Source organism: Callospermophilus lateralis, chromosome 17 (assembly GCF_048772815.1).
Source record: "Callospermophilus lateralis isolate mCalLat2 chromosome 17, mCalLat2.hap1, whole genome shotgun sequence".
In the NCBI taxonomy this organism is placed as follows: domain Eukaryota; kingdom Metazoa; phylum Chordata; class Mammalia; order Rodentia; family Sciuridae; genus Callospermophilus; species Callospermophilus lateralis.
Window position 1 is genome coordinate 40859992 of NC_135321.1, and position 288358 is coordinate 41148349.

The following is a 288358-nucleotide window of genomic DNA, read 5'->3' on the forward strand; positions in this document are numbered from 1 at the left end:
AGGGCAAGGTAACAATTTAATTAAATTAAATGTAATGTAATCAAACCTAATCATATTCATCTCTACTGTACCACATAAGACCTACCCTTAGCTAGAGGATTGGTCTCTCATCAATTAGTCAATGGGGGCTTTGATTCCAGTATGATTCAATCATAACACTTGATTTAAAAGATTGCTAAAATGCTCCTCCTTGTTGGTTACAGAGAGTTTTGCATATGTTAGGTGGAAAATAATGCATTTACTCTGCTGAATGCATGATGGTATTCCAACCTCAATACATTCAACACTGAAAGCCAATTCAGAAAAGACATTTGATTAAATCTTTCCCAGCTCTTGACAGGACAAAATTTACTTCTTTACTCTAGAATACAAATTATTACCTGGATCTGAATGTACATTTAATTCTAACCACTAGGCATGAACTGAATACTAGTTATAAGCTCTGAGATCAACACTATGGGTACATGTGTAAATTTGTCTTCTGTATCCTAAACACAACAATTTTTGCAGGGCATTTCCATACAATGTTTAAATTGCTATAAAGACAGTTGATATTTATGGGTTTTCCATCTTCTGCCTGGAATCTTCCTGAGAATTCTTCATGTACTAACTCATTTAATCCTCACCATAACCTTATGAGCTACGAGTTATATACTGACACTGAAGAAGTACATTTTAAAAAACTAAAATGTGGGAAAATACAAGGTGCTTTGTGCTTCAAACAAATCACTAATACTTTTATACAGTGGCTGATATAAAATGTATTGATCCTTCTAGCTGTGTTTTATATCCTTATATCTACCTTCTAAAGGACCTTGTTAATCATTTTTGTTTCTTCCAAATAAACCTCTATTTTAATGCATCCCTCACATTAACATTTAAATTTGCTCAAGGCGCCTACCCTATAAAAAAAAAAAAAACAACAAAAATACCTACTATAGAAACACATTAACTAATAGCCTGTCCTAGAATTTTGTTTTCCGTGCATAATAAGTCCCTAGGAAATTTCATGTCTTCCAAAGCTTCTACTATAATTGATAGGACAATAATTCCAAATTTCCATCTGCAGTACTTAACTTTTGGTGCCGTGCTATTATTCTATTATCAGTCTCTGCAGAGGCTCCTACCACAAGAAATGGTATCTTCATCAATCCATTTTGCAAGGCATAAACCTAGAAATTACCCCACTTCTAAATCCCTCTTCATCCCCATCGCAATGGCCTGTTGTGTTCACCTTCCAATTCTCAAAGAGGTGTACTTAACTCCGACTCAAATCATACGACCCTAGAAAAGTTATGATTATTTTTCTTACCTGGATAAAAATAGCCTCAAATACATAAATAAGTAAATATTCCTTTTATTTATTTGTTTATTTATTTTTGGCCAGGATGTATTTTATTCCTCAATCTGCAACTTCAAAGTTCTTAAGTCAAGAAAGTGGAGGCAGAGTAGACTAAATTCCTTGAAAAATTCTTCTTAGTTTTCTTGAGTTATATTTCATGCTTAGTCTGGCCATTGAGGTCTTGCATGGTCAAGTTCTTCCCTGATGCAGTGACCTTGCTATGTGACATCATTCTCCTCATCTTTGCACTTCACCACATGTCCCTTCTTTCAGTCCAGGTTTTAGGGACTCTGTCCCTGTTACTATCCCTCTGTGGAAGCTTCCCACATCATATCCTATTTTAATTCAAAACAACAAATTGGGTTTCATGTCCTCAGAGGAACATAATAAACCATCAGAGAAAATTAGATCTGCTTTATGTCCTTTAGAAACCCTGTGTACATTTCTTTTTCTAATTCTGATAAGTTCTTTTGACATATTTACTTACATTCATAATCATTATTACTATACACATCTGTCTACAAATAAACTTCTACGAAGTCAGGTAAAACGTCCATATCTGTGTCATTTAACGTGTAAAAAGCAATTACTAGGTGCTACATAAATATTTAGTATATAAATATTTAGTGAAAAACATGAATTTTAAAGGTTTTATTTTCAAAGCTTTGTAGATTTCTCATCATTAATTTTATGGATCCTAGTTTTCATTTCAGTCTAAAATAATTTTTTAGAAAAAATTTGTTGTTTCATTACCTAAAATGTTAACTTAGGGGTCCTAGAGAAGAACAGCTCTTCTGAAGCATGAAATATAACTCAAGAAAACGGAGAAGAATTTTTCAAGGAATTTAGTCTACTCTGCCTTCACTTTCTTGGCCTAAGAGCAAAATCATTCTTACCTGAAACTTGCTATAAAGAAGATTTAATGGCCATAATACATAAGACAGTTCTTCTCAGAAAATGAACACAAAGAAAATGAAAAAGAGTGATTGACAGAAAGGTAAATACAAAAGAGCAGAGAATAAACTGGGAAAGCACATGTCTGGATAAGTATGTGACACTAAAAGCTATTAAAGGTGACAATAGCATCATCATTTTTTCTATACTGTCTTTTATGCAAAACATACTCAAACTAGACCTGCACTGACCTCTCCCCAAATGGCACAGCTTGGGGTTTTGAAAGCATGTTGGATGGTCATTATATTTCATTCCTTTTCACACTGACTGTGGCAACAGTATCTAATAATATAAAGACCAGAAAATCTGCCTGTATGATATTCAGGTCACTTCTACCAGGTCTTTTTTATTCTAGACAACTCTGATGTTGCCACCTAAAAACAGGAATTGAGGACAAGAGATGAAGGAGGAAGCACTTCAACACTGTTACAGAACCAACATTCAAGGTTTCTGTTAAGTGAAAAGAAAATCAATAATAATCATGCAAGGAGTCAATATGACTATATCTTACTTTTTGCCCAGCCTAGAAATCTAACAGCAGGAAGAAAAAACATGCAAGAAATACTTTCCACAGTGCTCTCTCCCTCATAACACCTCTTATATATTTTTTTTTTCTAAATGGTCAACTATAAACTCAGACTTTGTTTTTGGTTAGGTGTAGTTAAGTTGCCCAGAGATGGAACTCTTCCAAATATGGGATTTTCAACCCTCTGGTCCACTACTGTTATGAGTCTTGTCCATTTTTATGAGAAGTTAAATGCAAACTATTATTCACAATACATTTTATAATGCCACCTAGATTTGAGGAACTAATAGAACTGTGCAAAGCTTTGACATAATCTCAGTGCTGAAAATTGACCAAAACTATTGCAGACATTTAAACTGTATGCTTCCCAGCTAGCCACAAGAGGGGCAAGTGTTCAACTAACTGTAAGAAAAGGCTGATCCCACAGATGTTGTTTGCGAAGAATGGAAAATCAAAGCTATTTTAAGAAGTTTCTCATTCTTTATTACTAGTTTTTAAATCATAAATTAGACAACAGCATGATCAAGTTGATATAGAAATATCCCTAATGAATATCTTTTGAGTCCATTTGTTATTAAAAAGTTATCTTTCTTACTTAATGCAAATAAGATCAAGTAGGATGTTAAATTTATCTAAATGAATATGATTAAGCAATGGATACATTTAATAAAAGTTAGCTGCATAGGCAGGAGCACCTAGAATGGGAATGTAATTTGAATCATAGGATATTAACACCAAATAATAAGGAAAGTAATGTTTCTGGCCCTCTGAATGAAATATGACCACTGTTCTACATGTGAAGTGCAAACGTACCTTAGCAGTGGAAAGAGAACAACTCAATAAGAGAATGACCTAATCTCTATTGTGCATTAGCAACGTGGTTTGCAGAAGGCTGGAGAAACAAAAGGATACACACAAATGGGAACAGTGCCTGCAGGAGCAACAGAAAAAAAAAATCAATAACAAATTTGTTGTTTGTACTATGAGAGAAAACATCTTTCTGTTCTGTTATTAAAATGGGAATAGGTTAACCTAAGAGAACCAGAACTTTGCTTGGGTGTGATAGATGGTATACTCTCAGTGAGTGTATTTAGTGTCTAAGATTAAATTCATCTTCAGTTCTTGGGAAAATTAGGCAGTTGCATTTTTTGTAGTACTCTTAAGCCATCCATTTTTTAGGGCAATTTTCTCTAAAATACTAAATAAAATATAATACAATATGAAATCTTCTAAGCAAATGCATGCCTTAGAATTATGACATAGAATTAACAGAATAGTTTATGGCATTAATTTTTGGAAAAGTTAATCTATAATCCCCCTTCCACTCAAAGCAGACGGGTACATAGTATTTACTATGTCACAGACACAGGGGGCTGGATTCTCAGACAAATAATACAAATTAAATCAATATAATTAATTGGATGCTACAGTGAAATAGAAATGTTGAGCAACTAGCATCTTAAATCATAATAAGTCCTCTAAGAAGTAGTCTCAGAGCTATTGAGAGGAAATATATCACAACTCCTGATCATTTATAAATCACCACACAAAGGAGAATGGCATTATAAGAATTTTTTGATATTTCCACCATGGTCTATTTTTGACTCTAATAATCAGGAAGTTTGGTGTATTATTATGTATAATCACCATTAATCTTATATAAGCAGAAAACATTAAATAATTGGTAAATTCTTCTTTTCTTCAAAAAGCCCAATGCTGCCTAATTAAAAACTATAAGTTTACTACAGGATCAGCTAGAACTCCATGAATACTTCAGTTTTATTAATTCATCTATATCAAAGAAGGTAAACTACACATATGTATAAGTTGATGCATAAAACTCACTTATGCTACTTAAAATTCAGTTTGTATTTTAGTATAACTAAATGCGGGACACAGTCAAACATGGTCCCATATCAACTGTTATGTAATGTAAGTATTTCAGTAGAGGTGTTACATGTTAGCAAACAACAAAAATACAGAGGGGTATTAGTGTAAATCTTGTATCTTGGGTTTAATCATTAAATTTTTATTCATTAATTTACTTAATAAATTCATATTAGAATACTACTCTAAGAAGCACACTACTGTAATAGTAATATTTTTTCTCAAGAGTTTATAATCTGCTGGGAGGGACATGCAAGAAAATAAAATGTGCTCTTTGAGCCTCAGGCTATGGTGCAAAGGAGCTCTAGAGGCAGAGGTAGAAGGATTGCAAGTTCAAAGTTGACCTCAGCAATCTAGCGAGGTTCCTAGCAACTTAGCAAGAATTCAACTCAAAACAAAAATAATGTGGCTCAGTGGTTAGGTGCCTCTGGGTACTGGGGGAAAAAAAATGTGGTATTTGAGATAGAAACACAATGTGTCATCCGAACAGTCATGTTGTTCCAGACATATGATGTAATATATCCACTATTCCTGGATCTCAAGAGACCATAGAATCTCAAAGGGCATTCCTGATAAAGTGAGATGTGGGGACCTTGGTAAGATATGAGATTAGGGAAAATGGAAGGGGACAGTTACTGGAGGGCTATTAATTTCATGCCAGAAAACACGGAGTTGAATCTATAACCCTTGAGAGGCAGTAAAATATCTGAAGCAGGGAAATTACATAATGAGATTGGTATTTTAGAATACAAATTTGGCTAACTGTATAAAGTAGATATTAAACAAACTTAAATAATAATAAAAAAAACAGCAGCAAGAAGACTGTTTCAGAAGCTCATAGAACATGTCCAGATTCTGAATAAGGAAGTAACAACAGTACTGGAAAAGGAAACAGAATCAATAGGAAAGGAAAGACTGAGGTGCATAATGTTGAGCTTGGCTACTGTGTGGATGGTTGTGCTATTCAAAAATATCAGTACATAGTTGCAGTTATAAATCCAAAGCTCAGAAGGAAAGTTTTAGATACATTCTTAAAAATCATCAGTGTATTGGTACTAATTGAAACCATAGTAAGATAGATCATCTGTAAGGAGTATACAGAATAGAGAAAAAAGGTAGTTTGATAGTGAGTCACTGTGGAAATTTGATATGTTGAGTTCTGGGAAAAAAATCCCATAGGTGTTATGAGACATGGATAGGACCTGGTGAAGGTGAACAAGAAAAAGCAAAGTGATTACTAGGAGAACTGATGCCCAGTGAAGAGGAAGAAAACAATTTATAGCAGCATCAGTCTGTAAGGAGGTTTGATTTCTTCCAGCCAACACTTAGTATCCTGAGATGATGGCTTGGTTGAACAAATGGTATGTACTTTTATAATGCTTGGGGGAAATCATTTAAATTAGCAATAAAAAAAGGCAATCCAAACAACTAAGTCTAACAAGTAAGTTGCAAATTAAATGTTTATATGATCAGCAATTGAGCCTGAAATTCACAAGAAATAAACAGAAACAATAGGGATGAAAGAAAAGTGAGGATTGGATAAGCAAAGTTTAGGTTATGAAGATAAGTCAATTCATAGTGAAAATAATGAAGTAAAAGACTAAAACAAATGGAAACTGTGAACAGAGATTAGTATTTTGGAACTTATTTCATACAAGGTAATAAAATTTAAGAGATGATAAAAAATCTAGGTCATAGCCATGGGAAAAGTTGTCTAAAGGGGTACAATTTGAGGAAACTAGAATCCATAAAAATGAGCCTGTGTGAGAATAAAGTGGCCCGTGGGCTAGCCACTTAGGAGTCTTTGAAGTCATTATGGAGGCTGCCAGGATTTGAAATAAAAAGAAAGACTGCAAGTCACTTATCAAAGGGCCACAGCAGATGACAATATCAAAGAATGATAAATCATGGCAGAACTTCAAATCCGCAAATTTTAAAATGAGATGAACATCAATGATCAGGAAGTAGCAATACGAATTAAAAAATGCAGATTTTGTCTGTGACACCAAGGATAATCGAGTAGAAATGATTTGAGGATATCCTTTAGAGGAGATGGTGCCCACCGTCTCTGATTTTATTTAAGCACAAAAGTTGAAAAAATGAAAACTTAAACAGGTACTTTGTTTTAGTACACTTCTCACCACTGTGACCTAGCAGCCTGACAAGAACAAATAAAAGGAGAGAAAGTTTATTCTGGCTCACATTTCAAAGGTTCAGCAGTGTTTGGTCAGCCAACTTTACAGCTCTGGGCCCAAGTGAGGCAGAACTTCATGGCAGAAGAGTGTGACAGACAGAAGCAGCTCAGGAGGCAGAAAGCTGTGCTCACAGGCATACCCCCTACTGTTCTACCTCCACCAGTCACACCCTATCTTCCTACAGTTGTAACCTGGTTAATCCATATAAGTGGATTAAACTTCTCATAATCTAATCATTTCACCTCTTAAAATTCTTACATCACCTCACACATGAGCTTTCAGGGGACACCTAATATCTAAACAATAACATAGTTAAAGGATTAATCAGACACATAAAATAATTAGTTGTGAAGAAGGACAGAGTAAGTTAGAGATAAGTGGAAAGATGACCAAGGGATATTGATTTTGCATGTAGCGATGCACAGCAAATTGTGAAGAATGAAGAGAATCATCTACAAACTGTAGCGATAATCAGGAAGAAACAGGTAACAAAGTCAAAATAATGACCTTTAGTTGACTACATTCATAAGTTGCTTACTTTGGCATGAAAACATTGAGAAGAAATTGACCCTTTTGAGAACAAAGCAGCATAATCAGACTTGGTGTTCAAAATATGGTTTCAACTTCAGGCAGAATAGATTGGTGTCAAATGATATTTGAGATAGGGAGAACAATTAGGAGACTACTGTACCGAACCAAAGGAGAGATGATGATGAGAAGATGGAGAGTTACCTACTGGGAAGGAGAAAAGTGGGTCAATATAAGACACTTCAGGATGATTACTTGACAGGGTTGTCATGTCAAAATCACTGAGTAATTGTCAGAAACAATAACAAAAAAGATTGTTATGTGAAAAAGACTGAAGTAACTGGCACCAATACCAAGATGTTGTAACATTAGTTTTATCAGCCTTTTGTATGCTTTACCATTCATGGCCACATAAACTATCCTCCCTATTATACAGACTCTGGAACCCTAAAACTATATTTCCCAGAATTCTTTGCCCACAGGGTTCAAAGTTATATTCCCAACACTGAATGTAATGGTTTGAGATTTAAGAGCCAGAGAAGAATAAATATGTTCTTTCCTTTAGAGGCATCAAGGAAGTGGGTGGCCAGACTAGTTATATGAAGCTCTTATAGGTTCCTGGGAAACTTTTTTAGTGGTCAGACTTTGGTATTCTAGCAGCAATTACAATGCTTTTACTTCCTAGTTTTGTCAAATCCAGCAGAGCCTGCCCCTGGCCTATGTTCTGCCAGCCCTTCAGATGTTAAGCATCTTATTCCCCATATTAAATCTGTTCCCACTGAGATAGCTAAACTTCTGTTTTTTTCTAATTGAACCCTTGACTGATACAGAATGTTGTAACATAAATGGGTCAGAGGTGGGAAACTGGAATTGGTTATATGACCCAGTTTTATTTGAAAATAGTAATAATATCATTGTTAAGATAAATGGAATGCTAGTAGGCCAGGGCATGCCTGTAGCTTCCTGCAAAGATTTTTTTTTCTTAAGACATAGTGTCAGGAGACCATAATGGTTGTTGAAATGGAACTTAGTGGACACAGGACCTGTAAGCACTATGCGATACTTATTTCTGAACACAGCTAGTTTAAAAAAACAAAAAACAAAACTATAAATTCAAGACTTTTTGCCTGAAAGAAAGGCAAAAAACAAGCTACTTATTACTGCTTTCTAAGAACCTCTATTCCCCTGTGACACTGGGGTGAATGATAAAAATTAAAACAAAAGTAAGCTATTCACAGTTCAAAATAACTGCTAGTTGATATTCACAGGATCTGCAGAGTTCTTATATGACATATAGAGCATTGAATTGTGCTTAAAAAGTGGCACAGAAATTTGGAACGATGTTATGTGGTAAATCCTGGTGATTCTGAAGACGTTAGACCTCCCAAATTGACTGTTTATTTCTGGCCAGCCTTCTTTTTTGAGATCAGTCTATTCATTCTGGAAGATACTGTGATGAAATGATTGTCTTGCAAAGGATTGCTGATTCTCCTCAAGAGCTATTCCCACCAATTTTCATTACCTATGGGATCTTTTTTTTTTTAAAAAAAGTCAAATATCTGTTTATTGAAAGAAATAGGAGGAAAAAATAGAAACACATTTCTCTTCTGCTTTCTCTGAAATTACACAACATACAAAAGAATTGTAATAAAGTTGCCAATTTATATAAAAAATGGGAAATATGTTTCAGAATAAATGTTGAGGGTATTATATCAAGGAAGAAGCAGCATACAGTTAAATGCAACAACATTTTTAAACAAAGTATATTGGTGGCCCACAGTGTTAACTTTTATCATGCTAATTGGATCAGGTAAGGAGGCATAGAAAAATACCCTACTTCACACAGTAGGTAACAAGTTTGTCCTCACAAAAGTTTAGAATTTAGGAGCATGCCACCCTGAAGATTTTTATTTTTGTCATCTAAATCTTTTCAAAGTGTCCCTTCCAAAATAAAAGTCAACTTGCTACCATTTACACCTCTAAAACACTGAAAAGGACAAGACTCTTTGGGGACCTTTTAGGATTCTGCAGCCAACATGTACCTATTTGAGCATGCTGCTTCCAGCCATTTAATAAGAAGCTCAAAGCCACAGGATCTGAGTGAGTATCAGAAAAGGAAAATGTTCTGCAGGCAAGAGACTTCAACACAAGATGCTCAGCCAGTTGGAAATTGTGAAGCAAAGATGCAAAGATGCTCAAATGTCTATCATCAATCAGGATGCAATATGCTATGCGGTCACCACTAATTTGAAGCAAAGCATTGCCTTCTTCCACAAATAACTATTTTCACTTTGAGAAGCACCTCCTGGTTTGCTATTGTATTTGCATATATTAACCAAAATTTTATTTTATTCTCGTCTTCCTATGTTAATTTATATGCAGCATATGTCTAGCATTTTATCCACATTTTCATTTTCAAAATACAAAGGTATCTTGTGAGTAAGCTGGAAGTGTAATAATCATCATGTACAGATAGATAAAGTGATGGATAAGGGTGTACATCTCTTCTTTGGGGAGTATAGGATTTCACATTTTCACTTGATTAAGACTGTTACACCAAGGAAGAAAGAATAACACACACACACACACACACACACACACACACAACCTTACATCATATTAGAAGTAGTCTTACTCTGTGTGGTTGTTTAATAAGGTGTCATAAACTATGAGGCTTAGAAACAATAGAAATTATTTTCTCAGGTTCTGGAGATTGTGAGGTCCAAAATCAAAATACCAAGAGTTTCCATGACTGGTGGGGGCCTGATTCATGGCTCACAGATCACACCCTTTGTGTGTGTCCTCCTGGTGGGAAGGACAAACAAACTCCCTTTGGCCTCTTTTCTGAGGGCACTAATTCCACTGACAAAGGACCCACCCTCAAAACCTAAGGGGCCCACCCTCAAATACCTTCCCAGTTGGGATTAAGTTTTCAATGTATGAATGGAGGGAAACACAAGCATTTGGAACATAGCACAGAGATACCTGTTGTCGCTTTTATTGTTATTTTGAATTTATATATTAATAGAAATGCTTCTTATATGTCAGGAACCCAAGGGGAGACTGAATCACATTGATATTTAACACTATTCACATTATTTTAAACTCTCCCTGTATCACAGGCATTAAAAGCACTAAAAATGGTAATTTTCATATTCTTGTCAGCAGAATTCCCATTTAGATTTTGATAATAATAGACATTTATATGAAATTTCATAGACAGAAAGCAAAAGTCATTTTTCTCTTCCAGTAGGGACTGATAACTGTGTAGCCAAGCAATAGAAGCCACTTCTGGAAACACTCTGGATAACATCTTCACATCACCTTCCAAAGACAACCGAATTCATAGACAGTTTGCACTTTCAGATTTTCCTGAAGCAAGCAGTAGTTCTTTTTTTTTTTTTAAGAGAGAGAGAGAGAGAGAGAGAGAGAGAGAAAGAGAGAGTGAGAGAATTTTTTAATATTTATTTTTTAGTTTTCGGTGGACACAACATCTTTATTTTATTTTATGTGGTGCTGAGGATCGAACCCAGAGCCTGGCGCATGCCAGGCAAGCACATTACCACTTCAGCCACATCCCCAGCCCCAAACAGTAGTTCTTTAACCTTTCATCTCCTAGACCTTATAAGAGTTTTGTAAAAAATCTAGGTCCCTGTATTAACTCCTATCTACTAAAATATTCAGAGTGCCAAATAAACTAAGTCATCTAATAAAATAAACTAGAAGTTTAAAATGAACACAAATAAATTTTAACCAAAAGGAAAAGTGAAACTTCAATCTAGCAATTATAATACCGATTTCTGGCCTCATTTTTTATAATTATGGTTTACTATGCTCATTCATTAAAAACACAGAACAAGTGATGATATTCTCAAATGTTTGGTATTATTCATGGACATTCTTTTACAGGACATGCCCTCAAATAACACTTTTTCCTCTTCTTTAGTCATATGTAATTTACATATCATATAAAATTATTATATAACATAATATATTAATTATATTTTATATAATATTATTCATTATTATATATTATTTATATATAATATTACATAAATCATATTTATTACAAAGTATAATATATTATAGTATATATTAATATGACATTAATGTATAAATATATTACTACATAATGAATATATATTATATAATATGTATTTATGTAAAAGTAATCTTTTATAAATTACACTTATTTATATATTATTTATATATAAATTATTTATATGTAATTTATTAAGCACATATTCATCCCATTAAATGAAATGCAACTGAGGTAATGAGGCCAATAAGAAACAAACCATTCTGAGTTACTGTTATAAATACTTTAAAAACTGATCAGGCAATAATTAAGAGATATACAATGATGCTCACAAATCCCTCATTATCATCTTTCTTGATACTCACTTTCTTCATAAGCAAAGTGAAGATAAAACACATCACAGAGCAAGTAAAGGAAATAAAAGAATGTATGTGTGAAACACATTGCTCACAGAAAGCTGTGATTCAACTGCTAGTTACTGTTTTTTTGGAATGACTATAATATGGATTTATAATATCTTCAGAACCTTTTAAGCATTATTTAAACAGATGTGCCTTATTATGTAGTGATTTTGTTCACTATAAGTCTGTCACAATTAAAAGAAAAATGAAAATTTATTTAGAATAGGAAGCCAAAGAAATTATACTATTACCATTGTTGGCAAATAAGAGGTTTCTGAAAACATATTCAGAATTTGGCTCCCAGGTGTTCATGTCTCACCACAGCCACTGCAAAAGTGACTGCTGCTGTGGACTCATTCTCTCCATGTGGCTTTCAAGAAGGCCAGTTGGATAAAGCAGATAAGTCTGGCGAAAAAAAATAGCATTTTTTCCTAAGGATACTAATCATTGAATTGAGGGTCCACTGACTCCAGTATATCTTAATTAATTATATCTGCATTGACTTCATTTCCATACAAAGATACATTCTTAGGTATGAGAAGTTAGGACATACACATAAGAATTTTAGGGGACACAATTCAACCCACAGTAAACTACTCTTTTATCACTCCTCTTTCCCTTATCTAAGCAAAAACTATTTTTATATCTCACCTAGATTTATGTTTTTATATTATGTCTGTGTATTGAAAACTCCCTAATTTATGCCCCAGACTGTCCTTCTTCACTGAATTCTAGTCATATATCCAAATATATTTCAACATTTCCACTTTGATGTATAACAAGGATTTCACACAAGTAAACAGACTTGTAAACTGAGCATTTATGAAATTCCAAGCCAGGACAATAACAGAACATAATAAAGCACCAAAAGTGTCCCCTCTTGTCCATCCCTCATAATTACTCTCTCCCCAGTGATAATCAACAATCACACATAATGGCATTCAGAGTTTTGCTTTTTAAACTATACATACCTAAGCAATATAGCTTCATATGACTATTTTTAAATTGTATGTAAATGAAATTTTGCATGATGTGTTTTACTATGTCTCAATTCCTTGCTCAAGATTGTGCTTTTAAGATTGTTTCTTTCATGGTGTTTTATTCACTATAGAATTCTATTTCATAGTAAAAAAAACTCATGATTTATTTATTATATCATAACAAACTTTGAGGCCATTTTCATTTTTTGTCTATTACAAAAATTGTTGCTGTCAACACTCTTGAACGTGTTATTTCTGTGCAATTAAGTATAATTTTCTCTGGGCTATATGCACAGAAATAGAAGTGCAGTGTCATGGCTATGTATATCTTCAATTTTACTGAATTTTACAAAATATTTTTCAAAGTTCTATCAAACTTTAGTCAAAAAATGGAAGCCACTTTCTAATCTCTCAGATTTGGGGTTAGTATTTTTTAAATATTTTTAATTGGATAAATTGTAGAAAGAATTAGGTAACTGAAATTTACATGGGTAATACTTTCATAGAATTCCCAATCTAAAAAGTGTATTAAGAAAATTCTACATCTTTATTATTTTTATTTTTTCTTCATTCCTTCTTTGTATATAAAGTCAAATTTTATATTTTTTGTTCAGCTCATCGAAACACCTATTCTATGATGTGAAGTGTTGTCTAATCTAGGATTAAAAGTAAAACAATTAAGAAATTTAAAGTAATTTGTTCAAACTTTGTTTTGTTTTTGTTACTGGGGATTAAATCCAGGGTCTCCTAATAACTAAGTTGTATCTCCTCAGGTTTTTTTTTTTTTTTTTTTTTTTTTGGACAGGATCTTGCTAAGTTACTGAGGCTAGCCTCAAACTTGTAGTCCTCCTGTCTCAACCTCTTAAATTGCTGGGATTACAGGTGTACACCCCTGCGCCCTTCATTTGTTCTACCTTTTAACATTATTTAATGATGTATGTTAATTATACAGAACAGTGAATTTCATTGTGGCATATTTATACCTGCATATAAAGTTGGTCGATATTACACCCAAATATCTTCTCTAATCCTACTCTCTCATTTCCCCTTCCTATACCATAATGTTTTCCCTCCTCCTTTCATGACATTTCTTTTTTTCTTTTTCTTTTTTTCCCCTTGAGCTCCACATTTAAAAGAAAACATAAAATACATTTATTTTGGTAACTGCCTTATTTAATTTTATATATAGTCTCTAGTAAATTCCATTCTCTTGCAAATGATATAATTTTATTTTTCTTTATGGCTGAATAAAACTCAATCATGAATAGATATCAAATTCCCTTATCCATTCATCTGCTGATGAAGATCCAGGTTGATTCTATCATTTGACTATTGTGAATTGTGCTGTGATAAACATGAGTATGCATGCATGCCTAAAGAATGATGGTTTTAATTTTTTGACCAAATATTAAGGAGTGGTATAAGCTGGATGGAAATGGGAAGAAAGAACATCAGGTTTTTTCAGATTATATTAAAAATGTTTTCAGATTGCCTACTGCATTTATTGGCTCCCTAAATTTAAATTTACTTAGGATTAATTGAATATCCTTATTTTAGTTTTGCTTTTGTTTTTGTTTTTCTGTGAAGTTTTGCCTAACACTGCTTCCATGCATCTTAGGAGTGGCTCAAAGTATGTTGTAAACTGCAACCTAATTTGATATGCAAACAGACTGTAGCCCACTCTTTTAACAAGTAGCTGATTCTCAGACAATCACAAGTGGCCAACTGTTCAAACTATGTTCAAGTAATACAGCTATAAGATACAACCAATCAGACTACTGATTTTTTGTATGTCACTTCCTTTTCTGGGTTATAAATTATAATCTGCCCATGTGGCACAGTAGGATTTTTTGAACAATTTTTGATCTAGACTACTATGAGATTCTAGAATTTCAAATAAAACCAATAAGATATGTGAAACTAGATTTATTATTTTCTCTTTTAACATATCTCTTACAAATCCTGGGGTTAATTCCAGTCATTGCATCTACAAACAGTATCCTCATCTTGTTTATTCTTTATTCCCAGAAATCATGTTATACATATGATAGATGTTCTCATTCCATTCTTTCATTGGTTTCTTTTGTTTCTATTTTCTATCTCTTTATTCCTTGTGTTATAATATCTTTTAATGTGCTTTACATTCACTGGATTTTTCTTTCAGCTGTTTTCCAACATCTTTTAAACATACTCAGTGATTTTGGGAAAATTGCAGAGCAGTGAACTTCAAGATCCCATCCCTCCCCAGAAATATGGAAAAATTGGAAAAACGTGTCATGACAGAAAGTTGGCAGAATTTAAGTGAACTTGTGGTTGAGAAAAGATGACTGAAACATAGCAGGAAAGTTCTGTGGTGTTAACTTCCCATTTTCTTGTCCATAATTCTGGTTCATTGGTGGCTTTGAATGTGAAAGCTGTGACTACGTTCTTTCTGGAGAACATCAGGTCTTCATTAGCAAAGAATTGTGGCTGTCTCTTTGGGCAAGACTGTGGCTCCCTGAGCTACAGAGTTAGCCTTTATTTTTTCATAACTTTTGAACTATCTCAAGATGGAAACTTAGCAATGTGGGGACCTTCCTTGAAAACACTGAGAGTGAAATGTAACAAGGCATTGTCAAGTTAGGGCAAGAGATAACTGATGAATGAAAGAGTGAACCTGCTAAAGGAAAAGCTAGGAAAGTTGATACTTTGGGAAACAAGGGCTTTGACAGATTCCCACTCCCACTTATGCCAGGTAATAGATGTTACAAGCCTGCCCAAACAGCACACCTGTTAAGGAAAGACCTGAAAAAGCATTCATTTCTATCCAACCTTTCCTTTTCTCTTACACATATGCTGCTGAATTGTTAAATACATTTATGTTGTGCAATCAACATCCAGACACTTTTTATCTTATAGAAAAGAAATTCTATATCCATATTAAAAAAAACATCCCATTTCTTCCTTTTCCTAGATTCAGGTAATTATCATTCTACTTTCTGTTTCTATTAATTTGCTATATTCTATAACTCATAGAAGTGAAATCATACAGTGTATATCATTTCAGATTGATTTATTTCACTTCAAGATTCATCTGTTACAGTATATGTCAAATTTTTCTTCTTTTTATAGGGTAATATTATTCCATCATGTGCCTATACCATATGTTTACTCTTTTATCTATTGATGAACAATTGTTTGCTTCTACCCCTTGGTTATTGTGAATAATGATTCTATGATCATGAGCGTGAAAATACCTCTTCCAGTTTCCTTATCTTCTGGATATATATTTGGAAGTGAAATTGCTATATTATATGGGTAATCTTGTTTTTAAGATTTTTAAGAAAGTTTCATGCATTTTCAGAGCAGTTGAATAATTTCAAGTCCGCCTCAACAGTGAACAAGGGCTTCAGTGTCTCTATATCCTCACCACCACTTTTTGTTTGTTTTCATAGTAAGCATTCTAATAACTATAAAGTGCTACCTCATTGTGGTTTTGATTTGCATCTCTCCAGTTACTGATATTGCTGAACAACTATTCAGATACTGACTGTTCATTTGCACTTCATTCTAAGAGAAATGCGTATTCAACTATTTTTTTTTTTTTACTTTTCAATTATGCTATTGGCTTTTGCCATTGTTGTTGACTTTTAAGTCTTAAGAGATAAAGACATGATATAGGGTCAAAGGGTTAATTCATCAGGAATATATAATAATTATAAGTATATATGTTCCTAAAATGAGAAGTCTCCAAAATATGAAGCAAGTAGTGACAGAACTGAAGGAAGAAAAGGTCAGCAGCTCAATAATTATGGGATATTTCAGCTCCTTACTTTCAAAAGTAGATAGAACAACCAGATCTAAGGTCAATAAGGAAACACAGAACTTGAACACTATGGACCACTTGGACCCACCAGACATATTCAGAATAATACGAGAACATTTTTTCAAATGCACATGGAACATTTTCCAGAGTAGACCACATATTAGACTCCATAATGTTTCAATAAAGTTAATATTAAAATCTTATAAAATATCTTCTCTAAAGACAAAGGAATAAAACTAGATAGCAGTACCTGAGGGTAAATAGGGAAATCCAAAAGTTTGGCAAAAATAAAACAGCATGATCTTTAACCACCAATAGATCAAAAATGAATCACAAGAAAAACTAGGAAATAACCTGAAGGAAGCTAAACAAAATACGAACTAAATGCAAAGCTGGCTGAACGGAAGAATGAAGATTATAATGAAAGGTAAATGAAATTACAGAATAGAAAAAACAATAAAGATTGATGAAAATAAGTTCTGTGAAAATAGTATTAAAATTGGTAAATATTTATCCTGATGGCCTAAGAAAAAAGAGAGAATATCAAAATTACTTAATCAAAAATGAAAGCACATGATCACAAACCTTACCAAATATGAGTGATGAGAGAAAACTGTGAATAGTTTCATGCAAGTAACTGGATAAGCTAAAAAGGCACACAAACCCAAAAACCATCTTAAGGAGAATTTTTTAAAAATCACAATAGAACTATAACATTTAAAGATAGTGAATTAGAACTCCAATATCTTTGTACAAAGGAAAATCTAGGACCAGATGAATTAACTACTGAATTCTGCTAAACATCTAAAGAAAAATTATCACCATCTTCTCAAATTCTTTTAAGAAAGACAAAAAAAAGAAAGAAAAAAGAAAAGGAAAGAAGGAAGGAGAAAAGGAAGTACTTCCCTGATTAATTGTTGTGGGGTTTCTTTTTGTGATAATGAACAAGCTATCTGGAACAATATTGCACATGTAGTTATTGCCACTAAATTATACACATTAAACTTGTTAAATGGTAAATTTTATGTTCAAATATATAATATAAAATTATATAAATATATATATATATATAATTTTATATAAGTATATAAAATTACCCTTAAATATTTAAATTCTAAATATTGTGTTATTTTTATTTCTCAAATTTATATTTGGACATTTTTTTCACCTGTGAGTCATTAATCTTTAGAGCCTCTTCTCCCTATTTTGCTTTTAAATCTTTAAATGTTAATGATCATTTTAATCTCTAAAGTCTTTCAAATCTTTCACGACTAAAGTTTTGTTCCCTTGGGAAGTGCCTGTCTCTCTTTCTAGAACACTGACAGTGAATGATTATCTCATGGGATAATTTTATACAGTATTTTTCTTCTTGGGTTTTTTAGGACACATAAGCAATGTGAAATTGGGCCACAAAATCACAGAAGTATCAGTTTGTGGATAAGAATTCTGAAATCCAAAGCTGAGACTTGCTGCCAGCTTTTGAAATTCTATCATTACAAATGACAACCTCTCTGTCTTGTTTATTTTTCCAGGTTCACTCTTTCACTGAGATTGCTGCTCCTGTGCCCCAGCTTTATTTGTGGTCCCTGATCTGATCTTTCACTTTGTGTGGGCCCCAGGCACACATGTGTTATTAAAATCAAAGCTCTATATTAAGGGATCTACAAGTTTTCCCAGGAAAGCCATGGACTTTATTTCACTTATTACTGTAGATTTATGCTTTCTATTTGCTTTCTGCCTCTGAGGATTACTCTTACTTTATTGCCAGCTGAGACATGAATTTTAAAGTCTTTTAAAAATTATATTGAATATTTTTTCAGCATTTTAGCAGTAGGATAATTTGGGGTATCTATTTTGCCAGGTTGCTAGAGATAATACACTCTCATACTGGTTTTAACCAGAGATAGAAGAAAATCTCAGGGAATGAAACTATCTTCATTTTCCAAATTAACCAAATAATGAAACAAATCTACCAACTTTCCTTGTCAATCTATGTATGCTGATCATGACTGCTTCTACCAGATAGTCTAAGCTTTTCCAATTTTCACACCGAGAGCAGAATTGCTTGCCATCAGTTTGAAGTTAGAGCTCATCATGTAGTTTTATTTGGCCATTGAAATGTGAATGAAAGTGAAATATGTCACTTCTGCCCCCCTCCCCCCCCAAAATACAAATGATTTAACGGATATCTTGCTCATTGCTTCGCAGGCCAAGCATAGGTCAAGAGCAAGCCTTTGCTGGTTTGGATCCCTGACCATTTGCCAGAGACAATCACTCCCATGCTTCCTCTCCATCCCTGATGGCTGGCTTACATTAGAAATGCCAGATCAAAAGAAATAAAGTTTAATTTTCCTGAGCCACAAAGTTGGAAAAATTATTTGCCCACCATACAGTAGCTTAGCCAATGATATTGACTATGCTGTAAAATTCCATTTCTTTTTAAGCTTAGTAGAATGTCCACTAATGAATGGTTTCCAGATATTGTTAATTAAACAGCTACTCCTTCCTCTATACTGTACTATAATAGCAAAAGTGGCTAATTGAGCTTGTTATAAATCTGTTGTCAAATAGGAAGACAGAGTTTTATTATCTCTATTTTATGAGTGCAGAAAATAAGGGCAAGACAATTGCAAGATTGAGGCCAGTCTCAGCATCTTAATGAGACTCAGCAACTTAGCAAGACCCGGTTCAAAATTAAAAATAAAATAAAATAAAAAGGCTTCAATCCTCCAAATCAATCAATCAATCAATCAATCAAGGAACAACCACATGCTTTTCTGACCTTCTTCATACTTATGATACACAATTATTGCTGTATTTTTCCTAACTAAACTTAGTACATCTATTTAATTTCCTATTCACACAATAGGTGCTCACTTAAATATTTTTCTATTTATAAGAAAAGATACTGAAAATTTATAGGTAAAGGAAAATAAAAATCATTATATTTCCACCCTTTAAACTACCCTCTTAAACTTATTTGAAAGTTCCTCTTCTGCTGTTTTCAGTTAGATATTTCATTCTTTCATTTATTCCCTCATACTCCTATGTATATTGTATGTAAATACACAAACACATTTGAAAATATATAAGACTATGTAACTTGTAGACAAATTTAAAACATGTTCACATATAGTTTCCAGGTTTTTTTTTCTTGTTTTCAAAACATGTATCAAAATTTCTATTTTGATTTCCTCATTGATCCAACCATCTAGAACAATGTCTTTAAATTTCAGATAGTTGAATTTTTTTATATTTTTCTTAATAACTTATGTTTTTACTATAATTTCCGAAGATGCTTTTGATATTTATCCTAAATAATTAAAGTCATCATAATACAGTGATACATGCATAGTCATGTTTATAGCAGCACAATTCATAATAGCTAAGCTCTGGAACTATCATTGAATGAATAAATAAAGAAAAACTGTTATGCATGCACAATGGAGTTTTATTCAGTCATAAAGAAGAATTAAGTGATGTCATTTGCAGGAAACTGGATGGAACTTGAGAAAATTCTGCTAAGCAAAGTAAGTCAGAATGTTTTCTCTCATATGTGGAAGTTAGAGAGGAGAAAGAAGAAAGGAAGGAAGGAAAAAAAGAAGGAAGAAAGGGAGGAAGGGAGGAAGGGAGGAAGGAGAGTATCATGAAAATTGAAGGGAGGCTAGTAGAGTAGAGAAAATGAACCATGGGGAGGAAGAAGTGGAGGGAAAAGGGGAAATACTAGGAAATGATAGTGGTGCTTTCTTATTGGTAGGAGGTGAAATAGCTAGCTGTTCAATTTCTTAATCCCATTTACATGGAAGGAGACCTCATGGCCTAATTACTACCAGTTAATATTTCCCCTTCTTAATATCACATTAGCAATATTGAATTTGGGAGAGGAAAAATTCAAATTTTAAAAACTCTGATAAAGAAAGATAAAAAGTTTTGAGCATACCCAGGTACAGTGTCATATTTCTGTAACCAAAGACACGTGGGGAGCTGAGAAAAGAGGATCACAAGTTCAAGGCCAGTTTTGGCAACTTAGATCCCATCTAAAAGTTTTTTAAAAGTTCTGTGAATATAGCTCTGTGGTGGAATGTGTGACTAGCAAGCATGAGGCCCTTGGTTCCATCCATGGTATCATATACACACATAATGAAAGATTTGAACCTCTTTTATATGATTTGTTGTGATATGAACATGCCCCGAATTTTCTTTTCCTTACCACTTTATTGCAGAATGTCTGTTTCACAGAGTAGTATTCCTTTATACTATTTTAAGAGGGCACTATCTACTAACTTATAACCCCACTACTAAACGTGTCAGATAGTGTTATTGGTTAACACAGTTCTAAACAACTTTTTTTCTGGAACGAATGAGCTACTAGATGAGCTTATCCTATGTGTTATTACTCTTGGGATGAGGTCCAGGAGTGGTGAGTGTCTAATTTTTATTCCTACCAAGACTAGGAGGAGTCTCTGTTAGTTTGGCTTGTTATATGTAGAAGACATCCACTTCTAGATGATATCCTGTAGCTATGTTGGATTTCTGCTTCATGTGTCCACTAACTCCCTGGGTTATAACATAATCTTCTCTACTGTCAGTGAAAGGAATAACTAATTGTGCCTGTAAGACCATTGAAAAGATTTCCAGAACAGATGGTATTTGAGCTGGCTTTTTTTGCAGGATGAATTGTAGCCTGTTGTATGAAGAAGGACATTTTTAGGTTATAGGAAAAACATCTGGAAAAAATGCTATTCATTATCTAAAGTCAACTATGCTATGCTGTCTCTTGAATGTTGAGTTTATATGATTTTCCGAAGGATTTATATGCCATGTCAAGAGTTCTTACCTTATAGCATCAATGGTGTTAAGACAAGGTTTCACAGTTGGATGTTTTAGGAGGATAATTATGATACCCTGGCTGTTGGAATAATCACCAAGCCTTCTGCCAATGCTATGCCTCCCTAGAATCAACAGAATCCATTCAGTCTGATAATAGCATTTACCTTGCAAGTGTATTTTAAGGTAGTTTTAATTCCTAATTGAAGAGGATCAAGTCTCCACATGTTTTAACAATGAAGGTGAACAGCAAACCCCCTCAGTATTCTGGACTTTCTGGTCCAGTACCACCTCACAAGCAAGAACCTGATCTTCAGCCAATAACTTGGGATTCCTTCCAATTTTATTCTTCTTGGTCCTTTATTATCAGATATTTTGTCAGTGATCAAATTCTTCCTACAAAAGTATGCCAATTTTGTCTTGCATTATGTTATACACAGGGACCAAGATTTTTTCTTCTGCAAAACCCAAATATCAATATTAATACTAAATTAATTAATATTAATATTAAATATTTTAGGCCAGTGCAAAAGTGGCAGCTAACAATAAGTAAAAGAATAAGCATGGCTATATTCCAATAAACCTTAATTTGGACCAATGGCCATAGTTTGCTGATCTCTGGTCTATACCTTACCCATCTTGAATATCAAGATCTATTTGGATTTAACTGAGTTTATTATACTTGATCTATACATGATTTAATCCTTGGGACTGTAATAGGAATTCAGAAGCGTTTTCCCTAAATGCAGTAACTCTTTACTTGGGCCTATAGACACTCAGTGGGTAACTAAAAACAGGATAAAAAATTGGCTTCTTTGCCTTTATTTTGTAACTGTCTCTTTGCTACTTCCAACTTGAGTCAGATTCCAGCCCAGCTCTGCACATAGATATCCATTGTTTAAGGAGTATTCATCCAAAACCGATATTCTTCTCCCTTTAAAATGGAAGTACCAAGACACAATACCTAATATATTTTCAGAATCTGCAAAGACATTGCCAAATTGCCAGGTTTGGTAATGTCCTATTCCAGATTCCAGAGCACAGAAATCTCCAGTCATTGACCTAAAGCTGAAGAAACTGATTCCATCTTGACTTTGGGACTAGTCCTTCTCTCTGAGTCATTCCCTCCTGCAGTTACCTTGGATTCCAGGAACAAGTATGACATATAAACACTTGTGATGAGCCCAAACTACTGCACCCATTCCTGCTCCAAGGCACCACTTTCTTATCATTGCTCAGAAGGTTCCACATGGCCAATCCTGAGATAATGATCAAAGAGACCAGTGTGACCAACTATTCTTGACTATGCATACTTCTTGCCCCCTTTCCTATATAATCTGGGAGCTCCTGTTAGCTCCCTAAGACAGTATTGAGGACGTTGTTCCCCCTGCCAATCAGGTGTAATAAACTCAGTTACATCCAAACACAGATCTTGATATTTAAGATGAGTAATAATTAAATCCCTTGCTTACTTAACCATTATTTTTTCCATTGGATTTTGGGGGCAATGGCTTACCTGCTCTTTTGGAATTCTTTAAAATCAGTTCTGGGTCTCCATTAGCAAAATCATTATCTGACTCCCATTCTCTCTCTCTCTCTCTCTCTCTCTCTCTCTCTCTCTCTCTCACACACACACACACACACACACACACACACACACCTTCAGTTATTTCAGTACTGCAGCAGAATGGCTCATTTTGCTCCCAAATTGTGCTGCAAATTCTAATTCCCTTGTGACATTGGGAGCAGTTAGTGTTGGAAGAACTCAGGCAACTGGTTATGAGGGTCAGAATGTTTATAAAGCTGATGGAAATAAGAAGGTGATAGATAATAATGTTATCTAGTACTTGTGTTTACCATGTGTCAGACACTAATTAAGTGTTTACACATACAAACTCATTTAATCTTCATAATAATGCTATGAGTTATTATCCTGTCTAACAGAAGAAGAAACTAAAACAGATGGATTAATTAAGTAACCTTCTCAGCACCAAACTACTGGCAAGTTGTGCAGCCACTTGGGTCAGCATACGCACCCAAGAGTTACAATTCTAGTATCAACATGCATAACCACCCAAATCTCTGGAAAGAGATAGACTGAGAAAATATCCTGAGAGAAATGGTCAGCATTCAGCGAGTAATTAGATGAAATGAGAATGAGAGAAAAGACGAAGGATGTTTTGCAAATAATTTAATTGAAAGATTAATTAGGGACTATAGAATATTTTGTTGACTAAGCTAATTTTTGAATGATTTTGTAAATAGTTTTGCAAGAATTTCAAAGTAGATAGATGACTTGGCTCTTGATAGAGAATTCTTAGTCAGAAATACAGTTTTTAAAAAATTGTATAGTCTTATCAGTACTTTTCAGAGCACACAATTATAAGAAATCTTATTGAAACACAGATGGTGATTCAATAAGTCAAGGATAGGGCCTAAGGTTCTGCATTTTTAATGAGCTCCTGGTCAGGGCTGGATTCAGGGATGTGTGATCTATAATGTTGTGTATGCATCCCACATTTGAATTAATGTTCTGCTGTCAGCATTTTATTATTCTTAGTGACTTATGAATCAGGAGCCCCATGTTTTCATCTTATATTGAACCCCACAAGTTATATTTAGCTTTAATGCTCCTGGTGCTGTTCTCTGGACTACACACTGAGTTTGAAAGGACCTAGTATGGGACTTTGCAAACTATGGATCACTGGACAAATACTGCCTGCTTATGTCAACAATGCTTTATTGGTAAATAGCTATACCCGCCTGTTTCCATACTCTGTGTCTGTTTCTGTGCTGCACCATGAGTTGAGCAGTTATAACTAACAAATATGATAGGATGCTCAATGTCTAAAACACTGACTATGTGGCCCTTTCAGAAAAAGTTTCCTGATCCCTGGTCTAATAGATGATATGAAGCAAACAGTTTCTCCAATACTTAAGATACTATTGGCTAACATTTGTTATACTCTTTAATAAATAATTTAAACATACATTTACTCAATTTTCCTTCTAACACTTCCTGAAGTAGATGTTAAAATGTAAAGTTGTACTTTAGAAACAGGAATCAGAGGGCATAACTGACTCATTCAGGATCACCTAACAGTGTGCTAAAGATGCCAGGCTGTTTCAACTATTTTAACCCCATACACTTGCTTTCACTATTTCTCTGTGATTGTCTTAGAGAATTATTTTCTCTAAGTAGAACTATAGCTACATCAGACATTTCCCTACAATGACACTATCTTTGCCCAGTAATTCAGTTATCATACTGCATGCCACATGGCACCAGGGCCCTCCCAACCACTTCAGATATCATTGAAAATGAAGAAGTTACAGTAGCCTGACAACAGGTCCAAAGTATCTTACTGACAATTCCATATTGGACCTCTTCATTACAATCACCTGAAGTGGATTTTCTATACAAAATTATTTTTCAAACCTATTTTGTTATTATTCCCCCCGCCTTTGGTTGCTTAAATCCTAAATGCCTTGGAAACATCTGTTTTTCTTCTCACTCCCTCTCCCCTCAAGCAATGTGACAAAACTCTCCAAGTTATAAATTGTTACACCATTATCTTTAACAAAGTTGATTATCTGTGAATCATGTTGCTCAGCATGACTACATTAAAGCATTATGCAAATTGGGTCTATTATTTCTTCCTTTTTGTATATGAAGGGAGGATTGTTTAGGAAGTAGTAACAGTGAAGATTGATTAGACATTATATCCTATTATACCACAATAATAATAAAGACAATGGCTGAAGTTCTCATATATATATATATATATATATATATATATATATATATATGACAAAAAAGGCATATTTAAGAAATGATGTTGAAATTCTCAAATAAAAAATTAAAAATATATGCACATTATATGGCATTCAGGCTTTTGTCTAGTTGTAGCATAAAGCTAAATATGACTGTAGAAAGTACCATATCAGACTTCGATAAAGACAGCAGACTCACCTTTCACTTTTTTTAATTTAAAAAACTGCCAAAAAGAAAATTAACTTCTATCAGTATTTCAAAACTATGTTGACACTCGAGTTTAAAACTTTCTTACTTCTTTTTGTCTCACAATATAGATTTACCAAGAATTATTCTTAATGATTTCCTCAAATAAATTTTCAACAAATCTATTTTCTGCTGAATGTGGCATCCAGGCCAGTAAGGACCCTAAGTTTGTGGCTTCTTGATCCCTAGGTTTGAGTTCTATTCTCATTTCCTCCTCAGGTACTTCAGTGCATACCGTAGTTTCAGGTTAGTGTCTTGGGCAAACTCACAGATTGAAGCATTCCCTATCAGCTGCTCAGTGTATCCTTAATAAACAAAAGCACAGTTTTTTGAAATGGGTAAATTTCAAAGACATTTGTTATATGAGGGGTGGGTCAAGAACAAATGACCTTGAATAAATGACAGGTAAAGGTAAATCCCTAAATTCAATTTTTGATTTCTTCTGTTTTTCAATGTGTCTTTGTAAATGCATGTGTTACTCATTCTTGACTTCTCTTTTTGGAATTCCGAATTCCTAAAACATAATGTAAAAAAAAATAAAAGATATCTATATGATTGTTCAAAACATAGCACACTAAAAATGTAACAATTTTAAAAGAGAAGATTCATAATTGGCATTGAATTAAAATCAGAATTCTGTTTATTCAAGAGAATTCAAAAAGCAATGAACAGCTTCATTTTTTACAGCTAAATATATAAACATAAAAGGTTTCAGGTCCAGAATATATTTAATATTTCTATAAATAACAAAGAAAATATAATTCAACAGAAAAATGTTCAGAAGATGAACAGGCCTCACATAAGTGAAGGTATTTGAATGGACAGCAAATATAAGAATTGTCTCATCAGTCATGAAACTTCCAATTGAAATGCCACTGAAATATCTAACAAAAGGACAAAGAAGATGTTTTGAAGTAAAATAAAAATCTATCTTTCCAAATGTTAGAAATGATTTGAGGGAACCAGAACTCTCAAGCTTTGCTGGTCAGTGCTGAAGTTAGATAATCATTCTAGATAATTCTTTCATAATATCTACTGAATTTATAAATATGAACTGACAATATCACCACTAGTTACAAATATACATAAAAAGCAACATAAGGGACTGTAGCTCAGTGGTAGTGCACTTGCCTAGCATGTGTGATGCACTGGGTTCAATTCTCAGCACCACATATAAATAAAGGAGAAAAACACTCATTAAAAAAAAAATACTAGACCTAAGAAACAATTTTTTAAAAAGCAACATAAAAAGGTACGTACTCAGAAGGATGCACAAGATAATAAAAACGTTATGGTACATTTGTATATACCACACACACAAATGGAATATTTGATGAACCAGTAAGCAGAAAAAAATAAGAAAGTAGAAGCTAACTTAAAGAATATTCCCACTTATGTAAATAACAAAGTAGGTCAAACCATACCATAGTATTTAAAGTCAGGATTTTGGTCACTTCCTTAAGAAAGGAATTAGGTAATGATTGAGCGTCATGAGATTGCCTTTGAGATACTGGGAATGTTCTGTTTTTGTACCTGGAGGTAATAATTTGGTTTTCGTTTTGTGATAAATCATTGAGCTCTATATTTATGTTTCATACACTCTGTGTATATTACATTTCATTTTGCAAAAGGGTGAAGGTTATAACAATAAGATAAAATCAATACAATAAAGATACTTTTCATATTTATTCATTACAAATCAATACAAAGTTTTGATAACTACAAGTTTTTTTCACAGTTGAGCAGAAGTGATTTTTTTTTCTTCCTACTCCAGGAATTTTTAACATTTAAGATAATTAAAACAATGGCAAAACAGATTTTACTATCCAGCAAACAAGTATTTCAACTGATAAAGTCACAAGTTAAATCATTTCAACTTCAAAAGTAGTGAGTTATCATTTGAATTAGCATTTGATATCACATCTTCAAAAGGTTAAGAGATAAATTCAACCTTATTTCTCCTAAAAAGAGAAAAAAATTCTTTTTACAGAATCTTCAATGAATACTGTTATCTAAGTAGGTATATTAAAAGGCTATAAAAGAAAACCAATGATGAATAGTGAATCTGTCCAAATAAATTTTTCCTAACTCCAAAAAGAAAAGTAAGAAAAAGGCTAACTGTGTGACAACTGTGTTAGTAATGAAATAGTTTATAATTGATATCAAACAAGCACTCCTAATATTTATCTCAACAACTATGGAACAGGCTATTCCATTTGTCCCCCATTAGGAAAAATGGGAGCCACCTGAAGGACAGAATTAAATAAATTCCTAACATTGTATTTGGCAGAGTAATTAGCATCTTGGAGATTAAAAACTCCAAAAGATTTATTGGAAATATTTTTTTTTTAAACCCATAGAACTGTAATCCTGGTGGCTCAGGAGGCTGAGGCAGATGGATAGTGAGTTCAAAGCCTGCTTCAGCAAGATAGAGGCACTAAGGAATTTGGTGAGACCATGTCTCTAAATAAAATATAAACTAGGGCTGGGAATGTGGCTCAGTGGTCAAGGATCCCTGGGTTCCATCCCTGATACCCTTCCTCCCCTCCCAGAAAAAACAAAAAACAGGAAAAGTTATACTCAAACCAAGTAACAGTTTACAAAATAAGAAATGGATAAATTAAGCAAAGAGCAAGACCTAAGAAAACAGGATAATTATTTAATTGGCATTTTAAATAAATTGAATTATATTTTCAATTGGAGAGTCAAACACCAGAGGGTTCTGAAGGAACTTAAAAAGGGAAAGCTGATCTACTTCTGTGAGAAACTTCATAGGATACTATGCCATATAGGTGACAAGATGGAGGACAAAATGGAAAATACCAGACACAGTTTTGGAGTTTGCTATCCAAAAAGATATATAATAAAAAAAAAAAAAACTTGTACTAAAATTTGCAGGAAAGGAAATTCTGGCCATTTTCCTGACCACCTTGTATGAATATTATTTTTAGAGTCCCTGTTTTTCCCTGAGAAAAAAAAGTAAGCATAAACCAGATGGACTTTCACTGTAAATCCTCAATCTACATTCAAAAACAAGAAGATTTTTTAGTAACAACTGAGAGGGAACATGATGAACTTTCTCAATACATGTGATTTTTTTTTTCCTTATGACCCTTGGAAGTGCTCAAGTATTAATATTGTTTATTTGACATTGTGATATTCAATTAGCATGACTTGACTCTTAGAAATATTACTTACCTTCTAGTTCCTAGAATTGCAATCATATGTCTAAAGATATACATGAAATCCAAGTATTACCTAGGGGAATGAAAACAACTGATTATATGACATGTATAAGGAACTTATCCTTACCAAAGCCATGTTATATTTTCCACAAGTGTCTAATACTTGAACTATACATTACAGGCATACAGACAAACTAACTGGCACCCGTGGAGATTTAGTAAATTGTCAGGGACTACTTGATATTAAATGCTGGAGTAAAAAGTTGAAAGCAAATCCATGAGTTCTATCCCTTTACCTCTCACTATATCATTCTTCCTTCCTACAATCACCCCCACCCCAATCAAATGAGTAAAACTGCTAGACTTTGTATGGCTGATAATTATGCTAGATGTTCACATGATACAAAATATTCTCTCCATTGCTCTAACATTTTATGAATTTCCTACTGTTTTCTTTCAAATTTGAACCCCCAGTTACAGAGCAAGCATTTTCAGATAAACTAACCTTCATAATCATTCCTCAGATATTGAGTACCTTAGAAATCCAGGTAGTCTCCAGGAACAGCTGAGGAGCCTAAAGGGTTATTCTATTTCTATTTTCTCCTGGAAATCGTTCACTCTCAACTGGCACCGTTTTCATAAAGAATTACTATTATCAAAGAATTCACCTCTTACCTTTTACTCAGAAAGATATATTAACCATAAACCCAAAGTATAATTATTTAGGGGTGAATCATAATATATTAGGTATTGATATTAATTAAACAAATATACACTAAGATTCTATTCTATATCAGGCATTCTGACATGTTCTGGGAGCATCAAATAAGAAGCTTTGTTTCTGCAGTCTGAACTTACAGCTGGTAATAAGAATCTCTGCACTCCACTTTGGGGGCTGTGTTTAAATTTCTTGAGCATGCTATGTCCTGTGAAGTCATATTCCTAAAGAACAGGAAGTGGGGGATGTTCAAAATACTTTCTATTTGCCCTTAACCTTGAAGTATCATTTTCTGACTTTCTTCATCTTCTGATCTAGGTTGTGGGAAGGAATCATTATTGTGCATTATTTAAAAGATTGATTCAATAACAAAAAAAGGAATCTTGAAGGGAATCCCAGAATGTTTTAATTAAGAAAGACTTTGAATTGGGGAATTTCATTACATCCATTGAGATCAGTATTTGTCCAGATATGGATTATAAGGTCTTTGTTTTGCTAGATTTTCAACTAAGCAACAGAAAATACTGTAACTGATATGTAAATATATATGTGTATGTATATCTATATCTATAGATAGATTGATTGATTGATTAAGCATAACTATAATGCATTTAAGACATACTACCCAAAATATGGCACTGTATTATTCAACTTTCCATTAATGCAACTAAATACCTGAAACAAAGAGAAAAGGTTTGTTTTGACTCACAACTTTGAAGGCTTCATTCCATGGCAGTAGACTATTGTATTTGGGTCTGTGGTAGGGCAGCAGCTCATGGTGGGAAAGTGTGGTGGGATATGCTGCTCACTTCCTGATGACCCAGAAGTGAGAGAGAGAAAGAAAGAGGAGAGTGTGCTACACAATCTCTTTCAAAGGCATGCCTTCTGTGACCTAAGACTCCCCCACCACCTCCCAAGAGCATGATGATCTAGGGGCCAGGCATTGAACACATTGGTCTTTGGGTCATTGCAGATTCAAACTACTGTAGGCACCTTGGCATTTGAGAAGAAGGGGAAGAAAAACAGGAAGAGGAGGAGGAAGAAGAAGGAGGAGGAAGAGGGAAGAAGGAGGAGAAGCAGGAGGAGGAAGAGGAGGGAGTAATAGTAGTAGTAACAGGAAAGTCCTTCTCACCTTCCCCTCTCACCTTTTCCCCCGAAGACGGCCATAAAACCTAACTAGACTTTCCCTGAATTAAAGGAATCTTCTTCAGAGATATCCATGTACACAAAAGAAAAAAAAAAAAACAAGTCACACAAAAACACAACACCTTGCCAGTTTCTCCTTGTTTATATCATTAGATCATAACACTCTTGTCTTCCAAACATATTTCTGCACAACTGTCCATAAAGTACAAATTTCTACTTTTTATTTGGGTCTTCATTTCTTAAGGCTCCTGTGTTATGTTAAATTTATATTAAATCAATGTGTATGTTCTTCCCTTGTTATTCTGTCCTTTGTTATAGGGGTCTCAGCCATCACCCTAGCAATGGATGAGGAAAGAAATCTTTTTCCTTCTACAAACCAAAAGAAATAATGATTTGAAACTCTGCTCCTATGTCATCATCTCCCAAGAAGCCTTCTTTTCCTAGATACTCTGTCATTGAAAATAAAACTCATAAGCTTAGGAATCTTTTTGTCAAGATCAGTTCTGTATTAGTGCTTAGAAAAATATCCAGAAGACTTCTTCAATAAATTGTTGGTTGAGAAAATGAATACTTCTTTTAATTTCCCATGAAATTTATGTCAGCTTGCAGTGGGTCTGTTGTTATTTACAACTTCGTCTCCCCTCTAAATGTGAGTTCCTTAAGTCCTCAGACATTATCATGTGCCAATTTCTTTTGCATCTTAATTAACCAACATTACACGTATGGGCATAAACCATGTTGGTTAAATGTATATTTTTCCTATTACAATAGATCATAGGCAATGTCTAATGTGTAGAGAAAGAAACTAGAGATTGATGTTTCAAAATAGTAAAGATAAAATTACAGTAGTACATGGAATAAATGATGTGATCATGAAGTATTTAGCAATAAAATTGGGGGTAAGAGAGGGAAACTGTTTGAACATAGACAAATGAGAGGGAAAGTATTAATAAATAATGAAAAATTTAAAATTTCTAATACAGGCAAACATGGGTATTGTTTAGTCTATTTTCACTGCTGTAACTAAAAGATCTGACCAGAACAACAGTAGAGAAGGAAACATTTATTTGAGAGCTCATGTTTCAGAAGTCTTAGTGAATAGTGAATTTTAAAAATATTTTTTTTTAAAATTATAACAAAAAGAAAGAATACAAGCAACAATAAATGTTGGCGAGGATGTAGGGGAAAAGGTACACTCACACGTTGTTCTTAGGGCAGCAAATTGCTGCAACCACTCTGGAAAGCAGTATGAATATTCCTCAGAAAACCTGGAATGGAACCACGGTTTCACCTAGTTATCCCACTCCTCAGTGAATAGAAGAAGGCCAGCTCCATTCAAGGTGAGGCTGAACATCATGACAGAGATGGTGGCAGAGGGAAGCAGCTCACATCACGGTGGTCAGAATATAGAGACTACACTTTTCAGGTACAAATATATACCTCAAAGCCATGCCCAATTCCCACCTTCTCCAGCCACACCATACCACATCAGTTACCAGTTAATTCCTATCAGAGGATTAATGTACTGATTAGGTCAAGACTCTCACAACCCAATCATTTCTCCTCTGAACCTTCTTGCATTGTCTCACATGTGAGTTTTTGGGGGATAGCTTACATCCAAATCATAACAGGTATCATTAGCCAAAATAAGAACAAAAAGAGATAACTCTACAAATGAAAACACAGAACTACATTGAATTTTAAGCAAAAATTGGATATGAAGATGTTTATATAAGTAAATCATTTCATAAGTACATTAAATATATTTATAAATGCATTAAATACATTAAAAATATTTTTCAGGAAGAGTTGCATATATGTTTTTGAGACATGATAGTCAATGCCACAGAAAAGCATAAGGAGTGAACAGGTGATTAAGGTCAAAGTACTGGAAAACATTTGAATGGAAGGAGTATGTTAGCACAGTAACACAAGAGAGAATTTTTGACTCAGAAGTATGCAGAAATACAGAAAGGAGAACTGCAAAACCCACTGTTAGGAATTAGTTTCAAGGAAGAAAGATCACCAGCAAAGTCAAAGAAGAAACAAACTGCTATTAGCTAAATTTGACAATTAGATAATTTTAAAACCTTAAATTTAGAAATAAGTGAAGACATTTTGATTCAGTACAGTTCAGCCATTTTGTTGATGTTTCAAGACATATGTTAGGTTCTCTAAATAATAATTTAAAAAAGAGAGATAATTCCAACTCTGGGTGCATGTGATGTCAGCAAATCTGGACTAAAAGGTGTGATGGAAGGATGTAGGGAAATCAATTGGCAGTAGTAACTTGCTGCCTTCCCCTCTCTAAGAAAGATTGATTTGTTGATATTTAAGATTCAAAAAATTAAAAATTATAAGCTTGAACATCCTTTATGTCTTAGGAGATGTTATAAGCTTTAGGAATACTTAACACCTAAACACACACACACACACACACACACACACACACACACATCATAATTCAATTAATAAATGGGCAAAGGAACTGAACAGGCACTTCACAGAAGAAATATGATTGGTCAACAAATATATGAAAAATTATTCAACATCTCTATCAATTAGAGAAATGAAAATCAAAAATACACTGAGACATCATCACATTCTAGTTAGAATGTCAATTTTCAAAAACACAAGTGGGGCTGGGCTTAGCTCAGTGGTCGAACACTTGCCTTACATGTGTGAGGCACTGGGTTAGATCCTCAGCACCATATAAAAATAAATAAAGACATTATGTGCCCATCTACAACTTAAAAATATTTTTAAAAATTATAACAAAAAGAAAGAATACAAGCAACAATAAATTTTGGCGAGGATGTAGGGGAAAAGGTACACTCACACATTGTTCTTAGGGCAGCAAATTGGTGCAACCACTCTGGAAAGCAGTATGAAGATTCCTCAGAAAACCTGGAATGGAAACACCATTTCACCTAGTTATCCCACTCCTCAATTTATACCCAAAGGACTTAAAATCAGTGTACTACAGTGATGTGGCCACATCAGTGTTTATAGTAGCTCAATTCACAGTAGCTAAGCTATGGAACCAACCTAGGTGCCCTTCAACTGCTGAATGGATAAGGAAAATGTGGTATATATACAAAATGGAATATTACTCAGCCATAGAGAAGAATGCAATTATGGCATTTACTGGGTAAACGGATAGAACTCAAGAATATGCTAAGTGAAATAAGCGGATCCTTAAAACCAAAGGCCCAATGTTTTCTCTGATATGTGAATGCTAATTCACAGTAGGGGTAGGGATAGGGAATAATAGGAATACTTTGGATTAGACAAAGGGGAATGCAGAGAAGAGAGGAGAAATGGAAATTGGAAAGACAGAATGAATAGGACACCACTATCTTATGGTGCTTATATAATTACACAACCAATGTATTTCTACATCATGTACAACCATGTATAAAATATATATAGTATACATTATACACTATCATATATAACTAAGAACAAATACAAATATATTTTAAAAAGCTTTAGGATGGTTGTGCTTTAACTAATAAAATATAAACATATTTCAAATTAAGTTTTACCCTCTTTCTTGAGAGTGTTTTTAGGACAAGGTTGTCCCTAGGCAGAGTTGTGAACTCCTGTAATCCCAGCAACTCAGGAGACTGAGGCAGGAGGATCACAAGTTGGAGCCCAGCCTGGACAACTCAGTGAGACTATGACTCAAAAATTAAAAAGTGGGGATGTGACTCAGTGGTAGAGCACCTCTGGGTTCAATCCCTAGGAATGCAAACAAAACAAAACAAGGTTGTCTACGGTATATTTCACAGAGATTTTTTAAATATCACTGAGAATTTCTAAACTACACATATGCATAGAAACGACTTTAGGTACAAGAAATTTTAAAATGTTGTTGAGAGCAAACTGTGTGTGTATGTGTGTGTGTGTGTGTGTGTGTGTGTGTGCATATGCAATGAAACAGCTGGACAAACATTTCATGTTTTCTCTGAAGTGAGAAAGTCTATTTCTAAATAATATAAAACAAATTTGACAAGATGGTGTCTTTGACCACATATGGTCAAAAGGCAAAATAAAATTCACAATTTCATTACCACAAATATAAGTCCTGACATATTTATGGCATAAATTATATTCATAATATATTCCTAATGTTAATATAAATTTTATTAGTAAATGTTACTGTATTCTTTTTAAAATTAAAGCAATTGGAAAACAAAACACATGAAGTGTTAGTGATTAGCTCACATTTTTTTTTTTTCATTATGAGAAGTAAATTAAAGAATTGAATCAGGTAGGAATATGTTACAATAAATCCTGTCATTATGTCAACTATAATGCACCAGTAAAAAATGGAAAAAAGAATCTAATTTGAAATTAGCAAATATATGTGTATATATAATATTAAATATGACCAACTATTTGAAATTCCTAATATCAAAACGTTTCTTTTGTTTTCTGTAAAGAGAGTCAGTCCTGAAGACTTTGTTCTGCAGTGTGGACTTTGACAGCACATCTTGTGGCCTAGAATCCCCACTCCCAAAAGATAGGTGCTCTTCTGTTCACCAAAAGACATGTGCAAGAATGTTCAGAGCAATGATGTCCATAACCTGAACACAATGCAAATATCCATCAATACTACAGCAGATGAAGAAATTGTAGTATATTTATAGGAGGGAATAAATAACATCCATCAATGAGAATAAACAAACTACAGCCACATATTTGCATGAATCTCAAAAACATTTACCGAATCAAAGAAGTCATACACAATAGACTTCATGCTGAGTCACTGTATTTACATAAAGTTTATATACAGGTAGAAGAATCTGTACTGACCAAGTCAGGATATTAATTACTATTGGAAAGGTGGTAACTGGAAGAAGACCAAACAAGAGAAGCTTCTGGGCGGCTGGTAATTTACTGTCTTTACCTTGGTACTATTTACAGAGCATTCACTTACAGAAAATTCATCAAGCTGTCTGCTTTTGATATATGCATTTTCATATATGCAAAACTTTAATTAAAAGTTTACCTTAGAAATGACATATTTTGGGAGCTATGAAAAAAAAGTGATTATATATGGGTGAGTCTCTCAAGAAGGATCCTATTTCTAACTTAAACACTTTACATCTCTTTAGTTATGCTGTGACTAAATCACCATCCGTGTAGGCTAGTGGGGGTAAATTCAGTAACGATTTACATATTTGCTGGCTATTTTCAGAAAATTTTGCAAGTTAGTTGATGTGTACAGCTATAGCCAATGTCTGTGAATAGGAGTGTTTAGGAAGAAAATGAATTTAGGTGTTTTGATGAACAGATTGAGAATCCAGATGAGCCTTGTTAGATATTTATTCACAGCTCCCCACAACATATGAAAACCAAGTTTTTTTTGACCTTCTCAGGGAAAGATAGACCAAATTGTATTTACTCTCTTCCATTTCCCTCAGCAAGGCATTGTTCTAATAAAACATCACATCTAAATTTACTGAGTTAAATTCTGCATGAGTTTTCTCCTGCTGGATGACTAGAAATGGTTCATTTAGGGGAAAAAAAAGGCCATAAAATTATGTCAGTTGTAAATAAAACAATATCAATGTTTTTAAAAATTTGACAGCAGACTATAAACTGAAAAACCAACCGGCTTGCATGGTAGGAGGTGCCATATGGAAATAATGAGTCACTCAATCTGTCAACAAACATTTGTTGAACATCTACTTTGAGCCAAACACCATTCCAGCACTAAGAATATACCATCAAACAAAACGAACCTGACACCTGCCCTCATGAGGCTTGCTGTAGAAGAACTCTGTTCAGTTCATCAAAAATAGTTGAAATGAAAAATCATTAAAATGTTACAAATAAAGTCTAAGCACTTTATTTTATCCTTTATACATAGAAAAATGTTTTTTTATTAGTTTGTGGATTCAATGTCAAGATTTTTATTGTACATTCTTATTTTGAAGTTTTATACTTTTTTAAAAAAAATTAAACACACACGTTTGCTCTGTGATATTCAGATTCATTTTCTTTGACTAAAAGTTACCAACACTCACCAAGTGGCCTGAATATAAAATCTTTCTAGCTTTGGATTATTGTCCTATATTTTGTTATCTCTCACTACTCCATCTATTTAAAAAATTAGTCTTCTTTCCAAAGCATCTATGCTAAACATTTAGCCTAATATATAGATATACTGTTTTTATATACTCAGGATCCAACCCAGGGCTTTTCATGTACTAGGCAAGTACTCTACCACTGAGTTATAACTCCAGTCATATTTAACCTAATTTTGTGGAAATAACTCTATTTGTTTACCTACTGATATTTCATTGGCTTATAAACAAATTAAATTATTGCAACTGCATATAATTAGCATAAATATGTTTGAAAACTTCCAACTGTTTCTACATTAGCCTGCAGTTCAGCTGGTGGGAGAAGATATCCATGAATGTATAAAAATATTGTTTGTGAGTCTGGAATTCAGATGCTATAAGCATATTTTGTTCACCAGAAAGAATAAAGAGAAGTAGTTAATCAAGTTAGTTGTTTAAATAGGTGTAGGTTAAAAGAATGAATAAACTGTGAAGGTCAATAATAGAACCACCAGCCAGGTGTGACCCTTCAGCTTCTGAAATGTGGCTACTTCACAATGTAAAGTGCTGTAGGTATATTGGTGTACTGGTACAACTATACACTAGACCATAAGTAACTTGTGTGTTAAAAATGTAAAAATACATCCTGAATCATTTTTATACTGATTGTATGTTGAAATGATAATATTTTTGAATAAATTGAGTTGAACAAACATTTATATTGGGTAAACATTAATTTTACCTGTTTCTTTTACTCTCCTTGAAATGACTACTAAAATCATAAAATTATGTGGCTCATATTTGTAGTACTGATTATATTTTTGTACAGTGCTCTAATGCAAGTTAAAATATGCATGTATAAATTAAGAAATCTAGGGACTGTTGCATTAAGAAACACACTAAACATCACATAGGGGGCAGCAGAGAGCTGGGCTTGAAATAAGGCTGTTGGTTTCCCAGGCTGTCCTCTCCTAAACACTACGCATTCTACTCCTACTATACAACATCCTTGACACTAGTGCAACAATTTTCATATGCTCCTGCAATAAAATGACAATTCTGACCAGAAATATTCAAACCGGATAAGTTGAAAAGACTTAAATAATGGATCAATTTATAAAAATATGGAAAATTTTTGAGAAAAGAAATAAGGAAAAATATATTTACTCAGATTAGCTATAGCAGGAAACCTCACTCCCCCTAGTGCTGAAAAGATAAAGTAGTTATCAGAGCTCAGAGAAATCACACAGGGATGCATTTAACTCATGGTAACTTAGTAAAAAGGAGCCAGTGGAGTATATAGCCAGGCTTCATCCTCCTATCCTCTGAGCTTTTGCAAGTGTCTCCCATTGATCTAAGTCAACGGGGAGCCAGAGGGCAAGGGCACCATTAAGCAAGCTATGTGGATCAGCTTATATCAGAGACCACAGAGCAGGGTGGAAAGTGGATAAGGGTAGATCTAAAACGGTAAATGAAAGGTATCTATAACTCTAATAGAATACAGTATGGACTCATTTTTCTAACCATCAACTTCTACACTATATAGATGTACTTGAATATAATAAATGACAATCACAAATGTTATTGTATCAAGCTTTTTGTACACCTCTGTGGAAGTAATATATTGTTTAAGGGAGAGGAAATAGTTACATTGTGATACTAGCTTTAAGCACTTGCTCAACTGAAAAATAAGAGTATATAAATTTTGGAGTCAGATCCATAGCTCATTAAAAATATTTTATACCAGAGTTAAAAATTAATTATGTAAAGCAACAATAATATTGCCCCAACTATGCAACAGGATTATTATAAGGGTCAACATTTTAATACTTGAAAAATACAAACTATGAAGTACTATACAATATAAGACAGATGTCTGGGCTATGGCACCTTAATATCAGAAAACTTTGCTCTAATATCTAAATAGTCCAAATATCTCCCCAAGGTTTTAGCCAATCCACAGGCAAGTATGTTTTCATACCTACCATCTCCTCATCCCCGCTCTAGGCTCCTAACTTTTGCTGAATCAATTTCAAACATGAATTGCCTCATTGACCACTTTTCACTTTCTCTGTACTGCAATGCAAAACAAATATATTTCTCAATTCCCATTAAAAAAATAAAATCCCCTTCAGAAAGATATTTGTGAGTGAAATAGTTTTGATTTTCTTTTAAATTTAAGTATAAAATATTCACTGTAGCAAACCAAATATAGTGCATTGTCACTACAAAATACTTGGCTTAACTTTGGGCACCTTACTAAAATCATTATCCCTGGATGATTTGGCTGTAACATATTTATAACTTTTGAGATTTTTTTGCCCTAAAAATAGCAATATAGAAATATAATAATATATAATAACAAGACAATATAATTATTAGTTTGCTCAAACATTTTCACTTCCTAGTGATGATGTTGATGTTATGTAGCCAGAGTAAATAGAGATGCTCAATAATAATTAAGGTAAATTTAGAGTTTTATAAAACCTCAAATAAAATCTCCAAGTCATTTTCCATATTTAATCCAGATATATTTTTTAAATCCTAAGTGGAATTATGCCAGTTGTTTCCAAGTACAAAATACCTCACCAGCTTTTTCAGATTCAGGGTCAACTTTAAACTCACCATCAAAAATGTGTATTCTCATCCATCCACTGGTATCTACTACCCGCCCCATTCACCCTTACCACAATCAAGGCTGGAATGAGATTATTTGTTGAATGTGGGGGGTTTTTTTCCCCCCAAAATCCAGCTAAAGTAAATCGGCAAAACCTACTCTCCCCAGGATGTTGGAACTCAAACCCATGGCCTTGCACATGCTAAGCATCTGCTGTACTACTGACTGACATCCCCAGTCTGTACTATGTTATTATTGCGTTTATTTACTTCTCATTCGATTATCAGAAAATTTAGGACAGAAAGTATGTCTTATTCATTGTATTCCCTATTCATATTCATTCTATATCTTATTTTTTCATAATATGTATTACTTCTACTTCTCAAATACATGAAGTAAAAAATTAGCCACTGGTAAGAAAAGTAAAAGCCATTTGTTATAAATATGAAAGTTGGACAAAGTGATTAAATAGACAAACCAAAGAAGAAGAAAAATATGATAAAACAGAGGAGAAATTGATAATGAAGCCAACCCAGAGAATTAATCCTTAGGCACAGAGGTGTGTTACTACAACACCAACAAAGATGTTTAAATATAGGATGACAGTTAAGAAGCCAATTACGATAAATTTTGAGGGGAAAAAAAATCAAGTTGCAACACAATGATAGTGTCCTATTTAGTATCTTTCAATATTTCTGTCCAACTCTTTTCTTTTGATAGAGTGACACACACACACAAAAAATGTTAGGTCCAAAGAGTCACTGGCTGTTTTTTATGAGCTGTCAAACCAAATTAGTTTTTACATATAAATTTGAAACTGATGTTTTTCTCCTTGCCCACATAGTTAACTACCCCTGGGGCTTTCATAAAAGTGTAATTGTTCTGGGAGAGTGTTATACACCTTAGCCTTAGCATCAATAAAGCTAAATTGTAAATCTGCATTGCAAACTGATATTTAAGGTCTCTGTCAAAGGAAAATTGTAGCAGATGGAGTTAAACAAGCAAGGAATACTTGAAAGGCTGAACTCAAGTCCCTTGCAACAAAGGTAGGAAAGTTTGTAAGTGCTGAGATGAACTTGTGGCAAAGCACTGAAGGATACTGGAGTTTAGAGGAGGCTGGGGACAGTCCATGGGGTAGGAGAGAGGTGTTAGTCTATGTGATCAGTCACCAGCGTTTGCTGGTTGTCACTGATGGACATCAGGCACCAAGTGTCCCGAGGAACCTGGGAAAAGAGAGCACCATACCCTTCAATGGTCATATTTAAGACGAACAGCCCTGACGTTTCTCGAAAAGATATTTCTATGTCATGGAATATTTCTATCTCAATGGCTCAGAGAACAAACTTATAACTAGAGTTTCCTAAATTAAATGCTTAAAGAAAAGGGAAATCAGGGGATTACAGCCAGAAAGAAATCTGCAATACTATGACGATTCCCCTGAAAGTTCCTCTCAAAAGAAGAATATGAGCTTTTTCTACATCAGTGTCTTTGCCTTTGACATATGGCTTCTCCCATTAAAAACAAATGACAGTAGAACAAATGCTAATTATGCATCTCACAATATCTCTCCCAATAGCCCCTTTTCTAAACAAAGCATGGTATTTTCTAATCCTTAGGTAAAAGAGATGTTTACTAAAAAATCAATTTTCCCTTTTATCAACCATATACGACAATATTCACAAACATTTACTGAATGCCCTTCATTGCTTAACCCTTTGCTTAGAAGAGCTCTAACTCTTAAAATGTCCTAGAAATGTTTTATTACACCTAATTTTTATAGGGGAACAATGAGGTTTGAAAAGCGTTTAATCTCATACATAGAGATGGCATCAGTCATGTTTTTATATTATCAGACATCCTAATGCCTTGTGAGATTTTGAAGATAAAACTGTTTAGAATACAGTTTATTTAGAATATACAGTCTATTTAGAATATAGAAGAACTATTTTTTTTGTATTGAAACTAGTTTAAGTACACACACACACACACTCTCTCTCTCTCTCTCTCTCTCTCTCTCTCTCTCACACACCCACACCCACACACACACATACACACAAACATAAAAATATATATAGCCTCTAGAAATTCCACCATTAGGTAGAGAGTATTATCTATTCAATTAAAAGTTGTATTTTCAGTAGAAATTTGAAAGGTAAAAAAGGGAATAGGTTTAACCAAAATGAACAAAATTTTTATGGAGAAGACTTTAAAACACTTCGGAAAGAGAAGTAGAATTGAATAAATGGTAGGACTCTGATGTCTTCTTTGGGCTATTTCAACATTACCAAGATGTTAGTACTCCCTAAGTGAATGTAAGTTTGAGGAAATCCCAGCAAAAATTCCAAAAAGCTTTTTTTAATGGGGCTATAACAGTTGACATATAAGGATATCAAGGTAAAACTGTGGAGTATAGATAGGGAACTAACTGCACAAAACCCCAAAGCAAACCACAGAGCTGCTATAATTAAGAGTGTTCTGGCACACAGAAGGACATAGAAATGAATGAAACCATTGAGAAAGTAGAGAAATGGGAAAACTACTCACAGATATCTCATATGTGTGCAAGGTAAAATTGTGACTCAATATTTTTGTTGTTTGCTTGTTATAATAAATAATTGTGGTTCACCTGTTTTGGCTATTGTGTAGAAAGGTAAAAATTAAAACAAATATTCATAGCATACACAAAAGTAACCTGCAAATGAACCAAAGATCAAAATATTTTTTAAAGAATGTATTTAAGTATTAAAAGAAATTTAGACTGAATTCCTGTTTAAACTTGATATAAAGAAAATTTAAAATAGACTGAAACTTAAAATATAATTAAAAAGTAAAGATTTTCATTTTTTAAAAAGTAAAGATTTTTATTTTTTTTAAAAGTAAATATTTTATTTTTTTAAAGTAAAGATTTTTATTTTTATCTTTTGACAAGATTTAGAGGAACATATGCACACATTTACTGGAGAACAACTGTATAGCAAAATCAAAAGGCATATGACAAAGGTATATGCGAAAATATTTGCCACATATACCACAGAAATGAGGAAAAATGTCCAAGAACTGTATAGAAGAAAATATATAAAATTAATATGATTCTAATAATACAAAAAACATTGAAAATGTGTTCAATTTAACTCATGGTAAGAGAAATGAAAAGTAATAACATATGGGGTTATAATTTTCCAACTATGAAATGGGCAAAATTCCAAATACTCAACAACATAGATTTCAGCCAGAATGTGGCAAAGAGCCACTCACATACTTTGTTAGTGAGAATGCAAAATGACCCAATCCTAGTGAAGGGGAATTTGGTTAAATCTAAGAAAATTGCATTTATGCTTATCTTTCAATGCAGAAGTTCTACATCTAGGAATGTGTCCTAAAGACATACCTCCCTAGTAAAATTCACAAAGACAAGATTATTCATAGTAGAATTCTTATAACTGTAATATATTGAAGCTACCTAAATATCTAACCATAGAGAATGGGTTAAATATACACTGTTATATATATACAATGATATCATATGCTGCTATTTCAAAAGAAAAACAGAAAAATAGGAGGATCTCTATGAATGTATATGGAGCCATTTCTAGACAATACTGTTGTTCAGTTCGACAAAGCAAAGAACAAAGCATATATACTATATATATAGAATATATGCATATATGAATGTTTATGCATACATGTATATGCATATATTATATGCAATGCTATTCTTTTTACAAAGGACAAATAAGGCAGAAGAAAATGTACACATATCTGCTTATCCTGTCATAAATACCCCATAAAGTCCATCAATATACAGTGAAGTTTATCACTTCAGCAGATGAAGGGAGGGTGATGGGATTGATAGAATATAAGAGGAAGTAACGATGAATGTGATTGTTTTGTATTGTTTTAACTTTGGGAAACACACTAACACTGTACATAATCTAAAAATAAAATTGTGGCCTTCTTAAGAGTTAATTATAGTACCTGCTGATGAAAACACTTTATAGCAATAACTATAGGTTGTGGTAATATCTTGCAGCAACACATTTTTACCCTTTGAGGTCACTGCAGGACCTTTCTGTTTTCTTAAGAAAAATCTACAACAGTAACCAATATGTTGTGTTTTTATCTTACAATGTCAAGGTTTAAAATATGGGCATCAAATAGGAATGGCAATGGCTTTTCTTTTTTAATTATTTATCTACTGTTCAAAATTTGGTTTCCCATTCAGTTACTTTAGATCCTGTTGATCATAAAGTCTTGATTCCCAAGGGTAGGGGGAGAGAAATTGTGGTATAAAGGTGTATTAGAATTGTAATGCAAATGATAATAATAATAATAATAATAATAATAACAACAGCTCATGTAAAAATATATAAATAAATAAATTTTAAAAAGAAAACCCAATAATTGTTCTATTTGAGTGGAAGTTCAAACTACCATCATTCTACCTTGGGGTCCTTATATTGGTGCATTATAGGGCAAAGACAGAGGTTACTCACTCTGTCTAAAGTGTGTGATTCTGATTATTAAGTAGAAACTGGACTCATCTTACACAATAGGGATATAAAAATAGGTACATATCTGGAATACAGGAGACTCCTGAAACAGTCCCTAATATTCATATATTCAATGATTAAAATTAGTGAAAAAGTAGAATAATTCAGTATCAATGGAGCTGCTAATGTTCCAGGTTTTTCAGCAATGAACATTTGTTTTTCCAACCCATTAGTCAAAAGTCATCGCCCATGGCTGGGTTCAATGGCACACTCCTATAATCCCAGCAACTTGAGAGACCAAGATAGGAAGATCATGAGTTCAAAGCCAGCCTCAGCAACTTAGTGAGACCCTGATCAACTTAGCAACTGAGTCTCAAAATAAAACATACAAAAACCTGGAGATGTGTCTCAATAGTTAAGAACCTTGGGTTCAACCCTAGTAACAACAACATAAAAAAAAATCACCCCTCACAAAGTAGCTTGCTAAGAACAGAGAGCATATGGAATGTATTGTTGGAAAACAACAGTTTTCAGTAAAAACTATAGCCATGTGACCAGCTGTAGACAAGGACTATAACAGTTATAAGTATTCATTTTGTGTTTGCAATGTTAATATTTGTGCATATACTTTATTCCCATTCCCCCACCATGGGACCCATTACATGTTAGTAGTATTTATGGTATATTTCCTTATTAAAGTCCCAAGATGTCAAAGGAGGAATGTAACTCAGAAGAGATATGAACACCAAGGAAAAATGTACAAATCCTGATTTGTGAAGAGGATTTGGACATGTTTTCCATATAAGGAGTAATTGCCTGAAGTTAGGCAGAAGCACATATTTTTAACTAGATCTTTTTGAAAGTTAAATGTGGTCAAAACTTTGCGGATGAAAAATTAACAAGGGTTATCATGGTAAATTTGTTGGGTGTGAAGTTAGTGAAATTGGACATATATTTCTCAGACTCCCTTTCCATGGTGTGACACTCAAAATTCTGTTACTGTAACACATGCCAGAGGTGATCAACATATAAAGAATAAAGGTTTACTTTTTCTCACAGTTTTTTTAGGTTTCAGTCCATGGTTGGTGGGTCCCATTGCTTGGGGGCCTATGTTGAGGCAGCAGATCATGACAAAGCATGGGACAGAGCTAAGTTCTCTATGGTGGCCAAGAAACAAAAAGAAGAAAGGGCTGAGGTCCTACTATCCTCTTCAAGGGCACATCCTCAGGACCAGAGGTTCTCCCACTAGTTCCCATCACTTAAAGTTTCCACATGGATTTTAAGGAGATAACTTACAACTCATGGATAGGTCTGAGTTCACTTGGATCACAGAAACTTTGCCAACGGAAATGAAAGGGCACCTATAAAGGAGTGGTTATGGTCTTTGATGTTCGGGAAATCAATGACAGGCCTGTGATGCTGCTGCAGATCATGCATGCTATTCATCTGCTGCTTCAGATTGGCAGTGTGTCAATGACCAGGGCAACACTCCTCTAGTTTGGGCTTTAGTTTTTCTACCTCTTGGTTCACAGGGCTTTTACCTTCAAGATGTGGGACATTCCCAGTAGTGAAACTGGTAACTTGAATGTTTTAGGAGCTCAATCTACAAAGTTCAATTGTATGGGTTATACCTAAGCCTCAGAGATTTTAGATTTTCTTTGTTTTCCACCACCTTAGATCTAGCATTCCTATCAGCCTCAGCCTATAATGCCAGATAGAAATAGCCTCCTATAGATGATTTAACCTACAACCAGAATTACAGAAGGTCAAATCCTAATAGATATACTGATGTGCTTATCTGATCAAATCATACTTACAGAGTTACCTGCATTAGTTATATTATAAAAATACTAAAGTAGAGAAATAAAAAACAATAATCCAAGTAATTTATAAACACAGAATAGGACTCTACTATATCAATCTTTGGCCATGTCAGAGAGAATACTTTTTAGTAGATTTAGGTTTTTAGAAGTTAAAATAGAGTATCGGTTTTTAGAAGTTAAAATAGACTACCAGTCAATTTTAAAACTATTTTAAATATTTTATCCTATTTTCAAATTATAAGATCTAGAATATTCACTAGGAAAGAAAAACCTACAAATATATAAAGGAGAAAAGGAAGAAAGAATATTGTGGAGATGAATTAGATTTGGTAATATTGGTATAAACTCATGATTTCTAAAATAGATAGAGGATAGATATATGCATAATTTTTGTATATGCATATGTGCATTATGTGGGCGTATATATGCAATGTTTCTCAGCTTTATCTGTTGGAAGGGCTTAGAAAAGGATAATTCTATATCAGTATATCCAATAACTAAATCTTGTTTTCTGGTACCATTCTTCAACCAAGGCTACTCAGATAAAGAAGTAAATAACTAGCTGATATAAGAAGAGAGGAAAGGTGGGCATAAGAGAGTCTTAAAACATGTTCCATCAGAGAAGAAAAAAGTGCATGAAAAGTTAAGTCAGAAGCCAACTTGAAGGGCAATTTGTATATCAAAATAATGAGAGTAGTGGATTATTGATTGGGAAGAAAAGATCCTCAGTACATATTAATAATGTAAAAGAAAATAAATGGAAGAGAATGGAAGTTTCTTGCTAGAAAGCCAGCTGGTATATGGGGAAGAACTTTTGGAACTGGAAAATCAGAGCTTTGAAGGCATCATAGTAACGACTGGTTTAGGCAAAATTATCAGTTGCTACATTTTGATGAAAGGCAGAATATTTGTATTTCACTGTCTATATTTGATTAATTGAATATAGGAGAAATAATTAAATTACCAGTGGAAGAAATAAATAGTCTTTTAATCAGATAATAAAAATTAAAATCACCAATGAGGATAAAATTGGGTGTCCAATATCTGGGAGATATTTTCAGGTGTGATAATCCCAGAATGACAAAACATTGTTTACAGAGTGTTATATGTGGGAAGACATAATCAGAGCTGAATCTGAGGCATATTGGACAAATACAGAATAAGTGGCCTTACATTTAAAAAAAATGTTCTTTGAAAATGTCATTATAAAAATAAAAGACAAAGGAAAGCTGTGTGAATATTCTAAATAAACAGAGAAACTGAGAAACATGACTTCCGAGCACCATATCTGACCCTAGACTTACTCCTGTAAAGGATAGGAAAAAATGTTATTCAGGGCATGTTTGTGTCAGTTGGAACAATTGGAATATGGATGGTATGCTAGTTACAAGTATTATTTCAGTGATAAATTTGCTGGATTTATTGTTATACTGGAGTTATGCAAGAGAACATTTCTATTTTTAAAGAAATAAATAATGGAAATGGGATTGATGAATGAAACTTGCTCTCCAAATATTTACAAAAATATTACATTGGTACAAATATGCACAGAGAAAGTGTGAAAGAATAGATAGTGTATTATTTTTTCCATTCTTATAATTTTGTATAACCTTAAAAGCATTCCTAATTTTATTTTTTATTAAACATACTTGAAACTATGATAACAGTTGTTGCCTAAACAAAATCTGAAATATCCTTATATCAATAGCATATATTTTATCTCATTAGATATGCAAACACAGCTAGAATATTTAATTTAGCATATATAAAAAAGGAGCATCATAAGATTTATGTACACTGAAACGTGGATAAACTCTTTTTTGTGTTGGTGAGAAAGGTTTTATTGGAACAATTGTCTTCTTCTCCTTCTTTTCCCTACTCCTCTTAGTCTCTGGCTCCTCCTCCTCTTTTTTCTGTTTTCTGGAGTCCTGAAGTATGAAAGAATTAATGAGTAGTTTTCACAAATGCTGATTGTTTCTCCCTTTTATATCAATTCTAGCAAGCTTCGGGAAGATTCCTATTTTATTATCTTTGCAGAGGTATTAAAAGAAGTAGTACATAATCCTTTAATTCAAATATACATATGGAGTCCAACTTAGTACTTGATGGATTCCCTCTTAGTTTGTTATTAGGAAGAAAATGTCTTCTACGGGTCGAGTAAACCCCAGAGAGTCTGATACATTTCAAGGAGCTAGTTGGGGGGCTTTAAAGAGATTCTAGATTACTGCTACTTTAGACAATTCAGTCATTGAGGTAATTAACCTAAATTTATTAATAAAATTTTAAAAGAGATAGTGTAGAGCTAGTGGCTAAGATGATCTCAGAATTATCTTCATTGTTTTCTTGAGGTTAATCAACCATATTCAATTTGTGAGTCAGTTCTTAGTATGAGTGGATTTTGAAATTTACTGAGTAATCTCTAGATCAATGGTTGTTTGAGTCAGTGAGTGATTCAGAGCTCAAATTGCCTAGCCAATTGTTGATTTAGGTTGACTAAAACTATTTAAGAATAAGGCATTGCCAATGCAAAAATGCATGGTTAATGACAAACAGCTTAACTTAAAATCGTATTTTCTTTTGTTATATTAGGAGCTATTTGAATTGGATTCCTGAATGTTCACAAACATGGAAAAGATTCTTGCATGTCTTTCACAGAAAGCAATTTTGGCCAAAGTTTCTCCTTTTCAGTTAAGCTGTGAAATCCATGAGCTCAGACCTCTGTGTGTTGCTGTTCTTCCTTTCTTTGGCTAGGATGAGGGACAACTGTGCTAAGAGACAGGGAAACTTGACCTTCTGCCTTGTGAGTTATTTTTTAACTCACGTTAGGCAGGACAGACAGGTTGTTATGTCCTTCCTTTCTGTAGACAAAGGGATCTTTTTGAATCTTCCAGAACCATTTTGTCTGGATAATATCAGTAGTCAGATTTGATTGAGGTAAAAATATAATAGTAGAATATAATAATATTTTACCATAAAACTTGTGACTGTCTAATTTTTATCCACAATCTGTCATTGATTTTCCTGAAAGATCTGCAGGTTGGTACATATACAAATAAAGCACACCACAGAAATATTGTATTCTGCTTTGCCCATATATTCTGAAGTGAAATTACAAGAAACTGAGTGAAATCATTTGAAAACCTTCTTTATTTTTATTGGTAGATATTTTGGTATGCTATTTATAATCAAATAAGTAGAAGAACCTCTTTCTATAGACACCAGAGTCCAAATCTTGATCTTTAAACTTACCTATCAAATGGGATGAAGGTTTGGGAGGCCACAATTTCCAAAACCAGAAATGGCTCAGTTTGTTTGATACAGATTTGATTATTCTATCTATAAAATGTAATCCAAAGACAGGTCTTAACTCTGACCAATCTGGGTAACTATTCCTTGCCTTTGGGCATGGAGTAAATGTGATATGAAAAAACTTCTTTATTCTGGTGAACAAATAAGGAGACAGCATGAGGAAATTTCTTATTTGAATCTATGTGATGTGAAATTAGAGACCCACATGATATCCGGCAGGTAAAAAAAAATCTGCTCTAAGAGTCTTTATGATCTATGTAATCTTAGAACACTACAACTTTGAGGACAGTCTTTGAATTCAAATTTAGATTCCATTGTTTACTACTGGGTAAATATCAATAATTTTTCTGAATTATACTTTTGTGATAAATAAATATGACTCCTTATAACATATATTTGAAAAGGTTAATATCAAGCTGAAATTCTGTGTAACAGGCACAAACTACTTGCCAGGCACTAATTTATCCTTAACATTATGAAAACTCAAAGTTAAATAAGATAGAATCACTTAAATTGAAATATTGTGGGAGGGGTAGATATTCACATGAGATGTAGATAATTGGCAGGTAACATAATAAGCACTATGATTTTGGTATTCATGGGGCAGTGGGTACATGAATGCAAGACAACTTTGCTCAGTTTAGAGGCTTGATAAACACTAGTTAAAGAATTTTTTTTTCCCTGAGCCTTGACAGATCTATAGGATTTACCCAGGAGAAGAAAGTGAAATATGCATTCAAGGTGTTAAGCAGAAAGATAATATAATATATTCAGAGCACAGCTAGGAATTTTATATTAATAGAACAAAAATATGAAGAGTGAAGCTTAGAAGATAAATCTTTAGGAAGTAAAAAAGGGTCAAATCATGAAAAAGTTGGCTTAAAAAGTTTAGAGCCAATGAAGGCTTATCAGAACCAAAAAAAAAAAAAAAAAGAAGAGACAAAAACATGTTGAGCAAAGAAAAAATTTGAAAACCTAAAAGCACTTAATTAAAACACTTTATCATTTCAATGTTTGTCTATTCCAAAAAGCTTTTGTAAAGATACAAAATGTAATCACTCTGATTTAGAATCATTGATTTCCGTGATTGAGTTGGCCTTAATAGACAACTGGAATTATTATTTTTGAATCAACCCAGGCTTACCTCTGCTCCTCTTGGGCCCTCCTTTTAGAGTTGCACATCTGATGTTAAGCTACTGATTTATGCTGGATCTTAAATTGTATGCAGTGAATACTAGAGAGATTTAAAGAACCAGAATATTCACAACCCAACACATGTAACAAATGAAAATAAACATGCATTTTCTGACCTACATGATTCTCTCTTTTTTTCATCCTAAAAGATGGAGCCAAGTTATTTCTGTTGTCAAAGTATTACTTAAACTATTTTAGGTGTGAGCTTAAGTCAGACTGGGTTCCTGGTCTGTTTCAACTGGAGAAGCTGTATGCTAATCTGCAGCTGCTACAGTATTTGAGGAACATTGTTATCAAGAGCTGAACTGTGCTGAAGAGGGTACAGCCAAGTAAGGTCAGATGCTCAATTTATGGTAGTTTCAGGAGTGGAGAGAAAATGCTTGCAAAAACAAAGTCTGATGTTAAAAATAAATGGATAAAAAAGGATCAATTCTAGGCACAAATATCACAGAAGCAGATACATATTTTAACTCAGAAAATGAGTACAGAATATAAATCATGGCTTAAAGCTAAAGGTAGGAAGTTGGAAGGTTGTGTTTAACAACTGAAATTGCATAGTTTGAATGGTTAGGGTCAGAGGAAGATTAGGATCAGAGCTGGAGGAGCAATCTTCTAGAGAACAAACAGTATAATTTCAGTCAACATTGTCTCCTGTGTGTACCTGTGTGTACATCTCTTCCCCATGATTTATACTCTGCTCTACTTCCAGAGAAAAATCTTCTTGACCTCAGACAATATATGATTCTTAAATCCTCACTATTGAGGTGCTATCTACAGATCATATCTGCACAATGACCCTAGTGTTCAAATGCCCCCCCCCCCCAGGTATTGAAGAGAATTTTATTCAACATACAGAATTATAATATATCCCTTTACCTAATCAATCAGCAATATATAGAGAGGAGACTGCAACATATTCTTCTTGATGCCATAGAAGTTAAAGTATCTAATATACAATGACACAGAGTAAATGTTTCCATTCCAAAAGGGAGGAATAGCTGCATAAAGAGAAAGAATGGAAACACAATATTAAAACCCAGTTGGGCAAATATTTTCTGTAGTTTCACATCCAGAATTTGGGGAACATGGTGGGAAGATATGATCTCCAAAGGGCTTGTGCAGCTTCACTCATTTGGCCTTTATAGCTGCACGTGACCTCTCTTTCATCTTGGCTTTCTCAATAGCCAGCAAATTTCCCTGGTACTCAGTACACATTTTTTTATTGGCATCTTTTACCCAGAGAGGTCTCCGTTTTAGCTTGAGTTTCAACTTTACAGTTCCACATGTTGCCCTTTCAGAGGCATCCTGCAGGGATTTTCACCCACTATACATTTACTGGCCTCACAGTCTTTTCTTTGAAATTTCAGTGGAGGCCTCCATGATACCTTTAGTCCAACATCCTGCATTCCTACAGAACCAGCATTTATGTGGACAATATCAAGGTTTACCCCCAGTTGGAATAGTAGCTGGGCCCCTTAGGAGGATGGCTGCAGTGACCTCTGTGTCTGTGCAGCTGAGCATGGTAAAACAACTTCCTAGTCCCCAATGGAGAGCATGGTGCCCCTAAGATCTCTTGGGTCTATAATGGGTGTGGTCTTGCTGAATCTTGAGATGCTCTCAAGGCAACATCCTCATTGTTTTCATGCAAAGTACTTAACTTCTCTGTAGTGATTGTAATATCTTTAATGACCACAACTTCTTTAGCCCCAATTTTATTTACATCTTCTTTTTTTTTTTTTTTCCAAATAACAAGTCTGTAAAAATTTTCCTTCTCTATTTCTATTCCTGATTCTCTTAGTGAAACTGGCTAAAAGCTGCCAGCAATGTCCATGCCATGGCCTGAATGCTGTGCTGCATTGAAATATCTTCCATTTGTTAATTCAGCCTCAGAAAGTCTCAGCACATGGACAAAATACAGATACCTTCTTTGTCAGAATATAACATAAATGACTTCTAGTTCAATTTCCAATAGAGTTCTTGTTCTCTGAAATCTTTACCGTCCTCACTCTTGTCACCACCAGAATTGCCCACTAAACTTTACACACAACATTGCAAGTCTTCTCCAGTTTGCTTTTACAAACCATTCAGAACTTTTCCTGCAAACTAGTCCCAAAGGCTGCTGAACAACATGGTCAAGTTAGTCTCAGTAATGTAACTCTTGGTGCCAATTTCTGTGTTAGACAGTTTTTTGTTTTTTTTTCATTGTGGACAAAATAACTGTCAAGAAAATGTTAGAAGAGAAAAATATATTTTCAGTTTCAGAGGTTTAGTACATAGTGAGCTGATTTCATTACTGTCAGTCCAAACTGAGGAAGAACATAATGGTGAAAGGGTATGACAGAGAAGACTCCTTAGTCTACAGCAGGTGGGAAATGGTGGGGAAAGGCATCAGGGAAAATGGACCCTTTCAGAGCAGTTCCCTGGTGAACTACCTCCTCTCCCCATGCCCCTCTGCCTATAGTTAAGACCCCATTAGTCCATTAAAATTAGGACTAAATGATTAGATTATAGCTCTATTAATTTGATCATTATACCTCTGAATATTGCTGTGTTAATATAGGAACTTTGAGGGATATCCCATGTCTAAACCATAAAACATACTGAAAAATAAAATGGGATATTAAAAAAAACTTTAGATAAAATATGCATGATTAATAAATAATATATTTGACAATGCAAATTAAAACAAAAACCACAATATTTCACCCATCAATTGACTGAAGATTCTTAATATTTAAACTTGTCAAGAATGTGACCTTCTAGCTGTACATATTATTAAGGAGAATATAAAATTAATACAATTTTCCACAAAGCAGGATGGCCATAAATTTCAATAGCCCTAAACACTTTCCTACCTTTTGACCCAGTAATTAAGTATTTTAGAATTTAGAGAAATAGCCTCATTTAGACAAACATGTATGCATTCAGATTTTCATTTGATCTTTACTAAAAACAATCACAAATCATTTATAGTGACCTACATTTCTAGTAAAAAGAATCATTTAAGAACATATTTAAATGATGTATGATTATAGACATTACAAAATATATCTTCAAAAATATTTGATAAAATGGAGAAATGCCCAGAAAAAAAAATTGCTGTAGGATTCTTATTGCCTTTTGTCTTTCCCTGGGCTGTGGGTGATGGGTGCTGCAGAGTAACAGCTACAGCTACCTGTTCAGTGCCCAGATCCTATTCCCAGATCCTCCTACTCTCTTCTTCTAACAGAAACAACTCACTAAATGGAACTTGATAAAATAAGTTGCAGGGCTACATCTCAACTCCACATCAATCACTCAAATAAATAAATTACATAAGGAGGTCAGAAGATCTAAGTTAATCCATTGCACAGCCAGGAAATGCATATCAATTTTCCTGAAGAAGTCTATTGGAAGCAAAAAAGAAATAATCTAGGAATTATTCAAAGTTGCCTCAGTTATTACAATAGGAATGATGAAAAATGTGTAAGGGTTTCACCTCGGAATACATATCAGTGTGACCTGGTTCTTGCATTCATCCGTCTACTTCAGAAAATTTTGTTTGAAAACTCCTGCTCCACATCTTCTATTCAAAATAAAACTAATAGTTATTTTCCATCCAGTTCTTAATTTCTATTATTCTACAATTCTAATAAATGAAAGACATATTTTTATATAAAATTGAGAAAAGTTAAAATAAAGATTGAATAAATTATGCAGAATGACTTAGAACACTTAATAACTTTTCAAAAACATAATTTAAGTAGTATAATATATAAATATCATTGTTATATATAATATAATAAAATTTTACATAATAAAAATAGCAATTTAAACCATCTTCATTTTCTCACTATCAAATCAAATAATTTTCTTGTATTTTGTGATATTTAGTATAAAACATATCAATGTGCCACTAAGTTAAATATCAAAATCCTTATGCTTGGTTTACTTGTAAAGAATAAGTTAAAATATTAAAGTGGTCTCCAATATTTAAATATGGAAAATGAGTTCAGAGAGACAACAATATTTATAGTTGTGAAACACTGATATAATCAGATGTTAAATTTTTGTTTTGTTTTACAGAGGGCTGGGGCTGTAACTCTGTGGTTGAGTGCTTGCCTAACGTGCACAAGGGCCTAGGTTTGACCCACAACATCAAAGAGAAAAAAAAATTTAAAAAGCAAAACAGCGACCTTTTTTCAGAAGTTCAGATTTTGATTGCATAGAAGTGTTTTATTTTCACAGTATAGCCAAACAAATAAATAAATACAAAGTGCTTTTATAACCTGAAGGCAAAGTCATTCTACCTTGTATGTAGGTCATCTGTTGTTTTCTGGTTCTGTTTTTTTCCAAACAAATACTTCTTTTCACTCATCATTGACCATTAACGCCCACTACCATTCTTTGAACACTATTTCTTAAATTGTTTTCTATCAGTGAAATCTTGAAATCGTACAATGCAGAGTTTAGACTAGGCTTCGGTTGAATAAAGGCAACTCTAATGACAAGCTCAAGGGGCTCCACAGAAAAGGAGGGTGGCATCAGGGTGATGTGGTATCACACTCTTCTCAGGCACAGATGAAAAGGCAGCCCCTAATCCATGTGGCTGGAGAGGCTCCAAACTCTCTCCGTCATTAACATTTCCCTCATTAATCTGTTTTGATTTCTTCCCCACTTACTTGGCCTGATTTTTTTCCCCTTATTTTTAGAATGTCAGTGATTAAGTAAATAAAGACAGAATAACCTCTTTATATGACAGCTTGGTACAGCAGTAAGAATATAAATAATTTCTGCAATCAAGCGCCTTTTTTGAGTTTTGGCTCAGCTGCTAAAATTTAACCTATGTGGACCTCACTTTTTCAAAATGTGGAAGAGGAAAAGAGTGAAGAAAAGAGGAAATATTAAGAATATTTTTACTTCTAGTTTAAAGTGTTATTTTAAGGATCAAATAATATCAATAATACATACGGTCATGCTCTACAAACCTGATGACATTGTACACAAATTTGACAGTTTTAAGTTACATGTTTTATTTGGTTAGAAAATAAAGGGCCTTCTATCACCATTTCACTACATGATTAATTGTAGAACATCACATCACATCTGAGAAAGGACAGGAATTCAAGGAAGGTAAATAGAATATATAAAAATGAAAAAAAAAAAAAAAAAGATAGGAGGAACATTTTACAGCCTGACCCATGAATCTTACTGGCAGGAGGTGTAAAAGCCAAGGTACAGGAACTTGGAACTGGAATGCACATTTCAGAGCTCTTCTTGGGAACTACCTGTGTCTGGATCTCACCTGAACTAACACCTTTATTTGGCTGCTTCCCCTTTGCCGTCCTGCTCTCTATCTCTATCCCTCTGGTTTCTCTTGGAAGCGGGTCCTTAAGAAATCATTTACAACTCACTCAATCCTTGACTTCCGAAACCCAACCAATTAATTTGTTTATTGATTCAGCAAATATTTATGAAGCACCTTAAGTTCCAGCAATGTTCTCTTCCAAAAGGCAGAACAGAACACATTTGCTCATTCTCTATGCAAGGCATATTTTTATTAAAAAAAAAGTGAGAAAATAAGTAAAAAATAGTCTATAATACAGTTTTTAATTTTTTTTTCACAAATTTTCAAGAAGTGATTAAAAATGCTACAACTAAAAAAATTAACCAAAGTAATTTAGAGAAGAGATAGAGAAGGACAGGAAGTTCTATTTTAGATAGAGAGGGCTGAAGGGGCCTAAGAATCATTTTTTATATGTGAACAAAAAACATATTCTCCTGACTAGTATTTATTTGTTATTACATTTCAAAATTGAAATGCTGGGTTATAGCTCAGTGGGAGAGTGCTTGCCTAACATGCCAAAGGATCTGGGTTGGATGCCAGGACTATGGGAAAAAAAAAAAATCGGTGGGGAGGGTCTGGAATATTGCTTAGTGATAGAGCATTTGCCTAGCATGCACAAAGCCCCGCTTGGGTTGTCTTCCCAGTATTGCAAGTAAATGAATAAATATTAATATTCATGTTGGTTCAAGCCAGTGTAAGAACTTACCATGTGCTGAGTACCCTGGCCCTTGGAAGACATTTTATCACAGAGTAAGCAAGAATAGAGAAGGGCACTGGGCTGATATTAGTAGAGGCCCTGCGTAGGGTGAGCAGGAACTGGTGCTTCTTTCTTCACTGCAGGACCATGGCAACACAGGCAGAGGCAGAGGACATGTGAGGATTCTGGGATATATTTCTGAAGGTTGATAAACAGAGGCCATTCATACCAAGTACAGACTCTAAGAAAGAAATTTATTGCATTATTTTCTTTCTGTTCTTTTAGGGAAAATAATGTATTTTTATCTATTCATATGCTCCATAATTAACAGAAATGCTTTTCTGCATACAATAGGTATTTCTTAAGTGATGGTTGATTTGTATGTGTGTGTGTGTGTGTGTGTTTGTGTGTGTGTTTGTGTGTGTGTGCAAGTTCAAAATTTGATTTTACACATAGACAAGTTAGTTATCATTCTGTCCTCCTGCTGAAAGTCATAATTAGATATTTTTCTTAACCCAATATTTACATGAATTATTGTATTTGGAACCAGAGAAATGTAAAATTAATACATTTACTGAAATATACAGAAGGTATAGTACACAATAGCATTCATAAGTCGACTTTTTTGTACATTGATTTGGCCTTTTTACAACTCTTACTCAAACAAAGCAGTCTTCCTCTCTGAGGCATCTGTCTCTGCCTGCTATTGCAATAGGGTATTCTTAGAAAGAGCTAATATATAATGTATCCTAAGTCTCTTATGAATTTCAACCCTTGGAGAAAAATCAAAAAGGAAATATAGCCCATAATTCATTCTATAAAGTTCAACTTACCCATAATCTTAATAAAATATCATCAAACTAAGCATCAAAAAAAAAATCCCTTTTCGATAATCAAGTGCTGCCGACTTTGTTTCCTGGGAGGAAAGGCTAACTGGAATATTTTAAGCAAATCATGGATGCAAATGTGAAGCATTGCCTCAGAGCCTCTGTGCCTGATTTCAAGAACATGAGTTCACAAGGCTGCACCAGGACCTAGTCGAAGATAAATGAACCATTTGGACTTACTGTTGATCTGGATGGCAGCAGTTCAGTACAAGTTATTTCCATCTTGTGAGATTGCAATCCTCTTTCTCTGTTTCCGTGAAGAAAGGAAAAATAAATAAGCCCACCAATGTAATTTCTTTTTATATTGATCAGACTTTTGGCATTAAAAATGTCTGCCCTTTAACCTTATCTTTTTCAGAAACCTTTCAGTGACTCAGATGTGTTTGACATGAATATGTTCCCCAGAAGACATTATAACCAATACTTTTTTTTTTATTACTGACAATATAAAAAATGGACGTGTTTTAAGCTTTCTACAAATTACTATTTAAAAACACAAGACATGATTGATCACCAGATGGAGCAGTAAAAAATGAAAACTGGGAGATAAAGATGGAATACAAATATTTAATCATAAATGGGAAAACAATGAAAATCTGATCTGAGGATAACTACATTCTCCTTGCAGATAATAACCTTTCCTATGAGAATAAGTCACTTATGGAATCTAACGAAGGGATGTAAATCCAGTTGCATAGTAAATAAAAATTTTTGCTTATGACACAGTCACTATGACTGAAAACATGTTTTTAATTATTTTAATTTGGAAAAATCTCATATATTATAATTTTCCATCACACCATTTGAAAAACATCCCTTCATTTACCAAGTGAAAAAAAAAGTGATTTTCTTCTGTGACTTAAAGAAAATATGACAATATCATGAAACATATTGAAAGCTTTCTGACAAAGATATTTGGATCCATATAGTAGAGGCTATATGTCACATTTTCTTTATGAAAAACAGTGTATTTCTGGTAAACCCCCAGAACACTGATGGAATGAAAATTTATTTGAAAATATTTAGCAGATAGCATTGTATTATTTTTATGCAATTAAAGCTTTTTAAGTTGTGTGTGCATGCACATAAGATGTTATACTGTGTTTTAGTCAATTTTTACCCTGCTGTGACCAAAACACCTGTTAAGAATAATTTTAGAGGCCAGGCATGGTGGCACACTGTAATCCCAGCAGCTTGCGGGGCTGAGGCAGAAGGATTGCGAGTTCAAAGCCAGCCTCAGCAAAGGCAAGACACTAAGTAACACAGCGAGATCTTGTCTCTAAATAAAAATACCAAATAGGCTGGAGATGTGTCTCAATGGTCAAGTGTCACTGAGTTCAATCCCTGGTTCAAAATAATAATAATAATAATAATAATAATAATAATAATAATAATAATTGTTATTATTATTATTATTATTTTAGAGGAGGAAAAGTTTATTTTGAGTTTTAGAGGTCTCATTCCACAGACAGCTGGCTCCAATACTCAGGGATCAAGGGAAAGCAGAATATCATGGAAGAACAATGTGCTCACAAAGTGACAATGAGAAAGCAGACACACACATACTCACAAAGAGTGAGCATGAGTGAGCTCCACTTAGCAAGAACAAAATATATAGTTCAAAGGCACAATCCCCTTGGAACTCATCTCCTCCAGCCATAACCCACCTATCTATAGTTACCATTCAATTAATCCCTATTAGGGGATTAACAAACTGATTATGTTAAAGTGTAACCCCTCATTTCACCTCTAAACTTTCTTATGTTTCCTTTTGAGGAACACCTCACATCCAAACCAAAACGGACTGTAGCACATCATTTTATTAAACATTTACTCTTTTAAATATAATAATAAAATGGTAACATTGAGGCTCATTATACAATAATAAATAGGTAAGTATGGCAATTGAATTTTGTCACCATGCAAATTATAACCAAAAAAACTACTAAGTTAGAAGTTGCATTATAAATTTTTCAGCATCTAGCATGAGCATTGAAACTTAGTATTCAATTAAAGAAGATATGTTAAATTTATGAAATCAAAGCATCTTCTGTCAACTAGTTGCCACGCTAACTTCTCCTCCCCATTTCAGGGTACTCAGCAGAGATCATTGCCCATTCTAACATCCATTCCTATACTATCCACACATTCTGAGAGGCTTCCACCTCTGAAAGTTTACCATTTGGCATCTGCCTAAATACATTGCTGTAAATAAAAATATCCACTGTGAGATATGATTACCAATGAATATGTTATCATTTCATATTCACTGTGACTTTGACTTGCTTCTAAAATTCTTGAAAGTAGGCTTTTCCCACAATGTTATTTCCATTCTACAGTTGTGTACATTTAGTTTACACTCTCTGGTTCACTGACGAACAAGAGGCCCGGAGAATATGACAGTGATTTCTACCAAAGCACTTAATATGAGAGTCACAATTTACTTTATAAGGATTCATATTTAAGGAGAATAAAAGGCTTGAATTTCAAGAATAAATGAAGTTGATACTGGTCTTGCTTCTCTTCCTTCCTGTAGTCTGTCAGTGCTGATCAGGATGACACATTCAAGAAAGTTCAACTGACAATACAGAAACATAGTGAATTCCACCCACTTGAAGAAGAATCTGAATTAAGCTAAGTAAGACAATTCTGCCTCTATCAGTCTGGGTTATTCCAATAAAAATATCTTCCAGGTCAATATAAAATATCTTCCCAGATACCACTTGTTTTATAAACATGTTTGGTTCTTTTATTCTTTCAGTTTCAAATTGTACAATCTTGGCCAAATTAACCACTGGTGCATGAAATTTATCAGCTTAGATCAAGTTAATAAACAACTTGAAAGCACACATTTTAGTCTGCCTCTGATATGTTTCCCCATAGCTCCTGTGATAATGCAGAAATATGCAGCATGATTAGATTATGAGGGCTATAACCTAATCCATCCATCCTAGTTGGAATGGACTAACTGGGTGGTAACTATAGGCAGGTGGGGCATGGCTAGAGGAAATGGATCACTGGAGGAATACTCTGGAAGAGTTCATCTTCCCTGTATTCCCCCAGTCCCTCCTTCCTGGTCATCATGAGCAGAGGAGTACTGCTTTACCACACCCTTCCATCATTTTCTTCCTCTCGTTGGCCTCAGAGTAATGGAGTTGGCTGACCAAGGAATAAATCTCTGAAACCATGAGCCAAAATAAACATTTCCTCTTCTAAGTTGTTCTTGTCAGGTATTCAGTTTATTGTAAAGAAATGTGACTAACAGCAGCATGGAAATTCCAACAATTGTGGATATATTTTCTTATCTAAAGCAAAGAAATGCCAACTCAGCAATGTTGAACTCAATATGAAATTTGCAGACCTCTCTTTTTGTTCAATTTCTCAGTTTCTTGTTGTTCAGTTTTACTTATTCTAACTAATGAGTTAGTATTCATCTCCTAATGTCCCCACTCTGTTTGGAACATCTAAATTATAGCTCAGTGCTTTGGAATTCAGACCATTCAATAGGACTAGGTTATTTGCTCAACAATTCAGTTCATTCATAGAGAATGCTTAGCAGATTATACAGTAATCCATAGCAATCTTTCCTTAGAGATTTTGCATGCCACTTCAAGGTAATATCAATCTGAGAAAGTAATATTTTCCTAGGGGAGACCATTTGCTCTATTAAAGTTTAGCTTCTTAGACCTAATATTCCATCAGTTCTTGCTAGACCTATTAGCTTTCTGGGAACAACTGGAAAAGGAATAAAATATAGAAAACATAAGCTGTATCAAATCAACCAACTGCTACCTAGGTGGTAGCTTAACAGAAGCCTAGGGTCTGACCTATTCCTTACTATTAACCTGAAGTTAGTATCAAGGGCTACATACATGAGTAGAAACTAAATTAATAAAAATGATACTACTCAAGTGGGAAAATCAAGTATTGGATAGATACAATATTAAATTTACTAAATATTTATTATGCAAACTGAATAAGTTTATATACCTTGTTTCCTGGGTAGTTATCTTTTAAAGGATCATACCAGAGAAAAAAGAGCTTTGCATAATTAGAACAGTTTAATTTTGAAAGGTTTAATAACATTTGATAAACTTAAGAATATTAAGTGGAATTACACATGGCAAGTGGTTAAGACTTGGAACAATTAGAAGTGTTCATCAAATGTTCATTTTCATCATTCTTATTATTTTGTGTAGGTTAATTTTCCTGTATTGCCCTGAAGGGTGAAAATCAATGTCTCCGTGCACAGTTTGAAATAGCAACTCAATATACTATAATCCCCACCTCAGTAAAAACAGAAGCAAAATCATTTGTCCTCACTGATTCTAGATGCTCACATAATCTAGATGTTATGTTGCTACCTTTATCTTACAACATTGGCCAATGAAAACAAAAATTGTGACTCAAACCTAGAATCCTTATGCAGCAATCTAGGCAGCAGCAATTCTGAACTATGCCCCTCACATGGATCTATTGCTCCTGTGTCTTATCATGCCTGACATGTTTCAGTTCCTCCATCTAAAGTTTTCAATTCTGCATATTATACTTTTGACATGAGTTACTTGCATCAGCTAGGTTATGTGACATGCTACCTTAGAGAAAGTGCTGATGAATAAAGAGTGTTTGCTATCTTTCCTTAAGAGAGAGCATATTTGCATCTTAATAGTGTTCTGCTGGTTGACTTGAGTCACTCTTCAGGGTGAGTCAAAATCCAGGCTCCTACATTCCCACTCAGACTTGTGACTCATCCTTTCCCAAAGGAAGTCTTCTGGTGAGTGCATTTGTGTTCCCCAGGTTGCTCTTCTCTTTGTGGGCTCCTTAGTGAAACATTAACTACCCCAGCATAATGCCACCTTAAGAATGTGCCTTCTAGTAGTCTGGCTGTATAAGGATCACTGGGGATCCAGGAAGTAGAAGAAGGAGAAGCAAGATTCCAGTCAAAGGCTGAGCTGTGTCTTGTAATCCTAGTTTTATTGGTTCTTAAAAATGAATATTTTTGATCCCCATCCAATTCCTCTACGTATGGTTCAATTACTTCTGGATATGGAGAGGAAAAGGTTCAGATGATCACCCAAAAGATGAATAGAAATTGCCTAAACCTCACAGTGAAGAACCTATTCCTTTGAGTTTATGAGATATCATGCTGTGGTTCTCGAGGCAAATAAAAATCTAAGAAAGAAAGTCAACAAACCTGAATGCAGAATGAGGACCACGTGACAGGAAAGCTGGTGATGATTCAGAGACGCAGTCATTAGTAAATTCTGGCAGGAAAACTGTATAGCAAGTGGAGCATCCACTGCCTTTTTAATAATACCTGCTGAGCTTCCAACTCCCAAAGTGAAAAGCAGATGTACTTGGTAGATTCATTTGTCAGGGTTTTAGTCAGCTCTTCATTACTCTGAAAAAAAGACCTGACAAGAACAATTAAAGGAGGAAAAGTTTATTTGGCTCACAGTTTCAGAGGTCTTAGTCCATAGTTGGCAGACTCCATTGCTCTGGGCCCAAGTTGAAGCAGAACATCAGGGTGGAAGGGTGTAGCCTAGGAATGCCACTCTGGACAAGAAAGCTTGAGACAAAGAGAACTCCACTCAACAGGGACAAAATATAAACCCCCAAGGCACATCTCTAATGACCTATCTCCTTCAGCTACACACTACCTGACTATGGTTACCACCCAATTAATCCCTACCAGGGGATAAATGCACTGATTAGGATAAGACTCTCATAACCCAATCATTTTACCTCTGAACTTTCTTGCATTGTTTCCCACACAATCATTTGGGAGCACCTCTCATCTAAATCGTAGTAGTCAGCCACCAGTGAGTCCAGATTTGAAAACAAGGCTGGTACTTCTCACTCTTTCTTCTTTTTACACTGTTATCGTATGAGCCTAAGCTGAAAATGTGGGAGTTGAACATAATATTGAGAGCCCTCTCTTGTTTCCTAAAAATGTTTCCATTTTTACTTTTTTGAATGATGCTGCTTTATCATGAAAATCATCACTGAAAATAATTGCTTCATGAATACCCTATGAATTAATTGAAATAGAGAGTCAAATGCTATTTTTAAAAAAGAAATCTCATGCTCAAGTATAAGGAAACCACTTTTTTTTCTAAAGCATGAAATATTTCACTTGATTCACAATAAGCTGCATTTTTCCTGCCTGACAGAGAAATGTGCTAAGGCCTAACAATGACAAGTAGATGTGCCCAGGGAAAAAGCAGATGCATTTTGTAATAACGAGGGATGATGATGATAATGATGATGATGATGATGATTTTAATATTCTTTTTGTTTGTATGTTTTGAGATGGGTTTACTATGTTTCCCAGGCTGACCCCATACTGTTGGGCTCTAGCAATCCTTAGTCTCCAAAGTAGCTGGAACTAGAGGTATTTTAGTATTTCTTAAAGTTATAAAACAGTTCCTTAAAGATTAACATATGCATTTAAAACTAGGATCTCTTAGAATAGGATCTCTTAGAGCCCCATCATACTTGTGCAAATCCATTAGTAAATTTTCACTTTTGCCATATTAATAAGGTAAAAGAATCAGTAAAGTTTTAGTTTGTGTTTTTGCAATTAGGAATGAGGTTCATTATTTTGTTAAAGCTTGAAGCAATTTCTTTTTCTATTCCATGAACAGTCTATTCATTGTTTTACTTGGTTTTCTATGACTGTGTATTCCTTTAGCTATTTGTAGAAACTCATTATGTATCAGGAATATTAGTGATTTATGTTATAATTAATGGATTTTTTAGATCATTATTATTATTTTGACTTTGCTTATTATGATGTTTTGGTGTATAGAATTTTTTTTATTTCCATGGAATTAAATTTAATGATTTTTCTAAAAATTATGTCTACTAGAATTTGAAATACTATAAGAAAAATCTCCATTCTAACATGACAAAATAATTCTGTTTTCTGCAAGTATATTTATGTCTTGATTTTTATATATTCAAACGCTGTGGCTAGTTGGGATAGATCCCAATTTGTGATGTGATGTATGAATTCTTTCTAATGTTTTTATCTGACCATTATCTTACTTATTCCTGCATCATTACCTAATCATTTATAAACTGAGACTGTTCCTGGATTTTTTTTTTTGCTCTCCAAAGGACTGTCTTTTCCCCCATGTGTTGGGTGTATGGGAGACCTTGCCTTTTGGTTTTATTTCCCCCATTGGATTTCTCCCTGCTGAAGTTAAGTTTCCCTCTTGCAAGAAGAACATCACTTAATCCCTTACTCCTCCCCCTCCTCTCTGAAGGGCACCAAGCCTAAGGGCCCCAAAGTCAAAAAAGTTTTCTTGATCAACCCCCATGGGATACAGTGTCCCCTCACCCATTCCTGCCAATCAGCACCCGCCATGTCACCTGTACAATCCTTCTTAAGCTGAAGCTTGCAAGAGCTGTCTGCTCTCTTCCTCTCCTTTCTGCTGCTCTTTTCCTTTTCTTCCCCTTCTGGCAGCACCCCACCCCCAATAAAATCTCTGGGTTGAATTTCCATCTTGGGTGAGTCACTGGCCTTTCACCATGTACCAGCAGCAAAATGCTTTAATTATTGACAGATTTTAAGATCTTAAAGAGCTAGTTTTTTTTTTTTTCTATGCTTTCTTTTTAATTTTCTTGCTATTCTTTCTTATTTATTTTTTCTTTGGAATTTTGATTGATTCACCTTGTCCGGTCTCTTCTCCTCAAAAAAGACTTATTTGACTCATATTTAATATTCTCATACTTAACTCCTATTTAATATTCTTATATGTGACTACCTCAATAAAAAATGTTGGATTTTTCCTTTAAAAATCTTCTTACATTCCTCTCTGTGTCAATTATTGGCATCACACCTTTGGATTCAACTTTACTATTTTATTGTAGCTTCTCCTTAGCTAGATCACAAAGTGGTTTTTAAAAAGTGATTCTCAAGCCAGGCTCGGTGGTGGCACATTCCTATAATCCCAGTGCTCTGGAGGCTGAGGCAGGAGGATTGCAAGTTTAAAGCCAGCCTATGCAAAAACAAGGTGTTGAGACACTCAGTGAGACCTTGTCTCTAAATAAAATAGAAAGTAGTGCTGAGATTGTGGCTTAGTGGTTGAGTGCCCCTTACTTAAATTCTCAGTAACCCCCCCCCCGAAAAAAGTAGTCCTTAAATGTTTTTTTTTTTTTAAGTTATTTTCTTACAAAAAAAATTGTGTGTCTGTGCATATATGTGTAAACCCACTGTCTTCATTCATTTCTCAGGATTCTTTATCACTTCTAAGTGCTGCTGGTCCTCAACAATTTACACAATCAGCTCAGACCCCCTATTTTAAGTAACAAATAAAATATTTGACTCTGTTTTAAGAAACAGACAGCCTTTCCATATAGCAGCAAGGCAATATCCACAATGCTGCCATTTTGTCATCTATCCAGTTTTTAATCACTGACAGAAGTTTCCCTCTCCTCACTCTGCTGCCAAGAATTTATAGGTTCTTGGGAATCAACGTGCAACAAGAAATGGATTTGTCCAGAGGCAGCAGCTAACTCTGTGGTCTCTGGTAAAGCTGGACTGTAGCTAGACCAGATGGCAAAAAAGCTTCTTGTGTGTTCTCTAAATGGAGGCACAGATTCCCACTGTCAGGTGATACTCAGGATAAAAATATCTCTTTTAAGAGGCATTGAAAACCTAAATTGAGTACATCTGGCATCCCTTCTTTATTTACTCTTTGTTAAGCATCATAAAGTATCCTTTCAAAGCAGAGAGGGAATGATTTACATTTGCAAAGCCCAGGCTGATTTATTCCTAACGAATTTTGCTCACCCAGATGATTTGTGTTCCACCTTCCAAGATCTTTTAAACTAGTTTTCCAGGTGCAGAGGTGAGAGTTGCCAATGTATAATTTTTGGATTACCCTTAACTCCCTTCTGCAAGATGTTCAACACTTTGGCTATACTCCAATTTCCAGCTATAGTCTCTGCTTGAAAGGATAAATTACATATTTTTTGTAATTATATAGAAATAAAAACACATTTTACCAATGAAGGAGCCAAATCTGCCAACTATCTTAAAACATCTTTATTCTCATGCAATCCAATCTAAAAATAAGTTCTTTTGCAAATTACATCCCTTTTGCAGGGTTTTACCAGCTTATAATGAACCTTAAAAACAAGTGCCCTAAATTTAAAATACATTGAATTAGATAGCATAATAAATGATTATTTAATGAAACACATAGCAGAGTAACTGTATTGGATGCTAGACCAGACAACCCCATGAAATAAGCCCCTTATTCTGTTTCATCCTTAATCTTCAGTTTACCAAGACTTTTAAATAAGAATGACATATATCATTCTGTATTTCCTCAATCATAAAATAAACATTTATATATGTTTTTATTAGTACTTACAATATCAACAGATATTACACATGTGAATAATGTGTCCAGGAGGTGAGTTGGTCAGTTATGATGTCATCATTGCTGCATTAGAGAGAAATAGCAACATTTAGATATCTTGTCTATTAACTCCAGGTGTGTGGTTTCTCCTCAGAAAGCTCTCCTGTAATAGTTCTTTTAATTACTCAACATCAATGCATTAGCCCACTTTATCAATAAAATAATAGAGCATTATCTCAGAAGTATTTGCACAAAGCATGGACCAACATGTTTAAAATGGCAGTCAGGATGAAACTTTGTATTAAGACTTGAATTTTTCCTGGACTTTATCCAGGGAAGTAATCTTTTCTGTCCTTTCTCAGCATAACGGAATTTTAAAAATTACTACTAAAAAGAAAATTAAAACCAGCAAAAAATTAAAATCACAATCCCTAGCACCACAAAAAAAGTTAAAAACATATAGTAGTTAATAAATAATAAACAATCTATAATAGTTAATCAGCAGAATAAACAGAAGTTCTTGTAAGAGAGGTAAATTAACATTAAGCCTTGTTAACTTTAATTGATCAATGTGTAAATATATACCGAGACCTAATGCATTTGAGGAAGTATATTAGCCTTTCTCAAACTAAAAATCCAAATCCATGACCTTGCATTTTAAATGGGTTTTTAAAATGGATAGTGAGGGAGAATAATTGAAATTAACCATAACTTTCCTAATGTATGCACAGAATACCCTGCATAGCTATCAATATTCTCTTTTTCATATTGCAATATCATTTATTTTATTTCTATAAAAGTAATTCAAAAAAGTTTGAAAAAAATCAAATGCTACCAAAGTGTACAATAAAATTAATAATTAATACCACCTCAATTTCCCTCATGCCCAGACCTTCTATCCAGAAAGATTTATTTAAAGTATTCTTACATTTAATTCATGTAATGAAAACTTACAAAATTATAAATGGAAAAATAAAAATGTTTCAGCTTTTGATTTATCAAGTTTATATCTTATCTTTTGATGTCTAATTTTAAATAATGAGACTTAAAGCTAACTCATAGTTCATATATCCAGACTTCTTCCAAATAATTATCCTATAATCCTATTTCTTTCTGTACTGGTTCCATCTATAAATTCAAATAACTATTTATGTTAGGTAAACATAAACATTATGCCTTGGTACTCATTTTATTAGATGAGGACACGGGTATCTCCTTTTTTCCAAAACACATTTATTCATAACCTTCTCTTAAAACCAGATTTAGTCTTTCATAATTTGTCTATGGGTTTATTATGAAAGTATAGCACAAATGTAAATTAGAGTTTGGAATAGAAATAGTAGTGTGTTGATTACATTTTCTCTTTTATGGTTTCTCCCTAATAATCACCAGATTATATAAGGACAAAAGATAAAAAATATTATAATAGGATATGATATAGCTCTTCCACATTATTTCTTTGTTTAATTATTTAATTTGCTAGAGTATATTGTCAATTAATTTTCTACAAAGATTTTTGCCAAGAATTCTCCTTCAATTCTTTCAGATTTTGAAATATTTTATTCATTCCTAACATTTTAGTGAAAGCATGAGTAAGTCTGCATTGAAAATCATTGCCCCAAGGAATTAAAAACCATTTCTCAGTGTTCATCTAAGATATCGAGTTAATGATGGTCTGATTATCAGTCATTTATAAGTGATTTTAGGACCTCCAATCTTTGTTTTCCTTATTATTTTGTTATGTGATACTTTGTAAATATTTTAAGATACAATGCTTGCAAAGCCTTTTGGATTAGATTGTTTCTCCCTTTAGGAGAAATTTTTTGTACTTTGATTATTTCATCCCTGTTCTCTTTACCATCTTTATCAAGAACTCTTAGATAAATGCTAAACATCCTAAATTAATATTTTCTCTTGTAGATTCCTTTGTTACTATTACATTTGTATCAAATTAGTAATTATCTCACATTTATCTTCCAATTTTCATGTTGAATACATTATTCTGATAATGACTTAATTTCAAGCATGTTTTACTTTTTCATTACTTATTTTGTTATTTTTTGCCTTCTGGTCATTTTCATTATGCTGCTTAGAATGGAATGCAAATTAAACATAAATTGTTTTATTTCTGGAATTCTCTGTTTAATATTTTCATACCATAGATCTAGAAGAGCCTTCTCAAATTCACCAGAGCATACATATGAGATTTTTTTTAGTTATCTTTATTTTCTAATCTATTTTCTAAGTTACTCCTATTTCATCACTGCCATTATTTACTTACTATGCCTTCACTCTTGTTTTTCTTATTGTAGTAGTTTTACTAATTTCTGGTGAATCATGATAGTCATTCTATGATTAGATTCAGAAGACTAAGGGGAGAATTTCTATTTACCAGGAAGTGCTTCAGAGTGAGAAATCATGGGGTTGACTCTTATGCAGGGAGTCTCATATAACAAGACAAGAAAATATTCACTCTGGTCTCTATTAATTAAACTAACTATATTTATTCTCCTCAAACAAGGTTGTCAAATTTGTAATCGGGTTAACTTTGGTACTGTGTGGCAACATGCAAAGTGTATGATAAAGCCAGGCATTGAGTAGAGTCCATGCATCATCAAATCCAAAAATGTGGATGACAGCTGTTTTGTTTGTGAAGTGGTTTTACCAATGCTTTATCTCAGATATGAAAATATATTTGGGAGAGAAAGGATTACAATTTAAAGTCCCACAAATAATACACAATGTGCCTGGCCATCCTTAATCTTTTTGCCATGAAAATCAAAATATATAGCTTGTGTTTTTACCTCTAAGTACAACCTCATTGCTTCAACCCTTTGATCAGAACATTATTCAACTTGTTGAGGCCACAACTAGCTTCCTGTTATTTGACCACGCTTGATCAACAATTGATGCAGACCTTAATCTACTGGAAATAATTCACTATTGATGACAAAATAACATTCATGAAATATGCAAAGGGTAAATTAAAGATAAAAACTGTGTCTACTAGAAGAACTTATAAAATCATAAATGATTTTTAAAGCTTATTAGGTAATGATGGAGAAGTTAGAAAAATAATTCACATGGCAAAATAAGTTGATGAAAAAGGATTTGCTGACATACTGGGTAAGAAATAGAAGAATATATTGAAGGCCATAGAAAGAAGTATTAACAAATGATGAATGGGGAAAACTTACAGAGACATCCACAGAAGAAAAGAAAGATGATGAAGAAGAAACTAAATAGCATCAGCAGTGCAAACATTCCCAAAATTGCCTGAAGTGCATTGAATTGCATAAACATTAAAGGATGAAATTATGAAATGCAGCATTAGAATCATTTGTGTAATCACCAAAGAATTACAATCTCCAATACCTCAATGAGCTAAAATGAAAGAGACAATGTTCTTTCAAAATTTTCAACAAAAAAATCTTTCATTTCAAGGATCCACAACCATTGACATTATTCTATGATAGACAGCCATCAATATTGTCATGCTCCATGATCCTGGGTCTCCCAAAGCAGAAGATTCCCTTCTGAATTATCACCTAGAGGTCAATATTAGCCTGATGCTATGTCACAATGCCACGCCAATCATCTCACTTCATCATGTTATGTTGGCATTGTATCATCTCACCTCATCAAAGTGGGATTAGAACAGGACAGTAAGATATTTTGAGAAAAAGACAATAGTCATATAATTTTTATTGTACTATGATATAATTATTCTATTTTAATATTAGTTTTTATTAATCTCTTACTGTGCCTAGAGATTAAACTTTATCATAAATATATATGTATCAAAACAAAAAATACATTTGAGGTTTGGTACTGTCCATAGTTTCAGGCATCCATGAGGGTCAGGAACAAGTCCCCCACACATAAAGGAGGAAAATTTTGGGGGCAGATGCTCTGCCACTTTGTCCTGACAAGTCTGTTTCCCATCTGAAACAGTGAGTTCCTGGAGGGCAGTGATCAGACTTTTTTTGCTATTTGTTTTCCTAGTACTTATCATGGTGTCTGGAATAGAAAAGAAAAAGTAAATTCTATTCTAGGCAATGTGTGGTATCTAAAGGTCATTGTATTTCTACTGTACAATTCTTCTAGAATACAGGGTTGTGCTGTTTAAAGTAAAAATGTCTCATTGATGACTATCACCATTCCCAATTCTTCATGTGATGATTATAGTGATATTATAATGAGAAAAAATATAATTATTTCCTTAATAAGGAAAACAGTTAAAACCATGAGACCATCAGATTAATGTTTGTAAATGGAATATATTGACAATGAAATATATTGACAAGGAAAAACTCATTCAAGGGAAACACTTCATTTACATGAAATCCCTGCAAAGAACAGCCACAATAAATAAATTTGGATTTAATGGCATGTACTCGTCAAATACTCATGTCTGTGCATCATATAAAACATTTATATACAATTATGTTTGTCACCAATGCAGGCTGTTGATAGCATAGTAACTCATTCTACATTATTGCTTCAGAACAATGATCTTTAAATATCACCCACATGGTAGCTCTTGAAGGATTTTAAATGAATAACATTATTATAACTTCCAGAGTGTTTATGGAGAACATACAATTTAGTTTAACATCATAGTGAAATGCTGTCTTTTTAAAAGACAAAGTAAACCAAAAACAGTGTGTTTTCCTTTTAAAACTTGGGGAACATTTTTCTAAATGTCATTTAATATCTTACTTACATGAAAGAAAAAAGATAAATTCCTACTTAAAAGTCAACTGACACTCTGATGCTGTACAATTACCATCCCATTTTGCTAGTTTTTGAGACAAGAAAATAAAATACTAAGGATAGCTTAATGTGCACCCAATACTATAAAGTTATTTGCAATGTTAGCACTAGAAGTGAGGCTACCTGAATTCTAGTTTAATCTACTGTTCTTTGCATCACACAGTTTGTAAGACATATGTCCATATAGGGTGAAAACATGGGGAATAAGGAAACAATTTGAAAGGCACTGGCTTAAGCAGACCTACATTTTAAAAGACCAGGCTCCTGATTCCAAAGGACAAGGATATAATTCTTAACAACAAAGAACTTCCCTGAAGAAACTCAGGGAATGAAGTCATTTGAAAGAACCTGGGCTTTGCAGGAAAAAAAGTAGAAATGTTGCTTGATGATTTCATTGAGATGACTGGATATGTATGCATCACTCCCAGGCAGGATGTGTGCATGTTACTCTCCACGGAGCTACTGACCCATTCAAGATGAATAGCACTTTCAAAGTTGTACCTCCTCAGGTCAGAAGATGAAAGACTTGGGGCACAGACGGTGTTGTCATCACATCATCTTCTAAAGATATAGGATTTGGGAAAGAAAGACCTAAGATGTGAACAATGGACTGAGCAGATGGTATCAACTAATGTAATCCTGATTCCTGGATAATGGAATTATGTGTCAGAATTATGAGCTAATACCTGGAGTTCATCCCATAAGGATAGGACAAAAACATTTTACTAGAGTCTGGAGGACCTTCGCAACAGGGCTCTGAGCTAAATATAGATAGGTGAGGGAGGGAGGAAAAGGTAATACATGCAAGGCAGTGACTAGCAAATGAGTAAAGTAAAAGAGAGAATAAATGGTTTACATGCAGTTACACATCATCACAAAATGCTTGGCTGGGGTTACCGGGTTGCCCCTCTGGCCACTTGCCCAGGCAAGTGCCTTGGCCACTTTATATTCATTTTGCTCCAAGGTTTCAGTGGTCTTGTAAAAACATTTGAAAAGGCAGCCTGAAAAATGTAACATGACTCATAAAAGATGATCTGTTATTGATCTCCATATGGGATATTTCTAGGATGAAGATTGATACTTTCTGTAACAGGAATATTCTAGTCATGTATTAATAGTACATACTCTAAAGATCAGTAAGCTGTAGGATGTGCTGACTGAGAACATAAAATGAGTTGTTTTTCTAAATATTTACTTTAAGGGGTACATCATCAATAGATTTATTACAGAATGGAGGTACGAGGACTCACTGTATACCTCCAGTGACAAACACTGTCTTCTTTTAGATTGAGGCCCCCAAGTGAAATACAGAGTAAGGACAGTGATTTCCATCTTATTTTACAATGAATCTATCTTATGCATGACTGTAATATGTAACAATTTTGAGCCCTACATACTGGTTTTCTGAGGTTTTATATTTTCTTACAGTTGTTTCTGCTTGGAAGGCTAATAATTATTTCTATATGGCATTATTTTACATTCATTGAGCTCTGAAAATTTCTGTTTTCTACTTTAGAGGTATTATATTATATATGTATATATGCATATATGTATGTGTATACACATATACATACATATATATGTGTGTGTATACTTTTTATATGAGGACAAGTGTGTCACACACACACACACACACACACACACACACACACACACACATCCTAGAATCTCTATAAGTTAACCCAAGAGAGGGTGGATGCAGGAATGAAGGTGGGATGCCTCCTATGGAGTAGAGGAAGTCAACTGGTCTTAAAGTTTTGAAATTTTTGAATGAATCATCAATTTTTAGGAGGTGGAGAATGGGTACTAGGGATGAAACCTGGGACCTTGAACATGCTACTTAAGTACACTATTACCAGGTTACTTTCCCAGTCTTGGATAATGTAAAAAGTAATTAAATCAAGAAAATTGACATGTGTATGTGTGCTCTGAGTTCAAGAGCTGTGAAAATGTAAAAGATATAGATAAGAAGGAGCTGAAAATAAAATTATTTTTCTTTCATATTATTTTTATAAGATTGAAGAGACAGAATGAAGGGGTACTCATCTTGCCCAAAACTTGAAAGATAGATATGTATGCTTTGAAAACACACACACACACACACACACACACACACACAGACACACATATACACACACACAGTATATAACTTATGTTACTTTTCTTACTTCTCTCTTGGAATTGCAAAAGAAACAAACAGTTTCCTCAGTCAGTTGGACACTAAGATTTTAGTCTTTCTTACATAAATAAAAAGTACTATCTAGTTGGGTGTGGCCTGAAATTCCAGCTGCTTGGGACCTTGAGGCAGGAGGATTGTGAGTTCAAAGTCAGCCTCAGCAATTTAGCGAGGCCATAAGCAAGTTAGTGAGACCCTATCTCTAAATAAAATATTTTTAAAACGACAGGAGATATGGTTTAGTGGTTGAGCACCTCTGGTTTCAGTCCCTGGTACAAGAAAAAAAATATAGTATCTATATGATTTGGATTCAGTTACTATTACCTTAAAGTTAATGTCCTTAAAAATTCTCTATGCATTTTTCTTAAAAATATGTAAAAAATATGATAGGTTTTTTTCCTTTCTTTCTCTCATTCCTTCTTTCTTTCTTTTGTTTTTGTTTTTTTCAGTATTGGGGGTTGAATCTCAGGCTTTGTACAAACCAGCAAGTGCTCTACCACTGAACTCCATTCCCAGACCTTTTTGTTTTATGCTAAGACGGGGTCTTACTAAATTGCAGAGGTTGGCCTCAAACTTGTGATCCTCCTGCCTCATTCTCCTGAGTAGCTGGAGATTATAGGTGTTGGCCACCATTCCTGGAAGTAAGTTTCTTTCTTTCTTCCTTCCTTTCTTCTTTCCTTCCTTCCTTTCTTTTTTAGGCATTTTCATATCAGAATTTAAAATTTGTTTTCTAATTCAGATTATCCAAGATGTCCTTAGATTCTAATGTTAACCAAACTCCTTGAAAAAGAAAAATCTAATTGCCACAAACAGTATCCTTGGACATAATGCATTACTGAGTCTGAATTAGTTCAAGTTGTGTGGGGGAGTCTATTGTCAAAACACTGTATATTAAAAAAATGTTTTGCCAATATATTTGAAATGAATTCATAACTCAATGAAAACATATACTTCCAATACATACATATAACATGGGCAAACCAAATCTGACACTGATAGGTAACAAAGAGACATGAACAGTGGGAACATGAGGTTATCAGGCTAATTCTATAAACTGGGCCTACTGTTCTGATGCCTATATATATATATATATATATATATATATATATATATTTTTTTTTTTTTTTTTTTTTTCCAAAACACAATTTACCTGCAACCCTGTCTGGCTTAAGTGGATAAGATATGCTACATTCTTCAGCAAACAACCATTATATGCAGGAGAAATGTAGGCCTGAAAGACTTCTCCTTGCCAGACAACAAGAACATAAGTTTCCCTATAGGAAAGGGGTTATGTGATCTTTTCACAGAGCAGATTTCAGAAGTCAAGGAGTGATTATCAGGAGGAAAGTACCCTAGATATAAATTCTGTTAGAACAAGTTCCAATTAACCCTAGTCAACATGGGCCAAAGTGAACCAGAATTGCCTTTGATCTTTACCCTGGCCAGTAGGGATTCGGACAACTGATGTAATCCTACTATCAGTCAAAAATCAAGAGGAGGACCAGAATGGACTCTCTGGAAAATTCACTGTAATCTCCAAGAAAATTAGAGGACAGCAGGGGTGTGCCGTCCTTCTTTTCTGAAAAGATGCAATTTTTCCCTTGAGTGTGTTCTTTTTTTCCCCTTTTCCTATCCCTTCTAACAAATGGGTATCTGAAGTTAAGGCGCGAGAACTGCAAGTTCAAAGCCAGCCTCAGCAAAAGCAAGATGCTAAGCAATTCAGTGAGACCTTGTCTCAAAATAAAATACAAAACAAGGCAGGGGTCAATGGCTCAGTGGTTGAGTGCCCCTGAGTTAAAGCCCCAGTATGGTACCCCCATCCAAAAAAAAGTGAATAAATAAATAAATAGGTAAGTGCTACCCTCAGAACATGTCCAAAATCTTTCTGGTATGATTGCAAGAACTGGTAACTGAGAACCTCTGCAGCTGCATCAGCCCTGTGGTGGACCCTAGCTCTGTCACAACACCAAGACATATTCGTTTTCACTAAGGAACTTATTTTTGTAAAAGACAGTTTTCAATTCTTACTTGGCCAATCAAACAAAATACTGAATGCAGGCCTCGTAATATCAATTAAAAAGTAGTTTTGCAGAATGCCCCATTCAACGTGTCAATGAAATGTTACCAGCTGGCATTAGGGAAAAAGAATAATTTTCTAAGAGAAAAACATTGTGGCAATTTAGTTTTTTTCTATGCTTAATGAGATTATTTCCATAGACTACTATCTGAAGTAACAATAGCAAGCAAATATTCCACGAATTACTTGTTCCTTAAAACTTCAGATTTTTTTTTTCTCTAGAGTAAAAACACCTGGGAAAGAAGGAAAAAAAAAAAAAAAACCACTGATATTTTATTGTCTTCCTGATAGCAGATTGGAAATTTCCAAGTAACTATTACTATAAGTGTCTGGTATTTTATTTGCTAACATTATGTGACACAATAACATCATATAATACATGGCGTGTTGTAAATGCAGACGAAAATATTACCGGTTCCAAATATTTGGGAGACCTACATTTTATCCAGCTAGCCTGACCTTTTACATTGTATCAGTGTCTACTTAGAAGCCTGATAGATGTGAGTTGGCCTCCTCAGTCCCCATATATCACCAAAGTCCACTCGAATGATGTTATTAATGTAGTTAACATTTCAATTCCCTTATTTCAGGAACCTAGCATGCCATAAATCATGAAAAGACCAAGGGTGGCTGCCTTTCCTCCAAACTATTACAATGACTTTTCATCCTAAAGATTGTCAAAATGTAATTATCTGTTATTCCTAATGATAACTCAAGAGTATTTGAAAAGGGCCAGCATAATCTGGAGAAAGTGGCTACATCATCTGAAATCTTATGATGATTTTTCAAAAGATCCATAATTAAAGGCAAGACAGGAAGTATTTTTGCCTCTGCTTCAGCAACACATCAGATGGTAGTGCATACCAACTGACTCGGAATGTCAGATGGCCAGGGCAGAATATTTTTGGGTGATTCTTCATAATATTTTTTCTAATGTTGGTCAATATGTGATGGGCTAATTGCAACTTTTCAAAAGTTTTGCAAAGTTGAAGGGCTCCAGAGGAACAACCTGTAAAAATGTAATGACATTTAGAAGAAATCTTTAAGAGACAGAATATTAGGAAAAATTCTTTTAAAAATTTAAAACCTTTGAGTTGAGGTAGAAAATAGAACAGATTCAGGAAGCACACAAGTTTCATTGTCCTTTCTCTAGTGAAAAACAAACAAACAAACAACCAAACAAAAAAAAACAGTCTACACTGGTCTAGGGGAGTTCACACTACTAAATTGACCAAGACAGACACACTGAAATACAGGGTATTTCCATTGATAACAAGATCCATTTAGCTGTGATAGAAGTGCACATGACTTTTATTTGTGTGTTTTTCAAGATGACAGGTCCCCAGAAGACCAAATAATTTGATAAGACAGAGCTGCTACTGTGATTCTCTCAAATGTATACAAAAATGTCTCAATCCAATTAATCATACCATACCAGGAAAAAAGGGAAAAACAAAAAAAAAAACTGCTGACACTGATTTTCCTATGACCTGAAACAACTGAACCAACAACTGAGTCATTCAGCAGGGTAGTCACAGATTAAGTTTCTGGAAAGAAGAAAGAAAAAAAATATTATAAAAACCAAGTTCTACTTTCTTCTGTCACTGACAAGGATGAAGATATTGATAATGCTTTATTATGAAATATACCATCCTGATGAATAACAGAATTCAAGCACATGAGAATAAAATTTTCACATGTTACTAGTAACATTTTTTTTTTGTTGATATGTTTTTGTCTTTGTTTTTAGATTCAACTACAGAATCCACAATAGCTAGTTTAGGAAGTTGGTTTACTTCAACTCACAAATTATATACTCAGAAGCAAAAAAGTCAGAAAAATGTCCAACTACACCATAGGACTGTTTCAGAAGAAAGACACAGTTGTTACTTCCCAGTCATTGTCCACAAAACCTAGATCTATGCCACAATAGTGAAAGGAAAGAAAAATGAAATGCCTCCATGATCATGTTTGTGGAAGGATCTTCCCTTTGTAGTTTCCATGGGAATGTGTGTGGTAGAAAATTCCTGAGCACATTCAGAGCACTAACTGCAAAGGAGTCTGAGAGATGTAGTTTTCAGCATTCAGACTATGAACCAATCCAGGGTATTGTTCACCAAAGTCTGTAAAGATAGGTCAAGTTGGAATCGTCACCAACTGCGAAAAAGAATAAGAAATTATTAGAAGTGCCAAGGAAATTAGAATCATGCTTTCAATGTCTTAAGAATTTGATTTTCCTTCAAAGATCACATAGATTGCATACTACTAGCATTCCAAAAATTATGTATTTATTTTACATTGTATTACAGTAACTGCCTGTTATGGTTTAGATATCAAATTCTCCCAAATTCCCATGTGATAAAGTCCCTATTGAGGGGTGATGGAATCTTTAAGAGGTGAGGCCTAGTAGGAGGTCATTGGGGGTGTTCCCTAAGAAGAAATCCTAGGACTCCAGTCACCTTCCTGCTCTCCAGCTCATCAGGAGGTAAGTAGTTTTGTTCCACCATGCACTCCCACCATAATGAGCTGACTTGCCACTGGCCCAGAGTCTTGGGGCTGACTGATCATAGATTGGATCCTCTATGAGCCAAAATAAGCCTATTTTTCTTTATAAGTTGATAGTCTCCAATACTTTTTTATACTGACAGAAAGCTGACTAAAATACAGTCCTTTTACTTTTTTTATATTATAGGTCTTAAGAATGTGATTCAAGAAGAAAATTGAAAAACAACTACATGAATGCTTTATCTAGCTGTATAAGAGATTCTTTTTCACTTAATTGGTGGAAATGCTAAATCTGAAGACCAATAAGTCTTTAAGTCAAATGACTATTTTATTAGTTTTCATACAAGGAATAATGGTATTTCCATGCTGGACAACCTGTGATCATTTATGATCAATTTAGCTTAAGCCATTTGGAAACAACCACGATTTCATATTCAGTTATCTGTTGCAGAAATTATGGAATGACATAATCCACAATATGATGTGAATTAGATGTCATAAGTTTGAGATTTCATAACCTATGAGAGTAAAGCAGTTTGATTTATAAGCAGTCAAAACAGAAAATAAAATTTAAAAGACTAGTCTGCAAGTTTCAGTCATTCACATTTCCCTAATGTTTCTTTCTACTTGCCAAACAAACATCATAGCTCCTTTCTCATATCAAATGTCCTCTGCCATTTACATAGCACTAGGACCACAATAAGCCAGCACTGCAGACTCACTTTTCAATCTCATCCTACTGTTATCACTAACAGAAATCCTTATTAAGATTGATATGTTGCTTCTGGGACCCATGACAAGCAGTCATTTACATTTACTTAAATAGGGAAAAAGAAAAAAAAAAACTCTACTTATAAAACTAAGGAGTGGAACACAATACCCTCACCCCTCAGAGTTGTGATTATTCTAAATCCTAGTTTTTTACATATTTTTTCTTCCCATTTATGTACACCACTTTGTCGGGTGTTTTAGTCATCATTTTCACTGCTTGGATGGAAAGACCTGACAAAACAAATTTTAAAGGAGAAAGAATTTATTTAGCATTCAATGTTTGAGAGGACTTCATCCATAAATGGCTGAGTTCATTGTTCTGGGCCTAAAGTTGAAGCAGAAGGGCATGGTAGAGGAAAGCAGCTCAGGACTTAGCACCAGACCTCAAAGAGACTTGTTCATCAGGGATAAAATATATACCCCAATGTTGAGAGCCACAGCCAAGTCGGGATGGCCACTGGCATTTTGCCAGAAGGAGTGGTTGAGAGGTGACGCCAGCAAGCCATTGGGATGATGGTGATTAAGTTAAACTGTGTATAATTATTGGGATGGTGACTGATTGCTGTAACTGGATGATGCTGGATTGGGGCAAGCTGTGTAGTCAGGTGTGTATGTGAACCTCTGCTGTCCAGCAGTGGGGCGGCTCCTGCTGCCTCAGGTGCCCACTACTTTTGAGTTCTCGGGGAGTTCCCGTTGAGTTCCCATTGGTTCTCACGGAGTTTCATTGGAGTTCTGGAGAGTTCCTGCGGGGTTCGGGCAATAAAGTAGTTCCTGTTTGAACCTACAAGTGGCTCGTGACCTACCGGTTATTTGTGCCCAGCCAGACGGCGGCACCCCAAGGGCATGAACCAGTGATCTACTTCCTTCAGCCACTCTCCATTTGTATATGGTGATAGCCAGATTAATCCATATCAGTTGTCAGGTTAAAGCTCTCATAATCTATGGGCTGGGGTCGTGGCTCAGCAGTAGAGTTCTCCCTACCATGTGTGAGACACTGGGTTTGATCCTCAGCACCACCTAAAAATAAATTTAATTTTTTTTTAAAAAAAAGCTCTCATAATCCAATCATTTCACCTCCACATTTCCTTGCATTGTCTTACATAATAGCTTTGGGGGGATACCTCATACCTCATATCTCAAACATAACCTCATGCTTCTGTATTTGTAAAGTATCTGTGAAAACTAGAAACATAAGTGCATTGTAAAGAAACGTCCCCTCATCCCTCCTTAAAATGTCAACAAACACAGACACACACACATGCACACACACACAAATGAATATTTGTGCTTCTTTATTTTAATTTTATTTTTTAGTTGTAGGTGGACACAGTACCTTTTATTTTTTTATTTTTATGTAGTGCTGAGGATCGAACCTAGGAGGATCGAACCTAGTGCCTCAAGCATGCCAGGAAAGCGCTCCACCTCTGAGCCACAACCCCAGCCCCTTGTGCTTCTTAATCTCAGTTTATTCAAACAACTCTCATTTTAAAGATATATCTGGCTTCTAATTTGAACGTATTCCTGAATTGATTTCATTTAAAAAAAAAATGTGTTTACAAGGGATTCTCTCTTGGTAGTTGGAGAAGTGGAAACTGGACATATTTTGTATTAACTAATTATTTTTATCTTTTGAGAAACTTCACAGAATGTTATGCTTCACAGTGTATGAAAATTGTAAAACAGCTTCCTTCTACGAAGAAGTGGAGCTGCTGTTGGCTAGCACTTCATCAGTGAATTTTGTGGGCAGATGTTCATTTCCTTTCTACATAGAACCTCCTGTTTTTAGGACTAAAGATCTTAGTCCTGTCACATTAAACTATGACAGGCCCTGAGCCATGCAACTGATATGAAAACTCAAACAGCTTTATTTACCACCAAACGTACTGAAGGTTTTAGGGGGGTGGGGGAGACTGTGAAATCTTTAATTTGAGCCAGCTGTGAAGCTTCCAGAGAATCCCTCATCCCTCTGCAGCCAGAGCTGGGCTAAGATTAAACCAGGCAAAATGCCTGAAGAGATACTGAATAGGTTTGATACAAATTACATTGTCCTGCTGGTTTGAAAGTGCACATTACTGGAGTCATTAACCATAATCATCCTCAATTACGAGCACTGTAAGCGTGAATACAGCAGCCCAATAAATGCAGCCATTGTTTGCCTGTGATGTCCATAATCTGTAAAGACACTGCCTCCCCTCACTGGATAGGAAGCCACCTTCTCTCTGCACCTTTCCTCTCTCTTGTCTGTGTGGTCCCAATTTATTGAGCTTTATCTCCAAAGTAGCGTAAACATTTTTTTCTTCTGACAAGTCAATATTGTTAAAGATATCATTTTCCCTTATTCCAGGCTACAGAGTGAGGATTAGTTAGGATAAGTTCCAGATCAACTCTAGTTTGTCCTGTTAGTTGGCCATTTAAAAAGAATAAATAACAATTGCCTAATTATTGTGCAATGGACAATAAATCTTTACATTGCAATGTAGTAGTAAAAGAGGGAGATACTGGAGACATGTGGTTAATAACTATCATATTGTGTCCTGTCATTATTAAAAGGTAATGTGGTTCTAATTAAGGTCAAACTAGCAAGAGTTTAAATAATGTCAGAATATTTGACATTATTTTCACTCATGCTTCATCATTCTCTGTCACTCTCTCTGTCAGAATTGTCTACCTGGTGTGGTTTGAATGGTTTGTTTCTTCCAAAACTCATGATGAAGTTTGTCATTTTAACAGTTATCAAGAGAGGGGAAATTGAGAGGTGAGTAACCATGAGGGCTCCAACCTGGATTTAAAGCCTTAATAAAAGGGTTTCAGGATTGGACTTTTTTTTTTTTTGGCTCTTTCTCTCTTCTGTCTCATTTCTCCCTTTCAGAGGATACAGAATTCAAGGTGTCATCTTGAAAGTGGATACTGGGCTTTTACCAGATACCAAACCTGATCTTGGACTCCCCCACCTTTAGAACCATAAGGAATAAATTTCTGTTATAAATTACTTAGTCTATGCTATTCTGTTATAGCAGCATGAAACAAATGTGTTTAGTACTTTTCACAGTTTTTTTTAAAGAGGGGTGGAGAGAGAGAGAGAGAGAGAGAGAGAGAATTTTTTAATATTTATTTTTTAGTTTTCGACGGACACAACATCATTGTCTGTATGTGGTGCTGAGGATCGAACCCGGACCACATGCATGCCAGGTGAGCATGCTACCACTTGAGCCACATCCCCAGTCCAACTTTTCACAGTTTTGAAAGTAAGCTGCAGTTTTTATATCTAAATACCCCTTTATCTCTATATACTTCAGTGTGTAAGTTCAGTGCATGTCTAAGAATAGGGTATTCCTTACATAACCACAGTATAATTATCAAAAGCAGGAAAATAATGCTGATAAAGCAGCATTACATAATCCAAATACCTTATTCATATTGTGCCAGCTGTTCTACTAATGTCCTTTTCTATTCTAGCATTCAGCACACCATGACACATTATCTTTAGTTTTCATTTCTGTCACTCTTAATGTTTCATCACATTATTGAAGAGTTCAAGGCTAATTATCATGTAGAATGTCCCTCCTTTTGAGTTTGGCTAATAGTTTCTAACTATCAGATGCAAATTAAATGATCTTTTAGAACACAGAGTTATGATTTCATACCATTCATTGATTCATTTATCCATTCTGAAACTACATTTTTTACTTTTGTATAATTCCATATATTATATTCTGTTGTTATTATAGTTTTCATTGGAAAAATTCTTTCATATTTGTTCAGTGGGAGATATTTTAAGCTAAAGCTTGTGTTCTTTGGACACATTTCCTATGACTTTTTGTTTATTATTAGTTCCTAACACCATAAAATTTTCCCAGTGCATCTTGTAATTTTCATGTTTGGGTCCTGAGATCAGCCATATCTACAAGACTTCCTGTGAATCTTTTGTTAGAGAATGTTATTTGAAAGCAGAACTGTGGGCCATGAGGTTAGCTCAGTGGCACTGGGGTACCATGGCTTCCCAGAGCTCTCAGAGATAGGGAATATATTCACATCTATGTATACTTACATGTGTGTGCATGCACCACAGTACCTTGCTTCATATCTATTTTTTTGTTTATTTAAAACAATATTTTTTGGTACCAGGGATTGAACCTAAGGTGCTTAACCACCGAACCACATTCCCATCCCGTTTTAATTATTTTATTTTGACACAGGGACACAAGTTGCTGAGGTTGGCTTTGAACTCTCAATCCTCCTGCCCCAGACTTCTGAGCAGCTGGGATTACAGGCATGCACTACCACACCCAACTTTTCAGATCTAATTTCAAGAACTATTAGTGTATCCTGACACTTCAATTCCAATACAGCTTTATAATTCAATTTGCTTTACATCTTTTTAAGATTTGCAATTCCTTTCTCTGACAATGGGAATGTCTGGCTCTTATTATCCACAAGTTTTTACCTATTTCATCCAGTAAGTATGGAATGGTTTCCCATACCATTGTAAAAACACACCTATGTCTTCTATCTCCTTCCTGAGTTCAACCAACTCTTTAAAAATTTTTGTTTTAATTTTTTAAATTGCCCATTTGATTGTTTTTATGCACACACTGCTTTTTTCCTGATAGTTAATTTATTTTTGAGTTTTGTTTTGCTATTTTCTTGTGCTTCCTCACCACCCTTCCATCTGGGGAAATTTTCATCAGCGGAGGTGTTTTAATTTGCACTTTATATTTTTGGTTGGTATCTTTGAATAGATTTAGTCACTTCCTTTTTACTTATTTTTTTTAATCTTGAGTTGTTTACAGCATTCCTCATTCAATATATTCTCTTCTGTCAATGGAAAAAAATCCATTTTATAAATGGGTTTGTGTGGGTGAGACTCTCAGAAAGAGGTGAGAGGGTACGTTGGTTCTCATTGATCTTGCAGGGCCCTAAGAATCCCTCTTTTCTTTTTATTTTTCCTTCTCCAAATGTCAGAGACTTATTTTCCCCATCCCTTCCAGACACTGCATTTTGAAGTGGGTACTCTCAAATTACTTTTTCTGTATTTTCACCTTTTCAGTATTTGTACTTTTATAATGAACTTTTCCTTTGTGGTAGTGGTTTTAGACCAACATTAGCCTTGCCACTAGATCTACTCTACAGTCTTCTTCACCATTTTTATCAGAGTACTCTTGCTCATACATAGGCTTTGGCTAAAGTGTCATCCCTTGCAGGGATTTGAGGTTATTTTTTCCTTTATAGTTTAATGTACAGGTAATTTGTTATATGGGAATGTTCTGCCTTTTGGAGATATTATGATCTTATTTTGAAGATGTTATTGTCTTACTTTCTTTGATCTTCTTTTTCTGCATGGGATTTGGAGGTACTATGAGACAATGTGAGTTTAGTTGTCTGCCATTGTCTTTATCGACATGCCTGAACATAATTTCACATTTACATTTGATTTCTTTCTAGATTTTGCATTTAGAAAGTTCTTATTTAACAAATAACAGGCACTGTGAGAAATAATTGAGATATTTGCAGGTTGAGGGAAGTAGTCTTCTCTCTTTTATTTAAGCAAGGTAATTATATTATAGGGCAAACTCGAACTAATGTCAGGAATATCAAGAATCACATTTAAAATGTTCAGTATTGGACAAATGTTATTCAGTCACTTTAATGGGTTTCGTTTTTGACTCTAAGCATGTGTCTCCCTGGATTTTTTGACCCATTTAAATCTTTCCATAAGGTAAGAGGAGACAGCACAGAGAGTTCCTTCAAATTCAAGTAGGTTCAATTTTGTATGTACTGTTACTGTTGTTATTTCTTGTCAACTTTTCCAGCCAAACAAAACTAGTTCAGCACTATATGAATTTATTCCAAGCCTTTTAAATTACTCTTTTCAAGAAATAAGAGAAAACTCAATGATTGTTGTTGTTTTGTTTTGTTGCCAAAAAATATACTAGACCTGAAACTTTAGTTAGTAAATGGTCATATTTTATATTTCTTTAAATAAATATCATTGTAAATTTACATTTGAATTATGCATGACTCAGTAAACTTATCCCAGAATCAAGTTTAAATAAGGGAATTAATGTAAATTTCTTAAATTTATTTTATATTGTTTGGTAATTTATAATTCTCCTAATTTTCTTTCAAGCAAGTGAAATTGTATTTCAAAACATTCCTCGCAGATCTGAGGCAAAGCATTTAGTGTTGAGATATCAAACTCCATGTATCTGTCACACAATGTTTATAAAAATAAATGGAGATGAGTGCTCATAGGGCATCCCAGACATTAAAAATAAATAGATAAAAATACCAAAATGAAAAAAGAATTATTTGATTTGTAGATTAAGAAATTTGCCTGTTTTATTATTTAGAACATTTTCTCTGAGCTATCACTGAGACAAATAAGACCACACAATATAAAAGACTTTTTTTTTCAGAAAACTTAAAAAAAAATTCTGAGCATCATTTATTCTGAAATGTCAGGATATAACCCTCAATAATACATTTTGGGGATGTGGAATATCCCCCAAAGGTCTGTTAGTAAAAGGCTTGGTCTTCAGTGTGACACTATTGAGAGGTAGTGGGAAACTTAAGAGGTGAGGCCTAGTGGCAAAATTGAGGTCTTTGGGTATGTGCCCTTGAAGAATCTCCTAGGACTCTATTGTCTTCTTTCTCTTATTATTTCTGACCATCATGAGGTAAAAGAGTTGTCTCTAAATGCTCCCATAATAATGTGCTGCTTCACTACAGGTCTACAAGCAACCAATCATGCATTGAAATCTCCAAAACTGTGAGTCAAAATAAAATTTTTCTCTTGGTAAGTTGATATTTCAGGAATTTTGTTATATTAACAGAATACTAACACACTCAGTAAGTTTATCATTCTCTGGTATAGGTAGAATTATTTTTACTACCTTTTCAATTACATACTACTTAGAATTCATTGTGCCAAGTGACCCAAAACATAATAGTTACTATATTGTTTACTATAGGCCAATTGGTCCTAACTTGTTTAAACAAAAACTTATGATCACTTTATAAATCTCTATAAATTAGATTCCAACACATACCAATTTAAATATAAGGAAATTGAGGCAAAGAGACTTTATCTGATTTTTCTAAGGTTTCCTACCTAGCAAATTGCAGAAATAACCACAGGAACCATAAGCAGGTTATTACAGCAAAAAGTGACTTCGTTTCTGAGAAACATTTGGGTTCTAGCTTCAGAGATTAGATCCTTTGATTATCAACATTTGAAACTAGATATATTGGAGAATTTTGTATATTACATCTTATACATTTATAGAAAATTTAGTTTGTTTACTGGGTTTTTAATAATGCATAACAAAACAATGCTGTAAAATAACCAATATCACTACCTTATTGTTGATTTTTACATTTTAGTTTTCCTTGTTCAAATTTTAAAACACTCCTTAAAATGCCGTGTACAATGTACATGAAAAAATAACATTCTCTACCTTTAACTTTTGTTTCCATTTTGCACATTTATTTAAAAAAGTAATCTCTTCTTTGACTTCTAAAAGCTCTTAATTGGGTCATTCTTACTCTTGCATTGATGCCAACTGTTGTCTAGGCCTCTGCTGCAACCCACTAAAGATCAAACTCCTTTCCAGACCCATTAAAGATCAAACTCCTTTCTGGACATGGAAAACTACAAAACTGGATGTGAAATCTGTATGATATCTGACAGTCACTGCCAAATAACAAATATAATTGCAACAGCAATAAAACAAGTTTCATTGGGTGTATAAAAATAATTCAAATGTCATGCAGTGATTCTGTTTTGAGTTGGACACCTGGGAGCCTGGGATGGGGAACTTTAAGTAAAGATTGCTCAGCATTAGTTGTTACATAAAGCTGCCAGAAAAGCAAAGGGACATTGTAAATAAGTCCTACTACCTCAGGTCTTAGAAAATTTTTTAAATGTCTGATCGGGGAAAATTAAAGAAAATTAAAAAGAATGTATGGACAAATTTAAAAAGAATACATGTAATTAAGTCAAGTCATAAGGAGTTTAATGCACATTGGTATGTTGCCTTATAGAGCTATTTTCCTTTGTTTAAACATCTGCTTTTTAGTGTGTAAAAGAAAAAAAAGTAACAGTTTTTGGAGCTTGCAATGTTTGCATAAGGTTGCTCATAGGTTTCTTGCACCAAATCACTTTGTTCACTTTTTAGGAATGCAACTTTTTAGGTATCATCCCAGATTTACTGATTAAGGATCAAAAGTGTTTGAATTTAAAGATGCTCTAATTTGCATTACAGGTAAATTTTATGTATTAGAAAATTTAAGAATCACTTGAATAGAAACTATGTATGACCCAGGGAATATTAAAATAATATTGTCTTTTTAAAAAAAAATTCAGCTCAGTGGAAAATTTAAGCAAATTCAGTGGTCAAGTATGGATACTAAATAAAGGCAGATAAAGTACAACCATTATTTTTAGCATTACTCTTCAGGATATACTGACCTGTCATAGTGCTTCCTTGCTGGACAGTTTCAGCATAGTCAAATCACAAAAATAGTATGAAGGGAAAAAGATGAAGAGGCATATAGTAGAAAGTGTGTGTGTGTGTGTGTGTGTGTGTGTGTGTGTGTGTGTGTGTGTGTGTGTGAAGCATGTGTGTTAAATTTAAGCTAGTGGAATTATTAAATTATAAAGTGATCAAAATAGTAATGTACATTTGTTAGGTAAGTAGCCTGGAAAAGAATAAATGAGAGAATATGTGCATTTTGAGACATTCACATCTATTTTTCCATTTATATGATAACAAATCCATTTTTTTAGCTTAACTTTCTCATCCCCATCAGCTCTAATACTCACATCCTAGTCTCAGAACACTATCATTTTCCTTACAAATAAACTTCAGATACAACACTGAACTCACAACATATTGCTTCAAGTAGACTGGCAAAATGAAAAATGTCAAATAGCACAAATACCTCCAGAGTCTTTGGAGCCCATTTTATCTTGTCCAAGGGGATCTCCCTTCTTTGGCCATTATTGTAGTCTGTGACCATCCACAAACCATCATTACTTCTATTGCAATACATCATCGGACTTCCTCAAGTTTAGTTATAATCCTTACTTCATAGTCTTTGATGCACAGCTTCATAAGAGATTCTAAACCATAGAGTATCTTTCCAGGGAAGCCGGGAGAAAAATGCAAAATATTCATTCTAAGCCAAAGAAATCAAAATTGGTTGGTGCCTCATTAGTACCCCATAAAGAAGTAGATACCACAATGATATTTCATGTTATGTTCACTTTTTTCATGACAAAAGTTTTTTTTAATTATAATAACAGCTTGTATTTATGTAATGTTTGACAATTTTGAAAATGCTTTCATGTAGATTTATTTAGTTTTTTTCAAAATAGAACCAAGTGAGTCAAGCAAGGCATGCATTATCACCATTTCACAAATAAGGAAAATGAAGTTTTCTTAGTACATGCAGCTAATAACAGTAATCTGTATTCAAAATCAAACTGCAAATCTAAAGATTTTCCTGATATTTACTTGGTAAGTGCTGACTCTTAAGACAAAAACAGATCCAGTAGTTAAGAAAAAACTGAATTTTTGCAAAAATACTCTAATTACTTTGTCTGATATCAATATTCTGACCTTGAAAAGCATTTTCAACAACTTTTTTCAAGGATATATAAGTCCTGAAGGCCAAGATGAGAAACTATTGGGAAGATAAATGTGTTTGTCTTCCAAGTCTCTTTGAAACAGAATGTTCACTGGATTTATTTTTCTTTATCCTTACATAAAACATTGTACTTGATATTCATTAGATACATAGAACCGAAACAATAAGAAGTATAATACTAAAAGTTTAAAATTTGAATCTCTGAAGAAATGATAAAGGGTTTCTAGTTTTATGTATACCATCACCAAAAGAACAATGTAGAATATTGAAGATGTAAGAACTCACTAATAAACAGACTTTAACAGCTAATCCAGAAAAAAAAAAACAAAGAAGATTATTCCACATGAAAGATAACTTTATAAAGATATTTTATCTTTTTACACTCAGTAGAGTTTAGTTAATGACATTTTAAAAATAAATGACTTAAAATCAGAGTATAATTCAAGTGCAGTGGGAAGTTGAGATTTGCAAAGCATTTCATACATACAAATCATTTTTTTTATACTGCAACCTTGTTTCTAAAAGAGAAGATAGAATCAAACCATGTGAAAACTGTAGAAAACTAGATGAAGGAATCTTTTTATGGAATGGCATGTATTCAGCAATATGACTGAGATACTTTACAAACTCAGCAAACAGCTAAGCTTTTTACTTTTTTTGTTTTGTTTGTTTGATTTAGTATTACAGTATCATTTTATTAATGGGAAATTGTGCCACTGAAATATTTTATACTACAGTCTATTTCAAGAACCCTGGAGGTTTAAATAACTTAAAGCCACTCTTTGGAGAATAGCAATTGACCTCTGAATAGGTCTCACTTTACAGTGTTATTTCCTTCCAAAAGAAATCAGAGCACTAGAAATATTTAGAAAGTCAATCTTTTTTTTTTTTAAGAAAAATAAAATAATAATTTGCTCTAGAGTTTATGCCAACAGTCACTGTCAAAAACAGGATATGATTTAGGTCAAAACTCAAGTGAAATATAATTCAGATGCAGTATTTTCAGCTTATATAAAGTCTTACTGGAATCAAAAATAACCGTATTGAAATATTATAGATCCATGGGTTTAGATGCACATTCTGGAAATAGGATTATTGTGCAAAACATGTAAACATTTTCGTGGAGCAAATATAATATTGTATCTCTGAGAATTTCACCAGGCCCACTAACAAATCCAAATAACCCATTTTTCATCACATTTGACATTTATGATAGGATTTTTGGGTGTAGAGTGAGGAGAGCTAAACTGGTATTTGGCAAGTGACATTTTAAAGTTAGGAAATTAAATTACAAAGATGTTAAATGTTGCACCACAGAACCGCAGGGTTTGGCAGGAGCAGAAGTTCCAAAGTCATTTTCAGTTTATTCTCTAAAGGATCATTTCACAGTTTATGCAGAAAACCCAACATTTCAGTGGTAATTAACAGAAGTTAATCCAGATGACTGTCTATGGGATAGACTTCATAAACTTACAGGATGTGAGTTAACTGTCTGTCATGAAGAAAATAAGACTAAAAAGACTATCATAGCTGCAGACTCATCACAACTATAAGAAAAATAGAACTGTCTCTTTTACACTGATCAGCTGAAAAGTAATTTCACTTCAGCAAATGTCAAATAGAATACAATGACAATAAATACAATGCAGAATGTAATCAACATTTTGTCTCAAATTTTGAAAAAAAATATTCCTACCCTGTGGGAGGCAGACTAGCACGTGACCATGTCTGACTCCCCTGATGACTGGTGCAGCATCCAGTGGTCATGCTGTGATCTGGATAGCCCTGGTCTTCTAGGGTGCTAGTGACTGTGTCTTCATGCATGGGCGTGCCTTCCTACAGCCCCATGGGTGGAGCTATGCTCACCTGTTCCTTTGAAATATTACCCCTTGCCCTGTTTAGGATAGAATGTTCCATGTAAATGCCTTTTATGTGTCCCCTTCTCTTACTGTGCCCTTGGGTGTGACCTACCTAGATGTCAATCAACCTGCTTACAGCAGACATCAAGAAGCTAGACTCAGCCCTTTGAAACCTGACACCTTGCCTCATTTGAATGGCTTATCCTCACTAAAAGGGGTCAGTATGTGTTCTCTCTCTCTCTCTCTCGCTTTCTGCGGACCCTTAAGATCAGAGGAACCATCACAGCACCCCTAAAGAAAAAGGTATTTCTGTCTCTTGTGTGGTTATTTTGCACGGTCAAGTTAGCCCAGTTTACCTGGAGTGAACCCTGAGTATTTTAGTCATGAGCAACCCGGCACCACAAAACTTATATCTTATCTCTTATGCTGGAAAGTAAAGACCCATCATAAACTAGTCCTCTATAATTTAGGTCACACATTGGCGCTATACTTTCTGAATTAAGTAAAGACATTTTAAGCCTCTAGAACTGACAATACCAAATTATGCTATGAATAAATATTTAGGTTCATTTAAATCCACATTTTTGTTTAGAGAAGAAATATTTTGTCAAACATGTTGAATAAAAAACATATGCTCAAAAGAAAAGTGTCCATCATATGGTATATTATAACCCTTTACATTCATCCTAAATTCACATTAATAAAATATTTTATTTATTTACTTTGGTTACATCTTTCCTTATAGTTTGAAACATGTAATTATGCTACTTAATTGCCCAATCCTGAGTCAATCAACTGAATTTCTTTGTAACTTGTTTTTGTTTTTGTTTTTCTGCTATAAAACAAATGTATCAGTTTGGGATGACTTCCAAGGACACTTATAGCTTTCATGTCCCATAAAATTTCTATTTTCCCAACTATCATAGAAACTTCTAAGGAAGTAATATTCTCCAAAATCATATTTTAAATCTTAATAAATTTCAGAATTTGGAGAATCATTGATTTCTTGATGTAAACCACCATAATACTAGACATCTTCAATACTGTAATATTTATGATGTCATGTATATTCTGCTATTATAAGTAATTTATAAAACTAAAAATAATATTTTAAGATTTATAAAAGGAGTGATGATTTCTAGAAGCAGAGAAAAGTTAATTACATTCATGTCCATCCCTCCTAACTCTAATCTTTGTCCTGTGGCTCTTTTCATGTTTTTGTTTTTGGTGGTGGGGATCAAACCCAGAACCTTGTACATGCTAAGCAAGTGCTTCACCCCTGAGCTACACCTCAGCCCTTTGGTGGTTCTTTTCTGTTGCCTTGCCATCTGTGCTTCTATTAATAGAAGCAATATATTGCTCAGCCACTCCTGTCAATTAGACCTCCATGTGACAGAAATCTATTCAATACTTTCACACTCCACATTTGTAAGTTTGTCATCTTTCACTGAACTACCCATAACAGAGTGACTTGAATTGCCTCCCAGCCAAGTTGAAGCCATTACTTTTTTTCAAATGTTACAACAAACCTGATGACACCAATTAGCAAATCTAACAAAGCTTATCTAAATGTGCATTTTGTTTTGTTATTGCAAGTGTGTATGTGTGTGTGTGTGTGTGTGTGTGTATATATATATATTTACACATATATGCGTGTGTGTGTGTGTGTGTGTGTGTGTGTGTGTTTATGTGTGGGTATATGCTTGCATGCACGTGTATGTACTCTTTCAGTAAGCTCATAGAGATTGAAATAAAAACACATGTGTCTAGATCAGAGTTTTACAAATAAACTTCACCTTAAAACAGTTTAAAATGTTTAATGTATTCATAGCATATTCATCAAAAATTATATGCATCAAGATTTTTTAAATTAGGAAAAATAATTACTATATTTTTTTCAAAATATGATATGTGTTTGAAATAAGAATTTAATACATCCAATAATGTATATATAACATCATACTGATAAAATGCATGTTTAATATGATTAACATTTTGATGTGATACATAGTTGCTAGCAATTATTCAATGCCATTTTTGTCTCTATTCATAACCCTCCAAAAACCACTCTCCTCACTCAGAAGAAATTCCAAAGTCTTTGCAATGTCCACCATTCTCACTGCTCCAAACATCTTTAGTTTCATCTTCTAACTTTTTCTTCTCCCCAAGCCCACGGGACTCCTCAACCTTCCTACAGTTCCGAGGTCATTAACACTACGGGCCCTTATGTTCTTTTCTTGACTCTGCCACTAGGTAGTCCATGGCTCACTCACACGGTATTACATCTGCTCTAACAACCACTTATTCGAGGGACCTTCCAGGAATATACTGTGTAAAATTTTATCCACTCATGTCATTGCCTCCATCCTCCTAAGCTGGTTTTTCCTGCTCTCTACACTTACCATAATCTAACCTATTAAGCGTATGTTCATTTCTTTCAGATGGAAGTTCCTCAACATCAGCTCCACAAGGAAAACTACCTTGTCTGTTTCATTTCCTGCCAGACACACAGTGTTGCTGAGAATATATATTGATTCAATATATTAGGATTTCACATAAACTCAAACACTTCATGGAATTCATTTTGAGAACTGCAGCTCCAAGCCATTTTCTAAAATAAATAAAACAATTTCAATTTTATCTTGTTTAGTCATATTTCCACTAAACAAAACTACTCATCCTGACTAGTGATACTCAATCCATATGCAAAATATTTGAACCAAAAAAGAAAGGTAGATATATATAAAAATAAACTTTAATTAAATTTTGATAAGAAATATTTGAACCTTAGCTAAATGGCTTAAACATTTCCATGTTTATTTGTTTGAAAATGTTATCTAAATATACCCCCACAATGAGGAATTAGATTGTTTACCATATACATTAGCAATATTTTAGAAATATAAATACTTTATGTAAACTTAATGCCACTAATAATCCTTACCATAGGCAGATTCTGCTTCTTGTAGATATGCTCTGAAATCTTTCTTGGACATCTATGCTTTTATTAGAATAAAGCTTCTGAGCATTTAAGTATTTTGAATATTCTTGCTTCTCATCATAAATTACTATCTCAAAAGAGTTTAATTGGAATAGATTTTAACTAGCAAATGTCACAGAATGGAATGATAATTTAGGAGCATATTTGTACCTTTAAATACATTTCCACTCATTATGTCCTCTATTCGATATTGCATTAAGCCACAGAAAAGGTGACTCAGACATGCCATTAAGATTGCCAAGGCTTAAAAATCAGTACAATGGATAAAAAAGGTATTACTCAAATGTGTCAAAATGGAACCCAATCATGCCTGATCTTAATAAGTCCATTACAAGCTATATTGATTAAGAAAGCTTGTCAATCATTAAAAGACATTGCTTAGAGATATTTAATGTGTTTGGTTATTTTAAGATATGAACAATTGAAATAAGCTGTCAGCATATGTTCAAATGACAGTCAATCAACTACTGTTTATTGAGTAAAGTGCTGAGTGAAGGACCATTAGAAATATGAAGATGAATGAAGATAATTCTTGCTATAAAGGAACCAGAATTCAAGTTGACTGTTAGTCTTGAATTTTTTTTATTTGTAATTAGGTAGCTAATCTAACTAATTTTTAAATTTATTTTTGATTTTTCCTCTCTCATTTTTATATTGCATATGTTGTATTTTCCTTCATTTATCAATTAAAAATAAATTCTAAAAAATTATGCTTTTCCTTTCTTTTCTACATCTACATAGTATTTTATTTATTTATACATGACAGCAAAATGAATTACAATTCTTATTACACATATAGAGCACAATTTTTCATATCTCTGGTTGTATAGTATTTTGAAGTGTTTATTCACCAAAGCCCATAAAGTGGATAGAGGAGGTCTAAGTTCAAGTTACAGCCTAGCCCATATGATTGACAGAACAAATGTACAAAATAAAGGCTCAGACCACATCAGCATGTGACGTTCACATTAATGTGCACCTTTCCTTACTGAAATAAATATGAGAAGCAATAAGTTAGTGTTCCCAACTCTCAAGTAATGATTCTTATTATTTTCTGGGAATCTATTAAGGCATGAAGATTTTACACACATTATATAATTTTCAAAGTAATTCTGAGGCAGTCATTTAAAATAATTTAAAGCTGATTAAATTGATGGAGAGAGATATTAATAATTTTTGCCTAAATTACACTATTAGAAATTTTTATAAAGATCTGTAAAACTCCAAAGTATATAGGCAGAGCTGCTCCCCAGATATTTCATGTACAGTCTCATTCACTCTTCACAACTTCTCTTTTTTCATCTTCTGATTGACACTTATACTTTTGGCCAGATAGAACAGAGGTATAACATAAGAAATTCTAGTTCTTCAGACACACTATAAGTGTAACTTAATGTGGTAGTTATGTGATATCCCCAGAAAAGTGTAGGTCAAATTCAATCATATTTAATAAATAATCATTGTTTTTATTAGTAAACTTCAACTCCCTGATAATTTTACTTCCTCATGGATGGTTCCCTGAAGTATATCCCCTGAGTAATTTTATAAACCTACATCTTGAAAATCGTTCTATGCAATAAAAATTTTAACTATGAAGTTAACACATTAAATTACTCATATTTTCCATTATATCAAAAATTAAATTACTCATATTTTCCATTATATCAAAAACTATCCAGCTGTTATGTTAGTAAGTGTACTAAAATTTATAATTATATATTCTAATATATATGTTGAACACATATACATTCACTATTTTCAAAAGTTACCTGAACCTTTTTTTAAAAAAATAATGGTAATTGTCAATTGACTTTTATTTTATTTATTTATATGGGATACTGAGAATCAAACCCAGTTCCTCACACGTGCTAGGCAAGCACTCTTCGACTGAGTCACAACCCCAGCCCCTATATGAGCATTTTTAAGATAATGCCATTAAAAATAGAGTTGTAAGTTTCATAGTTTAATAAAATAACAAAAGGCATGCTTTATATGGCTCTTTGTGACATATGTGACATCAGGTAGAAAACAACAATGATGAAGGAAGTCTTGAAACTGAGAATGTGGGTCCAATAGAAGTGTTCATTCCTTCCTCCAGGAATCCTCCAATCTCTGATACCCTAGGCCAGAAGATACACAGTATAAAAAACGGCTTAACATGAAATTCTAAGATACAAGAGCTAGTCAGCCTAGGGGCTTAGTATGGGCCAGCAGCACTGTAGTCTTTGAGACATTGCTCGTCAGGTACTACTATGGTTTCACTGTTAGATGTCTCAAAAAGCTCACATGTGAGACAATGTAGGAAAGTTTAGTAGTGAACTGATTGGGTTATGAAAGCCTTAATTAGTGAGTAATCTTCCCTGATAGGGAGCAACTGAGTTGTGACTGTAGGCAGGTTGGATGTGGCTGGAGGAGGTGGGTACTTGGAGGTGTGCTTGTGGAGTATACATTTTATCCCTAGCAAATGGAATCTCTCTGTGAGCTTCTCGGTGCCCATGTCTTAACCTGCATTCTTCTATCATATCCTTCTGCCGATGTCCTGCATCCCCTGGAACCCTGAGGAATGGAGTTCACCATCCATGGTATGAGACATCTGAAACTGTGAGCCCCCAAATAAACTTTTCTCCTTTAATTGTTCTTGTCAGGTCTTTTGGTCTCAAGAATGAAAAAAAAAAAAAAAAAAAAAAACTAACTAAAACAGTTCCTCATGACAGCCAGCGTTGGGAAAGAAGCCCCTCCTCCATCAAGGAACAAACTACTGTAAGGGATTGAGATGGCATCAAAGAAGGATAGATAAAAGGAACTTATTTCCAGGTGTAGTTTTTGGTTCTCCTGTTAGAAAGTTGAGGGCACCTTGTGGACTGAGTGAGATGGTGGCTGCTGTAGTCAGCTCAGGCTGCCATAACAGCATACCACAGACTGTGGGACTTAAACAACAGAAATTCATTTTCTCACTGAGAATTCCAAGATCAGTTTGCCAGCCAACTCAGCTTTTCATGGTGGTTTTCTTTCTGACTGTGAATAACCATCCTCTGCCTGGGTTATCACATGGTAGAAGGGGGCAGGAGGGAGAGAGGAGAGAGAGGGGAGAGAGAGAGAGAGAGAGAGAGAGAGAGAGAGAGAGAGAGAGAGAATTTTGAAGGCTCTTATTGTAAAGACACTAAACCCACTGATCAGAACTTATCCATTGCCCTCACTAAAACTTAACTAAAGGTTAAATAAATCCACTCAACCCACAGAAATATGATGAAATATGATAAATAGTTCTTTTAATCCACTGAAATTAGAGAAATCTTTTATAGCAATAGATAACCAGATACCCCTATTCCATTTCTCACATATATGAAATAATACCATACCTGGCCACCACATGGGTGACTGTCTCCATGAAGGAACAATTCAAAGTTCTCACTCTTCTTTGCACATCCATTTTCCCATCTGTAAAACATCATAATAGGACTAGGTCAGTATTTTTTTTTTTTAAAGAGAGAGAGACAGAGAGAGAGAGAGAGAGAGAGAGAATTTTTTAATATTTATTTTTTAGGTTTTGGTGGACACAACATCTTTATTTTTATGTGGTGCTGAGGATCAAACCCAGCACACTGTGCAGGCGTGCTACTGCTTGAGCCACATCCCCGGCCCAGGATTTTTTTTTTTTTTTTTTATTGATTAAAAAAAAAAATGACATCCTGGGTGATAGCTTGTGTCATTGCAGTTAGATGGTGGCTGGGGTTGCAGTTAGATGGTGGCTGGGGTTGCAGTCATCTGAAGACTAGACTGGCCTGGTCATCCAAGATGGCAGCCTCTTGTGGCTGGCAGTAGTGGTTGGTGGTTGATCAGTATACCTGCATGTGGTCTCTCCTCTTGGTTTGTACATCTCATAGCACGTTGTTTGGTTTCTCAGATGGAACAAGTCAAGACTAAGTGATCTATTTTTTTTTTTTAAAGAGAGAGGGAGAGAGAGAGAGAGAGAATTTTAATATTTATTTTTTAGTATTTGGCGGACACAACATCTTTGTTGGTATGTGGTGCTGAGGATCGAATCTGGGCCCCACGTATGCCAGGCGAGCACTCTACCGCTTGAGCCACATCCCCAGCCCAGACTAAGTGATCTAAATGGAAGGATACAGAAGCTGCTACTCCAGTTGATGGCTGAACCCAGAATGGACACAACTTCTTTTCTGCCATATTCTACAGGTCTGTGTAGTTGTAGATTACCAGGATTCAAGGAGATTAAATGAACTTCATTTCTTGGGAAAGCAGCAGAAGGTGGGGGACAAAATCACATTGTGGAAGAGCATGTGGGGTGAGAGATATTGCAGATGTCTTTGAAAAGGGGTAAGATCTTCTGACATGGCATCTTTTATTATCTTCCTCTAAAAGAATTTGCAAACATTTGTGGTAACCTGCTGTGGGAAGTGAATGAAACTGTAGCCTTTCCTCTCCAACTCTGACAGTCCTGGGTACAGGAAGAAGAAGAATCTTAGTTAATAGAATCATAGAAAGGGTGAATAATGCTTCACTCTCTGGCAAAGCAGGAGTATTAAATATTTTTAAAAATATTGGTTACTGGAGCAACCATGTACATACCAATATTGGAATTTTTAAAAACTTATATTTTGGAAATGTTCATAATAAAACATCCTGTACTTGAAATTTAAAAAAAAAAATAGTAAAGCCCCTCCAAACATTGTCATATAGCGGTTTAGAACTTCATTACATGAATGTGGGAAAACACAAACATTCAACCCACAGAAGGAACTAAATTAATGGATGGGGGAAGTTGTGTGAAGATGGAGGTTTGGGATTTCCTACTAGTTGGAACAGTGTGAGCAACAAAAGTCAGAGAAATCAGAGTTATAACATTGTATTAGTATGGCAGGAAAATAGTATTACCTATACTACTACATATTTACAAAAATTAAACAGACTTCAAAGTTATTAATTATAAGTTGGTGAAATTAAACAGGTTTTTATACAAATAAGTCTAACTGTAGATAAAATACATAATGGGTTTTATAGTAATCCAATGTTTTCATTTGCATTAGGCTTTGTTGTTGTTGTTGCTGTTAATCTGGAAATAGATTCTAAGTGTAGTACATTAACAAAAGATTTTAGCATTCACCTTTATAAAATGATAATAAAGGACCAGAATTACTAAGGAAATAAAAGACCAGCTTATTGTAAAAACAGACTAATTTTCCATGTTTATCTTTTCAGTATAACATCATCTTTAGAAGTCTTATGACAATGTGCCCACCAGTTAATTTATTGACATGCAGACCTTTGACATTTTTATTTTTCTTCACATAATTTTTCCATTCCAAATTGTCACAAACAGTTTCATTGGTGATCCTATCCTTTGAAAAGCATTTTTTCTCGCCCATAATGTAATGGAAGTACAGACAGATTACTGCCCAGAAAAGATGGAAATGCCCCAAAAGCCAAGAATGAATAAAATGATCTCAAAGAAGGGAAAGTGAAAAAATACAAAAATAATGCTTTTTGTAAAAATCTTTAGCTTTTTATAAAGTACCTAAATTCTATATAAATAAAAAGTATTAAATATACATAAGTATAACCAATAACATTTAAGTTAAAATTTTTTCAGGATCTATATATCCTAATATCTTCTACATGGTCATTAAAGATGAATATAGAATTTTTTTAAAGTTAAAGGAGAAAGTTAGAAAACATAAGTGTCATTTAATATGCACTAACATTGCCACCTATGTCAATCCTGTTTTGGTAATAATCATCAACTATATAATAAGAGAATTTCTTTTCCATTGTACATAATATTCTATTTTTTGATATATTTTATGGAATCAATGAAGTTATAATAACAGAAGTATCATTATAATAATAGAAATATCATTTATTATAGATAAATAATATTTATTTCATATTACTACTAAAAATTTCAAACTTTATATTTAACTTTGCTTGTGCTAATTTTACTAAGTGTAACAATTATAAGATTTTCCTTTTATGTGCTTCAACTTACTTAAGTCACCATATACCATGTGTATCTTGCTCTGGAACCATGTTTATATATTTTGTGCCCCTGCCCTAAATAACACTTAATGAAACTAAAATATGTGCTTTGCATTTGGCTAGATGTATACAAGGGTTATACTTCCATTGTACATGATTTTGAAAGAATATAAAAAAAAACATTCCCTAAGTATAAATACTTTGTGATTTTTCTAGGTATAAATATTTTGTAATATTTATGAGCTGATCACAATGAAGATGGGATGATTCATTGAGCTTTGGTATTTTGAGGCTAAGAAAAACCAAAGATAAAATAAATAAATAAAAGAACCGAAACCAAAGATTTATACTCTTACATTTATCCACTGAAATAAAGACACATCATAATTCAAATATGTCAGTTGACAAGAAATAAGCTTATACTTACAAAAACTGACAATATATTTTCCTTAGAGAAGTATAAATGAATTAAAAGTTTTAAATATGCTCATAATTGTCCTTGACAGCTTCTTAAATGATTTCCAGTGATCCCTGCATAGGGTATTTGTATTCTTTGGTAATCTCCTGAGTATGGAGTGGACCTAATGACTTGCTTCTCAGGAATTAAATACTGTGAAAGTAATGTAGTCCCAGCAACTTGGGAGGTTCAGGCAGGAGGATCATGAGTTTAAAGCCATCCTCAGCAATTTATCAAGGTTCCAAGCAACTTAGTGAAACCCTGTCTCAAAATAAAAAATAAAAAGGGCTGGGGATGTGGCTCAGTGGTTAAGTACTCCTGCATACAAAACAAAGAATCAAACAAAATTTTAAAAAATGGTGTGGTACTCCCTGTAATAAATAGATAATATTTTTTTTTAAAAAAGTGTCCCAATGTCTTGGAGCTTCTTTTGCTCATTCTGATGAAGCCAGCTTCTGTGTTTTCGCCTGTCCTATGGGGAGGTCTACATGGCTAGCAGCATCAATAGCCACCATGGAACTAATTCCCTTACTCAGCCTGTGAGATATGAACCTGATCAAGAGTCACTGAGAGAGTTGGAAGGGGAGCCAACCCCTATGCAAGCCTGAGATGATGCTTCAGCTCAGCTCTTGATTGCAACCTGTAAAAGAAGGATCCACCTAAGTCACATCCATATTTCGGATCCACAAAATCTATGAAATAACACATGCGTAATATTTTTAGCAATTAAATTGTGAATAATGACATACAACCATTGATAGCTAATATAAATAACATTTTACATTAGAGTCAAAATAATGTTCTATTTCACAAAATGTTTATAATCTGCCATTTTTCAATATTCCTATTCTCTAGTCCTTTGTTACAAAATCTGAGAATTGGGAAGAATGTAAATATTAGATTCTCTATTATTATTTCTTTGTTTAAATTGTCTCTCATTTACTTCATTGGATTACTAAATTCGTGCCTAGATTTGATATTAAATTAGTAAATAAGAATTGTAAATATTACATCGTACATGCATAGACAAGTACCTAGCTCAGTGCTGTTCACTATTAAAAATGTTAGAAAAGAGGAGGAAACAGATGTTTGTCAGGCATGGAATACAGGGAAAGCAAGCTTGGAGTCTCAGCTTAGCTACTGTTTATTGGCCCATTTAGGATTTTCAGATGGACCAGAGGGGAGTGCTTGGGGGCTAAAGTTTTGATATGCTCCGATAGAAAATGTTCAATCTCTTGGCATCTTTTACAGATTTTTATTTTATTTCTACCAGTTTTTAAATTTTGTTCAAGATCAATTCTTAAACTTTCTGTAGGAATATGTTTAGTTTGTCAGAATAAAAATAAAAGTGTGAAATACACATTCACAGCCATACATTTTCAAATTTAATAAGCACATGGTTTTGACAGGGCTATAATTTGAAAATCTGAAAACAAAGGTGTGGAATGATGAAGGAGCACATACTCTGAGTTTTGTACATTAAAATTAAAAAAAATCAGGAGCACTAGAGAATACTGATATGAAACATCATTTTGCCAAATTATCATAGTAGATTAAAGATATTGGCAAATCTTTTGCTACTCCTTTCATTGAGAGTGCAGGAAAAATTCAATTCCCCTCTAATAAAGCTGGATTAATTAATTAGCTTGGCAAGTGGAATAGGGTGAATTGGTCTGGGATTTTCAAAGAAGAAAGGGCTCTTAGCTTTCACCAAAACCTCTTATAATGCCAGCAACTAGGTGAAGCCAGCAGTTACTTAAGAAGCTCTGAAACCCTGAGACCATATAGTGGAGAAGCTGCAGGCAGGTCAACCGGGTGAGCTGAGTCCAGCCTTACAGCTATCCACATCATGTGGGTGAAGTCATATTGGATGCTGCAGACAACTCTTAGCTAATTGAGTGTTATAGAGTAATGACATGAGAAGCAGAACAATTACCCAGCTGAACTCTCCCCCTAATTCTTGATGGGTCATAATAAAATGGTGGTTGTTTTAAGCTATTTAACTTTGGAATAGTTTGTTACATAATAATCAATAACTGGAAATATCAACATACTTGCCTAATTTATTAACTTATTAATCAATTTATTAATTGAATGACAGCCCCAAAAAGAGAAAAAAACATTTTGCAATATTATCTAGAAGTGACAATTAAGGCTTCTAAAATACATGAGATTAAAAATGTCATTGGAGATCTAGAAGAAAATCACAATCAATAAATAAATAAAACAATGGTAGTCTGTTCATATTAGCATATTGTGTGACTTTAGAGAAATTCTATATTCTGCTTGAATTCTATATTCTGCTATATAATTAAATATGAAAATGAATAGAAAAATACTTACATATGTGCTTGTGTTTATGATTATTATATTTGGATATAGAAGTTATGAGTTAAAGAATATATTCATTTTGTTGTTCCATGTAGACTGCTACATTGAATGAAACAAATTTCTTGCCTGCTTCTAATAGACAGGATAGACATAAATAACCAGATCAAGAATGTTCCTGAAAAGATTCATAGCTCTTTATATAGCATGTATGTTAGTACAGAAATAATAACTCCCTGACCCAAGACGAAAAACATGAACATATCTTTCTTCAGGTTGATACTGAAAACAAACAAAGGTATTAGTTTGGTGTACAAATTCCTACAGCATTTTCTTTTTAAAAAACCTCAGTTCATAGAAGCCGTCTTGTATACTGAGTAGGACCCTATGATAGATATATTCAACTTGATAAAACTCTATTGATGATTTTCCATAGTGATGCATAAACATGGTTTTCAAATAAAGGAAAGAAAAACCTAGGCATATAGAAGATTTAATGAGAAAGATCCATCTGGCAGCTGCTTCAATCACAGTTTTTCTTAGTGGCAACCATATTTACTTGTTCATTTCTCATATCTTTTTGTGTTTCCCTCATGTCCCCAATATCAGGGTTATACTGCTACTTCATGATTTATGTTTGTTGGACAATGAAGACATTTATATATTTTCTGTTGACATTTTTCAGTAATGATTAGTGATGAGAGATAGATTTTGTTCCTCATACTATTCCATTCCCTTGCCTTTCTCCTTAATTATTCTCAGTTTCTTTATTCTACTATTCAAGTTCAAACTGTACACTTAATTTTTTTCTCCTTACACAAATAATACTAAACTTTAATACAAAATACTTACAAAATCCTGATTAACTCAATTGTAATAATTCAACATAATATTTAATAATTTTGTGAAAATGTGTCAGGTTTAAAATTAAAGTTTTTTAGGTATTTTTAAAATTTTTCACATGTGATGACATCAGTTTTTCAGAATGTACTAATCAGATATGTGTATTTTAATCCAGATCATTTCCTTTTAACACCCAGTAAATTTTTTTTTTCAGTGAGGTGTTTGAAATATACGTATTTTAGAAGAATCATATTGGAAAAAAAAATAAAAGAGATTTTACACTGAAGAAAATTCCTCGGTGTGGTTTGTTAAGAATAATATGTCTCCTCAGTCTCAGAGGCTGACACATCATAGTGTGATACTTTCTTTCTACTTGTATGAATCAGCATGATGCCTCAGCACAGGAAATCTATAATGACATAATGTTCCTTAAATACCAATACCACCAAAAAGGTAATTTTCAAGTTAAGAAAGAAACAGGCACTTTTTGTTAAGAAAAAAATAATTAAAATATGTTTAAATGTTTTCTTTTTATTTTTATGGTAATTAACAATAGATAAAAGGCTTAAGGTCATCTCTACAGAATTAAGTAGTAGGCATTACAGGATTTGCACAGTGAAAGTGTTTTTGTTTTTTTCCTTATTCCAGTTGCCTTGTTTGCTTCCCAGATGTTATGGTTTAGATATGCAGTGTCCTCCAAAATACTCATGTATGAAACAACACAAGAACATTCAGAGGCTAAAGGATTAGATTATAAGAGATGTGGCTTAATCAGTGAATTAATCCACCAATATGGATTAAGTGGGTGGTAACTCTAGAAGGAAAGGTGTGGCTGGAGGAGGTAGGTCACTGGAGCCTGCCTTTGTGAATTATATTTTGTCCCTGGTGAGTAGACTTCTCTCTTTGCTTCCTGATTGCCATATCCCCTTCTTACCCTTCTGCCATGATTTTCTGCCTTACCTTCAAAGCAGAGTTATGAACTCAGAAAACCATGGATTGAGACCTCTGAAACCCCGAGTCAAAATAAACCTTTCCTTCTCTACATTGCAGCCAATAGCTGATTAAAACACCAAATAAAGTTTCTTCAACTATCTGTAGAGATATACCCTGCTTTTCTTTCACATGAAAGGTGAACATTTAATTTTGAATAATTAAAGATAAGGCTTTGTCCATATTACATTCAGTGGTTAATATTTTTCCTTCTTTTCAGTAGATAGAGGCAAATGTGTTTCTATTTGTTGCTCACAAAATGAAGATGAGTTTCCTTTCCCAGATTTTCTTTCTAAGCTTTTAAATGAATGACTAAAGATAGTATCTTCCTGGAAAAGTTATATGTGTTTGATTTCTCATCTACCTGTGGTGAAACTCTTAAACATTTCTCTTGTTTTAGCTTTCAAAGAATACATTTCCTTAAATATTTCTGTTATATCACCATTTCACACATGTTTTATAAACAAAATAATTTCCAGTTTTTAATTTAATGCATGAAACTTTAGTATCTAGCAATAAAACACATTATATGTCCTGAAAATATTCTCATTAAAAACACCAAAGTAAGCTGAATAATATGGAATAGTCACAATTTAAATGTGTAAGTAGATCACTAATCATTAAAATAACTCTATTTGGGGAGATTCACAAATATTCCAATGGATGTTTAATGACAAAGAGAAAAACTCATCCCTTGACACATAGAATTAAAACTATAAAACACAAAAGATGCCCGGGAGATTTTAAACAGTGACAGAAAGAAATAAAAGATGACTAGGACTAACACCAGAGTATTGAAAAGTCATTTTCAAGAAAGAATAAATAATACCTTTCAACCTATGAGAAAAACAATAATTGAAAACCTATAATTTTGTACATGGTCAAAGTATTATTATAGAAAAAAAGCATCATATAAACATTGGCAGAGAGGTAACATTCAAATCTGAGACAAATCTCAAGCATGTCTTTCAAAAGGAAAACAAATACTAAAGGATAAAAATGAGTTATAAGGAAGAAAAATCTTCAAGGCAATAATACATTAATTTCAATGCAAAAAATAAGAGAAATGTGTAATTCTGGGCAACAATAAATGTAAAAATATAGGAAAAACATCCTCCCATATGCACACTGACATAAAGTTTCACCAGCTATACCGGCATCCCCTACCCAATCTGTAGACATATGAAATTTGTCATTCATATTAAGGATATAGAAGAGATTTCAAGTGATAGGAAAATACAATGACTTTCCCTATATAGATGAATGTAAAATTTGTATGACTTGGAAAATTTCTTCTAATAGTAACTGAAGAAAAATGTTTCATATAACAAGACGAAAATGTTTCATCAGAAGTTTCAAATCTATCCCCCAAAAATATACACCAAAAAAGTATTAAGAAAAAAAATGGTTATTTAATTTTAATTGTAAAAACATTCAAGAAATTTATAATTACAAACTAAATAAGTCTTTTAATAAAAGTAGGGGAAAGCTGTTACCAAATTATTTCTGTTGATACTATATAATAGAAAATGTTACTTGAAATAGCCAATTAGCTGATTGTTGTTGATCAGCAGTTGGATTAGAAGTTTACACTAGAATGAAAATCAATACACTGCTTACTTTCCTGAGAGAGGTGGGTTTCGAATGTCATTTCAACTAAATTGGCATGCTTAGTTATGTAGTTGATTTACACTGTGGCTTTAATCCTTAATTCATGATGATCCAATAACAAAGGAAGGAAGGAAGGGAGAGAGGGAGGGAGGGAGGGAGGGAAGGAGGGAAGAAAGAATGAAGAAAGTGAGGAAGGAAGCAGAGAGGGAGAGAAATGAAAGTAATCCAATAATATGAAAAAATACAGCTACAGAAAATTGAAGGAAGAGGAAATGTGATTTGTGTGTAAAAATATTTAATCTCTACAGTAATAAGAGGATTGCAAGTTAAAACTACTATGAGAAACCATTTCACACTAAGAGATTGGGAATGTTTAAGTCTGACAATAACATGTTTTGACAAGGATATGGAGCAAAAATATTTTTTGTGTCCTGTTATTGGGAATTTAAATGAATACAACCAATTTGAAGAGTAACTTTATGATATCTAGATAAACTGAATATGTATGTGTATATATATACATATATATTTTTCTAAAACCCAACAGTTTTTCTCTAAAGAGGCAGCTGTACAAGGCCATATGCACATAGAATCACTTATAATAAAGAAAATTTAGCAGCAACCTATATTTTCATAAAGTAAAAAGATTCATACATAAATGTGTATATTTATATGTATATACACACATATATGTAGAATTTATTCAATATGTGTGAGTTGGATGATCATTAGTAACGTAGTCCAAGGTGTATTATTCTCAAAATGACACTGAAGAAAAATTAGCAATTTGGAAAACAATATAGACAATAAAACATTTGAATGGACTTTAATAAAATAGATATAAAGTATATTTAGAAATAAACCATAATGTGAATTCTTACCAAACTGTAAGAATACTGAATTAAGCAAAATGATTACTATTTAGAGAATATTTCAATGGAATTGAAATATTTTATTTCTTAAGTGATTGAACCACACTTATTCTTTTAAATTTTTTAAGACTACAATTTTTGGACAAAATTGCCATCAAATTATGCAATATTACACATATTGAGCTCAATTCAGTGGAAGTGAGAAAAGTTGGTAATATTCTAATGAGGAAAATGTTGATATTAAGTGGACTATGTATATGGGAAGGATCTTCTGAAAACTTCATCTGCCTAGTAACAGGAGTCTAATTATTTTGCTGAATCAGAATTTCAGTAGTAGAAGCTGACCTTTATGAGAGGAAAAAATCTGCTTATGACGAAAGCTATTGAGATCTTCAGGAAGACAAATAAAACAAGATTGAGACTAATGGAATTTGAACCTTCAAACTTGACCTCAGCTAAGCTCAGCTTTATTAATTTTAGCACTTACAAAACCTACACTACTCAAACTCAATATTTTATATGTATGCTGTATCTCTTTAAGTCTTTTTAAATGTTTTTACAAAAATCTCAATGAGAAAATTATTAGTATCTACATGTATGTGCATGTTTGTGTGTACATACATATGTATTATACAAGCACATATGTGTTTACTTTCTAAGAATGTCTAAGGGTACACAGTGACTCCACAAAATTGTGAAATTAATTAAAATACATGAAAACAGAAAAGTTAACTAAGTTAGAGATAGAAAAATAGAATACCTCTGTAAGTAACCTGAATCAGATCCTGTGACATTTGATTCAAATGTATGATATGTCAAGATCATTGTATTGTCATGAGCAACTAATAAAAAAAAGGAAAATAAATAAATAAATAAATGAAAAAAGTAGAAAAGAGGAAATGAATATCAGTTCTGCCTATTTAAGCAAAGTTTCTAAAATCATCTGGTGCACTCTATACATTGCTAAGAAATCTATATGTAGTAGCATTTATAAATCTTTTACACAGTGTTTAATAGAATCAGTAATTTTTAACCACATTATCACTGCAGAATTGAGCCCAATGTAGGGCAAATATGAGATCTTAGTTCTGGATAGAAACTATGTGTCACATTGTTAGTTGGAATTACCTACTGATACTCCCAGGACAAAAGGTCTTGTCAGGACATTGTTTCATCAGAATCTTCATCATCATTAGTACCACCACCACGATTAACACAAAAAAGTTATGTACAATTTAGAAAGCATTTAAACATGCTTAATAACTCTTATGTATGGGTGTGTGTGTGTGTCCAGGTGGATGGATAGGGAATATCTTTTAAAATTATTTTTGACCTGAGATGGATTGTATTGTTCTTGCAGCAGGATTGACTGACAGGTCTTTTAAGCAAGAAAGCAGTAGTTACTTATACCTTTAGACAAATCAGTCTAGTTGATTTGAGGAGAGTAGTTTGTAGAGGAAACTTAAAGAGTCTCAGCTGACAGATGATGATGGTTTGTACTTAGTTGAAAAACAGTTACCAAAGATGTTGGTTTGAGACTTACTACCATGCAAAATGATATCTAGAACCATGGGATTTAAATGACAACACCTAAAACATAGAAATTGAGTGGAAAGAGAAAAAGTGAGGGATAGGATCCTAGTGGGTACTCCACTACTTACAGGATGATTCTAGAGTGAACCTCCAATAATGGTGCGTCATCTTTAATGGAGGATGGTGTGGAGTAGCCAATTAAAGTGTTCCAAGAGGTAGATAAGAATTGGATAATTTTAATACTGCTTTTTATCTACCTCCTTGGAAAAATAGCAACCATTGTCTGATGTCACAGGTGCTGACTTTCGAAATACTGCTAGTCCAATGAGGTCCACATTGTTCTGGGAACACAGCTTTGTACTTTGTATTCAGAGTATTTACAACTAGATACCACAGCATTTCCAATGTAATTCACTTAGAATTGTAACTGCCTGGATTTTACTTCTTAATAACTTTAAGTCCAATGATGAGTCCTAAAATTTTTATTTCAAGTATTACAGTATAACACATGAAAAAATTTTCAATTAATATTCTATCAAGAGCTGGGTTTATGGCGCAGCAGTGGAGTGCTCGCCTAGCACATGTGAGGCCCTGGGTTTGATCCTCAACACCACATAGAAATAAATAAATAAAGGTATTATGTCCAACTACACTAAAAAATAAAGATTTTTAAAAAATCATTCTATCAAAAGTTCTGTGATGTGTATGAGAAATTTTATTTCTTATTTATATTTCAATTAAATGATAACCTTTAACAACTTAATTCCTTCTGGAAGAATTTGTGCATAAATAAGAAAATAGGCAAGTAAATAAATCTGATTCTCATTATCTGTTCACACGTTTTGGGTATATTGAATTTGTTAATGAGATTTATTTTCTTTAATATAATAAACTGTCATTGAGACAAGTATTTCATTACTATTATAAAAGTAATTATGGGCATATTAGTTTGTTTGGGCTACCATAACAGAGTGCATTAGATTGTGTGACTTATAAACAACAAAAATTTGTTTCTCACAGTTCTAGAAATACAGAAGTCCAGGCTAAGGCACCAGGCTTCCCTGATGAAGACTTACTTCCTCATTGACATGCCTTTCCACTGCATACTCACATGGGGAAAGAGCTAGCTCTCTGGGGTCTCTCTGGTAAGGATAGTCATCCCATTCATGAGGTTAGAGTCCTCATGACCTAATGCTATCATATTAGCGATTCAGGGAATCCAACATTCAGACCATAGCATATGTAAGTATAAAGAGGGTGAAATCATATCCCTATCTTGATTATTTGTCTGTGTTTTTATCAAATGTACAGTGTCATTGTATTTTATAAATTTGAATAACTTTTTGATACAATTAGCAATCCTACTTTTAAAATTTGATCCAATTATATTATTCTTTTAAAATACAGTAGACACCCCACGCCACCACACACACACACATACACAAATAATAAACCATTATGGCACACGTCAATGTGCTGAGAGGTAAACCACACTGAAATGATTTATTTTATTGAAGTTTAGATATAAATTGATAGAGCACTGATAAAGCACTCATTCAGTGTCTATGCTTTTACATCTCCTTCAATTCATCTGACACTTCAGAATATCACTATTGCAAAGATTATGGTTGGATAAAACTCTGCAAAGTCTGAAGTGTGCTCTGTATAATCTTCCTTCTGATTCATTTAATGTAACCTTTATACAGTTAATTAGAGATAGAACATGTTGACATGGAGAACGTAACATGATTCAATTGGGAGTGTTGCATATTATAAATGTTTAATACCTTTCTCTTCAGGCAAGTGCCATACTTGCCAGCTAGACTAAAACTCTTATAACACTCCAAACAGTTATATATTTGTTTTTCTAATTTAAACAAGCATTTTATAGTAATTTAGGAACTACAGTTGTTAATTTAAAACTATGAATTTAAAAACTACCATTTATTATGTGTATAATATGTGTAAAGTGAAAGTTTATTGCATGCATTATTTCACTGACTCCTAACTATTCTATAAGGTAGATTCATATCATCAAAATTGGTGTATGAGAAATTTGAGTCACAAGTTTAATAACATTGTTACCAAGTTGGTAAGCAGACCACAAATCTAAATCAATATCAACATTACTTTAAAAAATAATCTTCTGTGTTTGCATGATTTTTGAAACAAATACTCTGCCAGGAGAAGAAGTTAAACTTAAAAAAAAAAGAAGGAGAAAAAAGGAGAGGGAAGCTTGTTAAAAGTATAACTGCCTTTGTGTACAGTAATAGTAAAAAAGTATAGTACATCAATTAATGTTCATTAACACCAAATTTAATGTTAATTAAATTGACCTATATTTCTAGATTACAATTGTTAAGGGAAAGATGAATTGCTAATACAGTCACCATTATCACATGGTTGAATCTTCCTGTTAGTATAAAGTTAGTTTTAGTAGTAGTTGAATGTCTATTTCAACAGATGATAATAACAATATTGTGTATTTTAAACACTCCCTACAGCCAGGGCAGTGGCACATACCTGTAATCCCAGTGGCTCAGGAGACTGAGGCAGGAGGATTATGAGTTCAAAGCCAGCTTCAGCAGAAGTGAGGTGCTAAGCAATTCAATGAGACCCTGTCTCTAAATAAAATGCAAATTAGGACTGGGAATGTGGCTCAATAGTCAAGCATCCCTGATTTCAAACTCTGGTATCCCCCCCCCAAAAAAAAACTCCCCTTAGTGTTTTTTAAAATTTTTCCCATCCTTTAAATAGTCAGAATGATTACTAACCCCATTTTTGAGATAGGATCTTTGTGGTGCAGAGATGTTAATCGTCCAAGGTCACGTATCTAGAAAACAAGAGACCAAATGTAAATATGTAAGCTGTGTGAGTCATATATATGCATGTGTGTGTGTGTGTGTGTGTGTGTGTGTGTGTGTGTGTATGTAACGGGTAGGTGCCTGTATGTTTGTATGTATATATATAAAATATATATGAGTGTGTGTATATGAATGCATATATATATATACATATATGTATATACATATGTGTATATATCAGTATGAACCAGGAAGTGAGCCTTCACCCAATGCCTCGATTCCAGCCTCCAGAATTATGAGAAATAGGTTTTGCTGTCAAAGTCACATGGCTGTGGCATTTTTCTTATAGCAGTCTGATATACACATCTATTCACAAATACTAGACCCTTTTTTGCTCCTTTTAAGTTAGTATTTCTGCAAACAAATGATTACTGTGAAAGTATCTATTCTTTTACTCCCATAAAGAGTAAATGGAAATCTTAATGGGTGATTCACTTCCAGCTACTAACACATTCTTTGAAAGACATATTCCTAGCCTTTATTTGTTATATTTAGAACTTAATCACCAAAGTAAATTTTATGTATGAAAATTATGGATGAAACTCTGTTTTAGCTAGCATTGGATCCTCAAACATTAAGAAATTTGTTTTACTCCTGTTGGTCTAAAAAGATAAGGGATTTACTTTGTCAGTAAGTATAAATTAAAAAATATTGATAGCAAGGATATATTCTAGTGGTAGAATGAAAAATCTGCAGTGAATTTTAATAATATAACCATAAATTTTAGAGGACATTTTCTTTTTTTTATTTACTTCTTAAATTCATCGTGTTTAAAAACCATGGAACACCTGATTTAGAGATTAGAATGCATATAATTAATACCGTGACCCCATAAAACCAAGGGCAGAACTGTCAGAAGTGGAGAAAAGGAAGGAAGAATGAAGGGAAGGAGTTGGGACAAACTAAAGACCTGCTCATTTACTCATGATCTGTAAGTCAGCATCAAGATGATGAATTGACAAATACAAACTAAAGCATAACCTCCAAAATTATAAACATAATTTACAATGAATTAAAACTCTGCACCTATCAAATTCAGGTGGCGGTAGGAAAGAAGCAAGAAGGAAATTGAATTTAGAATAAATATAAAGATATATTATTTTCAACATTACAATGGCAAGCCAAAAAAGAAATACCAATATAAATATTTTAGTTCTAAAGGATAAACTAATTTTTCTGTTTATCTTCAGCAAACAGCTCATATGAAACTAAAAATTTCTTGGGTGCACAATCTACTGCATCCAGGTTGTTAGTAGTAAATAATTCTACTCAAAGATTGAATTGTCAAAGGATATGTTTTGCAGTTAACTCTCCGTGGTGGACTCATTGATTGCAGTTTTGCACAAAAGTATTCTTCAGGAATCATATATGGGTTTCTTTATGACAGAGGCAGACTGGCTCCCACCCAAAATAACTCCCAGGATAAGATAATGTCTTGCATGCTTCTGGATGAGAAGTCTAGGCCTACATCAAAGTATATGTTTGGAAAATAAATATAAATCAAACTGTTCTTTGAGAAACTGACAATGGCTTTAGATATTCTTGTGTTTAACCTCCATATTAAATAGAGGACTCCATCTAGATTTGAAAGTGGTATTTTTATTTAATTATATAACAAAATGTTAAATTTGATATCTGTGTGCTTTTTACATAAAAAATATGCTTGGCTTTAAAATATTACAAAGACTCTCCAGTTTAGGAATCTATCAAAGGCAAAGCCATTGATTATGGTCTATTATTCTCCTGGAAAAACTCCACTTAGCCAATTGATAGTAAATTGGGAATAATATAAAATATGTCAAGGCAAACATTCATTTCTCAATTTTTTCTACATCCCAGCTTTGTATCTTATCCAATTACCAGCAAAATATATTAGCAATATTTTTGCATATTAGTGGTAGAAAAGGCTTCATAGAATCATAGATTTATGATTTACAATTATGAGTTTGGTAATTGAGACAAGTGAGGCTTAAATAATACTTAAGAATAACACATGTGCAAAGTAGTTTTTTCAAAATATCCCCTATTAAGATAACATTTGTGCAAAGTTATTTTAAAAAATTTAAAATTTTAGGTCATGTGTCAGATTATATGAGACTAAGTATATAATGTTTTATGAATAACAAATAGGATTTTCAAATCTTCTCTCCTCTTTATTTTTAAAATGAAATAAAGCAAAAAATGATATAGCTCTGTCTCTTTGTAATGATTTAGGGTAAGACCTGATATGAATATATTTAAATATGCATATACATACATTTTTTAAAATATATAGGGTACATAGAAGCTTTGTAAATGTTCTTGCAAGAAAAATTAGTATTTTTAAAATAATGTACTTTCTTGGAAAAGTCTTAGGAAGTTCATAAAATATCCTATTCCCCTTCAATATATGTGGTAACATTACTCACATAAAAATTGTTGCCTTGGTTTTAAAGTCTCCCCACCATGGACAAAATATATACACCAAAGCACACCCCCAATGACTCACATCCTTCAACCGATAGTAACCACCCAGCTAATCCTTATCAGGGGACGGTTCTGATTAATTGGGCTACTACAAAATTATTTTGTGGCTAGGAGTTTATCATTCTGCCAGTGAATGCCACTAGTTCAAAGGCTATGATATATGGTCACTAATTTGTTTACAAGAAAGTTTTTATTTCAACCATTCTTCTAACAGGTAGTTTTCAGTAGAGAGAGAGAGAGAGATACAGACATGTTGTCAATTATGTTCTATTCATTTGGACTACAATAAATTTAATAATTAGTTTGCTTTAAAAATATTTAAGAGCATGGTTACTCAACGCAATGACTGGAGAAAAATATTTGAAATACATATATCTGACAAAAACTTTATATCCAGATATTTAAAGAACAATAAATTAATTAAAAATGACAACACAGGAAAAAATAAACATTCAAAAGAGACTACTAAATAAAACAACTAATGGATAATAAGCCTATGAAAAAGTATTCAATCACAGAGAAATACAAATTGAAACAATAAAAAAGTACAATTACACACACAAAACACATACAAGAATGGGTAAAATCGAAAACACACACACAAAAATGCCAGTCATTTGTGAGAATTTAAGATTAGAATTCTCATATACTTGTGCTATTAGTCTATGCAAGTACAACCACTTTGGAGAGCTGCCTGAAAGTATTTATTAAAACTGAAGATATGGGGACTGGGGTTGTAGCTCAGTGGTAGAGTGATTGCCTAGCATGTTGGAAGCACTGGGTTCAACTCTCAGCACCACAAATGAATAAATAAAATAAAAGTCCATAGACAACTAAAAATTCATATACATATATTAAAAAAAAGCTTTGAACATGTGCATATCATCCAATCTCCACAATTCACTCCTAACATACACCCATCAGTAATGTATGCCCATGTTTACAAAAACCCAACCACACTTGAAATTTCTCCCAAACCCCATCAACCATTAAATAAATAAATCCCTACAACAGAATATCAAATACCAAAAAGAACTAAATATGTTAACTGCGTACAAATAGCCAGACACAATAAAGAACATACTGTATGGTTATTAAGAAGGGAACTATATTGACTAGTTCTTATCTCTTACATATTTCTTTTAAAAAGAAAAGAGAAAGGGGGCTGGGGATGTGGCTCAAGTGGTAGCAAGCTCGCCTGGCATGCGTGCAGCCCGGGTTCGATCCTCAGCACCACATACAAACAAAGATGTTGTGTCTGCCGAAAACTAAAAAAAAAAAAATATTCAAAAAAAAAAAAGAAAAGAGAAAAAAAGACAAAGTTCATATCTACCATATTAATTCAGAGGAGTCATTAAAGAGGTAATGGCCAAAGGGAGAACATATTCTGGAACTTAGGTGATGTTCAGTTTCTGAATCATGTTTAGCAGGTTTTATTTATTTTGTGAAATCTGATACCACGTTTAAGAGTTTTTATTTAAAGAATTCAAATGTCCACACATGGTGAAACACATACATACAGTGCAGAAAAGCAAGTTTCCTTTTTGACAGCCCTGCTCTATCTAACCTAAGTCCCTGCACTCCAAGGGTAATATAAATAAATATCTCTTTATTAAACTGAATTTAAATTTATGTAACACCTTCTCACATTGGGGACACTTATTAATAAGGTAGAAGACAGAGGATAAAATATTTTTATGGATATGTAGCTGTTTAAATTAATTGCCACAGATAGCATTGGGTTCAGGAAATCAATAAAATTTAGGGATTGTGTTTCCCACAGAAACTTGGTTTGAATTTCTGTTTTCAAAACTCTGAATTATTTTTCTATTGAAATATCTTTTCATGAGGTTTGCGATCTACAAATCAGTCTTTCATAGGCGGAACGAAGATATATTTTTTAAATGAGGGTCAAAACTAAAAAAATAATATGCTTTTTGAATTTTAAAGAAAACAAAAGCCAAAATTCACTCACTACAAGAACCTATGTCTCAAATGTGGTCTATAAAATCAAATGTTGCCTTATCATAGCTCTGGGTACAAATGAGAGACTATTCCCCAACATACTCTGATCTACTTAAGCAATTAAGGTTATGTTTAACCTGTTTTAGCCTAAAGAGTCATAAAGATGCAGCTCCAAATTGTCAAATTCTTATCTTTGAAAAAACTCAGATCTGAGCTGAGGAAAAAATTTCAGACAGATACCATGATTGCATATAGATCATGCCATTAATAATTGAAAGATTTCTTAGAAATTGTGGTTGAAAGCCAAAAGAATCTCTACTGAATTATACCCATGCCTCCTAAAAAATTACTTTCAATCAGAATGTCAATATAGCTATTAATAATCTTTCAGAAACTTCTTTATACTTATTGAGGTAACCAAGCAGCTGTTATAAAAAAAGAGTTCAAATTCCCCTGCCCCCATTCTTTTTGCTATGACAGAGTAATCCGAGTCTCATTAATCAGCAGTGATATCTTCCTGTTGTCAACAAGCATGGGAGAAATGGTTTTAGTCTGGGCTAATATTAGAAGGTGGTGGTAGAGACTGCTCCCAGCTCCATTTAGTTTGTGTGTACCACCTTGGTATTTGTAATTGAAGGTTTGACCATTCTTTTACTAGAAGAAACATGAGAACCATCCATCAGTGCCAAAGGCAGGAAGTTGATATCATAAATCAAGTGTCATTTAACACTTGCACATCATAAAGAAAGATCAATTATTACAATATTTATTATAAACTTCTCAAGTTATATGCACAAAAGTAAGACATCCATCTTTATCAGTTACATACCTTTTATTCCTAACATTGTTAACTGGATATTGCGTACCACTGCCAGACACTCTCTGAATTCTGAGAAAGTAATAATTTTTAATTTCACTTAGACATTTCTCAATTTATCTTTATCATTCCTCTTTTTGAATTCAATAAGTTCTCGCTTTATGAATCCAGTCTGTAAGTCCTTGCTGAATCAACTGTAATAACTGCACAGTGTTGTTAAGTGAGAAGTGACTCTGCTACCTCATTATGTAAAACTGTGGGGAAAAGGTTGGGTGGAATAAGTTTTCCTCAGTAAAATCACACTTGGACTCTTGGAATTTCCACAGATTTTTTTCTTGACAACCAAGTCTTGTAAATAAGAACCAGTAAGGAAAGAAATGAAAAGCATTTGTAAATAAAGACTAAATTTCTAGTGACCATGTTACCAGTTTCATTTCCTTAATCTATTTAAGCCTCCCCAAGTTGTGCTTTATGTAGAAAGTTGGGATTGGGTGCCAGGGAATTGCTAGATTTGATGTTAATGATTTATAGAAGTTGGCAATGGATATAATCACTCTAAGTGTTATGGGAATAGCGGCTGTGAATAACTTAAAGTCTAGAATGAGGATTGGGTATAGAGAACTAGCATTCCTATTACATATTCAAAGTATCCTTATTTACAGTGCAGAATGAAATCTGTTCTCCTAAATCAAACCAGAGATTGGTGATGAATTTGCATTTAACTCTACCAAGGAAATGGACAGCTCATGGAATTTAAACTTAAACACTTAAATAACCCAATCAAAACAGAGAGGCAAATAAGGGATATGGGGGTAGGAAAGATGGTGGAATGAGATAGATATCATTACCCTAGGCACATATATGACTACATATATGGTGAGATGCTACGTTGTGTGCAACCAGAGAAGTGAAAAATTGTGCTGCAATTGTGTACAATGAATCAAAATGCAATCTGCTGTCATATATACCTAATTAAAATTAACTAATTAATTAATTTTAAAAGAAAACATAACAACAACTTAAACAAAAATAAAATAGTCATAGAATAAGAACATAGGTGTTATTGTGCAGTTATTACTGCACATTAAAAAAATGTCTGTTAGACGCAGTAACATTTTATGATTTTTCTAATTTCACAAATTTCTTTTCAATATTTTCATTTCTCTGCACAATTTCTTCAAAAAATCTCTAAAAATATAATTATGCTTAGCATTTAATATTTATCTTCAATTCACTTTTGAAGTGTTCCTATCATTAACATTATCTTGACTAGGTATTAACACTATTCTAGTTTTGGAAAAACTCTCAAACTAATATTTTGAAAGAGATGAACTCTTTGCACTAATATCATAAATATCAACCCAAGGTTTGTGCTACTGACCCCTACTTGCCAGCCCCTGTATTTCTCCTTTCTATATCAACTTGAATCCTACTTAGGGTCCAACCCCAAACTATTGTAAACTTTTTTCATCATCCTAACTGACTTTCATACTTTATTGCCCAATAGTTTGGTTTGGTGTCTGGTGACTGAATATATGTTCTGAAATTTTACTGCCCAGGTTTAAATTTTCCTCCTTCAATCATTGGCAATGCCAACTTGAATAAATAACTTTTCTTTATTTTACATCTCCATGTGTAAGATGCAGATAATAGAATCTTCTCACAGAGATGTTGTAAGTAGCCAATGAGGTAGGTGGTAACCCATATGAAACTCTTAGACACGGTGTACAGAAAGCAAAAAATAATAAAAAAGTAACTATTTTTATGGCAATGCACACTTTATGGATTCTCTCCAATACACATATTTATAAATTTCTTTTATATATGAAAATATTCAATTCCATATCCAACCCTATGAAACAGAAGTCGTATTTCCTTTCAGAAGCACTGGATTCTATAAATCTTGCCCAAGTCAGAGGATGTTTGCTGTTGTGATGTCCTTTAAGCTGCTCTACATTTAGGTCTTTTATTTCATTGTTTGTAACTACAATACACAGAGAAAAATTGTTAATAAGAAGTTAAATGTAATAATCCTGAAGCATCCAGATTCAGGGTGAGTCAGTCTACAAAGTTCATTATACAAGACGCTGTGTCAGGTAAAGTTCTCATAGTTATTTCATAGTACCTGTTAGTTGAAATCCACTGTCTAGCAATTCTTCAAATACAAAGATTAGACATTGGTCACAATAGAGAGTAAATAATTTTTCAGTCCCAATGAGACTACAGATGGCTTGGTCAATATTTGTATTCAGGAAATTCTGACTCTACATACCATGTCTTCTAAAGAGAATATTCAAAATTTCTTCAAAAGTATGGTAATAGGTAGGAAACTCACAGTTACCATTTCCCAGCACATGGCCTGGTTTTGTAAAATCCCACCAAACTTCTAGTTAAGGAACATAAGACATAAAAAATGATGATGGGAAAACTGGGAGAGAGAAACAGAAAAAAACAGCTGAAGTTTCCTGTTAAAGGAAGCCCAAATCTAATAAGTTCTCACTAGGAGTAATGAGAAGGATATGACACAGCCTGGCAGAACCCTAAGGTCTCCAGTTTTGTAAACCAAGTTGGCAAGAGAAAGAGAAGGTTAAATTAACTGTGAAAGTTAACTAACCCACCCAGAGCCACACACATTTACTGTTGCATGGATAAATACCAACTCTTACACACCCATACACACAAACACACACATATAAACATGTACAGGACACTATATAAGTCTATTCACCATTAAAAATGAAATATAATAAACTATATTCTTCCTCTTTGGAAAATGAAAAGCATACTCATTCCCAAGTGAAATGTCCAAACACTCAAAAGCAAAAAGTATCTGTTCACAAGTCCCACCACAGAAGCAGAATTACAAGTTATTATTAACCATTAATCTTAACTGTAACTTATTAATATGAGACTCATGAGATATTTGTGGAATTCCTCCAAGTAAAAACAAAAAAGACAAATGGATAAAATTACCCTAAGAAGAAAGAGATGTGGAAAAAAGTATATCCTCATAACAAGATCTAGCATAAATGAAACAATAGAGGACAGATTTTTACTTTTTTAAACATAAATATATGCGATTATTATAAAATTTGATATGCTTTTGTATTCGATTCGCCAGGATTTTATTGAGAATTTTTGCATCTAAGTTCATTAGAGATATTGGTCTGTAGTTTTCTTTCTTTGAAGTGTCTTTGTCTGGTTTTGGGATCAGGGTTATGTTGGCCTCATAGAATGAATTTGGAAGAGCTCCTTCTTTTTCTATTTCTTGAAATAGCTTGAAAAGTATTGGTATTAATTCTTCTTTGAAGGTTTTGTAAAACTCTGCTGTATACCCATCCGGTCCAGGGCTTTTCTTGGTTGGTAGTCTTTTGATGGCCTCTTCTATTTCTTCCTTTGTTATTGGTCTGTTTAAGTTGTATGTGTCTTCCTGACTCAATCTGGGCAGATCATATGAATTAAGAAATTTATCGATATCTTCACTATCTTCTATTTTATTGGAATATAGGGTTTCAAAATACTTTCTAATTATCTTCTGTATTTCTGTAGTGTCTGTTGTGATATTGCCTTTTTCATCCCGTATGTTAGTAATTTGAGTTCTCTCTCTTCTTCTCTTCGTTAGCATGGCTAAGGTCTGTCGATCTTATTTATTTTTTCAAAGAACCAACTTTTAGTTTTATCAATTTTTTCAATGGTTTTTTTTTGTTTCAATTTTGTTGATTTCCGCTCTGATTTTAATTATTTCTTGTCTTCTGCTACATTTGTTGTTGTTTTGCTCTTCCTTTTCTAGGGTTTTAAGATGTAGTGTGAGTTCATTTATTTGTTGGTTTTTTCATTTTTTGAGGAATGAACTCCAGGAAATGAATTTCCCTCTTAAAACTGCTTTCATTGTGTCCCATAGATTCCGGTATGTTGTGTCTGTATTGTCGTTTATCTCTAGGAATTTTTTTATTTCCTCCTTTATATCTTCTGTAACCCATTGATCATTCAGTAACATATTGTTCATTTTCCAGGTGATGCAGGATTTTTCCTTCCTTCTTTTATCATTGATTTCCAGTTTCATTCCATTATGGTCAGATATGGTGCATGGTATTATCTCCACACCTTTATATTTACTGAGAGTCACCCTATGGCATAATATATGGTCTATCTTTGAGTAGGATCCATGTGCTGCTGAGAAGAATGTGTATCCACTTGATGATGGTTGATATATTCTATATATGTCGGTTAAGTCTAGGTTATTGATTGCGTTATTGAGTTTTATAGTTTCTTTGTTCAGCTTTTGTCTAGAGAATCTGTCCAATGGCAAGAGCGATGTGTTGAAGCCCACCATAATTATTGTGTTGTGGTCTATTTGACTCTTGAACTTGAGGAGAGTTTGTTTTATGAACATTGCAGCACCATTGTTTGGTGTATACAAATTGATAATTGTTATGTCTTGATGGTGGATGGTTCCTTTTAACAGTATATAGTGTCCTTCTTTATCCCTTTTGATTACCTTAGGTTTGAAGTTGACTTTATTCGATATGAGTATGGCCACTCCTGCTTGCTTCCGAGCACCATGATCAAGTAGGATTCATCCCTGGGATGCAAGGCTGGTTCAATATACGGAAATCAATAAATGTTATTCACCACATCAATAGACTTAAAGATAAGAACCATATGATCATCTCAATAGATGCAGAAAAAGCATTTGACAAAGTACAGCATCCCTTTATGTTCAAAACACTAGAAAAACTGGGGATAACAGGAACTTACCTCAACATTGTAAAAGCTATATATGCTAAGCCTCAGGCTAGCATCATTCTGAATGGAGAAAAACTGAAGGCATTCCCTCTAAAATCTGGAACTAGACAGGGATGCCCTCTCTCACCACTTCTATTCAATTTAGTTCTTGAAATACTAGCCAGAGCAATTAGACAGACAAAAGAAATTAAAGGCATAAAAATAGGAAAAGAAGAAATTAAATTATCGCTATTTGCGGATGACATGATAATATACTTAACAGACCCAAAAGGGTCTACAAAGAAACTGCTAGAGTTAATAAATGAATTCAGCAAAGTGGCAGGATATAAAATCAACATGCATAAATCAAAGGCATTCCTGTATATCAGCAACAAAACTTCTGAAATGGAAATGAGGAAAACCACTCCATTCACAATATCCTCAAAAAAAAAAAAAAAAATACTTGGGAATCAACCTAACAAAAGAGGTGAAAGATTTATACAATGAAAACTACAGAACCCTAAAGAGAGAGATAGAAGAAGATCTTAGAAGATGGAAAAATGTACCCTGTTCATGGATAGGCAGAACTAACATCATCAAAATGGCGATATTACCCAAAGTTCTCTACAGGTTTAATGCGATGCCAATCAAAACCCCAACGGCATTTCTTGTAGAAATAGATAAAGCAATCATGAAGTTCATATGGAATAACAAAAGACCCAGAATAGCAAAAGCAATTCTAAGCAGGAAGTGTGAATCTGGAGGTATAGCGATATCAGAGTTCAAACTGTACTACAAAGCAATAGTAACAAAAACAGCGTGGTACTGGTACCAAAACAGGCAGGTGGATCAATGGTACAGAATAGAGGACACAGAAACCAATCCACAAAATTACAACTTTCTTATATTTGATAAAGGGGCTAAAAACATGCAATGGAGGAAGGATAGCATCTTCAACAAATGGTGCTGGGAAAATTGGAAATCCACATGCAACAAAATGAAACTGAATCCCTTTCTCTCGCCATGCACAAAAGTTAACTCAAAATGGATCAAAGAGCTTGATATCAAATCAGAGACACTGCACCTGATAGAAGAAAAAGTTGGCTCCGATCTACATATTGTGGGGTCGGGCTCCAAATTCCTTAATAGGACGCCCATAGCCCAAGAATTAAATACAAGAATAAACAAATGGGACTTACTTAAACTAAAAAGTTTTTTCTCAGCAAGAGAAACAATAAGAGAAGTAAATAGGGAGCCTACATCCTGGGAACAAATCTTTACTCCTCACACTTCAGATAGAGCCCTAATTTCCAGAATATACAAAGAACTCAAAAAATTAAACAATAAGATAACAAATAACCCAATCAACAAATGGGCCAAGGACCTGAACAGACACTTCTCAGAAGAGGACATACAATCAATCAATAAGTACATGAAAAAATGCTCACCATCTCTAGCAGTCAGAGAAATGCAAATCAAAACCACCCTAAGATACCATCTCACTCCAGTAAGATTGGCAGCCATTAGGAAGTCAAACAACAATAAGTGCTGGCGAGGATGTGGGGAAAAGGGTACACTTGTACATTGCTGGTGGGACTGCAAATTGGTGCGGCCAATATGGAAAGCAGTATGGAGATTCCTGGGAAAGCTGGAAATGGAACCACCATTTGACCCAGCTATCGCCCTCCTCAGACTATTCCCTGAGGACCTTAAAAGAGCATACTATAGGGATACTGCCACATCAATGATCATAGCAGCACAATTCACAATAGCTAGACTGTGGAACCAACCTAGATGCCCTTCAATAGATGAATGGATAAAAAAAAATGTGGCATCTATACACAATGGAGTATTATGCAGCACTAAAAAATGACAAAATCATGGAATTTGCAGGGAAATGGATGGCATTAGAGCAGATTATGCTAAGTGAAGCTAGCCAATACTTAAAAAACAAATGCCAAATGTCTTCTTTGATTTAAGGAGAGCAATTAAGAACTGAGCAGGGGGAAAAAGCATGAGGAAAAGATTAGCATTAAACTGAGATGAGTGGTGGGAGGGAAAGGGAGAGAGAAGTGAAATTGCATGGAAACGGAAGGAAACCCTCATTGTTATACGAAATCACATATATGAGGTTGTGAGGGGAAAGGGGGGGGAAGGGAGAGAACTGAACAACAACAGATGAGGTAGAGAGGGAAGATGGGAGGGGAGGGTGGGGGGATAGTAGGGGATAGGAAAGGCAGCAGAATACAACAGTCACTAATATGGCATTATGTAAACATTATGAATGTGTAACTGATGTGATTCTGCAATTTGTATTTGGGGTAAAAATGGAAGTGCATAACTCACTTGAATCAAATGTATGAAAGATGAAAAAAATTTAAAAAAAATTTTAAAAATAATTATAAAATTTTTAAATTTGATAAATAGAATCTAGGTGATAAAAACATGGGTTTCAAAATACATTTATTTTAACTGCTTTAGGCTGGAATTTTTAAAATAAAATGTTAGAAAAAATTATTAGGAATATTATGGAATATTTGATATCTCTCCTAAATAGGTGAATACAAAAAGACATTAGACACTGGGCATGATAATGCAAACCTGTAATCGCAGCACACACACACACATACACACGCACACACACACACACACACACAGAGAGAAGAGAATTGTTCAGTCATAAAGAACAACACCATGTTATGTGGATGAAACTGGAGATGTAAATGGAGATCATCAGACTCAGAGAGACAAGTACCGCATGCTTTCTGTCATATGTGCAATCTAGAAAATTGAAAAAAGGCATCATGAAAGTACAAAGGAGAATATTAGACAAGAGAAAGGGGATAGGTGAGGTTTCAAGGGAGGAAGGAAAATGGAGGGTGGGGAGATTAAGGTATGCTATTTTCATGTACAGATACACCATAATAAAACTCATTAGCCTGTATAATTAATATATAATCAAAAAAGGAAAAATAGAAAAGAAAGAAGTAAAATATTGATATTTAAATATAAAAATTGTTTCTGATTATTTTTTCACCTCTTTAGTCACTTTAAATATGAATATTCTGCTGTCATTATAGAATTGTTCTTATATGAAACTGTTAGGGATCTAGTTCATGTTGCCTCTCACTTATTTTAACATTTTCCTATATCCTTTTAACTTTTCAAAGATCTTTACCTAATATTTTGTTCTTAGATATTTTTTAAGTTACATAATATATTTTTTTTTCTTTTCCTTATGGATAGCCCAGGGCTTTCACTGTCTTTGGATCCCTTTAAAAACTAAATAATTATTTTAGGAATTTCGTATCCATGCTCATGAGAAAATTTTATTCCTGGTCCTGTGTAAACTTAGGATTTTGTTTTAAATTTCCTTATCTCACCTTAATTTAGGAGTGGGATCTTCGCTTTATGTTTCTTTATCATCCTCAGACCAAAGTGTAAAGACCTTTTCCAAATTTGGCATGACAACTTTAATCCCAGATTCTTAAAGCTTATATCCAGATCTGAAAAACATGATGATCACATTACTACAATTTTAAACCTGTACTGGAACAACTTAACAAGCTTCCTGGTGTTGCTCATATAAAGTTAAAGCTCTTTAGCCTAGCGTATGAGTTCCTCTATCTCCTTCTAAAACAGACCTTCTATCTATGGGCAACTTTCTATTTTCACCTTCACACTCTATAGTTCATCTCTGATTGATTTTAGTTACTTGAGTGTCAAGCTTTCTTGCTTCTGGGTCTTTGCAGTGCTGTTTTTACTTCATAGGTCATTTTCCCTTTCCTTTTCTAAAACCACTCTTACTTATTCTAATTCCCAGCATTATGGAAGTTCTTCTAGCCTAGAGTTTTCATAACTCATGCATATTTACCTGAAAAGTTACCACTAATCATTGCAATATCTTATTTATTGTTTGTCTTCCTATTTATTGTATTCCTATTTATTGTTTGTACTTTTTCTTTTCAATTCTTCCTTTTTTGATTATATATTAATTATACAGGCTAATGAGTTTTATTGTGGTGTATCTGCTAAACTATAAACTTCATGAGGGCAGGAAGAATACCTTATCATGTTTACCACTATGTTCCCTATGCCAAGCAAACATTCTTTATATAAGAAATATGCAATTCCTCTCTATGAAACAAGTGGACATGTTGAGATTAAATGAATGAATAATACCTTTAATTATGCCTCTTTGGTTTTTAGTTGTTGTATCATATATTCTGTAGCATACAATTAGGCTTGCAATTAACTTAAACTTCAACCCAAATTTATGCACACAGTTACTTTCCTTTTACTACATAGGAAATATCTTAAAGAAATTCATGTGAATTTTTATGGCTAGTTCTTGCATAGGTAGGAATATATTACCTACAGCTTATAAGAGTTAATTTTGTGTTTTATTTAGAGACAGGGTCTCACTGAGTTGCTCAGCACCCCACTGTTTTTGAGACTGCCTATGAACTCTCCATCCTCCTGCCTCAGCCTCCCAGCAACTGGGGTTACAGGTGTGTGGCCATCATGCTCTACTACGCTTTGCTTTTTGCCTTACTACTTTAGCATTCCATATCTGTCTCCAAGGCCTAGAACTAGTATAATTCTGATAGCTAGAAAAAGCCATTCTAACCAATACCCTGTCCTTCCAATAAAATTAAAGAAAGTTGGATTATATCAGTCATGTGTACTTTTATGCTTCTCATCTTATGATTGTTTGGGCTCACATTTATCGACTTTTCACTACATATAAGGTAATTCTCATTAAGTGGTGAGCCCATAGCTTATAAGCAATTGTGTCTCTGACAGTTTGAAGTTATTGTTTCATTGTGTCATGTTCAGCAGATATCTATTACAAAAATAAGATAATGATTAGATTTTAGAATCTTCAAAGGGATCCAGGATTAGTCGAACTGCCTAATAATCTATTTATGCCTAACAAATAGTAAGTTAGCTATCCCATCTATACCTCTTCCCACTTCATATATAATCTCAGTAAAGCACATGCCAAACCATTCATAAATACATTCTGTTGTACAAGAACCATTTATTTCAAAAGAAAAATTCAGTCACCCCACTCTTATCCTTTTCTTTCAACCCTAAGCCACCTTGCATACTATAATAGTTTAGGTTTTAAATGTGTTCCTATAATTTTCTGGATATATGGTGTCCCCCTATCATGACCTGCATGATGTTTACCCAGTTTCCCTGAACTAGGGGAAGATTATAAATACTAAAGATATGAGAAATCTAAGAAATAAAGACAAGACACAAAAATAAGTGAAAAGTGGGGGATCGGCAGGATGATCCAGCTCTGAGGGAGATTACATCTAACAACAAAATGGAGCCTAAGTGCTTTATTTAAATGGGGTGGAAACAACAATGGGATTCCTAGTGAAGGACTTCCTGAGGAAACCAGGAAGAAGATGGCAAAGACAACTTGGTTGGGGCTTAGCAGGTTACACTCACCTTTGCCACTTCCAGGATTCTCTGTTTGAAGCTAGGGCTGATGGAGCCAATGGGCAGGGTATCAGCATAATCTGGGCAGTCTTGAATCAGTGGAACTTTACATAGAGCTCTCAGAATAGTAGCCTCTCTGCCTCGATATGGCTCAAACAAACCCATAATAGATTCACTGTCCCCTATTTCCCGAAAGCTCCTACATAAGATAATGCAAGAATGTTCAGAGGTAAAGTGATCCAATTATTACAGGTGTGACCTAATCTGTGGATTAATCTACGGATATGGATTAACTGAATGGTAACTGTAAACAGATGTGGTGTTGCTGGAGGAAGTAGGTCACTTGGGGAATGTCTTTGGGTTTATATTTTGGCCCTGGTGAGCAAAGCTCTCTTGGCTTCCCAGCTGTTGAGTCCTGAGCTACTTCCCTCTGTCATATCCTCTGCTGTGATGTTCTGCCTCACCTTGGGCCCAGAGCTGTGCAGTTGGCAAACCATAGACTAAACCACTGGAAGCCTGAGCTGAAATAAACTTTTTCTTGCTTAGTTGTTCTTGTCAGGTCTTTTGATCAGAGTGACAAAAAGCTAACTAAAACACCCTGTCACCCAAAGTTCATGAGTTGAAGGTTTGGTTCCCAATTGGTGGAGCTGTTGGGAGGTGGTGGAAAATCTTGGAGGAACAATCATTGGGGGCATGACCATCTTGTCTCTCACTACTCCCCCTGCCCCTGCTTCCTGGCCACCAGGACATTTTTTTCTATCACAACATGATGTTCTGCGTCACCACACTCCTAGAAACAAGGGAACCAAGTGACCATGGATGGAAACCTCTGAAACTGTGATCCATAATTAATATTTCCTCCTCTAAGTTGTTTTTCTTAGGTATTTCGTCAGAGCAATAGAAACCTGACTAAAACTCTAATATTAAAATTAAAATTTACTACAATTTTGCCCCAAATCTTCTTATTCATGATACTTGAAGACCTCAGCATTATTGTCTTGAATATTTAGTGGCGTTTTTTGTTTGTTTGGTTTTGTCTTAAAATTTCTACCCTCTTTTTCAACCTGAACATTATCCTATGGGTTCTATTGTACATAGAATTATTCAGAATAAATGGGGAACAAGCTCAAAAAGGCTTGGGCTTACTAGACACTGAAAAATGAACATTTCTTTATCTGTGTAGAGTAAGTTTTTTTGATCTTTCTTCACAAACAGTTTGGAAAAGTTTTTAAACTAAGTATTTTAGCAGGATTGTAAGGCTCTTCTAAGTTTATTTATGTACAATTAAAAACAGTTTCTATATCACTTGCATGATTTATTGACTTTGTGAACTTTCACAGTTCAATGAACTTTTGTCAGCCTGTTTTCTCACTAGTATTAAGAATAATGATAGATCATGTTTGTCTTATCAAACATGAGAATTTACATAGAGTTTTTTTGTTTAACAATAGAATAATTTGGAAATGTAGGAATGTAAGATAAGTATTCATAGATTAACTCTTCTCTAATATAACATACCTGTAGTTTTTTGCTTTGTTTTGTTTTTATTTTTTATCTTCACCACCATTTTTGAGACTCTGTTAAAAATCTTCTTTGGAATAAAATGAACTTCAAATATTTTTGTCAAGAAAACTTGGCAGAAATTAGTGTAAATTAACTTTGTATTTTCTACTTCAATTTTTAGTTGCCATAATGTAAATAGCTGTAATAAAATATGTAATTAAAGTATTAGCATTCTGTCTTTTGAAAATTTGCAATGTTAATCAAAGCTGGACTGTACTGTAGATTTCTTTCTTTTTCTTTTCCTTTCTTTTCTTTTTTTTTTTTTTTTTTTTTTTTTTTGTGTGTGTGTGTGTAGCAGAACTCTTCCTGTTAGTTTAAAGAACAGAAAGTGAAATTCCTGAGGGATTACAAATGTAAAATTAAGATTATTGTTTGAGCTGAAGTAAATAAATTACACAATTACTAGAGATGCAGTAAAGGAATAAATAGTAGAATTTCAACTGTGCAATAATATGTATGAATCTCTTCAATTACTTCTGAGCACATGCTATGGTGTTGATGTAGCTTGGTTTGGAGAGTCACTTAAATTCTGAAACTGGTTTATATATTCATCTACCCCTCCCATTGTGGCCCTAAAACTCTGTGAACTCCAAAATGCATTGCAAGCTTGCCACTGAGTGTCTTGTTTCAATAGGTGGCTCTCAGTTCCTTCCAGTAAACATCTCCAACATTGAATCAATTATCTACATTTAACACAAAACTTTCCTTTCCACTTTCTCTCTTCCATTAGCCATTCATATTCTTATCTATTTGCATGAACACTGAATACCCGGGGACAGGAAATCAACTAAATACAATTTATTCTTCATGGGGCACATAGTCAAATAGAAATAAATAATACTACATACATCCATATGATGGAAGGATGAAAAAGAGAATTGACACAATATATACATGTAAAGATGAGCTTTTTCGGTTCATTTTAGAGATTCTGGAAGAAGAACCCAGGGCCGCACACTTGCTTGGCAAGTGAATCACCCCTGAGATCCACTCCAGCCCAATAAACTTCTATAATATCAACGGGGATGATACTCTCTTTGACTTTGCAGTAAACTCTGTTACTTCCAACACTTCATAATCAGATCTTTCCAGCAGAATAATAGCAGTGCTTCATCCCCAGCTCTTCATCTTCAGGTGTTAGATGAAGATGTTATTCTTTCATGTTGAAGTATGAAAGACTTTCAGTTGGCTCAAAGGTTCTTCAGACTGGAAAAAAAAATAAAAATAAAACAATCAACTAAAAGTACGTACAATATTAAAATGAGCAGGAAGATCTATCCATTATCATTTGTATCTAAAATGTCCCCACAGAGTTCATGTGTTAATACCATGTTCCCCAGTGCAGCAAGGTTCAAGGTGGGGCTTTTAGGCAATGGTTGGATTATGAGGGCTCTGAATAGACTTCTGAGAGGTAGGAACTAGCTGGAGGAAGTAGGTCGCTGGGGATGACCTGGAAGGATTTATCTTCTCCCGCTTCCTTCTTCTTGTTTTAACTTTATCTCCCTCATAAGGTAAGAATTTCTGAGCATAGACTTGTTAGACATCTTGCTATTACCTGTCCAAATGTGAGACTTAATGAACAGCTTTAGTGAGAATCTTGTGGCTTGCCAGTCCCCCCCAATGTAGTTTATGTTCTCCAAACAGCCCTATTCTGAAGCTGTTGTGTGTTCTTCTCCTCCCATTCTCCATCTATGTTTGCTATCCATGAAAAAAAAATGCATATTTAATCAACATACTTCCTAAACACTGTTATTAAGATTTCCGCATATTGACATTTAGATGGAGCCTGTTAATTTATTTATCCTTTTTATCAAAAATGTAGTTTTTGGTGTGGGAGCCCAGGCCCAGTTGTTCAATTTTCTTGAAAAGTAGTCCAGGATAGCACATTCTCTCCCTTAACCCTGAAAAATTCCTACATTCAGGAAACTAACATTGACACAAGACATTCCTCCAGTCTACAACCCAATTTGTTAGTTGTCCTGTTGTCATCCTCCATGCTTGATTTAAGTCCAGGCTCCCACAGTTCATACACTTATCACATCTCTTTAGTCTCCTTTATAGTTTTAGAAAATTTTCAAATTTGCCTACTTCTGAAATTTAGAGACAAAGACTGTGGCATTTCTGGTGTGTGTGTGTGTGTGCATGCGTGCGTGTGTGCGTGCATATACACACATATGCTGCTTCATTGGTGATTGAGTCTTCAGCTATTATGTCAAAAGCCAACCTTTGCAAAGCACATTTTACCTCAAAAGTAACATTGGGAAGAAATAGCAAGCAGAAATGAAACCCCAAATATGTGGCGCCAGGCCTACAATATAGAAATAGCTGTCGAGGTGTCTGCCATGCTTACCAAATTGAGTCAGTCTAAGAACTTGTCAGGCAGCAGGTGACTAGAACATGACAGCCTTCGAAGGAGGGGTCGTATCCATGGGCTCCTCACTGTCAGCCTGGGAGGTTGGTGGTGCAGAGGCCTTCTGTGCCAGGGTGGAGGCCGGTGAGTGGACCTTCACTGGCCGCAGGGTAACCATGGGGGCATTGGGAAGAGAGGCTCTTTGCTGTCCAGCAGGGTTCCCTGAAGCAGGCTGAGGGGTGGGTGGTGGGACAATGGAAAGGGACAGATTGGGGTTGGGTTGGGAGAACTGAAGGGTTGGGAGGCCGGGGAAGACTGGTCCCTTTGCTGGCTGCCTGCGCCGCCTATGGCCATGGACACTGCGGGGTGGGCCAGAGCTGTCACTTGATGCAGAAGATGGGAAAATGACTGCCATGGAAGGCGGGGTGGTGTCCATGGCCGTGTCCTCAGGCAGCACAGCAGGATGGTGGGAAAGGTAAGGCGATGACATGGCTATGAGGGTTGGAGGGACGGAGTGCTGGCCCTGGGTATTGGGGTTGTGGGTGGAAGGGACAGGAGTGGGTCTTGGGAAAGAATGAGGAGGAGGAGGAAGAGGAGCAGCAGGAGGAGCAGCCAAAGGAGAGGGAACATTAGGAGGAGGAAGAGGAGTAGGAGCAGGAAAAGGAGTTGGAGGAGGAGGAATGGGAGGAGGAGGAAGAGGAAATGGAGAAGGAGGAGGAGGAGGAAGAGGAAAAGGAGGAGGAGGAAGAAAAGGAGGAGGAGGAAGAGAAGGAGGAGGAGGAAGATGAGGAGGAGGAGGAAGAGGAAGAGAAGATGGAGAAGGATTAGGAGAAAAAGGAGGCAGAGGAAAAGCAGGAGGTAGATGAGGAGGAGGAGGAGGGGGAGGAGGAGGAGGAAAAGAAGAAGGAAGGGGAGGAGGTGGTTGTGGTGGAGGAGGGGGAGGAGGTGGAGGAGGAGGAGGGGGAGGAGGTGGAGGAGGAGGAGGAAAATGTGAGGGAAGAGGAGAAGGAAGAGGAGGGGGAAAAGGAGAAGGAAGGGGAGGAGGTGGTTGTGGTGGAGGAGGGGAAGGTGGAGGAGGATCGATACACATGGGGGTTGGGGATTCCGTTCTGGAAGAGGTAGGATTGGAGGGGAAAGGGACCTGGGTAAGAGGTGTGGGAAGGTGAAACACATTAGGGGTAACTCCAACATGGGGACTGGGGCTGAAGGGAGAGGGAGGTTTCCAGGGAAGAGGCAGAGGAATATTAGATGACGGGGAAGGTGGAGGGATGGATAGGTTCAGGGGCCCAGCAGGCTGGAATTCCATCTGCCTGCTGGCAAGGTTGGTTGGGATGGGGAGGGGTCAGTGGGTGGGGGGAGGGGGCCTGCATTCCAGGGAGGGCCTGCAGGTGGGGAGGATGCATGGACAGTGGTGGTGCAGTCCCTCAGAGCCTCTCTTCTGCCCTGGGCGACCTCTGGCTCAGGCTGCATGTTGTTACTTCTGGCACTCTGAACCCTCCTCAGGGTGCCTTTGGTACATAAAAGTGGCCGCTTTGCGGGTGGGGGCAGCCCATCCTGATGCCAGGAAATCAGTGATGGCAGGGCCACTGGCATGAGTCGTTTCCTTTTATTTGGCCTCCTGGAAGCAGCAGTTAGTGAGGGCCAACTCTGGGATAGAACACAGGTCGGCTTCAGGCCCTGCTCTCCCTGGATGGCATCTTGGGAGGCTGGAGAGACAGGCAGATCCAGTTCACCTGCATGCTCCTGGGACCACTTGTGGATCATTGAGTGGCCCTGGGCTTGAGGCAGGAGGAGCACTCCCTGAGCAGGGCCATGGGAGCTACAGGTGGTGGGGCTCCCATGTGACAGCTTCCTGAGAGACACCTGGGCCCTCTCTGGAACACTCTCTCCCGCCAGGGCACTGAGGTCTCCCCGAGTGTCCTCCTCCTCCTTCTTCTCCTCCTCCTCCTTCTTCTCCTCCTCCTCCTCCTTCTCCACCTCCTCCTTCTCCTCCTTCTCCTCCTCGTCCTCCTCCTCCTCCTCCTCCTCGTCCTCCTCCTCCTCCTCGTCCTCCTCCTCCTCCTCGTCCTCCTCCTCCTCCTCCTCCTCCTCCTTCTCCTCCTCCTCCTCCTCGTTCTTCTCCTCCTTCTCCTCCTCCTCCTCCTCCTCCTCCTCCTCCTCCTCCTCCTCCTCGTCCTTCTCCTCCTCCAGCTTTTCTTCTTTCTCCTCCTTCAGCTTCTCCCCCTTCTTCTCCTCCTCCTCCTGCTCCTCCTCCTGGTGGATCTTTCTTTTTTCTCGCGGTTCCTGGCCCTGAGCTCACCTTCCTTAGACGCACCAACAGCGCAGCGAGCAGGTGTCAGGGGCCCCTCAGCTTGGTGGATGAGCTGAGGAACTGAAGGCAGGAGGAGTGGCCTGAGTCCAGGAGGGGTGACCCTTACTGCTGTCAAGGGCCCCAACATGCGCAAGTTCTTCGGCCATAGCACTGGCTTTTTGGGGAACGGCCCCCAGGACATGGGCAGCAGGATCCCCCGAGAGAGGAGCGAGAGGAGCCGGCCTCTGTCCCTGCCAGCAGCAGGAGGCCCCCGAGGTCGGGGATCCTGGAGGGAACGCCTGCTGGCAGGGCTGAGGGGAGAGGCAGGTGCAGCGGGGTGGTCCCTGTGAGGAGAGGGAGCCTCCCTGGCGAGGCGGAGGGGAGTGTGAAGGCCCAAGAGGGCCCTGCGGCGCAGCCTGCGACCGCACTTGGTCAAAAAACTGCCCATGGAGGGCACCTGGGGCTCGTCACTAGGCACAAGTCCCACCTAGTCCAACGCTAGTCCGCACAGAGCAGCTTGGCTGAGAAGCCAGCTCCTCCTTCGACCAAAGGCTGAACTGGAGTTTAGCCCTTGTGACGTGTGGCTGGAACGCTTGACGCACAAAGGACTTGAGCCAAGACGGTTGGTCAAAGGAAGGCTCCAGGGTGAAGAGACCCCCACCCCCACTTGGTCTGAGCTCAGGCTCTAATAAAACACTGTTATTTATTAGTCCATAGTCAATTTATAAGATACCAAATCTGACCAGGCAGTACTATTTACTTATTTTTTAAAAAAATATTTTTAGTGTCAGTAGATTTTTCTTTTATTTTGTGGTGCTGAGAATCAAACCCAGTGCCTCACACATGCTAGGCAATCATTATACCACTGAGCTATAACCCCAGCCCACTACCATTTACTTATTTTATCATTAAAAGTATAGTCTACATAGATTTTAGTCTACTCATCCTATTTTAAGGCACAATAAAACAATTTCAACATGGCATATAGTTTAAATAAGTATCATAGAGTGTATTCTGCCCAAAGCTTTTCCCTTCCTTTCCCTTCTTTTCCTTAATTTATTTATTTACTTTTAAGAAACAGAAATTCACTGTCTCAAATTGAAACCTGAGATGGGATTGTTCTAAAGAATTGACAAGCAGCATCAAATAACATTTTTGGGAAGGAAATTCAGTAGAGTGCAGTATCATATGAAATAAATTTAAGAAGTGAAGTAGCTGGAAGCAGATTCTTTTTCTGCTACTGTGTTCCAAAAAGTGGTTTTCCTTTTCGCTCCCATAACTAACTTATTTAATCTCTATTTCATAAAGACTCCAAACACACAGAAAATTATGCTAGGAGTAATAATCATGGGTGTAACTGTGGTTTAAACAGAAGTGTAAACAGAAGTGCTCCTGCTAGAAGTATTCAAAAATAATCTTAATAGGAGTAGATTGCTCATGTATTTTTAAAGATCTTTTTGACACAGTCATCACTGACACAATTAGTAGTAGCACACTCTGATTTATTTTCATTAGGCAAAGAGAAATTTCCACTTTCAATAATGTGTTTCCTTTAGAGATCACCTATACTTAAATTATTCTTCTTGGAGACAAGAAGTTTAGTTTGTAAGTTATTTAAAGATTTTAAAAATATTCTTAGATTCTGGACTTCACCCAAAACCTTGTACAGACTTCAACAAAAAGTGATGTTCTAAGTATTTTTAATTAGTAAATATATGGAATGTTAGTTTCCAAAGGAGGATATCGGAGTCTCTGTGATGTTTCCTGCTTACTGCCAGCATTTATTCAAGTGGGAAGACCCCCTAATCTAGGGATGAGGACCTGAAATTCTATAGATTAAATTGTTTAACATAAAAAAATCTCGATGAGGCTTTAAGAAGTCATTTTTGAAAAACCTGTTTAAGTCACTAGAAACCATACTTACAGGTATACTTATAGAAATTTGTCCATGTCATTTCTAAAAACCAATTAACGAGAGAACAATTTTCCACAATCTATCATTTAAAGTAGTAACTATAGCAACTATATAGTTTTTATCATTTCTATTCTGGCAGAAACACCATTACTCATGATTTATTGGTCATTTTTTTTTATTTTGGCTTCCACGTTTCTTTGAAGAAATGTTTTAATATTTTATACATTAATCTGATAAGGTCTATCTACAAAAAACTGTAATAAACAATATTTCATAGTGAAAGATTGACAATATTCCCTTTAATGTTAAGAACTAGAAATATGTGACTGTTACCATAACTGTTCAAAATTAGATATTCAGTACAGAGGCAAAGAAGTAAATTATACGCACATGAAAGCAAAAAAAAAAAAAAACCAACCAAAATTCAGTTATTTTGTATAGATCATGATCATTATGAATGAAGACACATTGATAGAATACATAAATAAATTATTAGAATTAATCACAGAGCTTAGGCAGACTGTTGGATATGGGCTTAACAAAAATCAAAACCACTAGTGCAAAAATATATGGAATTTAAAATAATGAAAAAAAAAATAAACCCCAGTTTGAATGACAGCAATAATACAAGTCGTCTAGAAAACTTACTATAAAAAGCTGTAAAATTGTATTTTTTAATATACCTAAAAAGATTTGAAAAGTTAAATAAATGGTGGAAATACAGGTTCATAGCTCAAATAGTCAATAATCAAAACAAAAATTCTTCCAAACTTGTTTAATAGTAATATCCAATAGTATGTGAATTTGTGTGTATACATGTATATTTACTTAAATTAATTATTTTAACCTATAGTTAGAGGGAAGTAAAAGGAACTAACAGTATCTAAGGTAATTTTATGTAAGAATACACAGGGAGGAATCTCAGTACAAAATATCAAGATTTATGATGAAGTTATAATTATTAAGAGTACAAGGTTGGTCAAAGATATATAGACAAATGTAGCTGAAGAGAGGTATCATAGACAGACTCAAATACACAAGGAACTCACTCCTACACAATCACATATAAGGGGGTCAATGGGCAAGAGATTTCTAAATATGTTGTCTTGGAGTTACTGATTATCATCCATTCTTTCTTTGTAAAGTGAGAATTAAATTTTTCTATATATTATAAACAAACATTAATTCTATATAGATTTAAAATCTAAATATGAAAGGAAACCGTATAATTTTAAGAAGGCAAAATCGTTTCACAACTGCAAACAAGGAATGGATTTCTTTATTGAAAAAACAAACAAACAAACAAAAAACAGATAAAAATCATAAAAAGGAATTGCTGGATGTGGCTTCCTTTGAAAGGAATTTCTATATATCAAAATATACAATAAAAATATAAAACATGCCCCATACATAATATTTAACACTTAATAATTTTTATGTTAGAAAGTAATTATACTTAGAAACTTAAATATGTGTGTGTATGTGTGTGTGTGTGTGTGTGTATATATATATATATATATATATATATATATATATATATATAGTAGTCATACATATGTAATAAAGTTTGCAAAGGAAATAGACTATAAGTAATAAACTTTCAGGAAAAAATATATTTCTCAGTTTTTACCTCTATAATAACCATAAGGATTCCTATAGAATAGATTTCCCAAATTAATTCTTCTTTTTTTTCTTTTTTTTTTCACTTTCCTATCTTCCATATTTTTTATTTTTGGAGTATGGAGAATTTCCTGGTATTCTCTTTTATTTACGTCAATGATTTTGATTTGCTTTTCTGACTTATTCAATCTATTTTTCACAGTTTGGGGGAGAAAACATCCCCAGCAATCATGACTTATATTTCCAACAATTACCTTAATTAGCTATATTCCATGTAACAATTGCCAGCTCCAGATTTACCCATGCAACATGCTTTCTAATTTTCCAAAAATTAAAATAATTCCTATTTTTCTTGCAACTACAATTATTTACAGATTATGATTTGCTGAATTCTCATTTTGTTTGACATAAAAATGTGATCATTGTATAATCAATGTTTTAGTATTTATAGATTTTTTTTCTTTTCTCTTTACCCTATGTAAATGGAAAGGCCTATATATATTTGCACTGTCAGAGTTAATCTCTTATCCAATATTATTATTCCTAATCAATTCCTTCAGTTTCAAATACAAATAAACATATTTAAATACAGTATATAAAATTTCTCTTGTGTAGTAAGGGTTACATTTTGGGTTGTTCTTTGACTTTTGGAAAATAAATAATGTTGGAACAGAAAACTTCCCTCTTAGGAGCACTCCCTGTTAAATGTGGGCACTGACAGTGCAAAGACAAAAAGTGTACCTCCTGTTCTCTACTCATATATGTGAATTTCTGTGTTTTTACAGCTTTACCCATGGAGGCCTCTATGATTCTGGCCACATCTATAAAAATGTTCACATTAAACTGATTCCATGCAGCTATTGATGTCTTCTATCCTGTTGAGCGTTTCCCTTTTGTTATAAAACATTCTTCATTCTTTTGCACAGTGGTATATTGGGCAATATTTTCATTGACTTCACAGAAGAAAGACATCTTGCTTGACTATAGAATTCTGGGATTTCAAAATACTTAGTGTTGCAGACAAGAAGACTTATTTAATTTTTTTTCAATTTTATAAGCTTTAAAGGTCTATTTCCTGCTTGGGATATTTTGTAAGATTTTTACTTCACTACAGAATCCAAAATTCTCACTTGATATTTCTGAGTGTGAACTATCTTCTGTCTAACTTGTACTTAATGAAGCTAGGTGTTTGAAAGATGCTCTCAATATCCATTTTAAGTTAGAAAACACAGTTTTTCCTGATATTTTATCCCTTTTTCTGGCCTATTTCTTTCATGCACTTCATAAGGATTCTCAATTATTCATATATTTAATCTTTGTTTTCTTTATGGTTTATTTAAAACATCTTTGTCATTGTTCTTTGTGTACTGTGTGCTTTTCATTTGCATTCTTGACAAAGTTCTCTTCATCCTCTCACTTTAGGAATTTAAAACTGAAATGTTCTCCTTTTCATTTTCTATTCACTCACTCCTTTAGGACATCATCTGACATTTGTCAATTAAAGGAACTGTGCCGTATTCACTGATTGGTTTTATTTGATAAACTTTGTCTACGTTACAATATTTGCATGAACAGAAACAATGTGTCACTCCAATAATCTCCATTGATAATGTCTTCTCTAGTGTGGCCATTTGTCACAATTAACTAGTCAGTGTTTTTACACTGTTATAAACTAAAGCCCATACTTTGTATTGGTTTCTGTTTTTACTTTATGTCCTTTTCTGTTCCATTATTATAAGATAATATACATTTTAGTTCATGGATTTCTTATGAGCTTTGGCATGAATATGAGTATACATTAGTATGCAACTACACAACCCTAATAAGGGACATATTGAACAAGCACTGGCTTCTTATTGTCCTGAACAGGGGTCAAAAAATATGGGGATCATGGACTCCATGGACTATTCAAGAAAATCAGACACAAGGAAGTTGGTCATTTTGGAAATTTAAATTTTCTATATTTACCATATTTGTTTTAAATTTATTTTTATACATTTTACAATAGCATAACACATGAATGTTAGTATATTTACTTAACCTACAGCTAAATTCATGAAGAGTACAGAATAGGAAGTGGGTTCCTATAAAATCTTCTTAATGATAATATGTATGTGAAATATGTATTATAAATTAATATTTAAATATTAATATATTTAAATATATTAATATTTAAAAAAAGACAACTCTTCAAATAATTACTAGGTATGTGACCTTGAGGAAGATTTTTTACATTGTTTAAGTCACATTTTTCAGATATGTGATTGAAATGAGATGCTAAAACTGAAAGATAAAATATAAGTGAAAAGGACAATTTTAAAAGATAATATCTCACAATTTCATAATTTCTGTAATTTTTGGTAATTTTATGAGCTAGTAGAAAATAATGAATCAACTTTTAATTGTATAATCTTCCTGAATGGAATTTGACATAATTATCTACCCTGAGACAGCATATTTGTAATTTAGATAAATGAAGATATCCAAAGTTATGCAAAATAATTCAATTATATAACATGTAATTGTTACTAATATTAGTAAATCATAATTTGTCTAGGAAATTTACCAAATTACTTGTTTTCTTATCTATAACATTGTATATCATTATTATAAAATTTCTAAAATATTCTGATTTTTTAAGGTTTTCAATTATTTGATAATTATAAGAATTTCATTTTTGCTTATTATCTTTCTAAATATTCTATTGATTCTAGCACAACTAAAACACCTAAAATTCGGGCTCAAATTGTTTAAAAAGCATTAGACTAAAATTAAACTTTATAGATATTGGTATCAATTATTTTCCATTTTTTAAATATGATCACAAATAAGGAACTTATTTAGTAAAAACACTAAATTATAGGTTTTACTTATTCATTAAGATTTAATATAATTTGTGTTACTCCTAGGTTTTTATTAAATAAATGTATTAATAATCTTTATAAATATCCAAAAAGCATCATAAACACTCATGATAATTAATGAACTCATAAATAGTGTTTGATTTCTAAGCTCCCATGCTTTCTATGAGAGTGGACATTAAAAGAGTGTCTTTTGGGGAGCTACTGCTTTATTCCATGGGATGTTAAATTTAGTGTGTTATATTTATTAAAGTGATTAGATAGAGACTTCTCATTGAGGTGAAATAACAGAGACAAATTTACTCTCCTGTCTGAAACAACTTAAAAAACAATAAACACATAAAATGATTCTGAAGATATTGAAAATCAGGTACTTAAGGACAGTAATCCCTAAGAAATAGGAAACAAAATAGGTTAGAAGCACAGTTCTTCCAGTTTATTGACTAAATTAACTTCAAGATTGTAGCGCATGATGCAGAATGCACACTGGGTTCTGTCTGTGGCCTAGACCACATGTGGCTCTAATTCCAAATAATACAGAATAGAAACAGATCTAGAGAAAGTCAAACTGCCTTCCAAAATAAAGCTTGCGTGTGTGTGTTTGTATGTATGAGAGAAAAAATATTCCACATTCAACCAAGTAAAATCACACTGCCCGAATGAACTGAAAAATTTCACACATGCTCAGAAGCAAGAAAACATTGTGTGTAGTCAAGGGAAAATTTTAACAATAGACTGATGTGGAATAAACATGAATGACTAAATCAATATATAAAATTATTAAAATTAATTATTGACTATATTTTGTCCATTGAAGAAGCCAAAGAAGTTTTGAATATGTTAAGTAGCACCATGAAAAATATCAAAATGCCCTAAATACAAGTGTTAGAAATGAAAAGTGCAATGACAGAGATGAAAAATATGTTGGATCTTATTAATAACTGACATTGCAGAAGAAAATCTTAGTGAACTTGAAAATATAGCAATAGAAGCTATTCTAAAGAAAACAACAAATGAAAAAGAACTGAACAGAACTCCAGACCAGTGAGTTGTGGGACAGTGTTATTGACCTCACATGTGAATTTAAAGTCTGGGGAAGAGTGAAAAAGTTCAGAAAAGTACTTGAAAAGTTAATGAATGTTAGATTTTACAAAATATTTAGATTGACACCTGACAAATTTTGAAATTTTAAAATCTTTTTAAAAAGTCCATACTGCAAATCCAAAAGCATGATAATCCCTATTACAAGAAACTATATCAAATATGTCATAACAGCATTGGTTAAAATCAGTGATGAGGAGAAAAATCTTACAAGTAGCCAGAGGAAAGTTTCATTATGTTCAGAAAAAATTCAGAAGAGGATTGGAATAGATTTCTGATATCTTACAAAAATCTTAAATAAATAAAGATGTGATAGTACTTCTGAAGTACACAGCCTGAATGAGTTCATCAAGAGCTGCCTAATTTTACAAGGATTGTGAAAGAAAGTTCTTTAACCATAAGAAATATAACATCAAGAAAACTACATACACAAAGACCACTGTGCTTTGATTTGGATATGATTTTTTCTTTTTCTACCAGAGGTTCATATATAGGGAATTTGCTTGCCATTAGCAATATTGAGAAATGGTGGGACTCTTAAGGTTTGGAACCTAGTGGGAGATTGTAAGACTGCCCCTCCCCTCTTCTGGTTTCCGGTTTTGCTGTGCAAGTTCTTGCTCCCACAGTCTCCCAATGAGGCCATATTCCATTTAGCCCTAATCAGAGCCTGAACCAATGGGTTGGGGCCACCCCATCTTGGACTTTCACAACCTCCAGAACTCTGAGCTAAATAAACATCTTTTATTTATAAGTATTCAGCCCCAGGTAGTTTATTATAGGAATAAAAATAGATGAATTCACACGGGAAACAGTAAGTTCATAACTAAATAGAAAGGACATTTTACTTAAAATTTTATAGATTGTGTATAAACAAAAATATTAGTAGTGTAAAGTGTGGTATATAAAACTTGTGGAGTAGATGAATTCTAAATAGGGAAGAGGGGAGGGAGGGAAAGGGAGAAGAAGGTAGGGGATTAGCAAGGATGTGGAATGTGATGAACATCATTATTTAAAGTACATGACTCTAATTGGAACTTCAACCTACTTTATATATAACCAGAGATATGAAAAATTGTGGGATATATGTGTAATAAGAATTGAAATGCAAAAAAAGTACATGCATAAAGACATGAATTGGCGTGAACATACTTTATACAAAGATATGAAAAACTGTCTCTATATGTGTAATAAGAATTGTAGTACATTCTGCTGTCAGTTGTTAAAAAAAAAAAACTTATGGAATTAAACTATATGACAGTAGCAGCCACAAATCCCATCAGAGTGTAAAGGAACTAAACTGTGGGTCATTAAAATATATGTGAACTTGCTTCTCCTTTGATGGCAGAATGTGATAATTTCAAGATATATATCACAGATTATGTAACAACTAAAATAACAAAATAAAAAGTAGTTACTTAAAAGTCAACATAGATGATAAAATGGCATTATAATTTAAAAGCCCAAATCAACCCAGAAAAATTTTAAAAAAGGAAAAAGGAACAAAGAACAAATAAGATAAATAACATTCAAATAGCAAGATGATAGATGTGAAGTCAATCATACCAGAAATAACATTAAACTTTAGTGGTGTATATGCCAAATAAAATAAAAACTGATATTGTCCGATTGGATAAAATTAAAATGGTGAATCATTTTCTGTTTAAAAGAAGCCTCTTAAAATAAATGCAAACATAGATTCAAATAAAAGAATGGTTAAAAACATATGCATACAGATATTTATTAAAATAAATCTGGATTACTACATTTGCATAAATTAGATTTCTAAACAGTGTATTATCTGGATAAATAGAGTCACTTCATAATGTAACAACAAAATTATCAATAGAAAATAATAGTACTAAATTTTTATGAATCTAACAACAGAGCTTTAAACACAAAAAAAAAGACTGTTGGAATTATAAAGGGAAATAGAAAAATCCAAAATTCCTGTAAGAGATTTCAGTTTCTCTACGTCCAAGAAAGGAGACTTTTATTTGTAAATGTGAAAGCTGCTTTGAATTGCTTATGTAATTCAGAAATTTTAAAATGAAAATTAAATGTAATATATTAAGTTTGAGAAACATGTAGCAAGAATGAGAGTTCCATGTTTCAATATTTCTGTTTTCAGTTTAAACTCCTATTTTTGGTTGGCATGTTTCAGTGGGATCCTTGCTTGTGTTTCCTGTGGGGTTTCAGGCATATCTGGGATATGGAGACTAAAAGAGTTGGCCTTCAAATAGTTTAAATTGACATTTCTCAAATGTATTTTATATTGAGATTCTTTACCCAAAATTTTGTTTTCATGTAATACCTATAATTATCTTCAACTACCAGCTTTCCACAGATCTCACTTCAGGAAACACTGGTCTTGAGCTGTAAGCCATGGAGGAATTATCTGATTGGAGGTTACAGTTCTGGAGAATGGAGCCAGAAATATCAGGTGCAGAGACAAGGAGATCAGACCTCTGATCCCATACTAGTGGGTAGATGGCATGGGAGTCTTTATTTGGATATGTATTTGGGTCATGGTGACAAGTGAATCCAGGAAAGCATCAGCAGTCATATCAATCACAGGATGACAGTACAATTCCAGAGAGTCAACATCCAAGAAAGGCATAGGAATTAGAAAGTAGTGGTAAAGTAAATAGACAAACATTGGTAGGCAATAGATTTCAGCACACTTTGGAGGCATTGGTAAGGAAAGGGATCAATTCCAACTTTAGCTCAAATAAGATCCTTGGAAGAGCCAGAAAAGTGATTGTAGTTGGGAAAAGACTTGAATGAAAATTCAGACATATAATGAAAAATTGCTTAGTTTTTAAAAGACTTGCATTGATCATATATATTTAGAAATTTATAATTATTTGATCAATTGCCTAAGAAATGCATTTATACCATGGATAGAGCTTGATTTAAGTAGATTTTGATCACTAATATCAAATGAGGTTTTTATTTGATTTTTTAAAATAATAAATGACAGCGAAATGCATTAAAACTCGTATTACACATATACAGCACAATTTTTCATATCTCTGGTTGTATATCGAGTATGTTCACACCAATTCATGTCTTCATACATGTACTTTGGATAATGATTCCTATCACATTCCAGCATCGTTGCTAACCCCTCGTCCCCTCCCTTCTGCTCCTACCCCTTGCCCTTATCTAGAGTCCATATGGGCCTCTCATGCTCCTGCTCCCTACCCTGCTATGAGTCAGTCACCTTATATCAGAGAAAACATTTGACATTTATTTTTTGGGGGATTGGCTAACTTCACTAAGCATTATTTTCTCCAACTCCACCCATTTACCTGCAAATGCCATGATATTATTCTCTTTTATTGCTGAGTAATATTTCATGTGTATATATGCCACATTTTTTTAATCCATTAGAGAAATGCAAATAAAAACTACTCTAAGATTTCATCTTACTAATCAAAAGAAACTATAAATTAAAAATTATGCAAACACATATAAATATATAACTTTGAATAAATGATTAATGGCCTGCTGGTAAAAAAAAAAAAAAAAAAAAAAAAAAAAGATTTCATCTCACTCCTGTTAAAATGGTAGTTATTATGAAAACAAAAACAGTAAGTTTTGGTGAGAATGTGGGGAAAAAGGTACACTCATACACTGCTGGTGGGACTGCAAATTGGTGCAGCCAATATGGAAAGCAATATGGAGATTCCTTAGAAATCTGGGAATGGAACCACCATTTGACCCAGCTATCCCTCTCCTTGGTCTATACCCAAAGGACTTAAAAGCAGCATACTACAGGGATACAGCCACATCAATGTTTATAGCAGCCCAATTCACAATAGCTAAACTGTGGAACCAACCTAGATGCCCTTCAGTAGATGAATGGATAAAATCAAATGGTTTCTTTATGATTTATATCTAACAGATCTTCTCCTAAGTGTTGAAGAGGCATATCTGAAGCCATTGAGTTTGATCGATTTTGAAAAAAGGAAATTTGCAGACAAACTTGTCAGCGTTGCCAGACTTTCCTGGACACCTCTCAAATATGAGCCTGTTCTCAGTTGTGACTCTTCTGAGATAATTATATGATGAAACTGACAAATAAAAAAAATATCAAAGTATTTTCATCTTTAACTGGCAACATGTTGCATGTCCATCAAATCTATCTTTAGTATTAAATCATAGGAGTAAATAATGGGAGGATTTGGGGTCTGGTGAAAGCAATCTAGAGTTAGGTGGATGGAATAAAAGGACTTCCCTATTTAAACTTCATTAATAAATCCCTACCCACAGATGTAAAGTCAGGGACCCTTTCTACATGTCATTCACCAAGGATGTGTTCTCAGGAGAAACATATAATGGAGAAAATAGGGTATGAAACGGAAGGAAGCCAACCAGGTGAGATTACAGGCAACATCTCGTCTTAGTCTGATCCCACATGGAAGTCCTAAACTGCAGATCAGCACTCAAAATTTTTCCCAAGTTTAGTGAGGGGTCTGGGTTTTCTTAATTTCATATGAGTCAGTCATTGGCTAAGAACTATCCTAGAAGAATGTAAATGCCCTGGCACCTGTGGTTCCTCATGTTTGTGGGCAAGAGGTCTCTGATCATTCAAGGACATTCCTCCCAAACAAGTTGAAGATGTGAGCTGAAGGAAGCAAAGTACCTGTAAACCAAGGGATTCTGGCCTCAACACTGAGAATTTCCATCACATGTGTGTTTTGTGATTAAGTGTGGGAAGCCAAGATTCAATAGTGTAAGGGGTGGCATTTCTTGTTAGCTTTATTTTAAATTTACAGAAAGCATTCAGTGGATTCATTGGCAAGTGAACACATTCTATTTCCAACTCTTAAATGAAATCTGAATAATTCTGTGTTCCTGAGAAGAATGATGAAAGGAGACAAATATGACATGAAAATCTAGATCTCCGCACAAACTAGCAAATTCTTAAGGACAATGAGTTACAGGTAGTACTAAACCTTTTCAATTTATGAATATTTTCTTATTTATGACATGAGATGATTGATTTAATAATTTGTTCATTTACAATCAATACTTTTAAATAGTTATATAATTTGGATCTTAAGTGTTACCCAAGGGTTTATTTAGTCTCTAGTATTGCTCTATTGAGAGTAAGTCTTTTAAGACATGGGGTTTAGCAAGAGGTCTTTAAGTCTTTAGGGTAAGTGCCCTTTGAATGCAATAATGAGGCTCCAGTCCTTTCCTCTGTCTCCCTCTCTTTTACTTCCTAGCCATAAGATGAACAGTTTTGCTCTGTTACATGCTTCTGCTACATGATATGCTCTCTTGCATAGGCCCAAAACTATGGAGCCAACTGTTCATGGATTGGAAACTCCAAGAGTGTGGAGCTGAATAGAACATTTTATAAGTTTACTATCTCAAGTATAAAATTTGAGAGAGCTCAGGTTAAAGAAATGCAAAGCTGACTATCATAAATAGAAAAGGTCCAAAGTTCAATGAGACAACATTTGCAATTAGTTATTTTTGGACCATATCTTACAGAGAAAATATAGTAGAGAAAAATTGTTTTAAAACTCTTAAATCAATTTTTTTCAGGTTATGATTTCATGGGTCAACTGTAACAAGTTGCTTGGGGAATTAGTGACACCTCCATGAGTCCTATCCTAGAACTCCCTTTGTGAATTTCTGAAGGGGACATCCTGTATATACCTATTTGAAAGGATCTTCAGATCCTTGTACACACTCAAGGATGAGAGCCTCTATATTAAATGGTAGAGTTATTATGTATCCCTTTTAAGAAAAGGCAGCTCCTAGGAAGATGTGATGATAGCTCAGTGACTAAGCAAAAGGAAGTTCAGAATAGAGTCTAGATGGAAAGCTCTGATCTATTACTTCTTACCTTAAGTTCTGTAGTGCGATGCTGTGAGGTGTTTGCCCCATTTTCTGCACTCTCTCTGTTTCAACCCAATTTCTACTTCTGCTTGCAGACCATTCTTCTTCATGCATAACTCTTATCATGCTTTGCTTTTTCCTCAAATAACCATGCTTTCTATATCAAGGCCAAATGCTTTAATATGGTCCTTAATGACCTTCGAATGTGACTTCAACATGTACTTTCAATACAGTCCTTAGAATCCTCTCAAATTCATCCATTCACCATTATTGAATAGCTTATATACTTTTAAAGTCTACCCTTTGCTTTTTCTTGGGGAGGTGGCAGGGGAGTGGGTACAGGGATTGAACACAGAGGCACTTGACCACTGAGCCCCATCTCCAGCCTTATTTTGTGTTTTATTTAGAGACAGGGTCTCACTGAGTTGCTCAGCACCCCACTGTTGTTGAGACTGCCTTTGAACTCACCATCCTCCTGCCTCAGCCTCCCAGCGACTGGTGTTACAGGTGTGTGGCCATCATGCTCTACTACGCTTTGCTTTTTGCCTTACTATTTTAGCATTCCATATCTGTCTCCAAAGCCTAGAACTAGTATAATTCTGATAGCTAGAAAAAGCCATTCTAACCAATACCCTGTCCTTCCAATAAAATTAAAGAAAGTTGGATTATATCAGTCATGTGTACTTTTATGCTTCTCATCTTATGATTGTTTGGGCTCACATTTATCGACTTTTCACTACATATAAGGTAATTCTCATTAAGTGGTGAGCCCATAGCTTATAAGCAATTGTGTCTCTGACAGTTTGAAGTTATTGTTTCATTGTGTCATGTTCAGCAGATATCTATTACAAAAATAAGATAATGATTAGATTTTAGAATCTTCAAAGGGATCCAGGATTAGTCGAACTGCCTAATAATCTATTTATGCCTAACAAATAGTAAGTTAGCTGTCCCATCTATACCTCTTCCCACTTCATATATAATCTCAGTAAAGCACATGCCAAACCATTCATAAATACATTCTGTTGGCCAAGAACCATTTATTTCAAAAGAAAAATTCAGTCACCCCACTCTTATCCTTTTCTTTCAACCCTAAGCCACCTTGCATACTATAATAGTTTAGGTTTTAAATGTCATCCTATAATTTTCTGGATATATGGTGTCCCCCTATCATGACCTGCATGATGTTTACCCAGTTTCCCTGAACTAGGGGAGGATTATAAATACTAAAGATATGAGAAATCTAAGAAATACAGACAAGACACAAAAATAAGGGAAAAGTGGGGGATCGGCAGGATGATCCAGCTCTGAGGGAGATTACATCTAACAACAAAATGGAGCCCAAGTGCTTTATTTAAATGGGGTGGAAACAATAATGGGATTCCTAGTGAAGGACTTCCTGAGGAAACCAGGAAGAAGATGGCAAAGACAACTTGGTTGGGCTTAGCAGGTTACACTCACCTTTGCCACTTCCAGGATTCTCTGTTTGAAGCTAGGGCTGATGGAGCCAATGGGCAGGGTATCAGCATAATCTGGGCAGTCTTGAATCAGTGGAACTTTACATAGAGCTCTCAGAATAGTAGCCTCTCTGCCTCGATATGGCTCAAACAAACCCATAATAGATTCACTGTCCCCTATTTCCCGAAAGCTCCTACATAAGATAATGCAAGAATGTTCAGAGGTAAAGTGATCCAATTATTACAGGTGTGACCTAATCTGTGGATTAATCTACGGATATGGATTAACTGAATGGTAACTGCAAACAGATGTGGTGTTGCTGGAGGAAGTAGGTCACTTGGGGAATGTCTTTGGGTTTATATTTTGGCCCTGGTGAGCAAAGCTCTCTTGGCTTCCCAGCTGTTGAGTCCTGAGCTACTTCCCTCTGTCATATCCTCTGCTGTGATGTTCTGCCTCACCTTGGGCCCAGAGCTGTGCAGTTGGCAAACCATAGACTAAACCACTGGAAGCCTGAGCTGAAATAAACTTTTTCTTGCTTAGTTGTTCTTGTCAGGTCTTTTGATCAGAGTGACAAAAAGCTAACTAAAACACCCTGTCACCCAAAGTTCATGAGTTGAAGGTTTGGTTCCCAATTGGTGGAGCTGTTGGGAGGTGGTGGAAAATCTTGGAGGAACAATCATTGGGGGCATGACCATCTTGTCCCTCACTACTCCCCCTGCCCCTGCTTCCTGGCCACCAGGACATTTTTTTCTATCACAACATGATGTTCTGCGTCACCACCCTCCTAGAAACAAGGGAACCAAGTGACCATGGATGGAAACCTCTGAAACTGTGATCCATAATTAATATTTCCTCCTCTAAGTTGTTTTTCTTAGGTATTTCGTCAGAGCAATAGAAACCTGACTAAAACTCTAATATTAAAATTAAAATTTACTACAATTTTGCCCCAAATCTTCTTATTCATGATACTTGAAGACCTCAGCATTATTGTCTTGAATATTTAGTGGCGTTTTTTGTTTGTTTGGTTTTGTCTTAAAATTTCTACCCTCTTTTTCAACCTGAACATTATCCTATGGGTTCTATTGTACATAGAATTATTCAGAATAAATGGGGAACAAGCTCAAAAAGGCCTGGGCTTACTAGACACTGAAAAATGAACATTTCTTTATCTGTGTAGAGTAAGTTTTTTTGATCTTTCTTCACAAACAGTTTGGAAAAGTTTTTAAACTAAGTATTTTAGCAGGATTGTAAGGCTCTTCTAAGTTTATTTATGTACAATTAAAAACAGTTTCTATATCACTTGCATGATTTATTGACTTTGTGAACTTTCACAGTTCAATGAACTTTTGTCAGCCTGTTTTCTCACTAGTATTAAGAATAATGATAGATCATGTTTGTCTTATCAAACATGAGAATTTACATAGAGTTTTTTTGTTTAACAATAGAATAATTTGGAAATGTAGGAATGTAAGATAAGTATTCATAGATTAACTCTTCTCTAATATAACATACCTGTAGTTTTTTGTTTTGTTTTGTTTTTATTTTTTATCATCACCACCATTTTTGAGACTCTGTTAAAAATCTTCTTTGGAATAAAATGAACTTCAAATATTTTTGTCAAGAAAACTTGGCAGAAATTAGTGTAAATTAACTTTGTATTTTCTACTTCAATTTTTAGTTGCCATAATGTAAATAGCTGTAATAAAATATGTAATTAAAGTATTAGCATTCTGTCTTTTGAAAATTTGCAATGTTAATCAAAGCTGGACTGTACTGTAGCTTTCTTTCTTTTTCTTTTCCTTTCTTTTTTTTTTTTTTTTTTTTTTTTTGTGTGTGTGTGTGTAGCAGAACTCTTCCTGTTAGTTTAAAGAACAGAAAGTGAAATTCCTGAGGGATTACAAATGTAAAATTAAGATTATTGTTTGAGCTGAAGTAAATAAATTACACAATTACTAGAGATGCAGTAAAGGAATAAATAGTAGAATTTCAACTGTGCAATAATATGTATGAATCTCTTCAATTACTTCTGAGCACATGCTATGGTGTTGATGTAGCTTGGTTTGGAGAGTCACTTAAATTCTGAAACTGGTTTATATATTCATCTACCCCTCCCATTGTGGCCCTAAAACTCTGTGAACTCCAAAATGCATTGCAAGCTTGCCACTGAGTGTCTTGTTTCAATAGGTGGCTCTCAGTTCCTTCCAGTAAACATCTCCAACATTGAATCAATTATCTACATTTAACACAAAACTTTCCTTTCCACTTTCTCTCTTCCATTAGCCATTCATATTCTTATCTATTTGCATGAACACTGAATACCCGGGGACAGGAAATCAACTAAATACAATTTATTCTTCATGGGGCACATAGTCAAATAGAAATAAATAATACTACATACATCCATATGATGGAAGGATGAAAAAGAGAATTGACACAATATATACATGTAAAGATGAGCTTTTTCGGTTCATTTTAGAGATTCTGGAAGAAGAACCCAGGGCCGCACACTTGCTTGGCAAGTGAATCACCCCTGAGATCCACTCCAGCCCAATAAACTTCTATAATATCAACGGGGATGATACTCTCTTTGACTTTGCAGTAAACTCTGTTACTTCCAACACTTCATAATCAGATCTTTCCAGCAGAATAATAGCAGTGCTTCATCCCCAGCTCTTCATCTTCAGGTGTTAGATGAAGATGTTATTCTTTCATGTTGAAGTATGAAAGACTTTCAGTTGGCTCAAAGGTTCTTCAGACTGGAAAAAAAAAATAAAAATAAAACAATCAACTAAAAGTACGTACAATATTAAAATGAGCAGGAAGATCTATCCATTATCATTTGTATCTAAAATGTCCCCACAGAGTTCATGTGTTAATACCATGTTCCCCAGTGCAGCAAGGTTCAAGGTGGGGCTTTTAGGCAATGGTTGGATTATGAGGGCTCTGAATAGACTTCTGAGAGGTAGGAACTAGCTGGAGGAAGTAGGTCGCTGGGGATGACCTGGAAGGATTTATCTTCTCCCGCTTCCTTCTTCTTGTTTTAACTTTATCTCCCTCATAAGGTAAGAATTTCTGAGCATAGACTTGTTAGACATCTTGCTATTACCTGTCCAAATGTGAGACTTAATGAACAGCTTTAGTGAGAATCTTGTGGCTTGCCAGTCCCCCCCAATGTAGTTTATGTTCTCCAAACAGCCCTATTCTGAAGCTGTTGTGTGTTCTTCTCCTCCCATTCTCCATCTATGTTTGCTATCCATGAAAAAAAAATGCATATTTAATCAACATACTTCCTAAACACTGTTATTAAGATTTCCGCATATTGACATTTAGATGGAGCCTGTTAATTTATTTATCCTTTTTATCAAAAATGTAGTTTTTGGTGTGGGAGCCCAGGCCCAGTTGTTCAATTTTCTTGAAAAGTAGTCCAGGATAGCACATTCTCTCCCTTAACCCTGAAAAATTCCTACATTCAGGAAACTAACATTGACACAAGACATTCCTCCAGTCTACAACCCAATTTGTTAGTTGTCCTGTTGTCATCCTCCATGCTTGATTTAAGTCCAGGCTCCCACAGTTCATACACTTATCACATCTCTTTAGTCTCCTTTATAGTTTTAGAAAATTTTCAAATTTGCCTACTTCTGAAATTTAGAGACAAAGACTGTGGCATTTCTGGTGTGTGTGTGTGTGTGTGCGTGTGTGTGCATGCGTGCGTGTGTGCGTGCATATACACACATATGCTGCTTCATTGGTGATTGAGTCTTCAGCTATTATGTCAAAAGCCAACCTTTGCAAAGCACATTTTACCTCAAAAGTAACATTGGGAAGAAATAGCAAGCAGAAATGAAACCCCAAATATGTGGCGCCAGGCCTACAATATAGAAATAGCTGTCGAGGTGTCTGCCATGCTTACCAAATTGAGTCAGTCTAAGAACTTGTCAGGCAGCAGGTGACTAGAACATGACAGCCTTCGAAGGAGGGGTCGTATCCATGGGCTCCTCACTGTCAGCCTGGGAGGTTGGTGGTGCAGAGGCCTTCTGTGCCAGGGTGGAGGCCGGTGAGTGGACCTTCACTGGCCGCAGGGTAACCATGGGGGCATTGGGAAGAGAGGCTCTTTGCTGTCCAGCAGGGTTCCCTGAAGCAGGCTGAGGGGTGGGTGGTGGGACAATGGAAAGGGACAGATTGGGGTTGGGTTGGGAGAACTGAAGGGTTGGGAGGCCGGGGAAGACTGGTCCCTTTGCTGGCTGCCTGCGCCGCCTATGGCCATGGACACTGCGGGGTGGGCCAGAGCTGTCACTTGATGCAGAAGATGGGAAAATGACTGCCATGGAAGGCGGGGTGGTGTCCATGGCCGTGTCCTCAGGCAGCACAGCAGGATGGTGGGAAAGGTAAGGCGATGACATGGCTATGAGGGTTGGAGGGACGGAGTGCTGGCCCTGGGTATTGGGGTTGTGGGTGGAAGGGACAGGAGTGGGTCTTGGGAAAGAATGAGGAGGAGGAGGAAGAGGAGCAGCAGGAGGAGCAGCCAAAGGAGAGGGAACATTAGGAGGAGGAAGAGGAGTAGGAGCAGGAAAAGGAGTTGGAGGAGGAGGAATGGGAGGAGGAGGAAGAGGAAATGGAGAAGGAGGAGGAGGAGGAAGAGGAAAAGGAGGAGGAGGAAGAAAAGGAGGAGGAGGAAGAGAAGGAGGAGGAGGAAGATGAGGAGGAGGAGGAAGAGGAAGAGAAGATGGAGAAGGATTAGGAGAAAAAGGAGGCAGAGGAAAAGCAGGAGGTAGATGAGGAGGAGGAGGAGGGGGAGGAGGAGGAGGAGGAAAAGAAGAAGGAAGGGGAGGAGGTGGTTGTGGTGGAGGAGGGGGAGGAGGTGGAGGAGGAGGAGGGGGAGGAGGTGGAGGAGGAGGAGGAAAATGTGAGGGAAGAGGAGAAGGAAGAGGAGGGGGAAAAGGAGAAGGAAGGGGGGGAGGTGGTTGTGGTGGAGGAGGGGAAGGTGGAGGAGGATCGATACACATGGGGGTTGGGGATTCCGTTCTGGAAGAGGTAGGATTGGAGGGGAAAGGGACCTGGGTAAGAGGTGTGGGAAGGTGAAACACATTAGGGGTAACTCCAACATGGGGACTGGGGCTGAAGGGAGAGGGAGGTTTCCAGGGAAGAGGCAGAGGAATATTAGATGACGGGGAAGGTGGAGGGATGGATAGGTTCAGGGGCCCAGCAGGCTGGAATTCCATCTGCCTGCTGGCAAGGTTGGTTGGGATGGGGGAGGGGTCAGTGGGTGGGGGGAGGGGGCCTGCATTCCAGGGAGGGCCTGCAGGTGGGGAGGATGCATGGACAGTGGTGGTGCAGTCCCTCAGAGCCTCTCTTCTGCCCTGGGCGACCTCTGGCTCAGGCTCCATGTTGTTACTTCTGGCACTCTGAACCCTCCTCAGGGTGCCTTTCATACATAAAAGTGGCCGCTTTGCGGGTGGGGGCAGGCCATCCTGATGCCAGGAAATCAGTGATGGCAGGGCCACTGGCATGAGCCCTTTCCTTTTATTTGGCCTCCTGGAAGCAGCAGTTAGTGAGGGCCAACTCTGGGATAGAACACAGGTCGGCTTCAGGCCCTGCTCTCCCTGGATGGCATCTTGGGAGGCTGGAGAGACAGGCAGATCCAGTTCACCTACATGCTCCTGGGACCACTTGTGGATCATTGAGTGGCCCTGGGCTTGAGGCAGGAGGAGCACTCCCTGAGCAGGGCCATGGGAGCTACAGGTGGTGGGGCTCCCATGTGACAGCTTCCTGAGAGACACCTGGGCCCTCTCTGGAACACTCTCTCCCTCCAGGGCACTGAGGTCTCCCCGAGTGTCCTCCTCCTCCTTCTTCTCCTCCTCCTTCTTCTCCTCCTCCTCCTCCTTCTCCACCTCCTCCTCCTTCTCCTCCTCCTCCTCCTCCTCCTCCTCCTCCTCTACCTCCTCGTCCTTCTCCTCCTCCAGCTTTTCTTCTTTCTCCTCCTTCAGCTTCTCCTCCTCCTTCTCCTCCTCCTCCTTCTCCTCCTCCTGGTGGATGTTTCTTTTTTCTCGCGGTTCCTGGGCCCTGAGCTCACCTTCCTTAGACGCACCAACAGCGCAGCGAGCAGGTGTCAGGGGCCCCTCAGCTTGGTGGATGAGCTGAGGAACTGAAGGCAGGAGGAGTGGCCTGAGTCCAGGAGGGGTGACCCTTACTGCTGTCAAGGGCCCCAACATGCGCAAGTTCTTCGGCCATAGCACTGGCTTTTTGGGGAACGGCCCCCAGGACATGGGCAGCAGGATCCCCCGAGAGAGGAGCCGGCCTCTGTCCCTGCCAGCAGCAGGAGGCCCCCGAGGTCGGGGATCCTGGAGGGAACGCCTGCTGGCAGGGCTGAGGGGAGAGGCAGGTGCAGCGGGGTGGTCCCTGTGAGGAGAGGGAGCCTCCCTGGCGAGGCGGAGGGGAGTGTGAAGGCCCAAGAGGGCCCTGCGGCGCAGCCTGCGACCGCACTTGGTCAAAAAACTGCCCATGGAGGGCACCTGGGGCTGGTCACTAGGCACAAGTCCCACCTAGTCCAACGCTAGTCCGCACAGAGCAGCTTGGCTGAGAGCCAGCTCCTCCTTCGACCAAAGGCTGAACTGGAGTTTAGCCCTTGTGACGTGTGGCTGGAACGCTTGACGCACAAAGGACTTGAGCCAAGACGGTTGGTCAAAGGAAGGCTCCAGGGTGAAGAGACCCCCACCCCCACTTGGTCTGAGCTCAGGCTCCTCCTGTCTCTGCGCTGCTTCTTCTCCCACACCCACCACACAGTGATTCTCACCCTCCAGAGGGTCATTCTGAGGCTGCTTGCATTGGGTTACTTAGGCAGTCATTCCACTTGGCTCCAAAAATATCTCCACCATTCTACTGGACATGACTGTAGCCATCCAGAGTCAAACCACCATCCGTTGCCCTCAGATAACTACAGCTATAGTTCCCACCATACTATCAATTTGGAAATCCATTATAGTTGTCCCTGGAACTGTCCCATAGCATCCTTGAGCCAGTAATGGTGCCTGACTCTGATATGACTTCTGGTAAAATATGTATATTTTGTTTGGGAGCAGTTCCCTCTCATCCTGACCAAAGCATAAACACATCCTTTTCTCTACACCACATTGAAGGTGTGCAGTGATCCTCCTGTTGCCTACCATTGCATTTTCCAGAGATCTCAGAGCATGTTTGGCTGACTGCATTGCTTTGGGGCTACGGTGATGCAGAACGTTTCATGTCTCAGAGGTGTCAGTCCATGGACAACCAGCTCCATTGCCTTGGGCCAGAGGTGGAGCAGAACATTGGGGCACAAGCACATTTTGAAGGACACCTGCTTACCTCATGGCAACCACAAAGCAGAGAGTAAGAAGGAGCAAATGGCAAAATGTTATCTCCAAGGGCATGCTACTAGTGGCCTCCATCTTCCAGCCATGCCCCACCTAACCACAGTTTTAACCCAGTACAATGGTCCTTTCTAATTTTTAATCCACCCAAAGGATTTATTGATTGATTAGGTCACCATGCTCATAATCACATCATTCACCTCTGAACATTCCTCCCTTAACTCAAATGAGCTTTTCAGGCACACCTCATCTCCAAACCACCACATGCCATGCCAGAAAAAAGGTTATGTCCATCTCATTGTGAAGAATACACTCAGTGCATCTTAAAGAGTCCTTCTAATCTTAACAGTTTTGGCAACAGGTTGCAGTCAGTCAGGGTCAGCTTGCTGCTATGCAGAAATGGCACCTAGGAGATGCCTTGATCTTCAGGACTGGTCTTCTGGAAGGAGAGATGCCAAGTCATTGTCTAAAACTTTCAGAACTTTTAGGAACCCCTTCTCCAGAGATGATCACTGAAGTGCTGAGATTTAATTCTGAAGGAAACTTGGCAAATATGACCAGCCCAGCTGTGTTACACTCAGAGTTCCAAGCTGCCAGTTTTGGGTACTTGGAAGGGCACGGCACAGCCTCCAGAAATTGCTCAGTCTCATAGGTATGCATGTGCACTCCTGTGCCAGACACCCCGAATGGGAGCAGCCCTTCTAGGCACAGCTTTTGCACTTGGTTGGTTGGTGTCAGAGGTGGTGATGTGGAAGGTGAGACTCCCTTTAGTCAGAGCATTGTTGTCTGGAAAAAGGAGAGGCTTGGCCCCATTGATGCCAGTTTTAACATTCCAACATGGTTATTCTCCAGGTGTGATTGTGTTAGGGACCAAATATTCACAATTGCTGAAGGAGATAGAAGGGGCTGTGGCGAGGGCCAGGGAAATTCTGTCCTCCAAAGCCAGAGCTGTCTGCCCCTTAATCACCACACAAGCCCAATTAGACCATCTCCCTGAAGACTGGACCTCTCCACCTGATCAGAGCACACCACACTCAGCTTCTTCAGCTCTGTCTAAACTCAGACATTTTCTGGAAAAGGAAGTCATATTTAGAAACTTGTTATCTTTCCCACATACATAATACATTTAAAATTGTGGCATGGACAGGAAAGTCAATTGTCTCATCAATGCATCCGACAGGACAACACAGACAAAAAGCACTAAAGGACTTGCACTTTTTATTTTTGTGTAATTTTAAAGCAAGGCTGGAGTTTTGGCTCAGTGGTGGAGCACTTGCCTAACACATGTGAGGCCCTGGGTTCGATCCTTGGCACCACATAAAAATAAATGAATAAAATAAAGGTATTGTGTCCAACTACAACTAAAAAATAAGAACAAAATTTAAAGCAATCAATTGTAGGCCCCAGACTGCCCCACTGACTGGCAGACCCACCTGCCGGGGTCCTGCCCTAGCGGGGTCCAGGGAGTCCTGAAGGATGAGTGGTGTCGGCGAAAGATGAGACAGGAGTCGTTCCGTTCCAGCAATCTCCAGAGAGAGAGCTAATGCAGCTTTCTCTGGGTCATCTTTTATTACAATTTTTCTCACCAATATAGATTCAGAATACGTCATTGATTATATAATTTACAACATTGCCAAGACATGACATTTCCTTAACCATGATTGGGGGTACAAAAAATGTAACATTAATTTACATTTTTCCAGGATATGTCCTCCAGTTATATAATTATTAAAAGTACAGAATCATTAATAAAATATGTCACTAATTTACATTTTTCAGATTTTCCCAAGATTTACTATTTTTCCCAAGATATGTTATTTTCTTATTAACTAATGCCAAACTATGTAAGCAGACTCTAAGTCTCCTAACCAATCATTAACCTAAAGTATACTCGTACTTTATTTCTAATCTAAAATTCCCATCTAAAAAAGTCCCTTTAAATCTTATATTTAAAATATCCTAAAGTTTATGAATCATTCTTAAAACATATCAGAAACCTATACAACGAAGAACTTAAGAATTTCTAAACTTAAGAATCTAAATAAAATAAAATTTCTAACATTATTCTAAAACTGTGTCTTACAAAGCTATTTCAATTAATTCCTACATTTATTCTCATAAAACTGGTTGAGCTGCTTTCTCAAAGAGTTTCTTTGTTTCTCAGTCAAGGAGCACAAGTTCTCATATCTTTATAATCTTTCTCAATAGAAAGTAAGTTCTAAACATCAATGCACTTTCCACCAATATTAACTATGCTCATCATATACGCCTATACAATGTAAGAAAGAGTCTATAAAAAGAGAAAAATACATCTTTATATGTTTTAACTTTCCTAAATGTAAAAATGAGACTACATGTGGTGAAGTTTGTAAAATAAGCATACTGATTAGGTTTTCTAAGAGGGCGGAAATATGGGCTTGGGTTCTAGTTGATATAATCAATGTGGTGCCTAAAATTCTCATGACCTTTCAAAGGATGATGGTTGTCCGTTATCAGGCTTGTCCACAATGTACTGAGATAGAAGAACAGCCTTCTACTTCGTCCTTGATATGCTGAGGGGTAGTAGAACAGCCTCCAAGGCATGAACTACCTGTTATGTTCTAGCCATCTGAAATTTAATTTGTTTGGCATTTAACATACTCATGCCTCCTGTCAGAAACATAAGCATGAAAATGCAAAGTCCCAATTACATTAAAAAGGGTCTCATGGTTTCGGTTGCCCACCAACCAGAGTGGCTTTGCCAGCATCCATCCTCACTGTGACCCTGTCAAGACAGTGAGTGGGGGATCGCCTTCCCCACCCACCCTCAGCTCAGGCCCTAGCCCAGGGCTTCCCCCACTGACCTATATGGGAGCCCAGGCCCAGGGTAGGCCCAGGTCCATGCTGTCCCCCCACCCCATGGGAGCCCAGGCTTAACCCAGTTTCATCTTGGGACACTGCAGCCATCAACATAGTGCTCTTTATGCAGTAGCCTCCACCTTGTGACAATAGACAGAGCCTAGAAGCAGCTGCATCTTGGAACTGGCATCCCCAAGCCAGTGTAAGGCCCACCCTTTTAGCCCCATCTTTGAAAGAGGTTGAATCCACCTTGAGACACCTCCACTGCTATCTCGAGTTACTACACTATTGCTGCCACCACCTATACTTGTAGTAGCATCCTGGGACACCAGCAGTGTCTGGAAGTCCAACATCAAGGTGAGGTACAGATAATCTTCATGGACACTACAAGATTATAGGATGGAAAATGTAATACCTCAGATCCACACTGAAAGAAAGGAAGACACATAGACAACATGAAATAACAAGGGAGGAAAGTGCCCCAAACAAACCAGGATACTATAATAACAGAACCCATGGACAGCACAGTTGATGAAATGTCAGAGAAGGAGTTTAGAAGGTTCATAATTAAAATTATCTGTGAATTAAAGAATGACCTAAATGAGCAAATATAGGCAAAAATTGATCACACCAACAAAGAGATAAGGGAACAAATACAGGTAGCAAAAGGTTATTTCAAGAAAGATATAGAGATTCTGGGGAAAAAATAATTAGAAATTCTTGAAATGAAGAAAACAATAAACAAAGTAAAAAAAAACTCAATAGAAAGCATCATCAATAGACTAGATCACTTACAAGACAGAATGTCAGGTAACAAAGTATAGAAGCTGGAAAATAAAGTTGAACACACTATGAAGATGGTAAGAAACCATGAACAGAACATTTGAGAATTATGGGATAGCATCAAAAGACCAAATCTAACAGCTATTGGGATAGAGGAAGGCACAGAGTTTTAAACCAAAGGAATGCACAATCTCTTCAATGATATAATATCCGAAAACTTCCCAAACATTAAGAATGAATTGGAAAATCAAATGCAAGAGGCTTACAGGACACCAAATATAGGAATTATAACAGACGTACAACAAGTCACATTATAACGACAATGCTTAGGATACCAAATAAAGGTAGAATCTTAAAGGCTGTAAGAAAGAGGAATCAAATCGCATATTTGGGGAGACCAATTCATATCAGCAGATTTTTCAACCCAGACCCTGGAAGCCAGGAGATCCTGGAACAAACATACACCAAGCTCTGAAGGAAAATGGATGTCAACGAAGAACCCAGCAAATTAAAACTTCAGATTTGATGACAAAGTAAAAACCTTTCATGATAAACAAAATTTAAAAGAATTTACAGTGAGAAAGCCTGAACTACAGAGCATCCTCAGCAAAATATTCCAGGAGGAGGAAATGACAAACAGCAAGAAAATCAGCAAAGGGAGGAACTATACTAAAGAAAAGGCTAATCAAAGTAAAAACCAAGATAAGTTAAAAACCAAAAATCAACCAAAATGTCCAGGATTACAAATCATATTTCAATAATAACCCTGAATGTGAATGGCCTAAATTCATCACCTAAAAGACATAGACTGACAGATTGGATTTAAAAAAAAGACCCAATAATATGTTGCCTTCAAGAGACTCATCTCACAGGAAAAGACATCCATAGACTAAAGGTGAAAGGGTGTGAAAAAGCATACCACTCACATAAACCACATAAACAATCAGGGGTTTCATCCTTATATCAGATAAAGTAAACTTCAAACCAAAGCTAGTGAAAAGAGAGAAAAGACATTTCATACTGTTGAAGGGATACATAAATCAACAAGACATAAAAATCATAAATATCTATGCCCCAAACAATGGGGCATCTATATATGTCAAACAAAACCTCCTCAAATACACAAATCAAATAGACCACAACACAATAATAGTGATTTTAATACACCTCTCTCACCACTGGATAGGTCTTCCAAAATAAAACTAAACAAAGAAACTATAGAAATCAATAATACAATCAATAATTTAGACTTAACAGACATATATAGAATATTCCATTTATCAATGAGCAAATACACTTGCTTCTTAGCAGCACATGTATTCTTCTCCAAAATAAACCATATGTTATGCCACAAAGAAAGTCTTAGTAAATACAAAAAAGTAGAGATACTACTCTGCATTCTATCTGATCATAATGGAATTAAATTAGAAATCAATGATAAAATTAAAAAGAGAAAATATTCCAAAACCTGAAGGCTAAACAATACACTATTGAATGTTGCATGGATAACAGGAGACATCAGGGAGAAGATAAAATTATTCTTAGAGGTAAATGAGCACTTTGATACAAGTTATCAAAATCTCTGGGACACTATGAAGGCAGTGCTAAGAGGAAAGTTCATTGTATGGAGTTCATTTATTAAAAGAAGGAAATTCAACAAATAAACAACCTGACATTACAGCTAAAAACCCTAGAAAAAGAACAAACCAACACCAAAATAGTAGAAGACAGGAAATAAATAAAGCCAGGGTGTAAATTAATGAAATTGAAACTAAAGAAACAATTCAAAAAAAATTAACAAAACAAAAAACTGGTTCATTGAAAAAAATAAAGAAAATTGACAAACACTTAGACACTGTAATGTAAAGAAGGAGGGAGAAAACTGAAATTAGTAAAATTTGCAATGAAGAAGGAAATATCACAAGAGACACTACTGAAATACAGAAGACAATGAGAAATTATTTTGAAAATTTATACACCAACAAATTAGAAAAACCTCAAGATATCGACAAATATCTAGAAGCATATGATCAACCCAAACTGAGTCAAGGAGACATATACAATTTAAACAGATCAATTTCAAACAAAGAAATAGAAGACACCATCAAAAGCTTACCAACCAAGAAAAGCCTGGGACCAGACTGATTCACAGCTGAGTTCTACAAGACCTACAAGGAAGAATTAATACCAATACTCTTCAAATTATTCCATGAAATAGAAAAGGAAGGAACCCTTCCAAACTCATTCTATGAAGCTAGTATATTCCTGATACCAAAACCAGGCAGAGGCACATCAAGGAAAGAAAATTTCAGACCAATATCCTGATGAACATTGATGCAAAATTTCTCAATAAAATTCTGGCAAACTGCATACAAATATACATTTAAAAAATAGTGAAAATGAGGTTCGTTCAAAAGATGCAAAGTTGTTTCAACATATGGATATCAATAAATATAATTCATTACATCAATAGACTTAAAGATAAGAATCATAAGATTATATCAGCTGATGCAGAGAATCAATTTGACAAAATAGAGTACCCCTTCATGATCAAAACTCTAGAGAAAAATAGTAGAAATGTACCTCAACATTGTAAAAGCTATCGATTCTAAACCCAAGGCCAACATCATTCTAAATGATGAAAAATTGGAAGCATTCCCTCCAAAATCTGGAACAAGATAGGAATGCCCTCTTTCACCACTTCTATTTAACATAGTCCTTGAAACTCTAGCCAGAGCAATTAGACAAAAGAATGGGATACAGATAAGAAAGGAGGAACTCAAACTATCATTATTTGCTGGCAACATGATTTTATAATTAGAGGATCCAAAAAAAACTCTACCAGAATACTTCTAGAATTAATTAATGAATTCAGAAAAGTAGCAGGATATAAAATCAATGCCCACAAATCAAATTCATTTCTCTACATCAGTGATGAATTCTCTGAAAGAGAAATTAGGAAAATTGCCTCATTCACAATAGCCTCAAAAAAAGTAAAATACTTGGAAATCAACTTAACAAAAGAGGTGAAAGTCATGCACAAAACTCAACTCAAAGTGGATAAAGGCATTAGGAATTAGTTCAGAGACCCTACACCTAACAGAAGAAAAAGTAGGTCCAAATATTTATCACGTCAGATTAGGCCTTGACTTTCTTAACAAGCTCCTAAAGTGCAAGAAATAAAATCAAGAATTAATAAATGGGATGGACTCAAACTAAAAAGCATCTTCTCAGCAAAATAAACAATCAATGAGGTGAACAGAGAGCCTACTTTTGGGAGCAAATTTTTGCTATGCACATGCCAGATAGAGCACTAATCTCTAGGATATATAAAGAACTCAAAAATAAAACCAAAAAAGCAAACAACCCAGTCAATAAATGGTCTAAGAAGCTGAACAGACACTTCTCAGAAGAACATATACATTCAATCAACAAATATTATGAAAAATGAACATCTCTAGTAATTAGAGAAATGCAAATCAAAACTACTCTGAGATTTCATCTCACACCAGTCAGCATGGCAGTTATTAAAAATACAAGCAACAATAAATGCTGGCGAGTATACATTTCTGGTGGGGCTGCAAATGGTTGCAACCAATCTGGAAAGCAGTATGGAGATTCTTTAAAAAAAATGGAAGGAAACCACCATTTGACCTAGCTATCCCACTCCTCAATCTATACCAAAGGACTAAAATCAGCATAGTATAGTAATGCAGCCACATCAATGTTCATAGCAGCTCAATTCACAATAGGTAAACTGTGGAAGCAATTTAGTTGCCCTTCAATAGATGAATGGATAAAGAAACTGTTATACACACACACACACACACACACACACACACACACATACACACACACACAAATGAAAAATTACTCAGCATTAAAAGAGAATAAAATCATGGTATTTGCAGGTCATGGATGGGGTTGGAGAAAGCAATGCCAAGTGAATTTAGCCAATCCCCCCAAATCAAAGGCTGAATGTTCTCTCTGATAAGTGGATGCTGGTCTAAAATGCAGAGGGGGTAGGCATGGAAAAAATGGACTAACTTTGGGTAAAGGTGAGGGAGGGTAGGGAGAGTGCAGGGGGGCAGGAAAGATGGTGTAATGAGATGGACATCATTACCCTAGGTACATGTGAAACTACACATTGAGTGTGATGCTACATCATGTACAACCAGAGAAATAAAAAGTTGTGCCGCAATTGTGTACAATGAATCAAAATGCATTTTGCTATCATATATACCTAATTAAATTATTAAAAATTAGTTTTCATTTAACAAAAATAATATCACTTTTCCATTTCTATATTTGTGCACAATTAAGTTGTTTTGAGTCTTCTGCAAACATTGTTACCATGAACAGCTTTGTATATGTCTCTCTGTAATCATGTGTAGTAAGTTCTATAAGGTCTGTATTCACCAGTGCTTTTGTTTTAATTTTGCTATTTGTTTAGGTAGGATACATTATTCAGCTTTCCTGATTTAGAAATGTTTTCTTTGTAGTGCTTGGAGTTTTTGTGTACACTAAATGTCTTTGTTTTTTCATTTGTTTTTAATTGTTCTGCATTGTTTTCTGTTCCAGTTTTTCTAAAGGGGATCTAGTGTATGTCTATTATATTTTTTTCATTCCTTTGTTTTAAAACATTTCATTTCATTATATTTGTATATAACACTTATAATCTGATAGATTTTTTAAAATCCAATTTGAGAAATCTTACATTTTTTAAAGTAGCAAATTTGATTTACTTAACATTTTCATAATCACTTTTGTGTTTAGAATTATTTTTTTTAATTTAAACTTAACAGCAACAGAAAATACCTGTTCCTTTTTGAAGGTGTTAAGACAAGTTTAAATTTAATGAACATTGGCATATAACAGAAGGTAGGTGTTAGCAAGAGATGAAAAATTATTCTTCAAGTTTTAAGATGATGTGGTCTGAATGTTTGGCTTCAACACCATCACCATCTTTTTGTTATTTTCCTAATTAGTTATACATGACAGTAGAATGCATTTTGACACATGGTACATAAATAGAATATAACTTCTCATTCTTCTGGTTGTACATGATGTAGAATCACACTGGTCATATATGAGAGTTTAAGGTAATAGTGTCCAGTTCATTCTACTATCATTCCCACCTCCATACTTTTCCTCTCCCTTCACTTCCCTGTACCCATTGCAAAGTACCTATATTTTTCCCTAGCTACTCCCTCCCCTTATTGTGAATTAGCATCTGCACATCAGAGAAAATATTTGGCCTTTAGTCATTTGGGATTGGCTTATTCACCCAGCATAGCATGATATTCTATAGCTCCACCCTTACCTGCAAATGCCATAATTTCATTTTTATTTAAGGCTGAGTAATATTCCATTGTATATATATATCACATTTTCTTTATCCATTCATCTGTTGAAGGGCATATAGGTTGGTTCCATTGTTTAGCTATTCTATCATGCTATTTTCTGTGTTCTCTTGGTGATGAGATTTCTTTGTGGGTTTTTAGCCTTTCCTTTTCTTCTACTGAATTTATAAATTTTTATTTCCCTTTCTACTTTTTTGCTAATTAGAAGCTATTCAGTCTATTTCTATGCTATAGTTAGTATAATTTTCAAACCTATATAATTTAATTAAATCTAAATTTTACCAACATTCTATCCTTCTTGCGAAGTGCAGATGGACCTTAGAACACTTTAACTCCTATTGTACCTCAGTCATCTTCTTTGATATCCTTATCTGGTACTTTAGTTGTACTTGTAATGCTCATTATTATTTTATAAATTTCATTCATCCATAATTGCTTCTTATGTAACACTTTGTCATTCTGTGTTCAATTTCCTTTTTGTAGAATTCTGTGTTCAGTTGTTATGTAACTGAATTTACATGAGTGATAAGGGGGTAAGCTTTTTTTTTCTCCTTCAATTTTTAGGATCATTTGAAGGATACTGGATTTTATATTGGCAATTTAAACATATTGAAGACAATATTACATTGCCTTCATTTACTGCTTTTGCAAATATTGCCCTAAATTCATTCATTGCTTCTTTGGAGATAATCTGGGCTTTTATTACATTACTCTTTAGATGTTCTTCATGATATATATTTCAGTATAATGTATTTATGTTTGACTGTATATTTATTTGCCCTGTTGGGACTCATGGTTCTCCAATATTTATGACTTTCAACATTTAAAAATATTCTCTACAATTTTCTTATTATATAAATTGTCTTCCTATTTTTTCTTCTCCTTGAACCATACTTGTATCCATGTTGTAACTTCCTATTTTAATTTATATTACTTAACTAGTCTATCTTATTGTTCTTCTGTTTCTCAGTGATACATTATGGTTCATTTTATCATGATTTTCTTTCATCCCTTAAGTTTTTAATTACACTGGTGTATTTTGCATTTTTACAAGTTCACATTGATTCTTTTGTAACCTCAAATTTTTATCCCTGTGTAAAAGATATCTTTGTGAAAATTCAGTATACACACACACACACACACACACACACAGAGAGAGAGAGAGAGAGAGAGAGAGAGAGAGAGAGAGAAGGGAATTGTTCAGCCATAAAGAAGAACAACATCATGTTTTGTGGATGAAACTGGAGATGTAATTGGAGATCATCAGACTCAGAGAGACAAGTACCACATGCTTTCTGTCATATGTGCAATCTAGAAAGTTGAAAAAAGGCATCATGAAAGTACAAAGGAGAATATTAGACAAGAGGAAGGGGATAGGTAAGGTTTCAAGGGAGGAAGAGAAATGGAGGGTGGGGAGATTAAGGTATGCTATTTTCATGTACAGATACACCATAATAAAACTCATTAGCCTGTATAATTAATATATAATCAAAAAAGGAAAAATAGAAAAGAAAGAAGTAAAATATTGATATTTAAATATAAAAAAAATTGTTTCTGATTATTTTTCACCTCTTTAGTCACTTTAAATATGCATATTTTGCTGTCATTATAGAATTGTTCTTATATGAAACTGTTAGGCATCTAGTTCATGTTGCCTCTCACTTATTTTAACATTTTCCTATATCCTTTTAACTTTTCAAAGATCTTTACCTAATATTTTGTTCTTAGATATTTTTTAAGTTACATAATATATTTTTTTTTTCTTTTCCTTATGGATAGCCCAGGGCTTTCACTGTCTTGGGATCCCTTTGAAAAATAAATAATCATTTTAGGAATTTCGTATCCATGCTCATGAGAAAATTTTATTCTTGGTCCTGTAACTTATGTAAACTTAGGATTTTGTTTTAAATTTCCTTATCTCACCTTAATTTAGGAGTGGGATCTTCGCTTTATGTTTCTTTACCATCCTCAGACCAAAGTGTAAAGCCCTTTTCCAAATTCGGCATGACAACTTTAATCCCAGATTCTTAAAGCCTATATCCAGATCTGAAAAACATGATGATCACATTACTACAATTTTAAACCTGTACTGGAACAACTTAACAAGCTTCCTGGTGTTGCTCATATAAAGCTAAAGCTCTTTAGCCTAGTGTATGAGTTCCTCCATCTCCTTCTAAAACAGACCTTCTTTCTATGGGCAACTTTCTATTTTCACCTTCACACTCTATAGTTCATCTCTGATTGATTTTAGTTTCTTGAATGTCAAGCTTTCTTGCTTCTGGGTCTTTACAATGCTGTTTTTACTTCATAGATCATTTTCCCTTTCCTTTCCTAAGACCACTCTTACTTATTCTAATTCCAGGCATTATGCAATTTCTTCTAGCCTAGAGTTTTCATAACTCATGCATATTTACCTGAAAAGTTACCACTAATCATTGCAATATCCTATTTATTGTTTGTCTTCCTATTTATTGTATTCCTATTTATTATTTGTACTTTTTTCTTTTCAATTTTTCCTTTTTTGATTATATATTAATTATACAGGCTAATGAGTTTTATTGTGGTGTATCTGCTAAACTATAAACTTCATGAGGGCAGGAAGAATACCTTATCGTGTTTACCACTATGTTCCCTATGCCAAGCAAACATTCTTTATATAAGAAATATGCAGTTCCTCTCTATGAAACAAGTGGACATGTTGAGATTAAATGAATGAATAATAGCTTTAATTATGCCTCTTTGGTTTTTAGTTGTTGTATCATATATTCTGTAGCATACAATTAGGCTTGCAATTAATTTAAACTTCAACCCAAATTTATGCACACAGTTACTTTCCTTTTACTACATAGGAAGTATCTTAAAGAAATTCATGTGAATTTTTATGGCTAGTTCTTGCATAGGTAGGAATATATTACCTACAGCTTATAAGAGTTAATTCTTTTCTAGGAAATTTGAATAAAATGACTGATTCTGGCAATTGGAATTTGATGATCTAAAGATTCTCAAGGATCCTTTAAACCATATAATCTCACTTGTTCCTTTGTCTAGTTTGTATTGATCCTATGCCCAGATACTGCCAATAAATTTTATTTCCATCTTGGTAATGAAGAAGCTAAAAACCATGTTAATATTTCATTGTTCCTAGTTTAATGTATGAATATGGGCAAAGGAAGTGGGTCCTCTCACTGGGAAAAAACTAAAATGAAATCTCCCTGAAGAGAATTAAAGCCATCCCTAGGTAAAAGATGTAAAGGAGACAAATATTACATACAAGATGCCCAGCTGGTACTGGCATGTCACTGCAGGGAGAAATTCTAAAATGAAATAACAGAAACTGTTGTCATGCTGCCTTACCAGTGGGCATCTGTGGATGAGCTGTCAAGAGCTCTTGACCTGAGTTTCTATGGGGAAAGAAAGCAAGTAAACATCAATATGCATCTGTGTACAGTTAATAGTGGGTGAAGTAGCAGTATTTTCCCTTTGACTCAATTATAATTCCACAATATATATGAAGATATAAAAACATGTTCTGTCAAAAGAACATTAAATATATTTTCTCTCCTCTTTTTATATATTTGATTCAGGCTTTCAATAGCAGACTGAGATTCTTCCATTTAAAAAGATGATTTTCTTTATGTTTTTCAGAACTGTGTTATGTCCATATTGGAAGAAAACATACCTTTGAATTTATTGTATCTATATACATTGCTCGGTTCCATTAAAAGAGTAAAATAAAACAAAACAAACCTGTGGCTGAAAGCTGCCTTAAAATAATTGGGAATACAAACAGGAGCAAATGTATAGACTTTCTATTCTTCAAATTTGTTCAGAGTAAATGTATGCTAGACTAGAATTTAAATTCCACTCAACTCTAACCTTGTGCTATTAAACAAGAGATGGAAATCTGAGCTTCGTGGTGTTCTTTCATCTCCATATGGTACTACCAAGCTGTATTTAAAACAGTACTTTTTTTTGTTTCTTTTTTTTATAATGGACAGACTCATGTCCAATGCTTGATTTTCTATGGAACTCAGAGCATTGACATTAAGCAAAAAGCTAGACTTCTGACAATAGGGACATATGCAGTTAGAAAATGGATGCACTGTTATTCTAATAAGAGTAATATTCTAATACACTTGTCAGAATGGCAAAGATGATTTGCTCTGTGGGACATTCTCTGACCACAAAGTCCTGGCTAATGAGATATCAAATGTGTGCTGAATTGTTGTCATATAGAATTGCACACATTTTATGTTAGGTTCTTCATTCATTCTGTAAGGATTGCCAGAATAAATTTGAAGAGCATTTTATGTGATACGAGTCCATCTGTTTTCTGAACATTGTCTCTGTGAAAAACTGTTTTTAATTTAGTAAACAAGTACAATTACATCATAAACTTCTAAGTGAAAGGGGTGGAAACATAATAATAAATTTAAACTAGATTAATTTGAGTAATGGAACTTATGTAGCATTCCCAAATCAACTATGGAATTTAGATTTATAGTGTGTGTTTGTGTATGCATGTATGGGTGTGATTCTTAAAGTAGTTTTAAAAAGTTAATATTTTCTTTGTTTATTTTAGATGACTTGAACTGAGATTAATTTTTAGGATATATAAGATACCAAGACTTAGATAAAAAGTATTTGAAATACTTCTGAGATGAGCTAAATTGATGATAATGTTTCTCATAGTTACAAATGTTTTGTTTTAGAGAATATGCTTATTCATTTCATTATCATTTTCAGTAATTTCAAAGAGCTCACAAAGCTAACATATAATATGATATGGCTCCAGCAGCTTTTTTGAAAGTGATGTCAGAAGCCATTAGAAGGGGATCTGGAAATTTTATAGGCAATCTACACAAATCTCTGAGCTCTGACGTAGAGTCTTCTGGCTAACATTTTTCTTCTGGAAGAAAAATGGCTTCTTTTCAAATTTCATAAGTATCCCAGTGTGCTCATGAGCACAGTCTTCAGAGATAGGTTGTCTGGGTTCCTGTTTATTTCAACTGCTTGCTGGTTTTGCAAACTCGTACTATTGTTTTACTCTGTGTACTTCTCTTGCTGCTTTTGTGAAAGGAGGATAAAGAAAATATTACCTCATTAGTATGGTAAAGATTATTTTATGCACATGCACAAATCCCTTAATATAGTGTCTGAATCTGTCTAGTTCACAATATTGACTTTTCGGTTGTTTTTGTGAGTTTTTCTTATTATTTAGACAAATTATTATAATGACATGTGACTCTCAGAAATCAGTATTTCCCATACTATGTGTTTTTTTGACTTAATGATCAATTATTTAAAAATTATCAAAATATTTGAAATATATGAGTGCAAGATAATAGCACAGTCATTTTATTTATATAAAAATGCTACTCTTTTGTCTTTTTTTACATTTGGAACCAAATGATTTTTATCTCTCAGGATTGGTTTAATCATTAAAATATATGTGTATTTCTCTGTCAACATTTCCTCAGATTGAAATGTGCTCCTAGGCACTGAAAACATTCCAGTTTAATTCTTTACTATCATTTGGACATCATTTTGTTGTACAACTCTATGGAAAAGTCTGACATATACCTTTCCTCATTGGACTTAAAGGTAACATTTGCAAAGTAAAAGAGTAAATAAAATTCTCTTTGATTCTTTATCAGGGAAACTGAAATTCTGTATTGATTTTACCACATGTGAGTTTCATGGCCTGTGATAATAAATTGATTTGCAGGCCATCCAAGCTGCACGTCTTTGCACTTATTCAGTTTAACTGACAACAGTGCTGCTCTGGAGACCCCAAGAACTAAAAGCTCTGACTTGGGGATTTTCATCCCTGTCATCTCAAATGTCATTGCAGAAACATTCATCAGAAGTCTTCTTCACCAGACAAATAATGGGCCTCTGTGATAGTTGCGCAAGTACACAGTTTCACCGCGAGGTGACAGGTCTTGCTGTTGGCTACTTGAGATTATGGAGGAGTTCAGACACCTCAGCCCGTGAATGGGGAAGACAGAGGCTCACAGCTGAGATGGAGCAGTGCGTGCCCACTGAGGCTTCTGGGTAAGTGAAGTATGACATCAAAATCCCATCTCCTAGGTCTGTGGTGCCATTTTCAAAAAAAAGTAAAAATTAAAATGAACCACACATGCTTCTTTTCTCTAGCAGTGGTTACTGTTGATAAAATGCCTCCACAGAGAAAACATTACTGATTCAGGTCTTTATAATCACATATGCCTTGAGACCAGTTCCAGAAAACAGGGAAGTACTTTTCCAACCTGTTATACTTCTGGTCTTACATGAAAGAGAGTCAGGATTTCATATCATTGTAAATGATTACCTTCTACTGATCGATACTACAATGCTTTTCCATTGTTTAGTATGTTCGTGTTCTAAGTGTCAAGCCCCTGACATCATTTGAGCTCTTTAGCTTGAGCTGTTGGTATCAGGCTCTTCTTGGTTGGAAATTATAAACACCTTGGGTATTAGAAATATATTTTAAGACTTATAGAAAAAATATATTGCCATATCTTCTGGCAAGTGTGAAAGGAGGTGAGGTGAAGTAGAGACTCCCCCAACTCATGATGTCTTTCAGAGTCCCATATGCCTATTGTCCCCTCATCCCCATCAGGTGACAGCTTCTTCTAATCCATTTCTATCATCTTACCTCTATGTCTATCTCATTACATTTCCATTCACGTGATATAAATCTTCTAACTAATATCTGGGCTAAATGTATTGCCCAGGGGAATGAGGTTATGAGAACAGAAATTAGTATACTTTCTGTTTAGTTTATACAATACGTTGTGTCAGTCTTTTCTACCTGAACCATCGAAGTTGACATGAGAACAGTTACCTGTCATTACCCTGACTCTTCTTTGGCTCACTTTCTCTTTGGTTAGGATAACTTTGATTTTAGAAGGAGGATCCATTTCATCAATACTAACTATACCTCAATCTTCCTCTTTATTCCTTAAAAAAATATTAATTAATCCATTGTCAATATTCAACCTGACACTTAAGAACTGAATATTAGTGCCAGAATATTTCCTATAAATTAGACTTTTTTGTTTGTTTGTTTTAATACTGTCCTTCTTTTAGCAAACAAAACAAAATAGTAAATAAAGCACATTTTTTATAGGTCATAAATTAAGTCTGTATCAAGGCACTAAAAAAAATCAACTCTATATTCAAAATTTAATCGAGCTTTAAATACTACCAGTGAGTGTTTTAAAAAAATTACTGAAAAGTTAGGTTTTTTTCCCTTACTAAATTGTCCAGAAACTAAAGTACCCTCTTTTAAATGACCCATTCCAGACTAAATGTCTATTAATTTGTCAGGATGGAAGAGAAACTTGGCCCTGTGTTATCCTGCAATAAGGAAGACAGATTTTCATTATTTTGGTGGGAAATTAAATAAATGATGTTCTTACAGAAAGAATCGAGGCTTCCAAAATCACACTCTGGTAAATTATCTTCCCTTTATAAAGTATATCAGATTTTATGAAGAAAGATTTTTGTATTCATGTTTAATAAGAAGTTTGGGGCTTGTGAAAAATAGAGTCTACTAAATTCCACATCTTCAGCATTTCTTTGAGAACTCAGGAGATTAACCAAGGCATGATGTTTAAATCCATTGATCCTTGCAGACAATTCATTTAATAGTCCTTGTCTTTTTAAAGTTTTATTACTTTTAAACGGTCTTCAATTTCATATATCACCAAGAAGTACAATTATTTGTACATTACTATACTGAGAACACTTCTTCAATGGCAGGGTTCTTTTTTCAAGAAAAAAATAGCATTATTATTAATACTTAGATTTTGTTATATTTTAATTTTTAATTTATATTTGTTGAGTTGAAATAAAGGAAGCTATAATCTATGGTAAAAGAATAAGATTTCATAATGAATTTCTCAAGTGGGAAAAAGAGAACCTATTTTCTTGACTGTTTCCTAATTTACTGCTTGCATTAAATGAAAGCATATCTTTACTAATCTGGGTTATTTTTCATTTTGTTACCCATACAAATTATTAAGGTAAATTGACTTACAGTTAAGGTAGATAGATACCATTAGTAGAACTCAAAGCTCTGGGAAAGTTCGAGGTTGTTCTATTCCCAAGGAAAAAGGAACTTGATTATAGTCCAGGATATGATTTCTATTTTAGGCACACCACTCTGCTAGGGAAAGCTGTTAGACAGAAAAATAACAGCAGAAATGGAGCAGGGCTGTAAAACTGTCTCAGGGGTCACTCCCACATGACCTTTGATAAACCCATCTCTGTGTGGACCATTGTAGTCAGGAGGGAAACATTTCACTGAGGAAAGAAAGCCACTGTCCATCAGAACCATAAATGAACCAGGATGAGGCTCAGATAAAGGAAAATTGAGGAAAGCCACTTAATTAAATAGGGAGAACCTAAAGTTTTCACTTGAGCTCCAACAATTCACATAATAAAAGCTGCACATATACCATCATGCCCATTTTCTTACATTCATAAGAATTAAAAATCAAGAAGATAAGGGTCCCAGGGACCCATGAGGTTCAAAATCAAAAGTTGCTGGGTTTTTCTTTTTGAACAAATCAAGAGTTCTGACAAGTATTCACTACTATGGCCTTGACTTTTTTCAGGAACTGAATAGCAACTCAGCAGGAATTATGATCTCAGGACAGATGGAGAATGATAAAATATACAAGGAAGCTTTTATCTTGCTTTATATCTGTTTTTTTCTTACATATTCCAAATTTTCCTCTTCCTTTCCTCTCTGTTAGTGCTCTCTCCATAAACTTTTTTCCTTGTCTTAAAAAAATTGTTCTGTACTGAGTTAATCTGAGGTTAAAAAGTTATGCTTGATTGGAATTATTAGCAGCTATACAGCACTCAGAAATTGTTTTTCAGCATTCTGTTGCCTTAAAATTTAGCACATATAATATTCATATTGATTTAGTATTTGACTTCATGTTATATTATATATGCCTATATGTATACACCATATAGGCATATATAATATAATACACACACATATACATACACACATTCATATATTATGTCATGGTACCATACAAAATGGTAAAACATTCCAATTTACACACAAACCTAAGTGTTTTTATGGCTAAGCTAGTCACTGCAAAGCCACAGCCGATTTTAGCAGATTTTACATTTCTAAGCACTAGCACCTCTACTACCTGTGAATGTTTCTTTGTTTCTTTTTCCTTTTAATTAAAGCAGGAACCTGGACATGATTGCCTAATTAAGGCAATGTTGGGGATATGAAGTAAGCAGAGAATGGAGTCAAAGTAGCTAATGTTTCTCAATTTGGGCTTTATACTTGGAATCACCAAGGGAGATTTAAAAATAGTGTCCCTACTGGAGATTCTGATGCAATTATCATAGGATGTGGCCCAAGTTTGGGGATTGCAAAGATTCTCTATGTGACTTTCATATGCAGATAAGGTTCCGAACCACTCACAGACTTGAAGATTGAGAGGGATGGACTTCATTGATTAGACTTTATGTAATAGTAATATCTTCACCTGATATGTGTAAAAGATGGAAATAATACAAATCACACATAGAAATAGTCTTTATAACAGGATGCATGATGCCTATCACAGTTGAAAATGGAAAAAATGTCTGAAAGGAAAAAGCACTAGAATTCCTTTGTTTCCGAATATACTCATTATTGTGCTAAGATTTCATATAAATTGTGTTATGTTATTTGGAACAAGAGATATTCCCCTTTTGCTGTGCAGTTAGAATTATCAAAGATTTTAAAGATGAACTTGAAAGATTAATATGAGTTAAAGTGAATTTCAAAGTTAACTTGAGCTTCTTAGACATTTTTCTACTAGAAGCTGTGCTCAAAGTTTTACTTGACAGGATTTTTGAAGTACATTCTAGAGTAGAAAATTATGATTGGAGTTTAAGTGTGCAATGTCATAGTGGAGTATGTTACTTCTTGGTGATTTGCATACTTGAGAAAAGTAATTATGACTTCAGTTGATATTTCCCTCTTCACACATAAATGTAATAAATAAGAAATAGGAGGGCAAGGAAAGTAATTTGATGGGAATTTAATTCATTTATATATATATTCATATATATATATATATATATATATACACACACACATACAAACACACACACACACACACACAAACACAGAAGGATAAAACATACATATATTAATTTCCAAGGATATCGTAAGCATTAAAAGTGAAGAAGATAAGAACTGTTTTGAAAATACTATTTAGAAAAATGAAAGAATTGTTTGTTTTTATTTTTATGCAACTTTTAAAAATGTAAGAAATTTATGAAATCAGTATCTATCTAGAAACTATTTGGATAAAAGAAATATTGCTTGGATGTTGAGTATCTAAAAATTTTGTAATACCTGGTATAAATGAAGAAATATATATATATATATATATATATATATATATATATATATATATTTTATATATAAAATATATACATATACATGTTTATATACCTACATATTTAAAAGCAGAAACTCACTTCTCAGCAAGATTAATTCAAAATAATTGTTTTACATTTTTTTAACCAATAATTTAAAAGAACATATGATTCTTATAATATTAAAATAAAAAAATACTAACCTAATTTTATGAAAAGTGGTCTTTTAGGACAACATAAAATGTATCAAAGCATTTTTTTCTTCCAAGATTTATTATTGATTCATTTGGTACAAATAGTTATTTGGTTTTTGGAGACAAATAAATATACTGTCTTCATGTACAGTACCTCAGATAAAGTCATATCAAATAGAATGGAAGTGTGCTATGTGGATATGGACTAATAATATGAAGAATCTGGCTCTAGCTCAGAGAGTTAAGAGGCTGTCATTTAAAAAAGAACATATTATTATATTTTATTTATTACCTTTATCACAGCTTTTCTTCATGAGAAAGAATGTAAAAAGTAATGTCCTCATACTTCAGATGATAAAATTAAGGCTCAAAACAGCCTACTATAGTTTTCAAATTTACATAGTTATTAACTAATATAGTCAAGAATGAAATTTAATTTTGTATGATTTCAAAAACTTTTCTTTCTGTATTTCCATGAAAAAGACTTGAGAAGCCCGGAAATACTCCTCCTGAAACCTCTTAACACATGCAATGTTTGGATTTTTTTAGAGGGACCTCTTGGTTAGCAGTTGGCTGTCTTCTGGCAATATTATGACATGGTAGATAAAAGACTGTGGTCACTTCATCTCCTTATAAGGGCACTAATCCCATCATGGGCTCTACCCAATGACCTCATCTAAACTTAATTATCTCAAAAAAAAAAAAATCCCACCTCTGAAAATTATCACATATGAGGATTGGAGCTTCCACCTATGAATTTTGAAATAAAACCAAATTTTAGCCCACAGCATGACCAAAAACCCACTTAAGCACATTTTCCTCAAATAATCTTACCCTGAACTTAAAATGTTAAGTGCTGAGAGCATGGGAAAAGATTCAGTGACCAGATAGGTGATGAACTGAACAAGGCTATTGGCAATGGTGGATACTGTCTTCCTACATGGCAATTTCCATGTTGCTAAACTTGAAATATATTCAGGGCTATCCTTGGCTAATTTTTTAAAAACTCACATCTTGTTTTTCTTTCAATTTTTGCACATTTCTTCTATAATACTCCTTCCCATTTCTAGACTAGTATTAGTTGTAAGAACAACATACTCTAGTGTCCTATTTTTAACTTTCTATCTCTACTTATGGATTATTTTGCTACTAATAAATGAGATTACTTTCTAAACTTAGTCTTTTCCAAAATGAATGACTCATATATGGGAATTTCTTCCAGTGGCCAAGATTTGAGATTATATTTGGGGGCATATAATTTTTTCTCATCTTACATGTATACTTTGAAGATGGCTACCTATTTCATAATATCTAGCAATCCTTTTAGCTTTATGATTCAGTTTCTGATTCTTTCCAAAATTTAAAGCAGTCTATATTTATGTTTTAATCCCTATTACAAAACAGAACAAAACAAAGTTGAAGACAATTTCCAATATTACTAGGGTAAATATACCAACATATTTAATGTCTAAGTTTCAAACTAATGTATCTTCCTAATCATATAAATAGACAAATGAAGGCCCAAAGAGCCAAAGGAATTTGATAAATATCTCAAAATTGTTTAGCATCAGACTGCATTAATCAGATTTTTTTTTATTCCGCCCTTTCCAGTATAATCAAAGTACCTGCAAGAACAACTTAGAGGAGGGAAAGTTTATTTTGGCTCATGGTTTCAGAGGTTGACTGAGTCGATTACTCACTGCCCAAGGTAAGGCAAAACATCATGGCTGTAGGGCATGGTAGAGGGATGATGCTCATCTCATGGCGACGGGAAAGCAGAGAAGAGGTGTAGGAGAAGGGGCCACAGGGAAAATGGATTATTTTGGAGCACATCTCCACTGAACCCTCTCCTTGAGTCATGCTACACTTGCCAATAGTTACCACCAGTTCATTCAAACTAGAACGGACTGATTAGGTTACAGCTCTCACAATCTGATCATTTTATCCAGAACGTTCCTGCATTAATAAGGAGGACACCTCATATCCAAACCATGACAAGAACTAAAATGTGAATCCAGGGCTGTTATTTTCTTTATCATCCGTAATATTAACTTTTTAGAAGTCATATTAAAGAGATTAACTAGAGAATAAGTAGTAGCACCTCAAATACTTGCCAAACTAGTGGTTATTTTGTTAGGGACATCATCAGCATTTCTATTATAGTAACTATATAATCCCTACTCATCTTACTGATGAGAAATGCCTATTGGGTTTTTTTTTTTAACAAACATATTATTCTTTTGATTATTTTTTATGTATGCTCCTTTCTCAATTTAGAATTTGTGGCAAGTAATCTTGAAAATTTCCTCCGTGAAACACAGTTTTTCCACTGAAAAACACTGCTGATTCTGTATACTTTGTAAATTTGAATCTGTATTCCTTTCCTACTGTCTCTGCAAGCATGATTTTCCTAAAGAGTAATTCATCTGTTTCTTGTCTTCATTCTCCCTAGAAAAGGAAAGCTTGGGGAACTGAGAATGTGGAGGTTGAGTGTGAGCCTCTAGGCTCCTCCCTCCCCACTTACTGGTTATTATAGTGTACCTGGGAAGAGCTTTATCATTTCTGTTCCTGAGTTTACAGCTGGAAAATATGAAGTTATATGAAAACTGAATATATCAAAGCAAAAATACAGAGCTAGTGGAAAGAATTAAGACTTAGAGGGCAGAGTACCTGGTTTGCATTTCTGTCTCTGCCTATTCTTAGGAATTAACTTTTGGCAATATTTACCATTTAGTATATCAAAAGTATGTAATAAGAACTAGATATCATTAAGTGACTTGTAGAATAACGCATTATAAAACAACAATATGTTTTCAAAACTCCAGCTCAGATGTAAGGCCCAGACTCTAATTACGGTATCAAATGATATTTTCATATATCGTAACATGTCTGTCTACTTTCCAGTAAAGATTTAATTTAACAGGAATTAATTATTTCATTAATTTTAACAATATAAATTGTGGTATTCATAATAACAGTTTTCTAAAATACCAGAAATAAGGAAACTTTTAATGAACTATATTAGGCAAAATCTAGTAATGTTTACATTACGTTTATTTCATTTGCAGTGTCCATATTGCAGTATATTGCAGAACTTCCTATATGATCATTTTATTCTTTGATTTAAGCAAAACTTTAGTACATATTTCAGATATAAGAAAATTGCTATTTAAAAAATTGACAAGAGTTATTCACATATCATTAAGGAAAAATAGCTCATGGAATTACATGTGTTTATAACTGTCATAAAAATCAAAAGTGTACAAAGTCAACTAATAAATTAAGGGCCTATCATGTGGCTTTCAAAGTAGAAATAAAACAACAAATTTCCCACAGTTCTTGATATGATATTGTACCACACCTGCACTGTTTTAATTTAGATTACTTGTCATTAGTCAACTACCCGGTCTGTTCCTTTAAGCAACAATATAAAATGTAAATAATTTCACTCTTGAATTTTTAAGTGTCTCTTTGACTTAGAAAACTTAGAAAACTCAGGAGGCCAGAAAGGCCTGACTTTCCCCACTCTATTTTGAAAGCAAACTGGCTCTGCCATTTTATTTGTGTCAAATAGTTAGTGTTTCCCTTGTCCATTTTCTTCAGCTACCATCTCACAGTGTTGCTGTTCAGTGGGCCCAGGGGAGCCAAGTGTCACTTTTTGCAGATGGCAAGCTGCCAGAGTACAGCATACAGCTGAACATCACAGGTCTTTGTTCCACTGAAGAACCAAAAATATCATTACATGCACACCTTCTGTATATAATCAGCTTCCAACAGCTGATGGAGTCATCCTGAAAAAGGGTCAGACTGGGAAAGAAAGACAGAAGGAAAGAATGAGATACAGAAAGAATTTAGTCAGTTTATTTTGGCTACTATACAGTAACATTTTTCATTTGGTGAATAGGAAGTTTTTCAACATTATTGCCAATTTACAAGAACTTCTCTCCTAATAGCTAGAACAAAATTCTCAATTTGCCCTAATTAAAATGCTAGTTTTGGAGAATGAGTTTTTTCCCCTTTCATATTTAAGCTGAACATTAAAAAAAAATGTTAAACCACTTTAAATGGTCTTTGAATTGCATTCTCTCTATCAGAATTGTTAACTCTTTTTGCCTCAGGAGAAGCAACTCAATGTATGAATATAATATCAGAGTGGAATAGAAAGTGGCTTTTCTATAATAAATATTTTGGTTATTATGGAGTTTGCATTTAAGTGGAAATTATTATGAGTCCTACCAACAGGGAATGCTGAGTAAGAAATATGTTACTCTTATAAAGCTGTATAAATGAAAACCTGAAGCATGGAGGACGGTATGATTTGAAATAATATTTCAGGCTTTGAACAGACATAGCTACAGTAGAATATTTAAATGCAAAGATATGAATCAAAGGATGCAGGAAAAGACGGCGTACAGAGGGTGAGGCTGATACTAAGGGCATCAGATTCCAGCTCTAAGTCCACTAGGTATTCCAGGGACTTGAGCATCCTATCTGGGACTACTCCACAAAATAATGAAATTTACTTTGGTTCTTTAAATTTTTCCCTTCTTTCAGTTAATTTTATTTGGTTATAATTCAAAGTCAAATAGTCTTCTGGGCCATGATCCCTCTGTGATAGTTTCACTGTTGCAACGTATCTTGATTTTTTTATGGTGTAAAACAATGAAGAGGAATTCAGAAATTTTTCTGATGATTCTGTTTCTTATTGCTGGTTCTGATAGCTCCCAGGACTTGTGTATGCTGAGTAAGGGCAGTGTCATCACAGCATATTGGAAGTTCATACTATTTTAGCATGAGATAGAACTTCATAAATAAGAGCACCACAAAAATATTTTAAACTTAAAAAAAAATAAAGTTTTGCATTTTGAAGAAAATTTTCTCAATGGCCTCTATTTTGCAAATATTTCCATTCTTTCAAGGCTGCCCAAAATATATGGTACCACTTTGGGTGCTGTGGAATTCGCCTTTGCCCTGCTTTGCATTCACTTAAAAGCTCAAAATATTACACATGCCTTCATCAGACATAATCACATATATACACATAAAATTTATGACTTGAAGAAAAGTAATTTTATATTTTAAATAGAGAACTTTTAGATGTGGAATTTTTGGTCAGTAATCAGGGAACTAGTTTTTAAGGAAAAATCAACTATTTTCCCAGAAAAAGAAGCAGAGGGACATTGGAATTTGTTACGAATTTGAAAGATATTGTAGATAGCTTTATTTTCTCTCTGATGCTTATTTTCTCTATGAAGATTCTGTAGCTTACAAACACAAAATAGCTTTCCAGAGATGAAAGAGCGTTGATAGCCAGAGAATGGTGAATGTAGGCTAACTCCACTATTTCCCAGTGAGGTCTGACTTCATGAAATCATGAGGATTTGAAATAACTCAGTCCTTCTTTGTTTTTGTCTTCAGTCTTGTGAAGGCAGTGGCTAGTTCATGATAGGAATTTGATTGCCTTATAAAGTGTTGGAGTTGTTGAGGAGAGACCCAGTGAAGAAACTTTTAAAGCAAGGGTGTACATCCCAGTATATTAGGAAGAGAGGAGGAAATTCAAACATGAGAGACTGGGAATACTAAGGAGTTTTGTTGACTGATAGAAAGAGACTAAAACCAAGGGCTGTCTTTTTAAAATCATTTTCCAGCCCCTTGTCAAGAGTCGTTCCTATTACTCTCTCTATGTGGGAGAGAATGATTTCTTGAGTTCTAGTCATCTGCAAGACTTTTATATACTTGTTCATGAACATAACAGCAAGTGTCTTTGTGTTATTAATATAATAGCCAGCATTCACTGAAACAGGAACTGAGCTCATCAGTCCTTCCCATTATCTCATTTCATTCTTGGGACTATGCTGAGGTAGGTGCTACTTTTAACCTTTAAAAAGAAGGAAACAAATGCTGGAGACTTTGAAACTTTCCTAGGTCAAACTATTAGAAAGTGCTGGGCCTGGCATTGGCACTCTACTGGCTGATGGGGAGTGTCCCTTCCTAAAAGCTCCCTGAATGTTGCATACAAAGTGTGCTCTGTGCAAATTAGTTTCATTGTTTACAAATAGAAAAAGTGAAGAACAGTTCAGTTTTAAGTTTGTAATGTATGTTGAATTCCTGGTATCTGTTTTGTGTTTTCATTATTCCTTGGGAATTGTAATTTGTTATAATACATGTATTAAATTCTCAAAGAGATGAAAGAGAAGATGGCAGATTAGAGTGAAGCAGCATTTCTCATAGCTCAGACACACCAGAATGCAAGGAGTGGGAATATTGCTTCTCCCTGATGTGGGTGAAAAAGGAATTTTTGCTAATATTCAATATTGGACTGAGAGCCTTAGAAAATTAGAAAGTTTGGCTACATTAAACAAGAAAAGGGAACAGATTAGAGATAAAATGCTTGCAGGAGCAGTGGAATTAGCATACAAGGATGTAAAAAGCTAAGAAATACTATGATTAGACTTTGCATAGAAAATGCTGACGCTGGAGAGGCAGCCTCCCCCTTCCATTTCAGAAGCTGTTTCAACTTATTAAATGAGTCTACAAATGATACCCTGAGTTACCAATAATCTGTGGGGTGCCAAGCCAAGAGCCATCTTGGGACTACCATGCAATGGCACCAACCTGGGCAATCACATCTGGGAGTTTCTGGCTGGGTCCCTGTTAACTATTATGAGCCTGTCAAAGACTTACCTGAGCCTAGTAAATCTGGGGAAAATCAGATGCTGAAAGCATTTTTCCTAGAGAAGTATAAATGGAAAGGCTGGAGAGAACCCAGCTTCCTCCAAACTTTTGAGTCCAGGGACTAGCAGGAGCTCACAAGGCCAGCTACCATGGGTCAGGAATTTGAACAGGTGGGTCTGTCAGTGCTTGGCCCTTGGCCTGTCTGGCCCATCACCCTGCCTGCTGCTTCACCACCCAGACTACCTCTTTAGCACCCCAGCCCACCACTTAGCACTCTGCAATTGACTCTGGGAGAACAGAAAGGGCGACATCCAAGTATAGCAGAAGGGACAGAGGCTAAACTCTCCCATGCCACAAGTGGAACTCTGGGGACAGCCCTGGGGTACAGTCTCGCAATGGAGATTGACATCTACCAGGATCTAGAAAAATATCAATTCAATATATCTAGACAACTTGCCACACAATAAAGCACCTGGAACCTCACTAAACATAAGCCCTGCACCAGGAAACTTCACCTATGGGAACACCTCTCACAGAACCCAGCGGCACCCTGGTAGTAGAGAAACAGCTTTTTCCATCCTATCCCAAACCACTCTATCAAGAAGTGAAGTTGAGAAGTCTTAAACCCCAAATGGCGAAACAGAGCTCAACACAATATGAAGGAAGGACTCGACAGCCTGCAGCCCATATTTCCCCCACTCAGTTCCTACCTCAAGAAGACACAACAAGGAAGTCAGCTGGGCACAGACAGCAAACATAGTCTCATTGACTATTGACTATTTTGTTAACCATAATAGAAATGAATCTTTATCTTTTCACTAAGAGTTTTCATTTTTCTTTTGTTTTTTATTCTTTTGAATGTGTACTGTTTGGTTCAAGGACATTTATACATATGCATATTTTTTCTGTCTATTCAATTCTCGCCTTTTGTTATTATTGTTGTTGTTGTTTATAGGTAGTTATTTTTCTTTGCTCTGTTTTTGGAGAGTTGGATTTTTATTTCTTTATTTATTTTTATTATTATTTTTTTAATTTTGGACCAGGAATTGAACCCAGGGGCACTCTACTATTGAGCCACAACCCCACCCCTATTTTGTATTTTATTTAGAGACAGGGTCTCCCTGAGTTGCTTAGTGCTTTACCATTGCTGAGGCTGGCTTTGAATTTTGTGATCCTTCTGTCTGAGCCTCCAGAGCTACAGGTATTATAGGTATGTGCCACCGCAACTGACTGAGCTAGGGGTTTTGATTAGTATTTTTTGTTTTGTTTTTGTTTTGTATTTTCTTTTCTACTACTCTATTTACCTTGGTTACTTTCTCTTTTTTACTTTTGCTAATAGCCAAATTCTACTCTTTTGTCTTTCAGTGTTTCTTTAAAATTTTACTTCTATTGTTTCTCCTTCCTCCTCATAACCAACACATTCTATGTCACCACTGCATTTGCCCTCTTTACCCTCTGAAATTGCAAACATTTCTCTAACCTTCAATCTCATCTTTTCTATGAATCAACTTTATTCTTAACACTTCTTAATGCTAATTGGTTTATATAACATCAGCTTCCATCATCAATGACATAGCAATAATTAATATGAAAGAATTCATAGATAACACATATTGTTTGATTTTGTACCAGATATAATTTATGATTATTTACTGTCTTTGCTGATGTGAATTGCTGATCTATTTCTGTGTATTATGCCAATTAACATTGTAGACATCATAAGAGACTAAGTACTAATCTATTGCTATATATTGTTTGCATAGGTTGTTGCTATTATTGTTCCAATCTCCAAATCTGTGAGGTATTAGAAATGTAAAGGGACAACCCCAAAATCTGTGAGGTATTACAAATATAAGGGACACTATAAACTCATAGGGTAGAAACTTTGCAGCTTAAGATCCATCCAGATAGATACATGCTATGAAAAAGCAAGAGAAACATATCAAGTAACACAGAACACCTCAACAACAGATCCATTGATACAACAGTGGAAGACATGTAAGAGAAGGAATCTATAAAGTTTATGGTAAACTGATCTATAAGGTAAAAGATCATATAAGGAGTGAAATCAGAAAGAAAATACAAATAGTTAAAGGTCATTTCAATAGGGAGATAGAGATTCTAAAGAAGAATCAATTGGAAATCCTCAAAATGAAGAAATCAATTAATCAATTAAAAATTCAACTGAAAGCATCATCAACAGACTAGACAACTTGGAAGATAGAATTTCAGGCAACAAAGACAGTATTTATATAATCTTGAAAACAGTGTTGACTATGGAAAAATGATGTTAAGAGACCATGAATAAGATTTTCAAAAAATATGGAATAACATGAAAAGGCCAAATTTAAAATTCATCAGGAGTGATAAAGGCTATGAAATAAAAATTAAAGGAATCTACAATCTTTTAAAATAAATAATAACGGAAAAATTCCAAAATTTAAGAATGAAATGGAAAATCAAATATAGGAAGTGTACAGGACTCCAAATATACAAAATTACAGCAGACCCACTACAAGACACATTGATTATACAAATTCCTAACATACAGAAAAAGGACAGAATTTTAAAAGGGGCTAGATAAAAATGGCTGGTCACCTTAGAGGTAAACCAATCTATATCTCAGCTGATTTTTCAACCCAGAGGTTTTAGAATAAGAGATATCAAGTTCTGAAAGAAAATGGATGCTAGCCCAAAATACCCAGTAAAATTAAGCTTCAGATGTGAATATGAAGTAAAAAATCTTCCATGATAGACTACATTAAAAGAATTAACAACTAGGGGCTAGGGTTTTGGCTCAGTGGTAGACAATTGCCTCACATGCATGGGGCACTGGATTTAATTCCTCAGCACCACATAAATAAATAAAGATACTGTGTTCATCTACAACTAAAAAATATATAAAAAATAAAGGATTCTCAACTAGAAATCCACTACTACAAAAAAAAAAAAAAAAGATATAGTACCCTGCATTCATAATGGAATGAAATTAGAAATTAATGATTGGATAAAAAGTAGAGACTAATACCTGGAGATTAAATAATTCACTATTGAATGCCCAATGGATAGCAGAAGAAATCAAGGGTGAAATAAAAAAGTATTTAGAAGTAAATCAGAATAGTGATCCAAGGTATCAAAACCTCTGGGAAACTCTGAAGGCAATTTTAAAAAAGAAAGTTCATAGCTTTGAGCTCATTCAATAAAATAATATATTTATTACTTTACATTTTAAGGCTCTAGCAAAAGAACAAATCAACACCAAAATCATTAAAAGACAAGATATAATTGAAATTGGAGATAAACTTAATGAAGTCAAAATTAACAACAAATTTAAAAATCAATAAAAAATTAATTCTTTGAATGAGTAAACAAAATTGAGAAACCCTTTGCCAAGCTAACTAAAAGAGAGAAAAAAACTCAAATTGTTAAAATTTGTGATGAAAATGGAAATATCCTCATAGACACTAATGTAATACAAAGGAAATCAGAAACTCTTTTGAAAATTAATACTCCAATAAATTGGTAGAAAACCTTGAAGTTATTGACAAATTCCTAGAGACATATGATCTACCCAAATTGAATCAGGAGGATGTAGAAAATTTAAACAGGTCAATTTCAAATGATGAAATTTCTGAAGCCATTCAAAGCCTATCCACAAAGATAAGTCCATGACCAAATGAATTTTTAGCCAAGTTCTACCAGGCCTTTAAAGAAGAACTTAATACCAATTCACCTCAAATTATTTCATGAAATAGAAAAAGAGGGAACATTTCCAAACTCATTCTATGAAGCCAGTATCATTCTGATACAAAAACCAGACAAAGACACATCAAAGAAAGAAAACTTCAGATAAATGTCCTTGATGAACATAGAGGCAAAAATCTTAATATAATATTGGCAAATCACATACAAAAACATATCAATAAGATACCATGGTGGAATGGATTTCATCTCAGGATACAAGCAACATACAGAAATCAATAAATGTGATACATTACATAAATAGACTAAGGACAAAACCACATGATTATCTCAATAGATGCAGAAAAGGCATTTGACAAAATGCAGCATCCATTAATGTTTAGAACATTGGAAAACTAGGGATAGCAGAAACATACCTTAATTTTGTAATAGTTATCTACAACAAACCCAAGGCTAACATCAAAATTGAAAGCATTCAACAAATGGGACTTACTTAAACTAAAAAGTTTTTTCTCAGCAAGAGAAACAATAAGAGAAGTAAATAGGGAGCCTACATCCTGGGAACAAATCTTTACTCCTCACACTTCAGATAGAGCCCTAATTTCCAGAATATACAAAGAACTCAAAAAATTAAACAATAAGATAACAAATAACCCAATCAACAAATGGGCCAAGGACCTGAACAGACACTTCTCAGAAGAAGACATACAATCAATTAATAAGTACATGAAAAAATGCTCATCTTCTCTAGCAGTCAGAGAAATGCAAATCAAAACCACCCTAAGATACCATCTCACTCCAGTAAGATTGGCAGCCATTAGGAAGTCAAACAACAATAAGTGCTGGCGAGGATGTGGGGAAAAGGGTACACTTGTACATTGCTGGTGGGACTGCAAATTGGTGCGGCCAATATGGAAAGCAGTATGGAGATTCCTGGGAAAGCTGGGAATGGAACCACCATTTGACCCAGCTATCGCCCTCCTCGGACTATTCCCTGAGGACCTTAAAAGAGCATGCTATAGGGATACTGCCACATCAATGATCATAGCAGCACAATTCACAATAGCCAGACTGTGGAACCAACCTAGATGCCCTTCAATAGATGAATGGATAAAAAAAATGTGGCATCTATACACAATGGAGTATTATGCAGCACTAAAAAATGACAAAATCATGGAATTTGCAGGAAAATGGATGGCATTAGAGCAGATTATGCTAAGTGAAGCTAGCCAATCCTTAAAAAACAAATGACAAATGTCTTCTTTGATTTAAGGAGAGCAAATAAGAACTGAACAGAGGGAAAGAGCATGAGGAAAATATTAGCATTAAACTGAGACGAGTGATGGGAGGGAAAGGGAGAGAGAAGGGAAATTGCATGGAAAAGGAAGGAAACCCTCATTGTTATACGAAATCACATATATGAGGTTGCCAGGGGAAAGGGGGGGAAGGGAGAGAACGGAACAACAACAGATGAGGTAGAGAGGGAAGATGAGAGGGGAGGGGAGGGGGGATAGTAGGGGATAGGAAAGTCAGCAGAATACAACAGTCACTAATATGGTATTATGTAAACATTGTGAATGTGTAACTGATGTGATTCTGCAATCTGTATTTGAGGTAAAAATGGAAATGCATAACTCACTTGAATCAAATGTATGAAAGATGAAAAAATAAATAAATAAATAAAAATTGAAAGCATTCCCTCCAATAACTGGAACAAGGATGCCCTCTTCCACCACTTCTATTCAACATTTCCCTTGAGACTCTAGCCAGAGTAAATAGACAGAAGAAAGAAATTAACACGATACAATTAGGAAAAGAGCTAAATCTATCTCAGTTTGTCAAGGACATGATTTTATAATTAGAAAACCCAAGAAACTCTACCAGTACAATTCTAGGACTCATAAATAAATTTAGCAAAGTAGCAGGATACAAAATTAAGGTATTTTTAATAAATCAATTGTATTTCTATACTCCAACAATGACTCAACTGAAAGAGAAATCAGGAAAACCTTCCCATTGACAATAGCATCAGACACACATAATACTCAGGAATCAATTTAGCAGAAGTTGGTAAGGCTTTCTACAATGAAAACCACATAACACTAAAGAAAAAAAAATTGAGGAAAACCTTAGAACTTGGAATGAGAGTTAACCCCTATTTCTCACCCTGCACAAAAATCAACTCTAGTGGATCAATGATGTAGACCAGAACCTCTGCACATAGTAGAAAAAAGTGTAAGCCCAACACTTCAACATACTGGCTCAGGAAATTACTTCCTAAACATGATTCCTAAAGTGCAAGAAATTAAATTAAAAATCAATAAATGGGATGGCATCAGCTAAAAAGCTTTTTCACAGCAAAGGAAACAGAATTTATGGAGAGAGAGACTACAGCATGAGAGAAAATCTTTTTCACCTGCACCCCACATGGGGCATTAATTTCTAGAATATACCTAGAATTCAAGAAACAGCATCAAAAAAATAAACAACCCATTTGGTAAACGGGTAAAGGAACTGAACATCTACTCCACAGAATAAGAAATAAGGATGATCAACAAATATATGCGATTTTTTCAACATCACTTAGCAATTAGAGAAATGTAAATTAAAACTACATTAAGATTTCATCTCATTTCAAAATGGCAACTATCAAGAATACAAATGACAATAAATGTTGCAAGAATGTTGGGAAAAGAGTACATTCATATATTGTTTGTGGGACTGCAAATTGGTGCAACTACTCTGGAAAGCAGTATGGAGAGTCCTCAAAAAACTAGGAATGGAACCACCATTTGATCCAGTTTTCCCATTCCTCTGCACATATCCAAAGGATTTATAAGCGTATTTCAGTGACACAGCCACATCAATGTTTATAGCAGCACAATTCACAATAACTAAGCTATGTAAAAACCTAGATCTCTTCAACAGATGAAAGGGTAAAGAAATTACTATATATATACACAATGGAATATTACTAAATCACAAGGAAGAATGACTTTTGCCAATAAATGGACAGATCTGGAGACTATCCTGCTAAGTGAAATAAGACAATGCTAAAAAAACAAAGGTTGGATGTTCTTTCTGATATGTGGAAGCTAAACCACAGTAAGAGAGGAAGGGAGGTGAAGAAGAGAAGTTCAGTAGATTAGACAAAAGGGAGTGAAGGGAAGGGAGGAGAGATAGGAGTAGAAAAGTCAGTAAAATGAATCTAACATAATTTTCCTATGTACCTATATGAAAATACCTCAGTGAATCCCACTATCATGTATACCCGTAAGAATGGAGTCCTAATTTGAATGAGGTATATTCCATGCTTGTATAATTTTGTCAAAATATTTTTACTGTCATGTATAGCTATAAAGAACTAATAAATTAAACAAAAAGACAGGAATAATGCACATTGCCTTTTTAAAATTATCCAACCATGCCTCACCCATTTAAAAGTTATATATAAAAAGTTCTAATTTATTTGCAATTTTTCCAAGTTATTCTGTTTACTTTTTTATCTCTTGCAAACGTCTTAGCCTCACCATATACTTTGTACCATACCATTTCTTGTTATAGAAAAACATATGCAAAGTAACTAAGAGATATTTCTTAAAACTAGATTCATATAGCACTCTGATATTTTGATACTATTGTCTTGTTTTCTAAGGCTTTTCCTGTAAAATCTAATGTTGTCTAATTCCACTGTTTCCAACCCCCTTGGAAACTTTTTGGTGAAATTTTCCTTATGTATTAGGTGAAGCTGTGTGCTCTATTGAACTTAAAAATGTCTATCCTGCGGCTTGGAAGGCTTAGGCAGGAGGAACAAGGCACTAAGCACATCAGTGAGACCCTGTCTCTAAATAAAATAGAAAATAGGGCTGGGGATATGGCTCAATAGTTGAGTGGCCTTGAGTTCAATCTCTGGTGCCTGCCCTTCAAAATGCACATCCTTCTTAATGAAAATGAATTTTATTGAAGGAAGAAATAATATTTCATTTCTCTTGATGTTTCTCTATGCAGATGGTAGAATTTCAATGAATTTTTGTTGAGCAAGATTTTTAAAAATTCTCTCTTTAATTCAATATCTTTTTGGTCAGTTATATACAGGTTATGCTTATTTTATCCCTTATGTAATTAAAAGAGTTTATTAGATCTTCACATGGAAGGTTTTAGTTATCAGAGGTCTCCTTGGGTTAGACTTAGGGATCATTCCTACTTTCATATAGCTCTTCACTTGGTAAAGACCTCAAACTTATTTTCCATTACCCAAGTATGATCCAAAAGATATATATTTTTTTCTGATTGTAACACATAACAATTTGAGATATCACAGCATCTGCTCACACTAGGAAGTCCAAGGGAGAGGAGATTATAGTTATCCTGTTTGGATATGACAGATCCTATGCTGAGAGTAAAAAGAAAATATTAGCCTCAAACAGTGATGTAAATATGGTGGTGCAGTCACACTGGTTACAAACACAGGAGAGAGCAGTATTTGCTCAGGTGTCATCATTGAATTTCTTCAAATTCCTCACATCCATTCTGGGATGACTCTTGTTAGTCTGCATTGCAAAGAGTGGCTCAACTCACTTGGACCTGTCTTGCATCTGTACCTTTCTAACCACTTTCACATCTTTGTACTGACTGGCCTTGTATTGGCATACACATCATCTGCTGTCCACACAGCTTCCTCTTGCCTTGAGTCCTGAGAACACTTTTTTTTAAAAATTTTCTCCTTCTAATCCTAATCCAGTCTCAGTCACAGATTTAATAAATCTCATCATATTGATTCCTAGAACCATTAATTTGTGTCTTTCTATATTTCCTGACTTGTGCTAAACTACTAATTTTTCATTTTTTAACCTTTATTTCTCAATTCTATTATTGGTTTTCTAATTTGTCTAGGGTTTAAATAAATTCTGACCACTTCTGTCTTTCTTACTGGCACATTTATGAGGGTGAAATGGTAAATAGATGTTCATGGAAAAACTCCATACAGATATCTGTCAAAAATCTAGATATTTTGGGAACAGTTTTTCTGTTGTTATTGTTTTCTAATAGCCAAATAAATGTTCTTTATCAGAATATGATTGGATAGTTTTGAGGTTCAAGTATGGAATACTCAGTAAGAAAAACTAACTGTAAGAGGAAAGCAAAGAAACTGTTTTTGTTACAGGTCTGATAACAAAGGATGTGTTTCATTAATTTGCTTTTTGTAGCTCATAAATTGGTTCTGAAGGTAATTTCAGAAGAGCTTTCAGAAGGTACCGTCATCAGAATGATCAGTGAACATATTTTAGAGTAAAAATATGCTTGTTTGCATGTGTAAATCTTGTCCAAGAATATACAAATCACTTATTGAAAAACCTGGTAAAAATAGTGAATTCTCCCACAAAGGAGATGTCACCATGTTAAGTGGCTGCCGCATGTGTGATGAGGACTTTTCCTCAGTGTCTGGACAGAAGCTGCAGTTCTAGCCAGTCCTTTGGCTTAGTATGTTGGCCTGGACAAGTGGTGAAATGAAAGAATTCTAAAAATGGAGACTTGAGCTCAGAGAGAGCAGTGTTTCTTGAGGCTCAGAGCCTCTCTTATTGTTAGTGCTAATTACAGTTTGGCTCCTGCTGATCACTAGCAAAGACATCTGCTACTGTTTTACTTTCAATTTGGGGAAATATTTTAGAATTTACCTTGGGGCAGAAAACGCAAGTTATACCTGGTCCATGCCAGCAAAATGAGAAGTTGTCAATATATGTTTTGTTAAATTGAATTGATTTGAATTCAGCACTGCTGGATGCAGTTAGAATTATGATAGGGAAGAAACTCTTGTGGCAATACCTAATATTTGTGTATAGCCTACTAGGTATGCATGTGATGGAAAGACAAAGCTCAGTTAATGTCTTAGACCTCCAAAAGCTTCCAATCCTGAGATGGCTGATTGTGAGACTTAGCAGCATTTCCTTCCAAAACATGTAGATATAATGACTGACAGCAGAGCATGTATCCCCATGCCCCGGGCAACAGTATTGGGAAGTTTCAAACCACCCCTTAAACTAAGACTCTAAATACAAGTTCTTGGCAAATTATTCCAATCTCACCTCCCAGTTAGGGTTGCCATGGCTATAAATAGTTACCTATCATTTAGAGCAATGCAAGCAAGCCCTGTAGTAAAAGTTTCCTCAACAAGGAACAATGTTGCAGAATCAGGATGGGGGCTTCTTGGTCGTTTTCAAGCTGAAATGCTTCCTTCCAAACATGGATTGGGAAAACAAACAAGGGAGCCATGGTAGATTAAGACTATTACCTCAGGAAATGTAAGTCATAACTTACAAATCATGGAACTAAGCAATGGTTATGTGCGAGGACTTTTTTTGTAGCTTACTTTTTTCTCATATATTCTCTTATGCTGGTTAATTTTTAATAGTTCTGTAAAAGAATGTAGGAAAAGCCCTCCAAATTTCCAAATGAGATGGAAAATATAATTGGATAGCTTCTTGAGCATAATAGAGGGAGACAGGGAATTTCAGGGAAGGGAGTAAGAACCAAATAATGTCTAATGTAATATTTCATAATCAAAACTATAACCATCCTCTCTGATCACTAGAAATAGTATCAAATGTCTGCTAAGACTTTGGAAGAGTCCAGAATTAAATGAGAAAACTCTTCAACCAAATGTTGAGAAACTAGCTTGAGTAAGCATGGTGATTATAGAATGTTTTCTTGAGTAAAAATAGAAGCATTTGACCAAACAAACAAACAAACAAACAAAAAAAAAACTTCCTTTTGCTTTGCCTTTTTAGAATTTTACATTTTTATTGACTAATTTTTAAAAATCCTGTATTTTTTTTACGTTTTTGTTTTAATTTGGGCATGACAAGATAAAAATTCTCCACTGATTCTCTTTTTTTGGTGGGTGGTTACCAGGGATTGAACTCAGGGTCACTTAACCACTGAGTCACATCCCCAGGGCTATTTTGTATTTTATTTATAGACAAGTTCTCACTTTTGCTGAAGCTGGTTTTGAACTTGCCATTCTCCTGCCTCAGCCACTAGGCTTATAGGTGTGTGCTAACATGTCCAGCTAATTTTCCCTAAGTCAAGTACCCCTCTATTATCTTAATTCTCTTTGATTTTGCTTTCTTCCTTGTCCCATTTCAACCACCATTTGCACACAACTACTTTCCCATGCTCATCAGGTCAATGAACTTATCAAGAACAATTAAGTTTTTATACCTGTAGCTCAGCCTCTCAAGAGTATGAGTCAGATTCTGAATATGATCTATACATAGGAATTGTAGGTGCAACATGAAGGGAATGCAGGCATAGAAATTACAGGTGTAACATCAGGAGAATCCAAGGTATATGTTGTCATCTTGAGACTTAGGATTGCAAGGAGAACATCTCCATATACATTTTAATGCTCCTAGCTCTACAGACTTTAACTTGACGTGTGTGTGTGTGTGTGTGTGTGTGTGTGTGTGTGTGTGTGTGTGTTGTTTCTTGCTTTTGTTTTCCTGATATTGGGATTGAACTCAGGACCCCACACATACTAGGAAAGTGAGTTATATCTCCAGCCATTTTTAAATTTTATTTTCAAATCAGGGTCTAGCTAGATTACCTAGACAGGCTCCAAGCCTGTAATCCTCCTGCCTCAGCTTTTGGAGTAACTGGAATTATAGACATATGTCACCATTTCTGGTCTCTGGCTTCTTAATAGGACAAATCTTGACAGTCCAAATTTCTACTCCTGAAATCCATACTTGTGCCTTGCCATTAATTGATAGAGTTTGTTTGTTACATTTTGATAGCCATTAAGTAATGCTGAGTTGTCAGCTAAGAACTCTTATTTTAAAATGATATTGAAAGAATAAAAATTAATTAGTTCACATGATAGTTTACTATTTCGTAAGTTAGGTAGATGCATTTTGTTTTATGGGAAAATGCTTTACACAAAATAATTAAATTAATAAAGAGAATTCAGGGATATGAACTAGAATGCTAATGTGACTCTTTTATCTTGATTAGTGTTTTGGGGCCCTCCTTATTAAACTCAGCAATTGGTCTCTTATTCTGCCTCTGTGCATGGCTAATCTAGTATCACCTCTAGGAACCACATCATTTACTAAGCCTACCTCAATTATTTGATATTATACCCTCAGGGTAATTTAACTCTTATGTTTCTTTTCAATAATATAAAGCAACTCAAAAAGTAAATGTTAAAAATTTTTATAGTCTTTTGTTCCGTCATGAAATTTTTTTAAAAAAAAATTCAAGGAAATTATTCATATGCTCTTAAAATTCCATAAAATATATTGGTACTTAGTGAGATTGCCATTAAACAAATCAATAATGAAACTCTTCAAATACTGATGTGAGATGTGATCAAACACAGCTGAATAACAGTAATTGGAAATCATGGTATATTTTATAAATCAAAGATGGCAAATCAATATCAAGGTTGAAGGTGTGCCTGTGGTGATCTGTCTTGGTTGCATTTTCCTGACAGGTGACCACATACTATTGATTGGGCAGAAGATTATATTGAATAGATGGGATAAACTGATGTATGGGCTATTCACTGCTTACAGCCACAAGGGAGACTTGGACTTAATGAATTAATCTTCTTATGTGAACATAATTACATAAGCAAACAAGAAATCCTCATGTGACGGGGTGGCTGTGTTAAATTAAATGGTTAGTATATGTTGGGTGATATTAAATTGACAATAGAAGCCTGTGTTATAAATCATAGACTCTTTGAAATAAAAAGTACTTTAGAGACCTTAACTCAAAACTCTAATTAAATAGGTATGGGAATAAAGACGAAGAGTTGGTAGGTGATGTGCTCAAGCCCAAATAATAAGTAATATATGGGTTGAAATACAAGTTTCTTTCTGTTTCTTGTGTGTAATTGTAGTGTCTAGGAATTATCTTTGAATACATATAAAATTAATGTAATATTTCTAATGCAAAATATATTTTTGAGTTATATTCTCAGGATTTGGATTCTATTTTCCTGAAACAGAATTTTACTTATAAAAGGTAGCTCTCCAGAGACATCATAAACATTTTTGTGACAAAAACCCATCTTTTCTTCGCCAGTTTGAAAAAAGAGTCTTGTAACTTTGAGAAGAAAAGTTGAGATCTATAATGTTAGAATATAAATTTGAACAGTAAAATTGAATAAAATTTCTTATATGTTTTCTAGGTTGACATTCCACAGTGTGTGTCTATACTTCTAAGTACTATAAAATTTCAGTAAGGATGAAGTAAGAAATTAGAATTGTGTTTTTAGGAACCCTAGTTGACCTGAATGGATGCTAGCTTTATCAACCTGCTGGCTTGACATAGTGCTTTCTTCATGATCTTTAAAAGGAATATTCTCTCTTTGTATTGCCATCCAGATGAGCTATTTCCCTTTACTGTCAATCAATATAATGTTTCACTGTCATCTCCTAACGTATTTTAAATCATTATGGAGAATTTTACACTTCCAATGTTTCCATTCACAAATTCTAATTAGTGTTGAACAATCTCCTAATCTAATTCTTACTGATTCTTACTTATCTCTCAGTTGCCTATTGCTTTGTAACAAACCATCCTAACCTCGTGGCTTTAAATAACCTTTTATTTAGCTCATGATTCTGTATGTTAGCAATTCTGACTGGCTTTAGATGTATCATTCCTCTGTTGGCCTCAAGTAAGCATATTCATGTGAAAATAGTTACCTGCCAGTCAATTGCACAGCTTTGCTGCTGGGGATCTTCTGGAAGTAGTCTGTTATGGAAAAGCAACCGGGTCACATGTGTCTTATCAAGTAGCAGGCCAGTCACAGCTTCATCTCATGATGGGGGTGGCAAGTTTTCAGAAGCATATGGTTGGAACATTTCATCATAAAATTACATTTAAGACTCTAATTCATGAAAATGCTAAAGTTCTAAGGGCCTATAACTGGTAAGTGGTCAACTCAGATCCAAAAGGTAAGGAAATAAATAGACAATATGAAAAATCACATCACAAGAGCACTAATGCAGGAATAAAAATAATCCATCATCCATTTTTACAAGCTACCATATGTTGTGCTGATCATGATTGAGCCAATTGCCTGAATGGAATGTTATAAGATTAAGTAAATTTATCAAAGTCCCATACCTAGTTTTAGAGAAAGACTCAAGCAACGATATGTTGGACTCCAAAGCTACTGAACCTATCTTACTTCAGATCTTGAATGTGTCTCACATCAATTCATTTTTAATTTTCACTGTATTTTCCTAGTTGACACCATCATATGTCACTGATTATAACCTTCTATTTGATTTTCTGTTTCCAATTCCCTGCATTTTCCTTAAAGTAATCTGATGAACATTTTTAAGTATAAAGCAAATTGTGCTGTTTTGACAGTTAAAAGCTTTCTATGGCTTGTCATCCAACATGGATAATTAAAATCCAAACTTTAATCTTAACTTATAAGACCTAGCAAGATCTTCTCCCTTGTTCTGGTCCCAAACATATATTCTCTCCTTTCCAGGATTCATGATGCTTGAATCAAAGGGATCTATTCATTCATTATCTTGCATAATCATTTGTTGTTATAATATATATTTCTTTTACATCCTTGTAAATCAAATGACAGTAAAGACCTTTTCTATCATAATCACGGCTGCATTCTTAATGAAGGCACAGTGCTTGACACATTATTTGTTAAATTACAAAATGACATGCTTCAGAGCTTGAAAAACCCATGAAAAATGACACAGGGCTCTTTCCATATCCTTTGGTAGCTTTCAGTAATAGGCCAAAGCCCAGCAATTCCAAAGCTCATCCTCCTGAGTTTTGCTCTGATGAATGTATTTAGGCTGTTGCTGTACACACTCTGAGAGGATTAAAGCATTCATTCATCTTCAAGGTGTACAGGCCAGGTATGAATTCAGTAATGTCTGTGTAGCCAAAGGGAAACAATGGTCTTCGTTTGAAACTCATTTTCTCAACAATCTAAAAAACTGATATTATATCTCTACCAACTATGACAAAGGGATATGATAAAGGATGAAGAAAATTGAGATCTGAATGGTGGAGAGAAGGGAATTTTGACAGAAACGACACAGGCAAACTGTGGATCTGGTGACATAGGAGGCCAGCATCATTGACTTACTTTTGTTACCCCTGTTTCCTTTTAACTTGGTAGTGACAAAAAATATAAGCTATGTCTGGTGTAGTTTTTTCATGCCTGACCGAAGATACAGGCAGCTGAATTTTAGATGATTTATGAATGTTCTTGAACACAGATTGAGTAAAGGATTTCAATCCCAGTGGAATAAAGTATACTTGATAGTGGAAATAGAAGGACTGGTAATCACAGTTATGGAGATTAAGGACTGTGTTTTAGATTTAGAAATAATATACAGCAAATTGTGCAATCTTACAAGTACCTGGAGAATTGGTTGAGAAAAGAAAACAACATGTTAAACTGAAAAGCATAGCATCTTTTTTCTCAGTGCTGCACATTGGAGTATATATATTTTAAATATTGTGTGGGCATTGTAATAAAATGGCATTCTTGAGAATGTTTACATTATAATATTGACATTTCCAGAATATTTGTGATATATCAAAATGTCTAAAATCAGTCTGTTATATTTTAAACACTAACTAGAGGAGCATACATCTTCCTTATTTGAATTCTCTGTTGAGAAATTCAGTTTACTTATATACTTATTAGGCACCATATGTAGGTACATTGTGGGTGTTTTCAGTGTTTTTATTTTGTATTTTGTGTGCTTTTTATTGGAATGGAAATATTCTTGTTCCCAGACTCATTCAAGTCTTTATAGAATTATGTCAATAAAATTGTCAATCAAGGTAGTTGTTTTTTTTTTAAAAAAAAGCTCTTGTTCTGTTTCCATGTATTCTTATGCCTGAACTTTGCAGCTATTGGAACATAACTATATAATCAGGTAGACTGGGAATACATACAAATTCACATTATTTAGATAACCACTCAATAAATCTGTGTTTACTGGGTATATATTTGTTGGAGGAAACTAGTTAAGCAACTGCAAATGCAAAATAAGACAACCTCTTTTTAAAAGTATTGAAATGGTATTTTAATAAAGATAAAAGCATTAACTAATTAGTAAAATATATGATGGCAAAACACTCTCTAAAACGGTATACTTCAGATTCTTCGAGTTGATATATCCAAATAAAGTTTAAATGATATATCCAAATAAAGTTTAAAAATACATACTGTACAACTGGTATTACAGAAGGAGGATGATTAAAAGTCAATTCCTTAAAGGCTGATGTTATGTGTGAGACATACGCATAGTGTGCTTTTCTTTACTGCAGACATCTATTATTTTGACCAGGGTAGCCTTTTTTTTTTTTAAACCAAGGAATGCTTAGCCATTGAACCACATCCCCAGTCCTTTATTTTTTATTTTGAGTGAAGGTCTTCGTAAGTTGCTTAGGGCCTTGTTATGTTGCTGAAACTGGCTTTATACTTGTGATCCTCTTGCTCCAGCCTCCTGAGGCTCTGTAATTACAGACAATTGAGTTATATCTCTAGCCATTTGCATCCTTTGCATTCTCTTGCCTGGCCAGCCTCTGTTTTGATTGGTTAGGACAGAGGATTCACCCGTTATTAATTTTTTGAGCATCACCTTTGCTTTTATATAGATAATTTGAAGTAGAAAAAAAAACAGTATCCTTTAAAGATGGACAAAGTCTGGTGACAAATGTATCAGAGCAAGAAAAACTGCTAATGGAAGAAATTCAAAATTAGTGGCCTACTGGGATAGGTGTTAAAGACCGAATTTCTTAGAGGATGCTCAAGGAAACACTGTATAACATACTAGAGAAGCTTATTAGAAATACAGAGTTCCTAGATATTTCAAAAATCTACAAAACAAAATTTCCTATTGGTAAAATTAGCATGTTGCATTTTAATTAGCACCTCAGACAGCTTTGAAGATTTCAAATTGAATGTTTCTACAGCCATTCTCTTAGAGTACAGTGCTTAACAGAGTTCAACTGATGAAATTACTGAACCAGGATGACTGTGAAAACTAAATAGAGAAGTTGTTTCAACTTTGGGGAGAGAAAGAAAGTGATTTACAGAAAAACCTGGAAAAGATGAAGTTACTGGATTTTGCTTAATTTAGTTAAGTCAACTGGAATTTCCTAATCATTAAGAAATTGCTCAAAATTAAAAATGTAACAAAGATGAAGGTACACTTCTAGTTTTTCTTGGAGAGAAATACAAATACCATGACTTACATTAAAAAAAAAAGTTGGATAAACTGGAAGTTATGATCATTTTTTTTCCCCATTATAGAGCTAAGATCACAGTGCAGTGAACTAGCTTCAGATCTAAGAAAATACAGGAGCCAGAGGAAGAGATGAAATACGACAATTGAAGCAGATATAGTCAACACCAATAAGAAGTGAGCTAGAATATTTAACACAGGTGGAAGCCAAGTGTTGGTGGGACGTTGGGGTGCCAAAGACAGAGGGAGTTAGCAATGCTTTGCATTTTCTTTCCTCCAGGAGCCTCAATTGTCTAAAGTGGTGATTTAATTGTCTAAAGTGGAAAACCAAGTTTTCCCCCTTAAGCAGACCATGGGGAGGGGCAAAGCTATTACTAAGGGAAGGACGTGAAACTCCATCAAAGCCCTCCTTCCCATTTTTCCTTTATTGTAAAATAGTCTCAATGTATGGTACGGAGAGGATATCAAACACTGTCATGTTCACTGTGTTTGTGAAAAGCCATTGTAACTGGGTGAAGGTAACACAGAAAAGAATAAAAGAACTTGACTCAGTGGGTGTTGGGTGGGGAGAAAATATGTGATGAGAATAGAACCAGAGTTGGGGGATGATTAAGAGAAATGAAAAGATTTCTGACCACCAGGTGTCTGCATGATACTGAGTCTTAATAGACGCAACAGAAACTGTGCCCAGTACTCTAACGTTGAACCCAACCACCATAAAGTAATAACAGCGAGTACTGCCATAAAGGTTTCTAGAGCAGGAAATCAGGTCACCCTAAGGCATAGTAGAAAGAAACACCTAAAGCTAAGGGAGGAGCAAATGTTAAAAAAAACTCTCTTGAAAATCTGCTCCCATCTTAAAACTAAGGTGACCCTAAGGAATTTTAGACAGTAGTATTCTGAGGTTGAGTATGAAAACAGCACCCCTCAAACTGCTGTCATATCCACAATAACTCAAAATCTTATACTAAAAATCCAGAATATGCAAATGAATGCACATTTCCAGCCTTTAAAAACATAAACAAGGGATTTGGTTTAATTGTAGAGTGCTTGCCTAGCATGTGTGAGGTATTGAGTTCGCCTCTCAACCCCTCTAAAAAATAAATAAATAAAATAAAGGTAATGTTTCTATCTGAAAGTAAAAAAAAAAATAAAATAAAATATCAAATACTATTGACCTCTGTCTTGATGTCTTTTATTCAACCCCAAATTACTAGACATATAAAAATTAAGGGAAAAATTGCTAAAGCACTGCTAAAAGATAAAGCAACAAACAAAAATAGACTCAGATCTCAGGTATGGCACAGATAATGGGAGTATTTAATAAGACATTTAAAATAACTAAGATTTTATATATGAAGTGCTCTGGTTTAAAAAAAGAAGGGGTGTAAGAGCATGGAATAATAGATGGGTAAACTCACCATAGTCAAGAAAACTATAAGAAAAACTCAAATAAAAAAGTCCCATAATTACACAGATATGAAGACTTTCTTCTCTAGGCTCAAGAGCAAACTCAGTAACTGAAAGCAGAACCAGTGAATGCAAAGATAGACACTGGAAATAGAAATTAGCTTTGAAAAGCTATAAAGAATAATAAAAATGAGCAAGGTTAAACAAATTCATAAGTAAAAAATAAAAGAGAATACAATACCCATATATTAATAGTAAAGTTCTAACACATATAACTGACATCTCCTTAAGAAGTATAAATGAGAAGGGAGGGGACAAATGCGGAAAAAATAAATAATTGAAGAAATAAAGGCCAAATTTCAAAATTTCCCTCCCCTCCCCTCCTATCCCCTCCTCTCCTCTCCTCTCCTCTCCTCTCTTCTTCTCTTCTCTCCTCCTCCTCCTCTCTCTCTCTTTCTCTCAGTAGTGGATATCCAATGCAGGAGGATAATCTCCTATTGAGCTATATCCACAACCCATTTTATTTTGAGACAGGGTGTCACTAAATTGCGTGCACTGGCCTCGAACTTGTGATCCTCCTACCACAGGCTCCTAAGAAGCTTGGGTTACAGGCAAGAGCCCCTGTGCTTAGCCCATCAAAATTTCTCTATATTGAATGACAGGTATTAAATCATACATGCAAGTCATGAAAACAGGAAATAAAGCAAGAATCAAAGAAATCATATATGTATATTCCTGCTTTATTACTTAAATATATATATATTACTTAATATATTATATATATATATATATATTATATATATATATGTGTGTGTGTGTGTGTGTGTGTGTGTATATATATATATATATATATATATATATATATATATATATATATCTTAAATATTTAAAAACAATGACTAAGAGAGAATCTTGAGGGCATCCAGAAAAGAAAAGCCAGATAACATACATAGAAACAAATATAAGAAATAGAATAGAAAATCTAGAAATGCCTTTAAACTGTAGTGTAGTGTTGAACAATAATAAGAGCAAAAATTAATCTAGAGTTTTAAACAGTGAAATTTCCTTTAAAAATGAAGTAGAAATAGAGTATTAGCAGAGAAAAACTTGGGGAGCTCACTACCAGAGGATTTCGTTTACAAAGTTGTTAAAGTTCTTCATAAAAGGAATGCTACACTGTAATAGAATTTTAATATTCACAACAAAATAATGTACATTGGAAAATACAATAAATGAGAATTAAAAGTAAACTTTATTGGCCTTCACATTTATAATGTCTCTGAAAGATAACTGAATGTGTGAAGCAGAATAATGGCAAAGTATACTTTTTATATATTTTTTAAAAATTCTATGAAACAGAATAAGAGATTAAAAAGAGAAATTAAGCATATATTTTTCAAAATTTTTGTATAACACATAAAGTGTTTCATTTATTGGAAAGTATTGATGTATTAAATAAAGATATATATTTTAATCATAAGACAACCAATAAAATTTGAAAAGGGATAAAAGCAAGAAGTGAATAGAGGAAGTAAGAGGAAAAAATGCTAAATCAGTCCAAGGAAAAACAGAAAACATGGTAGAAGAGTGATAAAAAGCAAAAGGAATAAATAGAGAACTGCTAAAATATATTAAATTTTGATTCTATAATACCAAAATGTCACATTAAATGTGAACCAACTAAATCTACCAATTAGAATGAAGAAAATTTCAGACTGAATAGAAAAATATGATACAAGTGTATCATTAGATTAACTCTAAGATAAAAAAATTATACATGGATGATTTTCAATACATACTTTAAGGCAATGAATGGTGTCAGTTTCAATGAATGGTGTCAGTTCAACTAGAATATGCTAAAGAATGATATTGGATCCCTACCTCACACCACACACAAAAAGTTACTAAAAATGGATCATAGATCTAAATGCAAGAGTTAAAACCAAAAAAAGAAGAAGAAGAAGAAAGAAAGAAAAAACAAATCAAGAGATTTTTCATGATATTGTGTTAGTTAATAGTTTATTGAGTAAGATGCCGATAAGCACAAGCAACAAAACCAAAAACTTACAACTGAATTGGACTTCATCTAAATGAAAACCTTTGTGATGTAAAAGATAACTCAAAGGATGGAGAGACTATTTGCAAAAAAGAAAATATGATAAGAGACTTGTGTCTGGAATACTTCAAAAACATTTAGAGTCCAAATACTACAAAAAAAGGAAATAATAATGATATAGGGAAAAATTGAAATAGATATTTTTCTAATGAAGATATAGACAAATGATCAATATATACAAATGACCAATAATGTACAGATATTTAACATTACTGATCCTATGCAGATGCAAGTAAAACCACAAAAGAAATACCACTTTTCATCCACCAGGAAGGTAAAAAAAGATAAAAAAAAAAATAATAATAAGTAACCAGTATTGGTGAGAATATAAAAAACCAGAAATCTATTCACTGCTGGTAGGATTGTAAAATAGTACAGCTGCCTTGAATAACAGTTTGGAAATTTCTCACAATATTCTGCATAGAGCTACTGCATAACTCAGTAATTCTTTATGTAGGTCCTTATCCAAGAAACAAAAATACATAGCCATACATATAAGAAAACATGAATATTTTTATGAAAATTTTATTCATACTAGACAGGAAATGGATACATCCCAAATATTCCTATTCCTATTCAAATATACATTATTTTACACACTGTGAATAAATAAATAAAATGGATATATCCACCAACTGGAATTTTATTCAGGCAAAAAAAAAAGGAGAGAGACAAAATACATATACATGGTATAACATGAACTTTGAAAATATTATACTAAATGAAAGAAGCCAATCACAAAGATCACATATTGTATGACATTATTAATATCAAATATCCATAACAGGCAAGTTCATAGATCCAACAGATTAATGTTTGACTGGGGTTGAGTTATGGGGATAGGAATGGGGAGATATTTCTACTCGATGCAGGTTTTCTTTTAGGAAAAACAAAAATATTATAAAGTTGATTGTAGGGAATATTCTAAATATTCACACAGTTTTATGATATACTCAAACCACTAGACTCTCGGTGTTCTACAAGTGAATTACATGGATGGCAGTCTTATCTCAATAAACTTGTTTCAAAAAGTTTAAAGAAAAAGATATACTACTTAAATACTAATCAAAAGAACTAATCAAAACAGAGAATTAGATTTCAGAACAATATCACGGGATTAAGGTGGAAATTTGAATGATGAAATGATCAATTAAGAGGCTATAACAAGTATAATTGTAATAGCACTTACCAACACAGCTTCAAAATAAATAAACCAAAAACTGATAAGACAGAAACAAGACAGAGATATATCCACAATTATAGCTGAAGACTGCAAAACTGCTCTCTCATTAATTGACTCAACGAAGAGACACAAAAGCAGTAGGACATAAATGATCTAAATGCAAGATTTAAAACCAAATTCAATAGATATAAAACCATTAATTGACATAAAAATCTCTATCCAGCAAGAGCAAAATACCCATACTTTTAAAATGCACCTGTACCAAAGGAGACCATATTCTGGATCTTAAAACAAAATTTAACAAATTAAAATAGTAGAAATTACACAAAATGTATTTTTATAATACAAAGGCATTAAACTAAAAATTGATGATAGAGAAAATTTCATATAATCTTCAGCTAAAAATTAAATATCACACTTCTAAATAAATGATGAGACAAATAAGTAGTCTCAAATGAAATTAAAACATATTCTTACTTTTTTGAAAAAAAAAATAGCACATAAGAGTAGGGGCATGAAGATGAAGAGAGACATATGATGAAGTTAATAGCTTTTAATGGTTTTATTAGAATAAGGCTAGAATTAGAAACCTAAGGTTCTTTTTTAACAAAGTAGTGAAGGAAGAACAAAAAGAATGAATGAATAAATAATTTAAATTAAAACTTAAAAATCTAATTAAGAAAGAAAGAAAATAAGAATAGAAATTTTTAAAAAAGTTAAACAGAAAAATATCACAGATTATGAACAAAACCAAACTCTGATTCTTTGAATTGGGCAGTAAATTAATAAATCTCTAGTTGAACTAAGAAATAAGAGAGAATATTCAATTTATCAATCACATGAGTAAAAGAGTGGGCATCATTTCAGCCCATACAGACACTACAAGAACAACAAGTAAATACTACAAACAACTCTATGCCCATAGATAAAATATTTGGGGAGAAGGACAAAGTCTTTAAAAGGCAAACAAAAACAAAAACAAACCCGAAACTAACTTAAGAAACAAATAATATGAATGGTTTTATATTTATTTAATAAATTGAAATCACAGTAACAACAAAATATTTTAAAAAAGAAAACAGATGGTTTCACTGGAGAATTTTAGTATACATATAAAAGGGAAATTCTAATAAAAAAAAAAAAAAGCTTTTTCTCAGATCCTTGTGTCAAGATGGAATTATCCCATTACCAAAACTGGACGAAGTTATTAAATGAAAAGAGAATACAGATTGACATATCTCATGAATAGAGATAATAAAATCACCAATGAAACATTCATATATTATAGTTGACAATATATCACATACAAGTGATTTTTATCTCAACAACTAAAATCTGTTTTATTGTTCAAAAATTAACAAACATGGACTGGGGATGTAACTCAGTGGTGAAGGCCTTATTTAGCATGAGCAAGGTTCTGGGTTTGATTTCCAGAACCATGAATTTCTAAAAATATAAATTACTATAATTTATACAAAAAGTTCAGAAAAGAAAAAAATGATCATCTTTATAGACTTAGAAAATGGTTGAATAATTTAACATCTATTCAGCATATTAAAAATGTCTATTGTAGGAACACACTGATGGTAGGATGCATCTTTTTTAACACCTAGACTGAGTCAGTTCTCTGGGGATGCCTGGATATCTGACTTTGAGTCTTAGCTAAGATAAAGTTCACGGGCCCACATACCAATTACCTACTGATGTATGAAGTGCTGTTTAAAGTCCAAAAGTACCCTGGAGACACTGGCAGCCAGCATGTTTGTTCATGGCTTTTAACTGTGTAATGCTTTAGCCAGGTGGACTTGGTTACATGACCAGTAGGCCATTAGAGACCCTGCTGGGAACTTCCATCATGAGTTCTCCTGAGGCCAGGATTCCTTGCACACATTTTGGATGTGTAATCTGGAGACAAAGTGCATGTTGTGTGACTAAAATGAACCCTGGGGAACCGCTCCTTGATGTCTCTCAAACCTTTGGTGCTTGTCTGTACTTTCTTCTCCTGAATCATATGTTTTGCTTTATGGAAAGCTTTGCCTGAGTACATTCTGTGATGATCTTTGAGTCACTTCAAATATCAAACCTGAATAATCTTTATAGAAGAGGATTTATTTAACATGGTAATAGGTGTCCACACATAGCAAGGCTAACATCATACTCAATGGTGACAAGGTGAATTCCCTTAATTCTGGAAACAATTCTATTCAACATTCTACTAGACCTAACAAATAGTTCTAACTACTGAAATTAGGCAAAGAAAAAAATGAAGGCATACAGAGCAGAAAGTTAAAAAAAAAAATGTCTCTATTGGCATACAGCATGATTGGCTATGTGGAAAATACCAAAGTATATTAAAAAAAACAACAAAGATTAATGAGTTAAGCAATGTCATAGCCTATAAGGCCATAAGATACTAAATTGATATGTGAAAGTCAATTTTGGAGAATAACATTGGGGCTGGATCCTTATAGATGACAACAAAAAGAACTATAGCCCACAAATATTGTACTCCCTAATTACTAAGACTATTTTAACCATTTTAATATTACTTTATTTGTTAAGTTTGAAGACTTAGGTAAGTATATTGCTGATACCGAGAACTAAGTTTCTCACTCTCAGGAAAAGAAAATACAAATAAAGACATCTTGAAGACTAGAATAAAACCTGTGGTTTTTGTTGGAGACTCAGCTCATTTTAAAAATGCAAATACATAGAGATACAGAATACATATGGACACAGAAATAAATATAAATGTGCACATGAATGGAGTAGGTGTGCAGATATATTTTCTGGTTTTGTACATTGAGAAAGCTAAGTAGCAGCTGCACCCCAGAAATATTGGCCAGAACTGGTGTTCTAACATCACTTTCTAATGGGAAGAATAGAACTCCCTTGGAGAATTGATGGTTTCCAGGGCTGGAGAAGGAAAAACCCAACAGTAACCTAGGGCACCTTATATCCAAATAGTCAGGGAGTGTAACTGAAAGATAAAGGGCAAGTTGAAAGGAACACAGTCCAGTCCAAAAGGCATTTCTAATGGCCAAGACTCTTGTAATTTGAGCACCAAAGTACTTAGTATTATTTCATGATAATATACAAAAGAAAATAAATACCTATGACTCAATTATAATATAGATAAATAACTGATCATTTAAGAGAGAAAAGGGACAGGTCCCTCTTAGGGAAATTTCCAATTCATATATCTAAAAGGAATGAAAGAATTAGAAAACCACCCCTAGAGCCTCATGGCAATAACTGCGGCTCCAGCTATGTAGTGGAAGCTATGTGAAGGTTATATTCGATGTTTATAATAGATTTCAGCTTTTATTAGAGCTTAAAATTATTTCAAAATAAAAAGGTAGCAAAAAAAGTTTTTAAGTAAATTTGCAAATAAAAATGATAAGATTATTTTATAAATAAAAGCTTAAACACTCCATTCCACCATCCTTCTCACCCCCACACACCCCCTTCCCTTAATTATAAAAAAATTTTAAAAGTAAAAAAATATATAAAAATAAATAAATAAACACTCCCAAATTTTTTGGGTTTAAATGTCGTACAAAATTTATCTCTGTTTCCACATTTTTCCTGCAAAGCCTAGCTAGTGTCTATATTTTTCTGTTTCTTGGTTCTTCTCTGCTTATTTATAACTGGAGCACAGCTTTGGACTGAAGCAAACAGAAAGGCATTTATTATAAGTGTACTGAGAGATTTGTACACCACTGAAATTCTCTCCTTTTCTCTCTCATCATGATTCTCTTTGGCAAATGATATAATCTTGACACATCAGTCTGTACCACATCTCTGCAAAGACTGCTTCTGAGAGAACTTGACTCTCTGGTTTAGAGCCACCTGGTTGGGAGACAGAGTTCCTCAAAAGAAGCACAATCTCAGAGAGTAGCATCCAGGAAGACAAAAAAAAAAAAAAAAAAAATGAGTGTCTCCAAACCTAAATCAAATAAGGTATATTTCATATTTTCTTAGAATTGTCAAGAAAAAAAATGGGACAATGAAGTACCACAAAACAAATTGAAATAGGATTTTTGTGACAGTTTAATAATGTCCTTTCATATGTAATAACACAATTATAAATGTTAATGCATATATTCAAGTAAAATTTGAAAGGAACGCTCTTGAAAAAAATAAGTAACATTGAAATAGTCATAGAATAATTTAAAATTGTTCTAATATTGATTTAAATAATTTTTTATACAAAAACAGATCCTTTGCTCCACCGTTAAAATGAAAGCAACAGCAAACATTTTTGCTTGCTAAGTTAGAATACAATCATGATATTTTTCCTTATTTTAAAGTAATAATTATGTCATTAATTATTTTCACCTCTAAATTGTTATATGTGCTTTTGTGCTTTTCATTTTGGCTCCTCGCTATTTGAATAAGGTATACTGTTAATCTGATAAAAGGAATTATTGTTAATAACTCTTCCTATTTTTTTTTGCCTTTCAAAAATGTTGGCTTTCTCCTTTAAACTTGTTTTCTAAAAGCTTGCCCATAACTGAATGTTATTCTGATGTGACTAAAACAGAGCAAACACCTGCAACAAAGAAAAAAAAAAAGAAAAAGGGAAAAACTCTGAATTTAATTTGTGCCTCTGCCTCTAACAAGTAGTGTGACCCTGAATGCATTGATACTTGACCCTCAATTTTCTCTTATTTTAATTGGTAATAAGAAGGCCTGCTGTATTATTTTGCTGCATCTTTTTGCCTAGTTGGACACTATAAAATAAAAAGGGCAAACAGGGTACAAAGACAAAACATAAATAAATACCCTGAGCAAGTCAGGCTGCAAAATTCTTTTAACCTCCCAAGCTGCTGTTGGAGGAGTTTGGTGGTGAAAGATAAGAACTATCCTCAGAGAAAAGGATTTCTGAATAGTACAAGAGACTCTTCCATGTGAAATTCTTCCTGGAAAAGCCCCTCCACCCCCACATTGCTCCAAAAGAGAGTGGTTATATATTTCACCTGGTACAATCCATCAGGACAGCTGCAGAAAGTAATTTACAGAAATGTTGTAGCAGTCATTTATTTATTGATTTTTTTCAGAGTGTTGGCGGAAGCCATTCAAATATTTAGGTAACTCAAACATCAGCTGTACTCCAGCTTTTCCTGGGCCAGCTGTGTTTTAACCTCATGCTAACTGATGTACTGAACAGTTCTTTTCTGTCTTTTAGTTTTCCATATATTCTAGAATTTAGTGGCTATTTTGTATGTGAGTTATAACTCAACAAAAATTTAAATAAAGTATAGCATCACTTTAAAGTAAATATGAATGAGATACACACCTTTTCTTTTTCAAAGTTCCCTTTAGACCACAGGGCCAAGCAATCATGCCCTTCTGGCAAGCCAATCTTCCTATTATTTAATCACACTCTTGTTTTCTGGCAAGCTTTTAGAAAACAAGTTTTAAAAAAGAAAGCCAACATTTTTGAAAGTCAAAAAAAAAAATAGGGAGCATTATTAACAATAATTCTTTTTATAAGAATAACAGTATACTTTATTCAAATAGTGAGGGGGCAAAATGAAAAGAACATAGCACATGTAACAATTTAGAGGTAAAAATAATTAAAAATTAAAAAATATTAAATTTTTCTTCCTTTTTTCGTAAGAAAATGAGGACCTTCTCTAAGCCCAGGCTCTTGATTCTTGTATTTATTTGGCAGAGGTATCATTTTCAAAAAACAATGTCACTACTGTTAAAGAGAATTATCTTGCCAGGTGTCAAGGGCATAATTTTTTTCTCTAAATTATCACACATTAATTATTGAATATCTTGGTTTCCATCTGCCCTACATCTTCCCTAGCTTTTCTTGGAGGTTTATAATGAATAATCTGTCATTTGTGCTCCGTCTTCCTTTCTGAACAGCTAACCACATCTACTAAAGCATGATGTCCTTAGTGCTTCTTCTAGCTACATAGGGGCACATCTCTGTTGTGCATGGGTAATTGCATGCTTTTAGAACTTTAGTCATAGTTTAGAAAGCAACTTTTTGAATATTTCACTTAGAGTGCACACTGTGAGAGCAATGTTTACTTCTGATTCTCTCTGTTGGTTCTCTGCATCTTTTACTTGAGTGGAGTAAGTAATACATAAAAATAATAGAATGTTCATATATATATATGTACATATCACTGCTAGTTTAGCCTCATATTTATCTCTAGGTAGGACCATCTGTGTTTTCATTTGGGGAAGATTTCTCCAAACATAATCTTGCTTGATATTGCTATTTTGGTCTTCCTTTTCTTATCTCTGTGAAAGCTGTTTTATCCTACCACCCTTTATTTCACATTGATAGAATATATTATTGGATGTTACTTTTTAAAAACTAAAATACAGTAAAATTTGCTTTTTGATATTAATTTCTATTTAATCTTATACATGTATACATTCTTGGAACCATTAGTACTGAGAGAATACAGTATACTTCCATTATCCCAAAGAATTTCCACAGGTTGCTCCTTTGAGACCCTAAACCACTCCAAGCCCTTGCAATCATTGATCTTTGTTCTCTTCTATGGTATGCCTTTTCCAGAATAAATGGACTTATGTATTTTATAATCTTTTGAAGCTAGATACTTTCCCTTGTTGTAATGCTTTTGAAGTTCATTTATGTGTGTATTGGGTGAATTAATAGGTTTTTTTTCCTTATTGTTGCTAACATACCATTGTGTGGATGTACCATAGCACATGCATTTATCCACTGAAAGATAGTTGAATTGTCTCCAATTTTTATCCATTACAAGTAAAGCTGCCTGCTACACAAGTCTTTTTTGTGAACAGTGTTTTCATTTCTCTTAGATAAATACCTATGAAGTAGGATTACTGGGTCATATAGAATGTCTATCCTTAATTTTATTTTTTTTAAATCACCAAACTTTCCCTAAGTGGTGGTACAGCTGCCCTTGCCTTCAAATTTTTTGCTTGATTTAGTACTTATATAATTTTCTTTTCTCTTATAAGAAAGGAAAATTGAAGCTATTTTCTAAATGTGTTTTTAGACAATTAATATATACGAAGGGAAGACTTCCTCTTTATTTTAACAAAATAGAAGTTTTATCTTGCATAATTAAAAAATACATTTGGTATATTTTTCTTCTGCTGACTCATTGTATAATCTCTTATTTGCTTTTTTATAACATTGTGAAGAAAAAACAATCATGTATTATATCCTATCATCCACCTTGTAGGTATGATAGATTGATTTGCTTCTTGTATTGTAGAACCAGATCTTGATACAGCCACTTCTACATTCAGAACATCTGGACATACAAAATGAGTTATAAATTAGAAACCTATCAGTAATAAACCAATTTATGAATTAGAAGAAAACATAAGATGATAGTATATATGTATTATTTGCCTTTCTTAAAAACTTTCCTGAATTTTAGGGATTATTACAGTTGGTATCTTCTCTGGTGCTCTCTAATCCAATAAGGTCCTCCAAGTAGAACAGGTATCAATGAATCTGAAGTCCTGATCTTACAAGAGGGGATGTTTTTAAACCCTCCACATCAATGATCTACAATAGAAATGAAGGTATGCCCCCAAAAAGAGTTGAAAATTTAGAATCTATGTTGGTTTGAATATTGCTATGCTTGCATTTTGTACCTTAATTCAACTATTTCTAAACTTTAGGTAAGTTTTGCAAAATTTTTTTTTTTAATTTTTTCTCCTGAGCTGGGGATGTGGCTCAAGCGGTATCGCGCTCGCCTGGCATGCGTGCGGCCCGGGTTCGATCCTCAGCACCACATACAAACAAAGATGTATCCGCCCATAACTAAAATAAATAAATAAATATTAAAAATTCTCTCTCTCTCTCTCCTCTCTCACTCTCTCTTTAAAAAAAAAAAAAAATTTCTCCTGAACTCCTACTTTTTGGATTGCACATAGCTGTGGCAGGCTCCTAATTACTGATACTATTCTTTTTATTGAGGTATTAATAAAGTAGGCAAGGAGAATTTTTCTAACATCTTTCTTCTATGAATAGCTCAAATGTAATTCTGGCACAGGCGATCTTCTCATCGGTACCTGGTTTATGTATCCTACACATCAAGATGCCAACTTCCCTCAGGTCAGGGATTTGCCTGAAAAATGCCCAATAGAATGTTCATCCAGGGCTATGTAAAGAGAAAGATTATAGGGTGGCTGACGGAATTCACAAAACATGATGAAAAGTATATACTAATTACAAACAATTCATCTAATTGTAATTACACATGAGGACCCGTGTATTATCCTCATTACAAACACAGTGAATAGTTGCCAGGTATGTCTAAAGGAAAGTTTTATTTTTGGTCCAAAATCTATGCTGATTTGAATTTGGCATCTACTTTATTGCTTTAGTTCTATGCCCTATGTTTTTCTTGTCCCTGATAGAACACTCTGGAATAGCATTTTTCTAATTTTGGGATCCTTAGTCCTAACTACCCTCATTTTCAATCTATAATTGCCCACAATTTTACTATCAAGAGTTTTCCCTGTTCATCATTGCAGTTTTGCTTAATTAATATATTCTGTAAAATGTGACCTCCTGATTGCTTAACTCTTCATGGTTTGCTGTATTATTCAGCTATCAGAGGCACAGGGTAAGAATCCTTCTTGTCCAATCTTGTCTCTAGAGGAAGCATGTACAGCTTTGTAATTTTTTGTTGCTGTTACCTCAATATCAGGTAACATGCTTCCACACAATTTTTCATTTATTTGCTTCATATATGATATATTTCTTTTTTTAAAGGCAAAGATTTAGCTAGTTTACACGTATTTTCATCTTTACGCTTCCGTCCAAAAAAACAAACACATATGATGTTCAATTCAGTTTTCCTATTAACCAAAACATCATCTTCAGAAATATGTCTCTATACTTGTAAAGCACCAATAAATTATTTTAAAAAATGATGTCTCAATGTTACATGAGCCATCATATAGTCATCTCTAGGGGGAAGGATGGTTCTATAATTCTAGCTCACTCCAAAATCCACATATGTTCTATGCTTTACATAAAATTTAAAACAATATTTTTGACTAGAATAAATTTGGTTGAATCCACAGACATGGAATCCTCCGATCAAAGCTCACTCTACTAAAATATTATTTACTTTCAGTTGAACTTTCCTATATGTCATGGATCAAATCTATCAGAATAGTTAGACCATACTATTTTATTTACTCTTTTGCTTACTCTAATTTTTGTGTTTTGTCAAAAATATTTAAGATGAAGATATCTGTACTCTTTCCCTTTTTCTTTCATCATATTCCTGTCCTTTTTTCTGTATTTTTAGTTTCTAGGTAAACATAAAAAATATTTGTATTCTGTAGGGAGGGGGAGCATGGGAGGAAAGACAGGGACTAGGAGTGGGAGGGGGAAGGGAGGGAGCAGGGGGTTAGCAAGGATGGTAGAATGTGATGGACATCATTATTCAAAGTACATGTATGAAGACACAAATTGGTGTGAACATACTTTATATATAACCAGAGATATGAAAAATTTTGCCGTATTTGTGTAATAAGAATTGTAATGCATTCTGCTATCATTTCTTTTTTAAAAATCAATTAAAAATAAATAAATAAATAAATAAAAATTCCATTCTTTGAAATACATATCACATGTTCACTGTAGAGAAAATCATAAATGTCATTATATTGGTATTGAAATTTCTGTGCCTCACCAGTCCAAATGTTTTAATGCTATTTTTGCCTTTGGTCACTGTAATGCTTTTATATATCCTCAAACTTTCCAAAGACTGACTTATTGGGACCCTTCTGAACTGCAGGTGTCTAGAGGATTGATTCCATTTAATGTTTTTCTGGATTCAATCCATTTTTTGGTCTGGAACCACGTCCTGAGTTTATTTGTTTTGCCAAAGCTAAAGAACTGCATTTTCAAGTAACTCTCTAAAGGGTTTCTTGGGGGTGATTATTTTTTTGGAGATCCTGCATATTTGAAAGCAGCTGAAACCTATCTGCATACATGATTGATCATTTGAGTGTGAACTAAATTCTAAGGTAAAAATAATTTCCCATGAGAAAAATAGAAGGGAATTTCTCTCTTGTCTTTTGGCATTCAGCATCACTCTTAAGAGTCATGTTGTTCTGGTCCTGTTTCTGTGCCTGTATCTTCTTACTTTTTTATATATATAATATATATATATATTATATATATATATACACACACACACATACATACATACACACACACACATACACACATACACACACACACACACACACACACACACATATATATATATATATATATATATATATATGATCACTGCACCAATTCTGAAACTCACTTTTTCATATATATATTCATAATATTCATATATATATATATATATATATATATATATATATACTGAATTTTCACAAAGATATCTTTTACAAAGGGATAAAAATTTGAGGTTACAAAAGAATCAATGTGAACTTGTAAAAATGCAAAATACACCAGTGTAATTAAAAACTTAAGGGATGAAAGAAAAACATGATAAAATGAACCATAATGTATCACTGAGAAACAGATGAACAATAAGATAGACTAGTTAAGTAATATAAATTAAAATAGGAAGTTACAACATGGATACAAGTATGGTTCAAGGAGAAGAAAAAATAGGAAGACAATTTATATAATAAGAAAATTGTAGAGAATATTTTTAAATGTTGAAAGTCATAAATATTGGAGAACCATGAGTCCCAACAGGGCAAATAAATATACAGTCAAACTTAAACACACTATACTGAAATATATATCATGAAGAACATCTAAATGTAATGTAATAAAAGCCCAGATTATCTCCAAAGAAGCAATGAATGAATTTAGGGCAATATTTGCAAAAGCAGTAAATGAAGGCAATGTAATGTTGTCTTCAATATGTTTAAATTGCCAATATAAAATCCAGTATCCTTCAAATGATCCTAAAAATTGAAGGAGAAAAAAAAAGCTTACCCCCTTATCACTCATGTAAATTCAGTTACATAACAACTGAACACAGAATTCTACAAAAAGGAAATTAAACTCAGAATGACAAAGTGTTACATAAGAAGCAATTATGGATGAATGAAATTTATAAAATAATAATGAGCATTACAAGTACAACTAAAGTACCAGATAAGGATATCAAAGAAGATGACTGAGGTACAATAGGAGTTAAAGTGTTCTAAGGTCCATCTGCACTTCGCAAGAAGGATAGAATGTTGGTAAAATTTAGATTTAATTAAATTATATAGGTTTGAAAATTATACTAACTATAGCATAGAAATAGACTGAATAGCTTCTAATTAGCAAAAAAGTAGAAAGGGAAATAAAAATTTATAAATTCAGTAGAAGAAAAGGAAAGGCTAAAAACCCACAAAGAAATCTCATCACCAAGAGAACATAGAAAATAGCATGATAGAATAGCTAAACAATGGAACCAACCTATATGCCCTTCAACAGATGAATGGATAAAGAAAATGTGATATATATACACAATGGAATATTACTCAGCCTTAAATAAAAATGAAATTATGGCATTTGCAGGTAAGGGTGGAGCTATAGAATATCATGCTATGCTGGGTGAATAAGCCAATCCCAAATGACTAAAAGCCAAATATTTTCTCTGATGTGCAGATGCTAATTCACAATAAGGGGAGGGAGTAACTAGGGAAAAATATAGGTACTTTGCAATGGGTACAGGGAAGTGAAGGGAGAGGAAAAGTATGGAGGTGGGAATGATAGTAGAATGAACTGGACACTATTACCTTAAACTCTCATATATGACCAGTGTGATTCTACATCATGTACAACCAGAAGAATGAGAAGTTATGTTCTATTTATGTACCATGTGTCAAAATGCATTCTACTGTCATGTATAACTAATTAGGAAAATAACAAAAAGATGATGATGGTGTTGAAGCCAAACATTCAGACCACATCATCTTAAAACTTGAAGAATAATTTTTCATCTCTTGCTAACACCTACCTTCTGTTATATGCCAATGTTCATTAAATTTAAACTTGTCTTAACACCTTCAAAAAGGAACAGGTATTTTCTGTTGCTGTTAAGTTTAAATTAAAAAAAATAATTCTAAACACAAAAGTGATTATGAAAATGTTAAGTAAATCAAATTTGCTACTTTAAAAAATGTAAGATTTCTCAAATTGGATTTTAAAAAATCTACCAGATTATAAGTGTCATATACAAATATAATGAAATGAAATGTTTTAAAACAAAGGAATGAAAAATATAATAGACATACACTAGATCCCCTTTAGAAAAACTGGAACAGAAAACAATGCAGAACAATTAAAAACAAATGAAAAAACAAAGACATTTAGTGTACACAAAAACTCCAAGCACTACAAAGAAAACATTTCTAAATCAGGAAAGCTGAATAATGTATCCTACCTAAACAAATAGCAAAATTAAAACAAAAGCACTGGTGAATACAGACCTTATAGAACTTACTACACATGATTACAGAGAGACATATACAAAGCTGTTCATGGTAACAATGTTTGCAGAAGACTCAAAACAACTTAATTGTGCACAAATATAGACATGGAAAAGTGATATTATTTTTGTTAAATGAAAACTAATTTTTAATAATTTAATTAGGTATATATGATAGCAAAATGCATTTTGATTCATTGTACACAATTGCGGCACAACTTTTTATTTCTCTGGTTGTACATGATGTAGCATCACACTCAATGTGTAGTTTCACATGTACCTAGGGTAATGATGTCCATCTCATTACACCATCTTTCCTGCCCCCCTGCACTCTCCCTACCCTCCCTCACCTTTACCCAAAGTTAGTCCATTTTTTCCATGCCTACCCCCTCTGCATTTTAGACCAGCATCCACTTATCAGAGAGAACATTCAGCCTTTGATTTGGGGGGATTGGCTAAATTCACTTGGCATTGCGTTCTCCAACCCCATCCATGACCTGCAAATACCATGATTTTATTCTCTTTTAATGCTGAGTAATTTTTCATTTGTGTGTGTGTGTGTGTGTGTGTGTGTGTGTGTGTGTGTATAACAGTTTCTTTATCCATTCATCTATTGAAGGGCAACTAAATTGCTTCCACAGTTTACCTATTGTGAATTGAGCTGCTATGAACATTGATGTGGCTGCATTACTATACTATGCTGATTTTAGTCCTTTGGTATAGACTGAGGAGTGGGATAGCTAGGTCAAATGGTGGTTTCCTTCCATTTTTTTTAAAGAATCTCCATACTGCTTTCCAGATTGGTTGCAACAATTTGCAGCCCCACCAGAAATGTATCCTCGCCAGCATTTATTGTTGCTTGTATTTTTAATAACTGCCATGCTGACTGGTGTGAGATGAAATCTCAGAGTAGTTTTGATTTGCATTTCTCTAATTACTAGAGATGTTCATTTTTCATAATATTTGTTGATTGAATGTATATGTTCTTCTGAGAAGTGTCTGTTCAGCTTCTTAGACCATTTATTGACTGGGTTGTTTGCTTTTTTGGTTTTATTTTTGAGTTCTTTATATATCCTAGAGATTAGTGCTCTATCTGACATGTGCATAGCAAAAATTTGCTCCCCAAAGTAGGCTCTCTGTTCACCTCATTGATTGTTTATTTTGCTGAGAAGATGCTTTTTAGTTTGAGTCCATGCCATTTATTAATTCTTGATTTTATTTCTTGCACTTTAGGAGCTTGTTAAGGCCTAATCTGACGTGATAAAGATTTGGACCTACTTTTTCTTCTGTTAGGTGTAGGGTCTCTGAACTAATTCCTAATGCCTTTATCCACTTTGAGTTGAGTTTTGTGCATGACTTTCACCTCTTTTGTTAAGTTGATTTCCAAGTATTTTACTTTTTTTGAGGCTATTGTGAATGAGGCAATTTTCCTAATTTCTCTTTCAGAGAATTCATCACTGATGTAGAGAAATGAATTTGATTTGTGGGCATTGATTTTATATCCTGCTACTTTTCTGAATTCATTAATTAATTCTAGAAGTATTCTGGTAGAGTTTTTTTTTGGATCCTCTAATTATAAAATCATGTTGCCAGCAAATAATGATAGTTTGAGTTCCTCCTTTCTTATCTGTATCCCATTCTTTTGTCTAATTGCTCTGGCTAGAGTTTCAAGGACAATGTTAAATAGAAGTGGTGAAAGAGGGCATCCCTATCTTGTTCCAGATTTTGGAGGGAATGCTTCCAATTTTTCATCATTTAGAATGATGTTGGCCTTGGGTTTAGAATCGATAGCTTTTACAATGTTGAGGTACATTTCTACTATTTTTCTCTAGAGTTTTGATCATGAAGGGGTACTCTATTTTGTCAAATTGATTCTCTGCATCAGCTGATATAATCTTATGATTCTTATCTTTAAGTCTATTGATGTAATGAATTATATTTATTGATTTCCATATGTTGAAACAACTTTGCATCTTTTGAACGAACCTCATTTTCACTATTTTTTAAATGTATATTTGTATGCAGTTTGCCAGAATTTTATTGAGAAATTTTGCATCAATGTTCATCAGGATATTGGTCTGAAATTTTCTTTCCTTGATGTGCCTCTGCCTGGTTTTGGTATCAGGAATATACTAGCTTCATAGAATGAGTTTGGAAGGGTTCCTTCCTTTTCTATTTCATGGAATAATTTGAAGAGTATTGGTATTAATTCTTCCTTGTAGGTCTTGTAGAACTCAGCTGTGAATCAGTCTGGTCCCAGGCTTTTCTTGGTTGGTAAGCTTTTGATGGTGTCTTCTATTTCTTTGTTTGAAATTGATCTGTTTAAATTGTATATGTCTCCTTGACTCAGTTTGGGTTGATCATATGCTTCTAGAAATTTGTCGATATCTTGAGGTTTTTCTAATTTGTTGGTGTATAAATTTTCAAAATAATTTCTCATTGTCTTCTGTATCTCAGTAGTGTCTCTCGTGATATTTCCTTCTTCATTGCAAATTTTACTAATTTCAGTTTTCTCCCTCCTTCTTTACATTACAGTGTCTAAGTGTTTGTCAATTTTCTTTATTTTTTTCAATGAACCAGTTTTTTGTTTTGTTAATTTTTTTTGAATTGTTTCCTTAGTTTCAATTTCATTAATTTACACCCTGGCTTTATTTATTTCCTGTCTTCTACTACTTTTGGTGTTGGTTTGTTCTTTTTCTAGGGTTTTTAGCTGTAATGTCAGGTTGTTTATTTGTTGAATTTCCTTCTTTTAATAAATGAACTCCATACAATGAACTTTCCTCTTAGCACTGCCTTCATAGTGTCCCAGAGATTTTGATAACTTGTATCAAAGTGCTCATTTACCTCTAAGAATATTTTTATCTTCTCCCTGATGTCTCCTGTTATCCATGCAACAGTCAATAGTGTATTGTTTAGCCTTCAGGTTTTGGAATATTTTCTCTTTTTAATTTTATCATTGATTTCTAATTTAATTCCATTATGATCAGATAGAATGCAGAGTAGTATCTCTACTGTTTTGTATTTACTAAGACTTTCTTTGTGGCATAACATATGGTTTATTTTGGAGAAGAATACATGTGCTGCTAAGAAGCAAGTGTATTTGCTCATTGATAAATGGAATATTCTATATATGTCTGTTAAGTCTAAATTATTGATTGTATTATTGATTTCTATAGTTTCTTTGTTTAGTTTTATTTTGGAAGACCTATCCAGTGGTGAGAGAGGTGTATTAAAATCACCATAATTGTGTTGTGGTCTATTTGATTTGTGTATTCGAGGAGGTTTTGTTTGACATATATAGATGCCCCATTGTTTGGGGCATAGATATTTATGATTTTTATGTCTTGTTGATTTATGTATCCCTTCAACAGTATGAAATGTCTTTTCTCTCTTTTCACTAGCTTTGGTTTGAAGTTTACTTTATCTGATATAAGAATGAAACCCCTGATTGTTTATGTGGTTTATGTGAGTGGTATGCTTTTTCACACCCTTTCACCTTTAGTCTATGGATGTCTTTTCCTGTGAGATGAGTCTCTTGAAGGCAACATATTATTGGGTCTTTTTTTTAAATCCAATCTGTCAGTCTATGTCTTTTAAGTGATGAATTTAGGCCATTCACATTCAGGGTTATTATTGAAATATGATTTGTAATCCTGGACATTTTGGTTGATTTTTGGTTTTTAACTTATCTTGGTTTTTACTTTGATTAGCCTTTTCTTTAGTATAGTTCCTCCCTTTGCTGATTTTCTTGCTGTTTGTCATTTCCTCCTCCTGGAATATTTTGCTGAGGATGCTCTGTAGTTCAGGCTTTGTCACTGTAAATTCTTTTAAATTTTGTTTATCATGAAAGGTTTTTACTTTGTCATCAAATCTGAAGTTTTAATTTGCTGGGTTCTTCGTTGACATCCATTTTCCTTCAGAGCTTGGTGTATGTTTGTTCCAGGATCTCCTGGCTTCCAGGGTCTGGGTTGAAAAATCTGCTGATATGAATTGGTCTCCCCCAATATGCGATTTGATTCCTCTTTCTTACAGCCTTTAAGATTCTACCTTTATTCGGTATCCTAAGCATTGTCGTTATAATGTGACTTGTTGTACGTCTGTTATAATTCCTATATTTGGTGTCCTGTAAGCCTCTTGCATTCGATTTTCCAATTCATTCTTAATGTTTGGGAAGTTTTCGGATATTATATCATTGAAGAGATTGTGCATTCCTTTGGTTTAAAACTCTGTGCCTTCCTCTATCCCAATAGCTGTTAGATTTGGTCTTTTGATGCTATCCCATAATTCTCAAATGTTCTGTTCATGGTTTCTTACCATCTTCATAGTGTGTTCAACTTTATTTTCCAGCTTCTATACTTTGTTACCTGACATTCTGTCTTGTAAGTGATCTAGTCTATTGATGATGCTTTCTATTGAGTTTTTTTACTTTGTTTATTGTTTTCTTCATTTCAAGAATTTCTAATTATTTTTTCCCCAGAATCTCTATATCTTTCTTGAAATAATCTTTTGCTACCTGTATTTGTTCCCTTATCTCTTTGTTGGTGTGATCAATTTTTGCCTATATTTGCTCATTTAGGTCATTCTTTAATTCACAGATAATTTTAATTATGAACCTTCTAAACTCCTTCTCTGACATTTCATCAACTGTGCTGTCCATGGGTTCTGTTATTATAGTATCCTGGTTTGTTTGGGGCACTTTCCTCCCTTGTTATTTCATGTTGTCTATGTGTCTTCCTTTCTTTCAGTGTGGATCTGAGGTATTACATTTTCCATCCTATAATCTTGTAGTGTCCATGAAGATTATCTGTACCTCACCTGGATGATGGACTTCCAGACTCTGCTGGTGTCCCACGATGCTACTACAAGTATAGGTGGTGGCAGCAATAGTGTAGTAACTCGAGATAGCAGTGGAGGTGTCTCAAGGTGGATTCAACCTCTTTCAAAGATGGGGCTAAAAGGGTGGGCCTTACACTGGCTTGGGGATGCCACTTCCAAGATGCAGCTGCTTCTAGGCTCTGTCTATTGTCACAAGGTGGAGGCTACTGCATAAAGAGCACTATGTTGTTGGCTGCAGTGTCCCAAGATGAAACTGGGTTAAGCCTGGGCTCCCATGGGGTGGGGGGATAGCATGGACCTGGGCCTACCCTGGGCCTGGGCTCCCATATAGGTCAGTGGGGGAAGCCCTGGGCTAGGGCCTGAGCTGAGGGTGGGTGGGGAAGGCAATCCCCCACTCACTGTCTTGACAGGGTCACAGTGAGAAAAAGTGTTGGCAAAGCCGCTCTCCCACTGTCTTGACAGGGTCACAGTGAGGATGGATGCTGGCAAAGCCATGCTGGTTGGTGGGCAACCGAAACCATGAGACCCTTTTTTATGTAATTGGGACTTTGCATTTTCATGCTTATGTTTCTGACAGGAGGCATGAGTATGTTAAATGCCAAACAAATTAAATTTCAGATGGCTAGAACATAATAGGTAGTTCATGCCTTGGAGGCTGTTCTACTACCCCTCAGCATATCAAGGACAAAGTAGAAGGCTGTTCTTCTATCTCAGTACATTGTGGACAAGCCTGATAACGGACAACCATCATCCTTTGAAAGGTCATGAGAATTTTAGGCACCACATTGATTATATCAACTAGAACCCAAGCCCATATTTCCGCCCTCTTAGAAAACCTAATCAGTATGCTTATTTTACAAAGTTCACCACATGTAGTCTCATTTTTACATTTAGGAAAGTTAAAACATATAAAGATGTATTTTTCTCTTTTTATAGACTCTTTCTTACATTGTATAGGCGTATATGATGAGCATAGTTAATATTGGTGGAAAGTGGACTGATGTTTAGAACTTACTTTCTATTGAGAAAGATTATAAAGATATGAGAACTAGTGCACCTTGACTGAGAAACAAAGAAACTCTTTGAGAAAGCAGCTCAACCAGTTTTATGAGAATAAATGTAGGAATTAATTGAAATAGCTTTGTAAGACACAGTTTTAGAATAATGTTAGAAATTTTATTTTATTTAGATTCTTAAGTTTAGAAATTCTTAAGTTCTTCGTTGTATAGGTTTCTGATATGTTTTAAGAATGATTCATAAACTTTAGGATATTTTAAATATAAGATTTATAGGGACTTTTTTAGATGGGAATTTTAGATTAGAAATAAAGTACGAGTATACTTTAGGTTAATGATTGGTTAGGAGACTTAGAGTCTGCTTACATAGTTTGGCATTAGTTAATAAGAAAATAACATATCTTGGGAAAAATAGTAAATCTTGGGAAAATCTGAAAAATGTAAATTAGTGACATATTTCATTAATGATTCTGTACTTTTAATAATTATATAACTGGAGGACATATCCTGGAAAAAAGTAAATTAATGTTACATTTTTTGTACCCCCAATCATGGTTAAGGAAATGTCATGTCTTGGCAATGTTGTAAATTATATAATCAATGACGAATTCTGAATCTATAATGGTGAGAAAAATTGTAATAAAAGATGACCCAGAGAAAGCTGCATTAGCTCTCTCTCTGGAGATTGCTCGAACGGAACGAATCCTGTCTCATCTTTCGCCGACACCACTCATCCTTCAGGACTCCCTGGACCCCGCTAGGGCAGGACCCCGGCAGGTGGGTCTGCCAGTCAGTGGGGCAGTCTGGGGCCTACAATTGATTGCTTTAAATTTTGTTTTTATTTTTTAGTTGTAGTTGGACACAATACCTTTATTTTATTCATTTATTTTTATGTGGTGCCAAGGATCGAACCCAGGGCCTCACGTTAGGCAAGTGCTCCACCACTGAGCCAAAACTCCAGCCTTGCTTTAAAATTACACAAAAATAAATAGTGCAAGTCCTTTAGTGCTTTTTGTCTGTGTTGTCCTGTCTGATACATTGATGAGACAATTGACTTTCCTGTCCATGCCACAATTTTAAATGTATTATGTATGTGGGAAAGATAACAAGTTTCTAAATATGACTTCCTTTTCCAGAAAATGTCTGAGTTTAGACAGAGCTGAAGAAGCTGAGTGTGGTGTGCTCTGATCAGGTGGAGAGGTCCAGTCTTCAGGGAGATGGTCTAATTGGGCTTGTGTGGTGATTAAGGGGCAGACAGCTCTGGCTTTGGAGGACAGAATTTCCCTGGCCCTCGCCACAGCCCCTTCTATCTCCTTCAGCAATTGTGAATATTTGGTCCCTAACACAACCACACCTGGAGAATAACCATGTTGGAATGTTAAAACTGGCATCAATGGGGCCAAGCCTCTCCTTTTTCCAGACAACAATGCTCTGACTAAAGGGAGTCTCACCTTCCACATCACCACCTCTGACACCAACCAACCAAGTGCAAAAGCTGTGCCTAGAAGGGCTGCTCCCATTCGGGGTGTCTGGCACAGGAGTGCACATGCATACCTATGAGACTGAGCAATTTCTGGAGGCTGTGCCGTGCCCTTCCAAGTACCCAAAACTGGCAGCTTGGAACTCTGAGTGTAACACAGCTGGGCTGGTCATATTTGCCAAGTTTCCTTCAGAATTAAATCTCAGCACTTCAGTGATCATGTCTGGAGAAGGGGTTCCTAAAAGTTCTGAAAGTTTTAGAAAATGACTTGGCATCTCTCCTTCCAGAAGACCAGTCCTGAAGATCAAGGCATCTCCTAGGTGCCATTTCTGCATACCAGCAAGCTGACCCTGGCTGACTGCAACCTGTTGCCAAAACTGTTAAGATTAGGAGGACTCTTTAAGATGCATTGAGTGTATTCTTCACAATGAGATGGACATAACCTTTTTTCTGGCGTGGCATGTGGTGGTTTGGAGATGAGGTGTGCCTGAAAAGCTCATTTGAGTTAAGGGAGGAATGTTCAGAGGTGAATGATGTGATTATGAGCATGGTGACCTAATAAATCAATAAATCCTTTGGGTGGATTAAAAATTAGAAAGGACCATTGTACTGGGTTAAAACTGTGGTTAGGTGGGGCATGGCTGGAAGATGGAGGCCACTAGTAGCATGCCCTTGGAGATAACATTTTGCCATTTGCTCCTTCTTACTCTCTGCTTTGTGGTTGCCATGAGGTAAGCAGCTGTCCTTCAAAATGTGCTTGTGCCCCAATGTTCTGCTCCACCTCTGGCCCAAGGCAATGGAGCTGGTTGTCCATGGACTGACACCTCTGAGACATGAAACGTTCTGCATCACGGTAGCCCCAAAGCAATGCAGGCAGCCAAACATGCTCTGAGATCTCTGGAAAATGCAATGGTAGGCAACAGGAGGAACACTGCACACCTTCAATGTGGTGTAGAGAAAAGGATGTGTTTATGCTTTGGTCAGGATGAGAGGGAACTGCTCCCAAACAAAATATACATATTTTACCAGAAGTCATATCAGAGTCAGGCACCATTACTGGCTCAAGGATGCTATGGGACAGTTCCAGGGACAACTATAATGGATTTCCAAACTGATAGTATGGTGGGAACTATAGCTTTAGTTATCTGAGGGCAACGGATGGTGGTTTGACTCTGGATGGCTACAGTCATGTCCAGTAGAATGGTGGAGATATTTTTGGAGCCAAGTGGAATGACTGCCTAAGTAACCCAAATACAAGCAGCCTCAGAATGACCCTCTGGAGGGTGAGAATCACTGTGTGGTGGGTGTGGGAGAAGAAGCAGCTCAGAGACAGGAGGAGCCTGAGCTCAGACCAAGTGGGGGTGGGGGTCTCTTCACCCTGGAGCCTTCCTTTGACCAACCGTCTTGGCTCAAGTCCTTTGTGCGTCAAGCGTTCCAGCCCCACGTCACAAGGGCTAAACTCCAGTTCAGCCTTTGGTCGAAGGAGGAGCTGGCTTCTCAGCCAAGCTGCTCTGTGCGGACTAGCGTTGGACTAGGTGGGACTTGTGCCTAGTGACCAGCCCCAGGTGCCCTCCATGGGCAGTTTTTTGACCAAGTGCGGTCGCAGGCTGCGCCACAGGGCCCTCTTGGGCCTTCACACTCCCCTCCGCCTCGCCAGGGAGGCTCCCTCTCCTCACAGGGACCACCCGGCTGCACCTGCCTCTCCCCTCAGCCCTGCCAGCAGGCGTTCCCTCCAGGATCCCCGACCTCGGGGGCCTCCTGCTGCTGGCAGGGACAGAGGCCGGCTCCTCTCTCGGGGGATCCTGCTGCCCATGTCCTGGGGGCCGTTCCCCAAAAAGCCAGTGCTATGGCCGAAGAACTTGCGCATGTTGGGGCCCTTGACAGCAGTAAGGGTCACCCCTCCTGGACTCAGGCCACTCCTCCTGCCTTCAGTTCCTCAGCTCATCCACCAAGCTGAGGGGCCCCTGACACCTGCTCGCTGCGCTGTTGGTGCATCTAAGGAAGGTGAGCTCAGGGCCCAGGAACCGCGAGAAAAAAGAAAGATCCACCAGGAGGAGGAGCAGGAGGAGGAGGAGAAGAAGGGGGAGAAGCTGAAGGAGGAGAAAGAAGAAAAGCTGGAGGAGGAGAAGGACGAGGAGGAGGAGGAGGAGGAGGAGGAGGAGGAGGAGGAGAAGGACGAGGAGGAGGAGGAGGAGAAGGAGGAGGTGGAGAAGGAGGAGGAGGAGGAGAAGGAGGAGGAGGAGGAGAAGGACGAGGAGGAAGAGGAGAAGGAGGAGGAGGAGGAGGAGGAGGAGAACGAGGAGAACGAGGAGGAGGAGGAGGAGGAGGAGAAGAAGGAGGAGGAGGAGAAGAAGGAGGAGGAGGAGAAGAAGGAGGAGGAGAAGAAGGAGGAGGAGGACACTCGGGGAGACCTCAGTGCCCTGGAGGGAGAGAGTGTTCCAGAGAGGGCCCAGGTGTCTCTCAGGAAGCTGTCACATGGGAGCCCCACCACCTGTAGCTCCCATGGCCCTGCTCAGGGAGTGCTCCTCCTGCCTCAAGCCCAGGGCCACTCAATGATCCACAAGTGGGCCCAGGAGCATGTAGGTGAACTGGATCTGCCTGTCTCTCCAGCCTCCCAAGATGCCATCCAGGGAGAGCAGGGCCTGAAGCCGACCTGTATTCTATCCCAGAGTTGGCCCTCACTAACTGCTGCTTCCAGGAGGCCAAATAAAAGGAAACGGCTCATGCCAGTGGCCCTGCCATCACTGACTTCCTGGCATCAGGATGGGCTGCCCCCACCCGCAAAGCGGCCACTTTTATGTACCAAAGGCACCCTGAGGAGGGTTCAGAGTGCCAGAAGTAACAACATGGAGCCTGAGCCAGAGGTCGCCCAGGGCAGAAGAGAGGCTCTGAGGGACTGCACCACCACTGTCCATGCATCCTCCCCACCTGCAGGCCCTCCCTGGAATGCAGGCCCCCTCCCCCCACCCACTGACCCCTCCCCCATCCCAACCAACCTTGCCAGCAGGCAGATGGTATTCCAGCCTGCTGGGCCCCTGAACCTATCCATCCCTCCACCTTCCCCGTCATCTAATATTCCTCTGCCTCTTCCCTGGAAACCTCCCTCTCCCTTCAGCCCCAGTCCCCATGTTGGAGTTACCCCTAATGTGTTTCACCTTCCCACACCTCTTACCCAGGTCCCTTTCCCCTCCAATCCTACCTCTTCCAGAACGGAATCCCCAACCCCCATGTGTATCGATCCTCCTCCACCTTCCCCTCCTCCACCACAACCACCTCCTCCCCTTCCTTCTCCTTTTCCCCCTCCTCTTCCTTCTCCTCTTCCCTCACATTTTCCTCCTCCTCCTCCACCTCCTCCCCCTCCTCCTCCTCCACCTCCTCCCCCTCGTCCACCACAACCACCTCCTCCCCTTCCTTCTTCTTTTCCTCCTCCTCCTCCTCCCCCTCCTCCTCCTCCTCATCTACCTCCTGCTTTTCCTCTGCCTCCTTTTTCTCCTAATCCTTCTCCATCTTCTCTTCCTCTTCCTCCTCCTCCTCATCTTCCTCCTCCTCCTCCTTCTCTTCCTCCTCCTCCTCCTTTTCTTCCTCCTCCTCCTTTTCCTCTTCCTCCTCCTCCTCCTTCTCCATTTCCTCTTCCTCCTCCTCCCATTCCTCCTCCTCCAACTCCTTTTCCTGCTCCTCCTCCTCTTCCTCCTCCTAATGTTCCCTCTCCTTTGGCTGCTCCTCCTGCTGCTCCTCTTCCTCCTCCTCCTCATTCTTTCCCAAGACCCACTCCTGTCCCTTCCACCCACAACCCCAATACCCAGGGCCAGCACTCCGGCCCTCCAACCCTCACAGCCACGTCATCGCCTTACCTTTCCCAGCATCCTGCTGTGCTGCCTGAGGACACGGCCATGGACACCACCCCGCCTTCCATGGCAGTCATTTTCCCATCTTCTGCGTCCAGTGACAGCTCTGGCCCACCCCGCAGTGTCCATGGCCATAGGCGGCGCAGGCAGCCAGCAAAGGGACCAGTCCTCCCCGGCCTCCCAACCCTTCAGTTCTCCCAACCCAACCCCAATCTGTCCCTTTCCATTGTCCCACCACCCACCCCTCAGCCTGCTTCAGGGAACCCTGCTGGACAGCAAAGAGCCTCTCTTCCCAAGGCCCCCATGGTTACCCTGCGGCCAGTGAAGGTCCACTCACCGGCCTCCACCCTGGCACAGAAGGCCTCTGCACCACCAACCTCCCAGGCTGACAGTGAGGAGCCCATGGATACGACCCCTCCTTGGAAGGCTGTCATGTTCTAGTCACCTGCTGCCTGACAAGTTCTTAGACTGACTCAATTTGGTAAGCATGGCAGACACCTCGACAGCTATTTCTATATTGTAGGCCTGGCGCCACATATTTGGGGTTTCATTTCTGCTTGCTATTTCTTCCCAATGTTACTTTTGAGGTAAAATGTGCTTTGCAAAGGTTGGCTTTTGACATAATAGCTGAAGACTCAATCACCAATGAAGCAGCATATGTGTGTATATGCACGCACACACGCACGCGCACACACACACACACACACACACACACACCAGAAATGCCACAGTCTTTGTCTCTAAATTTCAGAAGTAGGCAAATTTGAAAATTTTCTAAAACTATAAAGGAGACTAAAGAGATGTGATAAGTGTATGAACTGTGGGAGCCTGGACTTAAATCAAGCATGGAGGATGACAACAGGACAACTAACAAATTGGGTTGTAGACTGGAGGAATGTCTTGTGTCAATGTTAGTTTCCTGAATGTAGGAATTTTTCAGGGTTAAGGGAGAGAATGTGCTATCCTGGACTACTTTTCAAGAAAATTGAACAACTGGGCCTGGGCTCCCACACCAAAAACTACATTTTTGATAAAAAGGATAAATAAACAGGCTCCATCTAAATGTCAATATGCAGAAATCTTAATAACAGTGTATAGGAAGTATGTTCATTAAATATGTTTTTTTTTTTCATGGATAGCAAACATAGATGGAGAATGGGAGGAGAAGAACACACAACAGCTTCAGAATAGGGCTGTTTGGAGAACATAAACTACATTGGGGGGGACTGGCAAGCCACAAGATTCTCACTAAAGCTGTTCATTAAGTCTCACATTTGGACAGGTAATAGCAAGATGTCTAACAAGTCTATGCTCAGAAATTCTTACCTTATGAGGGAGATAAAGTTAAAACAAGAAGAAGGAAGCGGGAGAAGATAAATCCTTCCAGGTCATCCCCAGCGACCTACTTCCTCCAGCTAGTTCCTACCTCTCAGAAGTCTATTCAGAGCCCTCATAATCCAACCATTGCCTAAAAGCCCCACCTTGAACCTTGCTGCACTGGGGAACATGGTATTAACACATGAACTCTGTGGGGACATTTTAGATACAAATGATAATGGATAGATCTTCCTGCTCATTTTAATATTGTACGTACTTTTAGTTGATTGTTTTATTTTTATTTTTTTTTTCCAGTCTGAAGAACCTTTGAGCCAACTGAAAGTCTTTCATACTTCAACATGAAAGAATAACATCTTCATCTAACACCTGAAGATGAAGAGCTGGGGATGAAGCACTGCTATTATTCTGCTGGAAAGATCTGATTATGAAGTGTTGGAAGTAACAGAGTTTACTGCAAAGTCAAAGAGAGTATCATCCCCGTTGATATTATAGAAGTTTATTGGGCTGGAGTGGATCTCAGGGGTGATTCACTTGCCAAGCAAGTGTGCGGCCCTGGGTTCTTCTTCCAGAATCTCTAAAATGAACCGAAAAAGCTCATCTTTACATGTATATATTGTGTCAATTCTCTTTTTCATCCTTCCATCATATGGATGTATGTAGTATTATTTATTTCTATTTGACTATGTGCCCCATGAAGAATAAATTGTATTTAGTTGATTTCCTGTCCCCGGGTATTCAGTGTTCATGCAAATAGATAAGAATATGAATGGCTAATGGAAGAGAGAAAGTGGAAAGGAAAGTTTTGTGTTAAATGTAGATAATTGATTCAATGTTGGAGATGTTTACTGGAAGGAACTGAGAGCCACCTATTGAAACAAGACACTCAGTGGCAAGCTTGCAATGCATTTTGGAGTTCACAGAGTTTTAGGGCCACAATGGGAGGGGTAGATGAATATATAAACCAGTTTCAGAATTTAAGTGACTCTCCAAACCAAGCTACATCAACACCATAGCATGTGCTCAGAAGTAATTGAAGAGATTCATACATATTATTGCACAGTTGAAATTCTACTATTTATTCCTTTACTGTATCTCTAGTAATTGTGTAATTTATTTACTTCAGCTCAAACAATAATCTTAATTTTACATTTGTAATCCCTCAGGAATTTCACTTTCTGTTCTTTAAACTAACAGGAAGAGTTCTGCTACACACACACAGACACACACACAAAAAAAAAAAAAAAAAAAGAAAGAAAGAAAGAAAGAAAGAAAAGAAAAGAAAAAGAAAGGAAAAGAAAAAAAAAAAAAGAAAGCTACAGTACAGTCCAGCTTTGATTAACATTGCAAATTTTCAAAAGACAAGAATGCTAATACTTTAATTACATATTTTATTACAGCTATTTACATTATGGCAACTAAAAATTGAAGTAGAAAATACAAAGTTAATTTACACTAATTTCTGCCAAGTTTTCTTGACAAAAATATTTGAAGTTCAGTTTATTCCAAAGAAGAGAGTCTCAAAAAAGGTGGTGATGATAAAAAATAAAAACAAAACAAAACAAAAAACTACAGGTATGTTATATTAGAGAAGAGTTAATCTATGAATACTTATCTTACATTCCCACATTTCCAAATTATTCTATTATTAAACACAAAAACTCTATGTGTGTAAATTCTCATGTTTGATAAGACAAACATGATCTATCACTATTCTTAATACTAGTGAGAAAACAGGCTGACAAAAGTTCATTGAACTGTGAAAGTTCACAAAGTCAATAAATCATGCAACTGATACAGAAACTGTTTTTAATTGTGCATAAATGAACTTAGAAGAGCCTTAGAATCCTGCTAAAATACTTAGTTTAAAAACTTTTCCAAACTGTTTGTGAAGAAACATGAAAAAAACTTACTCTACACAAATAAAGAAATGTTCATTTTTCAGTGTCCAGTAAGCCCAAGCCTTTTTGAGCTTGTTCCCCATTTATTCTGAATAATTCTATGTACAATAGAACCCATAGGATAATGTTCAGGTTGAAAAAGAGGGTAGAAATTTTAAGACAAAACCAAACAAACAAAAAACGCCACTAAATATTCAAGACAATAATGCTGAGGTCTTCAAGTATCATGAATAAGAAGATTTGGGGCAAAATTGTAGTAAATTTTAATTTTAATATTAGAGTTTTAGTCAGGTTTCTATTGCTCTGACGAAATACCTAAGAAAAACAACTTAGAGGAGGAAATATGAATTATGGATCACAGTTTCAGAGGTTTCCATCCATGGTCACTTGGTTCCCTTGTTTCTAGGAGTGTGGTGATGCAGAACATCATGTTGTGATAGAAAAAAATCTCCTGGTGGCCAGGAAGCAGGGGCAGGGGGAGTAGTGAGGGACAAGATGGTCATGACCCCAATGATTGTTCCTCTAAGATTTTCCACCACCTCCCAACAGCTCCACCAATTGGGAACCAAACCTTCAACTCATGAACTTTGGGTGACAGGGTGTTTTAGTCAGCTTTTTGTCACTCTGATCAAAAGACCTGACAAGAACAACTTAAGCAAGAAAAAGTTTATTTCAGCTCAGGCTTCCAGTGGTTTAGTCTATGGTTTGCCAACTCCACAGCTCTGGGCCCAAGGTGAGGCAGAACATCACAGCAGAGGATATGACAGAGGGAAGTAGCTCAGGACTCAACAGCTGGGAAGCCAAGAGAGCTTTGCTCACCAGGGCCAAAATATAAACCCAAAGACATTCCCCAAGTGACCTACTTCCTCCAGCAACACCATATCTGTTTACAGTTACCATTCAGTTAATCCATATCCTTAGATTAATCCACAGACTAGGTCACACCTATAATAATCAGATCACTTTACCTCTGAACATTCTTGCATTATCTTATGTAGGAGCTTTCAGGGAATAGGGGGCAGTGAATCTATTATGGATTTGTTTGAGCCATATCGAGGCAGAGAGGCTGCTATTCTGAGAGCTCTAGGTAAAATTCCACTGATTCAAGACTGCCCAGATTATGCTGACACCCTGGCCATTGGCTCCGTCAGCCCTAGCTTCAAACAGAGAATCCTGGAAGTGGCGAAGGTGAGTGTAACCTGCTAAGCCCCAACCAAGTTGTCTTTGCCATCTTCTTCCTGGTTTCCTCAGGAAGTCCTTCACTAGGAATCCCATTGTTGTTTCCACCCCATTTAAATAAAGCACTTAGGCTCCATTTTGTTGTTAGATCAATCTCCCTCAGAGCTGGATCATCCTGCCGATCCCCCACTTTTCACTTATTTTTGTGTCTTGTCTTTATTTCTTAGATTTCTCATATCTTTAGTATTTATAATCCTCCCCTAGTTCAGGGAAACTGGGTAAACATCATGCAGGTCATGAGAGGGGGACACCATATATCCAGAAAATTATAGGAAGACATTTAAAACCTAAACTATTATAGTATGCAAGGTGGCTTAGGGTTGAAAGAAAAGGATAAGAGTGGGGTGACTGAATTTTTCTTTTGAAATGAATGGTTCTTGTACAACAGAATGTATTTATGAATGGTTTGGCATGTGCTTTACTGAGATTATATATGAAGTGGGAAGAGGTATAGATGGGATAGCTAACTTACTATTTGTTAGGCATAAATAGATTATTAGCCAGTTTGACTAATCCTGGATCCCTTTGAAGATTCTAAAATCTAATCATTATCTTATTTTTGTAATAGATATCTGCTGAACATGACACAATGAAACAATAACTTCAAACTGTCAGAGACACAATTGCTTATAAGCTATGGGCTCACCACTTACTGAGAATTACCTTATATGTAGTGAAAAGTCGATAAATGTGAGCCCAAACAATCCTAAGATGAGAAGCATAAAAGTACACATGACTGATATAATCCAACTTTCTTTAATTTTATTGGAAGGACAGGGTATTGGTTAGAATGGCTTTTTCTGGCTATCAGAATTATACTAGTTCTAGGCCTTGGAGACAGATATGGAATGCTAAAGTAGTAAGGCAAAAAGCAAAGCGTAGTAGAGCATGATGACCACACACCTGTAACCCCAGTTTCTTGGGAGGCTGAGGCAGGAGGATGGTGAGTTCAAAGGCAGTCTCAACAACAGTGGGGTGCTGAGCAACTCAGTGAGACCCTGTCTCTAAATAAAACACAAAATAAGGCTGGGGGTGGGGCTCAGTGGTCAAGTGCCTCTGTGTTCAATCCCTGTACCCACTCCCCTGCCACCTCCCCAAGAAAGAGCAAAGGGTAGACTTTAAAAGTATATAAGCTATTCAATAATGGTGAATGGATGAATTTGAGAGGATTCTAAGGACTGTATTGAAAGTACATGTTGAAGTCACATTCGAAGGTCATTAAGGACCATATTAAAGCATTTAGCCTTGATATAGAAAGCATGGTTATTTGAGGAAAAAGCAAAGCATGATGAGAGTTATGCATTAAGAAGAATGGTCTGCAAGCAGAAGTAGAAATTGGGTTGAAACAGAGGGAGTGCAGAAAATGGGGCAAACACCTCACAGCATTGCACTACAGAACTTAAGGTAAGAAGTAATAGATCAGAGCTTTCCATCTAGACTCTATTCTGAACTTCCTTTTGCTTAATCACTGAGCTATCATCACATCTTCCTAGGAGCTGCCTTTTCTTAAAAGATACATAATAACTCTACCATTTAATATAGAGGCTCTCATCCTTGAGTGTGTACAAGGATCTGAAGATCCTTTCAAATAGGTATATACAGGATGTCACCTTCAGAAATTCACAAAGGGAGTTCTAGGATAGGACTCATGGAGGTGTCACTAATTCCCCAAGCAACTTGTTATAGTTGACCCATGAAATCATAACCTGAAAAAAATTGATTTAAGAGTTTTAAAACAATTTTTCTCTACTATATTTTCTCTGTAAGATATGGTCCAAAAATAACTAATTGCAAATGTTGTCTCATTGAACTTTGGACCTTTTCTATTTATGATAGTCAGCTTTCCATTTCTTTAACCTGAGCTCTCTCAAGTTTTATACTTGAGATAGTAAACTTATAAAATGTTCTATTTCGCTCCACACTCTTGGAGTTTCCAATCCATGAACTTTGGCTCCATAGTTTTGGGCCTATGCAAGAGAGCATATCATGTAGCAGAAGCATGTAGCAGAGCAAAACTGTTCATCTTGTGGCTAGGAAGTAAAAGAGAGGGAGACAGAGGAAAGGACTGGAGCCTCATTATTGCATTCAAAGGGCACTTACCCTAAAGACTTAAAGACCTCTTGCTAAACCCCATGTCTTAAAAGACTTACTCTCAATAGAGCAATACTAGAGACTAAATAAACCTTTGGGTAACACTTAAGATCCAAATTATAGAACTATTTAAAAGTATTGATTGTAAATGAACAAATTATTAAATCAATCATCTCATGTCATAAATAAGAAAATATTCATAAATTCAAAAGTTTTAGTACTACCTGTAACTCATTGTCCTTAAGAATTTGCTAGTTTGTGCGGAGATCTAGATTTTCATGTCATATTTGTCTCCTTTCATCATTCTTCTCAGGAACACAGAATTATTCATATTTCATGTAAGAGTTGGAAATAGACTGTGTTCACTTGCCAATGAATCCACTGAATGCTTTCTGTAAATTTAAAATAAAGCTAACAAGAAATGCCACCCCTTACACTATTGAATCTTGGCTTCCCACACTTAATCACAAAACACATATGTGATGGAAATTCTCAGTGTTCAGGCCAGAATCCCTTGGTTTACGCTTTCTTTGCTTCCTTCAGCTCACATCTTCAACTTGTTTGGGAGGAATGTCCTTGAATGATCAGAGACCTCTTGCCCACAAACATGAGGAACCACAGGTGCCAGGGCATTTACATTCTTCTAGGATAGTTCTTAGCCAGTGACTGACTCATATGAAATTAAGAAAACCCAGACCCCTCACTAAACTTGGGAAAAATTTTGAGTGCTGATCTGCAGTTTAGGACTTCCATGTGGGATCAGACTAAGACGAGATGTTGCCTGTAATCTCACCTGGTTGGCTTCCTTCCGTTTCATACCCTATTTTCTCCATTATATGTTTCTCCTGAGAACACATCCTTGGTGAATGACATGTAGAAAGGGTCCCTGACTTTACATCTGTGGGTAGGGATTTATTAATGAAGTTTAAATAGGGAAGTCCTTTTATTCCATCCACCTAACTCTAGATTGCTTTCTCCAGACCCCAAATCCTCCCATTATTTACTCCTATGATTTAATACTAAAGATAGATTTGATGGAAATGCAACATGTTGCCAGTTAAAGATGAAAATACTTTGATATTTTTTTTATTTGTCAGTTTCATCATATAATTATCTCAGAAGAGTCACAACTGAGAACAGGCTCATATTTGAGAGGTGTCCAGGAAAGTCTGGCAACGCTGACAAGTTTGTCTGCAAATTTCCTTTTTTCAAAATCGATCAAACTCAATGGCTTCAGATATGCCTCTTCAACACTTAGGAGAAGATCTGTTAGATATAAATCATAAAGAAACCATTTGATTTTATCCATTCATCTACTGAAGGGCATCTAGGTTGGTTCCACAGTTTAGCTATTGTGAATTGGGCTGCTATAAACATTGATGTGGCTGTATCCCTGTAGTATGCTGCTTTTAAGTCCTTTGGGTATAGACCAAGCAGAGGGATAGCTGGGTCAAATGGTGGTTCCATTCCCAGATTTCTAAGGAATCTCCATATTGCTTTCCATATTGGCTGCACCAATTTGCAGTCCCACCAGCAGTGTATGAGTGTACCTTTTTCCCCACATTCTCACCAAAACTTACTGTTTTTGTTTTCATGGTAACTACCATTTTAGCAGGAGTGAGATGAAATCTTTTTTTTTTTTTTTACCAGCAGGACATTAATCATTTATTCAAAGTTATATATTTATATGTGTTTGCATAATTTTTAATTTATAGTTTTTTTGATTAGTAAGAGGAAATCTTAGAGTAGTTTTTATTTGATTTCTCTAATGGATTAAAAAAATGTGGCATATATACACATGAAATATTACTCAGCAATAAAAGAGAATAATATCATGACATTTGCAGGTAAATGGGTGGAGTTGGAGAAAATAATGCTTAGTGAAGTTAGCCAATCCCCCAAAAAATAAATGCCAAATGTTTTCTCTGATATAAGGTGACTGACTCATAGTAGGGTAGGGAGCGGGAGCATGAGAGGACCAGATGGACTCTAGATAAGGGCGAGGGGTAGGAGCAGAAGGGAGGGGACAAGGGGTTAGCAACGATGCTGGAATGTGATAGGAATCATTATCCAAAGTACATGTATGAAGACATGAATTGGTGTGAACATACTTGATATACTACCAGAGATATGAAAAATTGTGCTGCATATGTGTAATACGAGTTTTAATGCATTTCGCTGTCATTTATTATTTTAAAAAATCAAATAAAAACCTCATTTGATATTAGTGATCAAAATCTACTTAAATCAAGCTCTATCCATGGTATAAATGCATTTCTTAGGCAATTGATCAAATAATTATAAATTTCTAAATATATATGATCAATGAAAGTCTTTTAAAAACTAAGCAATTTTTCATTATATGTCCTAATTTTCATTCAAGTCTCTTCCCAACTACAATCACTTTTCTGGCTCTTCCAAGGATCTTATTTGAGCTAAGGTTGGAATTGATCCCTTTCCTTACAAATGCCTCCTAAGTGTGCTGAAATCTATTGCCTACCAATGTTTGTCTATTTACTTTACCACTACTTTCTAATTCCTATGCCTTTCTTGGATGTTGACTTTCTGGAATTGTACTGTCATCCTGTGATTGATATGACTGCTGATGCTTTCCTGGATTCACTTGTCACCATGACCCAAATACATATCCAAATAAAGACTCCCATGCCATCTACCCACTAGTATGGGATCAGAGGTCTGATCTCCTTGTCTCTGCACCTGATATTTCTGGCTCCATTCTCCAGAACTGTAACCTCCAATCAGATAATTCCTCCATGGCTTACAGCTCAAGACCAGTGTTTCCTGAAGTGAGATCTGTAGAAAGCTGGTAGTTGAAGATAATTATAGGTATTACATGAAAACAAAATTTTGGGTAAAGAATCTCAATATAAAATACATTTGAGAAATGTCAATTTAAACTATTTGAAGGCCAACTCTTTTAGTCTCCATATCCCAGATATGCCTGAAACCCCACAGTAAACACAAGCAAGGATCCCACTGAAACATGCCAACCAAAAATAGGAGTTTAAACTGAAAACAGAAATATTGAAACATGGAACTCTCATTCTTGCTACATGTTTCTCAAACTTAATATATTACATTTCATTTTCATTTTAAAATTTCTGAATTACATAAGCAATTCAAAGCAGCTTTCACATTTACAAATAAAAGTCTCCTTTCTTGGATGTACAGAAACTGAAATCTCTTACAGAAATTTTGGATTTTTCTATTTCCCTTTATAATTCCAACAGTCTTTTTTTTGTGTTTAAAGCTCTGTTGTTAGATTCATAAAAATTTAGTACTATTATTTTCTATTGATAATTTTGTTGTTACATTATGAAGTGACTCTATTTATCCAGATAATACACTGTTTAGAAATCTAATTTATGCAAATGTAGTAATCCAGATTTATTTTAATAAATATCTATATGCATATGTTTTTAACCATCCTTTTATTTGAATCTATGTTTGCATTTATTTTAAGAGGCTTCTTTTAAACAGAAAATGATTCACCATTTTAATTTTATCCAATCTGACAATATCAGTTTTTATTTTATTTGGCATATACACCACTAAAGTTTAATGTTATTTCTGGTATGATTGACTTCACATCTATCATCTTGCTATTTGAATGTTATTTATCTTATTTGTTCTTTGTTCCTTTTTCCTTTTTTAAAATTTTTCTGGGTTGATTTGGGCTTTTAAATTATAATGCCATTTTATCATCTATGTTGACTTTTAAGTAACTACTTTTTATTTTGTTATTTTAGTTGTTACATAATCTGTGATATATATCTTGAAATTATCACATTCTGCCATCAAAGGAGAAGCAAGTTCACATATATTTTAATGACCACAGTTTAGTTCCTTTACACTCTGATGGGATTTGTGGCTGCTACTGTCATATATTTTAATTCCATAAGTTTTTTTTTTTAACAACTGACAGCAGAATGTACTACAATTCTTATTACACATATAGAGACAGTTTTTCATATCTTTGTATAAAGCATGTTCACGCCAATTCATGTCTTTATGCATGTACTTTTTTTGCATTACAATTCTTATTACACATATATCCCACAATTTTTCATATCTCTGGTTATATATAAAGTAGGTTGAAGTTCCAATTAGAGTCATGTACTTTAAATAATGATGTTCATCACATTCCACCATCCTTGCTAATCCCCTACTTTCTTCTCCCTTTCCCTCCCTCCCCTCTTCCCTATTTAGAATTCATCTATTCCACAAGTTTTATATACCACACATTACACTACTAATATTTTTGTTTATACACAATCTATAAAATTTTAAGTAAAATGTCCTTTCTATTTAGTTATGAACTTACTGTTTCCCGTGTGAATTCATCTATTTTTATTCCTATAATAAACTACCTGGGGCTGAATACTTATAAATAAAAGATGTTTATTTAGCTCAGAGTTCTGGAGGTGGTAAAAGTCCAAGATGGGGTGGCCTCAACCCATTGGTTCAGGCTCTGATTAGGGCTAAATGGAATATGGCCTCATTGGGAGACTGTGGGAGCAAGAACTTGCACAGCAAAACAGGAAACCAGAAGAGGGGAGGGGCAGTCTTACAATCTCCCACTAGGTTCCAAACCTTAAGAGTCCCACCATTTCTCAACATTGCTATTGGGGAGCAAATTCCCTATATATGAACCTCTGGTAGAAAAAGAAAAAAATCATATCCAAATCAAAGCACAGTGGTCTTTGTGTATGTAGTTTACTTGATGTTATGTTTCTTATGGTTAAAGAACTTTCTTTCACAATCCTTGGAAAATTAGGCAGCTCTTGATGAACTCATTCAGGCTGTGTACTTCAGAAGTACTATCACATCTTTATTTATTTAAGATTTTTGTAAGATATCAGAAATCTATTCCAATCCTCTTCTGAATTTTTTCTGAACATAATGAAACTTTCCTCTGGCTACTTGTAAGATTTTTCTCCTCATCACTGATTTTAACCAATGCTGTTATGACATATTTGATATAGTTTCTTGTAATAGGGATTATCATGCTTTTGGATTTGCAGTGTGGACTTTTTGAAAAGATTTTAAAATTTAAAAATTTGTCAGGTGTCAATCTAAATATTTTGTAAAATCTAACATTCATTAACTTTTCACGTACTTTTCTGAACTTTTTCACTCTTCCCCAGACTTTAAATTCACATGTGAGGTCAATAACACTGTCCCACAACTCACTGGTCTGGAGTTCTGTTCAGTTCTTTTTCATTTGTTGTTTTCTTTAGAATAGCTTCTATTGCTATATTTTCAAGTTCACTAAGATTTTCTTCTGCAATGTCAGTCATTAATAAGATCCAACATATTTTTCATCTCTGTCATTGCACTTTTCATTTCTAACACTTGAATTTAGGGCATTTTGATATTTTTCATGGTGCTACTTAACATATTCAAAACTTCTTTGGCTTCTTCAATGGATAAAATATAGTCAATAATTAATTTTAATAATTTTATATATTGATTTAGTCATTCATGTTTATTCCACATCAGTCTATTGTTAAAATTTTCCCTTGACTACACACAATGTTTTCTTGCTTCTGAGCATGTGTGAAATTTTTCAGTTCATTCGGGCAGTGTGATTTTACTTGGTTGAATGTGGAATATTTTTTCTCTCATACATACAAACACACACATGCAAGCTTTATTTTGGATGGCAGTTTGACTTTCTCTAGATCTGTTTCTATTCTGTATTATTTGGAATTAGAGCCACATGTGGTCTAGGCCACAGACAGAACCCAGCATGCATTCTGCATCATGCGCTACAATCTTGAAGTTAATTTAGTCAATAAACTGGAAGAACTGTGCTTCTAACGTATTTTGTTTCCTATTTCTTAGGGATTACTGTCCTTAAGTACCTAATTTTCAATATCTTCAGAATCATTTTATGTGTTTATTGTTTTTTAAGTTGTTTCAGACAGGAGAGTAAATTTGTCTCTGTTATTTCACCTCAATGAGAAGTCTCTATCTAATCACCTTAATAAATATAACACACTAAATTTAACATCCCATGGAATAAAGCAGTAGCTCCCCAAAAGACACTCTTTTAATGTCCACTCTCATAGAAAGCATGGGAGCTTAGAAATCAAAACACTATTTATGAGTTCATTAATTATCATGAGTGTTTATGATGCTTTTTGGATGTTTATAAAGATTATTAATACATTTACTTAACAAAAACCTGGGAGTAACACAAATTATATTAAATCTTAATGAATAAGTAAAACCTATAATTTAGTGTTTTTACTAAATAAGTTCCTTATTTGTGATCATATTAAAAAAATGGAAAATAATTGATACCAATATCTATAAAGTTTAATTTTAGTCTAATGCTTTTTAAACAATTTGAGCCCAAATTTTAGATGTTTTAGTTGTGCTAGAATCAATAGAATACTTAGAAAGATAATAAGCAAAAATGAAATTCTTATAATTATCAAATAATTGAAAACCTTAAAAAATCAGAATATTTTAGAAATTTTATAATAATGATATACAATGTTATAGATAAGAAAACAAGTAATTTGGTAAATTTCCTAGACAAATTATGATTTACTAATATTAGTAACAATTACATGTTATATAATTGAATTATTTTGCATAACTTTGGATATCTTCATTTATCTAAATTACAAATATGCTGTCTCAGGGTAGATAATTATGTCAAATTCAATTCAGGAAGATTATACAATTAAAAGTTGACTTCATTATTTTCTACTAGCTCATAAAATTACCAAAAATTACAGAAATTATGAAATTGTGAGATATTATCTTTTCAAATTGTCCTTTTTACTTATATGTTATCTTTCAGTTTTAGCCTCTCATTTCAATTACCTATCTGAAAAATGTGACTTAAACAATGTAAAAAATCTTCCTCAAGTTCACATACCTAGTAATTATTTGAAGAGTTGTCTTTTTTAAAATATTAATGTATTTAAATATATTAATATTTAAATATTAATTTATAATACATATTTCACATACATATTATCATTAAGAAGATTTTATAGGAACCCACTTCCTATTCTGTACTCTTCATGAATTTAGCTGTAGGTTAAGTAAATATACTAACATTCATGTGTTATGCTATTGTAAAATGTATAAAAATAAATTTAAAACAAATATGGTAAATATAGAAAATTTAAATTTTCAAAATGACCAACTTCCTTGTGTTTGATTTTCTTGAATAGTCCATGGAGTCCATGATCCCCATATTTTTTGACCCCTGTTCAGGACAATAAGAAGCCAGTGCTTGTTCAATATGTCCCTTATTAGGGTTGTGTAGTTGCATACTAATGTATACTCATATTCATGCCAAAGCTCATAAGAAATCCATGAACTAAAATGTATATTATCTTATAATAATGGAACAGAAAAGGACATAAAGTAAAAACAGAAACCAATACAAAGTATGGGCTTCAGTTTATAACAGTGTAAAAACACTGACTAGTTAATTGTGACAAATGGCCACACTAGAGAAGACATTATCAATGGAGATTATTGGAGTGACACACTGTTTCTGTTCATGCAAATATTGTAACGTAGACAAAGTTTATCAAATAAAACCAATCAGTGAATACGGCACAGTTCCTTTAATTGACAAATGTCAGATGATGTCCTAAAGGAGTGAGTGAATAGAAAATGAAAAGGAGAACATTTCAGTTTTAAATTCCTAAAGTGAGAGGATGAAGAGAACTTTGTCAAGAATGCAAATGAAAAGCACACAGTACACAAAGAACAATGACAAAGATGTTTTAAATAAACCATAAAGAAAACAAAGATTAAATATATGAATAATTGAGAATCCTAATGAAGTGCATGAAAGAAATAGGCCAGAAAAAGGGATAAAATATCAGGAAAAACTGTGTTTTCTAACTTAAAATGGATATTGAGAGCATCTTTCAAACACCTAGCTTCATTAAGTGCAAGTTAGACAGAAGATAGTTCACACTCAGAAATATCAAGTGAGAATTTTGGATTCTGTAGTGAAGTAAAAATCTTACAAAATATCCCAAGCAGGAAATAGACCTTTAAAGCTTATAAAATTGAAAAAAAAAATTAAATAAGTCTTCTTGTCTGCAACACTAAGTATTTTGAAATCCCAGAATTCTATAGTCAAGCAAGATGTCTTTCTTCTGTGAAGTCAATGAAAATATTGCCCAATATACCACTGTGCAAAAGAATGAAGAATGTTTTATAACAAAATGGAAACGCTCAACAGGATAGAAGACATCAATAGCTGCACGGAATCAGTTTAATGTGAACATTTTTATAGATGTGGCCAGAATCATAGAGGCCTCCATGGGTAAAGCTGTAAAAACACAGAAATTCACATATATGAGTAGAGAACAGGAGGTACACTTTTCGTCTTTGCACTGCCAGTGCCCACATTTAACAGGGAGTGCTCCTAAGAGGGAAGTTTTCTGTTCCAACATTATTTATTTTCCAAAAGTCAAAGAACAACCCAAAATGTAACCCTTACTACACAAGAGAAATTTTATATACTGTATTTAAATATGTTTATTTGTATTTGAAACTGAAGGAATTGATTAGGAATAATAATATTGGATAAGAGATTAACTCTGACAGTGCAAATATATATAGGCCTTTCCATTTACATAGGGTAAAGAGAAAAGAAAAAAAATCTATAAATACTAAAACATTGATTATACAATGATCACATTTTTATGTCAAACAAAATGAGAATTCAGCAAATCATAATCTGTAAATAATTGTAGTTGCAAGAAAAATAGGAATTATTTTAATTTTTGGAAAATTAGAAAGCATGTTGCATGGGTAAATCTGGAGCTGGCAATTGTTACATGGAATATAGCTAATTAAGGCAATTGTTGGAAATATAAGTCATGATTGCTGGGGATGTTTTCTCCCCAAAACTGTGAAAAATAGATTGAATAAGTCAGAAAAGCAAATCAAAATCATTGACGTAAATAAAAGAGAATACCAGGAAATTCTCCATACTCCAAAAATAAAAAATATGGAAGATAGGAAAGTGAAAAAAAAAAGAAAAAAAAGAAGAATTAATTTGGGAAATCTATTCTATAGGAATCCTTATGGTTATTATAGAGGTAAAAACTGAGAAATATATTTTTTCCTGAAAGTTTATTACTTATAGTCTATTTCCTTTGCAAACTTTATTACATATGTATGACTACTATATAAATATAAATATATATATATATATATATATATATATATATATATATATATATATATATACACACACACACACACATACACACACATATTTAAGTTTCTAAGTATAATTACTTTCTAACATAAAAATTATTAAGTGTTAAATATTATGTATGGGGCATGTTTTATATTTTTATTGTATATTTTGATATATAGAAATTCCTTTCAAAGGAAGCCACATCCAGCAATTCCTTTTTATGATTTTTATCTGTTTTTTTGGTTTGTTTGTTTTTTCAATAAAGAAATCCATTCCTTGTTTGCAGTTGTGAAACGATTTTGCCTTCTTAAAATTATACGGTTTCCTTTCATATTTAGATTTTAAATCTATATAGAATTAATGTTTGTTTATAATATATAGAAAAATTTAATTCTCACTTTACAAAGAAAGAATGGATGATAATCAGTAACTCCAAGACAACATATTTAGAAATCTCTTGCCCATTGACCCCCTTATATGTGATTGTATAGGAATGAGTTCCTTGTGTATTTGAGTCTGTCTATGATACCTCTGTTCACCTACATTTGTCTATATATCTTTGACCAACCTTGTACTCTTAATAATTATAACTTCATCATAAATCTTGATATTTTGTACTGAGATTCCTCCCTGCGTATTCTTACATAAAATTACCTTAGATACTGTTAGTTCCTTTTACTTCCCTCTAACTTTAGGTTAAAATAATTAATTTAAGTAAATATACATGTATACACACAAATTCACATACTATTGGATATTACTATTAAACAAGTTTGGAAGAATTTTTGTTTTGATTATTGACTATTTGAGCTATGAACCTGTATTTCCACCATTTATTTAACTTTTTAAATCCTTTTAGGTATATTAAAAAATACAATTTTACAGCTTTTTATAGTAAGTTTTCTAGACGACTTGTATTATTGCTGTCATTCAAACTGGGGTTTTTTTTTTTTTTCATTATTTTAAATTCCATATATTTTTGCACTAGTGGTTTTGATTTTTGTTAAGCCCATATCCAACAGTCTGCCTAAGCTCTGTGATTAATTCTAATAATTTATTTATGTATTCTATCAATGTGTCTTCATTCATAATGATCATGATCTATACAAAATAACTGAATTTTGGTTGTTGATTTTTTTTGCTTTCATGTGCGTATGATTTACTTCTTTACCTCTGTACTGAATATCTAATTTTGAACAGTTATGGTAACAGTCACATATTTCTAGTTGTTAACATTAAAGGGAATATTGTCAATCTTTCACTATGAAATATTGCTTACTACAGTTTTTTGTAGATAGACCTTATCAGATTAATGTATAAAATATTAAAACATTTCTTCAAAGAAACGTGGAAGCCAAAATTAAAAAAAATGACCAATAAATCATGAGTAATGGTGTTTCTGCCAGAATAGAAATGATAAAAACTATATAGTTGCTATAGTTACTACTTTAAATGATAGATCGTGGAAAATTGTTCTCTCGTTAATTGGTTTTTAGAAATGACATGGACAAATTTCTAGAAAGTATACATGTAAGTATGGTTTCTAGTGACTTAAACAGGTTTTTCAAAAATGACTTCTTAAAGCCTCATCGAGATTTTTTTATGTTAAGCAATTTAATCTATAGAATTTCAGGTCCTCATCCCTAGATTAGGGGGTCTTCCCACTTGAATAAATGCTGGCAGTAAGCAGGAAACATCACAGAAACTCCGATATCCTCCTTTGGAAACTAACATTCCATATATTTACTAATTAAAAATACTTAGAACATCACTTTTTGTTGAAGTCTGTACAAGGTTTTGGGTGAAGTCCAGAATCTAAGAATATTTTTAAAATCTTTAAATAACTTACAAACTAAACTTCTTGTCTCCAAGAAGAATAATTTAAGTATAGGTGATCTCTAAAGGAAACACATTATTGAAAGTGGAAATTTCTGTTTGCCTAATGAAAATAAATCAGAGTGTGCTACTACTAATTGTGTCAGTGAAGACTGTGTCAAATAGATCTTTAAAAATACATGAGCAATCTACTCCTATTAAGATTATTTTTGAATACTTCTAGCAGGAGCACTTCTGTTTACACTTCTGTTTAAACCACAGTTACACCCATGATTATTACTCCTAGCATAATTTTCTGTGTGTTTGGAGTCTTTATGAAATAGATATTAAATAAGTTAGTTATGGGAGCAAAAAGGAAAACTACTTTTTGGAACACAGTAGCAGAAAAAGAATCTGCTTCCAGCTACTTCACTTCTTAAATTTATTTCATATGATACTGCACTCTACTGAATTTCCTTCCCAAAAATGTCATTTGATGCTGCTTGTCAATTCTTTAGAACAATCCCATCTCAGGTTTCAATTTGAGACAGTGAATTTCTGTTTCTTGAAAATAAATAAATAAATAAATAAATAAATAAATAAATAAATAAATAAAGGGAAAGGAAGGGAAAAGCTTTGGGCAGAATACACCCTATGATACTTATTTAAACTATATGCCATGTTGAAATTGTTTTTATTGTGCCTTAAAATAGGATGAGTAGACTAAAATATATGTAGAATATACTTTTAATGATAAAATAAGTAAATGGTAGTGGGCTGGGGTTATAGCTCAGTGGTATAATGATTGCCTAGCATGTGTGAGGCACTGGGTTTGATTCTCAGCACCACAAAATAAAAGAAAAATCTACTGACACTAAAAATTCTTTTTAAAAAAATAAGTAAATAGTAGTGCCTGGTCAGATTTGGTATCTTATAAATTGATTATGGACTAATAAATAACAGTGTTTTATTATTAGAGCCTGAGCTCAGACCAAGTGGGGGTGGGGGTCTCTTCACCCTGGAGCCTTCCTTTGACCAACCGTCTTGGCTCAAGTCCTTTGTGCGTCAAGCGTTCCAGCCACACGTCACAAGGGCTAAACTCCAGTTCAGCCTTTGGTCGAAGGAGGAGCTGGCTTCTCAGCCAAGCTGCTCTGTGCGGACTAGCGTTGGACTAGGTGGGACTTGTGCCTAGTGACCAGCCCCAGGTGCCCTCCATGGGCAGTTTTTTGACCAAGTGCGGTCGCAGGCTGCGCCGCAGGGCCCTCTTGGGCCTTCACACTCCCCTCCGCCTCGCCAGGGAGGCTCCCTCTCCTCACAGGGACCACCCGGCTGCACCTGCCTCTCCCCTCAGCCCTGCCAGCAGGCGTTCCCTCCAGGATCCCCGACCTCGGGGGCCTCCTGCTGCTGGCAGGGACAGAGGCAGGCTCCTCTCTCGGGGGATCCTGCTGCCCATGTCCTGGGGGCCGTTCCCCAAAAAGCCAGTGCTATGGCCGAAGAACTTGCGCATGTTGGGGCCCTTGACAGCAGTAAGGGTCACCCCTCCTGGACTCAGGCCACTCCTCCTGCCTTCAGTTCCTCAGCTCATCCACCAAGCTGAGGGGCCCCTGACACCTGCTCGCTGCGCTGTTGGTGCGTCTAAGGAAGGTGAGCTCAGGGCCCAGGAACCGCGAGAAAAAAGAAAGATCCACCAGGAGGAGGAGCAGGAGGAGGAGGAGGAGAAGGAGGAGGAGGAGGAGAAGGACGAGGAGGAAGAGGAGAAGGAGGAGGAGGAGGAGGAGGAGGAGGAGGAGGAGGAGGAGGAGGAGGAGGAGGAGAACGAGGAGAACGAGGAGGAGGAGGAGGAGGAGGAGAAGAAGGAGGAGGAGGAGAAGAAGGAGGAGGAGGAGAAGAAGGAGGAGGAGGAGAAGAAGGAGGAGGAGAAGAAGGAGGAGGAGGACACTCGGGGAGACCTCAGTGCCCTGGAGGGAGAGAGTGTTCCAGAGAGGGCCCAGGTGTCTCTCAGGAAGCTGTCACATGGGAGCCCCACCACCTGTAGCTCCCATGGCCCTGCTCAGGGAGTGCTCCTCCTGCCTCAAGCCCAGGGCCACTCAATGATCCACAAGTGGGCCCAGGAGCATGTAGGTGAACTGGATCTGCCTGTCTCTCCAGCCTCCCAAGATGCCATCCAGGGAGAGCAGGGCCTGAAGCCGACCTGTATTCTATCCCAGAGTTGGCCCTCACTAACTGCTGCTTCCAGGAGGCCAAATAAAAGGAAACGGCTCATGCCAGTGGCCCTGCCATCACTGACTTCCTGGCATCAGGATGGGCTGCCCCCACCCGCAAAGCGGCCACTTTTATGTACCAAAGGCACCCTGAGGAGGGTTCAGAGTGCCAGAAGTAACAACATGGAGCCTGAGCCAGAGGTCGCCCAGGGCAGAAGAGAGGCTCTGAGGGACTGCACCACCACTGTCCATGCATCCTCCCCACCTGCAGGCCCTCCCTGGAATGCAGGCCCCCTCCCCCCACCCACTGACCCCTCCCCCATCCCAACCAACCTTGCCAGCAGGCAGATGGAATTCCAGCCTGCTGGGCCCCTGAACCTATCCATCCCTCCACCTTCCCCGTCATCTAATATTCCTCTGTCTCTTCCCTGGAAACCTCCCTCTCCCTTCAGCCCCAGTCCCCATGTTGGAGTTACCCCTAATGTGTTTCACCTTCCCACACCTCTTACCCAGGTCCCTTTCCCCTCCAATCCTACCTCTTCCAGAACGGAATCCCCAACCCCCATGTGTATCGATCCTCCTCCACCTTCCCCTCCTCCACCACAACCACCTCCTCCCCTTCCTTCTCCTTTTCCCCCTCCTCTTCCTTCTCCTCTTCCCTCACATTTTCCTCCTCCTCCTCCACCTCCTCCCCCTCCTCCTCCACCTCCTCCCCCTCCTCCACCACAACCACCTCCTCCCCTTCCTTCTCCTTTTCCCCCTCCTCTTCCTTCTCCTCTTCCCTCACATTTTCCTCCTCCTCCACCTCCTCCCCCTCCTCCACCACAACCACCTCCTCCCCTTCCTTCTTCTTTTCCTCCTCCTCCTCCTCCCCCTCCTCTTCCTCCTCATCTACCTCCTGCTTTTCCTCTGCCTCCTTTTTCTCCTAATCCTTCTCCATCTTCTCTTCCTCTTCCTCCTCCTCCTCATCTTCCTCCTCCTCCTTCTCTTCCTCCTCCTCCTTTTCTTCCTCCTCCTCCTTTTCCTCTTCCTCCTCCTCCTCCTTCTCCATTTCCTCTTCCTCCTCCTCCCATTCCTCCTCCTCCAACTCCTTTTCCTGCTCCTCCTCCTCTTCCTCCTCCTAATGTTCCCTCTCCTTTGGCTGCTCCTCCTGCTGCTCCTCTTCCTCCTCCTCCTCATTCTTTCCCAAGACCCACTCCTGTCCCTTCCACCCACAACCCCAATACCCAGGGCCAGCACTCCGTCCCTCCAACCCTCACAGCCACGTCATCGCCTTACCTTTCCCAGCATCCTGCTGTGCTGCCTGAGGACACGGCCATGGACACCACCCCGCCTTCCATGGCAGTCATTTTCCCATCTTCTGCGTCCAGTGACAGCTCTGGCCCACCCCGCAGTGTCCATGGCCATAGGCGGCGCAGGCAGCCAGCAAAGGGACCAGTCCTCCCCGGCCTCCCAACCCTTCAGTTCTCCCAACCCAACCCCAATCTGTCCCTTTCCATTGTCCCACCACCCACCCCTCAGCCTGCTTCAGGGAACCCTGCTGGACAGCAAAGAGCCTCTCTTCCCAAGGCCCCCATGGTTACCCTGCGGCCAGTGAAGGTCCACTCACCGGCCTCCACCCTGGCACAGAAGGCCTCTGCACCACCAACCTCCCAGGCTGACAGTGAGGAGCCCATGGATACGACCCCTCCTTCGAAGGCTGTCATGTTCTAGTCACCTGCTGCCTGACAAGTTCCTAGACTGACTCAATTTGGTAAGCATGGCAGACACCTCGACAGCTATTTCTATATTGTAGGCCTGGTGCCACATATTTGGGGTTTCATTTCTGCTTGCTATTTCTTCCCAATGTTACTTTTGAGGTAAAATGTGCTTTGCAAAGGTTGGCTTTTGACATAATAGCTGAAGACTCAATCACCAATGAAGCAGCATATGTGTGTATATGCACGCACTCACGCACACACGCACACACACACACACACACACACACACACACCAGAAATGCCACAGTCTTTGTCTCTAAATTTCAGAAGTAGGCAAATTTGAAAATTTTCTAAAACTATAAAGGAGACTAAAGAGATGTGATAAGTGTATGAACTGTGGGAGCCTGGACTTAAATCAAGCATGGAGGATGACAACAGGACAACTAACAAATTGGGCTGTAGACTGGAGGAATGTCTTGTGTCAAGGTTAGTTTCCTGAATGTAGGAATTTTTCAGGGTTATGGGAGAGAATGTGCTATCCTGGACTACTTTTCAAGAAAATTGAACAACTGGGCCTGGGCTCCCACACCAAAAACTACATTTTTGATAAAAAGGATAAATAAACAGGCTCCATCTAAATGTCAATATGCAGAAATCTTAATAACAGTGTATAGGAAGTATGTTCATTAAATATGTTTTTTTTTTTCATGGATAGCAAACATAGATGGAGAATGGGAGGAGAAGAACACACAACAGCTTCAGAATAGGGCTGTTTGGAGAACATAAACTACATTGGGGGGGACTGGCAAGCCACAAGATTCTCACTAAAGCTGTTCATTAAGTCTCACATTTGGACAGGTAATAGCAAGATGTCTAACAAGTCTATGCTCAGAAATTCTTACCTTATGAGGGACATAAAGTTAAAACAAGAAGAAGGAAGCGGGAGAAGATAAATCTCTCCAGGTCATCCCCAGCAACCTACTTCCTCCAGCTAGTTCCTACCTCTCAGAAGTCTATTCAGAGCCCTCATAATCCAACCATTGCCTAAAAGCCCCACCTTGAACCTTGCTGCACTGGGGAACATGCTATTAACACGTGAACTCTGTGGGGACATTCCAGATACAAATGATAATGGATAGATCTTCCTGCTCATTTTAATATTGTACGTACTTTTAGTTGATTGTTTTATTTTTATTTTTTTTTCCAGTCTGAAGAACCTTTGAGCCAACTGAAAGTCTTTCATACTTCAACATGAAAGAATAACATCTTCATCTAACACCTGAAGATGAAGAGCTGGGGATGAAGCACTGCTATTATTCTGCTGGAAAGATCTGATTATGAAGTGTTGGAAGTAACAGAGTTTACTGCAGAGTCAAAGAGAGTATCATCCCCGTTGATATTATAGAAGTTTATTGGGCTGGAGTGGATCTCAGGGGTGATTCACTTGCCAAGCAAGTGTGAGGCCCTGGGCTCTTCTTCCAGAATCTCAAAAAAAATGAACCAAAAAAGCTCATCTTTACATGTATATATTACGTCCATGCCCTTTTTCATCCTTCCATCATATAGATGTATGTAGTATTATCATTTTTTTCCTATTTGACTATGTGCCCCATGAAGAATGAATTGTATTTAGTTTATTTTGTGTCCCCAGGTATTCAGTGTTCATGCAAATAGATAAGAATATGAATGGCTAATGGAAGAGAGAAAGTGGAAAGGAAAGTTTTGTGTTAAATGTAGATAATTGATTCAATGTTGGAGATGTTTACTGGAAGGAACTGAGAGCCACCTATTGAAACAAGACACTCAGTGGCAAGCTTGCAATGCATTTTGGAGTTCACAGAGTTTTAGGGCCACAATGGGAGAGGTAGATGAATATATAAACCAGTTTCAGAATTTAAGTGACTCTCCAAACCAAGCTACATCAACACCATAGCATATATAATTTTAATATGCAGTCCAATGGAAACTAATTTGCATGCTATAATTACCTTTCCAACTGTCTTTCATGAGATAAATACACAGCCATTAACAGAACTTTAATGTCTTACATTTTTTTACTAAATAAATTTGCTTTACGATATTGCTTAATATTTTGAAGGAAAAGGCAAAACCCCCTGATGCTTCATTAAGCACAAAGAATTGGAAATGTTTGAAGTTTGATTTTAGTGTGAAAGAATGTTTCATAGCAGTAGTTAAATTAATGACATTGTTTTTCAAATAGCTGCTGCACAATAACTCACACCTTTTAAAAATTATTCATTTAGTTTAAATTAGATCTTGGCTTATTTGAAACAAGCTGAGTGGCAGTCAAGATGAGGAATGGTTACACAGGAAGTGCAGAGGAAGATTACTGTTCATATTTAATTCATCTTCTGCTATGTTAAGTTCTATCATTTCTGGGGAAAGTATGTAATTAATTTACTTATATTTAAATAGAAATTCAAACCAAAAAAAAAAAAAAAAAAAGGAAAGAAAAAAATGTATCCCTGACCTCTAGGAGAATCAGAAAAACTTATATAGACTTATGTAAACCCTGGAGAAAAAAAAAGCAAATTCATGTTTAAATTAAAAGTTATTTTCACGAAGCACAAGTGAGATAAATAAGAATTTTTGATGTGAAGTATAAATTGTGTGGAAGTGATGTTCAATATAAAAAAATTATATTAACAAATCCTCATCTGCCTGTTATGTGACTGCTACTTCATGTGACCACTACACATTTCTACCCTGATCTGCACTACTGAGGTTCAAGTGACCTGTTTTCTAACTCAGTTGACAGAATCCTTATGAGCAATTAAAGCACACCAACAAGGATTGCTCCCTCTCCAGCTACCCTCATGCTCACGTGGAATATGGTCTTTCCCCTTCTCCACATGTTGAGATCCTTTCATGCTCTGAGGTTGAACTCAAATTCCATTTACTCCAAATGCTTTTCTGGAAAATACTCTCTTAAAAGAAATCACATTCTTCTGTGGGTCTTAAGGTTTTGAGCTTATTTGTTTTATCATTCCTGCAGCAACAGGCCATTACCCAGAGTATGCAAGGTTTATTTTCTTTTCCAAATAAAAGAATATCCTAATTAAGTAAAAGATATTTTTACCTGAAGGTCAAAACACAGAAAGCAGTATGTATAATGACTTTAAACCTCTACCCCATAATTATAACTGTTATTTTTTAAATCTTTTTTATTGTTGGTGCATTATAATTATTGTGTAAATATATTACATGGAAGTTTCTGTCTTTCCCATTGAGAACTTTGTTCTCTTTGATTTAGTTATACTTCATAAATGACAAGGAAAGAACAGAGAAATTATAAGAACCTTATAATAACTGTCTTTTCATTTTGTTCTTAAGAATTTATTTTGTTAAGGAAAAAAATAAGCCCTGTTTTTAAGTCAATCACTCAAAAATAGTTATGGTGTAGTCCTTTACCTAAGTTATTTATGTTTATTTTTTTCTTATTTCTATTTATCTTTTAGGTGAGCAGGCTATTGGAGTAGAACTTCTGAATTTTCAGTGAACATTGTCTATAGTTTTAGGAACATTAAAAACATTTGATATTAGGGCAAAAAAATAAGAGTGCCACAAATTTAAGAGAAATTCAAGGATAAGATCAGTGTCACTCTTTTCCTTTAGATAAAGAAAGTATATAGAAAGGCTAAGAAGCCCCACAAAATTTATTCCCATATGAGCTGTGACTCAACCTATGACTTCTTAATCTGGTACAGCAAACTACAGATAATTAGTGAAAAGAAATGTTTTCCTATTTGTTGTTTCACATTTTTATGTTTTTTTTTTTCTTCAATCTGGAAGGGTGACCTCATTCACCATGGCAACTATCTCTTACGGGTGTCATTTCTATACTACAGATCAGTATATTTTGGGGATTGATAGTGTTGCTTCTGATAACTGCATGCTATTGTTTGGGTAAGAGGTGTTCCCCAAAATGCTAATGTGTTAGGCGATTAAGAAATGTTTGGAGGTTAAATGGTTAGATTAGGAGCTATAGCCACATTAGTATATTAATCCATTTAATAGATTAATGATTTGAATGGACTACTGGGTTTTAACTGTAGGCAGAGGGTGGGGCATGATTAGAGGAAGTAGGTCACTGGGTGATGTGACCTTGAACAATATCTTATCCTTGAGTTCTCTCTCTCTTGCTCTGTCTCTGTCTGTCTCCTCCACTTCTCTGGTGTCATCAACTGAGAAGCTGTCCTGTGCTGTACTCTTCCACCATGATATTGTGCCTCATCTTGGGCCCAAAGCATTGGAGACATCCAAACATGCACTGAGACCTCCAAAACTTTGAGCCCCAAATAAACATTTTTTCCTCTAAGTTAGTGTCAGGTATTTTGGTCACAGTGATAAAAAGTTGACTGACAGAGAAACTAGGTATGAATCCTGGGAGTGTATACCATAGCCCTGTTAATTTGCCCAAGAACATACATTATAGGAAGATTTATAGTATTATACTAAATGAAATGATGTATTCAAAGACTCACTTAGAACTCATTAAGCAATCAAGAAAAATTACTAAAAGTCTAGATATCTTTCCTAGATTTTTATTTCTTAAGTTTTATGGCCATTCAACTGAATACAAGGAATCTCTTGAATCAGTCCTTATTTCTCTGTTACCACAGTGAATTCTTTGGCTTGGGGCTTTTTATAATCATACCTAAATTATTGCAAACATCCTCTAACAATTCTAGTATACCACTCCCTATAATCTATTCTTTGTAAAATGCATGTCTCACATCCAGTGAAGATAAAACAGAAAACTCACACTTTGATAAAATACTCTGACTCAAACACCCAGAAGTGATAAATAAATCCACCAAAAGAACACCAAAGAGGCACATCTAAAAATATAGGAAAATAACTGGAGGAACTCTAAAAAGGAGAAGAAATGCAAAGCCCTGGAGGGGCTTACAAAAACCTCTGCTTTGCACATATGAAAATTGGCAATGAGTTTGAGGTCAGTGCTGAAATCTCTTTGAGAAAGGTTTCAGGTCTTTTATAGCAAGTTGTGATAAAGAGATTGAACATCCCTTACAATTGTGGATTAAATAAAGTTACTGACTAGTTTTTTTTTATTTTATTTTAAATCTAGTTTTGAAATATCTTCAATGTAGGCACAGGAGAAAAAGTTCAAAATACTGTTACAAAATCCAGATCTACACTGAAATTTGGAGAAGCAGGACTACGGCAACAATATACTCTGAAATACATTTTCACTTAAAAAACCTTGGAAATGCTGGACACTACATAACAAATATCCTTCAAAATACAGAGCCAGCTCTCCCTCCCCTCACACACAAACCACACACATGTACACATGGGAGCCCTTCACAATCAAATAGGACCACTGTGGTGGAAATCAGGGAGTACCAATATCACTTTGGAACTGCTGCTTTGTTTCTATTGATGTGCTTAACCAGTTAAATAACTTGAATTCTTCATTTCATTAATCACCAGAATTAGAGATCAAGACTTGTTCCTACCTAAGTCAGACAAAAGCCATTGATTTTACCATATAAAACTTAAAGGTTTGAAACCTCAGTAACAAGATAATCTGGGGTAAGAGTCATTACTAGCAAATAGTCTAGACTGAACTAGGCTGTATATGGGGAAAAAGGCTATCTGAGAATTGATAAACACAATCTGAATCTCAAACAGTTGTGTATGAATTTATGTTACATGCATGATCCGGAACATCTAAACCTGAAAAACTCTTTGACAGGAGCAATTTCCTTCCGGAAGTTTCAGATCTTACAGTGTTCTTTACACAGATCAATTCCCAAAATAATGCAAAAAATATATATATCTATATCTATATAGATATAGATATATATAGATATATATAAACAACTATAAGAAAATTTCATTAGAGACAAATAACAGAATTAAAATGCTATGAAATTCAGTGGCACTAATCAGATAAAATATACAGAGTATATTTAAAGATAGTACAAAAGAAAAAAAAACATACTGATGAAAATATATATTCAAGTGAAAGATATAAAAAACAGCCAAATAGAATTTTTAGAAATAAAATAGCCATTTAATTAAAAATTTAAAGAAAAACTAATGGAAGGCTTATTTAGCTGAATAATTTTTTTAAAAGGCAAATTAGCAGACTCAAGAGATAAATAGAATGCTTTAATAGAACACAAATTGAAAACATAAAAAAAAGGTTAATGGACAAGCAGAACAGAGTAAAACATAGTTGTGTCCATGGGATTTTCAAAATAAGAGGAATAGAAAAAAGAAGACCTTTTAAAATGATATAATTTCTGAGAATGTTTAGAACAAATGAATAGAAAAAATCACAAAACTAGAGAATATAAAAAATCCTGAAAGAGAAACTATAACAATGTACGTCAAAGAAAATTTTCACCAAGATTTGAACATATAAATATATTAGGATTTTCCTCACTATGTGAGACTGAGACCACTAGAACCTGGTGAAATTCGTCTGGATCATTTTTAAGAATTGACCCAGATTCACTCACATAAACCTGTGTAATAACCCAATCAACACATTGAATTTCCACTAAGACAAGCTACTTTACTTTCTCTTCAATGACAAAACTATATATTGCTAGGTAACAAAAAAAAATCAGTTTTGTTTCAGAAAACTGGTTGTGTAGTGATATTTCATTCTGTTTTAATTTGCATTTCTCTAATGGCTAATGAGGTTGAATGTCTATTCATGTGTTTGTTTTCTGTATATCCTCTTCAGTAAAATTCCCTATACATGCTTCACCCATTTATAGTTGGATTATTGTTGTTGTTATTAAATTTGAAAGGTTACATGTGTATTTGTTCTAGATGTTAGTCCTTGACTGGATACGTGGTTTACAAATATTTTCTCTCAGTCTTTTAATGCTTCTTTTATTTCCCACATCATTTTGATTGGAAAGCATTCCTAAAGACCACACTACTTCAATGAGAGGCCTTTAATTGTGCTCAAATGTTAGTTGAATAATGAAAATAATATTAGCACATCTAATTACTTATAGATCAGAAAGGTCCTCAGAATTTTGATGATGATAGGAATGAACAAGAGAGGGATGTGTTTATGTCTTGGTTGTTAAATTATAGACGAATGGAGAAGTGAAAAATTCAGGGAAAGAACTTTGCTGACCTAAAACTATCTTACTTAGTACTCAGTTAAAAAAAGTTTTTTCATATTTCATCCACATAAACAAAAAAATCCAAATTAAAATGCAATATAAAGAATTAATTTATTTACATATTGGCTAATTCATTCACATACTACAAAGATCTACTGAGAATGTATTCTGTGCCAGGCACCATGCTGGGATTGGAGGTGACACAGATGAAACAGCCGCAATCTTTACTTCAACATGCTCAGTGACAGGATGAAAATATAAAGAGAAGAAATTAGCACATTTTTATAGTATGATTGTAGATATGAGTGAGATACATGATAATCTACACCGAAGGCTGCTAATCCAAGCACTGTTCTATTATTAAGCAGTGTCATAGTAACAAGACCAAGTTACAGTTTAATTTATTGATCATTAACCATAAAGGAAGTAATGTTCTAGGTGTTTTATAGCTAATCCAAGAATGCACTATAAAGGATGCTATTGGTATTCTCACTTCACAAAAGCAGATTATAGCAAGGATCAAGCCTGCTTGATTTTTACAGTAGGGGAAGAAGGTGTGAGAGTGACATCCATGTTACTACTACACTACTTAATTCTATGGATTTTACTTATCAAATCTCATGTACCACATGTAAATTATAACATGACTATATAGTGAATTATACCTTTATATATTTTAATTTTTTAATGGTACTAGGGTTCAAACTAAAGACCTTATACATACTTGGTAAGCTCTCTACAAGAAACCCACCTCCCCAGCTTGCACCTTTAATTTAACTCACTAGTTCACAGTCTGTTTTGTAGACAATGTAATTTCATTGTCTACTGTTTATCTATGTCCCTAGTGAGATCCTGAATTAAATAGTATTCCTGCATTTCAGGGCTCATAGCAGCATATTGGCCTATCCCATTTCCAAAGGATGAACTTGGTATGTTCCCTTGATAGATAAGCAACTATTGAAAATCAAATGCTACATGTCAGACAAATTGCCTCTGTGTAGTGCTCTGCTGGATGAATTAATTGCCTTTTGTGTGGTTCTGCGTGAACTGTCACTCCACAGAGGCATGTTATTGGGAAGAAAAAGTTTCTACTTGTTGCTTACATGAAATGTCTAAAAGTGAGTCTCATCTGCTCTGAAAGGAAGCAATCATTAAATTATTTTCAGGTAGAAAAAAATATTAGTACTATCATTACATGATCATTTTCCTATACATCCTATAATGAGGTGTTTTTCTCTAAAATACCATTGTTCTTTGTCCTAAAAAAAAAAAAAAATTCTGATATCCTGTTAAAATCAACAGTTTTCTGAAGTGTTTTCATCCATTTCATTTAGTGCTATAATGAAGGATAATTAGAAGTTGCCAGACTGTCTTATTCTAACAACATAGTACATAATTAAATACTTTTCCATACCTGGGTAGGAGACAGAAGGCTTCTCTAGGCTGAAACAGTCATAGGCAGCAAGGTGGAGAGAAAGGTGGGTGAGAAGTGGAGGGAGACAAGCCTGGAGTGGATCTAGTTTCACTCCTCAGTCTCTGTGATGTTAATCACCTTTCTAATCCCCTGCTATAAAGTTGAAGGCTACTGCAAGGGTACTGGATGTCATGCTTATGAAAATAGTAGGCACCTCCTTTGCTCCTTGATATGTGATCATTTTTTTTTTCCTTCAATTTTTCTGAGATTTGTTGTCAGCAAAAGTAATTTTAGGGGCTGGGTATGAGGCTCAGCAGTAGAGTGCATTCTTAGAGTGTGTGAGAACCAGGGTTTCAATCCTGAACACCCCACCACACATGTCAGTAATAGTGATTATTGTTAAAGTTTAATTTTTGTGATAAAATAGAGCATCTCCAATGGATAAAATATGAAGAGTGAGTATCATTTCCCACTAAATAATATTTGACTCCCTTGGTAAACTTTTATGGTCAATATTCCTGAAATCAAGGCAAATGTTACAACACTAGCTGTTGGATGATTTAATAAATGAATGAATGTTGATTTAAGTGATATGGAAATTAAGTCAGAGAAAATATGGAGTCACCAAAAGTATTTTGTTTCGAATTTTATTAACCTTTGACTTTGTGATTTTTTTATCTTAATGTATGTAAAGAGAATTTCCTATTCTTACAAGTATTTGTGTGTTTAGGATTGGGGTACTTTTGTGTAACCTGCAGCTAATAAATAACCTGTAGTATATAATGAATGTCAGAGAAACTATGGCTTATTTATAATTCATAATTAGGGAACTGAGGCTCATAGTCAATTTTTCCCAAATGATACAAGAGATTATGTGATTCTAAGTATATAACACAGTATTGCATAGTTTTTTCTTATTTTGTTTTTTGCAAAAGAACACTTATCTTCAATTGTAGTCATAAGGAATCCTACATACACTGAACAGAACTTTATATCACTGAACAGAACTTCTCTGATTGAAAAGTGACAGGGAGTTTCCTCCCAATTAGATTCCTTTGGAACTCTTATCCTCTACCATTTCCTTGGCTGAGTGTTCCCTAAAAGATTCTAAATAGCTCTATACGACCTTTGATAAACTTTGAAAACTATGAATTTTTTCTCACACAAACATCAAATTGATAGTCATCTAGTCCTGTAAGATATCTTGCTCATAGAAATTTAAGATGATTTTATTTCTCAAAATAAAGGGAAAAACAAGGACAAAGCTCTACGTGCAACCAGGGAAATAAAGATCCAGAATTATATGAATTATTTTCCTGGTCAATTTTAATAGTAGGTATGATAAGACTCAGGGAACTGAAGTTTCATCAAAAATAAACTGGCTGGATACAACTTTAAACATAAAAGATCATTTCTTGATATACCAAAATTGATGGAATTTTAACTCAGCAATACAACATCTAAATTCTATGGTATCTTGAATAAAATGGTTTATATTAATAATTAAAATAGTTTTATATACGCTATAAATATCTAGTATTTTTTCTAAAACTGAATAAACTATTGTATGGGCATATTTTTACCATAGACTTAGAAATCTAATAATTTTATTTAAAAAAAGTTAAAGTTGATGAAACATCTCACTGTCTAAACTGCCTTGATTCTTAGGAACAAAAGTTCATTTTCCAGTTTTTTTTCTTTCTTTCTTTTTTTTTTTTTTTTTTAAGCCTAGGGTCTCATTTATTCTAGGCAAGCTCTCTCTCACTAAGCTACACCTCTGGCCCTGGTCTCATTCTTTATAAGTGAGCTTGATTCCTACTAAATCTACTTGTACCATTTATGAACACAATTAGCTTGTACTAATCTAAGAAAGCTAATATCATATTTTTTAATTAATGTATTTAAACCTGAATGCATAGGCAAGTTAAATCTTGTCTGTTAATTTTAATTAATTGATAACAAGAGGAGGTCTATGTTAAGAGGATCTCAGGAGCCCAGACTAAGGAAATGATATGCCTTTCCAGGATCTATAATGAATAAATATTGGCAGACATACTATGTATCTGGTTTAAAAGAATTGTCACCCATGAAAGGCATTGATCTGAGGGTTTTGAGATACATACAGATATAAACTTAAATGTAGGGAAAATGTTGCTTCAGTATTATAATTATTATAGCTTATTGGATATTTTCTTCAAAGATTCAAATGATTCTTTATTTGACATTTAGTTAAAATACTATATTTGAGCTACAGCTAAAATGAAGTTCTTAAAACTTCATGGACTTTCCCATTAAAATTCTTAATTTGAGAAATAATCACTTAATACTTGTAGTAGGATTCTTTGTGTACTTAAGTAGAGATTTTTGTTAGTAGGTTGTGTGTGGTTCAACACAAAATATGAGTTTCTTTTAAGTTGTCTGTTTTATATGATCAGATGCACCTTACAGAAGTTTTCATCAAAATAACAGTCCAAATACAAACTCCCTCAACAATTTTTCCTAAGTGCTCCAGTAAATCTGCCACTTTAATGAAAGAAGATATGAGGTTATGCAAATTATGCAGGGCCACTAAGTAGTATTTTCTTTAATTATCCTTTTAAAGAAATTATACTTCATATTTTTTCTATTTGAAGTCAACTATTCTAAATAAATATTCTCCAGTTTTCCCACCATTTGTTTAGTTGATATTATTTGACTAATATAATGATCCACAGAATTTATTTCTTCATTTCCCTCCATTTTAGAAAAGTTTAGTATTCAAGTTTCCTTTCAAGTTCATTTCTGCTAAACCAATTATAAGTTTGCTTTAAGTTTGTATGTTTCATATGATCAAAAATATCCTACAGAAGTTTTCAATAGAACAGTTCATATTCAAATTCTAGATTTACTGGCCTCAAACAAAATATAATTTTAGGTAAACTACTTAAACTTGATTTAACTAATCTGTGAAACTCTAATGACTATAGGAATCGTCCCCACATGTAAGTTACTCTGAGAATTTCATCAGATGGTCAAATTGTAGCGGTAAAGGAGAATCTGGCATATAGTAAGCAGAGCCATATTTGCAATTACCATAAGTGAAAAACTTATTTCTCAACTCAAAGAGAAGGCAAGACATTTTCAAAATGAAGGTTTTCAGTTATAATTTTCTATATATTTCAAACTTTTAAAAACTATCACTAATGGTGGTCCCAAACATCAGGTACGTACTTTTAGTTGATTGTTTTATTTTTATTTTTCTTTCCAGTCTGAAGAACCTTTGAGCCAACTGAAAGTCTTTCATACTTCAACATGAAAGAATAACATCTTCATCTAACACCTGAAGATGAAGAGCTGGGGATGAAGCACTGCTATTATTCTGCTGGAAAGATCTGATTATGAAGTGTTGGAAGTAACAGAGTTTACTGCAAAGTCAAAGAGAGTATCATCCCCGTTGATATTATAGAAGTTTATTGGGCTGGAGTGGATCTCAGGGGTGATTCACTTGCCAAGCAAGTGTGAGACCCTGGGTTCTTCTTCCAGAATCTCTAAAATGAACCGAAAAAGCTCATCTTTACATGTATATATTATGTCAATTCTCTTTTTCATCCTTCCATCATATAGATGTATGTAGTATTATTTATTTCTATTTGACTATGTGCCCCATGAAGAATAAATTGTATTTAGTTGATTTCCTGTATTCAGTGTTCATGCAAATAGATAAGAATATGAATGGCTAATGGAAGAGAGAAAGTGGAAAGGAAAGTTTTGTGTTAAATGTAGATAATTGATTCAATGTTGGAGATGTTTACTGGAAGGAACTGAGAGCCACCTATTGAAACAAGACACTCAGTGGCAAGCTTGCAATGCATTTTGGAGTTCACAGAGTTTTAGGGCCACAATGGGAGGGGTAGATGAATATATAAACCAGTTTCAGAATTTAAGTGACTCTCCAAACCAAGCTACATCAACACCATAGCATGTGCTCAGAAGTAATTGAAGAGATTCATACATATTATTGCACAGTTGAAATTGTACTATTTATTCCTTTACTGAATCTCTAGTAATTGTGTAATTTATTTACTTCAGCTCAAACAATAATCTTAATTTTACATTTGTAATCCCTCAAGGATTTCACTTTCTGTTCTTTAAACTAACAGGAAGAGTTCTGCTACACAGACACACACAAAAAAAAAAAAAAAAAAAAGAAAAAAAGAAAAAAGAAAAAGAAAGGAAAAGAAAAAGAAACAAAGCTACAGTACAGTCCAGCTTTGATTAACATTGCAAATTTTCAAAAGACAAGAATGCTAATACTTGAATTACATATTTTATTACAGCTATTTACATTATGGCAACTAAAAATTGAAGTAGAAAATACAAAGTTAATTTACACTAATTTCTGCCAAGTTTTCTTGACAAAAATATTTGAAGTTCAGTTTATTCCAAAGAAGATTTTTAACAGAGTCTCAAAAATGGTGGTGATGATAAAAAATAAAAACAAAACAAAACAAAAAACTACAGGTATGTTATATTAGAGAAGAGTTAATCTATGAATACTTATCTTACATTCCTACATTTCCAAATTATTCTTTTGTTAAACAAAAAAACTCTATGTGTGTAAATTCTCATGTTTGATAAGACAAACATGATCTATCATTATTCTTAATACTAGTGAGAAAACAGGCTGACAAAAGTTCATTGAACTGTGAAAGTTCACAAAGTCAATAAATCATGCAACTGATATAGAAACTGTTTTTAATTGTACAGAAATAAACTTAGAAGAGCCTTACAATCCTGCTAAAATACTTAGTTTAAAAACTTTTCCAAACTGTTTGTGAAGAAAGATCAAAAAAACTTACTCTACACAAATAAAGAAATGTTCATTTTTCAGTGTGTAGTAAGCCCAGGCCTTTTTGAGCTTGTTCCCCATTTATTCTGAATAATTCTATGTACAATAGAACCCATAGGATAATGTTCAGGTTGAAAAAGAGGGTAGAAATTTTAAGACAAAACCAAACAAACAAAAAACGCCACTAAATATTCAAGACAATAATGCTGAGGTCTTCAAGTATCATGAATAAGATGATTTGGGGCAAAATTGTAGTAAATTTTAATTTTAATATTAGAGTTTTAGTCAGGTTTCTATTGTTCACCCTTCTCAAAAAAATAAAAAATAAAAAAAACTTATAATGGGATTAAATAATGCCTAAAATACAGTAAATATTCAGTAAACTGTGGTTATTAATAGTAATAGTAGTACCGGTTTCTTCTCTTCTAATAAGGTTTAGAAAGTTCAGAGACTTCACCTATTTGAACTTTTAAACCACAGATACACTCATGATTATCCCCTTATTTCCTGATTGGAACACTCATTTCATTTTGCTGTGTCCATACTCATTAAAAATGAATAAGTAAAAAAGAACTTTTGTGTTTTTTGAGTTAACTTGACTTCTTCAATATCTGTACTTTTGTCCTAAGTATAGGTTCTGGTATTGCCTGTTAAAATTTAAGGAATCTATTCTACTCACGACATGGCTTTCTTCATTTGAAAACAGCCATGATCATATTCCTGAATCACCATCAATCTAAATACCAATAGTATGTACATAGTTTCAACACTTCTTGTTGAAAACTTCAACAATAAAGTTGACAAGATATAAATTCACCAGATTGTCTGCTTTCAAAAAATTAGGATCCTAAAGAAATCTTGAGTGAATTTCCTTGATCAATGTGGGATATTTCATCTGTGCAGTTTGCTTCTCTATTAGGGAAAACAATGTGAATTCTTTTCTGCAGCTTAGTTGTTTGTAGCTCACTCTCACATTTGTGTTCCTTTAACTGTCACTCAAATTCTTTCTACTTGCTTCTACCATCTGAATTTTCAAATAGTATTCAGTCTCCATAACATTCTTCTATCCATTATTTCCCTCTGACTTGTACTAATAACGTATTTTATTATAATCTTTCTTTTCCATTTCAATATAATTCATTTATTCATTCAAATCTATCTATCAATCCCTCCCTTCTCTTTTCCCATTCAACTTACACTCATTCAATTGGCAAAGTTTTCCAAATACATTCTTCTTTAAGATATGTTGTAATTCTTGGTTATTTTGTGAATTCTGATACTTTAAAAGTCAAACATCATTTTCTGAAAAAACAACTCATGAATTCAACTAAAGCATGATTAAACAACCAAGCTTTTAAGGTGATACTACTTCACTTTACCAACCACAGGGTTTTAAGTTAATTTACTGAGCAGATAGTATGTGGAATTCAGCTGTAAGAGAAGAAATTATAAGTAAGGTACTAGAAATTTTAGTCAAGCAGATGTGCTTCATCTCAAAACAACCTTGAAACTGCAAACAGGTTGATTTTATTTTTAAATTTAGGTTTGAATGAGTCTTTGGTAATCTGAAATGAATTTCTCCCAAATGAAACATCGCAGCTTGTTTCTTCAAATTAGTTCACAATTTACAATTTAACCTGCTCTACATGTGAAATACTGTGTAATTCCAATAAGAAAAAAATAATAATTGTCCAATCACAAAATTATTTACCTGAAAGGAATTAATGTAAGATTGATAGGTGTCTCATTTTTCTGGTGACAAATCTTTTAGGCCACAGAGTTATACTGAACATTGAAGTTCAGAGTTATACTGAACATGCCTTGAACATTGAAATCATTGATAAGACAAGCAGGTCACTGCAGCAATGAGGAACTAGGCACCATCTAAAACCAAGGTGTAGTAACAGGCTATCATCAAAACAGCAAGTGCCCTGTCAGTTATGTTCTTCCAGAGTGGCAGCAAAACAGAATCTCGGTGGTAACAACAGACTTGGAATAGGAAGAGGAAATTCCCAGCATGCCTTGAACTCATGGGTTACTACATAGGCTGCTCTATGACTTACAGTTTAAGCTCTGTAAAGAAGGAACACAAGCAATGGGAGGGGTCTCCAGGGCACAGAATCAGAGCCTCAGAGTGAAAACTGAGCACAAGTAACAAGGGATGCAGAGACAGGAGCCAGGTGTAAGGAAGGGAAGCCATATTCTCCAGCTCTGAGCTGCTGTGCTGCATGCTGAGGGAATGGGCTAAACAATTGCTGATGTGACCAAGGAGAAGGCAACCTTCTCTCACTGATTAGACTCCACCCATGCACTGAAACTCTTAGGAAGAAGGAATGCATTTTTCGAAACAAAGAGGCAACATCCTGTGCAGAAACAGAAAAAGGAGAAAAAAAAAAAAAAAGACAAGGATGTCCCAAGGTCCAGAATTGATTTTTTAAACATATTTTAGTTATAGATGGACATGCTTTTATTTTGTTTATTTAGTTTTATGTGGTGATGCAGATTGAACGTAGTGTCCCACATGTGCTAGATAAGCACTCTACCCCTGAGCTACAGCCCCTGACCTGAGAATTGATTTTTAAAAGCTGTATGATGTTGGTCATATTTCTTTTTCTTAATCTCTACCACTTCCATAAAATATAACTAACTATACTACTTCTGTGTAACTTGCAGAGTTATGAGATTCAAATGAGATAAGAAAATAAATACACATGTTATAAATGTAAATCACTACAAAAATATAAGATATACACCAAAGAACAAAGTTCACGTTTCTGATGATATATTTTAATACATATATACACATATATATTTTAAGCAAATTTCCTTATGCAGCTAAAACCAACACAATTTATTAAAACAATAATTATATGCATGTACATTTTAAGCATATCTATTTTATAAATAAGAGTTATTACTGCAATTGTATAAAAGAATGATACTTATAAGTTTAAAATTATACACTTACTAATCTGAACTATGGCTCATTTAAATCTGATTATTTAAATACTAATTCTTAGCCATAAATATTAGTTTTTTATTTCCATCTCTCCAATACCTGTACTTCAGTCAACACCCTACATGAGGCCAGTTGGAATTCAAGATTCTGAACTATTCTTGATTATAAGAAGGAATGAAAATTAAAACTACTCTAAGATATCATCTCACTCCAATCAGAATGGCAGCTATTATGAAGACAAACAACAATAAGTATTGGTGAGGATGTGGGCAAAAAGGTACACTCATACATTGCTGCTGGGACTGCAAATTGGTGCAGCCAATATGGAAAGCAGTATGGAGATTCCTTAGAAATCTGGGAATGGAACCACCATTTGACCCAGCTATCCCTCTCCTTGGTCTATACCCAAAGGACTTAAAAGCAGCATACTACAGGGATACAGCCACATCAATGTTTATAGCAGCCCAATTCACAATAGCTAAACTGTGGAAACAAACCAAATGCCCTTCAATAGACGAGTGGATAAAAAACTGTGGCATATATACACAATGGAATTTTACTCAGCAGTAAAAGAGAATAAAATCATGGCATTTGCAGGGAAATGGATGGCTTTGGAGAAGATAATGCTAAGTAAAGTTAGCCAATCCCCAAAAAACAAATGCCGAATGTTTTCTCGGATATAAGGAGGTTGATTCATAGTGGGGTAGGGAGGGGGAACATGGGCGGAATAGATGAACTCTAGATAGGACAGAGGGGTGGGAGGGAAAGGGAGGGGGCAGGGGATTAACAAGGATAGTGAAATGTGATAGATATCATTATTCAAAGTACATGTATGTATGAAGACACAAATTAGTGTCAACATACTTTATATACAACCAGAGATATGAAAAATTGTGCTGTATAAGTGTAATAAGAATTACAATGCATTCCACTGTCATCTATTTTTTTAAAAAAATCAATATTTTTTTTTTTAAAAAAAGAAAGAACAGCCCTGATACATGTGTTTTTTGTTTAAATGTCTTGGCTTTCCTTTTCTGTCCTTCAACTGTCCAGGGAGAATTTCTTTGTCAAGTTTTGGGCACAGTGTCCTTGGGACCTGGCTGTTTGCTCCCCAATCTTGGGGTGCTTGCCTCTTCCATTACCTGGTGTTTCCTCCCAACCTGTTTTAAATGCATGCTTAATCTCCTACTCCATCAGAGCACCCAGTATCAAGTACTCCATAAATCTCCAAGCTTTCTGTGCTTCTTCCATAACTTCTGATGAGAACTAAAACACAGCCTGTTTGCCAGAGATTCTCTTGGAAGAAGAAAGTTTTACCTGAAACCTAAGTTTTACACTTATTTCCCTTGTACTACATTTTTGGATCTTTTTGTGTAGAAGTACATAAATGACAACCACCTAGATTCTGATGCCAGGTACAATCCTGTTTTTCCATCTCAGACAGACATAATTAATGTTTTCTTCTGTATTGACCAAACTTCACAAAAGTTAGACTGTCTTGTGTTCATTTGTTCCAAGTTCCACTGTTGGCATCTTTTCCAATTCCTTTGATCTCTTTTCAGATTCAATGCCAATTCCTCCAATCCATCAGCCTAGTCTTTTCAAACAAATCATTATGCTTTTACAATGTTATCAGATGCAATGCTTAAAACCATCTAATGCAAAAGGGATGTAGGGATATGTATATATACATATACATGTGAATATACATGTCCATGCACATAAACATGAATATAATTATATAACTACTGCACATAGATGCATATGCTTTTATATTTACATATGTATGTTTGTGAATATATAGATATACATGTTATATTCTTTCCTTAGAAATTTAGAACTCTAAAGATAAAACATCATGTATTGTAATTACTAAGAGAAGCCCAAAATTCAAAAATAAATATTATAAATGTCTGCTGACCCTTAGAAGAGCTGTTCTTGGAAAAGGACCAAGTACAAGCCCACATTAGTCTTGGCAATGACAAATGCTTTCTGCTTGTCATTTTGCAAAAATTAGAATTGATTGAACCTGCCCTTTTAAGGAAACAATAGTGATGGTGTATTTCCACAAAGGGCAGATGTATGTAAAATTGTAGTTCGAAATTAGCAAAACTCAGTTCTTCATTTTTACATTAGATACACATAAAAAAGTGAAAATGTCACAGTTTCTCCTCTGAAAGTGTTTTCATAGCAAAAGTTAGCTGTTTTGCTACATATCTAATAAATGTAATGTCATCAGAATAAAAACCTTCTGAATATTTTACATAGATTTAGCCATCTGTTACATAGAACACTACGATCTCTATTGGTATATCAATTTAGTCTGCATGGTTTTAAAAATAAATAATTGTCATATATTTAAGCAATAAGTTCAGCAACAAAAATAAGCAGAGAAAAAGTGTTGGAGGACACTAAAACGACTGTGTCTCAACCAGGCAACGGTCATGATTTATTACAGGGCTCCGTCAATCTGGAGACCTCTAGACATGGAGTCACAACTCATCTGTCTTCCTGGCACATGGAATGTGAAGCTGCTCAGAACAAGGCACTGGAGAGGGGCAGAGCCTGTGGTGAACTGGACAACGCACACCCCAACAAAAAGATATTCATTCCTTTGATTGCTTATTTGTACATTTATATGCAAAAACATGAGCATGGAGACAAATACCAGTTGTTCTAACCAAATAAAATGCATCTGTGAACCAGATTCAATAGATTTGTAACAAAATTAAACAGAAAAATAACATAGGAAAACACAACAGAGTACAGACACAGATCCTTTTCTAAATTTGGTATTTTAAAATGAAGATGGAGCAGTAAGATCTATCATATTGTAATATTAAATTAATGATGAAAAATACAGTTATTTTTCCCAAGTAAAGTCAAAGAAAGTATGAAAAAATAATGAATACCAAAAATGTGCAGAAGTGTTATTTTGTGATTTGATTCAGAAGTGAATATGGCATAGGTTTGAAAATCTACTTTAGAGAAACTAAACATATTTTCTCATTAGGAATAATTTGTAAATCTATTAAAAGTACATCATGAGGGCTGAGATATAGTTCAGTTGGTAAAGTGCATGCCTTGCATACAAGAGACTCTTGGTTCTAATCCCCAATACCACATTTAAAAAAGTACATAATGAAATTATTACAAAACTGATTTTATTTCTTGAGTTACTTTAATAATAATAACATATGAGACAAATAGGAATTTCTATGTGTGTATGCACAAATGCACATATTCTGTAATTCTAAGAGATACATTTTTAAAAAATATTGTTAGTTGTTATTTATTCATTTTTTTTATGTGGAGCCCAGTACCTCACATGTGCTAGGCAAGCGCTCTACCACTGAGCTAAAACTCCAGCCCCTAAGAGATATATTTTAAAAGTCTAAATTAACTATTATTTATAATCTCTCCAATAACAAGATAAGTTCTCTACTAGCTTATGGAATTAAATAGAAAATAACACCTTTGAAAAGTTGTAACTATGCTATGGTACTTTAATTCTTTGAAATGTTATATCTTGAAAACTATAAAAGCTAGTTTTTCTGAGTAATTCACAAGCCAAATCATTTCTGTAAGGTTCAACAAACTGAACACTTGGCAATATTATCCTATTTCACAGATGAAGAAAGTACTCTTTTGAAAAAAGAACAAGTCCTAAGTTCAACTAGCAGGGAAAATGACTTGGACTTAAAGTGTGATTTTTTTTGACTCATATACTTTATCTACTCTGACTATGTTCTAATAGTTTTGTTTGGTATTCATTATAGTAACTGATATTTATGATGCATTTATTTTTCTTTTTTATCACAGGTTGAATGATATTAATAATCATTAACTCAGACAAAAGGAATGTTCTGGGGTTGTTATATATATTATGTTCAAGGTCTTATTAGACTTGATTTAACTCAATATCTTGCCACATTTAATAATTATTTAAACTTTATAGAGTGCATGTATTTCTGACAGAGTTACACAAAAATAATTCATTTTGAAAACTTGAAACCCATGTTTAGTGGCAGGATATACAGCAGCTGTTGAGAAACAGAAAGATCACTGTCTCTAGTGTTAGATATATCCAGATTAATAAAAACAAATTCCTCTTCTCATTTGTGTGAAGGCAAAACACAAATCTTGAGCAAAATTTATTTGTGTTAGTATTTTAGTCATATTAATTATATATTCAGTTCAGAATATTATCCCTCTGATTGCTTTTATCTTTAGAATTGAAAGATATTTTTTCTGTTAATCTGAACAAAAATCACCTGCCTGCCTCTTTTAATAATATGATAGCTGATTTCAGGTGGTTAAACTAAAACAAAGGACCCTTCATCCTCACTGCTAAATTAGAACTCAAGAGCTTCAAGACACATTTTGTTGTTTGTTTGTTGCCTTCACCAAACTAAAATCAGCCTTCCGGGGCACACGTGATCTTCTTCCGCACGTTTCTTGTAAAAGACTGGCTAATGAAAAGGGCAAGATATATATTTATGGAATTTTAAAATCTAAAAACATTTAAAGGGTATATGGATATCAAATATGTGATATTAAATTATATGAGAAATATTTTGCAAATGAAGATACTAACCAGTAAACATTACTAAGCAGTAAACATTAAGTTGTACTACCTTTTCTTTCTGTTTTTTTTTTTAATTCATTTTATTGAGAGATGAGTAACAGTATTCTCAACCCTAAAGAAATAAAGGTTCAAATTTGGCACCATGAATGACCTGATTGACCAGATCATAAGCAATTATTGCATTATGATCATTATTGTTTGTTTCTGCTAGCCAGAGTCTTAACATTTTTTCAAATACCAGTCTTCCAAGACTTTCTAAATGAAGAGTTAGAAATTTAAATGTGTGTGTGTGTGTGTGTGTGTATGAGTGTGCACACGCATGCATGTGTGTGTGTGTGTCCTTCAAAGCCTCTTGATGACTCCTCTCTGGAGATTAACTTCAAGCTTAATATTTTCCATAGGTAATTGCCACACATTTAGAATGAATATTTTTTAAAATAATCATAAACTGATCAAAAGTTTCTTAGGTTAAGATAGTTTAATAAAATAGAAGAAGGATTACATAAGTTCAATTCTTACATTAAAAATCACCTTACAGCGCCCACTCAAGTTCAGAATTTCCTAATTAGACAAGGATCTCCAAGCTTAGAGTATTCCTCTAGGACATGCAGTCAGACGGACAGCAGATATTTTCATCCATTTCTCTATGTTTGATGCTTCCATAATCTCAAACCGGAAGGCAAGATGAACTTTGAAGTTTAAATCTGATATGTCCATTAATAGTATGCAATTAATTTCACTTAAATCTTAGTTCTATTTGTCTTCTGAATTAATAAACATTTCCATACTGCAACCTACAGACAAAATGTTATCACTTGATATGTGTTATGTGTTTAAACATTCAATATTTTATAAACAAATTAATATAATTTATTAGGGGTGATATTATTAATTATATTGAACTTTGTATATTTTACATAAATATTTCATCTTACTCATTAAAAGATAATTATTCTACTATATTCCAATTTAAATTTGAGGATTTTTTTTCCCAATACAATTTTGTGTCACATAGTGACAGGGATACTTTCTCAGAAATGCATTCTTAGGCATATTTTTCATTGTGTGACCATCACAAAATATAGCCTTCTGTGCCCCTAGAATGTATAGTACAATCTACTTCTCCTAGGCCATAAATCTGTATAACATGTTACTGTAATGAATACTGTAGACAGTTGTAACATAGTGGTAAATATTTTTATATCTGAACATATCTAACTATAGAAACAGTACACTAAAAGTATCTGTGATGAGAATTTTACAGCTGTATTATAATCTTATGGGTCCATCCTCATACATGCCATCCTTTGTTGACTCAAAAATGGTTATGCATGACATCATTATGGGGTTTGTCACTATCTATGCCACATGTGTAATAATTACTCTTTATTTATCTAAAAATATAAAATAATGGGGGCTCAGGTTATGATTAGTGGTAGAGTTCATGCTTAATATGCTGAAGGCCCTAGAGTCAATCCCCAATACCAAAAAAAATGAATTAATAAATAAATCAAATGTGAAAAAAATAATAACCTTACAACAACAGATAAGTAAAACTGAATCAAGCCTTCCTACAAGTATAGATTAAGTTTTCAGGTTAAGAAAATATACTCTTAAAACAATAAGAAAGTAGCTTGGCAAATTGTCATACACCTGTCATGGCATCCCAGCTACTTGGGAGGCTGAGGCAGGAGGATCAGAAGTTTGAGACCAGTTGAGCAACTTAGTAAGACCCTGTCTCAATGAAAGTAAAAACAAAAAAATTGCTGAGGGGGAAGCTAAGTTGAAGAATGCTTGTCTCGTATGTATTAGGCCCTGTGTTTAATCCCTAGCACAGGGGGAAAAAAGTTAATTGTTAGCTATTCAATAAATATCCATGTGTATATTACTAAATATCCATGTATACAATATGGAGTGCTATTTACATTATAAAATATTGACATAAGCCATTTTGAGAAAAGAAAGTTTAATTTATTATTTATCAATGATAAAGTCAGAGTAGCATTTCAGACAGTTCAGAATGATTTTCCATTTCAATGGTTTCAATGTTTTCTTGCTTTCAAGCAGTCTGCTCTGTATTTATCATTTGATGCATAGAAATGTAACTGCACAACAGCATCTAGTCACCAATCATTTTTGTGACCTGTATTGAGGAAATATATTTTAATATGAAAGAAGGTAAGGAATCAGGGTCAATATTTCATGTGCCTGTATAATTCAGCAAATCTTACAAAGATGTGACATGAATAAAAAAGTAATTGAAAAAGTAGTGACTGAAACAGCAAAAGGAAGAGGAAAAAGATTCAAGAAATAAATTGGAAAAGACTTGTAGTGAAAGAAAGCAAAGTCAAAGTTGAACGTGATTAAGGACAGAATTCATTTAGCCCAGAGTAAAGGTCCTTAATAATTAATAAAAACTCATTTCTTTTCTTATCATAGATTAATTTGAATGTTGTCAGCAATTCATATATATATGAATATACAATTTTGTGTCACATAGTGACAGGGATACTATATATATATACACACACACATATATTTATATATATGACATACACACGTACTTTCACGATTTGTAAATATACTGAGTTCCTATTATGATCAAGATATTGTCCTAAGCAAAGGGAACATATCATATGAAAATAAATAAACAATAAGAACTTAGAGATGTAAAAAAATGGGTGATAACTTTTCCAAGGATATCCATTTGACCTACACAAAAGTTTTAAAGTGGTGTGTAGACTCAGAAGTGATTTAGGTATCTAACTTTATTTTATTGTTTAATTTCTACTGCCTTTTCAGTTAAAGTTATAGAAACCAAGCTTCATATTAATAACTCATTTGTACTGGAATTCTACAGACAATTATGGCCCCTCACCTACTGTTCTCTAAAGGACATTGTTTCTTTTATACCATAAACAAAGCATTGCTTCTTCATTGCTATATCTCAAAAGGAAAAGAAACTGGTCTTTCTAAGGTCACGGTTTAATAATAGTCAAAGAGAATAATATTAGCTAAAGGAGTTTCTGCTCTTTGTAAAAAATTTTCAACTTTACAAAGTTTCTTTCTGAAAAAAAGAAAATCTTTTAACTACCAGCTAAATCTGGAACACCTTTTTAGAAAGTCTAAGAATCTCCAGTTGCTATAAATTTGGAAGTTCTAGAAAGTCTTTATAAATCTTCTTTACAACAACGGACAAATCTAACTCTGATTTGCTATTAAAAAACATTGCTTAAAAACTTTTAAACTTAATGCTTTTCAAAGGAAGAGAAAAAATTGTTGGAGTTATATTGATGACTTTATTATGAACTTGAATATAATTTTTTATTTTGTATAAACCCTTTATGCTGAGAATTAGCATAGATTCTCAGAATATAGCTGGCTCATCTAAATAAATGGTGATATGTACACATTTTTAAAATGTTTTAACTTTACATATTGGTATCTTATGAATCAATCATATGCACATAAAACTTTTCCAGAGTGAAGTTGGTAACTCAGAGATAAAATCAGTAGTATTCTGATAACTGTTTTACAACTGGCTATTAGGGCTGGCATACTAATTTCTAAGGTTTTCATCTTAATGTAGACTTAATACTCCCTCCATACTAACTTCAAGTTATGAATTCACATCACTGGACACACAGGAGGGAAGAGACACACAAGAACTTCTTCACAGATCAGTAAGAGCTGGCTTCAGTGCACCACTGGATTATTTGATCAAATATAATTTGCTGCCAATTGTCTAATATTGTTTATATATATTACACATATATATGCAATAAATAATGGTGCCCATTAAACTATGAAAATTTTTTATCATTTATTTTTAATGTTTGAATTTATTAGAAAGACTCCTTAAAAACATTCTCTGGCCTAGAAGATTTCCCTATCTTCTGTTAAACTTCAGAGAAAGAGAAAGAGACGCAAAGAGAAGGAGAAGAGAAAGTTCTAGATGGTTGTGCCATCACAGTTTAGAAATATCAGAAATAAGTTGTGGTCTACTATAATATTAAATGTTTCCAAAAGGCTTGAACCCCAGCCTTGTGCAACTAGGAAGTGAGGGAAACTTTTAGAGTGGGACCTTGTGGGAATTTTTAGATCATTGAGGGCATCGCTTGCAGGGGGTTTGGGGACCCTAGTCTTTTCCTCTTCTGCTCTCTCTTTATTTCTCCACCATGAGATCAACATGAATTCCACATGCTCTCCCCACATGATATGCTGCTTTACCATAGACCCAAAGCCATGGGGCCAACTGATCCTATACAGAAACTTCTCAAACAATTGATTATCTTTAATTATCTTTGATTATCTCAAGTGTTTGCTACAGTAAGGAAAAAGCTGATTAACATAGGGCTCAGACAAATCTTGGTGGGCTTCCAGTGAAACTGTCTTGTGTAAAACTTGGTTCAGTATCGTTACAGGCTGTACTTTACAGGGAGGCCTCAGTAGAACGGCACTGCATAGACTGAATCTTGGAGGTATAACATAAGGAGGGGGCAAATGCCTAGATCTCACTCTATCAATAGTCTCTTGGCTTCTCTTCTGGTGGAGTTAGGGTCAGAAGCAAAATGAATTAAATACAAGTTATTGTAAGACACTGTATCATAATTTCAGAATTGTTGAAATCTAAAAATATAGTTTTCAAATTAATAGGATATGATGCATTAAATATAGTAACATTGACAACTAAAAACGAGAGAAGACTTATAATGTACCAGACTCTCTGCAAAGCTCTAAATTTCCTTTACATTCAAAGGTACTCAAAGAGACTTCTGATATCTGGTCTAGCATGCAAAAAGCTTAGCAGTCATCACTTCCGGCTTTGTAATAAGAAAAGGGCTGAGCAAACAAAAATTGATAAGTCTTCCTAGATACAAATGAGAACTAAGGTCAGAGGGTAAATGCAATGCCCCAACAATCAGAGTAAATACAGGCAAATACAAAAATACACACCTTACAGGAATAAAAACCAAGAAGCAAAATCTTTGTTGGAACCACTGTTGGCGTAGGCAGATTAAACTGTAATTGATGAGTTGCTGAAGGTTCAATTTGGACAAATGTGAGAATTAAAAACTCCAGTGGGACCCAGAATAAAAGAAACAGCTATACTTTTGTGGCTTTTACCTCCAGGAGTCCAACCAGGAAGTAATCAGAAGAAAAGTATGAGAGAGAGGGAAGGTAAAGAAAGAGATAGTAGAAAGATAAAGCAATGAAGTGAAAAAAATAAAAGCATGAAAATAATCTATTTCTTAAAAACAATTCCAGAATTTTGAATTAAAAGTGTACAAGGTGACTGCAGCATTTGTGAAATGAGAGACCATTATTTAAGGTGACAGCCTTCAATCAACCAACACTCATTCATTCAGCTATGAGCCAACATTCATTCATTCAATTTTATCAATTTGAATTGATAAATTTCAAATTTTATCAATATAATTAGACTTTTATTCAGCACTCTGTCTATAGGTTCAAAGAAAATGTTAGTAACAAGGAAAATCAAGGACTCATTTATTTTCTTTTTTTCTACTGTAAGCAACCGTTACAGTATGTGCTTCACATGCAAGACAAAAAGTGATTTATAAGCAAATAGCAGTATTTTTTGTCTTAGTTTTAGCTTTAGCTTTAAGAGAAATCAGTCTGGGGGAATGAAACAACAAAAGAGAAACAGAAGCACCCAACCTGACTTCATAAAATCAAAGGACTTTGGAAAGCAATTTAATCAGAAGAACATTTAGAATCTTGATTAAAGTCATTGCTTACTGCTCTGCACGGATACCATTGTCGGTGAGTTCAGATTTACCATCAGCCACATCAGAATAACACCACCTTCAGGGAAATTGTACGACCTATCCAGTTATGCCCTGAAACAATTTCGATACCCAGACATCAAAATTATGATGATGAATATAGGAAAACAGAGTACAGCACACTGATGGAAGAGCTCAAGATTTGCTGTCAGCTTCAAACCAATGAGCAGAGACAAAGTACAGTGCCCCCAAGGAATTGCTATACAATAGAAGACGAGAGAAGAAAGCAAATTCCAAAAACAGCTTTTCTAGGGGAGAAAAAAATGTTTTATGTTTATCTTTTTTTCACTATTAATTATTTGATTTTTAAAGCACACACAAAAAATATGTAGGTTCTTTTTCCTTTTGCCACCCCCCCACCCTAGTTCTCTCTCTTCAAAATGTTATATGCCCCCAGGGGAAACAAATGCATAAATAAGTGAAGGCTTGGTACATATTGCAACAGTGCACCCCTTGTTAATTAGATAGAATTTTTAACAACAAAATATAAAGAGATAAACACAAGCTTCATTAGTGTTTGGATATGCAACTACTTCCAAGTATATCATAAAATTAATTACTTCAAGTTAGCAGATGGAAGAGGTTATAGTAATAATTTGAATTAAAGGCAAAAGTGTAAAGGGTAAGGAAAGAAGAGAGAAGGAGTATGTGTTAAATAGTAGATATTATAAAATAAAGCACTCTAGATTGTTGAAATCAGGTTAAATACATATAATGTGTGGGTCAAATGTACTTTTCCAAGCACAGCGAAAAAGCATATCTATGAAAACGATTAAGCAATTGTGCTTAACGTGCTTTTGTTGGAAGTTTATGTTAAACAGACGAGTAGCGAAGATATGCACCTCCCTCATTAAAATCATGATGCAAATTCCAGCTGGAGGTATTGTATGATATGCAAAGAGCATCGATCATTGGCACATGTGAACAGGGGGAAAGAACTCACTCATTGAGATGGATGGGATCTCCATGGTCCCTGTATTCTTCACTGCTCATCACCATCACCAACCATCATTCTTACCATCTTACCATGCTAGAAAGTATACTTAGCATGTATTGAATATAGAATGTTAAACTTTTTATTTAAAATGACTGAATGTAGAATGTTAAACTACTTATTTAAAATCTGTAATGCAAAAAAAAAAAAGAAAAAAAATTCTGCCTCTTCTGATCCTATATCTTGGTTTTTTAACAATCCATTGATAGAAAATTTCTTTTAAAATTCTAAATTCAGTGACTTTTTTTCTTTTCTGTATGCAAACCTTCTTAATTGTAGAGCAAGTTTCAAGATATACATATTGGGCCTAAGAATACTTATGACACTTTTAGAAGGAACTGGGTGATTTAAAATGTGAAGTTTTGACCACAGATGTGTGACTAGGTCAATCCTACATACAAAGAAAACAGGGAAAGGTTGAGTCTTTCTCTATTTTCAAGTCTTCCAATAAAAACTTCAAGTCTTTCAAGGCTTTATTGACTTGTAAAAAAGTGTGCCTTGCTTCTTGAGAAATTTGAGCAGATATATTTCTCCAGAGAAAGATAAAAAATAATTGAAGAAAGGATTCTTCTTTAGGAAATAGATGGATCAAGAACTGCTATAGCAGGGGTAATTTTTGAATGCTAAACAGTACTTCAGCAACCACTGATGAGAACAGATGTCTTTCCATTTGAACATGTGCTGGATACACACACACCTCTGACTGAACCATTTGACATCTAGACCAGATTAGGAGTTGTAGGATAACTCATTTTGTCATTTGGATGAGAACAGACACCAGCCCAGCCAACATCAAAGGGTAATGCGACTGATGGACCCTGGCTCATGTCATGAAATCAGTGTACGAAAGTCTTTCACAAAGCCTGGTGCCTGATCCATACTGAGTTACATCCCTCTGCCCCCGGGTCTCACTGTTTTTTGAGACAGGCCCCTCTAGGTTGCTGAGGGTCTTGCCAACTTGTTGCTGAGGCGGTCCTCAAACTTGTGATCCTCCTTCTTCCACCTCCTAAGTTGTGAGCTTCTGTGCCTGGCCAATATCTGGCAGATCGAGAGGATGAGAAAAGACAGGGCTTATCCCAGTAATGTTAAATTTTACTACATATTCTGGATAATTTTGATATATGCAAAAGTTGGATAACCAGTGTATGATACATATGGATCAGCTCAATGAATGAATCAGGAACAAGGTTTTCAGGCAAGTTGTTTATATAAACAAGGAAGGACAATTGGTGTTATAAGTGGATCTGATGTAACCATCAGAAAATGAAAAAATGAAAAACTATATAAGTTTAAAACTTTGCCTTAAAATGATTAGAATGAAAGTATCTACTGCTCCCTGAGGGTTTTTTTTTCCTCAAGGTATCAGATATCTCTATGAACTCTCTGCTCAGTATAATTTCAAATTTTCTAGGAAGAAAGTTTAACCCAATTAAAATGTGAATTCTTAAGTCAATTACAAGGCTATAACCAGAGCATATAATTTAAGCTCATTCCTATTTTGTACATCTGTGAAACTGAAATAAATAAATATATATATGTGTGTATATATACATACACACACACACACACACACATACACACAGCATCATTTGTTAAATGTTCTGCTGACTTTTCCAACACATCTGATTTTCAAACATTTTCTATTTCTGGAGATATTTTCTTTGTTATGCTACTGGTTAATTCACACAACTCAGAAAAAGAATATTCCTAAAACTTCTACTTCCCTTGCTCTGATTTCAGACATAACAAATGACTCTACAGTTGCAGTTTCAAGTTTTCCCATTCTGTAACAACGAGAAGGTCTATGTAGTGAAGGAAAAGTTTATAGTTAGGAAAGTGATTAATCTCCAATGTAAAACTACTAATTAGTATGTTTTATATATGAGTCTCCTATAATATAAGATGGGAACAGCAGGAGAGCATGGGGGCCACACAATGTGGAAAATGGTCTCTAAAGCCCTGAAAAAAAAAAAGAGTTGTTTTCAAACTTTTTTGAAGTAGGTAGACTATCTAGCAAGTAAAGAAACAGAAAGCTGTTCTGTTTTAGTCAGCTTTTTCACTGCTGTGATGAAAGAATCCAACCAGAACAACTGTAGAGGTTTATTTAGGGGCTCACAGTTTCAGAGGTCTTCATCCATTGAGGGACGGCTCCATTCCTCAGGGCTTGAGGTGAGGCAGAACATCTCAGAGGAAGTGTGTGGCAGAAGGAACCAGCTCAAGTCATGATCAGGAAGCAGAGAGAAAGAGAGAGTCCACTCTCCAGATACAAAATATATGCCCCATAGCCACGCCCCCAATGAACCAGTTCTTCCAGGCACACCCCACCTGCCTCCACTTACCACTCAGTCAATCCCATCAGGGCTTAATTCACTGATCAGGCTAAAGCTATTATCCAAACATTTCTCCTCCAAAACTTCTTGCATTGTGTAACTTGTGAGCTTTTGAGGGACACAATGTCTAAACCATAACAGGCTCATTATATTTCCTGACATAGAGATTATTGGTGGCCTTGGTTAAAAAGTGTCTGGAGGTATAGTGGAGGTGGTAGTGAATCCAGTTGGAATGGATTGCAGAGTCATGGGGGATGAAGCAGACATCATGGATAAAGAAAACTCAGTAAGGGAGGGGGAATTGCAGTGGCCTCATGGGAACAGGTTAATGAATGAGTTCTGCTATGGTGTTTAATATGGAAAGATGTGCACACGTTTCAAAATGAATAATAGATTGTTCTTGTAGGGCTTGGGAAGGACACATGTTCTCAGCAGTAGATATATTTTGATTCAGAGTCTCCTATTTATGCTACCAAATGTTTCCAACAGAATTCTTTTGATTCATCGAGGCTTACTGAGATTAAAGGCAGAGGGGTGCCATTTCAATAAGACACATTTCATACTCTCAAAAGGGTTAGTGACAAATCCTTAAGTCCAAATGATTTTAAACACGGAGATTGAGAAATTCATATCACCCTAAGAGAAGAGAGAGAAGCACCAATTCAAATTACATCATCAAAATCTTCTCAGAGATGTTTCCATTTCAAGAACAAGTGACTTAAATTGCCACGAAAAGGGCAATTCTAGATAAATGAGGCATACCCTGAGTAAAGGCACTGAGACTTCCGAAAATGTCATATATTCACAAACTGGAAGTAGGTGAACATAACTTATGTATGAATCTATTTGTCTCCAGTGTAAAAAAAGAAAGGGTTTGTCAAGAGAAGAGGTGAAATTCATGTAGGCCACTGTGGCATGGGCTTTGGAGTTTGACCTCTATCATGAAATGTCTGGGGGATCATTAAAGCATCTTAGAGAAAGAATATCATCATCACCCTTATCTACTCTGCTCCTACTCCTCCCTCTTCTCATCCTCCTCCTTCTCTGTCTCATTCTTCTGTCTCATGAATTCTAACTCGTACTGAGAACTACTTCTGTGCTACGAACAATTAAGTATGATAAATGAAATATCTCATTTAATCTTTTAGTCACCCAAACAGATCAGTGTGAATTTTATCCTCATGTTAGCAAGTTGGAGAAGAGTCTACTGCTTACACAATCAGTGCTTATAATCAAATGCCAGAATCTTTACTAATATCACCCACACAAGTCAGCCACATTCCCACCTTGCTCTCTCATGAACAGGTTCCATGCCTTCCTCCTTACATTGCTCCCTTCTTAATAAATTCTCACAGCTGAGCTCTAGGGCTTGGCATGCACTCTTGTGTCTGAACACTCAGGTAGACTCTAGAGCAAAGTCTCCTTCCTGCCTTAAAAAGGAAGGATTTATAATGAGGAACAATCTCCAAACACAGCAGCGTTTTCTGAACACACCGAGAGGCCACACAATGTGGCAAATGGTTTCTAAAGCCTTGAAAAAAAATGCTATATTTTGTTTATAAAACTGAAACTGTATGAAAAAATCATATTTGGAGTATAATTCAGAAAGCAGTCTGTGGTTTAATGCCATATAGTAACTATGTGATAGATGAAAATTACATAAACTTGCTAAAGCTTTTCAAAAATAATGTACAAGTGGTAAGTATATTGAAAGATATATAGTAGACTAGGAAAAAAACAATGCTGAATTTAAAAAAAAGAAGCAGCAGCAACAATAGTTTCTGTTTTCTAGGATCTATCTAATATCTGCTCTGTGTCTTTTGTATGAATAATTAGTTGTATGTATGTCAAACGAGGCCCTATTTGCAGATCTATTCAGACAATATGAAGAGGTGAATCAACTACAGGTACACAAATGAAATTGGAGACTTAAGAATTCTTTTTTGTATGTTAGACACTATGGTGGTCTTTCCTTTCCCTGGAGAATTATAATGACCCTTTAAAAATATTCTTATAGTCCCTGAAATAAGGTTTATTAATGTACCAGTTAAGAGGAGTGTTCTTTTTTATTTAGGCCATGGAGCAGGTTAGATCTCAAGAATGTGGTGGGGGGGCGGGGGGCAGAACAGAGAAACAGCCAAAGAGATTTTCACTCTAAGGAATAATAGAACCAAGAGCACTTAGGAGCTCTTTCAGTTCTCCTTTTCTGCCTTGTAAGTCAGTTGTGTTATCTTAAGGCAGAATTACTCCTTAAGATATTAAGGAGTAATTAATTGTGATTAAAGAGAAAAGAAAAGCCTGGGACCAGTCTTAGGGTTATAGCTGACCACTCTGAGAAGCAATCATTAAATGATCCAAGGGCCCAGGGACAGACTGTCTCCTAGAAGTCAGAAGGAAGGAACAGGTAACAAGCTACTGCTAGGAGATAGACCCTTGCTGGGATTTCACAGAAGTAACTCAGGGAGACCTGGACCCTCTGTGCTTATGCAAAATGGGGCTGTAGCAGACATTAGTAGTACCCTCAGACCCCTTGGCTAGTCTCAGGGCAACCATGTCTGTCCCTCAGAGCACTTTACAGCATACTTCTTGTTCCTGCCACTCTAAGAGGACTGGCACTTTGTCCTGAGGGAAAGACACGAGAATGGAGAAACTGACCATGGCTGCCTAGCCAGGAACCCAGCAGTGACTGAGGAGTGAAGAGGCACTTTCCCTGGCCTCTGGTCTGGACAAAGGCATCTCCTGAGGATCTCCCTGAGGGCTCCAGCTGGGTCTGGACTCTAGGAAAATCAATTGTTTGCTTTCTCCTGGGGATCTTCCTTAAAATATCACTTGTACCTAAATTCTTGCCTCAGGGCCTGCTGCTGAGAAAGCTAATCCAAGATTGTGAACAGAGGCTCAAGGTGACTGGGAGAATGAAGGGAAGTTATAGCTTTTAGTTAGAGCATTCAGGGATCTGGGTCATAATTATGTAAAGGTGCTTAACATACAGTGGACCTGAGGGTGGCTTCCATGTAGTGACCCTCAACCTACCTCCTAAGTTCCTGTGTGGAATATTAAATTCATTAACCATTCCCTGCTCTCTCTCAATAAAATAGTGATAGGTTTTTGGATTGTTTACTGTTTTATGGGAACAAAAAAAAAAAAAAGGCTGTATCTGCAAAAGCTTTTCTTAAGTGCTTTTTTAACACAACGAATTTTACAAATGCAAATAATTAACTCAATGAATGCTCAAGTAGGTTGTTGACATGACTCTTTAGAAATAGGAATTTGGAGGAAGAAGAAGTTGTGCTCCATTTGTATATGATGTGTCAGGGTGCGTTCTGCAATCCTGTATCACTAATTAGAACAAATAAAAAATTTTAAAAATAAAATAAAATGATATAATATTTTCATGTGAACTAGGCATATTTTTCTATATACTTAAATCATCTGTATATAACTTACAACACGTAATATAATGTAAATGCTTTGTAAATAGTTACTATACTGTCTTGTTTAGGGAATAGTGACAAGGAATAAACTCTGCCCATATTCAATACAGATATAATTCTTTTTCCTAATATTTTCCAGTTGTAGTTAGTTGAATCCACATTTGGGGAATATGCAGACACAAAAGGTTAAGTCAACTTTAAAAAATACATATATTGTTCATTTCTTGAAAAAAAAAAGGAATTTGGAAAATTATCAAAATTTAAAAAAGATTAATAATACCAATGTTCCTCCTACTTTTATGGTATTCACTATGTATTAGTTGTGTTTTTAATTATAATAGTCCTCCTTTGCATGATAGTTATATGAACATCTAGACATGAATTTCTTTATATTTCTAAGGAAATAAATGCAGATGTTTGCCAAATAAAGAGGCATGACAGTTAATAGATCATTTTATACCAAATACAGATATTTTTATTTTCTTCTTCCTTTCAGAACTTGACTGGTTCTTATATTAATCATGTTTGAATATTCACAGACACTAAATATATGAGTAAAATTAAGTATTTTACAAAGCTGTAAATTATTTTTCAAAGCTGAACTTTAAAAGTACTATCCATAATATATTGCCTCCCTCCTTCCCTTTTCTTCTTTATCTCTTCATGTACACACTACAAATCTTTTAAATATAGATTATCGAGTGGTATAATATTCATCTTTTTCAATACATTCCTTTGGTTTTACTTATTATTAATCTGATTACTGAAAATCACACAGCTTTCATTTCAACCTGATTATCATCCAATATTCTGTAAGAGCTGGGGTCATATTTTAAAAATATTAAATATTTTTAATATTAAAATATGACCGAATACTGTAGTATAAATTTTCATCATACAAGGGAAAAAATAAACATTGCCAAACACTTTTAAACAGACAAACAAAAAACCAATAATATTTATTGTATGTGTAAATGTTTTAATAACACTCCACAACCTTATAAGTTTTTCTTAGAGTTTGAAAATGATTATAAAGTCACTCAAGGATTATTGTGATGTCCTACGTTCTTGATCCAGTAAGAAAGGAAGGCAACTATATCATTGGAGATGGCATTAACAACACAATATTATTATACCTGTGATGTTAAATAGTTAATACCACTATCTGTGCTGTTAGCTACTGGTTTGTCTGTACTATGGTATTCAGTGACATTGGCCAATGGTATTATCATAAAAACATACTTGCTAGCTTTCACAGCCACTCCTGCTGTTCCTGGAAAGAACATTTCCTGGATTGCCAAAATAGCACATGGCCGGGTGACAGACAGAGTGGACTCCACAATTAAGCCATCTGTTTGCTGGCTTCTCTAATTTCTCTGCTTCTCCCTCTGCTTTGCTGCACAGCTCAAACATGGCTTCCATTCCAAGGAAGACCAGATGAGGAAACAAATCCCTATTGTATTTCCTGGATAATTTTAACCAACCACTTCCCAGGCTAAAAGAAGAGATTGGCACATGGTATCCTTTGCTAGGACTATATCACTGTTTTTTGGGAACAAAAAAAGGCTGTATCTGCAAAAGCTTTTCTTAAGTGCTTTTTTAACACAAAGAATTTTACAAGTGCAAATAATTAATGAATGCTCAAGTAGGTTGTTGACATGACTCTTTAGAAATAGGAATTTAAATGTAGTGTGCTTAGAAGACACACTACATTTAAACAGTCTGATACACATAGAAGGAAAAAAAACTGAACTGGAAATCAAATAAAAATTCTTCTTGGAGGAAAAAAAATCACTGAGTCACTTAGATCTGATTCTACGATTGGAAATGTCTGTCTGTCTCAAGGGCCAATTTAAAACCATCTATGACTAGAGGAAACAGAAAAATAACTCCTTTTATTTTCTGCTCCAGTTTATTTTCTAGACTGAACTACACATAAATACACACACAAAAAAAATTAGAAAATGTTTACTTTGTTATATTGACTTTCTGAGAGTTGGCCATATGATGCCTGAAGATTGAATTTAATATATCTCATCATTTTCTCTCATGCAGTGGAATTACTTAGCTGATTGATTACCTTTTTTTTCTTCTCTCTTTTTAAAACATTTTTCTAGCCCACTGGCCTATTCCTTCGTTGTTTCCACAGGAAAGCTTGGCAGTCATTGATGCACTACGGAGTAGTAGCTATCAATCCATTGGAATTCAGTAATTTCACGCTATGATTATGTATTGATTTAGAGATTAAAGTAGAATTACCTCTTTCTGTTAGACTTTTTCTTTTCCCCCTATTGACAAAGAAAAAGTTCATGGCTCTGGAAAAACATTGTAGTTTTAGTTATTGTTTGAAATATTTCTAAAATATCTATTTACTCAAAAGGAAACAACACGGGTTCTTATATTACACAGAACAAAAAGTATATCTGTATTTTGGAAAACTATAGATTTTTAATGTCATCAAGTCAAAAATCCAAGTTAAAGGTATTTTTATAGATAAAATTTAAAAATATTCTAATTATTTATCTGATTTGGAAAAATGGAAAGGTTGACATTGAATTCATTTAGATCACAAACACTTAATGCGCACTTACTTTGGTTTAAAAAGTTATCTTGAGGTTGAGATTCAGAAGAATAAATTGGGCCCAAGTTTCTCTTTGCCCAAAGTACATGCAGGTAGTAAAATAATTGAAAAGAAAATGTTGTACAGTTGAAATGTAAGGAAAGAAAAGAGGATGGTATATCTCACATGTTCTTTATCTGGAAAGAGTAAAACCTAGTGTGCAGATGTCCCCATTTGGACACAGCCCTTTGTTAAAAAAGATTCACAACAGATCCTAGAGTTTGAGGAAAGGAAAATTGGATTACGCAATTGTGCTTTAAATACCATGGTGATATCTGAAGTAGATACGCTTAGTAATACATTCCAAATATTCAACTTAAAAGACAATAAGAAAAATTAGAGAATAAAAGGACATTAGTCCAAATGCATATTGTGTAGCACTATTATGATATAATTAATCAGCGATAATGATACCCAAAAATTAGTGTGTTACAGTCTTAACAACTTTGAAAGGAAGCATCGTGTAAATATGTACATCACCAAGCCAAATGTTAGACTCTTATAGATTCAGCTCTATAAAATGCCTATTTATTTTGTTGTATTTTTTAAATTTTACTTCAGGTGTATTACTTGGTTCACTGTGCTACCTGATTCCTGTTATTAACATCCTATTTTTAAATATAGATTTGTCATAAAAATCAATTCACCAGTAGCAGTTTGCACTATACCTTTCTTTAAAGATATACAACTTATTTTTAATTTTCAAAATAAATAAAAATTTAAAAATTTGATTGTCATAAATTATATGAAAAATTTCCATCTAAAAAGCTAAGTACATTTCATAATGCCTCAAAAACTGTGTATACTGATTTCCAAAATATTTGCTAAGTCTCTTCAAGGCTGAGCAAGTTCTAAAAAAGCTCAAAAGCTATAGTTGAAGCAATTTTCATGGACCCAAAAGGCATGAAGCTATATTAAAATTCCATATTAAAATACCATTATTCTCTCCTGGTGAACTCCTGCGACTCACCTCATTCAAATATAAATAAGGGCACTAGACGGGAAGCTTTTCCATTGTTGCAGAATATGCTAAGTTATTGTCTGGTGCACAAATTCTAAGACTTTGCACCTTTCTCCATATTTTTATTCTAATTAGGTTTTAGGCAATTGTTTATTGTATCCATTTGGAGGAATGTGTTTCATGCTGTGTCTTTCATTAAAAAGATTAAGTACTTGATCAATCCTTAACCTCTTAGTGTGTCTCATTAGTTTGGTAATTTATTCATCAAAATACACTCTGAGATACGTTGGGATTGAAGAGCTGGTGTTGATCCAAGAAAGCATGCTGTGTGGTGCCATGAACCCCATCACTTAGAGTAATGTGCCTGCCCAAGGAGAGGGAGAGGATTCCTCCAGAATAGGAGACGGACAGAAATGTTTGCGCCTTTCTGCTTCCAATCCACATAAAATCTTTTGAGATTTGCCCGCCTGTAAATATTTTAGAGGTTAAAAATGCTATAGAGCTGTAGCATAGGGTGAGCTATGTTTATAGAAGCCAAGAATTCCAGGAACTCTTTGAAATCAGCATTTCTTTATATGGGTCACTGCTGCAAATTAAAGGAATATAAAAGAATCATTCTCAAGCTGGAGAAACTGCATTAATACTGAAACCATTTCAGACATTTTAATAGATTGACTTACCACTCACAATGGGAAAACAGCTTATGAAGGAGTTATATATTTTACATACGATTTTTTGTGTTATGTGTGAGTTAGAGAAAGAGAGTGGGGAGAGTGAGAGCCAGAAACAGTGAGAATGAGAGTGAATAAAACAGAAAGAAATCATATATTTTGCATACAATGGAAACGAGTTAAAATTCAAATGCAATGCACAATGTGTGTTCATACATTTACTTTTTTTAAGTTGACTCTGACTAGTTTAGACCTCAATTATTCTGAGGAGCTTATTAACGAAAATTTGAAATTCAAGCCTTTGCAATGATGATAAAAAAAAATCTCTGATAAAAACTGTGTGCTGTGTGGCCCTTACAACGCTATTGAGGGCTGGAGCTGTGGGTCAGTGGTAGAGCACTTGTCTAGCATGTGTGAGGCACTGGGTTTGATTCTCAGCACTGCATATAAATAAATGAATAAAATAAAGGTCCATCAACATCTAACGCTATTCAGCTGAGAAGCATTATTATTATTATTTTAGTAAACATTTGATCTCCTGTCTCATTTTGGTAGATATGTGCCCATCTGCTACTCATCATTCTTTCTGGCTTAGTGAGGCAAGGTAAGTGTCTGATCTGATTCAGGTCTCTCCATGGATAAAATCTGAGAAACCCTGTGGTTCTTATAATCTAAAAAAATTAAAGACAACAAGAAGAGAAGGGAAAACAATGAATAAGAGAAGATTGGAAAGCAGCATAAAAGACAAACCCCCCAAAATATGGAGATTAATTTTATCTGAGTTATTGAGATGGGGAAATAAAAAAATCATTGTCTCAGCAAGAAGAGGTTGACGAGTTAAAGTAGAGAGATGACAACTGGATTTTTTTTTAAATCAGGAAAGACAGCTAAAATGGAAATATTTATCCTTGCATCTAGCTGGTTTCCTAGGGAACAATTCTAAACTAGGTATTCATGAGACAATGAATGGGATGCAGAAGGTCAGTCTAGATTTGTTGGCAGGCTCGGACAAAAGAGGTGAAGTTACATGGCTGGCCTTGTCACAGGTGAACAAGGGAGCCATCTGCAAATCTTAACAAGAATCATAAGACAGGCTGGACAGAGATTCACCTGCAAAAGGATGGTTCTTTGAGATATGCTGTTTTCCATAAACCCCAAAGATGAGGATTTAGGATAACAAAAAGTTGGGGTTGACTTCTTAATCACTGTTGTTTTCCAGAGCATGTATCTGAGATGGAATTTAACATTACCAGCAGAAAGGCCAGAGATGGGAAAGAAAAAAAATCATTTTTAAATTTAGAAACATTGCATTCATTATGTTCAATTTGCTCTAAATAAAATTCATTTTATAAACTAAAACTTTTTCAAGTTTTCTTAAATATCCAAATCTCTGTTGTTTTAAAAACTTTATTTCTAAATTTTAATTTCATTTTGATATTTATATTTTCTTTTATAAGCAATTTTTTCTTCTATAAGCCATTTTTCTTACATAGGGACCAGGTAAAAATAACCTGGCTATTTTCTCCAGGAATTATTTGTTCCTGTAAGATATGACAGTAAATTAATAACTCAATTTTATTATGAATATGTTCTTGAAAATTATTTTCTTAATTTAAAACAATTTCTTAATTTAAATTATTATTTATATGTAAGATCAGTATATTTCATATAAATAATTGGACATGAACAGCATACTCTTTGGATCTGTTTATTTTTTTAACATTCCCCTCAACATTCAATATAATTTACTGTGGATATTTTATGATTAAAGGTAAATTCAACTTTCATAGACAGAAAATTTATATTGATTAAGGAACCCAACACCTCCATTTTATTTAGATAAAACTTTATGGAGAGGACTTTCCTTAATTTATACAAATAGTTGTTTTGAGGTCCAAGACTAAAATTTAGATTTCTAGACTCCTAATGTAAATTAATTGCATTGCAACATATTCATAGTCATGTTTTGGAGACGAATGGTGAAATTCTCTTAATATGACCATTGGCATAGATTGAATTTAGAATAGGAAGACTAAAAAATACCAAAAAGATATTCATAGAAAAAAAGAAAATCTAAAAGTTCACATCATTACTGGAAATATGCAACAGAGGAAAAAAAAAAGAAAAATGTTGCTGTCAATAAGAAATAGTGACAAAACAAGATCAAGCCAAAGGTGCTATCATTCTTAACAGATTAATAACAGCTTCCCTTTCTTAAATGCCTATTCTTAATGTTTTTACAATTCAGGCCAGTATTGACAATTGCTCACCTAGATTAATTTGAAAGTGTAAATCTGATGTCAGTTTGCTTTGATAAAAGTTGGAAAGCAGATAAAGTTGATCCAGGTCTCTTAATGGCTTTGCATACTTAATGCTGATTTGCTTTGTCAATGAAGGAAAGGGCAATTATTTTTGGCATATCAATTTCAGTTCAAGGGTAGCCTCTGGTAGTTTTCTAAAACTGAGACTATGAGGCAAACAAACATCTTTTCTCCTTTAACACAGAAGGTATTCCTATGGCAAGATCATACCAAGTCAAAAGTAGAAACCAAAAAAATCAATTACAGATTTGAGAGTTCTCTAGATTATGCTCTTTATCATTGATTTTGTTATTTTTTTTTTTTTGCTTGCTCATAGGTTTTCTAGGAATCAAGACATTAAAGAGAAAAGGAGAAATATTGCTAGAAATCCAATGTATAAAAACACAAAATACTAGTGTGATAAGAAGAAATGAAAAGTTAATTATTCAATTATGTCAGCATCATATTTTCATATAAATGATAAGAGGATTATGCCACAGTTTAAACTTAATAACTTACAACTTCTCTATAGCAGCAATCATTATAAAGAAAAAATGGGGTTCAGCTAAGAAATGCAACCACTATACTTTTCTCTTTCCATGTTAATCCATTCTGGGACAAAAGGTACACTACAGTTTTAATGATAAATAATCTAATCAATAGAGCAATATTTAACAATAAATAATCTAAGCAATAAATAATTAAAGCAATGTTATAGTTTGACTCTGGAAGGTTCCCAGAGGTTCTGGAGGTTTGGTTCCCAATGTAGCAATGTGCACAGGTAGAGCTCTTAGAAAGGGATGGATCAG